This window comes from Ostrinia nubilalis, chromosome 9, assembly GCF_963855985.1.
Source record: "Ostrinia nubilalis chromosome 9, ilOstNubi1.1, whole genome shotgun sequence".
Classification (NCBI taxonomy): domain Eukaryota; kingdom Metazoa; phylum Arthropoda; class Insecta; order Lepidoptera; family Crambidae; genus Ostrinia; species Ostrinia nubilalis.
In genome coordinates this window covers 3,146,710-3,361,524 of record NC_087096.1, presented here as the reverse complement: position 1 = coordinate 3,361,524, position 214,815 = coordinate 3,146,710, and the positions used below count along the sequence as shown (strand labels likewise).

The following is a 214,815-nucleotide window of genomic DNA, read 5'->3' as shown; positions in this document are numbered from 1 at the left end:
AAACGGGTTTTTATTGGGTTTTTACCCTCATGTGGGTTTTTACCCGGGTGGAAACCCATCTCTAGTTACGATGATTTTACGAGGACAGTAGTACGAACACGGTAGAAAGAAGAAATTATTTACGGATTGAGAATTGTATTTAACAGCACAAGTAACAATTAATTAATTAGAATAAAGTGGCATTGTTTTTAATACATATCCTGCGATGTACTCTTAAGAGTTAAAACCATGGTCCCTGTATGTGATGCAATCATACCGATCCCAAGGAACCGTACTTACTCATAACAATAAGACACACACTGATCCATGTATTCATGCACTTGTCAATTGTGTCTTGAAACGCTGGTAGGGTAAAAAAAATAACGAGATTTGACTATTTGTAAGAATTAATTTATTTTAAAAAGGTAAATAAAGATGTTTTTGGTTTTGTATTTAATTTTAACAAACTATCAGTTTTATCGGAATTAATTAATTGTCGAATCTAGTCACACGATATCTTTCGATGACTTTGCGAATGCAGTACGTTTTTTACGACATTGAATTTTGTCGTTTAGAAATATCTTCAAAACTAGGTACCTGACTTAGCTTTATGAAACAAAACGTATTGGCAAAACTACGCTTTTTTACATTTATTAAAAATAAAAAGCTTGAGTAAATAATCTTTATTTTATGAAACTAGGTCAGGTACTTACTAGGATATTTAAAAGTACCTATGGAATTAAGTATGAATTACTAGTAGTACTATTTAACATAATGGAATAACGATCATTACTTTTATTAACATTAGGCACAACAAAAATATTATCTGCAAATTAATAATGTAGAATAACGTCTATAGGTGTACCAGAATCTCATGGCAAACAAAAATATTGGAAAAGTGTGTTTTTCATATGGCAATTGTCTATGGTTTAATTGTCACCTGTCAAAGAAAATTATGAAATCTGTCAGCCGCTGCAAAAATTTTGTAATCTCTTCTTGACTATTTGTTATTTTTGTGAAAAAATCGAAAAAGCTCAAGCAAGTCATATTGTTTTCAATGTGAATTGTAAAATAAGGCATAATTCAAAGTCAATCTTTGATTCTAAAGCGCGTCGTCGAGTTGACAGTAAGTTGGACTGAAATATTTTGATACATTTAGTTTATTACCCAATTACGTCACAAGGAGGGTTATGTTATTTATATTATTCTTAATAGCTGCTTTATCGGGGTTTTCAGGTATATCTCACAAATTGGTGCAGGGGAATGGTCAAAATGTTATGACCATGTAAAGAAAATTGAAAAAGATTTTATCTCTTTATTTTGATCATCTATTGAAGAACAAGAAATTACAAGTGGAGTTCTTAGAATCGTTTTCTAGTTCTGAATGAAGTGATAAGTTAAAAGTATGATGCATAATAAAATTAGTTACTTAAATTAATAATACGATTTATTTATTTTTCAAGACACTTTCCCGATGTATAACAACATTCTTCATACACATACCTACCTAAAATGTATATTCGTACTGGATGGATTATTCCCTATATGATCGAACCGTAATAAAAAAAAAAAAAAAAAACTTCTTGTTTGTCTGTGGTAAAAAACATGTCTGTGTAATTGTATGAGAAAATAAAACAACAGTGAACTTTAAAACAGTGTATAATTAACTAAATAACCAAATGGTCCTTCTGAGAACCGGATAGTAATCAAAGTAAAGTGTAATTATTGTTGAAATCAGTGTCAAAGTGGAATATAACTATAAAATACGAGTTTGTGAAAATGGCGGAACGTGTAACAAAACACATCATGGTGATGAACCAAAACTCTACAAAGATTGAGAAACTTTCCACCAATACGAGAAAATCACCTAAAGACAAGAGAACAAAAGGTTATATCGACACCCGCTTGGAAGCATTGAGAGATTATTGGTGTGAGTACACTAAAAGTTACGAGTCATTGACAGCAATAATAAACAACGAAACCTCAAAAAAAGATTATAATTTCGACATTGAGAAAAACTACGAATGCACAGAGGAAAATTACTTAGACCTGAAAACATGGCTAAAAGACAAGAAATATGATATTACATCAACCACAACCACAGTTAGTGAGCTTGACATAACCTCTGCTGAGATTTCAAAAATGAGACCAAAACTTCCATCAATAACGATACCGCAATTTTCAGGAGATTATAATGCATGGATGAGTTATAGAGACCTTTTTATCTCACTAATACATTGCAATGATCGCTTAACAAAAATTGAAAAACATCATTATCTAAAATCCAGTTTATCAGGAGAAGCCGAACAGTTACTCAAAAATTATTCATTAACTGAGGCTAACTATGATGATGCATGGAAAAAGCTAAATGAAAGATATGAAAATAAGCGAGTGATTGTGAATAATATTCTCAGTAGATTTCTATCTCAGAAAAAACTAACAACAGAGTCTGCCAAAGGTATTAAAGATTTATTAGATAATACTAGCCAATGTCTTACCTCACTAAAAAACATAGAGATAGATTCCTGGAATGCAATAGTGGTACATATCATAGTCTCAAAGTTAGACATAGAATCTCACAAACTTTGGGAGCAGTCATTAGAAAATTCTACAAATATTCCCACATATGAAGAACTAAGTAACTTCCTTGAAAAACGATTTCGAACAATGGAAATGGTCAATCTTTCACAACCTCGAGAAGTTTATAAAAAAGATGTATCAAAATCTGTTCAGCATACACCAAAGACAACTACAGTGAAAAGTTTTGCCACTGAAGTCGAAAGCACTTGTACTTACTGCTCACAAAATCATTACATTTGCCACTGTAAAGAGTTTTCTGCATTACCTGTTTCTGAACGCCAAGATTATGTCAAGAAAAACAACATATGCTTCAACTGCTTAATAAAAGGTCACTCTGTGTCACATTGCAGACAAAGCACAAATTGCAAAAAATGTGGACGTAGACATCATACCTTACTACATTTCACAAGACCTTCACAAACAAATAACACCGAGAAACCTGAAAGTTACAAATCTACAGCAAAGGAAAATGATACTGATTCTGGCGCTTCTTGCAATCTCAGTGTCAACTTGAAGGCTGAAACCAATGATGACTTAGTTATATTAGCAACCGCTGAAATAAAGGTCGAGTCTAGGAACAGTGATACTTATACACTGAGAGCTCTTATTGACCAAGGGTCACAGGGCTCCTTTATCTCCGAAGCAGCTGCACAATTATTGAATCTTGACCGCACTCCTGTTATTGGCAAAATCTCCGGCATATCAAACTCATCAGTGGTCACTACAAAATCTATGGTGAAACTCACAATACACTCCACAAAATGTGAAACATCCACATTTGAAGTGAATGCATATGTACTCAAGAAACTCACTTCATTGCTGCCGTCTCGTGAATTCCCACAAGATACTTGGCCCTCACACATGCAGTTGGATCTAGCTGATCCAAACTTTCACAAGCCAGGATCTATCGACGTCTTACTTGGTGCCGACGTGCATGCTCACATCCTGCTACAAGGTCTTCGCAAGTATAATTCACTCATCGCACTCAACTCTCGTCTGGGTTGGTTGATTTCTGGAAGAGCCTCACAAACTGATGCTGCAACACTAGAACACAACATGGTAGTAACTCACACAAAATTGGAAGTAGATCAATTATTGAGACAATTCTGGGAAATTGAAGAGAATATACAGTACAAGAAACCAATGACAGAATTGGAATTACAATGTGAAGAACATTTTAAGGCTACTCACAAACGCAATGATGATGGACGTTACATTGTGTCTTTACCGTTCAAAGATGATCCACCCACAAACCTTGGTGATGTTGAGTTCCTTGCTGTTAACCGCTTGCAACATATGGAGAAACGTTTCACACGCAACGAAGACTTCAAGGAAGATTATCACAAATTCATGAAACAATATGAATCACAAGGTCACATGATGATAGTACCTGAAAATGAGAAGAAAATAGAGAAACGTCACTACTTACCTCACCACGCTGTCCTCCGGCCGACAAGCTTGAGCACGAAGCTGCGAGTTGTCTTCGACGGAAGTGCTGTACCTGAAAAAGGAAAATCGTTAAACGAAGAACTTTTGATTGGATACCCATTACAACAAGATGTCAGAGACTTAATTACAAGATGGAGACAACATAAATTCTGTTTAGTAGCTGACATTCAAAAAATGTACAGACAGATATTAGTATCCAAAGATGATGTGGACTACCAGAGAATACTGTGGCGAGAATGCCCAACACAACCGATACAGGAATATAGACTACTCACCGTGACTTATGGAACATCATGCGCTCCCTTTTTAGCCATACGCACACTTCACCAACTCGCTGAAGATGAAAAACATGATTTTCCTGTAGAAGCAGAAATCTTGAAAACTGATCTGTACATGGACGATCTGATGACCGGGACATCCAGTGAAGATGATGCTGCTGTCCTTCAAAAACGATTGACTGAGTTGTTAGCACGCGGTGGTTTCCCTCTACACAAATGGGCATCAAATAGTAAAGCAGTACTATCACAAATTCCTGATCATGACAAAGAACTACAAAATGAAGTCCATATAAAAGTTGAAGATACCCTGAAAACTTTGGGTATTACATGGAACTCACAAACAGATAATTTTGAATTGAACATATGTGTAAATTTTGTAAATGATAATATCACCAAACGAAATGTATTATCTACCATTGCAAAAACCTTCGACCCACTAGGTTGGCTAACACCAAGTATAATAACCCTTAAAATCTTTATGCAAAAACTGTGGTTAGCTGGCTTGGATTGGGACGAAGAGTTACCTAATGATCTGAAACAAGAATGGATTAATTATGTTAATCGTTTCACACACGCTGAAACCATTCAGTTCCCAAGATGGCTTGGAATCTCTAATAGTACAATGAAATTGGAACTGCATGGATTTAGTGATGCTTCCTGTGCTGCTTATGCTGGAGTTGTGTATCTCCGAGTTTGGGACAATGATGCAGTTAAAGTTTATCTTGTTATGGCCAAATCGAAAGTTGCGCCTGTTAAACAAGTTTCACTCCCTCGTCTCGAACTCTGTGGTGCAGTTCTCGTAGCAAATTTGATACAACATGTTAAAACTATACTTAATATACCAAATGAAAACATCTATGCTTGGACAGATTCAACCATAGTTCTGGCTTGGCTGCGTAAAACACCAATTACATGGACTACCTTTGTCGCTAATCGTACTTCAGAAATTTTGACACTTACAAATAGTAACCAGTGGCATCATGTTAGTTCCGCGAATAATCCAGCCGATCTGGCTTCACGTGGAGTATACCCAAGTGATTTGCAGCAGTCAGACCTGTGGTGGAATGGCCCACAATTTTTACAAAATTGTAATCCAATTGTAAACCATGAGAATGTAGTCCCAGTCACCGATTTGGAAATGAAAGTTAAAACTAAAGTAGAAGCGAATGTGAATGTTTTTGAAAATGCTGATACTATTTCTTATTTGAAACGATGGTCAACTCTCTCAAAATTGATACGTGTAACTGCTTATTGTTTGAGATTTATTCAACTGTGTAAATCAAAAATAAATAGGACACTGTTTGATGAACCCGCTTATCTGAGTTCTATGGAGCTTGACGACGCTTTTAACAGATGCATTAAGATGTCTCAATTTGATTCGTTTCATGAGGAAATTTCTTGCCTGTCACAGGGTAAGCGAGTTCACCAATCAAGTAAATTGCATGTACTTAATCCATACTTAGATAATAATGGTATAGTTCGTGTCGGTGGTCGACTTGCCAATGCAGAGATTTCAGATAATATGAAAAATCCTATTATTTTGAGTAACGATTCTAATCTTTCTAAACTTATTGTGTTAAATGCACATCTGAAATCTTTGCATGGAGGAAATCAACTCACTTTGAATGTTATTAAACAAAAATTTTGGATAATTAGAGTCAAAAATCTAGTTAAAAGTGTACTTTCAAAATGTGTACCATGTTTTAAACAGAGAGCTAATCCCTCTGTGCCATTTATGGCAGATCTTCCTAAGTTTCGTGTCAAACCAAGTCGTCCATTTTTAACTAGTGGTGTAGATTTTGCTGGCCCGTTTGCCATGAAATTGTATCCTGGTAGATGTAAGAGAACTTGTAAGGTGTACATTTGCTTATTTGTATGTACCGTCACAAAAGCCATTCATCTAGAACTGGTTACTGACCTGACGTCAGCTGCCTTTATTGCTGCTTTTAGACGTTTTACTGCCCGTCGTGGCCACTGCAAGGAAATTTGGAGTGATCACGGCACCAATTTTGTAGGCGCGTCTCGCGACTTAAACATTGCCTTTCATGACTCAAAATCTAAACTCGTTGCAGAAATTTCGGAACTTTTGGCTAATGACAAAACGACTTGGTACTTCATACCTCCTAGTTCACCTCATTTCGGAGGGCTTTGGGAGTCAGGAGTTAAAAGTGTTAAGGGACATCTAAAACGCGTAATCGGACAAACTTTACTTACTTATGAAGAGTTTTCTACGCTCTTAACCCAAGTGGAAGCTTGCGTTAATTCCCGCCCTCTTACTATAGTAAATTCTACTCTTGATGAAGCTCCCTTAACTCCGGGACATTTCCTTATTGGGGAACCTTTAATTGGTGTACCGGAACCATCTTTAGTGGACGTTAAACTTAGCCCTTTGCATCGGTGGCATATAATTCAACGTATGGTACAATGTTTATGGCAGCGATGGCAGAATGAATATTTGACAACCTTGCAACATCGTTACAAATGGAACAAAGATCAGCCGGAAATCGCTATAGGTACCGTTGTATTAGTAAAGGATGATAGACTTCCTCCTGGAAAATGGCTTTTGGGGCGTGTTGTTCGGAAGCACCCAGGTGCAGACGGGGTAACTCGAGTTGTTTCTTTAAGGTATAAAGACGGTATTTTTAAAAGGCCAATTGCCAAATTGTGCCCTCTACCCCTGGATGATTCCAACTAGATTATTAGATTGGTGTCTATTCATTCCTCTATCTTGAAGGACTGTAATCGTCCTTGGGCGGCGGTATGGATGGATTATTCCCTATATGATCGAACCGTAATAAAAAAAAAAAAAAAAAACTTCTTGTTTGTCTGTGGTAAAAAACATGTCTGTGTAATTGTATGAGAAAATAAAACAACAGTGAACTTTAAAACAGTGTATAATTAACTAAATAACCACGTACTTCATGTTCATTAATATTAAAGTCATAAAAGTAAAAAATTAAACAGTATCAAGATCGTTTATTCCAATTTCCCCAGTATTGCTCTCAACAAAGTTTATTTTCCCTATTTGCCATGAGATTCTGGTACACCTATACCGCTACAAAATTATTTTAATCCACAGTCAGACTAGCTATAAATTTAACAAAATATCAGTTTTATCGGAATTAATTAATTTTCGAATCGAGTCACACGATATCATTCGATGACTTTGCGAATGCAGTACGATGATACGATTACTTTTACGTTGCGGCAATCACTAAAATTCGCTAAAATGACACTAATGACGTTTAAAAAGTGGCACGCTCGGCTTCATACAATTTTTGACACATGCTGCATCTATCCATATCTGTGGGATAGATGTCATTTTAGCGAATTTTAGTGATTGCCGCAACGTAAAAGTAATCGTATCATCGTACTGCATTCGCAAAGTCATCGAATGATATCGTGTGACTCGATTCGAAAATTAATTAATTCCGATAAAACTGATAATTTGTTAAATACAAAACCAAAAACATCTTTATTTACCTTTTTAAAATAAATTAATTCTTACAAATCGTCAAATCTCGTTATTTTTTTTACCCTAGCAGCGTTTCAAGACATAAATTTGTCAAGTGCATGAATACATGCATCAGTGTGTGTCTTATTGTTATGAGTAAGTACGGTTCCTTGGGATCGGTATGAGTGCACCACATACAGGGACCATGGTTTTAACTCTTAAGAGTACATCGCAGGATATGTATTAAAAACAATGCTACTTTATACTTCTTCTACTGCTACTTTATTCTAAATAATTATTTGTTACTTGTGCTGTTAATTATAATTCTCAATCCGTAAATAATTTCTTCTTTCTACCGTGTTCGTACTACTGTTCTCGTAAAATCATCGTAACCGATTGTTGTAATCGGATTACATGAACATCACTCGACCATGTATGTCCATTTGGACATATCGGAATGGCACGCTTTGACGATCAACTTGCTGTATCTACTCTAATCCATATCTGTGGGTGCTATATAGCTTCAGAGTGATTTCGAAACACAAAATGACAATTAGTGAACGTGGTGAAAATTGGAACTAAAAATACCCGTAACGTTTTGACAGTTTTGGATTACAGTGGCGCTCCCATGTAAGTTCATTAGAAATTGTCCAGTGCAATAGTGCAAATGGCTGCACTGTATTTAACTGAACTAGTATAGATACTAGGTCAAAAAAAAAAAAATGTAACTGGATTGTTCACTGTAAATGGATTGTTCCGAATTAAACCACGCGAATATGATATGATCGAAATGTGATGAAACATTTAGTAGACGGCTAAGAAACAAGTAAATAATGGCCACACACAAAATTGATATGTTTAAACACGTTTGCAAGCGAGAGAGAAAGCACTTGATCAGTCAGACCAACTACGCAAGACATTAGCGCAGACAGTGTACAAATCTAAGAAAAACAAGTACTAACTACAAAGTAACGAGAACTCAAAAAAGTTTTTTTTGTAAAATTAAAATACCTATTACTTTATTTATTCAGTCCTAGTATATACTGTTATGATATTTTTTGTACCAAGAAAGAACTATGAATAATACTTCACCGAATAACGTTATACATCACTACACCAGAGTGAAGTTAGCGATTACAAGGAAACGAACCCAAAGTTTTTCTATTTCATGTAAGTACGTCCTATGCGTAATGAATTTTCACAATAGATTAATTCGTAGTCGGACTCGAGTGCGGTGTTGATTTATAAAACGAGTAACAAAAATCAAAACAATAAAATCCATGTGTTACGCGCTCAGTGATCTATTCAGTCGGTGTGTGTCATCGTGTGTGGACTACAGTGCGCCATTGCAGTTTACCTCACAATATAAAAAACAAGGAATGTGCGGATAGTTTTACTCAATGTGGTTAAGTTTGCAAGTGCTTTTACTAGAAATGGAGTGATAAATTCATCCAGCAGCTATGGCAAACGTTTGTACAAGTACTAAAAGGACGAAGTGCAGTGGATTGAAGAGAGGACCGCAATATGGATTTTGGATCTGGTGTACATTGATAAAGTGTTTTGTTAGTTTACCCTGTATATTTTCGACATGTCTAGGTGTAGATCTATCGGTGAGACTGCAGCCAGAGGGAGTAGTGTCGGTGCGATTCGGCGAGCCCCTGGAAATATTCTGCATAGTTGATAATAATGAGTACACCAACTATACCTCCAATGATCTCGAGTTCACCTACAGTGGGAGGCCTGTTCCTTCCACAATCGTCAATGACACGACTATCAGATTATACATAGACCGGCCGGAGAAACAAATCAGTGCATACTATTGCTGGAATAAGAAAACCAAAAAAAAGTGTACAAGCAGAGTCTTGGTGGACTCACCGCCTATGAATGTGACGGATTTTAATTGCGTCTCAAGAAATCTTGAAATGCTGAACTGCTCATGGACTTCACCACCCAATGTGGCCACTATAAACTACTCGCTTACTTTTCTAGTAAACGGTAATGTAGTTCCATCATGCAAACCTGAGAAAACATCAAACCAATTACTATTCTGTACATGGAATACAAGTAGTGAGCCTAGGTACAGGCAGCAAGAGGAAGAGTACATCTTTATACTCAAATCATCAAATCAGTTTGGGCCCAACATTCAGAACTTTACAGTCAACCACTTTGCTGTTGTTAAACCAGATCCACCAAGTAACTTGAAATTAGAGCAAGTAAATTCTCACAGCATTTTATTAAAATGGAATATTCCAAACACCATGGCAAACCTTTTGACCTGTGGGGTGGACCATCGAATAGAGTATCAAATTGCTAAGATCGATAGCCGAACTCATTTTCGTACCGTGGATACCTCTGGCTTACCCCCTAACAATAAAACTTATAAGTTCTTATTGAAAGACCTTCCATTTGCTTATATGCAGTATGAGGTGAGGATCTATATTAAATCAAAGAAAGCTGTTGAAGAGGAGTTCTGGTCTGACTTTACATACAAGGTTTTTTACACTCGTAGTGAGAAACCCAGACGGCCGCCAGAATTGATAGCCGGAGCATTCAGTGAAGCTGAATTTCATGAACATAAAAGAATATGGATTTATTGGAAACAGCTTGAAGAGTATGAAGAGGCTGGTGCTAACTTCACTTACCAAGTGCAGATAGCTCAGGGCTCTAAGACACAAGTTCTGTTTCCTGATAAAAACAAAAGTCTGAGCTATGTAGAGTTAACAGCACCCTGGGAGGCTATGGAAGTTACAGTTTGGTCATACAATGAAAAAGGCAAGTCAGAAAACAGCAGTCAGCTTTATATTCCACCTAAAACAGATGCTTCTCTGAGAGTTACAACTTTTACCCAACTTGCATATAAAAGTGGGACTTATAAATTATCATGGGTTGGCAAGGAAAAGATTGACAATTATACATTGTTTTGGTGCCAGTACAATGTTACCCTTATCTGTGCAGGACGTATGAACTTCACAGTTTTGGACGCCACAAAGAATAGTTATGAAATAACCCTGAATAAAGATCATAGGTATCAGTTTGCTATATCGGCTAACAGTGGAACTAGAACTAGTGGCATAGTATGGGCTCAGTGTGCTATATCTAAAGACTCCATCCCTATGTATGGTTTTCCAGTAACGGTACAGAATGATGCCCCTGGGAAGTCATTTGTCAGAGTAACTTGGACTATGACATGTACATTACAAGAGAGAATTATTACTGGGTACTTACTAAAATATTGTGTTGTTGTGAATACTAGTAATACTTGTGACCCATCATATAAACAGAATTCAACATACATACCAAATCCTGATCAAATGGATGTGAACATCACAGATTTATTGCCTCACAAAACTTATCTGTTTAATTTAGATCTTAATACTACATTTGGCTTAAAGACTGTAAATGCTTCAAGGTCAATTACCACTACAGAGGATACTCCGACAAGCCCAAGAAATGTAAGAGTTACAGATGTACAGAGCAACTCACTAGTCATATCCTGGGACCCACCCTATCCTAGAAATGGTATTATTGGCCACTATGCTATTTATGATCAGAATACGGAACTGTTGACTGTCAAAGTTGAAGAAGATAGCAAAGATGTCAAAAGAAGAAGTGTAGTTTTAGAAAATTTGATTGGTTTTAGAAACTACACTCTGTCAGTGCAGGCCTGTAATACTGGAATCCACAGTTGCTCCAAGAGTGGTCCTAGTGGAGGAATTTTTGTACGTACTAAAATTGGAGCACCCAGCAGATTAAAAGCTCCAACTGTAAATAATAGCCCTGATCTTCTCAAATGGGAACCACCAGAAATACCAGGTGGTATTGTGGATCAATATCAAATAAGGAAAATAAAAGATGATGCAGAGCCTGAAATACTCAACACCACTAACTTATCATATGAATTGATACTATGTGAGGGGGTAGTAGAGAGAGAAACTTATCAAGTAAGAGCTGTAAACTTTGATTATGGCAGTGACATAATGGCTGATACTCGGTATGTTACAATTCCTGAAGAGAAACAAAGGGAAGAAATTGAGCATCCTGGTTTATGGAGTGAGCCTAGTACAGTTACTTGTCGAAGCAAAGATGGACTTACAATGACTTTGATTTTCATGATTGTATTTTTCCTACTAGGAATAGGGTATGGAACACTAAAGTTGTACAAAAAATATAGAAAAATGGGTGATATAAAACCTGTTTTACCAGATGGCCTAAGTATTCCTGAGAAAGATACATCTAAATATTCTTATGGTGGGTGGAACCCAACAAACAAAGAAGAAAAACCCTCTTCAGATGAAATGTTACTTCTGCCTAATGCTAAAGGTGTAGTTCCTTCACCAGAAATTAAACAAAAAGATAATAGCAACTGTGGGTCCAGTGACCACACAGACAGTACTGCTTTATCAGATACTTCCAGAGGAGCTGTGGAAAGACAAGCCTCTACCTCAGATGAAAGTTCAAATTCCTCACTTAATCTTGAAGTAGAAACAGTTAAATTAGATGATAATAACTTAAACCAGGATGGATATTCCCTAGACAATTCTGATTTAGACAGTTTACGTGAGAACTCGCCGTACTTTACGGACAATTTCAAAAAGGATACAGCTCCTGTGGTGAATCCTTCAAGTGGTTATGTAGAAGCTGTTCCTAATATTAAGAGTTCGCCTCAAAAGCCTGCTGCACTTCAGCCGGCCGGCTCTAGCTATGTCATGGCGAGTTTTTCGCCGCCGATATTCACGACCGGCATGACGCCAGCCGGCGTGAAATACCAACCACCTACCTCATCTGGATATGTGCGTCACGACGACGCTCAGATCAAGTCATTGATGAACTTACCGAATTTAGGCCTGTCGCCGACGAAGGCGCTCGGGCCCGAAAGCTTGCCCACAATGCCTAGCTTGCCACAGCCAGCGAAACATGGCGTCGATAACAGTTACATCCAACTGAAGTCACTGGACGTCATGCCTAGTCTTAAGTCCGCTGTTCGTAACACAGTGCCATTAAAACCGCAAGCGCCCGGCGGTTACGTTAGTGCGAACGACCCCATGATCAACAAGCACCTGAACTTGCCCGGGGCGCAGCCCGTGGAGGAGTCGGCCATCCTGGACCCCACCATGTCCCCCGACGCGTACTGTCGGTTCTCGTGGAGTACGGACCCAGCGAAAGACAATCTCCATTCGTTTTACTCCCATAAGAACTGAATCGTTTTGTACAATAAATAGTGACATGGTACTGAAATAATGTGAATTGTAATTAGTGACTGAATAGTAAATTTTTATGAACATAGAAGCTTTACAAAGTGCTATAGAATCATTGGACTTGTATATTGTTTACACAAGAATGTTGATGTGTTAATAGTGATAATTCTTGTGCCTTATTAATTTATTTTAGGTGATTTACAGAAATATTTTAGGTAAGGATATTGATTTTACAATTCTATGTAACTTTGTTTTGTTGAATTACTAAAAAACCAATAACAATTTCAATTGCTTTGATTTGATCTTAGATACATTCACTTTTATTCTGGTTGGTTATTATTGAACGTATAACTTTTTGCACGAAAAACTTTGATTGACGATTATGAGTGACGCATTGACCATTATTTTTTACAATAGAATTTCAAAGGTAAATTCCCTAAGTCGCCGATAACCCATCGGTGGTCTGGTTAAACTGGATTACAAATCATAGATCTTTTAAACTCGTCTATTCGCGATCCAAGCTAATACACGGCGCTCGCGGATTTAAAGCCTGACAAGCACGGACCGTACATACTGTTTATTTTGAGTATAGTTAATTATTCGAATCATTTATTTGATTATATGACTCTTAAAAACAATGTTATCTAAACATAGTATCATCAACTCATTTAGTTCCTCAATTAATTTCCTCAGAATCTGTTTACCTGTTAATGTAAATTAATTAACATCTTTGGTCTGTGATATACTTGTATATTACAAAATCAAGATAAGGAAGCAGGAAAATATACGTGTATTTGAAATTATAGGGCTAGATATTGCGAGTAAATAATGTACATATCGCGTAATCGTTGCTGCGTCACTCGGGACTCCTATAATAATTGACCTCCCAGAAGTAATCGATCAAATTCTAATAAATGTTTGCAACGTGTGAGACAATAACGGTTAAATTATATCTGCAAATCCATTGTTTCAATGACTGAAGTTGAAAACGCGTTTGTTGCAGTGTTGTCCCAACGAAACAATCATGGAAGGTATCTATAAAATCAATTTGGTGCCCTCCGATTTGAGTACGGAAGAAACTATACTACAGATCGCAGACACCCTCGACAACCTTAACGGTGTCATCGACGACGTATTCGCTCGACTCATGGGTAGAATCAAGCAGAACATTGACAAGACCAACAAACTCACGGATAGAATTGAGATTTCAAGGAAAAAAGTTGAAACACTGACTGGGATGCAAAAGGCGATCAAAGTGTTCTCTAGTGCGAAATATCCGGCATCGATCGTCCACGAACATTACAAATCTGTCTTAGATCTAGATGCTTATCAGCATAAACCTCAAAAGGTAACCTTGAGTGGGAAGACTCAGGGCCAGCCTAATGACAAGGGAATACAGGTAATTTTTAATCAATAGTTATCGAAAATGGCTTCTACTTACTAACTTTGTATTTCAGTGAAGAAATAATGAACATAATCGGTTTTCTTTTAGGAAAAACTTCACTTTTACCACGTCAAAGTGGCCGCACCAAAGAACACCAAGCCTAAGCCAGACTTTGAACTTAAGGCTGTTATAGATGACATTACCACCGTAGGAGAGTTGCTGGTGTTCAATAGCGGGGAGAGCCCGTACTTGGGTACTCCAGACAAAGCCCCCGCATACGTCCCGAAAGTTCCAGACGTTGAGAACAGGAGCTTACTGGAAGACGCGCCGTCATCTATCATGAAGAGGGACGTGCTGAAGAGAGAAGTCGACGAATACATGTACGCTCCCGGCATGGGGATGGTAAGAAACAATTCTAACAATACGTAGCGTTTGAATGCTTCCTAAGAAGACGCGTAAATTCTTGTTAACTCATCCCATGGTAGTGTCATTACGAACACTTACAGGCTTCCGAGAATCGATATCGATACTAATGTCTTTATAGTAAACAGAATTTCCTTAATGATTGTTATTAAATCAACAACGTAACAAAGGTTTTCTGCTCAACACTATTTTTTCGTGTATGAGATTGGTTTTTGACTGGCACGTTATTACGACAGGTGCCAGAGTTGGAGATGCCATTGGACTTGCCGCACCTTCCGGGCATCGCAGGGGACGTCCAGTTCTCGATCACGACCGACGGGTCGATTGCTCCGTCGGTCGTTACGTCACCGGTCGCTCCGGTGGTTGCGTTACCGGAGTCGGAACTCCCGGACTTCAAGGAGTTGCCGGACGTGAAGTTGCCGGACGCGCCTCTGCCTGCTGTGCCGGACATGCCGGACGCTCCGCCCCCGGAGCCGCCGGCGGCTAAGGCTATGCCACCGCCGCCCCCGCCGCCGCCGCCGCCGCCGCCACCGCCTCCAGTACCGGAGGCAGCCCAACCACCTGATACTAAACGGTGAGTTGTTTATTTCGTTACTTTTGAACTAAATCTCTCGTAAAACTATTATCGATTCTTTTCACAACAGGGAACGGCGTATATGAAACGCGAGTGTATATTGGTTTCATTCCGCCCACGTTTTCGGCTTAATCCGCAATTCCATTTCAACTGTAATAACCAAATTAGCACACCTTTGTCACCTATTTTCTGAAACAGTCTAATCTACGTCGGGGATTTGATTTGGTAAACAATGAAATGCCTACGTTATGTAAATCCCTGTACGTTATGAAACACATTTTAAATGCACATTTGTTTAGCTAATGGTCGTTAAACAAAATTTAACGGAGAAAAAAGTCGTGTAAAAACTCAATTTCTCTTGACCTTACCCCACGTGTTTACCTTTTTTTACCCAGGGATGGGGCAAAACACATTAGCGTTATCGTATTTCTTTACCTGATTTTTTCAGTAAACCCTTGCCATATGTTCGGTCGCTGGTTTTTGTTGCATCACTAAACGAAGTCGTAAAATTATGAAACATTTACTGACCATAAAATCGTTATTATAATAGGAGGGGAGAGACCCTATTTCTATTGATTTCTTAAACATTCATGACTTGATAATAACTAATTCAGAGTTGGAAGGGGAGAAGTATTGCTGCATAATTCGTTTGCTATTTTGAGACTACAGCGTCGTTTCACTCCAGCTTTTTGCCGAGTTATCGACTATGTAGGATTATATTGTTTAGGTAAATGAAACTAAATCTTTAGTTGGGTCGGTTCACAACAGAGCGCCAGGAACAGTGTTCGCTTATTGCGCGAGTTCCCCGTATTATTCTTTAGCAGAAGCGCGCTGCGAAAACAAAGCGTTTGCTCGATCCCTAGAACGCTCTTTACAAATCGTTCATAAATAGCACAACTTTGCGAAGCCTTTGTGCAATTATGCAAATTCTCCCTTTCTATTTTATGTCCCATTTTGTTTGTGGTTTTACATCTGTGTGAGTAGTTTAATCTTTTTTCTTCAAAAGTGTGATTAAGAAATATTTTGGTTGTTTTGGTTTATTTCGATTTTCATTTTTCTTTATTTATTTCCATTTTCCGAAGAAACAATCGCAAAAGATTAGCAACAATCGCTCCTAACGCTGAAACTGCATTCTTCCGACAACGGGTGACAATCCGGTTTTGTTGTCCGCATGAATTGCCTCTCAATGACTACAATGCCTGTATTGTTATGTATCAGATCGTCATTAGTGTCGCTCGTTAACAACGTTCATCTGTTTAATTTATCCGCTGGATTTACAAAAGGCAGCATTGTTTCATCATTTTTTGTACTAGCTGTTTAAAAACCAGCCGTGTCTATGCATTTGTCTGTGTTCTAATACAACGCTCAGGTTCGAATCTATATTCAAGAATAGAGTCGATTGTCATTGGCCTGTATGAAGAAAGATAGCCAAGCTATATGTTAAATCTGGTTCCTAGGCTTGTATTAGCTTAGACTAGAGAGGCTATCATTCTCAAACTTGAGTCCCGTTAATGATGGAATGCGTATCCACGGAAAGGTTGCGCAAATTTCAAATAAGTTATCTTAAACCTTGTGCGTCAGTTATTAAAAATAATGATAAAAATGAACAGTTATTCAGGTTTCATTCATACTGGGATTTTAGTCCAGTCATTTAAGCTTAAATTAGGTAAGAATCTCGGAATTAGAGATACCCAGCTGTAAGTCTGTAAATACTTGTATATTGACACCCTAAAAGTTGTCTCAAAACCTACATATGGTAGGGTGTAAGCAACTATTAAATTTTAAGGTCAAAGGTCACAAAAATCGGTTTTTTGCGCTTTTTTTGGAAATATCTAATTTCCTATGGGTTTTTTGCTATTTGTGTTTATTATCAATATTGTAGAATACTAAATTCTCTACAAATTTTGTTTAAAAAATTTTTTTATACGGTGAACCGTTTTCGAGATAGAGGGCGGAGAGCGCGCGGTCACTGCATCACTTCAGGTCAACTTAAGCCGTTTAGGTTTTTCATACAAAAGGATTTTCCCGCTAATTCCCGTGGGAATTTCGGTAATTACTTGTTGTAAATAAGCTTTAAGTTTACTAAGGTACCTACATGCCAAATTTCAAGCGTCTAAAACTTCCGTTAAGCGTTTAGATTTTTCATACAAAAGGATGATTTTTCATAAAATAATTGTACCAAGTTTCGTTAAAATCCGTCGAGTAGTTATTGTTTCTATAAGGAACATACAGACGGACAGACAGACAGACAAAAATTTTACTGATTGCATTTTTGGCATCAGTATCGATCACTAATCACCCCCTGATAGTTATTTTGAAAATATATTTCATGTATAGAATTCTGTCCGTCTGTATGTTCCTTATAGAAACAAAAACTACTCGACGGATTTTAACGAAACTTGGTACAATTATTCTTCATACACCTGGGCAGGTTATAGTATACTTAGGAATTCCCACGGGAACAGGAATTAGCGGGAAAATCCTTTTGTATGAAAAATCTAAACGCTTAACGGAAGTTAGACGCTTGAAATTTGGCATGTAGGTACCTTAGTAAACTCAAAGCTTAGTTACAACAAGGAATTCCCGAAATTCCCACAGGAATTAGCGGGAAAATCCTTTTGTATGAAAAATCTAAACCGCTTAAGTAGACCTGAAGTGATGCAGTGACCGCGCGCTCTCCGCCCTCTATCTCGAAAACGGTTCACCGTATAAAAAAAGTTTTTAAACAAAATTTGTAGAGAATTTAGTATTCTACAATATTGATAATAAATACAAATAGCAAAAAACCCACAGGAAATGAGATATTTCTAAAAAAAGCGCAAAAAACCGATTTTTGTGACCGTTGACCTTGAAATTTAATAGTTGCTTACACCCTACCATATGTAGGTTTTGAGACAACTTTTAGGGTGTCAATATACACGTATTTACAGACTTACAGCTGGGTATCTCGAATTCCGAGGTGAACTTACTATAATGACTGGACTATTTACTGTTTTGAATTGATAGTAGATCAGTGTACTATGACGATGTAAACGATACACCTGTAAATATCTATAGCAAAAACGTTTATTCTTAATTCAATTATGAAACTATTCCACAGCCCTGTGCTTCAGATAGCTATTAATTAATACATTGTGTGTTAAGTTCCCATCGTTGGATCCAGGAGCGATTTGGCAAATGTGAGAAAAACTCACTGTCTGATTAAAATTCCTGGGTCTATTTGCGGCCGATATTTAGAACGTTAAGGCGCGTTATGCGGTTTTCTTTTGTTTGTGTGGCCAGAGTACACTGTTGTGCTTTTTGTGGGCATATTAATGAGCTCTCATTGTGCTCGACTAGCTTTTCACACCAGACTCTTCAATAATTCATGAAATTATCAGTCTTATCTCGGTTTCTTAATCAGACGCTCGCTTATTGATTGACTATGATATGGAATACCTCCTTTAATTAACGTGGCCGGATGGTCCTCCGTAGATCGTTGGACAGATAAAGACATTAAGTACAGCTTCCATTCGGGATTCCGCTTCCAAACCGGGAAAATTATAAAATCAATAAATTGATTCACCTGTTTTTTCCCTGTTCTGTTTGTATAAATTAGTTAACATGTCAACGGCAACGTTAAGATAAAGTAATCATTAAACGTAGAGTAATGCTAAATGTACAGTCTTGGATTTAATGCTAATTGGATAAAATAGCATTGAAACATATTTTCAATATTGATTTTTAATTCCCTAAGGGACTTCTAAACATCAAACTAGTCAGTCAATTTGTCCATGTTTTTGTTCCTTGGTTGTTTGTTGTTTATCAATTTCCTGTTCTTGTTTTCAAAACATTGGAGGTATAAAATAATTTTGTTATCTTCTATATTAATTTAGCACAACGCACATTTGAGATTAGCTTTAAAATTTATATTTCCTTGTTAACAGTTAGTCTAGGTATCGGATCGCCAAAACTTTTTGAGTTTACCTTAATTAAATGTATGTTAACAATCATAATATTGACATGTACATTTTCCTGTGATAAGTTCAATTTAAATTAAATACAAATACGGTACTTGGAGAACAAAATAGTTTTATGTTGCATAACCTACCTGCCATGGAAGCGTTTGATATGCATTCGCGCTGCGGTTCGTAATTAAACCGTCTATTGTCCTATTTAATGAGCACCACATCGTTTATTCCCACGAGACGCTCCTCGCGCCGTCGTCGTTGGACTCGTTATTTTCATTGAAAATTAATTCGCAGTAAAGTTTAAACTGATGGTAAATGTTTATCAAAATAATTAAAGCAACATTAATGAGACATGCATTTATTTATGTTTGTTTAACATAATTTTAATAATGCTGAAAAGTATTAAATTACCCTTAAGTGTAGTTTATGGTTGAACATTGGCGAAAATTTTAATCTATAGTTGAACCATTTTGATCAAAAATATGAAATGCTATTTTTCTTCGTCCAAGTTGCGCTACAGTCACTAATGATTATTCTGTCTGCCTGAAACATAAAAAGTGAACGTTTGCCTTGTCTCTTTTGAAATATCTTATCATTAATTCAACACGTTATTAATTCGTGCAATGATAATTACAAACAATAATATGTATTATCGTTCTACTACGCTTGTTTACAAATAACATACGATGTTATTGTAAAATCTCAGTATTTTTTAACATAATGATTTATTTATAAAACATGCAACAGCTAAAGTAATTGTTAGAAACCAACAAAATGTGTTGTTTTCTTTTAATTACCAGTATTTTATGTCGTGACTATGCAATCTCATTGAATGTGATGTTGTCAACTACAAATCATCATCAATGACTGCCCGCATCGGAGTTGTTTATTGATAAAGGCGTCCATATTCAGTGAAGGAAAATCTATTTCGCAGAAGGATCGCCTTTTATCGCTTTAGAGTGGCCGTAAACAAGCCGATAAGAATTAGCATAGCCTAAATTGATGTATGCTAATGCGTCTCGATTAGGCTGCGCGACCAATGCGCCGGCCGCTTGTGCGCCTACACATGGTGCCGTCCCATACAAATGTACAACGTGTCCTGTAATCAAATGTGTAATTTTCTACAATAATTACTGATATTTATTACATTTGGTACGTGACGAGTATTGCAATGCGCATTTTTTTTTTTACTCTACATGACACAAAATCTTATTCCGTAAAATCTATGTACTCTTTATCATAAATTGTAACGAACGATACAGACCATAATAATATTTTTACTAGCGAACAAATTCAAGTGCATAACGGATTATAATCTTGCGATTAGCCAATATTAGTATAGCCAGGCACGACAGAAAAATACGATAGCGTTCGTTCGCCATTCGTTACAACGAAAATAAATGTATGACGAATTTTATTGTAGGTAGGTATATTTTTATTTATCACCTCGTAACTTAGCCAGTGAAATCAAACAACACCTACACATTCTTGTGAATAGTAAATTATGTATTTGAATTCTACGAATATCTGTGCTGCATAATTAATATGTAACCAAAAGCACCTCTTTTTAGGTAACATAATTTCATTATGTTTTTGTCATTCCTAGTTTGTAATTCGTCAAAAGAAATAACACATACCTACTGTAACTTTCCAGGCCGTTTCAAGTGATGAATTTAATTAAAAGCTTGATTTTAATTAGCCCCTGAATATGGATGCCAAAACAGTATGCCAGCTATTTAGAATTAACGAGACATCAGAAAATATATTACACTTTAGCATAATCTTTAGGAAAAGTCGCTATTTGAGTAGAGCTTTTTGTGTATTTCGTTTTGTTTTATATTAATTGCAGTACCTACAATGTATTATGATACTGCATTAACTAGGTCTTACAGACATTCTTATATGGGATGCCAGTCTTTGCTAAAGCCTCCGTGGACACTGTAAACAAACATACAGTACGTTTCTGCGAGTGTGGTGGCGAAACATCAAGTTCCACAGTTGCGTCATAGGACTATGTGATGGGGCTTTAAAATAATTTAACTTTACTATTATTTGTCAGACTTAATGACGTCATACATATTATTATCCAAAATATCCTGGATTGGCAAAATAATTTCTGTCGTCAGTTAAAAACTAATGTTATCTTTTTAATGCGTTGGGAACCGGGATGATGTATGGTTCCAATAAAAACCTTCGCAATAACTTCACAGATGTGACTCACGAAAAATAACCCAGTACCTACCAAATTAACGCAAACCAAACGCCGTACTTTGAATACAATGATGAATTAATTATATCATTTTACCTATAATACATATAGATCAATACAACATAATGTACGTGTATTCTGAATTATATTTTGATTTGATTCATACTAATTAATTGTAATTACGTTTGTTATATCAATTGTTAAATTCTGTACACAATCTAACTGATCACGTTGGTCATGTAGTCAATCATAATAATAAATCATATGAGTCACCTCTGACTAAACTAAATAAGTGTTTGCAGCTACGGTAAGGTATGTCACTTAACATTTAAGGACTACAATTTTATTTAATAACTTATTTATTTACACATAATATTTGTCAGTTTCATTTTAAACTTTGGTAGGTACAAACTGTTCAACCATGAAATTTTTACACTTGTCGTTGTTTGCAAAATCCATTTCGGCTGAAGGCGTAACACAAGAACATATTTTGGGTTAGCAAGTGTTACCGTAATGCAAAATATACCGTTTAAAATTAAATATGTTGTGTCGTGCAGACCGGCCCTATATGGTGCAGGTTTATTTTGACTCCGTAAAATATTGTGTTGTAAATGTAAGTAATATGCACATACAGGATGTTTTTGTTATTATATTTGATTAAAGTTGTTGCATTTTAGCATCATTTTTATGATCAAGTATGTATAAGAAACATCTGTATTTTATACGTCTGATATTCAGCATTAAGATGCTAACTGTATTATTGTAATAAAGGCTCGTCTAGACTTTATCCAATAAGTTGAGCATGAAATTAGAATTAGGTTTCATAAATCTATTTAGAAAGGATCTTCTATCAGAAAAAGGCTGAAATTTTTCACTGATAGAGTCGTATTCACTCTATATTTTTGTTATTGTGGTAGAATAGACGCAAAATATAAAAAGACATAAACAATTTTAAAAACATATTTGTGAAAATCAGCTGCCAAGTGCCTTTAAATACTTAAGTTTCGCAACTTAAAACAAACCGTATGTCTATTTGTCCTCTAATATCTGCAACACTTGTTTTCTCAGTATTTATGTTTAAATTTTACGGCCAAGTGTCGCAGGTTAATTCGGGTGTTTTTAATCAAACTTTTTTCAATATATTTTTAATTGCCCGGCTGGAGAAAGAAACCGGTCCTAACGCTTTTGCGCAGTACCGCGAACTATTTGTGCGATGGCCGGCTCTAATTCACGATCGCGTATGTTCTAAGAAAGCATACAGCGATATAAATAGCTGGGCGTATCTACACTTTCACGATGACGCCCGTGGCGCCGCCTCCTTCGATACTGTGACAACGTGCTAATTGTTGAACGACCAGAAAAACTGATATTGTTTTCCCACGCTTGTTTGCGCAGCCTTCAAGTTAGTCGTCTCTCAGTTTAATTGTAACAATCTATCTATTTTTTACTACTTTCCTATTTATCTTCGTTCGAACGACTTGTTCGTAATGTTGCGTAATTCATTGAGCGTTCGCTCCGAGTCATTGTTTTAATATTTTTTCGTTTATGTACGAAATATATTACGTAACCTGTCGTCTGAAGAATTTCATATAAATTGCTATCAGAGCTGCACAAGGTTGCAAACTTGCAAATCAGTGGAGCTGGTTTTTGAGGTGAAGAAATAGCGACGTCACTCGGCGTGGTAGTTTTAATGGGCGTTCTCGGAACTCGCTTAGCGTGAACCTTCATATTGATCCCCACATCTCGCAGTTAACTAAAGCGTTTAAATAAACACACTGATTTGCTTGGACGTGTTGACTCAATTTTTTACACTGAATGCATTACCAACACAGAAAAAATCATTGATAATATTTTTACTATTAAATCTATGTAATAAACAAGACATTCATAATGAAATTGATTCATAACAAATATGTTAACTAAGCTCTAGGAATTTAAAGGTTTCCCAGTGTAGATACCGCGACTATTCAAGGACATAAGTACCTATTCTTTTCTGAATCATATAAACAAACAAATTGTACACGAACATCACAACAGTCATTCAACTTATGAATAGAATAAATGTTAATTTATAATTCGCTTAAGTAATCACTTAGAATATGCAAACAATTCTACGAATTCCAGTCCTATTTCTAATTTTTATGTTTGAAGTTATTAAAAAATAAAATAATGTAGCAAAATATGCAAGAATACCTAGACGACCTACAGTTAAATAACATTTGTACATTTGTAAAACGAAATACTAACCAGTGACGCAAATCTACGAATTCTAGTGAAAGCGATTCGCGCAGCATATCCGCGTATGTAAACAATACTCCACATGTATTGGCAATACCGACGATTGACGTGGTGTATTGGCAGATTAATTCTGTTGTATTGTATAGCTGAACTTTCCAATCACTAAAAGTGACATCACTTCGATTTGATGTAAAAACCACAAAAAAAACCTGAAAATGGCTATGTTAAAAGGGAATTTGTTCGGAATAGTGATATACAAACAAAGATTATTTCTCGGTGGCAGAGCAAGATATTTTTGGGCCGTATTTAATGTGGAAGGAAGTGGAACTGGAAGTGGACTTCTAACTTTTTTAAAGGAGGAAAACAATGTAAAATCTGTAATTTGATTATGTATTCTCTCCGTGGCTAGACTTCTGCTATAATAGGGGTTAATTCTGGTGACTGCACACGTAAGTGCGCCGCGCCGCGAATCGATACGGCACAAAGGTCAGCCGTTAATTTAGCCCGGCTAATTAATTTAATAGTGGAAGTGCACACTATTTGCATTATGTTGTTCTGTTTCATCGGACAAATTACAACGTTGACTTGAAACATGTTTGGTATCGATTTTCACACGGAGTTTATAGCATAGGTAACTTCAGCCTTGCAGGGTCTCGCTAACTACTTCGTGCTTGTGGGGCTACTCTATAACACCGTTTCTGTATTTTCCCTGTCGCTCACAAATTATAGGGCGATGTGTGAGAAGGATAAATAATTTTGAAATGATGATTGTAGGGCCAGGGAGTGAGTCTCGCTGGAGAACACAGTAATAAAATAGCTCATTAAAGTTTAACCCATTTTGTTCACGTACAGTCAACGGTACATCAACCTGTCACAAAACATCAGATTTCCTCAATAGATTATGGACTTTATGTCTAAAGAGAAGATAACTACAGTTACAGTACACAAAATCCATTCTCCTCCCAAACTATCATAAAGGGTTTTGTAGTTAAGTTACTTTTCATAAACTTGTTCCATTTGAAACATTACCTACTTACAAGTTATAATTTATTAAATCAAGTTAATCATAATTTTAGACAATACATCCGTTTCAGGAAAACTCACTCCTTTGTCTTAAGTAAGGTCAGTACTCGCCTTGCCTAATATGAGGCAGAGCACCAAACATGCTGAGTCATTATGTCGCGCCTTGCCCTTTACCTCATATTCTAAAACCATTTTAACGCAACCATTACCAATTATGTACGTGGGCCCGTATTATGAAACGTACACTCGAAACTCGATTCATTCAATTAATTACATAGATGATATTCATTATTAAACCAGTCGGGATTTATTCTACCACTGCGTGCGACTCCTGTATAGCCAGGATCTACAGTTGGCATCCAATGAAATATACCCGTCTTGGAACCCGCACCGAATTTAGTTAAACAAGTTATGGGATAGATTTTTAAGATAAACCTTAGATTATACATAACTAGCGGCCGCTCGCGACTTCGTGCGCGTGGACCCCGTTTTAGGAGTTGTATTTTACAAAATCCCGTCTTAGTGAGCACCTACATTCTAAAAGGAAACCCCGTGCAAAATTTGAGACTTGTAGTTTCTGAGATTTCGTGATGAGTGAGTCGGTCAATCAGTGACCTTTCGCTTTTATAGATATAGAGTAATCGAGCTTTATATAATACTAGCTTTCCGCCCGCGGCTTCGCCCGCGTAATTTTGTCTGTCACCGAAAAATTTTATCGCGCGCGTCCCTGTTTCAAAAACCGGGATAAAAACTATCCTATGTCCTTTCCCGGGATTCAAACTATCTCTATGCCAAATTTCATCAAAATCGGTTCAGTGGTTTAGGCGTGAAAGCAGGACAGACAGACAGAGTTACTTTCGCATTTATAATATGTATTAGTATAGATAGATAGTATTTTGAGTTCAAGTGTCTTATTAACTTTTTTCTCTCACAGTGAAGAGAAGGCGCCTTCTAGCGCCGCTTCTGCTCCGGCGGGCGACGCGCATGCGAACCTGATGGAAGCAATCAGGAAGGCCGGGGGCGCGGGCCGGGCCAAGCTGCGGCCCGCGGCTGACACCACGCCAGATAAGGTAAGAACGAAACAATTCAATAGGCTAGATGAAAAAATTTCAATTATTTGTCCGTCAGACAGATAATAATTACAAAATATTAGACTCATATTTTTTATTTTTTTTCATAATCAAATAATAACAGTGCTACATCAAGTTGAAATGGCGCGTTACGTCACGCTTGAGTAGATTTTTTACTCAAAAGCGACGTCACGCGACATTTCAACTCAATATAATACTGTAAAATTATTCCTTCTGTTCTGTGTACTTTACTAACGCCAGGATGACGTGTCTTGTATTTAGGGCCCTTACCATGCTCATCTACTAGTGATGGCTAACAGAAAAAATAAATACGATTCCCGGACCATGACTTTCCAGATATTTGTGGTTCAGTAGATTTCTGAAAACATCCCCTCCCCACCGATTCCAGTGAATAAATAATAAAATCGACGGAATAACCCCGTTTACTCTCTTTGGAAACAACGTATGCCAACCGCTTTTTCCACGTATGCGATACGAGCTGAAACAATGAAGGTAACTACATTAGCAGCGCGCTTCAGGCGACAAACCGGATCGCAGTAAATCTGTAGGTTTCTGTGAATATCTGCCCAAGGAGAGCTGTTGGAATTGCTTTTATCTAGAATAGGACACATCTGGGTCCAGTTTAACGTGACCAAATCATTTCGTGGACGTCATCTCTTGTTAGGTACAAACGATGGCACTCAAGCTTAACACTGCTGCATCTTAATTTATACCGGCATATAAAACCACCTGGGTTTCAATTCCAAAAAATATATAAAGCAAAAGATTTATTTTATTTACTGTGCGAAAACAAATTACGATATCAGATTATGCGTCAGCTTTTTTCGGAAGCCGAATCCCACGCCTTTTAAGTAAAGGTTTTGTTTGGTTCTTTTTGAAATTTTTATATTGTATTGTAGCCAGCGGTGATCTAATTGCATGTCATACAAGGATAGTGCAACAAATACAATACTTCTTAGAGCACATCAAAGCATATCTCTTATTTGGGTCACGCTATATTTGCCATCTTGTCCGCTACTTGCCAATGCGTATTGTGTTGTGCACTGAACTGCTGAGATGTCATTCCTAATTTACACTGGTCAGTTGCCCGGCGCATGACAAAGGGAGTAACTAATGATCAGATATCGCCAAGAAGACTGCTCAAACTATATTTGTGAATTGACGCATATTTCGAACTGTATTTTATTTTGTATGTATAAAGCAATGCGGATATTACAAAGTAAATTTTCCCGCTTCTTCGATCGCCATTATTTATAACGTGTCCGATCTAAAACTCAGTGATATCATGACTGTTCTGAAACACTCTTTGTATCTTATGAAAAGTAAGCGCTTCACTTCTACGTCTCTTCTTCTGCTAGTTTCTGTTCAAGCTTTTTTGTAACTACATAAGATATATTTGGTATGCTACGCATACTTAAATTCATAAACAATTTTCGCTTTTTACGACTAGACAGATATCGTAGAGATTAGCCTGATGTCATCTTCAATTGCTTCTTAAACATGACACCCTGTGCGCAATCACATCCCGCGGTGTTGTCCGCATCCTCAATTCGCGCACAATGGGCGTCGCTCCTCCGAGGAAGTCAACAATATTGCGAGTCAGTGATCTCGGACACAAATAAATGTACCAACTGCCTCAAGGATAACGGCCTTCTAAGAAATCATACCGATAGTCATCTTTTAGTACCTATTGCATTGCTCAATTATACATAATTTACGTATGTATGACTATATAGAATTAAAATTATCATCATTAAAGTAAGCGAGCTGATTTATAAACTGTTTATCTCGAAACAGAACTGCCTTTTTTATAAACAAATAAATCTAGATAATAAAACGATGAACATAGAAACAGAAAAACTATACTTAAATAAATTAGTTGTCAAACGAACTATCGACATCAACGATAATTAATTATTTTCTGCTTATCAAATTTAAATGATCGTAGATAAAAATTTCTTAGAAAAAGAGAGTAACATAAACTTGTCTTTCCCTTGAACAGTGGGTTTATCGAACTATTGGGAACTGCAAATTACTTAGAAATAGACTAGAAACGACTTGACTTATGTTTCCGTCGTACACGACCGTACGTACGATACCGAGCACCTCGCGGGTTGAACGCTCGCGGTATTAATTACCAATTAAGATTTTATTGCTCCTCCCGATGATGAGCGAATTAGCAATAAACATCCGACTCTCGGTATTCACTCCTCGACGAATGTTATCACAATTTTATACTCGATAACTTCTTGGAAAATAAAATAACCAAGTTAACACTTCCAACGTCTGTCCACACATCATTAGAGGACTGGAATTGAAAACTCGTTTCACAAAAAATATTTTATGCAGGTGTTTGACGACTACAAATTCTTGTCCTTATCTGAAATCCCTCGATATGGAATACGTTGACAGGGTGGAATTTTCTTGTGAAGAGATCTTACTTGTCAATGTCAATTTTATGGTGCTTCATTTCACGGTATACTTGTATTGTTAAGTTAATGATTCTCGCTATCTGAGAATATATTCGCATTGAGTTGAATAAATACATGGCAATTTATAAAGTGTAGATCAGTTGCTTTTCAGGGACTATCAGATGCATTAGTAAAGAAAACTCAAATGCTCAGTAACCCTGTATAATTGTTATGGGCATACGTTATCATCAGTAAGCCGCCGCGTCACGCGAGATGATAATTTGAATACGTCACGGCGATCCGCTTGGTCCTTCAGAGGCCGAGTAATTACCGCCCGAGCCGGACGCTTCAAGGAAGTTGGATAATTGTTCATGTACTCAGCTAATTTCGCTTCTAAGAAAGCCCATTACAATATTCCGTGATAGTGTAGCGATAATGATATCAGCTTAGCGCATGAACCGCGGGTGGAACGCTCATACAATTGTGACATGTTCATTAAGACTTGTGTATTCGTTATTTGATTAGATGTCGTGATCTCTTCTTTACCTAAAATTATAGGTGTCAAATAGTAAATGTATGAAGCTCTATCCTATCAAAATCGATCGTGAATGTTACGCTTACTTCTCATCTTTATGAATCAGACAAACGTTGGTTTAATTTTAAAATTATTTTTATGTAGTTATCACTACAGTTGATATGATAATAACGTATGATAATAACTATAAACAATGACCACGTTATGCGAGCGACAATAACAAGTAATTTTAGACTAAAACATTTGTATTTTAAATACGCTGACGAATCAATAGGAAGTGGGATATGTAGTAATAACATGCTATGACGTATTGAACCATACGAAGTACTTACAGCTATTTTTAACGTTCCGTAATGACGGGGGTTCTTTTAACGTGTTTGTACGATAAACGTAAGGATGTTCTCAACGCGTCCATAAATCGGCGGATTCCTCGGAAGACGCGTTTCTCGTGCGCCCGCGCAATCCCGCGAAGCGCGTAACGAGCCGGTGTTGCATCACGCCGCTAATCCGCGACGAGGGGAGCAAAAACGAGACTTAATATTATAAAACTTTTTATGTTAAATGATTTACAACGAAGTTCAGACCACCGAGCATTATGCTTTATTATATGTATATTATTTTGCAGAATTGCAGAGGTAGAAGTAAGAAAGTAATATGCTACCTTGGTCGTACACCAGTAGGTAGAGCCGATATTGAAATGGAATGAATTGGCGACAAAAAATCAATTCACATTAAAAATACATGCTGGATTGCTGGCTACTATTTTGAATGTTATTAATTTATTTGGCAATACATTACTTTGCACATAAGTTTGCATTTGCAATTGGCGCTTACGCGCGACCCAAAATTGGCTGGTGATTTTTGCGATTGTTTTGTAAACTTCGGGCAATAATTGGTTTTCTAAGAACAATGGAAACAAGAGTTTATTGTTGCAACTAGTTTCCAAATTGCAATGAAGGATTGGTGGATTCGTGGAAATACGTGACGTTTGTATTGATGAGGCGGAGCGAGGCCTGAGCGGCGGGCGTTGTGTTCCTTTTGACGAGCACAAAGGACATGCTCTCGCCGCTTTATCCGTGACTGCGGCTTTATCCCTGGGCCCTCGGAACGGCGCACTTCACTGCATACAAAGCATGCGCTATATCACGTTCCAAAAAGCAACAAACCGATAAACGTAAATAGATCAATAAGAAACCGGCATAAATAATGCGACAGGCATTTTTCTCTTTTTATAAAGCTGTTTCTTGGATTTAATAATTCAACGAACACTACTTTTCTTTTCACATCGATTCCGACAATATGATTCGTTCCGGTCACACATATTTATTTTGGCTTTTCAAAAAAGTTGTTTCGGGATGCAGCACCGTCTTCCAAATGAGGTGGTCGTGGTCGGACTCGTCGCAGTAGATGTTTTATTTATCACAATACCTGGACGTCAGTGTAGTTCTTACATCTTCAGTAATAACGTCCTCATTAGTCTGAAGCACTGGCTTGTGTAACATGTGCATTTCATTGAATGCATTTCGACGCGCCGAATTTTTCTTTGTAAAATGTCTTTATGAAGTATCATCATCATACTAAAGGGGTCGCTATGTTCATTACCTGCCTAGTTCCTGGGATCGTACGCGATAGAGACACAATTTATTCTTTACATAGTTGCATATTAGTTTTACTCTGACTGTATAAAGATCTGTATTTTACTCACGTATGCCATATTTACTGAGGCGACTCATGTGGGAACAATATTAATATCTCAAAGTAATTTCAATTAATAACAGATTTTATTTATTTAAGTGTACGTTTTATACAGAAAAGCTTTTGACAAATTACCTGGTAAATTGGGGCTTTTTTTGTTGATAACAATGGTTTGCATGGTTCTTTTTACGAGTAAAAGAGAAGCGCTCATGCTATTAAGTTCTTGAGTATTTAATTTTCTGCTTTACCCGTAACTTTCTAAGCCTGACAGCTCCTTCTTAACTGCAAAGTCTACATTTACCGACTGGTTACTGGCAGCTTTGTACAAAGTAAACAGATTAAGTTTATAGCTCAGCAGCACACATCGGCGCTACTCGCGGTTATGATTGGACACCGGAACAAGTTTAGAAACCCGTCCGACCGCCGCTCCCCTAGCCTACAAAACCTAAACGAGCTTCCATAGGCTCAAGTTGCAGGACTAATACAATTTATCAAGTACAAAAACCAATAACGGGCAAATAGATAGCCGAAGGCTGAAACGATGACAAAATCCTAACACGAAATCATCACAATATTCTGTCAAAATAACTACAAGTTATTACAGGACCTACACTTTTGTCTGTTATATTTTGGGACGAGCGTTTATAAAATTGACCATTATATAAAACATCCTTTTCTCAGATGTAACAGACAAGTGTGAAATTTATAGCATATTTATTTTTGTACGTGCTGCGTCGTCACCCCTAGTGTCGCATCGGCCAGCTATTTGTGTAGTATCGCTTGCCATTGACCTTTTGTTTCAAGCGATAAGCCCTCTCTGATAAGTGTCGATATTCTCTTCAGAAACCCATACTCGCTGCGATAACTGCGCACTCACACCCACGTACTCTGAAAGTGTATTCATGCTCGTTTATCTCTCCTGCTGTACTTTATATAAAAATGAACGTCAGAATTCTAATAATATCAGGCAACAAAACATTAGATATTAGGCAAACAATAGGTCTATTTGAAGCCTTACTGAAAGCATGGGCAATGGGCATAAAAGGAAAGGATTTACTAATTCTTTTCATGAAAATCAAAGCCTCATCCAGTGAAAGACATAAAATACCTGAATGGCAATGAAATCAAAAGACATTTGAGACCGACTTTATCTGCGAAGCTTGGGATCGATCATTAGAAGCGCAAAACTGGCTCCCGCCGATTGAAATGTTTATGCTAATCTTTTCAACGCATCGCAATTAATCGATTCGTTTTATTGCGAGCTAAATTGCTAATACGATTTCTGAGAAACATTATAATTTCAACATTTATATCTGAGGGATGCTTATAAAGTTTAGACATAAACACTAAAAATAAGTTCTGAGCCAATCTCTATTTCTTGAACCACTGGTCGTGGTGCTAGACAAGATAGTTTACCTGTTCATGATGAATTTTATATCTTTGCTTCGACAGAGAGGATTAAGTTTGAATAATTTATTGTACATCTCTTTTTTGAGAAATTAATTAAGACGTAAAAGTTCGTCTAGTCGAAAATGTAATATTGCCTCCCTGAATATTTTAGCAAACAATTTACTTGGCGCCAGCAATTTGGCAAAGACTTTCCAAACAATCTTATTATGTTTGAACAGCAATGTTTTCGTCAATAAGGGCGTTTCTTTTGTAGTTATTTCATAATATTTATTGGATTTCTAATATGAAGTGAAAACGTTCATTATATTAAATCAACCATTCTTATTACGAAAAATCCTGCGTACTTTGGTAATTACCTACTATCATTAAGTAACCATGCATTAGTCAAGTCGATTTAACCAAAAGGTAACCTCCATTGACAAATCTTGATACGTGTCAAGGTCCTTTTGTTTTAGTCATAAAATTCTGATTCATTTTCTAAATTTTTTTCCGGGATATCCGCGGGTAAATTTATTTTGATAGGGTGTGGGATATTTCGTACCATTGTTTGTTCATACTTCGGTAAACCCAAGAATAGAATAGTGGAAAATCTCATTGGGCTGTTTAGCTGCATATTACAATGCAGAACGACGTTGAAAACTGGATTAAATCTTAATAATTCATTCGTTTAAATTCTGTAATTCAACCAATTAAAAGTCTATATCAATTGTTGTTTGAAATTGAATACAGCCGTAATTGATCTGAGGCCGTAATACACAAATGGGTAGTTCTTGCCCTTCTGGCAGGAAGAGCCCCTCATAACCCAAGTTGTCTTTGTGACTGGGGGGGGGGGGTATACAGATTCAAGCATTTTCCCAAAAAATCCATATTACAGACGATGGCACGTTTAACTAAACACTGGGATCTTATGTTAGTTGTAATAGTGGCGAGTTTGCTACAAAATTGTAGTCTGATGTGCTGTTGTACACAATGTAATCTTATTTCCTTGTCGTAGGGCACCAAAGCGGCTCCGACCGGCGACCTGATGGCGGACCTTCACGCCAAGCTGTCGATGCGCCGGCGCGGCATCTCGGGCGCCGAGCGCGGCGGCTCCGTGCTTCACACGCTCGCGAGCATCATCCCCGAGCCGGCCGAGTCCTCGCCAGCGCATTCGTCCAGCGAGAGCGACTGGGAGTAGCGTCACTGCACTGGTAACAATTACCTGAAAGCTAGCGGTAGATCAGCGTTACACCCGAGCCAGAAAATCAGCGAACGTTCCTTATGCGAGAATGACTGGGAGTACCATCACGTCTATACTGACCGGGTAACATCCATGTGACCTGAAAGCTAGCGGTAGATCAGCGTAACGCCCGAGCCAGAAAACCAGCCAACATTCCATAAACGAGAGCGATTGAGACAAGCTATACCTCTTCACTGGCCGCGTATGAACGAGCATCTATGAGACCTGCAAGATAGCGATCAGCTTTCTGCCCTGGCCAGAAAAGCAATTGCCGCAACATTCCTCAAGCCGCAGCGACTGGGAGTAACAATAGTTTTTTAAACGTCGCGTACTGAACTCGGTGTTACCATCTTTGGATCCTAATCTAGCGTTCACATCAGTAAAATAGCAATTTGAAAGTTTTGGTAAATCTAATGTTTCTTCAACTTGGTAGATGCGATAACACCTTTTTGTGCGCCGATTTTATATTCCACTGAATTTTTCATTGATACGAATATATTGAATGTTGAATACATGAATATCGGCATTCGGTATGCACTAAAAAGTTGTTTGTAAGTCTAAAATAATAGTTTTCTATGAGCTGTACTCTGTACACGTGTGCTGCGACATACGTTGTAATCTCAACATAATCAACTGTGAACATCGCTTCAATGTGTACTAACTACGTGTGTCCTCAGTAAATTCACGCGATATCGCATTGATCTGCTTGATGAGTGGGAGTGAGTGATTTAACGTTGTGAATGACGCCTGAATAGATCTGGCTTAGCGCAGTAGTTCAGGGCTTCAGGCTAATTGTGTCCCAGGGTGACGCAAAAAAGAACTTAATGACTACATAAACTGCATTCCAAGCGGTTTACTAATCAAAATCGTTAAGTCAATCTTTAAATGTGAGTAATGAGATTTCCCTAACTTGGACTTAGTTATCTTGCATGTTTCACGAATTTTTTTCTTAAAAAAATCCCCGACCACAAATTCTGTACTGGGTTATTTGCTCGTGGGAAATATTTGTCAATGTTAATTAAATAAGTGTTCATTGGAAACACTAGATAATTTTCCAATATTCAGCTCCATAAATAGGTACCCATCAATGATATCATTTGGATAATCGCGGGACAACACGCGCACTAAATGTAACTATGATCTCCAAATGTAACCCTTCTGTAGGTTGAGTGAAGCTGTTAACTCGAACAGCTCTTAGTGTGTACACACGCCTTAGATTTTTACTCGAAGTATACAATCGTGGATCGGAAAAGGGCTCTCGTTCCGGGAGGTTATTACGATAATCGCATTTCCCACTAGTGGCTATCTCGCTTTCGTTTCCGAGAAGGTGCGCGGGCGCAGCGCACCTTCCCCGCAAACTATCAACTGGTTCGGCTAATCACCCGATTTCCAGAACCGAGAAACAGATAGAGAAGCGCATAATAGCCGCGGCCCACTTACGCGGAAGTCGCTAATTCTACGACAATTTCGACGCATAATCAGTTTATCATTATGGCCACTTATGTTTTTCGGTTCAAGGGCCCACCGTAATTTGTGTAATGACGCCTCACCTATGAGTCGGTTCGACGAATTTTGTAATGTAGATCTGAGTAGAGGCGAGGGGACCAGGTATATTTACGACCGGCGCCTATTTCCGGATACCTGTCGTTTTATTCTTGTAAACACTTAAACCTTTGATTACAAAACTATGCAGGGATCAAGTAAAACTCCTAGGTATGGTAGCAGAAAGGATAGGGGAAGTAGATAGATATTTGGATAGAGATTCTATAGAGTGTTAAGAAGACCATGTGATGTGCGTGCCTAAGTATGTTGGGGGTGCTAATATACAATACTTAGAATGCTCATTTTTCATTTCTTTTTTTTAATATGCTCTTTCTATTTAGTACGAATGTGATAAGGTTTAAAAAGGTTAAGAGTTAAATCGACAACGAGTTATCAAATATTTGCGTAATTAAATTTTATAATGCACTTTTATTATCGTGTTACAGCATAGCTAATTAATTCCCAACTAAATAAATTTACATAATTAATGCTTTCCGCGGTGTGAGTCACACTTGAGGTCGTGCGTTGAAATGAAATTTTGCGAATGGTAGGCCGACTCGGCCACACAGGCTGCGCTGTCAAAGGCTCGTCAAACCAAACAATAGATATTCTCAGTAGCGTCGGCCGCGGCAGACTCCCAGTCGACAGAACTGTCACCGGTCTGGGCCGGCGAAATGTAGTCACGCACAACGAAAACAATCGATTTGCATGCCTAATTTCAATTCAATGGAAGATAGAAATATAAAATAGTTATCGTAAGACAAAATTGAATAATAAAAATATGTGAATATCTACCTAGATATTCGGCCCTTATGTTGCTAAGTTACAACAACACAATGTCTAATCCAAAGATCAATAAATTAACGATCGAGCTTCCTAATTAATTGATAACATCATGCAAGTGAAGCAATAACAGCCCGTAACTTTACGTAAGAGCATGATGAATGTTTGCTCCGGTCGTGCTAGAAACTAGTTAGTGCTGGTAGATACCAACATCTAATGTAAAGCCGACGGCTGAATACGTTAATGCAGCGTGATAAAATGTAATGTAGAGTTTACAACAATTTGAAGTAAATGTCCATCCATGCTTTTGCATGCGCATTGCGTGCTTAAAGCGGCAGGGTTTACAGCGTTCCAAATATCACTCTAGTGGGTGTAACGTGACAAGGGTTTCGTATGGGCACATTAGGTAAATCGTCCGCGGTACCTTCTTTATTTCGGTCACATTTGTATGCCGCATGACGGGCCCATCCGCATACAGTTAAGTTCCGATGAAAATAGCTGTGGCTTCGCTTTGCATTACACTCGGCCGGGATAATACCAGCTAACAATTGTTTAATCATGTACAGGTTTATTCACATTTTAGGAACTAAGCTGTAAATAACGTTGACTGTACGGTTTTGTACGTTGTTGTGTCTGATGATGTAACGTTGTTTCTTAGATTGACATTTTCATCACCTAGAATTTGACTCTAAAAGGGTTGTTAAGAGGTATAACCAAGTTATAGATCGAAGGAATACTAATATAGCTTACATAAGTCTCGAATGATGTTAAATCAATACACAATGCTAGATAGTATAATTACATATTTTTAAAATATTTCATTATTACACATCGTAAATGTTCGCTATTAATAAATGAAAAATTACTAAGTAATGATCGGCCTAATGTTTCCTAGTTTGCCCAGTTGTAATTATATTTTGCCATTGTTGTTAACGAGTAAGTTTCCAGTAATATATTAGTGAGTAAATAATATTAAGTAATGTGAATGTTTTTCATAACCTTTAAGGCCTTTGTTAAGTATAGGTGGATAATGCATCGTCATAGTTTCCGATAATAGCCCTTCGTGAATGTTCTGCTTGACTTTTTTCAATAATCTTCTCCGTAAGTGAGATTAGTTCCGCTCCGGTCGCGGGGGCCGCGTCCGCAGCTAGAAGCCGGGTCTTGCCTACGACGAATTCGGACCTCCCTTATTTGTATCGTTTTCGACATTACGGATTTCTCGTGATTCAGTTTTCCGAGTAGGTACCTACACAAACAGTTTTTATTCCGAGTAACCGACAGGTTGACCTTTGGTTCTGAGAACGTGAAATATTTTGATTAACGATATAAGTGTTATTGCATGTCACACGATAAAATCGCCCTCCATGCTAGTGTGAATCGGATGAATGATTTAGCAAGTATTTAATTTGTATTTCGTGCGTTAATGACGAGTGTTTATGGGAGTAGTATAGTTTTACGAGGGTAGTTAATGACACGCAGGTGCTATCGGTCAGGGATCGCTGGAGTAGGCGGCCGACGCCTTGCAGCGCTTACGGTTACGCCGGAGATTAGCTCAGCCTATTGCAGCTGTCGCTTATGGGTATTTTGTAACGCCATTGTTTTTAGCTTAATATTTTTAAAGTTAAGTTTAACGTTGACAATAGACTATTTTATATGATTGGAACAAATCGGGACGTGAACTAGCTGTAAGTTGGATTTAAATCATTTTTATCGGCTAATGAAATTACAACTGTTGATATTATAATTGATTCGTTATCAAATTATGTATATACAATAGAGGTATTTTAACATAGTTATTGTATTGTATATTTTAGGGTGTAGCTACTTTTATATTGTAGTATTAAAATACTTGCCTTTTATAGTGTTACTTTAAGTTTTGACTGATTGCTTTATGATCTATTGTGTTATGACTTATGATTGTAACATGTATAATTATATTTACACTCCATGCATTTTTATGTTAATGCGAACATTTTTAACACTAATTAGGTACAACAAATAATAGTCAACAACTGTCTTAAATATTTAAGATGGATTAGTGTTTAGCCGATGACCTGTTTATTCGTAAGTGTCGATATTTATTCACAGCAATTATTGTACGAGCTCCTAATAGTTATAGAATATTTATAGTTTATAATGTTTCTCACTAATTGAATTTGGATAATTACGCTAATCCGTCTGATAGTTATAAAGACTTGTCTTGTACATATTTGATGTATTTAGCGCAGCCGAGGTGCGGAGCCGCGGCCCGCGCATGCCGTATGCTCGGCACGAATTTTAAATGTTACTGTGTATGGTATGTCACTAATTAAATGGAATTTAAACATTCGCCTGCGTTTATTTTCAAATCCCTTAAAACCTTAATTTAATCCCTGCAGCGGTTCATCTAAAACGCATAATTCGCTATGAAGAAGCGGAAAGTGTTTCCGAGTAAACAAATAATCCGTAATTGAGGGTCACCGACTTCTCTTTACGCATTCTGATTATTTATAACGGCAGAGCCACCTCGCTAGAAAGCTACGTGTTTCGGGTTTTACACGGCATTGCCCCAGAATAACGCGCGACGAGATTTCTCGGTATCACCGAGTCGGGTATTTCGGAATCGGAAACAAGGATTCCGGGAAATCGCTGGCCTCAGCGCGAGTCCGAGGACGAGGCGCGGGCGCAAGTGTGCGCGCTGCGCCTGTGTGCGTGAGCAGCAGCCTCCGCCGCGGGGGTCACTCGGTGTAATGTCCACTGCCGCACGAGCCCACCTAAATCCGCTTAAAGTTGCGATTACTCAGATGCAATGCGATAAAATTGCGGATTACCCCTACCCTGGGTCTCTAATCTGGATTCGACTAATAAAAAAGCTCATAAATCAGCCGTTCGCTTGGTAACAAAATTAATTACATGCAGTGGCGGCGTAGCATAGGTTGGCACCCGGGGCGGCACCCCCCCCCCCCCCCCCCCCGTCATAATATAAATTATAGCCTAAGGCACCCCAAAGTGGCACGCCCCCTGTCATGACATCACGACCGTCCTTGCCATGCAGATGCGTCAGTGAGTACTAATCTGCGCGATTTTGTCACCCCCTGATGCTTGGCACCCGGGGCGAACCGCCCCCACCACCCCCCGTTTACGCCGCTACTGATTACATGTAATAAGTAGTTCTAGGGCTCCCACTAACTTGTTCAGGGAGCAATACTAAGTCACCTTTGTATATCCATGAATGATTGCTATAATGCTACTAAATATTAATAAGGCATTGTCTTACTATACGTCAATCACATATGCCTTTGGTTTTAAGGCTAATAAAGTAAAATCTGTTTCTTCCGTGTCCTCGTATCGGGCTGTCTGGAAGAAATCGCTTCCCCTAGCTATAAAACCGCTTGAATTGTTCCATTACACATTTGGTGCTTTCGATTAGTAAGTACTGATTTTAAATATCAAATTTTACTATACCTACTTCAACCTACTTATTATTATTTTGCTCTGTTTCCCCGCCCACTCAATGATAAAATACAATGGTGGTTCCGTATGGTTATTGTGGAAGTTCGGACCACAAAATCAACCCATCTAAATGGAACACTTCTAAATTCGGACCAACCAAAATTGATATGTGTCACTGTCATAATGACATTGACAAGCTTTGCGTCATCAATGGATTGTAAAAATGTAAATATTTTTGCTGTAAAAAATTGTGTTAATTTATTGTTTTACTGAAGAAATGAAAGAAATGTTGATTTGATAATTTTTAAAAGGTGTTATTATAATGGCAGCGGCGTTTCAGCAACAAATATTTGCGCTAGACGCGCGATTTAATGCCTACAGAGCACCAAACAACCCGAACTTTAGTAAGAATTAATTATTTTATATTATTTTAATTTTTTGTACACACAATTCGATACAGAAACTTGAAGTAACTTTTCCAAACAATAATTTTCTTTTTAGAGACTCTTTACATACGCAGAAGAAGCCAGCTTCTTCGTGAAAATGCAAAGTTTAAGGTAGGTTTTAAAAATTTGGATGGACCGCTCTAAAACAGCTAAAACTACGTTTCTTCAATTTAATTTATCACTCTTAATATATTATTATCTTTTCTAGGATATAGAGACAATAAAAAAGTATATAAATATAAGAAGCCAACTACTGCAGCGGCGATATGGCGTGCAAGATAACATTTCTATTAGTTCCAGTTCATCTCGTCCTAGGTCAAGCAGTAAGGTAGGTATTCCAAACATTAATTTGCATTTAATTTTAAACTTTATTGACTTGTGTTAATATTAAACTGATATGTCCTAATACTTCTCAATTGAAAATTTGAAACAACTAAACTTACAGGCTAGTTTGGCTGTAGATGACCCATTAGCAGCAACCAGTAAAAAGAAGAATGATATGACTATATCTGAAAACTATGCTTTCTCAGGAGTGCATCACATATTTGATCAGGTATTTAATAACACTGCTGAACATAGAGAAATGAAACTGATGAACTTTTTTTTAAATTACATTTTTATGTTACTCTTTACAGCACACTGACCAAGTGAGTGTGGTGAAGTTTGCAAACAATGACAGATCTAAGCTGTGCTGTGCCTCGCACGACGGGACTGTCTCCATTTGTGACGTGACTGCAACTCCGCCTAAAGTCAGCTTCATTTTGAAAGGGCACACCAAAGCTGTCACTGGTAGTTAATACATTTATTAAATTCAAAAGATGTTTTAGAAACATTGAAATCTTGATATGAAGGGGACAATCTTGTTTTCTCTTTAAAATTTTAGTGGTCTCAAACAAACTACTGGTTCTAGTCTAGGTGTTCTTATAAAGCTATACCAAGTAAGTAGTAAACAGTGTACCATGTACAAGTTAGATATCACCACATATGGCATATTTTTTAGTGGAGTTAGAGGCACTACATAATGTAAAAAAGCCCTCAGGACAATCCTGAGTTTTCCTGGCAACCATAGTCCCAGTTAACATATTAGATATAGAATCATTATAGGTTTATTTTCTTTTATCACTTAGTCATATTCTGGTTTGTCTAACTGTGGTAATTTTCATAGTAATATAATGCACCTAGGACTAACTTGCAGGCTGAAACTGGTCGGCGTCCAACGACCTCCTAGTCTCCGCGGGTCTGGACAGCGCTCTGTGCCTTTGGGATGTTATTATTGGTCATTGGTGTCAACCACTCAGTTAAACCAGAGCCACAGTGTAGATGCAGAGTCATATCACAATGCCTTGCAGGCTGCTTAAACTATTGCATGCCCGATATGGGTAACACTGTCGTAACCATTTTTTTGCATTGTGACCAGCACAAATTGTACACAGTTTTGGCAATAAAGATTATTCTATTCTATTCTTAAAGATTCGTACTCGCCTTATAATGCAAGTGTACCTGTCTGATCAAACCGTCTCTAACAGAGGAGCGCGCAATGCTCATCACGCGTTGTCCACCGCATTGTGCTGAGTAAAAGCCTTTCTTATTCGGCCGTTTGGTGTAGTGGTTCAGAACGGACTACTATGCCGAGAGGTCCCGGGTTCTGTGACGGGTCTGGGTGTGACTATGTATAATATTTATGTATTTAAAAAAAAAGTATACAGGGTGTCCCGTAATGTAACGTCAAGCCGGAACTGGGTGTTGAGGCAAGTTGTGCTGGTTATCAGAAAAATATAAAAAAAAATCTATGTGGCATATTTTCAAAATAATAGGCATTTAAAAAAAATCTAAAAATTCTACTCCAGGTGACGGTCCTTTTACTCGTGTTGCCACAAATCTTCACTTTTTCCAAATTTTTTTTTTGTTATGTAACTCTGAATAATGCTTCTCTAAATTGTTATCAAAATTACAAAACCAGCTGCTCCAGCTTGGATGAAAAAAATACATTATTCCCAAAAAAATTTTCAAAATAAAAATTTTGCCTAGTTTAAACTGACTGTACTGAAAAAAAAATGTACTACGCGAGTGTGGCAAGTGACGTCATAATTTGGCGCATTTAGTAAGGATTCCAAAATGGTATAACACTTGGTAAATTTTTGCTGTAATTGTCGACAATTTTTGTTTTTTTGGAAATAGTCCCGTTTTTAACTTTATCTACCTTGGTTAAAAATTATTATTCTAATGAGCCCAAAATTCAAGTTTCTGTGACTGACTACCGTACAGTCAGTCACAGAAACTTTTGTCACCATGACAGTAATAGTAGTTGACATACTGTGACAAAAGTCACCCGTGCACGCGCGCCTTTACTACCTGCTCTGCCTGCACTTGTACTTGGTAACAGGGATAATAAGGATATGAAGTTTCGGTTATGGATACGGTTACGGATATTAGAATAATATTATACCGATTTCGGTTACGGTCACGGATATGAAATCATTTCAGATTATCCGAAAGTTTCGGATAATTTCGGTTACGGAATTATTAGAATTTTAAAAATGTAGGTAATACAAATAGCAAGATGCTGCGTGAGCGTGACCCACATAGCTACTTTATGTACCAACTAAGACGACACCTATGTATGATAAAGGTAAAACAGGCTGGCATATTAGATGGTGCCAGCGAATGCCAGACAAGTTGGTAACAAATATTAAGATTTAAGGTACAATTCCAAGACGGGCCGCAGACCGCAAACTATGAAATCGGCAGCGCGGCATTGCAGCTGCGGCGTGTATACTGCAGATTTCATAGAGTTTTGCAGTTTGGAATTGTACCCTAAGACTCCGCCTTTATCCGAAACTATCCGTAACTTTTGAATCAGTTTCGGTTACGGTTATGGATATTTTTTTATTTCGTATATCCGATAGTTTCGGTTACGGTTACGGATATCCATAACATCCCTGCTTGGTAAGATGGCCCTCTCCGTCCCGCTCATACCTTTTAAAATGGCTTCTCCACCTCACTTAAGCCAGAAACTTGAATTTTGGGCACATTAGAATAATATTTTTAACCAAGGTAGATAAAGTTAAAAACGGGATTATTTCCAATAAACAAAAATTGTCGACAATTACAGCAAGATTTTACAAAGTGTTATACCATTTTGGAATCCTTACTAAATGCGCCAAATTATGACGTCACTTGCCACACTCGCGTAGTACATTTTTTTTTCAGGACAGTCAGTTTAAACTAGGCAAAATTTTTATTTTGAATTTTTTTTTGGGAATAATGTATTTTTTTTCATCCAAGCTGGAGCAGCTAGTTTTGTAATTTTGATAACAATTTAGAGAAGCATTATTCAGGGTTACATAACAAAAAAAAAATTTGGAAAATGTGAAGATTTGTGGCAACACGAGTAAAAGGACCGTCACCTGGAGTAGAATTTTTAGATTTTTTTTAAATGCCTATTATTTTGAAAATATGTCACATAGATTTTTTTTTATATTTTTCTGATAACCAGCACAACTTGCCTCAACACCCAGTTCCGGCTTGACGTTACATTACGGGACACCCTGTATAAGTAGTATATCCGTTAAGCTAGCACCCATAACACCAGCATTAAGTTGCTTACTTTGGGGCTAGCTGGCGCTGTGTGAAATTGTCCAAAGATTTATTTATTTATTATTATTTATCAACCGACTTCAAAAAAGGAGGAGGTTCTCAATTCGACCCGTATGTTTTTTTTTTTTTTTCTATGTTTGTTACGCGATAACTCCGCCAATTATGAACCGATTTGAACAAATTTTTTTTCGGCGTATAGGTAATACCTCAAGGGTGGTCCCATTTAAATTTAATAATAGAAAAAACAACCCCCAAGTGTGGAAAATTGGGGATGAACTTTTTTATGCGCAATATCTCCGCCGATTATAAATCAATTTGAACGATTATTTTTTTGTTGAATAGGTATTATCAAAAGGGTGGTTTCATGCGAATTTGAAGAAAATATTTCACCCCTAAGGGTGGAAAATTGGGGATGAAGTTTTTTATACGCAATATTTTTAATTTTTAGTTTTTTTTTTGTGTTCACGCATTTGAAGTCGGTTTTATTTTTTTAAAAAGGTAATTATTTCTTATTATTATTCTTACCTTGCAGGCTGCGACTGGTCGGCGTCCAACGAGCTGCTGGTGTCGGCGGGTCTGGACGGCGCGCTGTGCCTGTGGGACGTGGCGCGGCGGCGGCGGCTGCGCGCGGTGGCCGACCAGCTGGGCTCGGCCGTGCTCTGCTGCGTCTTCCAGCCCGCCAACAACAACATGGTCATTGTATCCTTTGGACGAAATTCTTCTTATTCGTTTAGCTCAGGCAGTGCGGTCGTGGTCACGGAGGCATTCACATCGGTTGTAGAGGCGGATACAACTCTCCGCACGATCTTCCGCCATCTCTCTCTGTTGGCAGACTGGTGCAGTCACATACGCCGTTTCCCACTGAAGTTTTTACTTGGTCCGTCCGAAATGTCTTATTTAATACGAAATAGCTCCACTAACTTCGTATACATGATGTCTACATCACACTAATACTATTTTAAAAATAACTAAAATTAATCATAAGTCACTCAGGTTTTTTTTTTACTTATTTCTGAATAGAATAGATAGAAGAACCATTATTACACTATTGAAACAAATGGGTATAAAATGGATATTTTTTAGGAATCTTAGGCCCATCTACCTCCAACGTGGTGGGTGGGACAGTTTAGTCCAAAATTAAATGTAGATCACAAGATCAACTTTCTTATTTCTGAATCTACTCATTCATTAACATTAGGGATAAGTCTCACTCACTTCTAATTAGGTAAAAGATAATTTCTAAATGTTACTTACTTCATCCAATCTAACAAGAAAGTGCAGAAAATGCGGGTATTGGATACAAAGTTGACCTTTAAAATTATGTCACATAATAGGTACATTGTTCTGTATGACTGACATGACATGGTTTATTGGCAATAATAATTTTCTGAACATTTACCTACTAAGGCTGGAAATGCTAGAGGAATGGTGGAAGTACTCAACATCTCGACTGGAATATACCCAAGAGGTAAGTTTGATGATAAGGGAAACCTTTGATAAGTTCTCTTTAGTTAACAGTCTGAGTGTCATGAGTCATGATCAACAATCACTTTATATTGATAACGTAACATGGAAAGCCAATTTCACCATCTGATGAACCTCGTGTGTGATTGTAATGACTAATCGGCACGATAATCATATGATAATTCGTAATCAAGCACTACTACTCGTAGATATTCTCTTTTGACTCCTCTACCTCGGAGATTAGTCGCGAGTACGATCATCTTCTAATGTAGCCTAAGCAATGAGGTCAGACTTATACTATAAAATAAGTATACATTATAATGTATACCTTTGTCTATTATTCCTTTTAAGTGCTGCTTTTACACTGTGCGGAAATTAGCCAAGTCAAGTCAAAAAAGCAGTGGGGTGGGGATGAAAAATGAATGAATTGCATCCCCACTCCTCTGTTTTTTTTACTTGACTCGGCTAATTTCCACATAGTGTAAATCCGCCAAAAGGCCTGTTTCCATCAAGGCGGAGCGGAGCGAAGAATTGTTTTAAATAACCAATTGATCAGATTTTTATTATATTCATTCTGTCAATTTCATTAAATCTCATTGGTAGTTCAAAACATTTCTTCGCTCCTTCGTGGTGGAAACTGGAAACCTTAAATCATGTTTGTTATCAACATCAGGTGGCAGCAGCATCCTAGGAGGGCGCGTGATGGCGGTGGCGTGCGAGTCCAGCGGAAGGATGTTCTGGGCAGCCAACGATAAGGTATCGCTACCGGGAACCCCGGCAACTACTAGATACAGTTCTTAAAACAGATAGTGTAGGCATCGGAATCCTATTGTGGGAATACTCGTTTATCGTTCTTTTATTATTTTTAAATGAATGAATCACGAAATGATTGTACATGGTTACGAGGAAAATGTGCTTGGGACATTTGGATACAATACAGGGTTTTTATTTGTCAATGTATGTAAAACTTGCGCACATGTTGTGCATAGTGGTGACTTGCTATAAGTTGTTGATTGCTCTTGGTCTCAAGAATAAAAAGATTTACAAAAGTGTGATGGCGTCACGTCGTAAATGTCGCGTTCATAGAGATATAGAGAGATGCCAACTAATGCGCTGAGTTCGAAACTCAGTGTCGCATTAGAAATTCACACACACACAAAGAAATCAAAATATGTGCTCATTATCCACTGCAGTATCAGTACTCAGCGTTCGAATAAACTTTAGTACTACGCAAGCAATGTAAACTGTTGTTTACATTTTGACGTCGCTGCTGTCATCATTGCTTTCACGAGCAATGTGTTCTGTTTTGGGCATATTGCTGCGTCACCGGCCCCGACCCTTTGTCACATCTCCCTTTAGAGTAAGCGCACACCGTTGATTTTTAGTTGGCCGATAGTTGTGCCCGATTTTAAATTTTATGAAGAATCGGCCAAATCGAATCGGCGTAGTGTGCGCACTCCCATACATGCCCGTACTGATCAACTGCCCGACTAAACTATCGGCCGACGAAAAATCAACGGTGTGCGCCTACTCTTAGTTTCTGTGATACGTGGTCGCGTCCAAGAGATCTTTGTCTTGAAATCTCCGGACAATCTCCTTTCAGGGCGTAATAATAAGCTACCGTATCGAGGGCACGGGCAGCGTGAGCAAGCTGCGGCGCTGCCTGGTGGGCGGCGCGGTGAGCTGCCTGAGCTGGAGCCCGTGGCTGGCGCGCCACCCCGCGCTGCTGGTCAGCGCCGCCGACCACTCGCTGTACCTGTTCAGGTATCATTATTAAAACCCACTCTTGTAGCGGAGTTTTGGGCTGACACTGTGTAAAGTACGGCCAACTAGCAGCGATACAAAAGGTCGATACGACTGTCGAGTTGACAATATATTCTGTCTCTTCCCATCTTGTGTATTTGTCGTAATGTCTCGTTCTCCCGCCAAAATATGTCAAGGTCAGACGGGTTCACCCATGACATTGGGTTTGTTTACATTTGGTATCGTTTGTCGTTGGCCCTACTTTAGGTTTGTTGTCGACACGATAAGAAGAATATGTGACTTGAAAAAATCGTACTACCTATGATGGGAATCGACCTCACGACCTTTCGCTTGCCGGGCGCATTCCATCTGAGCTACTTAGACACTGGATGAACCAGTCGAAAGTTTCAAGTGTAATACGCTGTTGAGTAGCGACTCTTAATGCTAAGAAAATTTTAATAACTGTTCAGGTATTGTCTCGGTTATACACATGCGCAAGGGGTAGGTATTGGTATCTGAAAAGAGCCCGGTACACATCCTCGCACCGTTCATCTGACCTTTTCACAGCTTCGCTACACCTCGCTCCGCTCATCTTAGCACCTCTCTGATGGAAAAATTCATCAAAATTTAAATAAGACCACCTTATCCTAAGCCGGTACCACCTACTCATGAGTGGTTGTCCTTAAAAATAATGCAGAAGGAGGACCACAATCTAACGTCCGTATTCACAAACGATGCTTTCTTAAGTTAAGCAGCAAATCGAACGCACAGCGTTGAATAGAGCTCTGCAATTGGTTCGTGTGTCACCCTGTGCATCCACGCCCACGGTGAGACCTCATAGTAATGTATGTGAATACGGGCGTTAGAACATCACCAACCTATTTGCCTTTCTGAGCATGTATACAATTCAAAGCTGTTGAAAAATTGTTAAATAAATAAACCTACCCCCAGGATCGCCGACCGCGAAGGCAGTCTGGCCCTGAAGAAGCGTTTCGCGACTCTCCACAGCACCCACGCGGTCAAGTCCACGTTCTGTCCTATCATGTCGTTCCGCCGCGGCGTGTGCGTGGTTTCGGGCGGCGAGGACGCCTGCGTCTACTTCCTAGACATCGAGGGGCATGCCGACCAGCCTGTGGTTAACAAGCTGCAAGGTGATTTGCCTTTGCTTTTTTATTAAGGCGGATTTATACTTGTCTGACGTGTTGTGACGTGAAGCATGAGTGGGCTGAGTGTGAGTACATCAAACGCGCACTAGTGAGCGCGTTTAAAAAATGTATGAAAATTTTAGTTTTTGAAAGTTTCCCGCTAGGGGCGCTGTACAATCCGTCATATATTTAATGTCATTTTTTTAGTTTAAAAAAAACTCACACTCAGCCCTCAGCCAACTGAATCGGTTTCTTACATTTACGCCCGTATTCACAAACGATACTTGCTTAAGTGAAGCAACAAATCGAACGCACAGCGTTGAATAGAGCCCTGATTGGTTCGTGTGTCACCCTGTGCGTCCACGCGCACTGTGAGACCTCATAGTAATGTTTGTGAATAAGAACGTTAGTATGCGACACGTGAAGCCATCACGACGCGGCACATCACTAGTTCAAACGTCACCATACAATGTATGAAACCACGTCAGGAAATATAAATCAGCCTTTTCTTGATCATTTTTGACGCTCTTGGCCTGCATCTCATTTAACACAAGATGAATGGGTTTACAGCCATATTATGGAGTATACTGTATACTTTACTAGTAAACTTAAAAAAAAAACCTGGTGTAAGCTAATAACATTAAAGTACTCACGTAAAATAAAACTTGTATTTCGGGAAAAGTTTTGAGTTTCCTATAACAAATTGGCTAGTAGGTATAGTTAGTTAGTTATTTTGTACTGTTCAGAGTAGTTTTTATAGTTATAATAAAGTATTCCATTGAACTCAAGATAACAAATTATGTTATTATTCCGAGAAATAACTTTTATTGCCATCTCATTGTCTTTCGCTGAAATGGACTTCCATGTTTATTATAGTGCTTATCATTGCAGAATTAAGATGAATTCTCAGATTTTAGTGTATTTCATTAATTTCAAGAACAATATTATTTATCATCTACTGTTAGAAGGTTATCGTCACTGTTTGCGTCAGTCTTGCTGAGAATTTTAACACATTATAATTCGTTAGTAGGAAATTTTATCTTTTAAAATTCAATTACATTCATAAGCAAGCTTAATGTGGTATGCATTTGTGTCGATAGGTACTGTATGGGTTGTATAGTTCCAAAATACTGAACTGTCCTATCCATGACATTTATTGAACATCAAGGGCAAATCGCGCCACCGTCAATACTGGATCGCTGGTTCCGATTTTTGCCATGTTGGAAACCATATAGTTGAACGATGGTAGCGCCCCCCTGTCATTGAGTTTGGTGGGACAGTTCAGCGTGGGTCATCTACAGGGTGTTAGGTAAATGGGTATATGAGCCGACACTAGCCCATGTTGACATGGGCATATAAATGGTATGGTGAAGTCAGAAAATTGATATCTTCATTTTAATTATTTTAATTTTTATACAAATTTATTTTGTTATTATACATTTTTATTCCTAAACAGTCTGTATAAGAGTAAGCGCACACCGTTGATTTTTCGTCGAACGATAGTTTAGTCGGGCAGTTGATGTATGGGAGTGCGCACACTACGCCGATTCGATTTGGTCGATTCTTCATACAAATTAAAATCGGGCACAACTATCGGCCAACTAAAAATCAATGGTGTGCGCCTACTCTTATAGGTACTGTTTAGGAATAAAAATGTATAATCAGTGCTATGTACTGCAGGGCACGCGTCGCCGGTGCTGGGTGTGAGCTTCAGCTACGACGAGAGCCTGCTAGCCAGCAGCGACGCCTCGGGACTCGTCATCATCTGGCGACGCGGCTGACGTCACAACAGACACATTCCACGCTCCCCTCCCAAAACATAATGTAATATATTGTAAATACAAATAAAAGCCTCATATTGGAGTCATAAGTTTTATTCATTATTTTATTTTTTCATAGAAATACTTTAAAAGACTCGACAAAGTCACAATATGAAATGACTTCAGATGCGTTCACATTCACTAAATACTGCTGACAGCTCATACAAATCAATAACAACTTACGAACAATAAATATCATAATAATTATTGGACAAATTCATTAATTCCCTTTTTTGTAAATAGTAAGCAACGAATCTGTTAAGTTGGAAAAATCCCAATCAAAAAGTAACTTCAAAATAATACATTATCATAATCGATGAGACCATTACATGCGCGGGAATTGGGCGTCCGACGACGGTTGGTGCCGCCAGACCGCGGGCGCGAGGCGCTCCTACATAACAAAATGAACATCTATCACCTATTTACAACTGTACATCAACGAAAACTTTCTAAAACTGTAAAAAATAATGCTCAGAACAATAAACATGTAGTAATCAATACAATCAATAAATTTTCATATTCAAAATTTCCTCTTCAATAACATTAAATTATATTTACAGCAGTAACTAAACAACTAAAACGCAATGATATGGAAATGAGAAGAATTGCACATTAGGTTCACACTTGGACGTATTGCATACTACATTGATGACGTAATTAGTGGCACATACTCAGGAGTGCAGGCGGCGACAGTAACGCATCCGGGCACAGTGCAAGCAGAGAGGGAAGGTACGGGAATAAGATATCACTTCCGAATTAGATTTATTTGATGAAGATTGTAAATAATTTTCGAAACATGTTTTACTGTCGCCGACTGGACATATACGCAATGTCGACTGTCACCACATCTCGATACATCTAATTCTACACTTATCTAATATAAACTTTTACTTAACTAAGAATTGGCTTTTTAACCTCAAACGTTTATAGACCGAAACATTTCATTTTTGATAGTTTTATATACCTCGAGGTTCAAAAGATGGAAGATGCATACTCACTTGTGCGTAGAACTAGTTATAAAATTTAAATAACATAATTTAGACATCGAATTTAGTTACGATCGAACACACGCTCCTCGCGTCGACAGTCACATACAAGCGTCGCGCGCGGAGCCGCGTGTGCGAGCGCGAGAGTATATTCTAATCCACTACGACATTACGAAATTAGAGTAAAAAGTTAACGTATTAAAATTCTAGCATATGTTGGGCGGTCACAGTGGCACGAGTGGATAGGCCATCCCGCGGCAGTGGCGCCACGAGCGTTGCATTGATACGCGGCTGCGAGCCGACCGCCATCCGGCGGCGAGAGGGATTCATGACGACACTGCCGAATATTAAAATTAGAGAGTTATCTCCTAGCCGGAGTGTAAATGTATCAAAGCACTTAGTCCGTATAATAGTGGCAACGAAAGCGACACACCTAATCTTGTATAGGCTCGCGACGATTTGTACCTTGTGGTCACCGTGAACACTGGTGAAATTATTTTATCTTTAATTCTATCGCTAAGCAATTAACCTTCGAAAAACCGGTCATTTGCAGTTTACGTATTTTGTAATCGGTGGTGGACTCACACTCGATATTATCTAGCCAGACGACGGGTAAGAAAATTCGTGCTGGTCACCCTGCAGAATGAGATCTAAGGAAACTATTAAGTCGACTAACGCAACGACGAGGAGGGTTTTACGATTGCGCTCTCGAGACGCGCATTTATCCGATATGTATATCAAAGACGCGGGCGTTCGGAAACTTAAACGTAAATTAAACGACGACGTCGGTAATACTATGGGGGGCTATCCTGACGGCGTCGGGGTGCCCGAGCTTTCCTGACGCGCACTCCTAGCGAGTGGAAGTCGGAAACTACTGCCGTTCGAGTGGCGAAAGACTCCGTTACGAGACGTTGGGCGTGGTCTTGTTGCGCTCGAGGGTCGCCTTGGAGCTGCTCTCGATGCCGGAGTCCTCGTCGCCGGAGTCGAGCACGGTGCCCTCGCCCTTGACGGGCTCGAGCGCGCGCGGGCTGTCGGCGGGCGCGGGCGCGGCGTCGGGCACTTCGTCCGTGAGGATGATGGCCTTCGGCTCGGGCTCGGGCTTCGGCACGCTCTTGCCGAAGGTCGAGAACGTCGGCTCCGGAATCGGGAGAGGAAGCTCGGCGTCGTCGCGCGGGATCGGGAGCGCGGTGGCGACGACGGGCGTGTCGTCGGTCATGACGAGCGGCGCGGGAGCCGAGGCGGGGTCGGCGCGAGGCTTGGGCGGGTCGAGCACGAAGCTGAAGGCGCGCGCGTGGCGCGGCGAGGGCAACCGCGGCGAGGGCGGCAGGTCGAGCTTGAGCGTGGCGCGCGTGTGGCGCAGGCCGCCGAGCGCGCCGGGCGAGCTGGGGCTGACGGACTCGCTGGAGCTGGCGCTGTCGCTGGCGGGCCAGCAGGCGGGCGGCGCGGGCGCTGGCGAGAGCGGCGGCTTCTTGAAGTCGTCGTCGGCGAGGGAACCTGCGGCAGTGTTGGAATTCGTACTATAATTATAGTATTTATACTATTATTTCATAGTAAATACTATACAGGGTGTCCCAAAAACAATGGATAACCCTGTAACCATCGATAGGCCTCGCCATGGTCTCCCTAACGTCCAATTTTGACCCCAGTAAAAATATCACCGTTTTCAAGATTTTTAAGTTTATGTGCATTTTTAGAAAATTGCCACCTGCGATTACTTTTTCTCATGCCATTTCTACAAATGAGGATACTTTTCAATCTAGTTTTTTTCCTTATCACAAGGGATAGTTGGGCTATCAAAAGAAAAGATTAAAGTTCAACAAACTAGTTTCAAAGTATGAAAATTTTAAGAAATTGCAGAGAAGAAGGAAAACTTAATTCATTGTCTTGCACTTTTGATCAGTCGTCGTGTAAAAAAAATGTAGGAAGACCATCGTGCCCATTACCTTAAAAACTTCTTTGGTTAATTGAGATTCTAAAAAGGTATCACAAGCCTATGTATTCTGTATTATTTTTATCTTATGGCTACTTGAATAGCAACTAGTATGAAAACTGCAAAAATGAGTTTTTCTCGTAATAGTTAAACTAGGACTGCATAGTGGCATTAAATACAAATGGATAATTTTTAGCGTAGGAATTTTAATAAAGCAATATTTTATCATCATCATCATCATCATTTCAGCCATAGGACGTCCAATGCTGAACATAGGCCTGTACCCCAATGATTTTCATAATGACCGCTTGGTAGCGGCCTGCATCCAGCACCTTCCTGCTTACCTTTATGAGGTCGTCGGTCCACTTTGTAGGTAGACGTACTACGATGCGCTTTCCGGTACGTAGCCTCCACTTGAACCCTGTTGCCCCATTGGCCGTCCGTTCTGCGTTTTTGTGATTACTTAATTTTTGTTTTAAACCTTATAAATGTGCCTATAGACAGATACCCGTGATAATACACGGCTCGGAAACGTGGATTTTTTGGACAGCGTGCTATGGAAGGGGCTATGCTCGGGTTTCTTCACGAAACCGTATCAGAATTTAGGAGATCCGTAAACGAACTAAAGTCGCTGACATAGCTCGACGGATCAGCATGCTGAAGTGGCAATGGGCAGGGCACAGTAGGTTGCAGAACTGAGGCAGCAGGGTTAAAGTGGAGGCTACGTACCGGAAAGCGCATCGTAGGACGTCCACCTACAAAGTGGACCGACGACCTCATAAAGGTAAGCAGGAAGGTGCTGGATGCAGGCCGCTACCAAGCGGTCATCATGAAAATCATTGGGGTACAGGCCTATGTTCAGCAGTGGATGTCCTATGGCTGAAATGATGATGATGATGATGATAAAATGTTGCTTTATTAAAATTCCTACGCTAAAAATTATCCATTTGTATTTAATGCCACTATGCAGTCCTAGTTTAATTATTACGAGAAAAACTCATTTTTGCAGTTTTCATACTAGTTGCTATTCAAGTAGCCATAAGATAAAAATAATACAGAATACATAGGCTTGTGATACCTTTTTAGAATCTCAATTAACCAAGGAAGTTTTTAAGGTAATGGGCACTATGGTCTTCCTACATTTTTTTTACACGACGGCTGATCAAAATTGCAAGACAATGAATTAATTTTTCCTTCTTCTCTGCAATTTCTTAAAATTTTCATACTTTTACACTAGTTTGTTGAACTTTAATCTTTTCTTTTGATAGCCCAACTATCCCTTGTGATAAATAAAAAAACTAGATTGAAAAGTATCCTCATTTGTAGAAATGGCATGAGAAAAAGTAATCGCAGGTGGCAATTTTCTAAAAATGCACAAAAACTTAAAAATCTTGAAAACGGTGATATTTTTACTGGAGACAAAATTGGACGTTAGGGAGACCATGGCGAGGCCTATCGATGGTTACAGGGTTATCCATTGTTTTTGGGACACCCTGTATACTATCCTGATTACGAGATAGTACGAGACAATACTATATTTTTTTATTCCGTTCCATTTACCCTTATTTTAAGCTAAAATTTTACATTTGGCAACATATATATGTCAACGTGAAATTGTGAACTCTGTCAGTTTATAATATAACGCGTTAGATTGTAAACTAACAGTGGGTTAGGTTAGGTTAGATTGTAATTTAACTACGTCAGATTATAATCTGACGGAATTCACAATTTTACGGTGACATATATAAGGAAATTGCTGAAATGGTGATCAACATTCCATAGACAATATACTATTCTCAACCATTCTTAGATTCATATTTTTATTTAAATACTTTTTGCTATGAGAACTGGACCAATAACCTTTTTGTTAAAGGTTTATTTATTCAATTTAACTTTATTTTTTCATTTAAATCCGTATTTACCTAACGTACTATATTTTTCAAGAAATACTATCTTTTTATCTTCCATAGACAATAATTTCGAAGAGCGCAATTCCAACAACCTGTAACGCCCCTGGGTCTGCGGGTGTCTATGGGCGACGGTAATCACTTACCATCAGGTGATCCGTCTGCTCGTTTGCCTCCTGTCACATAAAAAGAAAAAAAAATTCCAACACTGACCTGGGGTTATATCCTCGACGCCGGAGTCGGGCGTGGTGAAGTCGAGGGACGGCGTGGCGTGGTGGAGGACGGACGGCGGCGGCAGGTCGGACGGCGCGCGGCGCTCGAGCGCGGCCTTAGCGTGCATGCCGGGGAAGAACTGGCTGGTGGTGGACATGATGCCGAGGCTCTCGAACGGCCGCGTGGAGGACGATATGAAGAAGTCCTCGTCGTAATCTACCGAGTAAAATATGTCTTTAACAACTAGTACCACAGAATAATAATAAGTACTACGTACAGAAGTTTTACTTCGCGAAGGTATTTACAAAAATGTATGCTCAATGTCTTTAACAATATGGTGTAATTTAGCCTGTCTCAAGAGTCAACAACCATTTTGCTGACAAACGTCAATGATCGGCACTGCGCCGAAGCTATAGGGCTGACTTCGGTAAAGTGATGTGACGTGAGGTGCCAAACTGCGAAAAATGGCGGAGGAAATACATGATTTAGCATGAATTAAATTATCATTAATAATATTAACTACTTATTTACCTCTCAGTGTCTTGAGGCAACTTAAAAAAGTATATTCTGTATTTTTATTATTATTTAGGCAGTTAAATACTGCACAGTATTTAGTACACCATTTTCTTTATTTTCTTCCATCATACACAAGAATACGCGTGCGTGAGTCAATGTTCGCTCGTATGTGAGGCCTTGCCGAATAGTATCCTGTAGGTGGGCCATCGTGCGTGTTTTGTTTTCGATGTAAACTCGCGGAGATGAACAGGCCTGCTAGTACTACTCATTTCAAAATTAGTTCATCTCCTAATACTATTAATTTTTATTCGTCAATTTTTGAGCATATGAAACAAACTCCTGCAGAGATATAGCCTGACCAGGAACATAAAAACCCTGGCATAGAGGCGCCTCAATTGCATTTGATAGTGCAACACTGAGTACAGTCGTACCTGTGTTAAATTAATAGGCTAACTTTATGTATCAGGATTCAGGATTACGGGCTAATTTGATATTTTCATAAATTAACGAAAAAATATTATTATAGGTAACCTGATTTAAATAAATTAAATGAAACCATCAATCGAGCTAGTAGATTTATTTTATTATTCATCAATAATCAAATTCAGAACTTGAATATTCAACTGCAATGTCTGCTCATGAACGCTTCAAACTCGGTACTTCTTTCCCAATCCCATAAAATTCAACACTTAGAAAGTGTCAAATTTTTTAAAATAGGTAGTTGAAACAAACCACAGCTAATTTTCATAGTGGACTGTACTATACAATAAACATGACAGTCAATTTGACAACCTTTGTCGGAAACATTATTCAATGAAAATATTGTCCGAACCCTTAGTATTTCTCTTCGACAAATACTTTAACACATTGTGAACCACTTTTCTTTCACGACTATAAAAATATTTTAGCAATTTAATTCATAAAACCAATTGCGCACATTTAAAATAAAGTTTGTTTACACTTTGACAGCAATAGACTGACATGCAAGGTGACATGTCAATGAAGTTTTCAGTTACTGTTGCCATTAAAAGAAATTAGTACCATTAGTTTTCCGCAACATGGCGAGGGTTTTTATGTTCCTGGTCAGGCTATACTTGAATTATTTCTCAACGAGATATCCAAGAAATATAAAGCTTACCGAAAGCGATACTGGAGCGCAGCGGATACATGTCGAGCGGGTTGGGCGCGCCGAACAGCTGCCCGTAGCCCAGCTCCGCCTCCTCGGCGCTGCTCGGGTCCCAGTCTGGAAGCATACGGAATCGTTAGCGACTTAATCCCTATGAGATATGGTCGTGCAGGACGACTTGCGGAGGAGGGAATCCAACCGAGCAAGGACCTGTTTATCACCAGGACCTCACGAGTAGTCGCAGTAACTGGATCGCGCTGCGCGAGTTCGCGCACTCCTGGCACACAATCAGGCGAAGTTATGAGAAGAAGTGATGACATTTATCAACGATAGCAGCCCGACGCGAAGTACCGTATTTGTGGTGTCAAGCCCCAGAAGGGGGAGAATTGACTATGAGAAGGGACATGGATCAGATAAATTTGTAGGGAGTCCAGCAAAGCGCCCGGGGAAAAGAGCCCAGAGCAAGTACCCGCGCGCTCTCTCGAGATTCGGTTCGTACGCCGTGAGGCAGGAAGAACCATGGGTGGTGGTGGGTTAATCCCTATGAGATATAAGTGGACTTAAAAGATCACTCACAGTAATCAACTAACATCGATTAGACTTACAGATTTATCAGAACCAGCATTATGATTAGCCAATTCTATAAAATAATCTTCAGCGGAGCCAACCGTCAGTTACTATCACTGAAATTATGACTGCGAATACTGCACGCAGCTAGAGTGTTCAGTCGTTGCATCGCATGGTTCATAACGAAGGAGCATGGTGTGGTGAATTCGATGCAAACTTTATAACGGCTCGGAACATCGCAAGTCGTTGCGCAGTACATAATGTATCAGCGAGGCGAACGGGGCAAGAAACCTGTGCGCATCTGCACTCGCAGCTAATATCTGAGCCGCCATAAAGGCCTATTCAGACCTAAGCGGTATTCGCTACTGTCTGCGGCAGAGAAATCCCAGTGGGTATGCGGTAATAATACTGTTCAGACCTAAGCGGTATTCGCTACCGTCTGCGGCAGAGAAAACGCTCTAGCCGCGGTACTTGATACTAAATACCTGAGCGAAACCCGCGTGGTATGTACCTCTACACACAGCGGCAGCGAATATCGCTCAGGTCGCTCTAGCCGCGATACTTGATACTAAATACCTGAGCGAAACCCGCGCGGTATGTACCTCTACCCACAGCGGCAGCGAATATCGCTCAGGTCGCTCTAGCCGCGATACTTGATATTAAATACCTGAGCGAAACCCGCGCGGTATGTAATGTACCTCTACCCACAGCGGCAGCGAATATCGCTCAGGTCGCTCTAGCCGCGATACTTGATACTAAATACCTGAGCGAAACCCGCGCGGTATGTACCTCTACCCACAGCGGCAGCGAATATCGCTCAGGTCGCTCTAGCCGCGGTACTTGATACTAAATACCTGAGCGAAACCCGCGCGGTATGTACCTCTACCCACAGCGGCAGCGAATATCGCTCAGTAGGCCTAAGATGCGCGCCGTGATAACTTTTATCGACGTCAATTTGTATGGGCAAAATCGATAAAATGGCGTGATAACCGCCTATCACGGCGCGCATCTTAGGCCTACTAGTCGCTCTAGCCGCGGTACTTGATACTAAATACCTGAGCGAAACCCGCGCGGTATGTACCTCTACCCACAGCGGCAGCGAATATCGCTCAGGTCGCTCTAGCCGCGATACTTGATACTCAATACCTGAGCGAAACCCGCGCGGTATGTACCTCTACCCACAGCGGCAGCGAATATCGCTCAGGTTTGAATAGGCCTTTAAGTTTGCAACGGACGGTACCTGTAAAATAAATGTAAAGTGCTCACCCGTATATGTGGAGAGGTCTGGCACGTATGCAGCAGGCGAGTGCGCGTCGGGCGCTTCACGCGGGTACTCGTACACACAGTGGTACTTCTGCCGCTTGAACACCACGCGCTTCTTGTTGTCCTGCGTAAATGTTATTCACTTACGCCCGTATTCACAAACATTACTATGAGGTCTCACAGTGCGTGTGGACGCACAGGGTGACACACGAACTAATCACAAAGCTCTATTCAACGCTGTGCGTTCGATTTGCTGCTTCACTTAAGCAAGCATCGTTTGTGAATACGGGCGTTATTTATTTGTGCAGGAAGAATCAGCTACGTTAACTAACGTTTTAGTCAGTCGCTGTAATGGTAGATAATATATTTCAAAACTTCCCTATCCTTTAAATTAAATGTGTTATGTGGCATTTAAATATTGTAACAATAAAGACAATAATTATCCTCTTCCTTATTAAATTATTTGAACAAAAGTAGGTAGTTGCAGTCTTTCTTTCCTTGATTAAATACGGATAAAACAATGTCATAATCGGCACTGGAAGTTTATAGCTATTCTTCATTACTCGTACGAATCAGGACAAAAATAAAGTATATAGACTTAGGTAATATAATCATTATTTCCTACTGTATAACTTCACGGCATCAACATTTCTACAACCCGGTCCAGTTAACTGCGCACCTGTCGGCCGTGACGTCACATCGACGCTCTGTTAAGAACGGGGCGAACGCGCGGAGATGTGTGGATAAGTGAAAATGAGACTCGTATTCCAGCGAGATGCGCAGTTAGCTCGATCAGAGGTGGAATTGTGTAAAGCAATCGTAATCATTTGACAGTTAATAACGTACGATAAAGTCAGTTAAAGCGTTTGACAGAATAATCGTACGTTATGAACTGTCAAATGATTACGATTGCTTTACACAATAGACATGATGACACCACCAATCAATTGACGTACTTTTTAAAACTGTCAAAACGAAACTCTCCCATAGATTTTGTATGGCACTACAAGCAAGTGACGTCACTATTTTGTCAACTCAAATTAACCACTTTTTTCAATTAGAATGCGACCAAAAATCGTACAGGTAAATTAAAATGAATTAAGTTTATAAGACCAGAATGAAGTGTCTTTTTAGAAAAGTTGTGATTTCGAATTATTTGAGAATGGTGTCAAATTGTCTATTCCACCTCAGATTGTAAAAGAGACAAGAGAGTTTCACTCACCGGTGTGGCCTGCTCAAGACTCCTCAATGAAGACTTAGAGGGTGCGGCTCGGCAGTCCCACGAGGAAGGCACGAATTCCACCTCATCGCCTTCCGAGCCCGAGCCGGAGTCCCCCGATCCCTCCGACCCTCCGCTGCCCTCGCCTCTGTCTGCGTGGGAGTTGCCTTCACCGCCGTTCGGCTGCCCGCTGCCGCCACGTTGCTACACGCGAAAGTAACTTTTATTGTTTTGCTGTTAGGAGTGTAATTTGACAAACGACTCCTTGAATGCAGCCAAATTATTATACATTTTATTATTGACAATAATGCCTCTTCGCCAGCTAATGTAAACCTACCAGCGCCATAGTTTTATACTCGACGCAAAGAGTGGCAGGCGGAGCCATAAACTTTTGAAACAGAGATGCACATTCGCCAAAATTTTATTAATTATTATTACGTAATAACCGTTTTTTTTCTCATTCTTCAACATTTTTTTTCCGTTTCCGGTTGTCAAACAGTTCACAACGTAAATCGAGGTTCCTGATTACAATCGTAAATACACAGTGTTAAAGTGCGCGATTAGTGCCGTTTGCCACCGAAAACTATAGTTAACTGGTGTAACTTTAACCACAAACGTTAGCTTCGCTGAATATCAGGTGCAAACGAGAATATCCCGAGTGTGAAATATTTGAGAAATCATCCAACAACACAGTGACATAAAAAATCACTTGAAAACTACCCACTAAACGCCAAACAAAATAAAGAGCGGTGAACGATTTCCGGCTAACTGTCACTGGGTCAGTGTTGCCACAGCAAAACTATTGCCAGAAACAAAAGAAATCTACCAAATAGTAGAAATGGACTTGAAAGTGATACTAGCAAAAATGGAAGAAATGAAAACAGACTTCAAGATGCAAAATGAAAAGTTAGTTGAAAGTTTCAACACAAGCCTCTCAAAAACTATAGATGAAAAGCTGAAACCACTTTTGGAGGAGAATATAAAATTAAAAGAAGAAGTTCAAAACCTACAATCGCGAGTACAAGTCTTGGAAAGGGAAACTAGGAAAAACAACATTATATTACACGGCGTTCCTGAAAATGAAGCAAACGATAGTGACCTCAGGAATAAAGTAATAGAGATGTTAAATAAAATCTCCCAAAAAGTGGAAGGAATGCAAGACTGGGACAAGTGGGAAATCAGCAATGTGAGAAGACTTGGGAAGAAAAATACCGAGAAAAAGAGACCAATACTCATAACTCTTACACTGACATGGCGAAAGTACGAAGTCCTGAAAAACAATAAAAACTTTCCATCTGACATATATGCTACTGAAGACTACCCAAGGGATGTCCTTATAAAAAGGAAAGAACTAAAAGAGAAAAAAGAGCAAGAAGAAAGGCAAGGGAAGATAGCGTTTATAAGATACGACAAACTTATAGTCAAGCATAGGGATGTGGATGAAGCTAAAAGGAAAAGATCACCATCTAAGTCACCAAAAGAAAATCAGAAAGACACTAAAAATATAACAGCTGCCCCTCCAAAAAAACTTAACAAGAGATTCGATACATTTCGAGCTAGACCGAACTCCGCTTCAAACGAAACCAGGAACTAATACAACCAATGCAACTCATCACACCGGAAACGAAAATTCAACTACCTACAGTAAACGACAACAACATCTTATACAACAAAAACTCTCCCAATACGGCTGGTCACCGTGGGGGAAGTAGACCACCACCCTCCATCAAAATGATGGAGGAGGCTTTTACCCAAGTGGGGCCACAATCAAGAGAAATACTTAATTAATTTTAAATAAAACTGTTATAACTGTGGATTTATAAAGCTATAATAATAATAATATAAACAACGCTATGCCTGCCTCTGTGTGACGTCACCCATAACTAGTGTGAATGCGAGAGAAAACGTGATATTATGCACTGTTGTATTATGACACCACCTGAGTCTGCCTGACGAGTCTTTGCGCCGAGTATAAGCATATAGTACGAGAGCCCACGACCAAAACCATGTCTCATAGCAATACGGCAAAAACCCTATAAAATCGTTAGATTGTATGATTCTGAACCCGACTAGGTGTGTAGTAACGGTCGAAAGTGTAGCAACTGCGTGGGAGGCCATTTCTGCTGTGTCAAAAAAAAAGACAGTCGGTATTATAGCAATACGTCTTATAGTGAAAATGTACATAGATTTTAAAATTGTATTACGAAAAAGTTTGTTTTCAGACATTTTGCGCGTAGCATATAGCCTGAGCGCATTTTTGAAAATGTCAACAAATTTAGCCGACCTGTATCATAGCAATACGGATAAATTTTTTTTTCAACTTTTCGTATTGCTGCCATGATTACCAAAAACCTGTTTTCAGACACTTTAAGTGTATCAAAAAGTTGTATGATAGAGAAGGTGCTACACTTAATTTGTCTGATATAAATTTTTTGCACATGTGGACAACTTATTTTATCATGTCCAACAATTTTCAGACATATTGCTATGATACCGTTCGTTCGTTAATTAAAATTTGTTAACATTTTCAAAACGGTCTCAAAATTTAATGCGTTCACATTTCCGTCTGAAAATTGTTTTATTCGCATCAAATAACCAAAATTTACTAATAAAAAAGATTTTCAGACGTATTGCTATGAGACATTTTTTTTGTCTCATTTTTAATTTTTTTAAGTGATTTTACGGGTTTGCGCTACACCACTAACGTCTGAAAATAATGTTTTCGGTATCTCAGAACTATCATTCAACTACAGTCTGCAAATCAGACATATTGCTATGATGCAGTTCGGTAAAATTCTTTGACAATTTTGAAAATTCGGTCAGATCAAACGCTACGCGGAAAATGTCTGATATTGGTATTTTCGAGTTCAGGATAATCGTATCTATCGATTTGATGCGGTTTTGGCCGTATTGCTATGAGACAAAAATTTTGGTCGTGGGCTCTCGTACTAATAGGTTTACACTAAAGGCCAACGAAATACGGTTTCTGACTGCTCAGTTATTTATTAGTTCTATTAATTATATGCTGCCTTCAGAGAGCCGTTTGTCGTAAAATATAAAATGAAACGCATGCATTAAAAGTATGGATGTTGATGACATGCTCAAAATTCGCAAAATAATGGAGAAGCAAAGCATAGAGAAAGCAACATAAAAGATATTATTATGGTTGATCGTAGGCATTACATGTAGTTTTCTTGTTTTGCCTCCTTTTAAATTAAAGTTTTCTTTTTCTTCGAATGTAAATTAACATAACTGTAACAGCATAGACTAACTGCAAAGTCAAAGTGAACGATTTTAATGCAGTTGCCATATTATTTATCTGTACAATCACAATTATTTTATTGGCAATTCTTTTCATATTCATCGTGTAAAGAATTTGACAAATTAATATACAATAGTTATCATCAATCATTGTGTACTTTCAACTCATGTAAACCCCACAGGTCGACAGGTGAATACCATAGACAAATGATGTATAGGTAACACTTACATGGTCGAAGTGCGTGGAGGGAACGAGCGGGGTCTCGTGGCCGTCGCCGTCCTGCCACACACACACATGCACACACCGCACACCGACACCGATACCCGCATTTATATACATGTACAGTGCAATGGCACATAATGCTCTTGAAATATGGTCTTTAAAACTGAGCACTTAAAGTACTTTTTTATTATAGTAATGGTAGCACGATGGTAGTACTTTTAAGTGTCATCTAAAAAAGGAGTGGCAGCTGTACATGTTTATAAATAAAAATATTATATTCCATAATATTAGGGCAATAAGATAAGTATTTTATAGGTATATGAAGCTTGGGACAGTAAAAATAATTTTAGATATCACTAGTGGCTAGTTTGATCATCATATTCCTAAAAATGATAATATATAGAATTTAATTTGTATTATATTTATATGATGATCAAACTAGACCATTACGGGGAGAAGTAACTATCACAGAGTCACTAATTAAGCAGTATAGATATTGCCTACAGAAACTCCAAACCAGTAACCAAAAAGTAAGTACATATTAATCACAACACAGAAGTTAATGCCTATTATAATGTTATTGTTCAGTAATAATGTACAAATTCAGATAAGTTTCTTTTTGCATCTGTCATGAATACCGCTCCACAGGCTTCGACATTTAGAACTGTTGTATCATTTTAATGCAGTCAGACTCAATATTTTTCTTTAATTTATTTCCAAATGTTTCGTTTGATAGGCTATCAACTATGACTCAAGGCTATCAATGATAGCCTTGAGTCATAGTTCACATTAGGGCACGTTTGTTTCGCTACACAAGATACGGTTACATGACGTCATTATATGGCTGAAAAACGTACACGATGCAGTCGCTATCACGAAACAAAAGAAGTATTTTAACTTGTGCCCTAATACGGCTATGTTTTTTATAAAACAAAAGAGAACACTATCTCGCAAGTCTGTAAGTAGTCTTCTGACTCACCTTCCAAATGAACTCTCCGCTAGAAGAGTTGGTAGAGTGCGTGTCGCTATCGCTGTCCCACTCTTTCAGCAGGTCGGCCGCGTCGGGCCGCGTCGGGTCGCGAGCGGGCGACGCAGGAGACGACGGCGAGTCTTGAGAGAACGACGTGCTCATTATTTCGGCTGCGGGACCTTTGTGATAGGGAAATTCATATTAATAATAGTAATTTTGCGACTTTCAGAAAGTAAATAAAGAAAGAATTTAATTTATTTTAACAAACCACAAAAAAAAGTTTTATTCAAGAAATTCAATCATGTTACACTCACCAGTAAATCTAATATCACTCAGCAAAGGAAAATAAGCGTCCAGCTGGCAGAATTTCTTTTCGTTCTGCAAGAAATTCTCCGTGACCGATGTCATTTCTTCCACTTCTTGCACGCCGTTCGTCTTCACCTCTTCCGTCTCCTCAACATCGACCTCATTTTGAGGACTCTTCTCTTTAGATGTATCGTGGACTTTGGCCGGACTGCAGATGGGCTCAGTGCTCTCCGCCGATTTACCTTCAGAGTTTTGACTAGGTGAATCTTCAGTAAAATCGTCAGATTTGAAATCTTTACAGTCCCCATCGTCCACGTTACTCTCGATCAGCTCCTCGAATGTCTCGTGCAAGAACTGGACGGTAGCAAACTTCTCGCTGTTGCCGTTGCATTTGATCTCTTCATTTATTACTACTGGGCTGCTGCCAGATTTGTTCGACGAGTCTTCAATTACGACTGAAGGCAAAACTGTTAAACTTTCTCTAATTTCCTCCTTAGGTGACTTCGGTTCGATCTGTTTGAGCAGATCTTCAACTTTGGGCGATTTCTTATCACATTCGATGACATCATCGTTCTTGTCAATTCCGTTGACTCGGTGATGATGGCTGTCGTTTTCAGGCATTTGCTGACTTCGGCTCTCGTGAGAGTCGTAGGTGCGGTTCAGATCTAAGGGCGCCTCGTGCGAGTCGTACGTGCGGTTGGGGCTCTCCTTGAGCACGTCCCGCTCGGTGATGATGATCGAGTGAGGCTGCTCGGTATCATCCTCCGCTTCCATATCTAAATAAAAATTACTCGGCGTTCCGACATTACCTACTTCATGAGATTCTATTAAATTCGTAACATTAGGCGGACTTACATCTAGAGATTTTATCGGATCGATATCGTTCACGCGGCTCCCCGACTGACTAGTCTGTTCCGAGTCTACGTTGCCGGTGGAGTTGGTTATCACCAAATCGCTGAACCTTCTCTCGCTGTTCAAAAGCAAGGAACTGGCGTCAATCACAGAGGACAGGTCCTGCGGGCGGCTCCGCACCGAGCTTTCGAAGTTCCGGAAGTCCTCCGAGTTGACGGTGGTACCGAGTTCGAGGCTCTGACTAGATTTGTCCCTCGAATTCACGTCCTGGGGTTTCGATATCGCCGAATTCTCGAAATCGGAATAGTTCGGCGTGCGATCGGTGATTGCGAGGCTGTCTCGGTTGCTGATCCTGCTCAGCGTTTTGCTATCTCCCTCCAACAGTATTTCGGTGTCCTGGTTGCTGGCGGCGTCGCTCGGCGATATATCCTGCGGGCGCACTTCAGCCGACTGGAGGAAGGTTTGGAAATTAGGTATATTATTTAGCAATTCGGGCGTCCTGGTGCTGTCGGGAAGCTGCATCGGTATGGCCTCCACATTTTCGCCCTCGGCCGGTTCCGTCAGAGGCGTGCTGGTGACCGACGGCTCCATGCTTTTGTACTGGTAGTTCGGGCTGTCGCTAATTTCAACTAGGTTTCGACTTTCGGGGCTCTCGATTTTGATTTGGGTGTCGATCAAGTTGTCGTGGAGGCAGGATATCTCGACGCTGTCCATCTTCTTGAGGCACGGCTGGGCCGGCAGCTGAGGGCTGTCGGGGACCACAGGTTCCTTTTCCTCGGGGAATTTCGGGGGAGTGATGTTGATTTCATCCATAACGGGCGACCTCCGCACCATCTCAGGCTGGGAAAGCTTCCAGACGTCATCGAAGCCGGAGGCCACTTCGGTCGTGCAATTGGAGTACGACGGGAGTCCAGACATGAGAGTTCCGTACGCGAGGTCTTTGGTTTGTGTGTTCTTGGCGGAGTCGACTTCTGATTTGGTGTTGACGGAGGGAGTGGCGGTGGGCGCGGCGTCGGTGCGCGCTTTCGTATAGGTGTAGTTGTCGTTAGCGGTGATCGAGTCTGGTGAGAAAGTTTCGCAGGGCTCGGACTTGCTGTCGTGTACGATGTACGTGGAGCAGTGGCTGAGTTCTTTATCCTCGTCGTTATGGGTGAGTGTGTCGCTACTTTCGCTGTTTTCATCTTCCTTCTGCAGTTCGAAGTCGACGGGAAGGTCGGGATCCATGGCGAGATCGTCGAAGTTTTCTTCGACGTTGTAAAGTGTGTCGTTGGAGCACCAGGAGTCGATGCTGGTGGCTTTGGAGAGGCACTGCGTTTCCGAGGGTTTGGAAGATTTGGCATCGGTAGGGACAGTGGTTTTCGACAGGTTGGATATCCCGGTGGCGTTGTCAACATAGTCCGAATTCTCTGGTGCCGACGAGTCGGTGGTGGGGCTTAGTATGAAGGGCGACACTTGGGATATCCTCTCGCAACGCGACTCTTTTTCTTCCTCGTTCTTGTTGTACGTTCTATCGTCGATCGGTGATTCGTGAGCTGGTTTCTTGTAAGGGCTGGCGTTCAAGCTGTCGGCGCTCATTGTGATACTGAAAATAAGGAAATAAGTTTGTTTATGAGCTGTTTTGACAAAATTAAGATAGAAAATATGTAGTTTATTGATGTATCGATTTATGCTTGCTCAGTTAATTGGAACAAATAGACGTCATAAGTAAATTGATATACTTTTAAAGAGATGTCATAAATTGGCTCTCCCATTTTGTGTGGCATGGACGAAGCTAAGACGTGACTTTTTCGTTTCGCTGTTTTCAAAGGTATTGAATAGCATTACACGGTCAATTTAAAACTAATTGAGATTTCTCGGATAAAATTATGTATTTAGTAAAGCTGTATATTACTTTATTGTGTCAACTTTGTCACTCACTCTCGACTAGTCGTGGCATCCTTCTGCACGGTGTAGGTCCGGTCGGGCGAGTGGCCGCGCGAGCGGTCTGGCGAGTGATCTGGCGAGCGTTCGCGCGAGTGCACAGTATAGGTGGAGTGGTCGAGGGCACTGGGCATGCCGGTGGGCAGGTCGGTCACTTCGTCAGTGGAGTTGTTACACGGCTCAGGGTAGCTTTCTGATGAATCTGTGCGCGTCGAGTTGTTCCCTGTTGATGGAATGGTATTTTGAAATGATTGCTTTTTTATTTTTAAATTGGTGTTCTGTTCATGTATCAGCTCGTACTCCGTAAATAAATAAGTTGTTTATTAATCATCTGCATATAATCTCACTAGCTCCATTCTACCCGGTGAGAGATGGAACGCGGCATGAAGAGACGAAATGCGACACGACGTAATTACAACCAATACTTCACGTGACGTGTGACACATGTCATGACACGCAACTACGTAGGCCACTATTATAATACAACGAATACTAGGCATGCAATTTTCGCGCGTCGCGTTTGTCGTTCACCTAGGACAATGGGTCACACTCTGCCGGGCAGGCTGTTCTATGTACTCGGCGATAGGGCTGAGCGCGCCCGGGTAGCTCAGCACCAGCTCGGGCGGCGGCGGCAGCGAGCCGCTCCACTCCGCGGGCAGGCTGTTCTATGTACAGTACACTCACAGTGCGCGTCGCTCTCGTAGGCCGACAGCTGCTGGCGCGTCTCCTCGGCGATGGGGCTGAGCGCGCCCGGGTAGCTCAGCACCAGCTCGGGCGGCGGCGGCAGCGAGCCGCTCCACTCCGCGGGCAGGCTGTTCTATGTACAGTACACTCACAGTGCGCGTCGCTCTCGTAGGCCGACAGCTGCTGGCGCGTCTCCTCGGCGATGGGGCTGAGCGCGCCCGGGTAGCTCAGCACCAGCTCGGGCGGCGGCGGCAGCGAGCCGCTCCACTCCGCGGGCAGGCTGTTCTATGTACAGTACACTCACAGTGCGCGTCGCTCTCGTAGGCCGACAGCTGCTGGCGCGTCTCCTCGGCGATGGGGCTGAGCGCGCCCGGGTAGCTCAGCACCAGCTCGGGCGGCGGCGGCAGCGAGCCGCTCCACTCCGCGGGCAGGCTGTTCTATGTACAGTACACTCACAGTGCGCGTCGCTCTCGTAGGCCGACAGCTGCTGGCGCGTCTCCTCGGCGATGGGGCTGAGCGCGCCCGGGTAGCTCAGCACCAGCTCGGGCGGCGGCGGCAGCGAGCCGCTCCACTCCGCGGGCAGGCTGTTCTATGTACAGTACACTCACAGTGCGCGTCGCTCTCGTAGGCCGACAGCTGCTGGCGCGTCTCCTCGGCGATGGGGCTGAGCGCGCCCGGGTAGCTCAGCACCAGCTCGGGCGGCGGCGGCAGCGAGCCGCTCCACTCCGCGGGCAGGCTGTTCTATGTACAGTACACTCACAGTGCGCGTCGCTCTCGTAGGCCGACAGCTGCTGGCGCGTCTCCTCGGCGATGGGGCTGAGCGCGCCCGGGTAGCTCAGCACCAGCTCGGGCGGCGGCGGCAGCGAGCCGCTCCACTCCGCGGGCAGGCTGTTCTATGTACAGTACACTCACAGTGCGCGTCGCTCTCGTAGGCCGACAGCTGCTGGCGCGTCTCCTCGGCGATGGGGCTGAGCGCGCCCGGGTAGCTCAGCACCAGCTCGGGCGGCGGCGGCAGCGAGCCGCTCCACTCCGCGGGCAGGCTGTTCTATGTACAGTACACTCACAGTGCGCGTCGCTCTCGTAGGCCGACAGCTGCTGGCGCGTCTCCTCGGCGATGGGGCTGAGCGCGCCCGGGTAGCTCAGCACCAGCTCGGGCGGCGGCGGCAGCGAGCCGCTCCACTCCGCGGGCAGGCTGTTCTATGTACAGTACACTCACAGTGCGCGTCGCTCTCGTAGGCCGACAGCTGCTGGCGCGTCTCCTCGGCGATGGGGCTGAGCGCGCCCGGGTAGCTCAGCACCAGCTCGGGCGGCGGCGGCAGCGAGCCGCTCCACTCCGCGGGCAGGCTGTTCTATGTACAGTACACTCACAGTGCGCGTCGCTCTCGTAGGCCGACAGCTGCTGGCGCGTCTCCTCGGCGATGGGGCTGAGCGCGCCCGGGTAGCTCAGCACCAGCTCGGGCGGCGGCGGCAGCGAGCCGCTCCACTCCGCGGGCAGGCTGTTCTATGTACAGTACACTCACAGTGCGCGTCGCTCTCGTAGGCCGACAGCTGCTGGCGCGTCTCCTCGGCGATGGGGCTGAGCGCGCCCGGGTAGCTCAGCACCAGCTCGGGCGGCGGCGGCAGCGAGCCGCTCCACTCCGCGGGCAGGCTGTTCTATGTACAGTACACTCACAGTGCGCGTCGCTCTCGTAGGCCGACAGCTGCTGGCGCGTCTCCTCGGCGATGGGGCTGAGCGCGCCCGGGTAGCTCAGCACCAGCTCGGGCGGCGGCGGCAGCGAGCCGCTCCACTCCGCGGGCAGGCTGTTCTATGTACAGTACACTCACAGTGCGCGTCGCTCTCGTAGGCCGACAGCTGCTGGCGCGTCTCCTCGGCGATGGGGCTGAGCGCGCCCGGGTAGCTCAGCACCAGCTCGGGCGGCGGCGGCAGCGAGCCGCTCCACTCCGCGGGCAGGCTGTTCTATGTACAGTACACTCACAGTGCGCGTCGCTCTCGTAGGCCGACAGCTGCTGGCGCGTCTCCTCGGCGATGGGGCTGAGCGCGCCCGGGTAGCTCAGCACCAGCTCGGGCGGCGGCGGCAGCGAGCCGCTCCACTCCGCGGGCAGGCTGTTCTATGTACAGTACACTCACAGTGCGCGTCGCTCTCGTAGGCCGACAGCTGCTGGCGCGTCTCCTCGGCGATGGGGCTGAGCGCGCCCGGGTAGCTCAGCACCAGCTCGGGCGGCGGCGGCAGCGAGCCGCTCCACTCCGCGGGCAGGCTGTTCTATGTACAGTACACTCACAGTGCGCGTCGCTCTCGTAGGCCGACAGCTGCTGGCGCGTCTCCTCGGCGATGGGGCTGAGCGCGCCCGGGTAGCTCAGCACCAGCTCGGGCGGCGGCGGCAGCGAGCCGCTCCACTCCGCGGGCAGGCTGTTCTATGTACAGTACACTCACAGTGCGCGTCGCTCTCGTAGGCCGACAGCTGCTGGCGCGTCTCCTCGGCGATGGGGCTGAGCGCGCCCGGGTAGCTCAGCACCAGCTCGGGCGGCGGCGGCAGCGAGCCGCTCCACTCCGCGGGCAGGCTGTTCTATGTACAGTACACTCACAGTGCGCGTCGCTCTCGTAGGCCGACAGCTGCTGGCGCGTCTCCTCGGCGATGGGGCTGAGCGCGCCCGGGTAGCTCAGCACCAGCTCGGGCGGCGGCGGCAGCGAGCCGCTCCACTCCGCGGGCAGGCTGTTCTATGTACAGTACACTCACAGTGCGCGTCGCTCTCGTAGGCCGACAGCTGCTGGCGCGTCTCCTCGGCGATGGGGCTGAGCGCGCCCGGGTAGCTCAGCACCAGCTCGGGCGGCGGCGGCAGCGAGCCGCTCCACTCAGCGGGGCACGCCGGTTCGATGTTTGCCACCTATGAAACATGTTACGATTAAGTCCTTTGCACAAAACCGTTTATGAATGATAAGATCACCATAAACATGAGCATTTTCATGGCTCTTGGCTACTGTAACTAAAAACTTTGAAGCCACGATGGCTGAACGGTAAAGGGGTCCGACTATAGTCTGGTCTGCGAACACGTAGAATTTTGTCCAATGACCCCAAGCTACCCATCGCGCGTAATTATGTTGCTGTCGCGCTCGCACACTCAATGCGGCCGCCCGTCGCACAGTCGCACAGACCAGGCTTTAGCTGACTTGATCCGAGGAACGCGGTTTCGATCCTCGCCGCCGCTGATTATTGTGGTGAAGCCGCTCGTAACACAAGCATATTAATTAAAAATGAGTGATAAAAAGGCTCGTAACACATGCATTATTAAAAAAAAAAACAAATAGGAACTCACCTGTGCAAGTGGCAGCTTCAATTCCAGTTCGTTCCTCAGCGCTTTGACGCACTCCTCGTCGAGCTCGACGGTGCGCGGCGACGACCCGCCGTTGCCCGCTAAGTACGACTCTTGCACTGCGTCAGTCTCGTCGTGCAACATCATGTCATCAGGCGCCACGCCTTCCACGACTAACGGCCCCGAGTACTCGATGTTCAAATTGTTTTCGTTCTCGGCCATCGCCAACTTAGTGGTTATCTGCAACTCGATCTGATTCAAATCTACCTCCTTTGGCAACCCCGTATCCAACTCCATGTTCGACGGCCCCATCGGTGGATCTAAGTCGATGTCTACCACGTATTTTTGCTGGGACGTCGACGCCAAAAAAGTCCCGGGCGAATTGGGCGGCGTCAGAGGAGACACCCGTTTCTCTGTCGCCGACTGCGGATCTGTCTCGTTGGACGACTGGGGCTCAGACTTATCGATGGGCTCGCTTAATAATTCTAGATCGTCGAATTGAATATCGTCGTGGAGGATGTCAGGAACTTCGTTTAGGAAGTTGACGTCGCGCAGAGGAGACGGCGTTTCGAGATTCATCTCGCTAAAGTTGGACGAGAAGGCCAAAAGCTCCTCCCTTGGCAAATCGACTGGGTCGATGGATTTTGCTCCTTTGAATATTTCGAGAGTGCAATTCTCGAATGGGCCCAGAACGACTGAGCTATTTTCATCGTATGTATCCGTGTGATGGCTTTTTGTCGGCGATTCGAAGGGGCTCATAGATTCTGGGACACATCTTTGCTCCAGTTTAGTAAGAGTAACTCCCGGTCCGTAATCGGGAACTTCGGGCACTTTAGTTTCAGATAATAACTCATTCTCGACCGCTTTGACAGAGTTCTCTAGGGTATCATCAGTAGATTGGTCACTGGCTATTGGAGTACTAGAACACATGTCTGCGTATGGTACATTCTGACTGCCGACTATCTTTTCAGACTGTATTGGAGTACTGGAACACATATCTGCGAATGGTGGTACATTCTGCCTGCCAACAACCCTTTCAGACTGTAGGAAATTATCTGTCTCCTTTATCATACTGGGCAAATCCATGTATACTGTTGATTCATTTTTCACCAAAGCGCAAGTACTATCAGCTACAGAGTTATCGATACACGAAGTACTATCAGCTATCGACTTTTCGATGCACGATTTGATAAGCTCTTTCATATTATCATCGATGGTTTTCTCTTTAACAGTTTCGTTTGTCGCATTTATGAGATCCATGTAAACAGTGCTATCATTGGATTGCTCTGTTATCATATCTTTACGTATTTCTGTTTGTTCAGATCTTGGTAATACTATCGCTTCTTCCTTAGAAGCATCTGAGGATTGAATTTTTAAATCATCAATAGGTTTTTCATTATCATTAGTTTGTACTATTTCAGGTGAAATGGGTGGAGTTGAAATATCTTCAGTAACTATTTGAGCTGGTGAAATTTCAGCCTCTTGAATAACTATAAAATCGGGAGCTTCATCACTGTGAACAATATTTTGTACTGCTTCAGGTGCTGTCAGTTGTGGTATAAAAACTGGTTCCATTACATTTTCTGATTCTGTCGACTCAGAATTTGCTGCATCTTTTGAACTGTCAGTTACGGTTTTAGATTCACTCGGAGAATCAAATATGATTTCTACTGGCAAATTGAGATCACTAGTAACTGTTGCTCCATTAAAAACTTCAACATCCATGTTCTCACTAGTGGGCAGGTCACTCACCAGGGTGATATCTTCCTCGGACTTGGGCTCCGACGTCGGCAGGGGCGCGACGTCCGCGATTGTAGCTTCTTCCGCCACCTCCGTCGGGGCTTCGGACACCGCTTTTGGCAAGACAACATCTACATTATCTATTTCTACTTCTTCAAACTTCAATATTGCATCAGATTCAATCGTTTTCTCTACAGACGTAGAATCAGTGTTACATTTCTCTACATCATCTATTGACTTAGTTTCGATTTCATTATCAGTCCTTTCTTCCGCTAAATTATTATCACACGATCTTAAACAGTCTTGTGTTCCATTCGGTAATTCAATGTTCTTTTCACTTACACTAGATATTGAGGCTACGCACAGTTCCTTCAACTCGGGTATTTTACTATCACTACTCACTAATTTATTTTCATTTGGCAAATCAACATCATCGGGCGGGGGTCGTTTCGTTTCGTCTATTATTTTATCACTTACATTTTCTAAATCATCTCTCGGCAGGATTTCGATTCGATCATCGACCCTACACACTACATCTAAATCTTTTATGGGCGTTTCGGGGGTTACGTTTTCGAGGGTCTGCTGGCTCAGCGTGTCGCTGTGGCGCTCGAACGAGTGGCTGAGGGTGCCGATGGTGTCACGGTCGGCGTCGTCGTCCTCACAGGGTTCCTTGGCGGGCTCGTCGGCCGCGAGGCCGGCCTCGAGAATGTTCTGGAAGTTGCTGATGCCGGGCGACTTGACCATGCTCGACTGCATCGGGTAATCCTTTTTACAGTCGAGGCTGAGGTTGTCGCGCGACGGGCTCGCCTGGTGGCTGGACTCGGAGCTCGACGTCTTCTCCGAGTTGAGGATGTTGTCGAGATTCTTGATGACGTCGCTGACGTCGCGGTAGTAGCTGACGTCGTCCTGGCTGCCGGCGACGATGTCCTTCAGCCAGGGGTCCATGGAGCTGTCGGAGCGGTCGTGGTCGCGGTCATGGTCATGGTCGTCGTCGAGGCTCACGTTGCCCTGGTGGCACTCGAGCAGCGGCGTCTCGTTGTGCGTGAGGTAGATGTTGCGGACGTCCTCGAGCGAGCCGTGGAGGTTGGTGAGGCTCTCGGACTTGATCTGGGCGGCGAGGGGGTCGCGGTCGGACATGATGGAGCTGGAGCGGGACACGGGCGCGGGGGCGTCTCTAGTGGGCACGTGCACTTGGGCGCGGTGCTGGTCCACAACTGGGATGTGGTTGGGCTTGAGGCGCTGCCAGCGCTCCTCGAAGGCGCCGGGCGCGCCCTGGGGCCGCGCGTGCGTGCTGTGTAGGTGCTGAAGTAATAGCTGCACTTGGCTCGCTGAGGGCCGCGCGTCGGCCGACGGGTTCCAACACAGCTGCATCACTTGGTATCTGTGAATGAATGGATAGTATAATGCACCAGAGAACACCATTCACTATTTCACATTATTAGTCACTATTTCGTCTACACTTTTAGAAGATTTGTACCTAGGTATTATAAAGTTTATGGTGTTACTATTTTTCCAGTTTCAATAAGCAATTATAAATTGCTGAATCTAATTAAAATTGTATTTTTAAAATATTTAAGTATTAACAAAAACGGTATCTGACATTAACACTGTATGAAGAATGAGCATGAATCAAGCGATTTGGCGTATTTATGTGCACTAAAACTAAATAAATCTCAGAAAAATAGCAATAAAATAATTGCAACAGATTACACAAGTCAAAAAGTTCAAACAGTATGACTATGACTTAACTGCGGATTTCCTTCCATGTAACTCGATTATTTATAGACGTCTGTCCTTCATAATGTTTCTATTGATAACAAACACATTGATGGTTTTTGCTGAAGCATTAGGAGATGTGGCCAATTGAACCTATATCAATGTCATCCATTGTGTCTTTGAATGTCATGTTCGGTACGAATTCTATTTACGTAACAAAACGCCAGTGATATGGAACCGATTTATACTCCATCTTAGGAGAAACAACGTTAACAAGCACAGTGGCGTCTACCCAAACTGTGTCGGTTTTAAAGTTAACAAATATATCGGGCAGGAAAAAAGATATCATTTAAAAACGTGACTTCACATGACGCCGCGTATAGTTTTAAAGTGTCTAGTGACGTCACTAGATTTCGAGTAACTATCTCTTAGATATTATCTGAGAATTTTGAACAAGAAAAGCATTGGATGGTTTGAAAATATTAAGGCTAGAGAAAAGCTTATTAACATTCCATTGTAATCACACAAATCAAGTAGTAGTGGGCGAGACACAGCTCGTAGAGCTGATGGCCATTGGGGTAGATAAGTTCTCGAGTTGCGACCACGGGCCGGAAGACGTAGTTTGGACTTTGGGCAGACCCTCACTAGTTGGACCGACGATCTGGTGAAGATCGCGGGTTGTGCCTGGATGCGGACGGCGCAGCACCGATCACTATGGAGATCTCTAAGGATCTCCAAAAACCAGAATAGAGGGTCCTGTCCACACTAATGTGGGCAGGTCCCTCTATAGGTGGACCGACGATCTGGTGAAGGTCACAGGAAGTGCCTGGATGCGGGCGGCGCAGAACGCCATTGTGGAGTTCCTTGGAGGAGGCCTTTATCCAGTGTGGACGTCATTTGGCTGAAACGGTTGCATCACACAGCGGTATATTATGTACTCACAAGTGAGCGCGGTAGGGGCAAGGCAGGTCGGGCAGCGGCGGCGGGTGGTGCGGCGGCGCCATGCCCCAAGAGCATACTTGCCACACCAGCGTGCCCAGCGACCACACGTCACTGCTTGTCTGTAATTAAAACATCATCATCATCAAGTCATTAAGGGCTATATTTCACCGGGCTACCAACAAAATGTAGCTAAATACAGCTTTGCGCAACCAAACGGACACCAGGTGAGTAACTCTCTATAGAGCTGTATACATTTTGTTGGTAGCGGCGATTGGTTGCGCCGCCATGGTGTCCCGGTGAAATATAGCCCTAAGTGTCCACTGTAGAGCAAGAGCCTTTGCGATTTGCCAAAGACAAATGGAGGATTTGATTACATCTGGCCACACGGCTTGGGGAAGCCTGATGTTCGCATATTTTTTCCATAATCCTCTTAAAACATCCACGAGAAGAGTGATGATAGTCCTATTCTGCTCTGCCGAAGCCACACGGCCATAAATATTTTTTTATTTTAACTCTAGACCAAGTTCGGAAAGTTTTCAAGAATAAGCTACAGCTACACTCCTATGCATTGTATAACCGGGCTTGACATCCTACTCACACTACTCTTTAGTGAGCAGGATGTTGAGCCTACCTCGCGAGCCCATGCACCCGGTGTGGTCGCACCTTTAGACAATAACGAGAACGCTGTTAGCGCACACGTGCGCTACTGCCCTCCAGACATTTCATATTGAGAACTAGCGGCCGTCTGCGACTTCGTACTCGTGGACCCCGTTGTACCCCCTTAGGGGTGGAGTTTTGAAAAAAAAAAAAATTTCATTTGCCCCCTAATAACTATACCCAACACCCACAACTTACAAAATACTATATCAGAAAAACTGTCTAAATACACAGACTTAAAAGATGAAATCAGGCGGATGTGGCGTCTTAATCAGGTTAACATTGTCCCCATCGTACTTTCAACAACAGGCGTTATACCAAAACAGCTACACCAGTCATTAAATACCCTCAACCTGCCATCACTTACTTACATATCACTCCAGAAAGCAGCTATTCTTAACACGTGTAGGATTGTAAGAAAATTTTTACAAGTCCAGGAAGATCACAGCCAGCCGACATCAGCACAACCGCAAGAACAAAACGCAACCTTTTTATCGGGATCGCACTTGGCTTAGGCCCGTGCTTTCTTTTGATACCAGCCTAGAGCTGAGACACTAAAGTGTAAACCGAGAATAATAATAATAAATACTCTTTATTGTACACCACATAAAAAGAAACAGAAAGAAAAGGAACACATAAGGTACAATTAGGCGGTCTTATCGCTATGAAGCGATCTCTTCCAGACAACCTATAGAGAGGACAGTTACTTAAAACAAATGAAGGGGAAGGCGGTGTCGACACTAATCCCAACTAATATTATAAATGCGAAAGTAACTCTGTCTGTCTGTCTGTCTGTCTGTCTGTCTGTTACGCTTTCCCGCTTAAACCTCGCAACCGATTTTGATGAAATTTGGCATAGAGATAGTTTGAGTCCCGGGAAAGAACATAGGATAGTTTTTATCCCGGTTTTTGAAACAGGGACGCGCGCGATAAAGTTTTTCTGTGACAGACAAAATTCCACGCGGGCGAAGCCGCGGGCGGAAAGCTAGTAAAATAAATAATAATAAACAATAGTGTAAAATAACTAAGGTTTAAATCTGAAATCTTCCAACTAGCTATAGCGTCCGAGCTATCTTACCGTGTGCACAAAAGCCGGGCGGCTGGCTTCAGGCGGCTGCAGGTCGGGCGGCGGCGGCGCGGGCGCGTAGCGGCCCAGCACGGCGCGCGCGGCCTCGCCCTCGCCGCGCACTAGCACAGACCCGCTCCAGATGGTGCTGCGGATCATAGTACACACACAAAAATAAATGTAGATGGATGTGATGTATTTATGATGATTGAAACTAGATTTCTTCGATACTCAGCGTTTCTAACATGAAATAACATATTACAAAATAAGATATTTCATGATCGCGGTAAGATGTCGCCGCCGCGCCGCGCTGTGACTTACTGGATGGCTTGTATTTTATTTGCACCTACCTACTTTATAAAAATAAAAAAATCACTTTTAATAGAACTGCTACGCTAAATCGTTTTTGTATTGTTTATTATTATTAAGACAAATTAATGTTTCTCTGTAAGTGATTGCATTGTAATCTTTTTGAGAAATAAATATCTTTAACCATATGTATGGTAGTCAAGTGCGGTAGGCGCCGGGCGCGATCGCAACCGTTAACTGTCAGATTCAACCGTAGTGATGTGCGCGCTCGCTAGTGATGTCGTAATCGATTCCAGGACAATAAATAACCACCTGGATGACGAATGCCCAAAAGGACAAGTATTGGGACTCTCCGAACAAGGCGTTCAAGATAGAACTAAATGGCGGCGCATGATTGGGAAAGTCAACCCCGCGCAAGGCGAGATTTAAAATATCAGACAAGCACAGCGCACCTGACGTTTTTATACTTGATCAAACGTTGATACTACTGTCTCAAATGAAACTTTTTCTACCAATAATAAATTCTCAAATAAGTTGACATCCCAATAATACAAAATGACTGATTGCTTCGGTGTCTTGGGAAAAGTTGTTGCAGAGCGTTGTCTGATAATGATCTGATAGTGTATTAGGCTAATACTGATTTCCCAGTTTTCCATCCCTCGATTGCAGCTGATGAAACACAACAGATGCGGGACCCCGGAGGTCGTCTATCTTAGAACTCGCAACCAATTTAACCAAGTCTTTAGAGAAGTACAAAGTATAATATTTATTTCAAACCATACATACCCGTATAGGTGTCCTCTGGAGTGGAGATGCGCGAGCGCAGAGGCCACGTCGCACATGAGCCGGAGCGGGACGCCGCCCTCGTTCAGCGACGCCATCTTGTGCCGGTTCACTATCAGATACTGTTGCAGATCCTGGGGACAGAGAAATAGTCAATCATTAGTAGGTGAATGCTATTTTCGAACAAATTAACACTCTATGGCAAGATTTGGATCTTAGATTTACATATAAGTTGAGGACTTTACTGGAAGGTGTTGTGTAGTATGCAATGGAACGGAACAAATAAGGCCCGGTTTTTGATTCGTAGTTCGTGACATATGTCAAATGACAAGTGAGCGTGTGGAGAGTTGTATCCGCCTCTACAACCGATGTGAACAACGCCTCAACGTGACCACGACCGCTCTGCCAAGAGCGTAACGAATAAGAAGAAGTTAAATTATTAGGAAAAAATGTTTTTCGAACAATTCAAATTCAAATTCAAATTCGTTTATTTCTTTAACTTAGCCTAGTTCAGTTACAAGTTGTTGGAGCTTCCTGTTAAGCAACAGATGTTACTTGTGCTAGGAAGCACCGCTCTTCCATAACAATATTACAGTAGGTAGGCAAATTTGGTTAGCTTCACTTAGTACATTTTTTAACTTTTAGTTTACATTTTGTTAATATTTAACCATTAGTAGCAAAATTTAACAATTAGTTATTTTAACCATGAATAAAAAAACTGGGCCTAAGGCAATGTTTTGTAAGTCCCAGGGCTGCAAAAACAGTGAAAATCCCCCTTACTTTTCATTGATAACGAATCATTTCTTTCCTACATTCATAAGTAGATAAGAGCTTTCACAAACAAGTCATATCGATATGACACATAGCTCAACGTCAAATATCTGCTATCAGAGGTCAAAGGCGACAATTTACGTAGTATGATGTTTACGATTTGCTTAGTATTTGTCTGAGTCATGAGGTTATTTATTATCCTGCTATAAATATTCTGATTTCAGATCGATCGACTTGTTTCAAAGAAGATTGCATTTCGATCGCGGTACACTCTCGCTACTCTGGAATCGTTCTGGTTGAGTATTGTGACCGTGACTGTACTGGTTTGTCCTTTTACAAGGGATTAAGGTGTACTTACCATAGAACAGAACTCGAATATCAGTATCCAGGGGTCCTCCTGCAAGCACTTGTCGACGAACGCGAGTATGTTCTCGTGGCTTACGTCGCGGTACACTCGCGCCTCTTCCAGGAACCGCGCCTTGTCCTCTAAGGACGCGTTCTGGTTGAGTATTTTGACCGCGACTGTACTCGTCGAACCATTGTCTTCTATCTCGCCTTCTACTACCTGATGGATATAAAATAAACGCTCTTATTTATCTTACTTTCAAATCGTTAGTTATAAAAAAAAACATACACTCGAATTGAGATCCTCCTCCTTTTTTTGAAGTGGGTTAAAAATAAACATACCGATCTCTATAACTAGCTGACCCGGCGAACTTTGTTCCGCCTTAATGGCAATAAATAAGCAGACTTTTTTTTTAATTTCGAACGGGATAAAAAGTATCCTATGTCCTTCTTCTGGCTCTAAACTACCTCTCTGACAATTTTCAGCTAAATCGGTTCAGCCGTTCTTGAGTTATAAGTGAAGTAACTAACACGACTTTCTTTTATATATATAGATATTGGACTATCAAAATTACCCTTTGAAAAATTAATGTGACCTTTTTATTTATTCCAAAAATATACGATGTTTGTATTAAACTGGCGTTACTATAATAATGTCCTTGTTGGTGTGTAATAGTGTTTGAACTATAAATGACGCTGTTCTTATTCTAAGAAAATGTTGTTAGTTTGCAGTCAATGAGTCAATTAAGAACAAAATATCTACATACTACCACTAGTGCGCTGTTTAACCTATATTGAAATCGTCAAATGAACTGAAAATATATCTTACCCTGCCAAACCATCCTCGCCCTATTTCCCTTAGGTACTGCAATCGGTTTCTAGAGAAATCTTCTCCACCTGTAAAACATACAAAAATGAATATTCGTAAGTACATATAAGCATAATAACATGTGACGGCCTAGACAGCCAATATTGACTAATTGGGGACCGAACATCGGGTCAGACGAAACGAGTTTCGATTAGTTGAGCAACTGATTTGTTGTATCTAAAAGGAATACTACAAACTAAACTACCTAGCTTTAACGTGTATTTACATGGTTATTTTATGTAAGGACATAACATTTTAATTTTTATCCCTCCATACTTAACTTATTTACAGCTCTTATTATAAGCTTAATTTGCTTCAACTATTTTATAACAGGGGTTTTAAGTGCAAAATGCAAACCTAATCCTAACAAAATTATATGATCAAACGAACTTACCAAGTGAAGTTCGATCTGAATTATCCTGTTTTCGCCGAAGAGATTTATTTTACCGTGTAGTACCCCTGTACGACAAGCCAATCCGCACACAATATTCAGCGTAGTAGTAGTAAAAAACAAAAGAGCGGGCAACCCCACCCCTACCACGCTGTGGGCTCGGTGTCCGAGCGGTCTCATTATATTTAGAGAAGAGATGACATTGACGTTTACCTCCAGGGAAGAAGATATAGAAATCTTCGGGTTGGGAGGGACCTTAAATCTCTTCGGCGAAAACAGGATAATTCAGATCGAACTTCACTTGGTAAGTTCGTTTGATCATATAATTATCCTGTTTTCGCCTCCGAGATTTATTTTACCGTGTAGATGTTTAGAGCATGGATCAATGTCCATGTTAAATAGTTAAGAGAGTAAATGTCAATGTACTAAATACATAATAAAGCAATATTTTTGTATTATAATCGTATTGCATCACTTATTCATAACAATAACAAGTATCAGGGTCTCAACAAGATTTTGTTCATTATAGAGTATTATTATATACATTTATTTGTACTTCTATTAACTGTTAAGTACGACTACTGATTGTAAAAAGTTGCCAAGACAGTTGACAGAGCATCCTGTCTATCCAGCACACTGGCTAATTGTGTCAACGTTGACAGCGGCGCAAACCGCAGGCAATACTGCCGCGTGTCGCGTGCTGTGTGGGCCGAACACCCTCGTGTCGACACTCCTTTCCTATATGTATTTATCCAGTTTCATCTCAGAACTGAGCTTGACGACGGTAGTGGTTAACACCGAATCGATCATAGTGACTGCAAGGCTAACAGCTGATTGTTGTAAAATATAAGCTCACTTGCATTTTAATTAAATAAATAAATAATGTGGTTAATTAAAACTTATTAATTTATTTGGATACAGTTTGACCAGTATTCCAAAACAGTATTAATTTGGATTCCAAGTAACACTGTTGCGAGGAAAAAGTTTGGTTTCTATTTAATAGCACCTTTTAATAGCAATCTTTTGATTCTTGAAACCTGACCTATAAATTATAATATTTATTTAAATAATTATATAAGGTGTTATTTTTTATACTGATCATACTTTACCAACGCATCTAATAAAATCATACAAATACAACCCAAGTGTTTTTAAAAAAAAATTCAGGCTAGTTTTTGTTTTTACTTTTCCTAACAAAAAAAAGATATTATTTTTACAACCATCCTGTCTTCACTCACTGCCTCTCTCTCTTTCTTTACTCATTTCATTCATACGAGTACGAACAATGGCCGCGCGCATTCATTCAACGTTCACACACATAAAGGTTAGATTACACTAAACCTACGTTACCAAAAATTATCACTCGTGAGTATGTACGATGTTACGTCATGTTAATAGGTACTACGCGCTGGGAGAAACAAAATCTAGCTACATAAGTAGGTAAATAAGTGTATTTTCATTAGTGTAATAGCGGGGGACTTTTCCAACGAACCGAGGCGAATCATCCGCGTTAAACTAGAAATTTAAAAAAGGATAGAAATTGGAATTCAATATCTACGGTTTCGTAATGCCTACGCAATTTATTTAGAGACGTAATAAAAAATTGATAGGTACATACCTATTACTACTTCGCTTCGCTTCAGTGGAAATGCACCCTAATATTGAATATGAATAGGTGTTGTAAATAAAACTCACTGATCAATTTTCCTGGTTTTAATTCCTAAATTATGATTTGCCATCACACTTTAGATTCATTGATTTTACTTATTCACACATTTACCTACCTATTTTGAATGTTGTTATTTAAAGTTCCTAGGTTATTATTACACTAATCACAATACATTTTGAACGTCAAGCCTTTGTTGAATGTTCACGTAAACACTGTCTTGCACTGTCTAATCTAGCCACGATCGAATTGAGGTAATGCTTTCGGGCTGCACACTTGCTTGCTGTTCACTAGACACCACGTCGGATGTTGTATTCACAATTCGCGCACTAACTTTTTTACGGAAAAAGTCCCTTTCGCGTAAACAAGCACTCATCTGTCCAAATCACACTGTAGGTATGTACCTAGGTAGACTTCCGCAATAACCATCGATAGAACTAGGTCGCGGTCGTGGCCCTCTGGCAACAACTCCTTGATAAGGCATTCCGTATTTTTACGCAAAAGCCGCCGTCTGCGGCGCTCGCATCTGGGTACCGCCAGCACTGTGCCGGTGATTGAAATTGAAATCCAGAACTTCGTCCTCGAAGCGCACGGAATCTCGTCAAGTCAGGATACGGCTGCGCTCCCTGAAGCGCTGCGCGGCTCCAAACAAGCAAGGTATGAAGGTTTTCGACTCGTCAATGTTTCTCGTCGGCCAGTTAGTGTGCCCGAAACATAATTTCACCTGCGTTTTGTTATTGATCAAGCGCGGCATTGTAATAAATCACACATACACTGCAATACGTTTGGGCGCATTGGACGGACTGGGACGATTATTTATGTTGTTGCGCTCCCGCATGCCGATCGGCGGCTCGGCGCGGGCTGTGGGCGCGGAGCGACTGGCAGCGAGCGATATCAATATGGCCGACTCACGCGGCGCGGCACGTGGCAGTGGTCGTTGCCCTCGGCCGGCTACTACGATAGTGCGTACAAACGAATACTCACCGCGCTCAAAGGATGATTTATTTTTTATTTTTTTCGAAACATTCTTTGTCGTTTTACTCGAAAACTAGCCTGAATTTTTTTTTAAAAACACTTGGGTTGTATTTGTATGATTTTATTAGATACGTTGGTAAAGTATGATCAGTACAAAAAATAACACCTTATATATTTCAATAAATTATATGATTTCACTAACGATATTGCTAAGCGGTGGTTATTTAATGTTATTATAGGATGCACCCGACTTTAGAATATGCTAAGAAAATAGAGTAAGGTAGGTACAATGATGTAATTGAGCATTGTAAAAATATTTATTTGTCAGTCATTTGGTGTAGTGGTTTCGAAACGGACTACTATGCCGAGAGGTCCCGGGTTCGATCCCCGGCCGGGCAGAAATTGAATTGATACATTTTAATTTCTGTGATGGGTCTAGGTGTTACTATGTATAATATGTACTTATGTATATAAAAACGGTATTTAAGTATGTTTATATCCGTTGTCTAGGACCCATAGCTTTGCTCAGTTTGGGACTAGGAGCGTAGTGTAAAATGTCGAAGGAAGGATATTTATTTATTATTTGCGGAGTGTATAGCGGAGTCTGGTACGTTTTGTTTGATCCACGACTGCCAAATACAAAACTCACTGCCAAGGAAAGGTAAGCTTAAATGGGCAATATGGTACTACTGATGTACCTGTTGCCCCAGCATTCTATTTTTTTTTTTTTTTTTTTTAGTGAAAAAACGTATTAACGTCTAAAAAAAATGTTCGCCATTCTAAGGCGAATTAATTGGAATTAATTCATGTTAATCGTGTAGAAATCTCTACGCCAGACGATAAAATATGAATTATGACTAAATATCAAACAAAGTTCAAGAAACAAAAAATAAGTTTATGTCATGTACTGAAACCAAAGCGTCTAACATTTTCTGAGACAATATTAAACCAAGCTCCTACTCCGTGTCTTTATTCAGACACCTTGATTCAGTCAGCTTCAGTATTATGACTGTGATGATTGAATTTTTATAATCATGCTAAGAAAAAATAACAAAATACTAATTCTCAATTTATACTTCATAGAAAAGGAAGAAAGACTCAATCATTATTATGAGTTTGTGGCAGCGTTATCGATTCGTAAAATAATATCGCATTATTTTTTGGTATTATTAAAAAATGTCCTTAATCTAAACTAAAGGTTACAAGTAGTGGTAGTACTGGTAGGTACCTACATAATACATAGTTTATTTTATGTGGTTGATTCGTTCTTTGACTGACCAAAGTCCACTAGTCCGGTTGTTATTACAAGCGGCCCGATTTCTTTTTTGATACGTCAATAATTTTCTATTACATTGATTACAATGTAATTATTATTGTGTTATATTTATAAAGGCATAGTTATTATCGCTTTAACGCATAATAAGATACTTTGCTTGTCTAAAAGATTTAGCAAGATAAGAAATTCAATGTATTTCATATCTCTTCTTATGAGAATTCTAACGTTATACATAAATAATTTATACGAACCAATTGTAAAACAGTACATGGAGTTAAAACTGACCTTTTTTTTTTTTTTTAGTAAATAAATAATAATAATGATTATGAAGCCTTACTTTGTAAGACTATCAATAGTATTATTAGCATTAATCATACATTGATTAGTAGGTACAAACCTACTTAATAATGTTTTTCCAATACAAGAAAAAATGACGTCATCTTATGTACCGATACCGATACAGTTTAAGGAAGCTCTTAGATTTTATCTATTATTTATAGATACAAGCTGGTGAGACGTCATGAATAAAAAAAATTAACTTTGTAAAAATATCAGGGCTAAAGAAAGGCCGCAAAGAGACAAACAAAGATGTTGCCTGTTTGTTCAGATACAAAACAAACATCCGTTAAAATAAGACCATAATTCTATTTGCTTTTCAGTGGCTATCGTGTTTATGTAATAAACATTTATATTAATAAGTTTCTTTAAACCATAAATGAATCTTTTGTTAAAAGTTTAATTGCGGTTAAAATATCATCCCTTTTGAAGTGCTTAAACCACATAAACTTTGTTTAGCATCTTATATAAACGCTATCTAAGTCCACCATCTAGGAAAATATTTTTTTTTTTTTTTTTAACAAGTGGGTAATCTGAGAATGTACTCGTGTCGACGGATGCGATTAAGAATATTCTTAGTATCAACGTCTCTGCGCCGACGTGTATAATTATTTGTTATGTATAATTAATTATGTTTACTCGCATGGTTATGATGAGAAAAAAATCATCTGGGTTCGAATCGGGAATCGAATAGGTATCTCGGTACAATAAATTCTGTAACCGGATATTAGGTACATTGCATTTAAAATAAAAATATTTTAAGCGGCCAGCACATACCTGTACATAGATGGCGCGTCGTCTAGGGACGCGGGTTACCTTGGTGTTCTGGTCGGTCTTTAATGGCGCTTCCCGCGTTGCGCTGGCAGCGCTGGGCATGCGGCGGCGGCGGCGCGGCGCTGCGGCGTAAATAACGGCGCCTGCGCTTGTGGAAGGCGGCGTGGTTGCGCCGCGGGCGGGTGATAGGTCTTAGCCCATCATACCATACAGCAGGGCGTAGCTTGTCGGTACGGCCTCTGTATAAAGCCTCGATTCACACAGTTATGCGAACGGCTAAAGCTTAAATTATATATTCAGTGCAGCAGCCTGGATTATTTGTCATATCAGATAAATACCTCTTTTCCCGTTTTAGAGGATTATAATGAGTTATAGTTGTCGACCGTCGATGTAATTGGTCGACCGACCGGAAAATGTAGAAAGATCTTTGTAAGTTTCCAACAAAAAAATGTGAGACTGATAAGTACTCACAATCACAATGTCAGTTAATATGAGTCGTTGCATAGAAAAAACGACATATTGTCATACTTCATAAATATGTAAAGTAGGCCTTTATTTCCACTTCGACTCGGTTCGGTCAACAAACCGGCCTAAGGTTTATTTAGGATCTTTTATTCTGACCTTATAATAGCAAGTAATGAATCTACATAAATGCACTTTGAATTTTGATCTGATACTTATTTCTTTCTTACTAGCCTTTGTATTTAGACCAATATCGATTGGTCTAATGTATAAAAATACGAAACAACAAAATTATTCAGTTACCCTTTGTAGCATTGAACAATGTGTATGGCCACAGGGTCATCGGTCGTTATAAAAGCAGGCGGAGGCTCGACTGGGGCGAGTGCATCCGCGGCGCCGGGTCATCATGCTCCAAGACGGTTGATGGTTCATAAGGTGTAAGGCCAAGAAGGCAAGCTCTTAATGTGGGTAGTTTCGTACAAACGCAACATTTTTCTGTATGAGCTCATTATGTTCTGTTTTTACGGCTTTTAAAAATGGCCGAAAAGAAGATACTTAACTCGTAAAAGTGAATAATATTACAATACCTGGCTATCTCGGTAGTTAATATCTCGTTTTTACTCGCTAGAGCAAAAAACGGCTACTGGTTAAAGAATAACCGAACATAAAGTGGCTGCTGGTTAATATCTCTTAATAACGCTACTGGTTAAAAAATGACCCGCAAAAATGACCGAATATAAAGTGGTTGCTGGTTAATATCTCGTATTAACTCGCTAGAGCAGAAAATGGCTACTGGGTAACATCTCGCATTACCTCGGAGAAAAAAATGGCTACTGGGTAACATCTCGCATTACCTCGGAGCAAAAGAATGGCTACTGGGTAACATCTCGCATTACCTCGGAGCAAAAAATGGCTACTGGTTAACATCGCGCGTTAACTTGGAGCTAAAAATGGGTCAAAGTTACGCGTCGTGTCACAACGCTTATAATAAAAATGTACGAGCACTTGCACAAAATAGTTGTTACAACGAACCTTGTGTTGGGTCTAATTCTCGTCACTACACTGCACAACTTAAAATAATTACGTTTTTTGTCGGTAAAAAACGTCCTGGTGACGTCACTTAAGCATTTTTCTTATACTGCGTGCGGTCGTTGCGCGTGCGCACAAAGGAATGAGACCGCTCGGACACCGAGCCCACAGCGTGGTAGGGGTGGGGTTGCCCGCTCTTTTGTTTTTTACTACTACTACGCTGAATATTGTGTGCGGATTGGCTTGTCGTACAGGGGTACTACACGGTAAAATAAATCTCGGAGGCGAAAACAGGATAACTGGCAATCATCACACAAAACGATTTGAAAATCTATTAGGACGTGCGGCGCATATAGGTACTTAGTCAAAATTAGGCAGTAGGTCAGTGGCGTTTCTGCTCTTTCGCCCTTGAAATCACCAAAGGATTTGCTGCTTATTACTTGCCGTTGTTGTTTTGCCCTACCTGGACTGGAAATGTTGAACTACGTTGTTTATCATCAATCACTCACCAAACCAGTCCGCATAAGGCTCCAGAGGGTCCGCCACTCGTATCCCCGTCGGCAGCGGTTCGAACTCAACAACAGACTCTCGACTAATTCTGTTCCGCTCCTCGTTCTCGCTGACGATGTACGCGGTGGCGTTATTGGGGAATGCTTCGTTTCTTATTCATCAATCACTCACCGAACCAGTCCGCATAAGGCTCCAGAGGGTCCGCCACTCGTATCCCGGTCGGCAGCGGTTCGAACTCAACAACAGACTCTCGACTAATTCTGTTCCGCTCCTCGTTCTCACTGACGATATACGCGGTCTCGTTATTTGGGGAATGTTTCGTTTCCTATTAATCTATGACTTACCGAACCAGTCCGCATAAGGCTCCAGAGAGTCCGCCACTCGTATCCCGGTCGGCAGCGGTTCGAACTCAACAATAGACTCTCGACTAATTCTGTTCCGCTCCTCGTTCTCGCTGACGATGTACGCGGTGGCGTTGTTTGGGGAATGCTTCGTTTCTTATTCATTACTCACCGAACCAGTCCGCATAAGGCTCCAGAGGGTCCGCCACTCGTATCCCCGTCGGCAGCGGTTCGAACTCAACAACAGACTCTCGACTAATTCTGTTCCGCTCCTCGTTCTCGCTGGCGATGTACGCTGTCGCGTTGTTGTTCGCGATGTTCTGCATCTCCCGCAGCGAGATTGGGCCATTGTTGTTGTCCTCGCTGATGTTGTTGTTGACAGGCTCCGAGAAACCCGAGTCGGGCGGGTTGGAGCGCCGGACTTCATGGAGGTGGTGAGTGACAGTCCCCGTGAACAACTGTCGAGAGACAATACAACGTTAATGGTGGATTTTTCTAGAAGTTTGACTAGAATAGCGAGTTAATGGATTTTTCTAGTATATTCTTGAGCTAGGCCGCTAATTCGGGACAGCGGGTACAGACAGACGACACAATGACACTTAGGACATTTTTTAACCGATGCAGACATGGCGCCTGGCCGTCCCGAATTGGGCGACCTAATTGTGAATCGTGAATGATTAATTTGTGGCCGATTTTTCAATGTCGAGATAATATTCTCAAGAATGACAATTTGATATTTTTATTAAAAAATCTGTCAAATGTGAAAATCTTTCTACAGTTACTTTTAAAAGTTATCGGGAGTTTTCTGACAATCTTGAAAAATGAGCCTCGTTCTACTTGTGCTTAAATCATAAGTGATGATTAAAAGTAATAAAAACATGATGAGAGTATAAAATTATCAAATTAATATTGAAAATGTTAGAATAATAATCTAAAAATATACATGAAGTAATGAATATTAATGACCTCTACTTAATTATAAAAGTGACCAGTTTATTAAGGCTAAAATTAGACTTCACAAACAGAAATACATTAGTAGGTACAAACAAAACACGTAAGTTCCCAACACAACATACACAAAACCAAACCACAATGATAAGACCAATACACTATTAATATGAATGACCGTAATAAACCAATGAGGGAGTCTAATGATGGATGGATGAGACACAAATGAACGTGACAGACAACAAATCACACAACTACTGATTTGTATGACAAACTACCTGATTGTCCTCTCCTTGGTTTGGCTGGAGACAAGAAAAATATCGAATGAGAACATTGTTTAAAATGAAATTATTATTATGTTGTTAGTATTTACAAATTTTATGGAAAAGTTTTAGTAGGTAAGTAATTGTTATTATCATTAACATTAGCAAAAGCAGGATGAAATCATGTAATTTATGGAATTCGTATTATTGTATTGGTGGTAGGTCCACTGTTGCTGGTGCTTATAAAGATTTGATACTCCACTCAACAAAATACAATGTGTCCCTACATGTTCAAAGAGTGTTTTGTCTGTAAATCATTGGTTTAACTTATTGATAAAAATACAAGAGCTAGAAATGTCCTAGAGCTTAATTACACAAAAAGGTATGCTAGATAACAATAAAAACTGTGTAGAACAACCACAATTAGAGAGTAGCTTTGAAAAGGAAAGCACTGTCTGTGGCATCTGCTAACGAGAAAAATCGCCCTCCGGCTATTTGGTGGGTACCTATACAATGGCTGGAATAATAACGTACACAGAGTTTTTGTGTTTTCTTTGGGGTTGGGAATAAGTTTTCTTTTTTAAAGCTAAACGGTAGAATGAAACTACGATTTTCCTAACTTACCGTGATATTGTTGATTACTCTCATATTTGTTTTAAGTAACTGTCCTCTCCATAGGTTGTCTGGAAGAGATCGCTTCATAGCGATAAGACCGCCTAGTTGTACCTTGTGTGTTCCTTTTCTTTCTGTTCTATTCTTTGGTGTGCAATAAAGAGTATTTATTTTTATGAGTTTTATTAATCCTCGAAGATGATTTCTTCGGTACTGACGACTGACTCACGGGCCTAGGCCAAGTGAGCCGCGTTTGCTGGATTGGGGTATTGGGAGTTGTCGTCCTGCAAGAACTTCCTAACTATGCGACACGTGTTAAGGATAGCGGCTTTCTGCATTGTCATGTAAGTAAGAGTATTTATTATTATTATTATTGCTTTCGATAGATGTTGGAGTGTGCATCTTTTTTAATAAACGGATAATCTGATCAAACGAACATTATGTTTAAGTTTTCCTTGAGATTGTGGATAAATAAATTATAAGATAAGATGAAGTATAAAATTCCGGAAAATATGATGATGCTACTTTATAATAACAGGTAATTGGAAAATCACTTAAAATAGCAATACCATTGAATGATAAATACAGCATTGCATGCATGGTAATCGCACTAATAAGAACACGAGTGAATAAAATAATTTATTATTCATATCTGTGGAAGTTTACTGCTTGTTATACAACAATTACTAATTACATTGTTCGCGGGTATTGTTCTCATAACTATCTTAAATATCTCGGCAAATCCTATGAGAAAACAGATAGGACTTAAGTAATAAATAAGTGACGTGCACGTGTCGAAGTGAATCCAGAACCTATCTTTTAGATTAAATTCAGTGGGAGTTTTAAAAATAAAAGAACTATGTAGATGGTTTTTGGAATGATAAGCACGTAGCCCATCGAAGTCGGATAGGCAAGAAAGGTTGAAGAACTGATAGACGATGAGCTGATAACAGTTTGTTAAGGAAGCCAATGAATATAGGCAAATATGGGTTAGTAGATGAAATAGTACCTATAGTCCAATCAACGAGGCGTTTGTAACCCGAATAATTCGTCTGTCAATGAAACTTGGCACATGGTGAAAGTAGGTAATATAGATCATAGATATGCAAAAATCCAACAAAATTTTTTTTGGGAAGTTATGTTTTTTGACCTAAACATGAAAATCGTTAATAACTCTCTGTGTAAAAATTCTCAGCCTGAAATTCTTTCTGTATACGTACCTATGTACTACTTAGAATATGTATGTAAAAGAATCCAACACTTTTTCGATTTCAGAGATACCTGAAATTTAACTTTTAACATTTTGCACTATAACTTCTACTGAAAAATTGCTCTGCTGATTTTTATTTTTTAATACGCTTTTATATGTTCAAATACATAGCTTTTCATAGTAATCCAATAGATTTTCCTTTACTATGTTATAGTTCTTATTTTTACGTAATTACGTCGTGTGAATAATTGCTCCGTCCATTTTTATACATCTGTTGACCATTTGATAATATATTAAAACAGATTTATCAATAATCCAACAAATTTTCGAACGTTAAATATACCTTTAAGGATATACCGCATGCGGGCAATGTAGTTCGCGGGCTAAAGTCAGCGATACGCTCTTATTACTACTGCCGTAAGGTTGACATTTCAAGTAACAGAAGGTAGACGCGTATCCATAGCGAGTTTTTCACCATACGCCTTAATTTTAATTTATGTACAGTCACAGAATGAAAAGGTTCGTCAGTTTTCAAATTGATTCCTTCAACGAATCGCGAGCACATATTACCTTTTGAAACTATGTTACAGAATAATCTTGAGTTAGAGAAAAATTACCTTTAACTGTTCGTCGGTAAAGTTCAAAATTATTCAGATCAAAGTTGTTTGACGATTTATCTTGTCAAGAAGATTATTATGATTGATAAACTAAAACCTTCTTGTTGGTTCAACCTGCCATTATTATTTCTATTAAATAAAAAAATCTATTGTCAGTTGGTCAATGTCATCATTGCATTGCACTGATGGGATAGAAAAATATACAAGCAAAACCTTATTCGTTAGCAAACGTCATATTTATTTAAATGTTAGCAGCACTGTTTCTTGCACTGTTATGTTGGCAGGTTTGACTCTTACAGTACCTAGTGCAAGCGAAAACCGACACTAAGGTGACGAACCATTTCATTCCGCGACTGTACTAACATAGCGACTGTAGTACCTACCTAGATAATCGACATACCTACTTATTAAACAAGCTTATTTCACGTAATTATATACGTAAATTCTATTTACACTTATTTACCTGTCTTAAAAATAACACTGGGTTATTAAATTTTATCAAAATTACAAACTAAACATGCATTGTCAAAAGTTACATAAAAACATAAAGTTATTATTCCTTCCTTGCAAAAAACGGTTCTGTTTGACGTGACGGTGACGGCATCACGCATCTCTTTTTATTACACAAAGTTGCTGCTAGTGACATCTCGCTCGCTCAGTCATTTGTTGTTCTATTCTAAAGCCTGGTCCGTGAGCACGTAGAATTTTGTCCAATGACCCCTAGCTACCCATCCTTATCGCTCGCGCGTAATTATATTGCTATCGCGACTGTGCGACGGGCGCACGCAGTGAGTGTGCGAGCGCGACAGCAACAGAATTACGGGCGAGCGATATGGATGGGTAGCTTGGGGTCATAGGACAAAATTCTACGTGCTCACGGACCAGGCTTTAGCTAGGTAGGTGTAATAAAAAACCTAAACTTTATGCATGCATAAATACAATGAAATAAAAACTTATCTTAACAAAACACGCATAGGTATTCAAAAACCATTTTATGGCCGATATTCAATGAATTTAGTTTCGTATCGCTGAGTATTGCAATTTGAGGGTTCGATTGCCTGAAAAAATCGAACTGCCTATCGAACCCACGACCTTTTGCGCGGTAATTAGATTAGAAAAATATATTTTTTTCCCAAAAAAGCTCCTTATATCAAACGATATCCTTAAATAAATCCACGTACTATCGGGGACTCGGACGCCTTGACACCTTAAGGGCCTAAATTGTTTGCACACACACGCTCGATGATGCTACGCCCCCGTTCATTCATGTTTCGGGTCTAAGCAGCGTCGGCGCACCACTGTAGATGTTTGCCCTAGCAAACCAAGCTCTATGTAAAGCGTTTAGGATTGAGTATTGCTTATTACCCGCATCCGTAGCGCTCGTTTGGCAACGTCGCATTTTAGTCAATTTGAAACCCAATAAAGAATCGCTACAAAATATTATATGGGGCTTCGTGTAAAATTTGAACTAGCGATTGCCCTCTCGGGTCACAAAATTGGTATCGCACATTCCGAGGTAACTGTGCAATTTCCTGAGAAAAAAGTAGCCCCTTCTATAATTATTGTTGATATTAAGAGTAAATCTCATGATATTAGTTTAGCTAGTTAAGGCGAGAAATACAAAATCATACAGTTACTTTCGAATTTTACTTATTTAATAGGTACCTATTTAATTTATTCGGAACTTATAATTATAAACAATATGTTATTGAATTAATTAGTAAAGAGTGGAATATTTGTGGCTTAAAAACAATTATTGTAAGATCTGGCTACATAATAACTTTCTTAAATCCTTGAATGTAAATAAAAACCTATAATAGGTTTCTATTTATTTTTAATACATTAGCAACTTTTGTTTTCCGTTTTAAAGAAACACTTATCTACGTTATTACAATTTAATACAAATATTGCACTAGGTAGCAATGATCCAGGTAATTGGTTATGGTAAATATTATGATATTTATGTAGTTTTATTTCAAATTCAATTTTTTATTGCACATTAAGTGTTTTTCTTTACACAAGGTCTTAAATCAATAACAATTAAACTTCAAACTAAATAACACTTAAACAGTTAACAATGATCCAGGTAATTGGTTATGGTAAATATTATGATATTTATGTAGTTTTATTTCAAATTCAATTTTTTATTGCACATTAAGTGTCTTTCTTTACACAAGGTCTTAAATCAATAACAATTAAACTTCAAACTAAATAACACTTAAACAGTTAACAATGTATATGTTACGGTCAAAGTGATAAATGTGAAAATTATGAATAATCGCCGGTTATTATGAATAATTACCGCATGATTTGGTAAATGTGATTAATATGAGGTCATTTATGTGTGTATAAAACTAAATAGGCGGCTTAGGGGTGGCCCAAGGGCCACCCCCGCCGCACCTTAACCTATTTTTCACTTTAAATCAAAACATTATGTTATAGGCATCATGGAAAAGTAATATTATGCAAGAAACATTCCAAACTCATTATGCCAAATTATATTAATATATGATATCAAAACGTTCAAAAGTTTGGCTGTAAACGAACACGTACACAAGATGTTGTTCTCTTTTATGAAATTTGTTAGTGCTAAGGTTTAATTATTAAATAATCACTGTTAACTGTGATTAATTTATCACTTTCACCGCGACTGTCGGGAATTATTCATAATAACCGGTTATTATTAATAATTTTCAATTTATCACATTAACCGTAACATATAGATAACTTTGTAAGTAAATATAAGAATTAAGAATTATTTTGAGAGGCATGGTTCAGTAATCGCGCGGAGGTCAATAAAAAGGCAATCAAACAGTCCAATTACTAGCACGGGTCAACACAAAACAAAATCAATCGGTTATTGATCACAAAACTTCTCAAAAAAACAAAGGAGAGAATATGTCGACAGTTCGCCAAAGCAAAAAGCAGACAGACCTCGTATAAAAACACAATATTAAAAAAATACATATCTATTTGTTTGTAACCAAATTCTATTATTAAAATTCTAAGGCTGAGTTGCACCATCTTACTTTAACTTTGACAAACGTCAAAAATCTGTCAAACTCCATACAAAAAGCACCGGTTACCGTTATAGTTACGGTCAAAGTTAGGTGGTGCAACTCAGCCTAAAACTAAGAAAGATTGAAGAAAAAGAAATATTTCGTTTTAAACCTTAACCGTATGACAATAAAGTGCACAATGGTATTTCGTATTGCAACCTAAGCCCTGATTGTCTCTTATTGGTCGCAGTAAAAATATAGTAAAATGCGTAGGCGGAGCGATGCGCTTACGCTAAAATTTCTACAAAGTGGTCAGGCGGAAGAGTCCCCGATAGTACCTAATTTAGTCTAGAATTCATTTTCTTAAAGTTATTTTTTCCAGAAATAAATGTTACTTAATACAAAATGGTTCTAATCACTTTTATTTAAAAAGAGGCTAAATGATTCAAGCGCCATAAACTGAAAATATTAGGTCCAGGAAAGAGGATTGAAGAGACACACAGGCGGTTATTTACTGTAAGGCTAATTGTATTAACAACCATCGCTATATTAAAATGATTCAAGCTAGTCAGTTCGTTTCTCGAGATTATTGACATGTATGTATTGGACCAAAGATTCAACTAGGTAGGTCCAATTTGGAGAAAGAGGTCAATCATCGAATCCACGTTGGCTCGGCTGGGCAGCGTTCGGGAAGCTACATAACATCTTTTCGTCCAAAATACCTCAATGCCTAAAGATGAAAGTCTTAGACTTGACTTACTTCAGTGTATGTTAACAGTGATGACATATGGCTCCAAAACGTGGCCATTTATTATAGACCTCACAAAGAAGATAAAAGTTTTACAGAATGGTGGCTAAAACAAAAATATTTTATAGTATTTTAAAATATTATGACGGAATAATATCAGGACAATCAAATAGGACACAAAATAGCTTTTTAAAGTATTAAATATTATTTGGTCCTAAAAGGTGATACAGTGCGCATTCCCAGGCATGCATAACTTTTAGGTGCCAAGCAACTGCGAAATTTTAGTTTATTTTTACTTCCTGCTCTACAAGTTAAACAAGTTAACGCAAACGTGGTCACCCCAAGCAAACTTGGTGGCGCACTGTGGCAGACGAGGCGAAAAAGATCGGCTCAAGACCGAACGCGATGGTAAGTCAAGTCTACAAGTTATAAAAAGGCTAACTTAATTGTAGTTCTATATTACTTATAGGGACCTGAATGGAGCTCTTAGAAGATTAACAATTTTTTTTTAAAGTTTTAGTCTTACTTCCGCTTGGATTGAGATATTGGCCAAACCGATCGTCCTATATTCTTCTTCTGTTAAAGCAGTGTCTAGTGCGCTTTTGGCGGTCAACTTGAGATCCACCTTTCCCTTCGAAGCACTCAAGAGTGAGCTTGAGCCGAGGACGAATGTCCAATTTGAGAACACTGTCGGGTAGGTCACTAACCGTTCCCATCCGCCAAAATAGTAGGAAACTGCGTATCTGACTACGCCTCCACAAGTAACGTCAACGCCTCAACGTGACCACGCGCTCTACATTATTGTAACGAAGAAGAAGAAAGGACATTCTGGTAAAATGCAAAAGTGTCGGCCTTATGGCCCTCTCTTCTGCAGTGGAAGCAGAATCTGTTACGTTTGATGCTAGCAATGTAAATAAAGGCTTTTAAAAGCGCTTCTAAACGTCCCAGTATTAACCCTACCACTGCTTCAGGACAATAAATGGGCCAGTGCTGAGAAGAAGCAGCGCAAGAAACTCAGTCACTATAGTCGTACATAAGCATTAATGCGAGCTAGGCAGTTTAAAGAATCTAAACAGTTTTATTTTTTATTATAATCATCAATTTTATAGTAGCCCTTTTTCATTAAGCTGTTTTTAATATGTACTTTAAATTTATGAATAGGCAATTCTACAACAGTTTATGGTAATTTATTAAAAAGTTTAATACCATTTTTCCATAAATGAATTACCAATCTTATTTGGTACTAGGCGGAGGACCCGTTACTCAGTACCGAATACATACGGTTTGCTACAGCTCTTAATTTTGAATATTAATTTGAAACCTCGGCTCAAGCCGTATCTTGAGGACGGGTTTGGGAGAAACGGTACATATCTGTTTTGTCCAAAACGGATGACTTCAGCGACACAGGGGGCACGTGCGGCCAAAATGCATTATCTTATCCGACAATTTACACAAAATATTGCCTATTATTATTTAGAACTCACTTGCACAGAATACTGTACAGAAGGCTGACTTAATGCCAGTCATCTATCTTAACGAACTAGCTTTCCTAATTTCGGTAAAAGAAAAAGGTTTTAAATTTCACCACTTACATTTTTAATAATTTATGTCTGATTCGGTGCGACAGATGGTTGTTAAATTAGTTCGAGAAAAAAAGTCTATCCATCCACCAAGTAACAAAAATTTCCGTTAAATATCAAAATATTTTAAGCGCATCGTATTAAAATAAGTTGCAGAATAAATGTTTTAAGTGACAATAATGTATGTATTTCACTACTACACACAACTATTAATTTGTGAATTATGATCATAATTAAAAGCAGTGCGTTAATTTCTTATGTTTTTCATAGAGATTTTTATAAAATTTTGTTCATAACATAATATTGCTGAGCTTCGTGGAATTGTTAAACGTAAAATTATTAGTTACCTACTCATGTTAGAAATTTTAAACATTGTGAAGAGCAGTCTTATCCTAGGACAAGTTTTTTAAAAACTTAAATGGATAAGGCTAATTTGTAATTACAATGTAACATGTGCTTCATAATAAAATATTTGTATTTGTATTTTGTATTTCAAGTGCAGGCTAAAATGTTTTAAGCGACATCAAGTATGAATTTCAAGTGCAGGCTGCATGTTTAAAGCGACACCAATAATAAATTTCAGATTCAGGCATAACGATTCAAATGCCTTTTGTTGCGTAGTTTTCAAGCAAAATCACTTATGTCAATTTCATAATCATTTTATGACGTCCTATTTTTCTACAATTTATGTCGTATCAGACAAACTAGATTCAGACTAGACCTAAAACTGATGTTTCAAGCGACAATAAAGTGTTCAGATCGCTACAAACCGAGCTCAAACAACGCAGAAAATTCTCGCAATTCCGAATATAACTCAATATCGCCCAAGATGTCGCTTAATGCAAATATAGCCTGTGAACCCTCGAATTGCACCACTCAGCGATACGCAACTAAACTAATTAAATATCGATCATATAATGGATTTTGTGCTGAGTGCGAGTGAGCACAAAATGCAAGCGGCCGCAGTGAGTGTGCGAGTGCGACAGCAATACAATTACTCGCGAGTGATAAGGATGGGTTTGTTACTTGAAATGTCAACCTTACGGCAGTAGTAATAAGAGCGTATCGCTCACTTTAGCCCGCGAACTACATTGCCCGCGTGCAGTGTATCCTTAAAAGTATAGTTAACGTTCGAAAATTTGTTGGATTATTGATAAATCTGTTTTAATATAGTATCAAATGGTCAGCAGATGTATAAAAATGGACGGAGCAATTATTCACACGACGTAATTACGTAAAAATAAGAACTATAACATAGTAAAGGAAAATCTATTGGATTACTGTGAAAAGCTATGTATTTGAACATATAAAAGCGTATTAAAAAATAAAAATCAGCAGAGCAATTTTTCAGTAGAAGTTATAGTGCAAAATGTTAAAAGTTAAATTTCAGGTATCTCTGAAATCGAAAAAGTGTTGGATTCTTTTACATACATATTCTAAGCAGTACATAGGTACGTATACAGAAAGAATTTCAGGCTGAGAATTTTTACACAGAGAGTTATTAACGATTTTCATGTTTAGGTCAAAAAACATAACTTCCCAAAAAAAATTTTGTTGGATTTTTGCATATCTATGATCTATATTACCTACTTTCACCATGTGCCAAGTTTCATTGACAGACGAATTATTCGGATGTCTCCATACAACGAATCTCCTCGTTGATTGGACTACTATGTGGTAACACTGCTCTTTTCGGACATTTACGGATTTTTATGGGATACAGTGCGTAACCGCTCTAAAGCTGTTACAATTATTAAAAATATCGCTCGCGCATACTCATGAGGATTGCGTGATATCATAATGATATGGACACGTTTAGCGATGTAGTCGTATTGTTAAATAAGTAAAGGTCAGGAGCGAAGCTACTGGTGCCCAGAGTTCGTTAAATATTTCGCTAAATAACTGGAACGAGTGATATTTTAAAGTCGGGCAATCCACTTCACCCTTTGGGAAATCACGTGAAGAAATTAATGTTTCATTTTGACTCAACTGTACCAACACGGACTCGGTGGCCATAATAAAAGGTATTTTTTATGATTTTGGACGAAAAATGCAGAAAGTATAGGTAGGTTTTCAAGGATTGGCGTTAAGAATAGCATTAGTCAAAGGTAATAAACAATATGACTGCAATTGGATCTTCCTGTAATTCTTCTGTGTCCTTCATCAGAACAGAAGCCTTTCAAATCCTCCTCCTTTCTCGACAAACGTAAACGCAAGACAAAAGACACTTTCGATAGCATTCCATTTGTAACCGAACACCGCGCGCCTCCCGTATCGGCTGTCGTCACACCGACACGCAACCCGTGCGAATGGGGACAGCCGGTCTCTCGCTACCACCAGCGTGCTAGCTGCAAGAACAGCTTGAATTGCCTGTCTGGCAGTTGCTTATGATTATCGATTTACGTTGCCTTCTATTACGGTCTTAAGACTTCCCTATTCTAATGATCAGCATAGCTGTAAAACATCACCACTAGATGACGTACTAAAGCGATTGTAGCTTTGGTTTAATGATTACACTTTAATAAGTTACAAGAATTGCGTTCACATTGGGCGAGGAGGTGTCACTTCGCATTCATAATGATTAGCGTAACCAAATAGAGATCTAAATCGTAGAATTTAGATAGTACAGTTGGCAGAAATTACATCCCCGGTAAAAATAACCATATCTTTAAGATACCTACGTACAGTCGGCAAACTGAATGGCAGGCAAAACACATGGCTTTGCATTATAGAAGTCATTTTTGAATTGATAATAAAGTTCAAAGGCGGACTGCACTAACGTAATTCGTTTTTCATTCGCCCGGTAGAGAATTAATGTTAGACGAAGTAAATTGAAATATCCCCAATAGATTACGCGGAGTCTGTCGGATCGGAAGGCCCGGGAGATTAAGTCCTATAGCATTACGCGAATCAATTACAGCCCTGAGCCAGGATGAACATCCTCGTTCGAGTCACCTGACTGTTGTGAAACGTTTCCCTACTCCATTTCACACGAACGTAATAATTATGTGAAAATAGGAAGCCCGGTTTCAATTACTTGCACACGTGACGGTTCTTTCTGTGTCTGTAATTTGATGTTAGTAGGTAGGTTTAGTTAGAAGTCTTCTACTCTAGCTATTCATAAAAAATTTGAAGTTGGTCGCAGTAAAACTATATTGAATACCTAAATCTGAAAGCGCTATCATTTACTCTGTCAAAGTACTAGATTATAATATCCATAAATATTCAGTCAACAGTGAGGAACCAATTTAGCAGATAAAAGAGCTATAAGTTACGTTTTATAGCATCTAAACTACGTAACTTTAGTCAACCTACTCGAGACTGGCTATCGGAATTCGGGGTGAGGACGTGACTGATGTTCGTGAATAGGCTTTTTGTAGCTACTTTATTTTTATTAGGACTACGCCTTCCTTCCCAATGACGTTACATGCGAAAATTGTGAATGAACACGATTGATGAGATGGGCGTATTGTTGCCGCGGAGAATGGGTTGACATTGAATTGAGCTTCATGGTGCGTTGAATACCAAATCAGACGTGGCAGAGGGCTTTTTAACGGTTCCGCCTTTGAAAATTCAGACAAGGTTTTAGGATAGAAACTCGTGTTTATAAATCATCACCCAAATTGTAAAAATATGTAGGTATCTCTAAAGCACCAAAATAAAACTGGAACCTCCAGTAGAACGCAGATGTCTAGATTACTCATAAATAGATCCAAGCTAGCGCATGTGGCATTTTATGATCATGAGAAATTAGATCACCAGTTGGTTTGAAATAGCATAATCACGCAATTGAAATCTAATCAAAATATTTTTTAATGATACAAAACATGGCAAATAAGCAATATAAACAGACTTGCATGGCCTCACATTCACGGAAACCGCGTTACACAATAACAACAAAACCTCATAACTGAATGAATACTTTTCCCGTCGAGTCAACAATGGGTGACAACTACATGCGTTGATTGCAGGGAGTTCGCAAGAACTGCATACTGTCGCCACCGACCCACCGAGGCGTTGCCTTCAACAATGAAGTTGTAAAATGCTTTACGATTGAAGCCACACAAGCTAAATGCATGCAGCTACAATAAGTGCAAAACTATTGCGAGATGGCATGGCATGTTGAAAATTGCATTTTGCACGTCATTCACTAGACTATTTAGTAATTAAAAGTAGTTTTACAATTAAGTCAACCAACAACTAAAAAGAACAATCTGAAGAAAATGATCTAGAATTCTCATTATTTTGTGCCGTATTTCATTCATGATACAATCGTACGCGAATCTATTAACATAAATAGTATGTACATATCAACTGTGTTTACAAAGATGCCATCTTCAGCTCGTGTCCCATGAGGAAAATTATTATTGCTGTATGACAAATGTTTCTCTCAGATATAATTTAGAGATAGCGCTCAGTAACGGATCTGCAAAAATAGCTAGAATTTATCGATACTTTTACCTTTATTTATAAGGTCTATGAAAACTATTACAAAAACGCATGGTTCGCCGCTGCATCCGAGAAGTAGAGGACACAACTGTACACACAATCGCAATGCGCACGATCAATGCAAATAAGTGTGTACAGAGCACGACGTGTGAATCTATGACGCGGTGCGAATTATTACGACTTTGTGCCCCGTCGACAGAGGTAAACAATTTGTATAGAAGAAAAACCAACAATGACATTGCAATCAACAGCATTCACGAAAACTAAATATTTTTGAGACAATTTTTGCTTAGTCCCCATTCACTGCAATAATTGTATTCCTTGAGCCACCTAGAGGCAATGCTACTTTAAACAGTGAATCGTGGTAGCGGATCATCAATACTGAGAAAATAGTATAATAAGAGAATCTTATGCATTGCAGTTTATATGTTTCAGTAAACCTTGATACGATCACAAAAGCAGGAAAATTGCATAGATATAAACCCGTTGGCATCATAAAAGTATAATAAGATCCGAACATTTGCTTGCAGGTCATAAAATCTCTAAATCGATATGACTAATACATACAAGGATAACTGATACGAACATGAAACATATTTTTCTCGTATACTGTAACTATGTGGTAATTCCTTGAAGAATCCTAAGTATTTATCTAGTGACGAAGAGTAAACATTCGTGATTTTATGTTTTGTAGAGATATCTCATAAGCAGAAATATCATAAATTGGCCCTCCTACATTAATCTTCCTGGTGGTATACGTATAAGAAGCGCTGATAGACTTTATAATGACTTTCTAATCGGGCAATCAGGTTAAGGGAATCTATAAGCCTATAATGTCTTATTAATCTAATTGTGGATTACTTTTGTGTGATGTTATAAATAAAAGTATCTTCGTATACCGCACCTGCATATTAAACACAGGAACTGTAAAAAGCCTCTCGATTATCTAGAATCTAGATTATAAGAGCAAACAAACTATATTTTTAGACTATCAAAATGATTTACAGAGAAGCTGCTTTTTATAAGAGACCCAAGAAAAAAAAAGTGATAAAGAGAACATTAATAATAATGCATTTTCTAAATAACTTTTTAATTGTTTTATGTTCTCATAAAAATATGAATCATACTAAATGACGCTTGGTGTTTGCAGTAAATACTTTGTCATCTCTGCGGCTTTGGGTTTTAGCAAATGTCGTGCGAAGAAAAATATCAAAGGAATTTAAACTACATGCAGTTTCGCTTGATGTACTTTGTGGATTCCGAACAAAAATAGATTTATAATGAATGACATCGTGTTGCTGCCAAAATTATTCGAATAGCAGCGTGGACATTGACATTCTTCGAATCAAACCAGGTAGAGCTATAAAAAAATTATACAGCTTTACTGCATGTCTTCAGTCAGTAGTTACTCAGTACATTCAAATGGAACCAGTTCAATTATTATAAGTACGACAAATTACTTACCGCGCTTATTCTTAAGGTTTACTCAAGGGTGATAATCCAAGAAATTCTAATGTCATTTGGCGACATGATGCACAGTGGAAAGTCTTAACATTTGATATGAATCATAATCCTTTTAAATCCTATCAGAGGTATGCGTCAGGGCGCATTGTGCATTCTGTGCATGTCCGATCCTTTGACCGAGGACAGCAGTCGATTCATATCGGACAAGAAGCAGCCATTGAGTGGAGTTATCAATACGCGGCTCATAGCAGGCACACGTGCTCGCGTACATTGTAATTAGCGATCGCGTGAGTCAGCGTCCGAAGCCGCGGCCGGTGCGCCCGCGCAGCGTGCGTTATCTCGCTGCTTCTGAATGCAGACAAGGGCTTTATCATGAGACTAATTAAACGCCACCACATAAATAACCATGGCAAGCCACATCATTGCTTAATAATACTTTTAAACTCATGAAAATGGGATTTACGACTACAGGCTGTCACATTAATATTTATTTTTATTTATTATTCTGCAAAGAACGAAAATAAAAACAATAGCCAAGATGTTTTCCCAGGCCAGTTTTAAACAATGGAATCCAGACTGTAGTACGGTAAACCTACCTCAAGATTCCAGTGTTTACATTAACTGATACGCGTTTATCAGTCAAGGCGGTAACTGAATGGTCAAGGTGTTGAGCTTTCTAAAGATTAGTATAATTTATCAAGAAGCGGTTGAAACGTAACGCAATATCAAGTGAACGTAAAATGAAACTACCTAATCAAAGTGTCATACGGGCTCTTCCTCGTCCAGCAGAGTTATTATATCTAATTGCGTAATTATTGAGGTTAACCGAAACGTAACGTGATTAACCAGCAACTAGGAAACCCGTGGGACCAAATCGGCTTTGATAAATAATTCGCTGACATTATTCAACGCAGATAGGTACAAACAATACTAATGCTGGCACACATAGAGCATTCTACAAATGTTTGCATTACTCAGCAAGTAATCAGCGATATTACAATCTCGCGTGACATAGGTTGCTGGCTTGAGAGCTCTTCTTAAAATGAGAGTATGAATAAAAGTAGCAATGGGGGAGGTGTGAAACGATGACAGCGTGGGAGGGCACGGCAGTAGGGTGTGTTAGCCCCGGGCTTTATGCCAAGTACAAGCGCCACTGCATCGTCAGTCGTCCAGCTTCGGCGCGCGATACGAAATACGAGCATTAATCCCAACTCCTTGGAAATAAGGCGCACATTTCTGTTTCAGAAATGCGAATGTAACATAGTTGTTGTGTCGTGTGAATGTCTCGCGCGTAGTCTAGGGTTTTTAATGTGAAGCATCTCAAAGTCCACCGTGTAAAGAATTCGCGAGGAATGGAATTGTTTCAGCATTTGGAAAGTTTATTTCGGGGATACCTTGAGCTTGTGGTGTTGGTAGGCCATAATGTAGAGTCCTTTTGCGTGCGTAATGACATGTGTGCTATTGGACATCGTTTGCTGATCATTCTTGTTATTGCCATTGATACAAGTGGGTGGAGCTGATTCATAGTAAATGTTTACTTGCCAGATATTTTTTCTTTGCTCAGCTAATGGTGTAGAAGATGATTGTTACAGATTAATATTGCGACTCGCTATGTAAACTGTCCAAAATATTTATAACCAAGAATAAAAAGCTTTTATTCTTCACGAAACTTTAGAGAAGATTAATAAGGAGTCTATGCAAGCTATGAATAGTTTAATCAACTTCTATAATAATGACAACTAACTATCGTATGATCTGGTTTGGAAGCTAAACTTTTTGCGTGCTAAGTCAACCTAGAAAGAACGTTTATTGATCATGAAATGGCATCTGTTGCTGTGAATAGTCCATTAGCTGTTATCTCAGGTCGTTCGCAAATGATCCGCATTACTTGTACGCCAGTAACGTTAGCGTCTGGAGAATGCGTACAAGTAAATCTATACTTATAATAAATCTGTAGACAGGTCAATTCTGTATATTAAATATATTTTCAAAATAACTATCAGGGGGTGATTAGTGATCGATACTGACGCCAAAAATGCAATCAGTAAAATTTTTGTCTGTCTGTCTGTCTGTCTGTATGTTCCTTATAGAAACAAAAACTACTCGACGGATTTTAACGAAACTTGGTACAATTATTCTTCATACTCCTGGGCAGGTTATAGGATACTTAGGAATTCCCACGGGAATGGGAATTAGCGGGAAAATCGTTTTGTATGAAAAATCTTAACCGCTTAAGTTAGACGCTTGAAATTTGGCATGCAGGTACCTTAGTAAACTTGAAGCTCAGTTACAACAGGATATTGCAAAATTCCCACGGGAACGGGAGTTAGCGGAAAAAAACATTTGTATAAAAAAATCTAAACCGCGTAAGATAGATGAAGGGGGTAAAACGGGATCCACGCGTACGAAGTCGCGGGCGGCCGCTAGTAAATAAATAAATAAATCTTTGGACAATTTCACACAGCGCCAGCTAGCCCCAAAGTAAGCAACTTAATGCTTGTGTTATGGGTGCTAGCTTAACGGGTAACATACTACTTATATACTTTTTTTTTAAATACATATACAACGTGTCCCAAAATTCAAGGATAAGCCGGCGCCGCAGGTTGGACATAGTCATGACTACTTTAGGAAAAATAAGAAAAAAAATCTATCTCAATTATTTTTTAAGTTACACAATAAATTATGAAATTCGTCGAAAATTGACACCCCTTATGATATTTTACATTACCACGCCCACAATTTTTCAAATACTTCTGTTTTTTTGTTTGTATCGGCAACTTAAGTAGTGCTGCTGTCCACTGCAATTCTTAAAACCCTCAGAATCCTTGCAGTTTTTACACAAAAGTTAATCAAAATATGATATTTCCTTAAAATTTTGAACGATTTTTACTTTCACTCCACTTTGACTCGTCGTTTTGTAAAAAAACAGTATGAACACTACTGCGGCAAGTTTTTTATAAAGTTGACGCAACAATCCAAGATTCCAAAATGGTATAATACTCTAAGAAAACTAGTCGCAAAAAAGATATGCGTACCATTTTTACAAGCATTTCGCTTGTTAGTTAGTATGGGATAAATCTTGCAATTAAATTTAAAACCAGTTCTCCTTAACCAATTGAGCTGAAATTTGGTATACTTATGTAAGTACGATGACATTGCAATATTATGGTATCATTGAGCTGGATAGAGTGTGGAGGTGGCCATAGGAACTTCTAAACGAAACGGCGGAATCGCATTTAGTTTGGGTTCGTTGGATATCTTTTCGAGCACTTTAGTTCTAGATGATGTCCAGGGTCCTGATGATGAAGTCAAGAGGTGGCCAGGAGCTGGCCAAAGGAACTCCTAATCGAAATGGCGGAAGATTATCGAGTTTGGGTTCGTTAGATTTGACTTCCCGAGCACTTGGATCATGAGATTGAGAAACAACTAAAAAGTGTAATAGTGTATGAAGTCAATTATAATTTTCAAACGAAGTCAATCTTGTTTTTAAAAAAGTTTTTTTTTAAAAACACTTAACAACAACTTTATTTTAAACTTTTTAGTTGTTTCTCAATCTCATGGCCCAAGTGCTCGGGAAGACAAATCCAACGAACCCAAACTCGATAAGCTTCCGCCGTTTCGTTTAGGAGTTCCTATGGCCAGCTCCTGGCCATCTCTTGACTTCATCATCAGGATCCTGGACATCATCTAGCACCAAAGTGCGCTTGAAAAGACAAATCTAACGAACCTAAACTAGATGCAATTCCGCCGTTTCATTTAGAAGTTCCTATGGCCACTTCCAAACTCCATCCAGCTCAATGATACCATAATATTGCATTTTCATCGTACTTACATAAGTATACCAAATTTCAGCTCAATTGGTTGAGGAGAACTGGTTTTAAATTTAGTTGCAAGATTTTTATCCCATACCACTAACAAGCAAAGTGCTTGTAAAAATGGTACGCAAATCTTTTTTGCGACTAGTTTTCTTAGAGTATTATACCATTTTGGAATCTTGGATAGTTGCGTCAACTTTATAATAAACTTGCCGCAGTAGTGTTCATACTGTTTTTTTACAAAACGACGAGTCAAAGTGGAGTGAAAGTAAAAATCGTTCAAAATTTTAAGGAAATATCTTATTTTGATTAACTTTTGTGTAAAAACTGCAAGGATTCTGGGGATTTTAAGAATTGGAGTGGACAGCAGCACTACTTAAGTTGCCGATACAAACAAAAAAACAGAAGTATTTGAAAAATTGTAGTCGTGGTAATGTAAAATATCATAAGGGGTGTCAATTTTCGACGAATTTCATAATTTATTGTGTAACTTAAAAAATAATTGAGATAGATTTTTTTTCTTATTTTTCCTAAAGTAGTCATGACTATGTCCATCCTGCGGCGCCGGCTTATCCTTGAATTTTGGGACACGTTGTATATTATACATAGTCACACCCAGACCCGTCACAGAAATTAAAATTCATCATTTCAATATCTGCCCGGCCGGGAATCGAACCCGGGACCTCTCGGCATAGTAGGTAGTCCGTTCTGAACCACTACACCAAACGGCCGACGTAGTAATAATCATATCAAGCACATGCCCGTTTGATGAATGGTAATGGGACTGCAATAATGTGGGTTTTTCTTAGCACTTTACATGCCACTATTATGATATCTTCTGCTTAACGCTTTAGTAGTGATTAGAATCCTTGAATACAGCTGATAAGGTACAAGTAAATACAATTTGTAGTTTATTTCGGTCTCACATTCATTATTGTTCTCAAATAATGAAGCTTGATTTAAGATTGCTTTGGGAACCAACATTGTGATTTGTGATTCGAGCTAGACAGCCCACTTAGTGACTATAGTAGCATAGTCAGTCAAATGAACCAGTCATGCTATGTTTTCTTCATTAGTAAATACTTTTCGCAACGAGTCAGTCATACAATCACAGCTTCAAAACATTTCATTTCCCTGAAAAAGGTTGTTAGAAAAAAAACATGTTTTCGTAATTAAATGAAAACAACATTTATCATGTTCGCGTGTTTCGGCGCGTCATTTAGGTGGAGCCCTATTAGTAGCCGGCGCATAAAAGCCGCCAGTCATGTCCGCTAAGCGTTAACCTGGACTCCGAGAATTGATACCATCCAATTTGACTAATTGTCTACTAATTGTTGGTGGTAAATTGGAGGTTAAAACAAAACCATTGTCATTAACAGTGGTAAATACGGTGGCAAAACACACGTTATTATAACGTTACGAGGATTAGTTATTAGAAGTGCTAGCAAAATAATGATTTTAATTACTTCTGAATGCGACTCGTAACTTTACGTCTATAAGTCACAAAATCCGTTTAGTACTTTAGATCTAGGTAGATTATTTTTTTACATAGAACATCAGTATACGTGGAATCTCTGATTAAATGCCCTTATTTTGAAAATATAAAAGAATAGGACTCTAATTGAAGGACATCAGGTTTCTCTGTGATATTGATTATGGAAAATTATGCAGATATTCAGTATATGAAGCGATAAACCAGGACATGAGTAATTCTGATGCGTCCGTTAATTCATTTGGCATTGATGGAGTTTTGTAAAGCTGTTTACGCAAAGTTAACATCTCCATTTGCAGTCATCATCATTATTAGCTTAGCGCATCGTTATATCAAACGACTTATTGCGTTGGATGAATTGACTGATGAACTGTCTAAATACATGTATAAATAAGTACTTGAAAATGAGCAAAACAAACTTGCATTGTGTTATGCTTAAGTTTAGTAAATAGTAACGTCTGAAGCTAGATATAATTCGTAGAGTGCCCAATAATGTCACGCAAATAATTTACAGTCCCACAACTGAATACTCGTGTTTTATCGACCATAGAGCCATTTGCACTACAAATAAACGGACGACAAGCAAACATATAACAAAGTTATTCGACTTCGTACATTTGATTGAAAGGTGGGTACTTATAGAGCAACATCGCGAAGAATAGAACGTCCTACTGCTGCCAAATATCAAAGGCGGTGAGTAAGTGCAGCGGGCTGTCCCGTTTGTGACTCACGGGAGCTCGCTCATTGTGCATCTGGAGTAATTAGGCAAAATGGGCGTGGGTGCACCGTCAAACAGTGGCACTGGCAACTCATAATTTTCCCACAGTCGATTTACTGATCAAACAAATGATACATTGTGAATAAAGCAACTTGGCAAAACACACCAAGATAAGCTCGGTTTGTGCCCTAACAAATGCAATAAATTCAACGCTTGAATAACGTTAGCAATTTAGTGCTAGGACTGCTACTACGTGAGGTCTCTTTATCTCACCAGGAACACTAATGAGGTGTACAATAGTAGCAATATGCGAGTACAAACTCATTGTCTCTGGTATTAAGACCGAAACATCTTAAACGTAATCAAAATGAAAGCAGCAACACAGCAGCAACCAATGATATTATATAAAAACAAAAGCAGATATGTTATAAGCGCTCGCGCTGTGAATACTCAAATACGTCCCAATTGGGACGTCTTGTGTTTAGTCTTCGTGTGGCCTGCGTCGTGCGTAATCGCGTGCGTACCACACCGTAAGTTCCTGTTTTCTTACCAAAATAAATAAAAAATGTCATCGTGTGTTTCGAAAGTGTACCAATTATGAGTCTAAAGTAAACAAAATACAAGGGATCTCTTACCACATGTGATTATGCAAAATTATTTAGTATTTATATTTTCAATTATTTATGCAAACAATCAAGACGCCATGCGCCATGTTCAAGTTAAGAAAGAGAAAGCGATCTTGTTTTGACGTTAGAGCGATAAGGATGCGTGCGCTGCGGACATAGATTAGTTAGTGCAGAATCGTTAAAACTATAGCTATCTCTTTCATTTGCGTGCTATTTCGTATCTTTTGTTTCACTTATCAGTTACATTTTGTCAATGTGTGCAATTTGGAATAGCTCGGCACGGATTAAAATCGTAATTTCTATGAACGTAACATATCCACGGACGTAGCTATAGCTTTGACAAGGGAGGGGTCCCCGAAGTAAAAAAAAGCCGCCAATTAAATCTATCATTTATAAATTAAATAGGGTCATGGAATGGAGGCAACAGTGACTCGGTCGGCTACAGTGGCTCAGTCATGTTTCGACCTGAAGGGTTAGGAATATACAGTGTGAGTCACGATAAAGTGTACATATGAAAATAGGTGAAACTAGACCTATTTTTATCGACAAAAAAGAGGTCAAAAAATTTTTTTTTTTATTTTTTTATTTTTTATACAAATTTTTTTCTTCCGATTACTTATTGTAAAGAAAACGTAATAACTTTTAAACTAAGAGGTATAACCTGATAAAATAAAAACAGTAATAATGCTAAATAATAGGCGATACTAAAGAAATACATAAAATACTCAGAAAATGCCAACAAATAATAAAAAATGACACTTTTTGAAAAAAATCTGCATTTAAATTCGTGTTTTTTTGGTTATTTGATAAATTTCTCCAAATAATGCCGCCATAACAGGTGGATTTTATTGCTTTGTGTTAATCTTTATCGTATTACCTTTGTAAAACCAAAAATCGCATGTCTCTATCCCTATCACAACGTTTGCAATGATCGTTTGAACAAAGGCATTATTCTGCTACAGGTAGAGACAATTTTAATTTTAACTAAAATGCTTATTTTACGCGATTTTTGGTTTTACAAAGGTAATACGATAAAGAATAACACAAAGTAATAAAATCCACCTGTTATGGGGGCATTATTTGGAGAAATTTATGAAATAACCAAAAAAACACGAATTTAAATGCAGATTTTTCTCAAAATGTATCATTTTTTATTATTTTTTGCCATTTTCTGAGTATTTTTTTAGTATCGCCTGTTATTTAGCATTATTACAAATATTTACAAAACTTGCGGTGCCCATTCCCCCGCTCCCCGCACTGTGGCGGCCTAAGCAACTATCGTTTTCTACAATTAGCGCGGTACTTGTAATTTTTTTTCTGTTGGACAAGTAAGATGAATCTACATAAATGGGGGGGGTCCGGACCCCCAAAACCCCCCCCTTATATACGTCCGTGAACATATCTATAGTTCTATAATATCATTGGCAGCAACGTAAACAATATTAAATTCCTGACAATCTACGGGACTGCATAATCATGAATAATGCATGCATATCCCAAGTCCCAACTAGGTACCCAAGTAGCGACAATAGCGATGACCGAAGGACCGAACCCTGGATGAGTCAGACGAAGTCGATTGTGCAACAGGAATAATAATAATCGCTTCCAGTGGGCGTGAATGGGAGTGTCACCTTTGGATTACAGCGGGCGAAGGCTGCTGAATGGTGATCTAACTGCACGTTATGTCATCTACATACATATTATAGTGAACTTTTATTGTTTACTACGGGAAACAATAAAATAAACATGCTGGCTGGGGCCGAGCTAAGGCATGCGGGTTTTAATAATATTTGTAAACTTATAGCGTACTGCGTGATTAAAGATAGCGGGTAATAAAACTCGGTTAAGACGGACCTTAAAAAAGAAATCAGAAAGTGTAACAAATGACTAGGACATTTTTTGTACATTAAAAGTGAAATTAAGGCTTAATTATCATTTCAACATAAGATATTAAGATTCTGTCGAGCACTAGACCGTCAAATAGGTATCGCTGATGTCATTAGCGTAGCCGAATCGAGGTCCCAATTAAAATTTCATCTTCGTAATCTCATCTTAATTAATTAGCCTATTGTTAGCTTAATTTGCAGCAAAAAGCGCGATGCTTCCGTATTGTGGAGATGTTCTTGTCACCTAGCGGCCTAGTTAGATAGCAATGAATATTCATATTGTACAAAATCCACAGACACAGTAGGTCGTGCGGAATCAAAACATCGCGGGCGAGTGTAACGACCCCGCCCGTCCGCTGATTAGATATACAACTGCGACTTTTATTAGCCACGGGAGCGACGTCGCTTCGGGTACCCAATAGCTGAGATAATGTGGGGTTCTTTATTGCCATTTAACTCTTTAAGGGTTAACGTTTTTCGTCGTTATCACCATTTTCCTCTTATTAGCGTGACTTGCTTTCAACCTACATTCTAAGTGCTACTTGTCGGTGCCTATCTACAAGTACTGTCTACATTCTATTGTTAAAAATAATTCGCTGCCGAAGCCGATGTGGGATAAATTTCAGTCTCTAACGATGTGTATACTTATAGTACGATACTAGAATCTATTGCTGGGACATAGCAACTATGCTAGATTATCTGGGTAACAAAGGCACGCGCGCTAGGCCCAGTGTTTTGACCTCACATGCTCAAAGATAATATATTTCGGGTAAAGTTTACTGCATTGCAACTACATAAGATTGCAAGAATATTTTATTGGGAATATGAATATCAAAGCAACAGTTTTGTTATTAAAATCGAATGTTGATCCATAACATTAATTCAAACTAAAATGTCAGTGTCACTGATTTTAATTTACATGAGATTGTTTGTTTATTGAATATTTAGCCAGCCCGAACCAGTTCAGATAGAATTGCATACATATTTCGACCAGCTTCATAACCTGTACGTATTTCAAGTCGTGACCTTGTTTGTCGCTAATCTTTAGATACATGAAGCCGTTGGCCTGTTCTCTCTCACCTTGACTTGCAATAAAAATGATAACTTTACAACTAAGTATGCTGCTTACTCACCTAGTTTAATAGCTTTTTATTGTACACACAAACAATGCTTTCCAATTTTGTAAATAAGACACAAATCCTTGGCAGTAATTGAGTATACATACTACATTTTGTAGTTAGATTATGATTTCACATTTTGGATAGTGAACATCATTAAATCATTTCCAGTTACCAGAATGGTAATGTATTTTATTATTTTGCATAGAACATGACAAGTGAAAGCTATGTTATTTAGGAATATGTTAAAAATAATGAGAGTGAGACCATCTACTGGAATTCGAAATGAGTTAGTTAACAGTGTTATTTAATAGTATTTAGTGAGAGGTATAATTATTGTATTGCATGTGTGTGACTGCTAAAATTGTCTGTATCCAGTTCCTTTAACTGTTATGAAGTTATTACATTTGCAGTGAATGTTACTGATGATAAGAGTATTTTTGATTGATTAATGTGGGTGTAATTGCTCTCATAAATATATATTTCATAGAGATCTTATTATTTTCAATGGTATTCCCAGTTGTAATTTCTTTAGGTATCTTTTTAGGCAATATTTCTTTTTTATCGCCGCATTCGAATGCGGATGCGCAGATGTATTTGTAATGTCAAGTAGATGTGCGGATTCCAAATGTAATAATAAGTCACAGGAAACATACAACAGTACTTTATAATTCTGAATCATTCAAAAAGGGATTTCATTTCACTAGAAAAAGGGTTCAAAATCCAATAAGTCCTGGATAGACCAACATACCTTGCAGTCCTTATGCCTGTAGCACCAAGTGCAGCCGAGCAGCAGGCCGACCGCGGCGATCAGCAGCGCCAGCGCCGGCACCGCCGCGTATGCGCCGCCCGGCCCGCCCCAGCCCAAGGGCGCTGACGATTCGCTTCCATCTGCAGAAGAAACATTTAACGCTTTACATATGAAGCAGCAAAGCCGTATGGTGACGGCAGAGTAGAATACATTTGTCACCAACCCCTACTCTTCCCACGGGTGTCGTAAGAGGCGACTTAGAGACTACACATCAAACAGAGAACAGACAGCAGCGCTCTCTGAAAAACATCAATCTTTTAAACTGCGATCTCCAACCCGCCTGCCAAGCGTGGGAATTATGGCAAAACCCTCCACTATAGTGGAGGAGGCTCATAGTCCAGCAGTGGACTGTAAAGGGCTGTTGATGATGATGATATTTAAAGCAACCACAGTGCAGTGGAAGGTTGAAGGCACAAAATCGTGCGGCAGGTCGCCCATATTTTGGATCGACCAGTGGGTCTAGGATAAAGTGCACTTCAAATGTCCAATAGGACAATGGACAATAACTCGCGGCTTCGTATCAATGGCCCCGGAGGACACCGTCGGGTTTTAGTGGGTAGGCCTATCCCTCTCGGCGAGGAAAGTCCCCACATAGCCCACTGACTGACTGTCCCCATCAGCCAGTGGGCATGAGTAAAGCATTTTGGCAAAAGCATTTCCCGACGCAAAAAAAAATTGCAAACCAGTCGAAAGATGGTCGAATAGCCTATATATATAGTTTTTTGTATGGAGTTTTGACGGATTCGATTTTCGATTCGATCAAAAAGTGCTACTTGTCTAGGGGGGTAGGTCAAAACCGCTCTCAATGGCCCACTCCACGAATGCACAAGAAAAGCTTTAAAAGCATTGTGAAGATTACCAACAAACTAGGTAAGATAAACGAACCAGTCAAATGACCATCACTGTACATACGTGGCGTGCATGGTTACCACCCGTCGAGATTAGGGCATTCCCATCAGTGAATATGCAAATGCCCTCGAATTTTCCTTTTTTTTTTGCTGAGATGGAAAATGAGATCAGAATATCTAATAAACATTTCCTCCACCATAAGGAGTAAAAACGTTCGCAATATTTGTGTTCACTGTTTACCTACTTTTATCGCAATGTTAGTTTTTTTTTCAGGATTTTTCTTTCTAATTCGAAAGCCTCTAGGACTAGGTGAACGGCCGTGAAAAGTATGACGAGAGTGCAGGGCTTCACATCGCGATTATGCCCATTGACTTCAGTTCTTTTATCGCACGCTTAAGGAGAGAGGTGACGTATTGGATGGTTGCTTGCAAAAGGTATATGCAGATATGCTCCTTAATATTAAAGCCCATGTTCTACACTTCTTTGATACTGTGGAGCGGCAGGGTAAGCCTGGGATGGCGCCGCAGAACATCGACAGTTTGACAGAGGCCATTGACGATTCCTATATCCCATATTCGATGAGTCGATTCTCATTCAAGTCGATTGTTGTTTTTATGCCTAAGTAAGTATTCTTAATGACAATCGGATGATAAGACTAAGCAAAGTCGATTGTCTAAATGGGGTTTGTCAGCCGCCAGGGTTGTCATCATATAACATGATGCAAATTGGTAAATGTGTAATGTAGTTGTAAGTATTATAGTAATAATTGAAAGGTCCTTCACGAAACCTCTCCGCGCCCACGTGTTTTGGGCTAGCACGACTTAACTACCTAGGCATAGCATTCGCCCGGGACCTTGTTGCTTATAACTGCTGATGATATTGAATTGAGCAAACAGTAAGAACCTAGGTCAGGGTTGAAATTTCGCCTGTGGAAAACAATTTCGCCCAAAAATTCAATTAATATTGCTCCTAGATTGTACCACCATTGAATAGTATTTTCTGCTGTGGTGTTTCTAGGAAAACTAGTCAATTACTTTTAAAAAGTCATTGACATTATTGATGCATTATTGATGATTGATGATTGCAATGCTTAGCATTCAAAAGATTTAAATTACTTTACAATTTTTTGATGATCCAATTTATATTTGGCACAGCTGAATGTCAAATGCTAGTGTATTACTAATTTATCACATAACTAGCTTTTGCCCGCAGCTTCACCCGCGTGAAATTTAGTGCCACAGATTCGTATAAATTATAGCCTATTATGTTAATCTGGGTTACAAATAATAATACTGTAAAGTTTCAACCAAATCCGTTCAGTAGTTTTTGCGTGAAAGAGTAACAAACATCCACACAAACTTTCACCTTTATAATATTAGTAGGATAGGATTATCACATAAAAATCCTCAAAGTGGTCACTTACAGATTTTCTTGGTTTGATAATGAATTCATTTCAATTAAAATTAAATGATACAAGTTCACCTAACATGAGGACATCTTGTGTATAGTGCTATACACAATAAAATTAGGTAGATTGTAAACTAATCTGGCATCTATAAAGTTGGTTCCCATGATTGTAATGTCCGGTAATTGGTTTTGAATTGTATGACTAAATTAATCATTGTAACTTCCATGAAACCACTTGCTCCTAAATCCATAGGTATTTTTACATTAAGATAATAAATCAAATTGGTAATTTGGTAATTAATCCATTGGCAAAAAGAAAAGAAAAACACTTTTGTCATAAAATTAATGAAGTTCAATCTGAACTTTAATTAAATTATGTAGAAGGTTTAGTACGGGCCCTATTATTATTCTGTCTAATGGCTTCAATGGTGTGAATTTGAAGCACACTGATTTTGCAAATGTCGATTGTTTAGAGAGACACAGGTGATTCTTTTTAATTGTTGTCACAGTAAACTTCTTTTGAATTTAAGGAAGAAGAACATGATCTGTCTTAAAAGTTATATTTACTACAAATGCCAAAAAAAAATTTGATCTTCAAAAATTGTCATTATCTAAAAATCTAGTTTTTCTTACTATTTAGCCCAGGAATATTTACTTTATCACTATCCAGTTGGTAAGCCATAGAAAGGGAAACCCATGGACCTATAAAAAAAGGCGGACGGAACTCGCGCTACAACAAAACTGTGACGCAAAATTTTGGCGTTTGTCTATTGTGTGAGTGAATTTAGGGATGCCATATTAGTCAAAACATTTTACCCATTTATTTTAAGAAAAACATAGATCGGCAGATGTTACTTGGAAATGTAGACAGAATTATTCCGTGCCATTTTAAAAGGATGAAATTTTCAATGTTCAAATTTTCTTACATTGTTTGCAAGTCAGTGTGTCAGGGTATGTACATAATGTTGATCAAAAATGATTCACGCAGTTACAAATTACGAATCTTGTGTACATTATAATCATAATCTTATGCATCATCAATATATTATTAATATCTCTGATAGATTTTTTTTAACATACAACCTGACACTGACTTGTTCCACATTTTTGGGAAGGATCAAATTTGCCTATGAAAATATATCCCATTAAAACACAATTATTACGATAAATTATTTTATTTCCATAGTATGCGTAATAAATAACTAAAAAGTCCTAAAATTATTATTAATTTCCCATATTTCGGGTAATTTTCCCACGTAAATAACTGAGAACACTGGTCTTTGACGTATTATTTTTTCGAGTGAATGACGTTTGATTTCAATTAATTTCAATATTTTAATGTCGGGAAATAAGTGATTGGATTATTATTTTGCCTGTGAAATGTGATTCCTTAATTTTTGTTTGTTCGAACAGAACGGTTTTTACACAATTTCATCACACAAGACATGTCGTATTCGTATTGTTTTTTCGCTGCTTAAATGTGTCAACTGTGTGAAGTTTGCACTCGAAGTGGTGTATCAGGGTGTGAATGTGTGCGTGCCGGCCTGTACGTACAGGCAAGCTGGTGTATCCTAATGTCACAGTATTTTGTTGATGAGAATCCGTCCGACTTTTTTTATAGGTCCATGGGGAAACCTTATTGGAAAACTAGTCATATTTTTTTTGTCATCCCATTCAATCACATGCTTTTAGCAAAGAAGAATAACCAAGTGTTGTGATAGCTAGTATAGCACTACAACACGACAGTCATCGTAAGGGCCTTAGAAATAATCTAAATGTAGGAAATGTATTGGAAAGTTAGCAAAATCTTAGTGGTTTCAAATAAGAATTATTCTAAGATAAACTACAATAGTTTGATAGTAAAGTTGTTGATTTAAAATGAAATACTCTCAGATTTTCGCAATTGAAACCATGTTACATTAAAACAGCTAAAACCAGTCTACCCTCAACAATTTATTAACTGATACAAGGCCCAAGACATTGTTTTCAGAGATTTTACAAATGTAATGTTCATTAATGCTACTCAATCTCTTTGCCAAGTTTGTATAGAGTTTACTACGCATAGTAGCAGTGTTTATTTACAGAAAAACATGATATTTTTGTTGTTGAAATGACTCACCGTAAGGGTAGGTTTGCGGCGTTGGTCCAATTGGTAATCCATATCCAAAATGTGAGCCAGTCAAGGCCACGAAAAACACTACCCATAACAAGCCCATTATAGATACATTATTTACACAGCCGTGTTATTTTCCGTTTCATTATTTATCATTTTCATACATCACCACAACACAAAAAATACACGGTCCACGACAGATTCGCACTATGTTAAATATAACAATACACTACGGGAAATTTAAACTATAAACTGAGTAAAAATAACATGTCCACTATCTAGAATAATTTTTGCACTTAAAACTTAGTATTCCGTGTAAATTTCATGCACATTTTACAATAAAATTGCGCAACCCACAGCTGTACAGAACGCCATTTTTGATTTTTCTAAACCGGTGTTCTACTCACTGATAAAATTTTCTACCATTAACCGTAATTATTTTAATATAGCAACACTGTGGATTGATATTCTTGGTTCCAAAATACTTTAGTGTTGGACTGAACACTAAAAATATTTTTTTATTTTCCTCTGCTCTGTTTCTTATAATAATTTTTTTTGATTTTAGGACAAAAAACATAAATCATCACCGAAATTATGGTGTCCGGAAACCGGACATGCACGTTGAGAATGCACATTTGCACCAGCGTGCACTTCATTCATTGGAATCTGTCAATCAGTCAGCTGTCATAATACTACGGAAAGAAATGTCGGAAGAAAACTCAAAATTGTTCTAAATCTGAAAATGTGTCAGACTAACCAATAAGTAAATAATTATGTATTATGCCAAAAATATTAATTCTCCATAAAAATTCCTGATGAATGCTCGTAAACTTTGAATCAAAATAAAATAACCTCAAAACACATGTACGGTAAAAGTGTATTGTTTAGTTACCGAGTAGTTAGCAAATGTAGTGTTCGCAGTTACAAGAGCAACAACACTAAAAAGCTGTTGGAATTTCTAGCCGAAATGCCGAAAGTAAATTCTGCAAGAATAGCTGAGGCACAGCGTCAAAGGCAGCAAATATCCAAAAGAAGTGAAAAGTATGCACCAAGTACTGTTTACCTTCAGGTTCTTGGTTCAGGAGCTCGTGGAGCGCCTAACACCCTGTATTTGTTCACGGATCAGAAGCGGTAAGTTAATATGCTGTACTTTATACATCTATACATTTGTTACACAACAAAGACAGTAAAAAATTGCTAACATATTTCATCATCATTACTCAGTTTCGTATTTATGTTTTTTCTGCTGGAATAATAGTATGATTTTTTTCTCTTCACTTTGTTTATAATTATATCACTAATATTCTAGGTACCTGTTCAACTGTGGAGAATGCACACAGCGCCTAGCTCACGAGCACAAGGTGAAGCTATCCCGCCTGGAACACATATTCATCACAAGCAAGACTTGGAAGAACATCGGAGGTCTGCCCGGCTTGTCTCTGACGCTTCAGGATGTTGGTGTGCCGAATATCACTCTACACGGGCCAGAGGGATTGGTACTATTTATTTTATTTTTATATTATTTTAAGGATTTTTTTTACTTACCTTTTTATATCTTATTAGCAGCCCGCCCAGGCCTCACAGGCCTCTTTTTTAAATTTATGTTATAATATAAGATAGTATATTATAACATAAATTTAAAAAAACATAATACATAATAATATGTTCATCGGAAAAAAAATAGGATTCTGGTGAAATGGTGAAAGATTTTTTCAAATCAGTCCTGTAGTTTCGGAGCTCATTCTGTACCAAAATATAAAAATACAAATCTTTCTTCTTATTTTTTTGCAACTTTTTCAACTTTCTTATCACTTTTTTACAGGATGAATTATATCCTGCAACAAAGAGGTTTGTGATTATGAAAGACATGAATGTGAACATGGCCAAGTGCAGTCCAAGTGAAGATTTTGAAGACAGTGTTATGAGTGTGAAATATGTTTTACTGTAAGTGTCTTTCTTTTATTAATTATTTTTATAGTCAAAGAACATCAGTCTCTGTCAGTCTCTCAACAAATTATTTTTTCTTAAATTTCAGAGGCCCTCATGATAACTTATTAGTAGGCAAAGAATTGAAACCTGCAGCCAAACGGCCCAAATTGGAATCAAACCAAGACAAAGAGTTTGAGGAGTTCATTCACGATGATACTGACTATTACAAGCCAGAAGCAAAGATTCCAGACAACAACAAAAACAATAGATATGCAAGAGATAATAGAGCTAAGCCAAAAAGTAGTTTTGAGAAAGGTAATGTATTTATAAAAAGTAAATTATAGGTAATTTTACTTTATTGGAGTAGGCATAATTTACTAATAAACAATTTCTTTCAGATCCAATGAAGAAAAAGACTGAAAAGGTATTACATGATCTGCAAAAGAAAACAAACTGTTCAGTTGCTTACATTTGCACCCTGAAGGTGAGTTTCTTAATTACAATTATATGAATAGTAATCTATACTAATATTATAAATGCGAAAGTAACTCTGTCTGTCTCTCTTTCACGCCTAAACCACTGAACCGATTTTGATGAAATTTGGCATAGAGATAGTTTGAGTCCCGGGAAAGGACATAGGATAGTTTTTATCCCGGTTTTTGAAACAGGGACGCGCGCGATAAAGTTTTTCTGTGACAGACAACATTCCACGCGGGCGAAGCCGCGGGTGGAAAGCTAGTATTATAAATAGCAAAGCATGTTGTTTGTCTGTTCAAAAATGGAAACTGGTACAGGTTTAAAGAAGCTAAAGTCTACCTTCTTGTCATTAAGCACCTAAAATGATCATCAAACAGTTTTAGGCAGTAAAAAAAGTATGTTTGAAAATTTTTATTAATTTTCTCTTTACAGAAACGTCTTGGCACCCTGGATTTGGCCAAATGCGTGGAGATGGGGGTGAAACCCGGCCCTATGCTGGGCCAGCTCAAGAGTGGCCACGACGTAGTGTTGCCAGACGGCACACTCGTCTTGTCTAAGGACGTAAAGACGCCTGACGACCCTGGACCAGTTTTCATTGGTGAGTTAGAAGTATGGTTTTGTGGTAAGGGTCTATGGCACATATTACAAAAAGAAACCCCAAAATTGAATTATAAAACTAATATAGATTCAAGACAATCACTATCACACAATCTATTAATGAGTCATAGTCTTTTATTGTTTCATATTACATACGTCGTATCGTTATGCTTTCAAAACGTCAGATGACTGGCTATTGATAAATTAAGGGCCTAAGTTTGGAAAAGGATTTCAAATGATGTCTCCTAGCTCATACAAGGCTGACTGAGATAACTGAGTTTCTCATTTAGTTTCGTTTTCTCGATTGATACTGGCACAAAACTGTGTAAAAAAATTCACCTATTGTTTGAATTGTTTCACAGTACTTGACGTTCCCGACCTCTCTTACCTGAAGGAAGCGGAGTTCTCCGCCCACTTCGATAACGGGACAAACCCGCCAGAAAACATCCCCACCCTCATCGTGCATTACACGCCGCCAGAAGTTTTCCATCATCCCACGTGAGTGTATAGAATATTTATCTTTCGACCATCCATTTGAGTGGAGGCCACGTACCGGAAAGCGCAACGTAGGACATCCACCCACAAGGTGGAACGACGACCTCATAAAGGTAGCGGGAAGGCGCTGGATGCAGGCCGCTGCCAACCGGCCTTTGTGGAAATCAATGGGGGTGGCCTATGTTCAGCAGTGGACGTCCATTAGGTGACATCTTGAACCCAGAAAAGGGCCTGCAAATAGAACTTCTTTGAGTTCAGCAATAGTTTAAGGTTAAAGATGCACTGATAGGATAATTTCAAATGAAACAGTGCTGGAAAACTGATAAAATACAATCGAGCAGCACATCAGATCAGACTATACATTTGTTGCAAAATAGCTTGATGCCGTCGTCTGTACACAAGTATTTTTCAACCCTAGGTACCGCGCGTTCATGTCTCTCTTCGGGCCTACCACTCGGCACCTGGTACTGAACTCTCAAAACGCGTGTCTCGGCTCCGAGGCTGTGCACCGCACCCAACACAAACTCCACCTGCTCGATCCGGATATATTTCCTCTCCTGAGGGACGCTAGTCTACCTGCAGTGTGGAATTCTCATCCTCCGCTGCCTAAAACCAACAGTCCGGTGAGGCTGAAAGGGTTAGAAGAACTTAAGAATAAGGTAAGGGATTTTTCGATTGATACTTCAATGTGGCTTTCCATGTTTTGTCCTAGTTCAGTTGGGGTGTGTAGCTTAGGGGCCACAGCAATTTGGTAACTGTCATCAAAGTTAAGCAATCACAATCATCTCAGTACACGGTAAAAGTTGGTCTCGATCACTAAGGCTAGAGCGGTTTAAGAACAACTGACAGTAAAGTTCACTTTCCTACACTCACCTCTCCACAAATCCACACAGATCCACGTGGTGATATAGCCTGAGATACTGATACGTTGGGGTGGGGTCTTTGCCTTGCAATGGGTCATATAAATGCTTTTAAATCCAGCTGTTTTATTCATTTCACTGTCTGTTGTTATTCTATGTAAGCTTTGGATATCCGGTGGTGGTAAAAAACTAACTGGTTTGTAGATTGCGCTAGCGCAGTTCCAGAACATAATAAACATGGAGGGCTCGTGCAAGGGCGACGGCGGCCAGACGCACGCGACCATAGACGAGGAGCAGAACAAACTCGAGGTGATCGCTGGACGCACGCTCACGATGTTCCATTTGAGGCCAAAGAGACAGCTGGATAGGTAAGAGATATTATAACACGTCGTGTGAGTCTAGAAACAGGTTACTTTCAGCACCTACCAAATGTACTAGTAAGGCGAAAATATTATAAAGAATTAACTTATAACTTTTTAATTTATATTTTTTTATAAAGTTCGCATTGATGCCCTTGCATCTTGCATGTATGGTTAGGCGTTCGATTCGCCTGAAAATTCTTCCTCCCCCCATTTCTTTATTGTATCTGTAAAAGTCCAATAAATGCTCAAAATATCCAGTTTCTTCCACATATGGATTGTCTGTTAAGTAAGAGTAATACTGTTTTGTTCTACTGTGATTATGACAGTTGTTTGAGGCGCTATAGAGGTCCCCATGATCTGACTCAAACTTAGTTGTTACACAAAATGGCAAAAGAAGAGAGACACACTGCTTTCTTCATGAAATATCAATGCCGACACTCGCGTTTCTTCTAATTTTCACTTCTCAAAGACAGCTAATCTTCTATTCTCCAATTCTCTAGATCTGTAGAACCCAAACTCCACGTGCAAGAGTACATACAAGAGACAATGGACGTGGACGGCTTTGTCGGCAGCCTGGAACACTTCAGGCGGCAGGTGGACAGCATGAGATACGCTAAAGCCAATTCCCAGGAGTTCCCCAAGGTGGTATTCTTGGGCACCGGGTCTTGCATCCCGAGTAAGACAAGGAACACTAGCGCCGTGGTGTTGCAAGTCGAGTGAGTGTTGTAACAGATAATAATTGGATAGAATACTTTATTGCCAATAATTATATTGACTAAACGGACGACTTTGTTGACGATACGCCATCAATGTCTCATGGCTATCTATTGAAACATGGATGGGTAGTTCTATAAAAAAGTAAATGTTATAAATCCCAATGAAGTTTAATTACTTTAAAGTTACTTTGAAATCAATAAATGGTTAGTCATTTGAGTTACCCGGTCTCTAAATGAAGTCATAGATCACTATTGCTGTTAAAATTGGGGACAAGTTTGAGCAGCTTATACAAAGTAAGTATAACAATTTAGTGATGGTATCACTGAAAGTCTCAACTTCCCAGTTAGAAACGAATACTTTTGTGTTTTGGCATCATTATGAAGTATGGTACTTGAATAAAATTCTATTCAATTTCTTATTTATAACAACCAAATTATTTATTTACTCCAGCGAGAACCGGTCAATGCTGCTGGACTGCGGCGAAGGCACCTTTGGGCAGCTGGTCCGGTTCTTCGGGCCGAAGAAAGTCAGCGCCTTCCTCAGGACTTTGAAGGCGGTGTATATTTCCCATCTGCACGCTGATCATCACATTGGTAAGTCAATGCTGTACATTATTATTTTTGCGGTTTTCTATTCTGAGCAGCAAATCGAACACACAGGCAGCGTTGAATAGAGCTCTGTGATTGGTTCGTGTGTCACCCTGTGCGTCCACGCGCATTGTGAGACATAGTAATATTTGAGAATACGGGCGTAATTGTTTCTTCTGCTCACCTGACTAAGTAATTCCTTGGCGTATAGCATATTTTTTTAGATACCTATATGTAATTCATTTTACGTCTTATAGAGAAGATTCTTCTCTTCCATGAAAAGTGGAGGTTGCTAAAATGCTAAAACTAACTGAGAACATGTCTTGCACGTGTCTACTATTCGCAGAAAAGATAGCATTCAAATACAAGGCCACCTAGATTCTGCTGCCATTCCAATAACTTATTGTTTCTTATGATTATCAATTTCTTCTTACACTGTCGCGTCTTATGTAGTTTTAGGGGATTTTTTCAATAAAAATACACCTATCTACCCTCAGGTCTCATCGGCGTGATCCAAGCCCGGCGGCAGGCGTGGCTGGAAGTGAACGCTGACGCGCCGCCTGAACCGCTGTATCTCTTCGCGCCGGGACAGATTTACACCTGGCTGTATACCTACGACCAGCAGTTCGAGAAGATCAAGGGAGACTTCACGCTGCTGCCTAACCAGAACTTGGTAAGTCAGACGTGAAAATCTGATTATTTTAGGTGATATTTTCTTCACCTGGATTTACACCTTCGACTTTACGCTGCTGTCTAATCAGAACTTGGTAAGACACTCTATTATTGATGATTTTTGGTCGATTCAACCAATGTTGCGCCGAATCGACAAAAAGACAAGGAAAAAAAAGGTGGGGAAGGGTGCTGCGTTGCGATGAGAGACAACGCAGCGCTAAAGTTCAAAGACTCATACACCATTCACGTGGTTGAAAGTGAAACCCGAACCGCTGTATCTCCTTGTGCCGGGATAGATCTACACCTGGCTGTATACCTGACTCAGTTTGAGAAGATCAAAGGAGTCTTCACGCTTGTCCCTAATCAAAACTTGGTAAGTAGCTGGTGACACTATGATTGATGATTTTTGGTCGTTTCAACCAATGTTGCGCCGAATCGACAAAAAGACAAGGTAACAAAGTGGGGAAAGGTGCTGCGTTGCGATGAGAGAGTGACAACGCAGCGCTAAAGTTCAAAGACTCATACACCATTCACGTGGTTGAAAGTGAAACCCGAACCGCTGTATCTTCTTGTGCCGGGATAGATCTACACCTGGCTGTATACCTACGACCAGCAGTTCGAGAAGATCAAAGGAGACTTCACGCTGCTGCCCAACCAGAATTTGGTAAGTAGCTGGTGATTGATGTTTTGTGGTCGTTTCTTCAATCAACGTTGCGTTGAAACGATGGAACGCGAGCGTAACTGACAGCCGGAGCGACGAGGTGTATAGGGATGCGATGACGTAGTGACAGCACAGCGCAGCGCTGCAGTTCAAATCGGCGTTATATTACGACATCACACCGCTCGAGTGACAATGCGTTGACATCATCATCATCTCAGCCATAGGACGTCCACTGCTGATATAGACCTCCCCCAATGCTTTCCATGTTGCCTGGTTGGTAGGTAGCGGCCTGCGTCCAGCGCCTTCCTGCTACCTTTATGATGTCGTCGGTCCACCTTGTGGGTGGACGTCTCATGCTGCGTTTTCCGGTACGCGGCCTCCACTCCAGAACCTTTCTGCCCCATCGGCCGTCAGTTCTGCGTACTATGTGCCCTGCCCATTGCCACTTCAGCTAACTAATCCGTCGGGCTATGTAAGCGACTTTAGTTCGTTTACGGATCTCGCTTACGTTCGTTTACGTTGACATCACTACCAGAGTAAATACAAATGAGTAGGTCATCTATGAAAATTTAGCGTGGATTAGCGAGGAGTTGCGCCGAATTTTGTCAGTGTGTGCGTGCGTGCGCGCGGCATACGTATTGGCGCGCTCACATACAAACTGCACTCGGTGCGTTTCTATGAAGATGACCTACTCATTTGTATTTACTCTGTCACTACGCGGCAATAATGCAGCGCATAACTACAAATGAATAGCGCTACGTTCACATACTTCATAAAGTAATGAGTATATTTTTTTTTTCCAGTTGCACGAATCATACCATCAGAACGCAGAGATGGTGGCAACACTGGCTAATATAGGGGTCGAGCAGATCCGTACTTGTTTTGTGTCGCACTGCCCCAACGCGTTCGGTGTAGCCATCGACTTGGACGCCGATCATCGCATCACCTACTCTGGGGACACTATACCCTGTGAAGACCTCGTCAAGATCGGTAAGTTACACAAAAATCAGGCGACTATTGTTTCTTTTATTATAAATCTTTACACCTACGCATTTAAAAAGTTGATTGAAATAATAGTGTGTAGTTGGTAGTGTTATAGCCTCATTTCGGTGAGCCTGTGGGTCTAGATAAAGTGCACTCCAGTCGCAATCGCAAACCAGTCGGAAAATGGTCGAAAGGCCTTTTTTTGTATGAATTTATGACGTATTCTATTTTATTCTTCGGGACTGCTATGTAGATGTACAGTCGCAACACATCAGACTATACAATATTTGTTGCAAAATAGCCCGTATTACAACCAGATAAGACCCTACTGTGTTTAGCTTGATGTGCTGTCGTCTGTACATCAAAAAATATATGATGTAGTATACCTACTCTTGATGGTCCATGGAATACACGGTTCCTCGCAGACTTTGGTGTGCGGCTATAATGAAAAAAAAAATAGCGACAAAGTTATAAGACCCAACTCTTTTTTCCAGGCGAAAACTCCCACCTGCTCATCCACGAAGCGACAATGGAAGACGAGCTGGTCGAAGAAGCTCGCACCAAGATGCACTCCACTACCTCCCAGGCGATAGAAATGGGGAAACAAATGAACGCGCGGTACACGGTCCTAACGCACTTCAGCCAGCGATACGCGCGATTACCGCGTCTGAACGCACACATACTGAATGACAATAGAAGCGTTGGCATCGCCTTTGACAACATGCAGGTATGTAAAGCCCGGTCTGTGAGCACGTAGAATTTTGTCCAATGACCCCAAGCTACCCATCCTTATCGCTCGCGCGTAATTATATTGCTGTCGCGACTGTGCGACGGGCGCCCGCAGTGAGTGTGGTGCGAGCGCGACAGCTACATAATTACAAAAAATATTTGGCCTGTACCAAGATTGGTCACTTTAGCGACTGTTTGGGCGATAACGAGCGACAATTGTCTTGCGGTACACGGTCCTCACGCACTTCAGCCAGCGATACGCGCGATTGCCGCGTCTAAACGCACACATTCTGAATGACAACAGAAGCGTCGGCATCGTCTTTGACCACATGCAGGTATGTACAGTCGCGGAATGAAAAGGTTCGTCACCTTAGTGTCGGTTTTCGCTTGCACTAGGTACTGTAAGAGTCAAACCTGCCAACATAACAGTGCAAGAAACAATGCTGCTAACATTTAAATAAATGTGACGTTTGCTAACGAAGAAGGTTTTGCTTATTTTTCTATCCCATCAGTGCAATGTTACAAAATGTATTTTTTTTTATTTATTAGAAATAATAATGGCAGGTTGAACCAACAAGAAGGTTTTAGTTTATCAATCATAATAATCTTCTTGACAAGATAAATGTCAAACAACTTTAATCTGAATAATTTTGAACTTTACCGACTAACAGTTAAAGATTATTTTCTCTAACTCGAGATTATTCTGTAACATAGTTTCAAAAGGTAATAATATGTGCTCGCGATTCGTTGAAGGAATCAATTTGAAAACTGACGAACCTTTTCATTCCGCGACTGTACTTGACCTTTACCACGATCGGTCACCAGTTACTTTAGCGACTTTTATAGCGATAGGGAGCGACAATCAACACTAGAAATGTGTGCTTAGTGCGAGTTTGCATTGATCGTAATCGCTAACGAGTGCGTCAAAAAAATCCATGATTTTAGTTCTGGAAAGTATCCGCTAGGGACGCTGTACAATCTATCATACATTTAATGTCTTTTTTTTTACGCAGTCGCTAGCGAAGTCGTTTGATGAAAACTCGAACTAAGCCCCCTGTACCAAGATCAGTCACTTTAGCGACTTTTCAAGCAATAGAGAGCGACAATTAGATATCTCGTGGTACACGGTTATCATGCACTTGCAGGTACACGCGCCTTGATTTTGACAGCTACCAAGTTTTATTCGTTGAAATGAATTTGAGATTAAACTAGAAGTTTTTTGTGTTCCAAATTAATTATTTCCTATGTAAATTTCTACATTTTTGCAAGTAAGGTCAAATTACACTTGACTAAACCTTGTTTCAAACTTACAGATAACGATGAGCGACCTAGACCTGCTGCCGCACATGTATGCGCCTCTCCAGCTGATGTTCGCCGAACACTGCGTCGAGATGGAGCTGAAGGCGGCTCACCGCGCGCGCCAGAGAGAACGCGCCTCCTCGCCCAACCTCGCTGCTACCGGTACTCGGCCATACTGCACCTCTAGCACTAGCGCTGACGGCGAAAAGAACACCGACAGCGGCAAACCCAACGCCGACGGCGGCGAAACGATCGCCGAAAAGCGCACCGCACTCGCCGACACTGAAATGCCAGACGCTGATAGCGCGAAACAAGAGACGATCGTTAATAACGGTAATAGCTAGCCATTCACTTTGTGACTGTAGGTATTGTATTTATTATGCGTTTAGTCGGTATAGCTGCATTACTTTTGTTGAATGAGACTGTTGTGACTGCGATATTGTAATTTCAAGTGTGATTGTTGCGTTTTAGTAGTTAATTACTATAAAGTAAAGCTATGTATACAGCCTCGTTGTTAATAGGCTTTTTGTTTTGTAGGTAATTTAGAATCTTGACTTGTTAGAAAAGTACCTATAAAGAGTTGTAGCTTGGAAATATTTTTATAAGATAATGTATCTAATTGTTTTATCTACCATTTTCCATAAATTACGGCTGGGCCATAATTCACATCTTTATAATGTTACGTAGTCAATTTAGTTGTTATATTGTAAATGCCTTGGAAATAAAGCAATTTCGAAAGTACATTTAAGTTGTTTTCATTGCAAGATCATCATTATAATCGTATTTGAAACTGTTTACCACCCCAATCAAGGAGGTAATAGTGAAGCCTATAAAAAATATAACGTGACGTAAGTATCATTAAATTGCACTGGCAACAAATGTAGGTGCGAAAGTCAGGGCAAGCCAATTTGTGCTCTATACGAGTCACCAATAAGGGTAACTTTGGCATGCTGAATAGTTTCCAAAAGGGGATCCATACCTGGTTGCAGACAAGATGGTGCGCAACCGCTCCAGCAGTCGCACGCGCAAGATCTCGCCCGGCTGCCTCGCCATCGCGTCGGCGCCCGCGCCGCGAGCCAAGTACAGGGAGAGCAACGCCTCTAGTGAGTCTACTGCATTTACAGAATAGTAGGGAATAAACCTAATAGTTAAGGCGATAAGGTTCAAAATCTGATATGAAATAAGACAGTAGAAAATAGAGCTCACGAGTCGTCCATACAGATAAAAATGGGACTGTAGCTGATAAGCCTTTGTTCGGTCAGGACAGATTCTGAGATTGGACAGATTCGTGGATTCGGCAGATACTGGATTGGACGGACCTTGCAGCAAAAAAATTGGTCAATACTCTTTTTCTCAGATTCGATTAGGATACAAATAAGGTTTAACTAAGTATAGCTTGATGCTTGTTTGGTAAAATACTACAATAATTATTACAGGACTGAGACAAGAAATAAAGGGCATGACCGTGACTGGTATTGTCCGACAGCAAGGGCCCCGAAGTAAATCCTCGTCGCCAAGCAAGATGTATCCTCAGTCAAGTACCCCCAGTATGTATCAGTATGCTGAAGTAGGTATACTTTCTTTCATCTTGAAGGTCATAGCAATGAAGTCTAATTAAGAATTATTTAGGCAGTAGACCATGAATGAAAGTATTCTCAGTGATTTAATGTTATTTTTTCTTGATCTGACAGAACAAAACAGTGGCTGCGCAACTCCAAAGAATCGTTGTCGCTCAGATACGTCCCCAGAAAAAACTATGGATATTATAGCGTCACGTTAGTTACCATTTTATTAATTTCATCTACTTTCGGTCAATAATTAACACGGTGTCACTACTGCAGGAACCTACTCAGTTATGCGCTATGCCTGTTAATACTAATTAATTTAAAATTTGCTCTTTCTAGGTTTACAAAACAGTAGCAACGCGGCGGCTAGTAGGACTCGTAGCCGCCCAGAAGAATCGCCAGATAAGTCCTTAGATCTCATCGCCACACGTAAATAATATACATTTTTGTTTTACTCATTTACTTTTAGATATGTGTAGTGAAATCGTAGGTAGATGCATCAAAGAATAAACAAGATTTGTAATACATTTTAGGCACCCTAGTTCAGCTTCTTCTAAAGCGTGCATAACGCACGGACCTCTGAGAATAGTTAGTTAGTTGCCGTAAGGACTAAGACACACTGTATGACTCATCGTAAAGTATATTCGCAGCTCGGTCTATGAGCGAAACATCGAACGCGAGCAGAGAGACGCAGGATCGGATCCGTTCTCTTATGGCGAAAGCATCCTCCGGTTACGTTGTTGATAGTGAGTACAAATATTTATACATAAACTACTAAGATCCGGTTCGAAGGACCATCTCTGAAACTTATATTACCCGGCATAAAATGATTGTTTTTAGCTCGTTCCAAAACGATAAACACCGCTGTGCGCCAACCGGCTAGCGAAGAAGCTTTGAGCGTTGGAAGGAAGGCTGTTAACAATACATCTTCGATAGGTAAGTGAATTGTTTTGCATTGTGTGAGCGTTATCAGCAGATTTTCTAATATAAATTCGTTTACACAGGTCCCGGAATAGGTTATGGCAAACCTTTGGTGACAAGCCTTAATAAGAAACTAACAGTTCTAAAAGAACTGCCTAAACGTGAGTATTTATTTATTGTTACCTAAAACCAGAGTTTTACAGTTAAAGCACATTAGAAGTGTTCTGTGGTTTGAGTGGCGTTGACGCAAGAGGGCGGTAGTTTTTTTTGCTCTTCCGGGCCTAATTGACTAGTTACTTTAATAATTTTCGTTTTATTTTTTAACAGCTTTGAGTGAAGTTAAGAATTCTAGATCAGTAACTAGTAGAGGCAAGTCACCAGTGAGGCCTTGGAGAAGTAAGTTTACCTTCTTACATTTTATACAAAGATACAGTCATTCAGGTCTAAGTTCTAAATCTCAAAAATATGTACCTTTATATTTTTAGCGGACAACAAAGATTCATGTTCATCGGTTCCCGGTAGAAAGCTAGATTTAAACAAATCTAGATCCCGTGAGTATTGGTCTTTTACTAATAAATTATTCCTAAATAAATTAATGCAATTTTATGGGCGTGGTTGGTTATAATTTCTAGTCGTACCGCGTTCTATTTCAGTAACGAACCCTAGATTAGAGGTAGTGACGAGCATCCTATTCCACTTAATATTTTGGCGGCTCGCGCACATCGCCTCATACCTGTGCCCCCCGCAATGGCTCGTACTATTCACAATAATCGCTGTTGGTGTTTTGTTTTGGACAGCGGCGAAGGGACCGGCTGGAAACAAGTTACGCAACACGAATACAGTTCCAAAAGTCAAACCTGACGATAAGGTTATGAACATGAGGGCTTCTGTTGCTGGTAGACGTCAGTGTCTAATATTGATAAAATTACGGTCGTCTTTTTAATCTGGCTCGAAGGACCAAAATGTATCATTTGTGTAATTTTCAGAAATGAGAGGGTCAGCGTCTGTTAAAAGTAACAACAGAAGCCCTACAAGACCGGATAATAAAGAAGGTAGGCTTCTCAAGATTACAGAGGTAGTTTTGTAGAATTCAAACATAATTTTCTCAATTTAATCTACATTGTTTACTACTAACTTTTTCAGATATATTGAGCAGTAGGGCAAAACCCATACGACCAACACTGCAAAAGGAAATCAAAAGTTGGACCCCTGGTAGTATGATTTTATTTTGATTTTTAGTGTTGAATTAGCTTTTCTTGCCTATAATAAGGAATTTATTACTTTTTCAGAATTTAATCGATCGCCAAATAGATTATCAGGGAATAAATTACGACCCTCTGCGCCTACACTGAATAAAATATCACAAGGTAATCTAATAATAAGGCCTAGTAGGTTAGTTGTTACTGGCACAGTGCATAACTAATTAGGCTCCTGCGGTAGTGAAGTGGGGAGGGGTGACACGTGACGTAATAGAGCTATCACGGTAATAAAGGCACACATTGCAGGAACCTACTCAGTTCAGCAGTATGCCTGTAATAATAAATATGTCATATTAATAAAATAATGATTAAAATACAATTAATTCCAGATAGCGCAAAAAATACGAAAAAAGATCATCCAGGTCTGAAGCCCAGTCCTAAGTCTTTTTCTAGTCCTCGCGGATCGAGTGTCGAGAGGAAAAAAGAGAAACCCCCTATATCTGAACCACTAAGAGATATGCTGAGTGAGAGACTGAAACAGCCACTTTGCAAAGATGTGCCAATGTCTGGTATTGGTAGACCAACATGTGAGTTCTTGTTCAAGTGTTTTAAAAACAATGGAACATAATTTATCCATATTTTAAAATATGTTTAAACATTTTAAAATTATTTTTAGCTGGCATTTACAGTAGAAGTTTTAAGCCACAACTGGAAGACATAAAAAGTTCTTACATGTTATTAAATAAACAAAATCAAGATCAAAATAACAAAAGCAATATGGACAAAGGTAATTTATTTTCCTAAATAATGTCTATAACATTAATGAACATAGTAAATGATGTATGGTAATGGTTTTTGTAAGTGTACTAAGTCTGCAATTCTCATTAGATTTTAACACAGATTTTTTTCTCATTAGGATTAACACTTTGTTTTAGAAAGTAAGAAAGAATTAGTGGCTATACATAAACCAAAGCCATTCAATGAGGAATTTAGGAAAAAACAACTGCTTGAAGTCAGACAGAAATTTCAGAGCAAACATTTTTGGAATGACTCAAGTAAGTAAAGACAGTCCCAATATATTTAAATGATTTTATGGTTTCAATAAAATGAACATTATTAATTTGTTTCAGAATATGAAAAGATTGAAGGCCTCAATTGGATTTCATGGAAGTGAACAAAAAGAAATAATTTATTTTATATCATCTGTATTATTTATAAATTTATAGTGATAGTAACACTCAAGTGGTGTCTAATGTTAAAGTTTACGAGCATAATGGATCAATTAAAAAAAATTGAAAAATATTTCACATTTCTTTTGATCCAGAACCCTTTCCATCCTTATCCTTTTGGTCTTTGTCATCCTTTTCATCCTTATCTTTCTTAATAGTGGACATAGCATTCCGAATAGCCTCACTCTGAGGATCAACACCAGGGAGATTTTCTAGAACACTCTGTAGAAAAGCTGGGTCATTCATAACTTCGGCATACTCCTCAGAAACATCCATGCTCTCTTCAGCAGCTGGTGCATCTTGCTGCATGCTCATTTGCATAGCAAGGGCAATTTGCTCTTCTTCAGACAACTCCATAGCCTCACGGCCCAGTGACATGGCTAGCGCTCTCTCCATGCCAGTGTTCTGGGCTTCAGTAGTTTTCCCTGTCTCCCCTTCCGCAGTAGATTGTTGGCGACGAGACTCCTCTTCTTGACGCTGTCTTTGTTCTTCCATAGACACACGGAGAGCGAGGGCAAGTTCAGGATCTTCATTAGGGTCAACTCCAAACTCGAATGGTGACAAGCCAGAACCAGATGGGCCAGCTCCATCTCCGCCAATCAAAGGGCTTGAAATCAATGCCTCTGAGAGAACCACACAGCCTCCAGCGGGTACAGACACGAGATGACTGCCACCAGTAGTGTTGTCCTTCCCGTTCAATGTGTTGACAAACGTCGTAAGAAGAGGATTGTTCTCCGCATCCTCTCCAAACGAAACTATGTCACAGTTCACCTTCTCTTTTTTCAACCTCTTGGCCAGCTTTACTAACTGAGACTCATCAGTGTGGATAGGAGAACCGACGAACACCACAATGCGCATCTTGTGGTTCTTTCCTTGACGATGCTTTAGAGCCAAGTGAGCAATTCTGATACCAGTCAATAGGTTGATATCGCCGTTTGGCTGCACTCGGTGTAATTTGGACAAAATGCGACCCACATCGCTGGTTAAAGTGGCTAGCACCTCTACGTTAGCGAGAGTCAGCAAACCCACATTATTTTCTGGATTTGACCGTGTTTTAGAATGACATACCAGGTTTACGGCATCCTGCTGGGCTTGAAGCCTCGTTGGAAGAAAGTCTCCATTTCTCATATAATCACTGTTGTCAACACAAATCATAGTACTTTCCAATACCATTTTGAAGTTGATTTAGAATCTTTTTGGATCAAAGAAACAATAAAATGCACATCCACTGACGAGAGAATGAAATTTGCTGTATAATCATAGACTACGTATTTTGACAGATGTATTTTTTATGACTACCCAACCCACAGATTAGACAAAAATCGATAGATGAACGTCCAATCGGTATGCGATTTATCACGTTCTCACGTACGGGGTAACTGTGATTTTTGGTAACTGAAAATGTACAACACTAGTAAAAAAAAAATACAAAATCTCTCTATGGTAAAAATTTGACAGCTGGAAATTCGGCCCGATTTTTGTAAAATTCTTGGATAAATTCCCGAATAATCATGGCTTTCGGAGATTATCCTAAAGAATATAATCCATCAGTTCATGGGCCTTACGACCCTGCCCGCTACTATGGAAAACGTAAGTCTTAATCATGCAGAAAAATATACTTGCCCTTCACGAAATTTATTCGATTATGTAATTTTATTTTTAATGTTTCAGCTGATACTCCCTTTGGGCAAGTAAAATTGAACGAAATCGGCTCATGGTTGGCTCGCAGGAACAAGACTCCCTCTGCTGTCATGGGTGCCTGCAGCCGAGGTAATGTAACATGAAATAATTTTATTTTAAGGTTATGTGTATTGGATAACCCAATGACATTTATTCTATATATTTCTATTGTGTTTACCACCTCAGAATCTACCCAGAAGATTGATAGTAAGAATAGTATCTACCAACAAGGCTAACTACTAATTTCTGATTGTAGGTAATCTTATGAATCTTTTAAATTGCCTGTTTTTCTAAAATGTGCAGGTGTATGCAATATTTTACTGTTAGCATACTAAATAATTCCAATCATTATTTATTTAAAAAGTGGCTGTTTATTCATACTAAAAATTCATTTTCATTCAGCCTGGTGGAGCTGGCAACACAAATACATGCAGCCCAAGAGAGTTGGAATTGCTCCGTTCTTCCAGCTGCTGGTTGGCTCGATGACCTTCTTCTATGCTATCAACTACGGAAAGATGAGTAAGTAACAGTTACCAAGACAACCCAATTATTACTTTATTTTATTTTATAAAGTTTGTAATGATGTTTTACATGTTAATTACTGTAATGAAATTTTGTGTAAAATTATTATTCTTTCATGCTTTTTAATACCAAATTGAGAAGTTCCTTTTTAGGTTTGTAAAGAAAGAAAACTACTCTTGTCTCAGAATTTGCTAAGTTATCCTTTTTCTTTTTTCCAGAGCACCACAGGAACTACAAATACCACTAAAGAAAGTTTTGTGATAATATTCAAAAACATGTATTTATGATTGTAACACCTGCATGTAAAAGTTTATCTGGTCTAGATCATTTGTGTTGTATGTAACAGCTGCAATAAAAATATTAGTGAAATAAGATTTATTTTTTTCTTATTTACCTAACACCCTATTTTGTTCTGTATCCAATCCAATGCAACAAGGTCATATTAAAGGTATCATCATGCACAATGACATGCTTTTTCTATGTCATGTGTGATATGCAATCTTCATTTTCATGGGAATAATATTAAAAATAAAGTCTGCACTTGAAATAATTAACACAATCCCTTACAAAGTTTAAGGTAATTGAGTACCCTTTTTGGATATTATGCATCCTGTACCCCTAGTGGATGAAAAAAAATCAGTGATATTAGGTAATGCATAAATAAATTCAAAACTTCAATCATTTGTTAAAAATATTTACTTATACACAATAATAATTTAATCAGTTGTGTAGACATGCATTCTTCTCAAGTACACATCATACAAACAGTTCAAATGCAATAATTTATTAATCACTAGGACCACATCACTTGATGACACATTCATCACACGTTGATCTTGCTTCTTGGATCTTCACTTGAAATGTCCAAAATTCTCAATGGGCCCACGATTTACCTGGAAAAAAGAAATTAAATAATAATTTGCAGATTTAGACATAAAAAGAAAGATGAGTTGTATATTATATTGTACTACAGCTCCAATTAACTAGACAAATAGACACATAGGCAATTGCAGAAATGGACTTTTCTCATTATTACATCATATAATTTACAAATACTTTGCTAATAACCACTATGAAATCTTGATTTTTTTTATAAAAGTTTGTGTTATAGTTTCTATGGAATGGTAACATTGAGTAGATAACCTATCAAATTTAAACAATGAATGTCTATAAAAATTCAACTGAACAAATAATGGTAGTTAACTGGTCAAATTTTATTTGATTTGCTCAACAGTTGAGTTTTGAAATATTGGTCCTTTCACATTAACATACCCTAAATTAGATAAAAATGGTGTAATTTTGTACTTTGCTGAAACAAACATGTAAATGGTAATAATGTAAAAAGAACCTTACCTAGATATTTATTATTGTACTAATTTACAACTCAGATCTGCCCATATATTTGGGCTTCAGTTCTTCTATTCTCTTGATGAAGTCTGTCTTTTCAATACATCCATCACAAACCTCATCCCAGTCGTTCAGGATCTTTTTTAGGTCGCGAACCTTCAGTTTCTTCAGGTCTACATTATTGAGGTCAATCTGTTTGTCGAACCTGAGGTCGCAGATTTGGGCATCCTTTTTCCTTAACTTCTCGCAGATTTTGTCAGCTGGCATAGACCAACTCAGTGGCTTTGAGAGCTCTCCTAAAATACCGGTAGCTGATTCTTCAAGCCCTCCTAAATAGTAACAAAACCGATTCTCTTTGTTCTTAGAACCTTTACAAAACTTCTTGAATTCTATTTCTATCTTCTTGGGGTCCTTCTTGACATCGTCTGCTAACGTGGCTCCGAATTTCTCCACAGTTTTTACACAAACCTCGCATTCGCCTTCCTTTAGTGCGAGTGCAACTTGTATCACCGCTGCCACGAATAATAAATGAAAGACGCTTATTCTGCACATTTTTGATTATTCACTGTTGAAAAGCAGTCTAAATATAAATTTTACAGTCGGAAATAGCCGCACTTAAATTGAGAACAGCAGAGAATTTCAATGTAATGAAATGATAGAAAAATCTCGTCCATCCATGCAATGAAGACGTTGACAGATTTACTTGGCGAGCTGTGATTGGTGCACGTTGGCGGATTTTGACAATTACTTTCAAGTGTTGCAATAAAACAAAAATCAAAATGAAGATAAGGCTGATATCAAACTTACGTTTTTCTGCGACTGTAGCTATTTAGCGCAGACATAGTAATGTTGTTTAATCTGTGATCACTTTGGCAGGTATTGTCACATTGACAGTTGTCATGACAACCAAATTTTGTTTTTAATGAATATTGAATTCGCCGAACTGCGTTGTTTTGTCAATAATCCATTTTCCAGATATTTCTCATTGCCGGCCGCCGTAGTGGCCAAAGAAAATTCAATTGGTTGAGGATTATTGTTTCCTTTGAGCAAACATGTCTGGATCTAAACCTAGACTCCAAGATTTCCCTAAAATTGCGTTGGAGCAATATATCACGGCTCTTCAAAGCGAGTCGAAAATGGCCCGAAAACAAGCCTTATTGAACGTCAACAAAGAAATATTTGAAGAGCCAGCGAACCAAGATTGTGATCTCACAGTTGTGTTCCCTGAAGTGTACTCTTACGTGCTGAAAAGCTTCTCTGATGTATCGGAGGCGTGTCGTGAGGCTTCTGCATTGATCATTTCCAATTTCATTGATCGCTTGCCGCTCAATGACTACTATTTGACTTATATTTTGCCTGTGATTGTCCGGCGCATTGGCTGCCCTGAAATAGTGGAGGAATCAGAAGAACTACGCTTAGTTCTCATTCAATTAGTACGCAAAATTGTAGAGAAATACAAAGTTACTCATTTGTTAAGTCCATTTATTAACGATTTCACCAGTATTTTGACCAAGACCAGTGCAGATCCATTCCCCAAGGTGAAGCTGGAGGCCTGTGATTGTATAATCCTGTTGACGCAGGTCCTTCAAAGAGATTTTCATTTCCAATGTGAAAGCTATGTTAAGCCTGTGTTGTCAAATTTTGCTCATCAGCATTTCAGGGTTAGGGTTGCAGCTATTAAGGCTATTGGTAAGCATAAAAAAAAATAACTAAATTATTTATTAACTTTGCAAACATTTTATATATTATTTTTATTTTCAGGAGCAATAGTTTTAGCAGGAAACGGGAAGTGTTTTGAATTGTCCATTACTCCAATGGCAGAGAAGCTGTTTGATGAGAACTCACAGGTCCGCCTTCAGGTTACCCTGGAGGTCGGCAACTGGATGCTGAATTACAGAGACAGATATTCCTTCTGGCATCGTATGATACCACTCTTGCTTACAAGGTGAAAATGTATAACTCAATTATCCATATGACTAGAAATAGTAACTTATTCACTGATTATAAATTAGTTATGATAAACTTACTATAATCTTTCAAACACTTTCTGCCATGGAAATTGGTGTTCCATTAAAAATGATGATGGTACAGTTGAAATATGGAACACCCCAGTACTTTAAAAAAATGTTTTCCTTCACCTTTTGCCTGGTTTTCAAAGCAGCATAGTTACAAAATGTAACATTTGTATTCTACCTTCTATCAACAGTCTCAGTGACGTCATAGCAGACATAAGAGAGACAGCCACGAAGCTCTGGACGGACATCGGACTGCAGTACATGGAAGAGAATGAAGAGGACTTGAAAAAGAAAGCAGACTTCCTGAAAGACGTCCCGACGCACTACCCCGACGTGAAGCGCCCGAATATGGGATGCAGGGTCCTGGTGCAGACCAATATAGGGAAGATCGTACCTGCTATTTGGCGAGGTATTTCATGCAATAGGTATTTTTGAATAATTCGGTAACATGCTCATCAATTTGCCTATTTAAAGTTATTCTACTACTCCATTTACGATTGTGCTCTAGCTCCTCTAAGCTTAAATACGTATCCATAACTGAAATACGTTTGTAGTTATATTAACGTTACATGGGCGTATCCCTCAGGTGTCCCTATCTCCTGTGGAAATTTTAGGCCCATGCCTCTGTCTACATTGGTACCTTATGTTTCGTGTAGAATCATAGAATGTATCTGATTAATTTCGTTGCGGGTCCAATGACAGTTTAACTTTCCCCCGGGACAAACTTGAACTTCATTAGTTGGGTTTTTGGGGCGGTCAAGCTGTAGATGCTGGCTACACAGGAGTTGCAGTGGTGGGAACGAGAGGTGGGAATAGTCCCGTATGTTCACACACAAAAATCGCTTCCAGAGATGGACGGCTGGCAATCTGACGCCAGGCTGCGGGTCTCGCAGCTCTTATGCTGGCTCATCCTGTGCGCCGAGGAGGGCTCCACGCAGCACGCCAACACCATCGTCAGGACTCTGCACCGCGGCGCTAGCGATGACGATCCCAGGATCACCTTGGAGGTACCTACGAATATCCAAAGTTTTAAGGTTTAGAAAGCATATTCTTTAGTCGACGTACAAGCGTTTTATCAGTAAATCCTCCTTCCCTTAGTTTTTTTATCGTAACTCACAGGTCTTTTTTGCCTACCTCCACCTAAACTCTGGTTGGCAGCTTAACTTGTTTACCAGAACTTCTATTGCAGGTTGGAAGATGTAATGACTCGTATATGCCATACAAACGCAAAAATACTGGGTTCGTGCACGGTTCAACCCGTCTTGAGATGAGCGTCCCAACTTAGGAATGGGAAAAGAGTAAAAAACCAGATTCTTAACATAACAATCAGCTTTTTATTCTGTATTCTTCTTTAGATCAAACGAGCATCCGAGTTGTTCGGCTACTTCATAACGCCCGAGACCTGGTGGCCGTTGCTAGAAGCAGAGGTAGACTCGTGGGGCGCGCTGTTCGTCATCGCCAACATCATAAGGGGCTCGCAAGCTGAGCATATCAAAGGGAAAGTCATGAAGGAGCTCTGTAAGGAACTGGTGGACCCTGATAGGTGCAGGGTTAGAAAGGTAAGGCACTTCTTCTCCCATACGTATACTATACTATCTTTGCATTGGGTCAAGTTTAATCCATCATTCATCATCATTATTAGAGTTTAGTTCAAACGATGCGCTCGTTATCCTGGTGGGGTGTACAAAACCCGGAATCATTTTCATTGAAAAAAAAATGAGAAAGTTCAAGTACAAAGATAGACCGTGAGCTTATAAAACAGCAGTAAGACTTGCTTTCAGTGACGGTTCTTAAACTGAGCTTCATTAGTCCACCTTAGTCTAGTCGGGCACAGGATCCTTCATCTTTCTGACCGCTTCCAGTGGCGAGCTGGCAACAGCTAACCAAATAAAGGAGGAATCCTTTTTGATCTGGTCTTATTGTTTGATTTTCAGCCCAAGTACCAAACGAACCTCCTCCGCGTGGCGGAAGCTCTCATGGACTTATGCAAGGAGGAGTGCCTGCCGGTCGCCGAGGACCTCTTCGTCATCAGCTTCACCGTCTACGCGATGCCTGTGGACGACCAGATACAGATCATGGCTTTGTGTGAGTTGACGTTGAAATAAAAAAAAAAACCGACTCCAAAAAACCTACACTAAAAAGTAGAAAAATAATTACTAATTTCCTACTTATTTATTAGGACGAATTAATATTTATGTAGGTATACCATGATTGATACTTTTGGAGTCGGTGCCAAGATTATGAAACATGTAAAGTTTGCCTGCACCGACTCCAAAAGTATCAATCATGGTCATCATCATCATCATCATTTCAGCCATAGGACGTCCACTGCTGAACATAGGCCTCCCCCAATGCTTTCCATGTTGATCGATTGGTAGCGGCCTGCGTCCAGCGCTTCCCTGCCACCCTTACGATGTCGTCGGTCCACCTTGTAGGTGGACGTCCCACGCTGCGTTTTCCGGTGCGCGGCCTCCATTCCAGAACCTTTCTGCCCCATCGGCCGTCAGTTCTGCGTACTATGTGCCCTGCCCATTGCCACTTCAGCTTGCTAATCCGTCGGGCTATGTCAGCGACTTTGGTTCGTTTACGGATCTCCTCATTTCTGATTCGATCTCGCAAAGAAACACCAAGCATAGCCCTCTCCATAGCACGCTGTGCAACTTTGAGCTTCTGTATAAGGCCTATAGTGAGAGGCCACGTTTCCGAGCCATAAGGCACCGGGTGATGACGGAATAACATCGGAGCTTCTGAATGCGGGTGGAACACCGATACTGAAAGTCCTTCAGAGACTCTTTAACTCCGTCCTACTCCAGGGAACTACGCCAGAGGCATGGAACAGAAGCGTGGTGGTGCTCTTCTTCAAGAAGGTGATAAGACCTTGCTGAAGAATTACAGACCCATCTCGCTTCTGAGTCATGTCTACAAACTGTTTTCGAGAGTCATCACGAACCGTCTCGCGCGTAGGTTCGATGACTTCCAGCCTCCCGAACAAGCCGGATTCCGAAAAGGTTATAGTACCATAGACCACATCCATACGCTGCGGCAGGTTATACAGAAGACTGAGGAGTATAACTTGCCACTATGCTTGGCGTTCGTGGACTATGAGAAGGCCTTCGATTCGATTGAGACTTGGGCAGTATTACAATCTCTCCAGCGGTGCCGTATTGACTATCGGTATATCGAGGTGCTGAAGTGCTTGTACAAAAACGCCACCATGTCGGTCCGAGTACAGGAGCAGAGCACGAGGGCGATTCCACTGCAGCGAGGCGTTAGGCAGGGAGATGTTATATCTCCGAAACTGTTCACCGCTGCATTGGAAGACGCTTTCAAACTCCTGGAATGGAAAGGATTCGGCATAAACATTAATGGCGAGTACATCACTCACCTTCGGTTTGCCGACGATATTGTGGTCATGGCAGAATCGTTGGAAGATCTTGGCACAATGCTCGAAGACCTTAATCGAGTTTCCCAACAGGTAGGCCTGAGGATGAACATGGACAAAACGAAGCTTATGTCGAATGTCCATGTTACGCCCTACCCAGTTTCAGTTGGGAGCTCAATTCTCGAGATTGTCGACAAGTATGTCAATCATGGTATACCTACATAAATATTAATTCGTCCTAATAAATAAGTAGGAAATTAGTAATTATTTTTCTACTTTTTAGTGTAGGTTTTTTGGAGTCGGTTTTATTTTTTTTTATAAAATTTTACTTATTTCTTGCTTTTTAGTTAACTAATTATTACCTTGATGTTACCACTGAAGGTAGGCAGTACATTGACACCATATTCTTCATGTCTAGTGTAAATAATATTCCATACAAAATACAGGTTACCAGAAACGTAAAAGACCTTAAACCGTCAGCCCACCTTAAAAACATGAAAGAATACAACTGTTGGTCTATTTGTACTTATAATATTTAAAGAATTATCCTCCAACTCCTAAGCATTAAGGAGTTGTACCTACCATGACCAATTCATCATGATGAGATGATGAATATCTGATGTAAGCACTTGAATAACTTTAGAAACTATACTTATCTATAAAATTAAAAGAATTATCCTCCAACTCCTAAGCATTAAGGAGTTTTACCTTCTATCATCAGCTCATCAATATGAGATGATGATTTCCAGGAGCAAATACTTAAATAACTTAAGAAAAAGTCTGAAAAACGATATACGTGCCTATAAAATTTGAGGGTTGCCCTCGATTTCCCTAGGATCCCATCATCAGATCCTGACTTGGTGACAATGGGACCACCTCAGAAGTGTACCCTATCGAACAAAAAAAGAATTTTGAAAATCGGTCCACAATTGACGGAGTAATCGGTGAACATACATAGAAAAAAAAATACATACAGTCGAACATATAACCTCCTCCTTTTTTGAAGTCGGTTAAAAATACAGAGCTAAGCTTGAATTGTGGTAACTAGATTAAACGTATTTTCGATCTCTCGAATCCGACACGGTGCTATTGGCGCCTTTACATGGGGTTTCCAATTTTCCTGTCAACATGTAGACTTCGCGCCTTAGATAAGTCTGGTCTGTTCCTCACAGAACTAAACAGTTTATTGTAATTATTGTTGTTGTTTTAATGAGGATTCCGTGAAATTCTTGCAAAGCCTACTTTGATACTATCCTAATAGACCATCATCGCTCTTCCCATGGATGACGTAAGAGTTTCCTCTTACGTCATCCATGGGAAGAGAAGGGAAAATCAGGCCTCCCCACAGTCCTTACCTAGGGTGGGGAGTGTAGACTAATTCTCCCTTTCGCCTTTGGGAAATTAGAAACGGTCGTCCTTTTGTAGTGGAGATCAAATACTGATGATTATGTGCGGTTTCCAGCCAACCTCGACAAGCTACGCGCCATAGAGAAGTGCGGGCGGTCTCTCACGGGATTGTACTCGCTTCACGTGCGCCACGTGCTTACTGCCATCACTAGTGACGCGCTGACCTGGAGCCTGAATTAAAGACGTTGTCCTCATGATGATGATGATTTCCAGCCAACCTCGACAAGCTACGCGCCATAGAGAAGTGCGGGCTGTCTCTCACGGGATTGTACTCGCTTCACGTGCGCCGCGTGCTCGCTGCCATCACTAGTGACGCGCTGACCTGAAGCCTGAATTAAAGACTTTGTCCTCATGATGATGATGATTTCCAGCTAACCTCGACAAGCTACGCGCCATAGAGAAGTGCGGGCTGTCTCTCACGGGATTGTACTCGCTTCACGTGCGCCGCGTGCTCGCTGCCATTACTAGTGACGCGCTGACCTGGAGTCTTCTCACGCCGGATCGATGTCTGCTGGAGTGCGTACTCATGCATGCCGGTAAGTCATTTCAAAGTCTATTTGTTAGTCCGTGAGACCGCTGCAAAATTGCCTATGTTATCAGTCTGACGATATCGCACTAAAAACATAAGGCCGAATTTAGAATTCAGAATCGAAAGATTATCGCTCCTAAAATTGGCCAGAAGCCGGAGAAAATGTATGTGACATCAATACTTGGTATGGGGCTGTCGTGTCCTAAGTCCTAATAGACAAAGCCCCCAAATAAAATAAATATAAAAAATCAAGCATCATTTTATTTTCATGCGTTTGCTGTTTTGACGCGCACATAAATCCCAGTTTAAAAAAAAATCTTCAAGCTTGGTAATCCTCTTCTTCTTCTTCTTTTTTGATGATGTTGGCAATGAACGTCGAGGTCGACTTGATTTGTGCCATTTTCAAGTTTATAGGTGATACGAGTTACAAAATGAGATCAAGTAATGATATAATGAAGGATGATAGATGATACCCCTTCCCACCCTTTGAGTCTCAGTAAAGTTGTGGTGCTTTACTGAGACCTCCTATGGACAACTTGAGAGAACCAGAAGAATCACGATGCACTGTTTTGTTTCACTCGCCCACACTCATGCACGTTCACGAACACTTAATGGTTAATAATCCACCATTATTACACATTAATAGTCGCCCAAACACAAATTTGAGGCAATAAAACAAAACCGCTAACATGACGCTTCAGATTCCCGCCAAGAAGTCCTTGGTAATCCTCAATTCGTCCCGAATATTTTTTCTAATAGCAACACTCGTTTTACCTCAGGATCTGCCATGGGCGATCAGCTGCATCTCATCGCGCCTCTCCTCAAAGAGTGCCTGGCGACCCCCAAAGTGGACCCAGAGGTGAAGCTGAAGATTTTCACAGTGCTGTCCACTGTACTCCTGAAAAGGCAGGCCAACTTCTGCAAGTGCGAGACTGATAAGCTGGAGGCTTTCCTCAAGATTGTTATAGAAGGTATACTTGAATTTCTCATAACACTTTGATTTTTTGGGTTTTGGGGTTTTATTTAATTGACATTATCGCGTAAGACCGAAACTCCTTATGCGCAGTGTAACTGACTGGGATAATCCAGTTTGTATCTTAGATGACTTTTTTGATCAGTCTTACAAGTGTGACATTGTTATTTGCACTGACTACAATTATGATGCACACATTTATCTGTGCCATCTCCATGCTAAAGCTAATATTAATAGATTCTATATTAATATTTGCTTTAGCATGGAGATGGCCAGTGGGTTTCGTGGGACTCTCCCTGCCAAAAGGGGTGGGTCTACCTACTAAAACCCGATTTTCAATGAAACGGATCCGTGAGCTATTGTCCTAAACTGGCTCAAATCTGCACCTGCTCAACGCAGGGTAACTTTTGTAGCTTACAGTCCTTACTCATGTACAGACTAGTGATACCGTTGCTCTAATAAATTAAACGTTGATATCTATCCATGTTTAGAGGTGATAATGCCGAACCTGGTGTGGTCTGCGGGACGCACCGCCGAGGCTATCCGCAGCGCCGCCGTGGCTTGCCTCTGCTCTGCCTTGCAAGATGCCCCGCAGGACGACTGCAAGCTTGTACGAGACAAAGGGGGCGACGGGGATAACAATGAGAAGGTGAGACATTAAGGGGGGAAACGGGGATAACAATGAGACGGTGACACACTTGGCACATATGTGTCTGAGGACAAACGATGAAGCTTAGCAGAGAGAGTCACGACTGAGGCCATCCGCAGCGCCGCCGTGGCTTGCCTCTGCTCTGCCTTGCAAGATGCCCCGCAGGACGACTGCAAGCTTGTACGAGACAAAGGGGGCGACGGGGATAACAATGAGAAGGTGAGACATAAGGGGGGAGACGGGGATAACAATGAGACGGTGACACACTTGGCACATATGTGTCTGAGGACAAACGATGAAGCTTTGCAGAGAGAGTCACGACTGAAGCCATCTGCAGCGCTGCCGTGGCGTGCCTTTGCTCTGCCTTACAAGATGCCCCGCAGGACGACTGCAAGCTTGTACGGGACAAAGGGGGCGACGGGGATTACAATGAGAAGGTGAGACACTTGACATATCCCACTCGAAAGATGTTCTCTAGGAAGTTCTGAGATAAGCTGAGTTGGCAGTGAGTCGCAAGGAGACTGCATGCTCACGTGAGACAGAGAGGATAACAATGAGAAGGTGAGTGAGGACATTCATGCTATCAAGCTCCTGACAAGGATGAAGATTTTTCATAAGTTTTGGAACAGCAGTATGAAAACAGTCGCTTGACCTTGAGGCATCCTACCTTTGCCCCTCTGGGTAGTACGCCCTTGATTGCAAGCGTTGCTCAGTATAGAGCAAAAAAAAAACTTATTTACAGGACCCAAGACATAATTATATTCTGTAGAAGTTTTTCATACACATGAATCAGAGGTGTTACATTTTTTTTTATTATTCCAGGAAGTGAATCTGTTCCCGACTAAAGAATCTTTGGAGCCATTTATGGAGAAAATAGTTCCTTTGCTAGTGGGGCTGGCGGACGACAACTCTACGCTGACCAGACAGCACACGCTTAGGGCGATCTGCTACCTGGCCACTTTAGCCAAGCAGCGCGGCTGTTTCACCGTGGAGATTCTGCACAAGCTGTACTTTGGTAAGCAACACTGGATTTTATATCTATAGACATTCCAAGAGCTTTACTTAAAATATCTATCTTGATATCGGTTCAACTTTATCCAGGCTATTTTTCCACAGCTGAGGTAGTTATCATAAAATAGGTTTTAATTTTTATGGGTTGGGACACCTCTATTTTTTTCTAATGGCAAAATGGCAATACCACCCGTTGCCACAGATCATAAATTCCCAGAGAGAGAGCGTTCTGGTCCGATTCATGCTGTAACAGTTTTACCAAAATCTTGATAAAAGATGAAACACTTTTTTATTTCCAGTGGTGCTCAAACGCCTTGACGACAGCAGCGATAAGGTCCGCTCGTACGCCGTCCAGACGCTATGCACTCTCTTCAAGAGCCGACCGGAGTATAACAACGTGACCTACGGCGCCCATATCGACGCTCTCTACAGCGCTATGTTGATTCACTTGGATGACACGGACGAAGGATTCAGAAAGGAGATGTTGGGTAAGACAATATTGAACAAGCTAGCATGTATAGATAAGAATTGAACCTGTCTATCTAGTCCAATATTTATAGTATTGGCATAAATTATAATTTTGATATTTCTATTTTGTTTCTTTCAGATGCACTTTTGTCACTCTGCGATCTAGACCCCGAGATGATCTTGAAGAAGGTGAAAGCGAATATTCACCTTTACAGGAATAAAACTGCTTACGAACGTCTTTCTAGTCAAGCTGAGAAACTAGTAATTAATGTAATGAATTATTGACAAGGTTGTGCCTTTATGTTGAGTGGTTTTAAGTTTATTGCTAGTAGATAATAAATATATTTTTATGTCCTAATTTTGTGGTTTTACTTATTTAAAAACAACAAAATATAACTCATTATAAACTGCCGCCGGAAGACGAAAAAAAGCAAGAAGAAAGAGAGAAAAGAATGACTCCATGAAACCACCACAGTTTTGCAAAATCTGTATTTCATGCTGTCCCGCTAAGTAATGTTGCCAGGATTGTCAGTACTCAGTACAATTTGTACTCCTGTAACATTTATTTTGTGGAAAGTTTCAGACAACTTGAAATAATTATTTGTCTTTAATTGATAAATAGTGATCCTAATCAGAAAGGTTGACAGGAAATCACCATTGGCGGTCGTAGTTTAGTTAAAGTTAAGATTTTATAAAAAAAATCACTTGCTGTCATTTGGCTCAAAAGCCCGGAGCCCAGAGCCGTAAAGTACAATATATAAAAAATCCTACTGGCCTGCTGTCATTAGTGTCATTTATGACAGCTGTGGAAACGATACGGATGGTGTGGTTTCGCTTGTGATGTGATTTTTATTATTTTTCATCAATTTTATTGCTTATATTCCATTATTAATGACTGTAATCTGACTATTTTGTTAATATTTATCGTCACAAATATGGAAGTGACTCGTAAAAGTATGTGTCGGTACCCACAAATTGAAAAATATTGTTGTTCACCAATGCGGATAGTTTTCGTTTATGAAATCCTTTCTTTTCAGATTTTAAAGAGGTTTTGCCTCTCGTACAGGATTCAATTAATAAAGCTGACTTCCTGGTGATAGATGCAGAGTTCACCGGCCTTATAAACGGCCGAGATGTGTCTATGTTTGATTCTCCATCCGAGTATTATTCCCGGCTGTTGAAGGGGTCTAGTGAGTTTTTGCTGATCCAGTATGGGCTGTGCGCGTTCTATTGGGACAAAGAAAACCGGCATTACATGAACGATGCGTATAACTTCTACTTATTTCCCCGCGGGAGGCCAGGACCTGAGAAAATGTTTATGTGCCAGAGTTCCAGCTTAGATTTCTTGGCATCACAAGGATTTGACTTTAACAAGCTTATAAAAGAAGGTTTGTTGATAATACGTTTGAATTTGGTGAAAAACATTAAGGTTTGTATAAAAATAATCATCATATTCTTCTTGGTTTTAGGTATTTCCTATATGACAGAGCCAACAGAGACTAGACTGCGTGAGCTGTTGACTGAAAGACAAAAGAACTATTCAAATGATAAGGATACTATTACAATACCTGAAGAAAATAAACCACAAATAGAAGATGTATGGTAAATATCATCTTTCCAGTATAATTCTAGTATTATACCTACTTGACTTTACTGCAATTTATATTAAACAGTTGTGTATATCCTCATAAATTGGCACTCAAGTCAACATTTGATTTATCTTACATAAAGGCTCCTTAAGAGCCAAACTATTTTTTTAGTCTTTTATTTTTATTCTTGAAATATTTGTCAATTTGTATGCACAATTTAATAGTCCATATGAATAAAGGTGACTTTTTTAATTTTAAGCAATCGTGTTCGTAAGTTCCTCGATGACGAAGTCTCAGATGAACTGGAAGTAGACCGCTGCAATGCCTTCATCCGACGGCTGCTATTCCAAGAACTGGGGACACGTTTCAAAGGCGAAGCCGCTGTGGAAACCAAGGTTTTAGAGAATAAAAACAGGTAAACCTCAGGGTTATTAGTTTACGAATAAAGTTTTTTGAATAATCTTTTTTAATAATGCACCTTAAGGATACAGCATGATGGTGAGTTTGAAAGTGACCTTTTTATATTTAAAAAGCTTCTTACTTGGTGGAAAACATATTGTATTTATTAGATTTATGAAACAGACAAAATAATATCATTATGTGTTTCATGGATTTTCATTTGATTTGATTTGATGTAGGGCTTAAAACATAGTTGTTCTTAATTACATACCTTCTGAAAGGAATTATATTTAGCCATAAAAGACTGGAATATACATTATCAAACTTTTTAGTATATTTTGCTGTTTACTAAAGAAAATCCCTTTTACATGTATTATTTTAGAGTCCTTAAAGTGGTACGCCTCAAAGAAGGCGACGACTCGAAGAGTCGGGACACACAGAAGAAAGAAAGGGAGTGGGAGGACTTTGAAGCTGCCGTTGGGTTCTCTAAAGTGGCGCGGATGATCAGTCAGTCTGTAAGTAACACCCTCTAAGTAACTAGAGCAATAGACATCCTTACTGTACTGTAATTAAGATATCTATTGTGGAGAATGAGAACCCACTCGTAAAAGTGCTTTTTAAAAACCTACTTGCCAAAATAAAATGAGTTTTGTTAGTTACAAAAGCATATTTAGCTTAGCATGAGGCTGAGGGGTTAATGGGACTATTAGTAATTTGTTCAATTCAAATTACTAATATTGTTTTGTACAAAAAAATGTCGCCCAGGAGCAAGTGACCACCAAGTGATGTTTTAAAATTATGTATTCATGAAAATGTATTGAGAAAAAACTTTAAAAGTAAATCTATATATATAAAAGAAAGTCGTGTTAGTTACTCCACTTATAACTCAAGAACGGCTGAACCGATTTAGCTGAAAATTGTCAGGGAGGTAGTTTAGAGCCAGGAGAAGGACATAGGATAGTTTTTATCCCGTTCGAAATTAAAAAAAAAAGTCTGCTTATTTATTGCCATTAAGGCGGAACAAAGTTCGCCGGGTCAGCTAGTCTTTCTATAAAAACCTTTTTTTGTATAAAATTGGTAAATCTATATCAATAAAATAAAAATAAAAGGGGGTCTAAATATTTATTTTTAAAACTGGTACTTAGGCCACTGCCATTTTTATTATTATTCATTCAGCCATTTTTTCCAAGAAAACACTGTTTTTTTATAATGTGGTAACTTAGAGACATGGCATTGTAATAAGAATCCACTGTGTTTTCATACTAACATTGTTTATATTGCAGGAAAAGCTGGTGATAGGCCACAACATGCTGTTGGACGTGCTGCACACACTCAACCACTTCTTCCAGCCGCTGCCTGACGACTATGACTCGTTCAAGGAGTTCACGCACTGCATGTTTCCAAGGTAAGAGTAAAATATATGCACATTCCCTTGAAAAAATATCACTTAATGAGGGCTATCGTTTTTATACTTAACAGTTGGCACCCCTGGCGATTGACAGGACCTTACTCTACAGTGGCGCCATCTTGTTGAGTGCAAATGCGATAGTCCTCCTACCACTTTAGCGCTCACAAGTTGGTGCCACTGTCTTCGCGACTAGCAAGTGACAGGACCTTACTCTACAGTGGCGCTAACTGGTGAGCGCTAAAACGATAGCCCTCGTGTTCTATTTCATTTTGACGTAATTTCATTCATGAAAAAATTACTGTATTTTTTATTATAAAAAAAATCTTCAAACTTCAAACTGCGCGCGAGGTCTCAGTGGATTGAATTGAAAATTGTACCATTTTGTCAATTCTATGCCTTGAGCCTTGAGTTTGTTTCAAAAGCTTGTTTGAGTAGTTTTTAATTTTTTTTTAGCATTTAGAGTCCCAGAACTTAAATTTTATGTTACTTGGAAAAAATCATAGCCTAAGGTGGGAATCGAACCCACTTCCTTTCGCTTTCCGAGCTACAGCTGCTCTAGTGCTCTCTTGTTTGAGTATCAAGAAAATATTTTATCACAAGTCACTGAATTTAGGCAAGCTGCTTGAAAAGAAAAAAGAAATAGTAGGTATTTAATTTATTATTTGTTCCAGCTTGCTAGACACGAAGTACATGTCGAGCCTGCCGCCCTTCAAGGACAGGGTGAATTCCAGCGTGCTGCAGCACCTTTTCACCACCCTGGCCGAAGAGCCCTTCTCGATGCCCGTGACAGGTAATATTAATTTAGTTTTTCAAGATTAACTTTACTTGACACAAAAAAATACAAAAATCTGAACATAATACAGACAGCAAAAACTTTAGAGCCAAATAGGTGCCTGCTCGCTCAGTATAAATCGAGCTAACGCGAGCCTTGACACTAATTTTTAGCTTGAAAAAATTTAATAGTTACATACGATGAAAGACTAAAAACAATGGAGGAACGCCATGCCCAAGCAAAGTTGTAGTATTAACATTATTATTATTCTCTGGCACTTTTTCGACAAAAGGTTTGATTTTGTATTCTTTAAATTCAGCTGGACTTTAAATAGCAACATAAATGTATAAGTAGGATGTGATGCCGTCTCCGTCAGTTAGATGGCGGTGTACGTATTTAACTCGCGGTGACATTTCAATTTTTCAGAAATGCTTTATAACGCAGTACAAGACATGGGAGACGTTAAACCTGTATTATTGCTTACAATTTTTGCAAGTGATCGCATTGGCTTGCGCCAGTGATCACATTATTTTTTAGATTTTGAAATGTCGCGACTAACGTTATGGATATCTTACTTTGGAAATATTGGGATGGTGGTTTAGTCATTTTTTTGTTCCAAAATACCACCTACTACAAGTTACAACGACATAAGATGTCACAATGTTTATCACATTCCTTTTCTCCCCAACTAGTCTAGCCAGCACGGGGAGTTAGATCTTTGTTTCTTTTGCGTTGGTTATAAATATATGTAGAGGATCGTCTTTCTGTACTGGAGACTAAAGCATTGTCACATTGGATGCAGCCTGCGATCAGGTCAAATGAACACGTAACCCGCACCTGTCAGTTTGCGTTCTTTGCCCGCACTTTCAGATCGCATCAATACAAAATGTAAAGAGACAGACAATGTTGTTTAAACATGATACGCGCTACGTTCGCTTTGACCTGACCGCAAACCGAGAACGTATCCAGTGTGGCAAATTATTAAGTGACATAATGAAGATGATGACATTCCTTTAAAACTTTAGAGTCAAAAGATGGCCGCGGCTACTGTCGCTCGGAAGACAAGAACCACGAGGCTGGTTACGACGCCTACGTCACGGGTCTCTGCTTCCTCTCGATGTACTCGCATCTCTGCAAGATGAGGGGCGAGGACTCCGGCCGCGTATTGCCTAACTGTCCTGTGCTGAAGCCGTTCCTTAACAAGCTGTTCTTGGCCAAGACTGCGCACCAGGACTCACCCTACATGAACTTCAATGGAGATGACCGTGAGTACTCCTGTTAATAAATCCTAGCCTTATAGGTACTTGGACCTCTGTAAGATGAGGGGCGAAGACTCTAGCCGCGTACTACCCAACTGTCCTGTGCTGAAGCCGTTCCTTAACAAGCTGTTCTTAGCGAAGACCGCGCACCAAGACTCGCCCTACATGAACTTCAATGGCGACGACCGTGAGTACTCCTGATGGTCTAAATCTTTTTACAACAAAATTAATTTTTCACTTGCTACTTTTTTAATAATTGATTTCCTTTCCCAGCATCACCTTCGAGAGACCACGTGTTCCACCTGACCTTCCCCAGGGAGTGGCTCAGGACTGACATCAATCAGCTGTTTAGCCCTTTCGGTGAGTTATTTGTATTTTATATTTCAAAATCTTTATTGCTCCATGTTGGTATACAAAGGTTACTTAATAAACATAGACCCGTAACATTTATGTGATTACACTGCCACTCAAACAGTTGCAAACAATAGAAAATAATTTCATAAAAAGAAATAAGACTTAATATACAGGGTGTTAGGTAAATGGGTATATGAGCAGACACTAGCCCATGTTAACATGGTCATATAAATGGTATGGTGAAGTCAGAAAATTGATATCTTCATTTTAATTATTTTAATTTTCATACAAATCGGATTTTATAAAATTTATTTTGTTTGAAAATTAAAAAAATCAGAATGATGATATCAAATTTCTGACTTCACCATACCATTTATATGACCATGTTAACATGGTCTAGTGTCGGCTCATATACCCATTTACCTAACACCCTGTATAGAAAGAATAGAAAGTACTTACCTAAGTTTGTGTAGAAAACGCCTGATCTGCTCGCACAGTTGCTCGGGCGTGCCGTGGAATACACAATCATTTTGCACTGAATTAACTGTATTGATAACTGTATGCCGGCGCGCGCGGTATTTTCGGTTTATTTCTTAAAAATAATTACACTCACTTTATCACACAAAAAATATTACATTAAGCAAAAAAAACGTAAAAAAAAACGACAACTTTCCAGTCCACTTAGACGTCCGTTCGCTTCGACAGTCCATAGCGGAATGACTACGCTGCTACGATGTGCTCTCCCCTCCAAGCCACGACGTCATTTGGTGGGGCACTTGTAGAACGAGATCGTAGCACTGCAGTCATATTAAATACTTTTTAAATATATTTACATTATTTAAGGGATATAATTTTTCAGTATGTAGGTAATATTTTATTATTATAGTTTAATTCACTTCGTCCTTAGTTTTTTTTCACTACATGTAAATTACCTACCAAAAATAAAAATATGGATATACATAAAAAAATTAAAACTATGTAGTTCATCCGCTGGAAGCGGGGCGGGGCTCAAGCTACCTTATTATTATCTGGGGGCACGGCAGTGCCCCCGCCAAGTCGAGCGCGAAGCAAACACTGTCGTACCATCCTTTACTGGAACCATTTCGCCGCATTTTCAGGCCCCTATTTGAGAACCTCTGGATAAGACCAGAACGCAGAAATTTTCGTCATCTAGTAAGCTATAATCACATACTTAAAATCCAAAATTTCAAGTCTGTAGGTCATTTAGTTCCGAAGTTAAGCGAAAGCAAAGTTTCGCATTTACGACACTCACTCACTCACTGATGATCATCAAAATAGAACTAGTACTTCCCATAAACTCAGAGAGCTGAAATTTGGTACAGAGTTAGGGTTTAATGGCCACATAAAGGGAAAACTATAAAAACTAGGAAAATCGAAGATCTGGAGTAACACCACATTCATAATCAATACTACTCCGGCACCGTGGTGTTCGCCTGTATCGCTCACCGCTAGATGGCGCTAGCACTGGCAAGCGGTGTCCAGATTTTTTTCCTTTCTAGAGCCCCCCGTCGATTAAGTTGAATGTTGTGTAATTTGCATTTCGTTGATTTCGTTTATTATATTGTAAGGTTCGCTAAGGTTATGATATTAAAACAATTCTGATTCGTTGTCCATTTTAAAGGTCGTTGAGTTTATTTGTGTTTAATAGATATCGTAAAAAAATGTCGATAAAACGACGACGTTAAATAATTTTGCCACTTTCTACAAAAAGAAGTGAAATCCCACCAAAAACATTCTATAAAAAACTAGCCAAGTCTCGATGGAGCTGCTTGTTTATCTCTAAAAAGTAATGAAATCTAGACAAAGTCGTGCCAAGTCTATGGTTCCTTACTGCGATTTCTTTATTATTATACAGGGTGTTTGGTAAATGGGTATATGAGCCGACACTAGCCCATGTTAACATGGGCATATAAATGGTATGGTGAAGTCAGAAAATTGATGTCTTCATTTTAATTATTTTAATTTTCATACAAATCGGATTTTTAAAATTTATTTTGTATGAAAATTTAAAAAAATAAAATGATGATATCAAATTTCTGACTTCACCATACCATTTATATGCCCATGTTAACATGGGCTAGTGTCCGCTCATATACCCATTTACCAAACACCCTGTAGTTAATGTTGTGTGACTTGGCCGTTGAAGGGTGACAAAACCAGGTGCTCCATGACACCATTGCACCAATCTGTCGCCAGAACCGCTACCCATTGACGATGGAAAACTTGGCACGACTTTGTCTAGATTTCATTACTTTTTAGAGATAAACAAGCAGCTCCATCGAGACTTGGCTAGTTTTTTATAGAATGTTTTTGGTGGGATTTTATTTACCTGAAGTAATGATAATTTTTAATAAAATAAAAAAAAATCAATTAAAATACTTGCAGTGAGTTTAATTCCTCCTCCGCTCCACAGGACCAGTCACAGTTCAGTTCATAGACGACACGACGGCCATCATCGCGCTGTCGCGGCGCGACCAGGCGCGTGACGTCATGCGTGCGCTCGCGCACCACTCGCGCACTAAGCTGGTGCCCTTCGTCCGGTACAAGCACGCGCTAGCCAAGGTAAATTATGCTTTATGACTTGGCTACAAGGTTTATGTTACATGTATTCCAGCGTGATCTAGTTTTGATCAGATAAAAATAAAATAAAAAATATTCTGTTACATTATGATAAAAAAAATCTAAAGTTGCCATGATTGATTTTTAATTTTTTACCTGATCTTATCTATTATACCGAATTATCTCTTTTATTTTTATTAACAATACTTCTTTGTTCACAGTTCCACGATCATCGGCATCCATCGCCAGTGAAGCAAGTGTGCGTATTTCTACTTTTATTTGGTGTTGTCTGTTACGCGTGGTTCTTGCACTGGAAACACGTATTGTACCCGCGTATACACGCATATTTGTGTCACTGGAGCGGTGATTGTTATTAGACATGAGCGCCTTGTAGTTATCAATATCGAGGATTTATGTTGCCACCGGGTGGCTCTACAATCACGAGGTTTTTTACAAAATAATTTTAGGTATATCGTTAGTAATTTGACTGATCGCTTTACGCAAAAACGTAGCGTTTTTAACTTTTTTTTGCATTCCAAAACGAAATTCCAAAAAAGCAGTAGTCCATACTTACCAATCGTCATTGACAGCACATGTCAATGATACGGTTACGAGTCGGTTCGTCGAAATTAAAAATGACTCGAATATTATTATTACTAAACTGTAAAGGCAGTCGTCAAGTAGTTTGAATTGAGTTGAGTTTGACCATAAATGAATATTGAATTTATTTAAGGTGCAGCCAAACCAACGCGAATACACGTTAAGTCAGATCTCCATCGCTGCACGCCGGCTGATCGCTTGTGATCGCGTTGGTTTGACTGAACCTTTGAAGATAGGGATACATAATAATATGTGACAAATTGTCTATAAGTATGGGTATGGAAGCGATGACGAAAATTCATCGGATCAATCGATGTTACATTGTCTACAGCACTGGTTGGTGAATTTCTTTTCTCCTCATTAACGTTAGGCAGGGGGGTAGGGTGTCTTATGTTAGGAGCCTTATGAGGTTAGAGGGTATTTTTCCAGTAAATTTCTTTATCTGCTTGATATTATTATGTGTATTTGTGTTGTGTGTTGCATTCGAATAGTTTGGATCTCTTTTAATGATTCGATTTAGTTTGTAAGTTTCAAATTCCTTTGAAATGTTATGTGGTGATTATTTGAATTAGGAGGAGTAGGTATTTGTCATTTGTTTAATTTTATATCTTTTTTGTGAAGCAGGCTTCCTAAGTAGAAATATTGCATGGTTACATACATTTCGACGTCGATGTTTGAAAAGTATTGACTGTCATTACCAATTGGGTATTTTACATTGGTATTTTGCGTTTTTACGTAATATAAGAATTCCTAGATATTAAGTGAACTTTTGGATATTTTTTTATTTTAGTAATAAAAATATTATGAATATTTGTGAAGGCTTTGGACAACCGTGATATTATTCCGTTTTAATGTGATATTTATATTTAAAAAGACTTTATTGTAAACGTGTTGGTAAATTAAAATATTCTTATAAAAATGGAGGCTCAAATACTTATTCAAACATAAAGTTAAAATTATTTGAATTTAAATTAAATATTGAAAAATATTTTATTGGAGATGTTCATAAATTTTCTCGTTATATTGAAATCTCAGGCTTGAGAGCCAATTTTTCGTGTTTTAATTGTTATTTTTAGTAACAGTCATGTGTAGTAGTGATACATAAAGTGTCCTAATACAATTTAAATGATATTAGCTGTAGGTTTTTTTTTACTTTTAGAATATTTTTACTTTTTTCAACAGGTTGACTCTAACAATAAGGTATTAAATAAGATCTCATTGTGTTTTCCCCTTTTTGATTTCCATTTTATGGCACTAAAATAAACAATGTTTTGGCTGTATATTTGTTTTATTTCACATCTTGTTGTTGGAGTCATATTGTTGAAATTAATTTACAAGAATGCAAACTTGTAAGTTTGTATTCTGTAAACATTTTCATTTATCGCTCCAACTTTTTTTCATTCTTTTTTTATAATTTTCAATATTATTTTCATAAATAGTAATTTATGTTTTTTTTATAAATTGTGTGTGGCAGTTGAAATAGAGCAGGACTTACAGGTATAATAATTTTATTTAGTTTATTAGAGCTCAAAATCGAGAGTTGATTTTCTGTCAGTTCAATCAAGTAGTCAGTCTCTGGGACTGTTTACCCCAGAACCTACGGATCGAGAGTCCTATGCACAGACCTTGGTTTACTTAAGGGTCATTTTAGCTGGCCGCATCGTACTTCATTATTATTTCTGGTACTGCCGATGCATTTGCATCGAGTCCGCACTAGTGTTACGGTAAATAGCTCATTACCCAAATAATTCCATGGCCGCCCAACGTTTCAATGGGTCTAGTTTTAGCGAGCGCTTCCATTGTACGCTGCGATTTTGCGGATCGTGAGAAGATAGCTGTAGGGTAGCCATGGTTTAGAAAGGATTAGGATCCCGTGACAGCTATCAAAAATTATGGCCCGTTAATATTATTCTATGTAGCACTTACGATACTATCAAGGCTAGAAATAAAGCATCACATCATCAGTAGCGCTGCGTCCATCACTTTGATAGATATTTAATGCTTCAAGTTCACACAAAATTTGATTCCTTATCACCTAAATGGGATTGCTCGCCCCTCCTCTATTGCTCGCACCACGTTATTTCGGTCACTTGAGTATTTTTTGACAGATTAGTTTTTGGTTCTTTTAATGGCCACCCTATTCGGAAGCCTGGACAATGGCGCGTGGCTGACCTCTTGTGCGCCACTTCCGCCATCTTACATTTTAATGCTTTTGTGTGTCTTTGACAATCAAAATCTTTACTTAGTATCTGTCCCCTAAGACCAAGTTTTGTCTGAGACTAATAATTTTTGGTTTAGAAATTGCAGAGTGACGTCTCATTCTGAAGTCCTGAGTAGTACATCCAACGTTTTCTTTGTAATCATCAGTCTGGATATATGAATTTTGGGCAAATTTGCTAATCAGCATCATGGTAGGATTGTTTTCTGATTGTTCGTTAATAGTTAGTAAGGTAATTTGATACCATCATGTAGTTCAAAATAAAAATAGAAATCTCGTTTCTCTTTCAATACGCCTACCTAACTACTAACCATTGGCCGTTGGCACGTTTAACTGGCTTACTCATAAGCGGTTTTGCATTAGTTTCCAAGTCTTACCATAAATCATATCCACCCTACTCGGTAGCCTGGACAATGGCGCGTGGCGATACCGGCGACCCCGCGACCTCGCGTGCCGCTTCCGCCATCTTGCATTTTAATGCGCCCGCGCCGCGCGCATTTGCATGCCGAAGACAAGTGAGATGATATTTTATTCTCATTTACCTTTGTGGAGCTTTTAATGCTCTCTTGTTATGGTTAGCTTTTAAATGTGTTTAGAGATTATGAATTAGTAAACGGTACCGTTGGTTGAACCCATTCTCTGGGGCATGTAATTCGCGAGATGGGTACAGATTACGCCTCGAAGGTATTCCGTTTAGGTTTAATGTTAACACACGCTGTATTTTTGCCGTTTACTCCAGAACTGTTGTTACACGTGTCCATGGAAAATAATGTTGTCTTTGATTTATGTTATCTTTGCTTGTGGCAAGTTTATAGAAGAACTTTGACCCAGTGTCCTTAAATCGTTTCTTGTAATTTTACACGAATGAATCCGATCCGTCCAATCCGTATTTGATTCCGTTGGAGCTAATCGATTCTGTTCTAAATAGAAAACTATGTTAGTACCTATACAGGGTGTTAGGTAAATGGGTATATGAGCCGACACTAGCCCCAGGGCCGCGCCGCCCCTGTGTGCGATGTGTGCGGCGCACACAGGCGCCAAGACAATAGGGGCGCCGCGCCGCTACTGCCACCAATTTTTTTTTAAATGGAGTATCGATAAGTAAGTAGGTACAGTATGCGCAACATAAGCCTTGTACACAACAAAACAAATATTATGCTTATTAAACAAGTCTCTCAATATTTATATGTTTATTATGATTCAAGTGTATGGTTTCATTTTTACGCTTAGGCTTAGATTAATAAAACCTAAGCGCATAGGGTTTTAGTTTACATTACTTACGAGCTCAACGTAAAACGCCGCCGTTTCTTTTGAACCTCAAATAAAGTATAGTTATTTTGAACCGTAGAGGCGCCGAGTTTGTAATACAAAATTTTTATGACTATGAGTGAGTTTATGAACGCAACCCGATGCGATGCGTGCGAGTTGCGACACAAGCGGGATGGGGTCCCGGGGATTCCCCGCCCACGGGGATTTTAACGAAAGAGATAGCCAAGTCAAAACCACAGTATACAGGGTGTTTGGCGGAAGGTTAGACAAACTTCGTGGGTGTATAGGTAAGGTCATTTTAAGAATACAAGTTCGCCCATTTTACCCTAAGTGACCTACTTTTTTATTAATTGATGTTTTTGTTTATATTTATTTTTTTCCAAAATATGACCTAAAACCTGTTTCAATGTTTTTTCTTGCATGTTTTCAACCGCATTTTTTATTTGATATTAATATCGAATATGTCTTTAGTCAAATAAAATAAATTTCAGATCCAGATAATGATTGAATTAGATAAGTAACCCAGATAATGATTGAATTGATTGCAATCAAATTAGATAAGTATTTGCCTACGCAAAACAATGTAATTTTTCCATACAAAAAATCAAAATAATAATAATTAATATCCCGTAGCTGATCTTAAATTTTCCAGCTTTTAAGCTAAGGTAGAAAAAGGACAAACTATAAATAATAAAAGACTATTAAACACACAGCAAAAACATAAAAGTAATAAAATAAAAGAAAAAAGTGTGATAAAAGGGCGCCCGCTCAGTTTTAATCGGGACACCATGTTAGGATGTCCCGATTAAAACTTTAATTATTTTTTTTAAATAGAATTCCAAGTTGAATTTTTTATCGTGGTTTGTACTTTTGTTAAACTTTGGCGGCTCGTAACTAGCTATCCAATCATTATCTGGATCTGAAATGTATTTTACTTGACTAAAGACATGTTCGATATTAAAATAATAAAAGCGATTGAAAACACGCGAGAAAAAAAAGCAGTTTTTAGGTCAAATTTCGGAAAAAATTAAATGAAAACAAAAATATCAATTAAAAAAATTACCACTTAGGGTCAAATGGGCGAACTTGTATTCTTAAAATGACCTTACCTATACACTATACACCCACGAAGTTTGGCTAAAGTTTGTCCGCCAAACCCTGTATTATAATTTAAGTATGATTAAAATATTCTTGCAAATGTTAGACTTGCTGTTTTTTTAAACATAGCATAGGTAGGTACATAATAGTCATATTAGTATTATTATGATTAAAAAAAAGTCAGCTTCTTTGTTATTAATATTTAAGTATACAATTCATTGTATTAAGTATGTAAAAATTTAGTTCGAGTTTTCCTTTTCGTAGTAATTGGCAAGTAGAACGAACGGGATTTACCTATTTAGTATCCTAATTCCTAAGTGGTTTCCAGTTATAATACACTTATGATAATATTATCTAAGTACTGTAAAACTGGAGAACATTTATTTTAGTCAAAATTAACAATTAAAATATTCGTTAAAAATTAAAATTCGTTTTTTTATGACGATTCATTAGAAAAGAGGCGCTTCATAGGTTCCGCACACAGGCGCTGGCGGCGGTCGGCGCGGCCCTGACTAGCCCATGTTAACATGGGCATATAAATGGTATGGTGAAGTTAGAAAATTGATATCTTCATTTTAATTATTTTAATTTTCATACAAATCGGATTTTATAAAATTTATTTTGTATGAAATTAAAAAAATTAAAATGATGATATCAAAATTCTGACTTCACCACACTATTTATATGCGTATGTTAACATGGGCTAGTGTCGGCTCATATACCCATTTACCTAACACCCTGTATAGTTTTAATTGGAGCGCAGTATAGAAATATATCAAAATGAAAGCTTCGATTTATTAGCAATACACGGCACGAGTCAATTCGTTATGCGGCTAGATATTGGATCCCAAACGCATTTTGTATTGAATGCATCAATGGCCCGGTATTAGGGTTATTCTGAATGTCACTGCGCGGCATGCCCACAGCCCACGGCTGGGCAAGCAATTTGCATGTGCGATCCGCGCCCGATTCGCCCACGCGGCCGTGTTCTTTGACGCGGCATTGCCCATTTCTAAAGGTCCCCTATAAAAGCAATAGCGAACTATTCGACATTCCGTGCGGGTAGACGTACGCCGCGTTGTATTGCAATGTCAAAATTGTAGGTTCCTGGACTTATTAAGCAAGACAGACTTTCTTGGATATCGATATTTTGCGAAATAAGCTAAAGAAAAATGTGCTTCCTGTTCAATTTTATTCTATCTGTAGGAAATATGTAATTCCTATGTTGCGTTAAGAAAAAAAAATGTTAATACATCTTTTGGCTCACGGCTATGCTCATTTAGAATTCTGTTCGTCACTGAAAGCAGCTTTTGGAATTACGCGTAACGTGAAATAATTTTTAGAAACATCGTTCTACATCGATTTTTTCCCGTTCTATGCCTTTTAAGCGATAAGTACTACTATTTTATCTTTCTAAAGTATTATTTCAAAACTAGGAAGATGGCTCGCATCCTCCGAATAAACCTAGCGAAATATTTCAACTGGATTTAAATTATCTCAAGATCTATTCCGGAATGCACACAATCGCCTTGCACAAGCTTTTATTGGCCACCCTTTATTTTTAAACAGTTCCGCGTCAACCCAATTTGCATTTGCCTAAGGTCAAACGACAATCGCGCGTCGTCTCCCTCATTAGTCTCTCACCATACCTTGTTCCAAATGTCTCCTGTATTTCACGAATATCAGAAACTCCCTTATTGCGTTGTAGTAAGGTTGGTTTTTGCGGGGTTGGATTAGAAAGCTCGTGGCACCTGCAGGCCTCGTATCTGGTATAAACATGCGCGCGCGCCGAAGACAAGCGACAAGCGCAGCTCGCGCCTCGGGTTCGTGGTAGTCATATATTGTGATTTAACGGTTCGGGGAGTTCACTATAATTTTGAACCAGTCACCGTCAGAAACTTCCAGCATGATGTATGAATTTCTTTGAGAAATAGAAATATCATTTTTTATAAACTGAAGTAAATTGGCGTAGACAATCTAACTCTATAAGCTTTACTTTGATCATGCCTATTAGAAATGAGTTTATCATAGAATAATTAATTACCATTAATCTTCAGCTCCCTGATAAGCGAAAATATCTATAAGCATGCATCGCATGCCCCTGAATCGAACCAAACTTCTTTAATTAGATGCTAATTAGTAGAGATGGGTTATACTAGGTAAATTTGATACTAGGTGCACCTATTCCAAGTATTTATTAATACTCGATCCAAATACCTGTTCCACCTAGTACGTAGTAATTTAGCATACTTGACGCGACTAGTGCGGACTAATCCAAGTAATATGACTTTAAAATACAATTTTCTTTGAAAAGATACAACCGTAGTATGAATAATGCAATTTGAAATTGAATAATAATATAATTCCTCCCTTCATACTTCAACAGGCTTTGGACTGTCAACTTAAAAGTTGGCGTATTTAAAAGATATCAATTTCATAAAAATATTTACATACTTTTTTCTTATTTACCTACATGAATATGGTTTGACTACGTTTGTGTGCGTTTGCTTCGTCGCGCTCAAATTTGTTTGGTCAGACAGAGACGGAGTGAATCTCTACGTTCGCACATAAGCTTAGCGAGAAATACTAGGTGCGCGTAATACACGACTACGGATTACGCAATAATAACCTCTATTACTTTCAGGGTAGGGTCGGAAATCGTGTAATTTATAAAATACTAGGTGGATCAAGTATTTTTTAAAATGGAATAGGTGCCGCCTAGTACTGTAAAATACCTAGTGTGTGGATCTGTTCTAGTAAATACGTCTCATCTCTACTAATTAGTATCGACCTGCTTATTTATGTCCATAACATACACGATGTCTGTTTAAATGAAAGTGTCCCTAACACAGTAGTTGTTTACATTTCATTTTACGTCAACAAATCTAATTACCGTAAGATGCAGTTGCAGCCGTCAAGTCGCGACTTTTTCTTCATAAACGCTATCCCGCAAGTCGCAACCTAATGACGAAGGAAGGCTCTCGCTCATCCTAATTGTGGCTTGTCTCAATTTATAACCGGCCGGCGTTACCGCAGTATCTGCTTTTAGACGTCGCATCGCACAGTTTTGCTCCGGTTAGCTAAAATTAATGATCACTATCTTCGCTCGTAACGTTTTCTAAAGAAACGAAAGGCACTCGTTAATCAGCCCCGCTTATATTGTATTTCATGTCTCGAATGAATCTCGGTAATATGTTACTTTCTGAGAATTGATATCATTCTGTCGGTCTACATCATTTCCTGGTAACTGCTCTCTGGAAGAAAGATCGCGATCTTCAAATTGCGTGTTGTATTTAGCGTTCTTTACTTGTTTACTTTGTTAATCTGACAATTTTGTTGCACCAGATTCATGGAAATCTTATTGTACTAAGTGAGTATGTATAAACTCACAGCATAAGGCGAAAATAATTCACAGGAAATCTTAAATAAATCGTATTTGACTCGAGACGACAACCAAAACGTTGGGTCGAGTGAACTCAACCTTTGACCACAGATTCGTTATCATTTATTAATGTATTTTCGCATAGCAGGTATTACCATGTCTTATCCTAGACCATTTACTCGAATTACTCGGGCATTCCCAACAATTTCCCGTTACCTACTCAACAAGGTAGCTAATCAAAGATTTACACACACCTTATTGTAGAGTAATGCACATAACCGTTGGTGATTTTAGTTTGGCAAAGGTTATCTATACAGCGTAAGCTTTGCTGCGGGACTGTTATGACTGTGTAAATCGCGTAACATTTATATCCTGCTATAAAAAATATGTACTGCAGTTTTGCCCAAAAATTTAAAATAATCACACTTTATGAACACGTGTCTTCTTTCAATTAGTAGCAATAGTTATGTTAGTCATAGTGCCAGTTTTGGGCATCCCCAGTTATGTTGGACACCCTGTATACATATAGGGCAAGCGGCAGGCGGCATGACGAACGAGCGCCATTCCGCGCTGGCCGAGTGTCGCGTCAGATTAACACTGCTGAGATAACATTCAGAAGCTGGGATTTGGGGCAGGAGAGAAGCGTAAAGCGAATAACCATACCTAACACTTGTTGGTTAAAGAATTTGGTCTAAGCTGAAAAATGAACCAAGGCCAAAACAAGAGTTTCGATAAAACTTTTTAACCAAAACGGAGAAGCTCTTTTACCTTTATCTTACATCTGAAAGTGACGGAAGGCTGGAGGAGAAAGCAAGTTATAGAATGTAAAATATCAAATTGAAGAGTGAAACAATAACAAATCTCCAGCGAGATTGGAATAGGAATACCTCCTCGCAAGTTCTAACTTCGATTAGGTTAGGACCTTTGTTATTAAATGCGAGGTTTGCGAAGCTAGTAGTAGTAGCTATTCGATCTCTACTCAAGACTCTATCTTGGACCCGTCGACAGCCTAGTTTCGCGTTATCTGCCTGTCTACCTTCACCATTGTCACTTTTTCCATTCATGGGATATAGCTGTTCCATCAACAAATATTAACGTCGTCTCTCACACCACTTGTGCCTTGTGCAGCGACATTACTCTGAGCCGCGACGTCACCTGCAGGGAGACAAAAGCCTGATAGCGCTGCGCACGCGCGCTCGCGACTAGTGGCGACGCGCGAGGACGCCCTTGATTTATTCCTGATCCCTTGTTCTATCATGCAGATTGTATACCTGTTAGAATACCATTCGTTCGTTTCAGCTAAATGACGTCCACTGCTGGACAAAGGCCTCCCCCAAGGCTTTCCACAATAAACGGTCCCGCGCTGCCCGCATCCAGGCTCCTCCCGCGACCTTTACCAGATCGTCGGTCCACCTAGTAGGAGGCCTGCCCACGCTACGTCTTCCAGCCCGTGATCGCCACTCGAGAACTTTCCTGCCCCAACGGCCATCGTCTCTACGAGCTATTTGCCCCGTCCACTGCACATTGATTTTAGCAATTCTGCGAGCTATGTCGGTTACTTTGGTTCTCCTGCGGATCTCCTAGAATACCATTAATGGTAACTAACCATTATTAAAAGAAGTAATATTGACGTGGGCCACGTGACTATACAAGAGGTTCAAGGTGATTTGGTGACTTATCCACAGAGCAGACGTCTTGTCACGTATCGTGTGCGGGTTTTCCATTCAGTCCATTAGAACCTATTGTAAGTTCCTGCTACTACCGAGCCATAGTCTTCGCGAAAGACATTGTTACGAGGACATGAGAATAAAGCATCCAAAACAAACACGCTGTCAGACAGAAAGAGAAACAAAGGTCGCGATAAGGCTGCGCGCACGCAGGAGCGCCGCTTTATTCGCTGACGTCGGACTAATGGTGGCGCCCGACGACGCCCGCGATTTATCGTTAAAACTCCGCGCTTAACGAGTGCGTATAAGTTTGCTCCAGGAATGTGCCCTACGCAGTACGCACTCCTAACAAGATCTGGGAGGGCCGCGTGCGCAAAGTTACGACGTGCCAAGACAACTTTACTGTGCTACTACCAAACTTGTAGCATCATGTAAGGCCTGATAATAGTAAATATAAGCCGACGCTCTTTACTGATGTTCGGGATTGTAACTTGCTTCGTGCAGCGATCCGTTATTGATGGTCACATGTTTCATACTATTATTCGCGGCTGGTATCTCTGTATTCGTGATTTTCTATCCCTTTAGGAATTTAAGGGGTTTATTTATACTTGAATTAAACAATGCTACATAATATTTGAAATAAAGTGAAACCCGAATCGTTCTGGCTTCAGAAACGATCTGAAAATACTCTACCTCATTAGCTAAGTTAGCAAAAACTGATTACCTCATTTGCTTCGATAGCGCGATGTTAGCTGTCAGTCGCTATCTGGTGGTGGGGATGCGCGGCCTTGTCGCCTCGCTGTCATCGGCGCCAGCTAACGGCTGATCGTATCGGTCTCATTGGCTAATGCCGGCCAATTACGGTGACTGACGCGTCCGGGGCACACTGTGGCGACAAGTCAACTGCGGAAACGCGGCACTTTTATGCTTCAAATTAGATTATGCAGCACCCTTTTTTAGCGAGCCGTGTATTTACAGTCAGATAGAAGCATTGGTTTGTTTTATGTATCATTTATCTGGGTTTAACCCATTTAAATAATACTACTATTAGGTAGGTCTCTATGCTCTATAATTTTACTCGACTCTACATATACGTAATTGACTTCAATCTCTGTTCAAATAATCGTGAAAATTACGTCCTAGTGTTTTTTATTTGTCAAATCGAATAATCGAAGTTTAATTGGCTTTATCCATTAATTAGACTTATTAGGTTCGTCAAATTAAATCGATCAAATTTCTGGTATGTTGATGAAAATTGAGTATAATTGCTTCTAATAGAGGCGTGTGTAATGAATGTTTCTGTCGCTCTAGGCCTTTCTTTATTTTTAGACGCGTTTGGTCTACCCGGTTTCTAAGACCTAAAGCTCGTGCTATGTTTCCTACCGTCCAATTACTTTGAGTGACGCGTCCGGGGCAAATTGCGGCGCGAGGTGACGTCGGTTCACTTCGGCCGCATTCGGTCGCTTTCGGGCGGCGCAGGCGACGGTGACGACCGTCAATTAGCTGTGTTGATGTGTGAATACACAAGTCCATATGCATCAAGTCTAACGTGGTCGAAATATTTCGCCTTTTAAGGATTCGTGGAGCCTTATCGGCTGCGAAACGACCAAATAACAGACGAGTGAGGCTAAAAAATATTACATATTCGTAAAATACATATTAAAATAGACTTGCTGCTAGACTCATAGGTACTATACGCACCTATTTCATGGGAATTATGACCATAGCTTGTCATTTCAAACATCTATCTGATAGAAATATGGTTTAAATAATGTTTAACGTGAAATCATGCATAAAGAAAGTACGCTACTTTACCACCACGAGGTCCCTTTATAAGTGAATTACAGCATGTAAGCTGTACCTATCGTTGATCGGCGCACGCGACTGATCCCGCTACGCGGTCAACTGTCGACACTGTCGTGCACTTGGCAAGGCTTTGTTTCGGTAACAAAAAATAGGAATAAAGATATTTACCTGTACCAGTTTTTGTTCTCTGCTGTTCTTTCACGAAGTTTTTTATTCTTCGCAGTTACAAACATTTTTCAGAGAGCAGTGAATATTAAAAAGGACGTCCACATTGTTTAAGAATCTCTCTTTATTTTCCCTTAGGAACAAGGAGTCTATTCCATGGAACAATTTCGACACTGATTCGGCTTTATTCATCTTCTCATAACTAAATGCCAGTAAGATTCAGTGTGTTTGCGTCAGTAATTTTTTTGTGACAGTTATTATTAAATTGAACAGGGTACATGTTATATTCGTATTTTGCGAAAAAATGGACTGACGGTCTACTCAACGTTGATAGATGAATTTTCCTAGCATTTTAATGTTTTTGTGGGTTCTATAGATGAATGTTTGCTACATTTTCTTTACAGACAGTATAGGTTCGATATATCAAATTCGACACCGTTTCCCAGGGTAGGCCCCTCGTGATTTACCCGCGGGTCGTGTCGCGCGCCCGACACACAATAAATACTGGTAGCGATTTACAGACGCGCCCGCGCAGACAACGTCCGCTCACTTTGTATTGGGTTACGGACAAGTGCTAACATTACCACCTCACCCTTTTCCTGGCTTGTACCCGTTGTTGTGTTAAATCACGAAAAATGCTCGGAAATTCCTTGGACATTTTTCGGATGAGACATGGCAGTTGCGTAAATTGTGGGCTCTTTATTGGGAACTTATTTTCTTAATGTCCCGTTTTCTTATGTGATGAGCAAGCAACTTATTTATCAAACCACAATAGATGATGTTGTTATACTTATACTTAATATGATTCTTATCGCTTGATACTACTAAGGACCGTGTGTTTCAAAGTAAGGTACACAGTTTGACGCCTTATTTGTTTTTATTGTTGTATATCGATTAATATTCACCGTTCATGGCTTAATTATCGATGCCAACGCGTAAAAAATGGACGTCCCGAGCTGTTGTCGAATCGATTACACCCGATTCATTATCTCGCTTCTCCTAAAATGGTGGAGCTCATTTACACTTAAACGCAGGTTAAACGCATGCCTCCTTGATGATTACTTAGCCATCGCGTTAACTTCTCATGAGGCCAGTGATGTGGGCACAATTTATCTACAAAGTCGATTCCGTTCTTGTATTTAATTGAAATACATAATCCCCGTTATTATTAAAATGATACACGCATCTTAACACTAGTTTAAAATGTCACTTCCACACTAAACGCCACTTTAGACGAGAGACGCGTGTGTAACTTTTATTAGTTAATTTTTTATTAACTCTGCCATGAAAAACTGTGATCAGGTATAATTTGCGATCATTACTTACATTTAATTTACTTCTCGGTATTGACTCATTGAAACACGAGTCTAATAATTCTTATTAAAAACATAGATAACATTTGGGGGGTTTCTTTTCGGATTGAATTTGGATTTCCGTCGCTTGTTTCTTTAACATTTGTATAATTCAAAAACATTCGAATTGTAAGACCTACTGATGTAAACCCATTTTCGCAAAATATATAATTTGAATTCGAAAGTCGATAACGATAAGCGATACTCCTCCCTAAAAATTGCGAACGCGAACGTCCCGGCGTCTACATTCCCAGGCGTAAGTAGGGCATGGAATACCGGAATAAGTTTTATACCGGTATTGATACCGGTATTGAAATTTCAATTACCGGTATACCGAAATTTCGGTATTTTTTCGGTATTTCTTGAGATACTGCTATTTACTGTTTAAATGTTTCCAAGAACGATTAGTAAGTCTCGTTTGCGAAAAGTTATTAATAGGCCAGTAGAATAAGACGTGAAAATTAATCAAATCGGAAATAATTCCTAAAGGTTTTGTTTTAATAGCTTCATTTGTTGCTCATTAAGACTATCCTAAGTTTTCGACTTCGACGGAGGTGTGGTGGGGCCCCCCGAAAGGGGCATTTTTCCGGTTTTATGGTTATACCGTATAAATAAAGGACTTGCAGTATAGAAAATTGATCTTCATGGCAGGTGAAGGGCATTTAATCCTGCATTGAATAAGACAAAATTCATATATTTTAGACAAACCGTTTTCGTGCTTATCTTCGACAAAGTAAAAAATATGCGTATAATTAATGACCCTCTCTAAGTTCAATGGCTCGTCACCCGCTGGCTCCCAAGCCTTGAAAAGGGCCACCTTAACCAGCGTATTCCTGTCAAGCCTCGCGAGTTGGATTCGCCTATCCTTATTCATCCTAGCCGTTCCTTTACTACGGTTGCTGCGCCTCTTCCTTGCTCTCTCTTGAACGACTTTCGTGATATCTACTGTGGCTGCCCCTCTTCCTTGCACCCTCCTGTACGACTGCGTTGCCTATTCTTATGCCTGGTCCAAGGTTCGACTCCAATAATCAACAACAACAGTTTCATATTAAAACGCTGAAGAGTTTGTTTGTTTGAATGCACTAGTCTCAGGAACTACTAGTTTGATTTAAATAATTATTTTTGTGTGGGATAGCTCGTAAATTGAGGAAGGCTATAGGATATTATACGATCACGCTACGTCTAATAGGGGCGAAGCAGTAAAGAAAAATGTTGCAAGCACGGGAAATAGTATTCAAACTATTTTCACGCGTACAAAGTTGATTTCGTGGCGTCGAACCTTGGACCAGGTATACGGCTAGGCAACGCAGTCGTGCAGTAGGGTGCAAGGAAGAGGAGCAGCCATAGTAGATAACACAGAGTCGTTCAAGAGAGTGCTGGGAAGAGTTTCAGCAACCGTAGTTAAGGATCGGCTGGGAACAAGGATAGGCAAATCCAACTCGTGTGGCTTGACAGGGATACGCTGGTTAAGACGGCCCTTTTCAAGATTTGGGAGCCGTGTGGTGACGAGCCATTGGACGTAGAGAGGGTCATTAATAAATACGTATATTTTCGTGCTTATTAAGATGCTCGTGCTCGCTTCAATGATATCAGCAGAACTGACTTGACTCAATCGATTATTGGAATCGATATGATGATTCGAATTATTATCATCTAAATCAATATTAAAAATAAGTATAAAAATAAAAAGAGATGGTGTAAAACCTATCAATGACTTTCCATTAGTTGAAAAACTGCCGATATTGCAAAATTAGATCACTTTTTCCGAAAAACCGAAATACCGGTATTTCCCCCTTAAATACCGGTATCAAAATACCGAAAATTTTGACCGGTATACCGGTATTTCGGTATACCGGTATACCGGTATCCATGCCCTAGGCGTAAGTGATTTGCGCGGCAAAGATGCTTCCAAGTGCTATGATGGACGGTGCACATGATACGAGACAGATATTTTTTAATTACTTATCTATAAATACAATGTGAGAAAAGCAATAAAATATTTAATTGGATTGGAAGACGTTTAACATTGTCAGGGCTTTTCATCAAGTACCAATGATTCTTATTTAATTTGATTTTATTTGTTGTTATTATAACTAGTTAGTGTATATGGCCGTAAAACGTATACCAATGGGATATTAAATATGCCTTTTAATCAGATAAATGGTTTACCGATGATATAAGTAAAATTATGATTAGTTGTTTAATGTAAATTACATTATTGACATTCACGCTACAGTATGTAGGTAAAAATAGGCACTACTTATTTCAATAACGAAATTCAGAATTTATTTCAATTATGAAAAGAAGTATGAACCAACAATGTCAACACTTTGGAGTGTAGGTACACATGTATTATCAGGCATGATACTTGATAGGTACTACCATGGTGGCAGACTTATTCAATTCGTTAGTTGAAGATCTCACTCAACAGTTGTCATCGTGTGATGAAGGGGCTCATCAGAAAACAAAAGAGAGTCAGGAGCTGGTATCGTTTGCGGTAATTAGGTGCGGGCGTGTGTTGTGTGCTCTGAAATCGGTCTAATACAATGCCTAGCCCGGTGGTGTTTCGTAAAGATTTATACCATTACGGATAAAGAGCGAAAGTTTTGACTTGTCGGACAACTGATGAAACGTTTTAATGAATAAAATAGACAAGCGGCGAAATAACAACGCAACTTCGCGAGGTACTCATAATCTGAGATGAAAGTACTGTTAGTAAACTCTCAATTTAACGTCTTTTTTAGGTTAATTTTTGTTTTTATTCAATATCGATTCAAAATCCTAATTAGGTAATATAATATCGATAATTTTGTCTTTACATTTAAGTGAATACTTAAAGTCGTCAGCTGGCATTAACGATCGGCTATTATGATCTTCCGCCGAGGCTGCTAGCGTAGTGTTTGTACCAAAACAGCTTTAACAAAGTTGAAGTAACTGCCAGCCTCAATAACTGCGGGAATATAGCTTATTAACGATGTGACCGGCAAAAACTAGAAAGTTACAAGTCAATCAAAAGTTGACGCGGGTGTCATCGGGCGGTCGCGCCGCGCGCCTTTTACGGCGGTGCGTTTGATAAATGGCTCCAGGCTTATGAGGATTCGTAATAAACGTTTATACACAGCTCCTTAATGCATGCAGTCATTTTTCTACGATGTTCTGGAAGGTTCTGCGGAATGAGTTGTGATATACCTTAAAAGTTTTGAGATGAGATTTACACGCAGGTCGTAATCATGGGTCGGATAATTAACTTAATTTATCGATGTTGATATCGCTTATAGGTCGATCCAATCGTACAATATATTTCGTATCTATACCGTAATCAGATTGTTTTTTCATTTTTCTATTAAAATTTTTTAAAACACCATACAGGTCATTTTGGTAAGCTGATTTTTCGGATTTTTCCTTGCCTAAACATTGAGTTTCTTCTGTCGAACATACCTTTTTGAAATCGGTGCTTCCCCAAGAATCCGTCCCTTTGAAATAATTTGTGTAAATCTATCTAATGAATAAACCGATGCATTCTAGCGCCTTAGTCGTAATTCAACCGATGCGCTTTAATGCTTTTGGTGGTGGCAGAATTGATGCCACCATATGCTGAACTTTAGTGAGCTAACATAAGGTTCAAAACAAATGAAAGATATTTTTCTCTATACCAGCTAAAGGGTTAAATGGGCGGCAAAAATGCGCTCGTGAGTGTCGGCAGTGATTTGGCTCGCGGCGTGCGCAGCCAAGACAGGTGAATGCGATGGCGCTTCGATTTTCTTAAAATAAAACCTGTATAACGGATATAGGCCTATTGATTTTTACTAGGGATGAACTCGTAATGGATTAAGTGCAGTTATAGTAGCTTTATTGAAATTATCTTGTGTGTCAGGAGTTTTTGATAGTTGATAATTTGTATGTAATAAATAATAAATTGTGGTCTCTAGCCACTGGCGGAATTAAAGCGTTTCAGTCAACTAAAGCAAAATATTGGAAGATGATATTCTCATGATTTACCTTTGATCGAAAGACGCTCATGTATAATCCACAATCTCACAGGTGCCAGTTGTACTACTTTTAGGAGCTTATATCGAGTTCTCAGCGTTGTTTCAGGATACGAGTTTTTAAATTTTACACTGCTACGTTGCGCAATAGGAATCATTGTACTGTACAGTCAGCTAAATAGTTCTTGACACCCGAAGCGGCCAAAAAATTTACAACGAAACCTTATTACAATTGAGAATGTTACTAGGTATGCAAAATCACTTGAAACCTTTGTTACAGTTAAGCTTTTACATATACAAATACATTTGTTTTTGTTTCATTCAAAAATACCCAGTAGTTATGATTTTATAGGCATTCAAAGTTCGCTTAAATATCGAGTCCCGCCGACGGTCACATGACCCCGCGTGACGTACATTCACAGTGTCCGCTCACTAGAAAACGGATATAAACATACTTATATACATTTTTTTTTGTAAATACATACATATTATACATATTAACACCCAGACCCATCACAGAAATTAAAATTGAATCAAACCCAAACTTGATGCGATTGTGTCGTTTTATTGCGAAGTACTTTCCAGCTCCATCATCAGACCCTGATTACTATATAGAATTGAAGTACTCGTCAATACAAAACGAACGAGCCCAAACTCGATGGAGTTAAGTCGTTTTATTATGGAGTTCCTATGGCCACCTTCCAGCTCCATCATCAGATCACTTCCATGTCATCATAATATTGCATGGTCATCCAAATTACATGTGTATGCGAAATTTCAGCTTAATCGGTTGTCCGGAAGTGGGTCTTAATTCAGCTTGCAAGATTCCACCCATACAAATTTGAGCCAGTCGCTGTAATATGACGTCACGCGCATAAAATGGCGGGCCGGCCGCCGCCCGCACCTTTAAAATTCAATATCTTGGAAACTAATTGACGTATCGAAATAATTATTTCACATGTATTTTTTATTTTTAACAGAGAATACAGAAAGCTAAAAAACAAAATTAGTGAACATTCTTCATTGTAACAAAGACGTGTTGCGAACTTTTTGGCTAATTTGGGTGTCACGAACTATTTGACACTGACTGTATCCTTACACCAGCCTTAAGCCTAGGCGCAGACCACCGACTTTTAGTTGGCCGATAGTTGGCCCGATTTTAATTTGTATGAAGAATCGGCCATACTGATTAACAGCCCGACCCAACTATTGACCAACTAAAAATCGGTGGTCTGCGCCTTGGCTAAAGCCACAAAAAATTACCATAGACACAATCATTGCATGGTAAATTAGTGAGAAGTAAGAGTTCCAGACGCGTGTCCCGGCGTTAGTGTGGACACAATTAGCGTACCTATTCGTTCCGCTCCCAATTAACTCCAACACATGAGCTCGGCCTTTGCACTGAATGTAACGATGGACTCGATTTAAAAATCGCACTCGATTCGATTTATCTCGAGAGGAAATCGAGCTCTAGAAAGAAGCATTTGCTAATGAACGATTAAATGTAGAGTTTACGATAAATTGCGGTTGATTTGTTTGATTAATTACCGGAGGAAATGTGTTATATTTTTAATTATCTACATTACATATAAAGCTCGATTGCCACTGAGTTGCTAAATTGTATTTACTTTTATTTTAAGTTTTTTAATTATTTTTTTCATTGTTACAGACCTACCCCAGACAAAAAAGTTCGTCAAAGTAAGTTTCATACACACAAAAGTTATATATTTTTAGATCGTTTTAATAATTATCAGTATTTTTGGATTATTAAATATTTCGATTAGTATTGTTAAATGACACCCACTTGGGACCGGGGCCGTTGGGACTAACCCATCTCTTAGCAGTTTGGAACTTGACTGACTAATATCTGACACTTTATTAACTCGCATGAGACCGTGGTAACAATTGATTTCTATTGTGTCTCGATTCGCTGGCATTTGAAGGGTTAAGGGTAGCAAACGTCACCAATTTTCCTCATCTTTCTCCCACAGGCGTGAACAAAAAGGTGGTCAACTCACCACAACCGCAGCCATCACCGCAACCGCAGTCGCAACCGCCACCGCCACCGCAAGCGGCCAATTCGCCTGTCAAGCAGAGCAGGGTGCGGTCAAGCAGCGTGTCTTCGCCCACGTCCACTCCTCCTACGCAGCCCACAAGGAAGAGGACTTCTTCTGGAGTATTCCAGGTAAGAAAAATACCCAAACTGTGGCTGAAGTATTCCAAATTCCACGGAAGACCAGCGTCGTGGTGTCCCTTACGACACCTCGACATGATGCTGAGTGGATACCGTTTCGGTGACACGCACATTACCTACTCTCTTTACTTTTGTTAAATATTTTTGATGCTGTTTTGTGTCGCTGAATAAAATATTTCATTTTCATTTTTCAAAGTTAGTAGTGTCACACCTTAATTAGTTTTCCAGGGCAATCAAAGTCGCACTTAGCCTCATGTTTGGGCTATTGTGCGCGATTTGATTTGATTTGTGGAGTAGGAACTCCAACCAACCAAGGTGGTAGACAAAGTGCACATTATAATCGCAAACCAGTCGAAAAGTGGTCGTAAAGCCTTTTTGTATTGAGTTTTGACGGACTTGATTTTCGATTCGATCAAAAAGTGCATTTTGTCTAGGGGGCAGATCCCCCAAGAAAGCAAGCAGCCTATCTAGGCCTCTTACAGCGATGCTGGTGATTGGAAAATTCTAACTCGTTGATCTGCTATGCTAATGCACTTTACACACACTACCGCACACCTTATGTATGAGCCTCAGATTACACCTTGTTGTTAAACTTGCATGAAAACTACACTGAGTGCGGCCCATTGTCTCTTGAGTGAAATCCACGGGAATCTGGAATTGAGACAAAATCAGGATTAGATACAGAATCGCAAGTTACTATTTACCGGGTGGTAGGTTATAATGTCGGCAAAAAGTTTTGTTGTTCTTTCAAAATAGGTATTTATGAATTGAATCGATCACCTTCTATAACTGTTATCAAAATAAGTGTAATAAAGGTTCGAATTGACCATTTTTTTAAATCACAATATTATATACCAATAAGGGTTTTCGCGAATGAAAGATCCGCTAGATGGCGGGACGTGGATGTGGGGTCTGACTGTTGCGTGATTGGTGGATTTTGATATATCTGTCAATGTCATGTCAAAAATAACCAATCATGCAGCATTTGGACCTCGCGTCTACGTATTGCCATCTAGCGGATTTTTCATTCGCGAAAACCCTCATTAAGTAATAACTCACTATTCACAGGTCGATGATGCAGAACCACCCCCGAAGAAGGCCGAAATAATGAGGTCTAACTCAGACGGTTCTCAAAAGAAACCGGAAGTGAGGCCAAACTCGGACGGTTCTCAAAAGAAATCGGAAGCGGTCTCCAACGGTCGCCGGAAGACGGACCTCGCCGACGGAGACAAGGATAGGCATAAAGAGAAAGTGAAACAGAAAGAGACAAAAAAACCCATAGAGCAATTCGACATTACAGCGAAAACCAAAACAGTGTCTGCTTTCAAAGAGAGCGACAGTTGGGATTAAGCGTAGAATAAATGAATGTTGACATCATTTTGTGGTTTAATTTTTTCGGTCCACCCTCAAAAGCATAAAAAGAAAATTTTATAGGACCGAACTGTATTACTGTCCATCCATACGGTCTATAATATAGGGCACCTGTTTCTCTTGCACACATTTCCAAGTAAATTAACAAATAATAAGTACAAACAATAAATCCGATAAAAATCATAAAACAGTATGCATATACAAAATAGTAGAGGTTACAATAAATTAGTTTAAATACCAAAATCATAGAGCATGCGAAATGAAGTCAAGCTTGGAAAAAAGCCCGTCCTGCAGGGTGATTCTACTCGTCAAATACAGAATTGAAATGTTTCTTAGATCTTAAAATAAACACACAAATAGTTACACAAAGTAAATAAACAAAATACATTATAAATGTTCCGTATTCTTCTTGGCGACGACGGAGCCAGCGGTCGCCAGCATGTTTGGGATTTCCAAGGGCATTGCATAACGGGAGGCACATGCCGCTTTGAAACCCCAGCTCTGCGGCGACACTCAACCAACCTTCGACACTACTGCTAATGAAATACAGTGGGAAATTGAATACAAGGTCATATTTTAAAACAAGCCCTTATTGCGGCTTTAAACAAAATACCGAGTGCTGTACTGATTTTGATTGAAGACAGGATAGGGAGAAATTAAAAAAAAATATGTATACTTAAGCGACATTATGAAAACGAAATGTTACAACTGTTACATTATGTAGGTAAAATAAATACACAAGTTCTTCCCTTGAAGAAAATTAAAGTAAAATATGACCTCCACTCTACAATACAATTACAGTAACAGAGTAGGCTTAAAATTAGGGATAACGTACAAAAAAGTTCAATTTAGTCGTTCAAAAAGTTCAAGAACTTTGTTCATTACTCAATACTAATACAATAAAGCTTCATGTCACCCATCAAAGATTGTCTTAACAAATACTAGAAGATATCTTAATACTACCTAGAAGTACGAGTGTGTAGTGGCAGCCACAATTTCAGTAGCATTGTCGCAGACAACGTGACCTCCCAAGCCCGACGCGCTTTCAATGGTGACTGACGCAAACGTCGTCAATCAGGGCCTTAATTAAACAGACGTTGTATGGGACAATTAATGATCCGGGCTCATTAATATTGAAATTGTCCGGACTAACTCTGCTCTGAACCTTGACGATGGACATTGTAACTGTTAAGTATACACATGAAAAAGCGTTAGTTATGAGCTTACGATATGAATATATTAGTACTAGAACACAGGTTCACACAGGAACACAACTGATTAATTGTGGGCAATTAAGTATAGCTACGTCATGGTAGTGTGCAGAAAACGGTATGCAGCACTTTTTCTTGAAGGATATCCACAATTTAGGCGGTTTTAGATTCTTTCAAAATATATACATCCCAAAATTGATAATAACTATAGCATAGCAGTAGTATGCTCGATAGTGCCATGTCAGACGCTTATGGCGGCAAAAAATCAGACATTATTATTAATGCCAAAAAGCAAAAAATTCCATTATTTGCGGGCCAATTACATAAAATAAAGTAATTTCAATAGGATAACAATTTGTTATTCATAAATGCAATAACTACGAACATATTTACATAACATAGGCTTACTATTATTTATAGATGAGTGTCTAAATACCTACCTACTGCTTCCTTGCACCTTTCAAACCGAGTGATCAGTATTCAAATTGATACAGCTTGTTATCGCGAATTTGTACGTAAATGCAGATGAGCGGGTAAGTGCGTTCGCATGATGTATGCGAATGTTCGTTCGCGGTCGATCATCGTGCGTCGGGTGCGCGGGCGCAGCCGGACGCGTCACTCGGAGGGAAGTGACATACGCACGCAACGTAACGCCTGAGGCGATAGGGTTGCCGGAGGTAATGTTAGGAATTAATTGAAACAGAGCAACGGGTATCAAACGCAACATTCATCTTTATGTCAAACGTCATCGAAAGATCATCCATATTATTTATTTATGCAAAGGTATATCATGCTAACTCTTACTTTTAATGAACAATAACATAATATATTTAAAAACAACCTTAATATTTGTTATTAAGAAACAAAATGAATTTTAAAAACTTTTATTATTTAGTCATATTTTCATTATTACACTCATTCTCTGGAGAAAACGAATCAGTTAAGTGGTTAGAAGTTGGACTTTCTCGACTCGGGGATTCTGGCTTAGATTCCCGAAGAAAACAGACATAGTGTCAAATCAAGTTGTGTATAACATTAAATCTGAATTAATTAAAAAAAGAACTTTTTGCTCTACCTACAATGAGAATATGATTTACCACCACGTTGGGCGCCAACTTAAGACCACTGTTGTTCACTAGCGAAGAATTATATGTTTATATAAGATGGCACTGTATGTATTGTACATTTATTCAGTTGCAATGGTTCGTTTTGTAAAACTACATTCATAGCAGCTAGCCCTGCCAAGAATATGACTGCGGGGCACTCGGAGTCGCGGATTGCTGCGAATAAATTAACAGTTATCACTCGCAGCGTTTAGCAAATAAGGTCAGGAGGAGTTCTCACAGGTCCCATGCATTATTTATATTAAAGATAATTCGTGTAGTGATTTGCCTGACTACTGCGATTTTCATCAAACAACGTTACAAAGATTTCAAAGCCAAAGGTTTGTAAAATTAAGTTACCTACATTGTTTAGTAATATCACAGATAATATAATACTAGGTAATATTAGACTCTATATGCAACTGCTGAAATAGGAGTTTTACATTTTTATTATGGTTCAATTTAGAATTCTTTGTAATCAGTAGAGGCAGAAAACACAAGGTAATAATATCTAAGATGCCAGTATCGTCTTCAACTCAACTACTTGCAAGTCTTGCAACTAAAGAAATGATGAACTAAAGAACTCAACAAAATAATGAAATGAAATGCGTGAATCGTTATTTTGATTTGGCTTTTAAAATAAGTCAACGGAACACGTAAGAGTAAGGTTGTGTCGCGTCGCTCACGTCCGCTCAAAAATAAATGTAAAGCCATTTAGCATCTGATCGACATTGATGACTATACAGCATGCCTCAAATGTTAAACTATCCCGTATTGCTCTAGATTTATGGCACAATTTGAGTTGAAACTATTGTAGTGCACTGTACAGTTCATTTGCGACAAGTGTCGTGTCTCGTTGCAAACGTTATCGATATCGATTTTATCTAGAGTTAACTCGATGTGGGAGGACAGATAAAAGTATTCTTTGCACTTTAGTGATATTGGATTGTGAACTCTATTTGAAATTGTGTGAAATAAAATTCAGTTCTGCTTGATATTTATAAAGTTACTGACGTTTAATGTGAAACAAAACTTAGCACACTATCTATTAGACTACAACTAGTCCAATGTAAAATGTTATTTACATAAATCGAATACGATTTAGCTATTAAGATAGTACACAAAATATATAAAATTTAGACATAAATGTATAATTTGTATCATATAAGGCTGAGTTGCACCACCTAACCACCACCACATAACTTTGACCGTATTATACCATAGTGTCTGAGTTTCTTGCGCTGCTTCTTCTCAGCACTGGTCCATTTATTGTCCTGAAGCAGTGGTAGGGTTAATACTGGGACATGTAAAAGTCCTTTTTTAAAGCCTATTTACAGAAATAAATGAGTTTTATGACTTTTTTTTACGTAACTTTAATAGAATTTGACAGATTTTTGACCTTTGTCAAAGTTAAAGTAAGATGGTGCAACCCAGCCTAATGTCCGTTTTCACCATCAATCCCTAAGTTTTAAGTGACCCCTATGGTATGACATAACAAGCATTTTGTTTTCATAGGGGTCACTTAAAAATTAGGGATTGATGGTGAAAACGGGCATAAGCCTCCTTGTAATATAAGGTGATATATGTACATGAAGTAGGTATTGAGTATTACTACTCGTACTTACTTTTTTTTTCTGCCTACACGTACATCCTACAGTACTGATATTTGTAAGGTATACAATATTACATAAATTAGGAACTTATTTAAATATCTTCGGTATCTTCTCACCGGCGAATTTCCTGTTGTTATGGTTCCATACAGCTTGGGACTTAGCAGGCCAGTAAGATGGCACACTCACTAGACCGCCAAGACCCTCGGCGTAAGGAGCCATGTCCGAAGCTCATACATACAGGGTTCCATAGGCAAAAACAATAGCTAAATTAACTCTAATTTATGTGAGATAGTTGATAAAAAGTAACAGCTTATTGTTACAATATTATATTGATAGAAGCCATGAGTCAGCAAAAATATTAATATGCTGTCGATTTTTACCAAAAATCACAAAAAATCATAAGTCACAACTGATAAAACATTTTAAATTAAAGTAAATTGCCACAACTAGGTATGTTAAAATAAAGCATTTATTGGTGATAAGTATGCAGTTTCCAATTAATTTTCTTAAATACCTCGGTAATATATTAGGAATGTAAGTACCTAGGTAAATGAAATAAATACACTTACTATGATTCTTCTATTCACATCTTCTAGTGAGTCACCCGACTCCAGATTCCTCTTCATCAGACCTGCAACAAAATGACACGGCATTAGAAAATCGTAACTTATAATTGAATGATTGCATGTAAGGACGTGTGAACATTTCCATTAGCCATACATTTCCATACAAGCACGTACGTAAGTGGCTGCTTATTAGTAGTTTCTAAAAATGGTTTTAAAAGGATAAAAAGCGGCCACGAGTGCTTATAACCAAGCGAGCTTTATTATAAAAGGAAGTTATGTTACAAATGAGAGTAAAACTTAAGTGCTTAGTTACAACATTGTTGTAAGCCTTATTGATGGCTGGAGGCAATATGCGTCTGACAAAGTTCGATCGTAGATAAAACGCTTCTAAGCCGCTGTTTTTTCTTATTAGAATATCAGGTTGATCGAAGAATGGATATTCTGACGTCTTCATAAATGAAATACGTAATAAATTGTAACTAAATGTGCCGGCGATTTTTAATTAAACTACGGTATCCTGAAAGCTCATAAAATAATTGAGCTTCTAGTGAAGTGTTGATAATAGTAAATCTCCTTTGATGGACATTGAATATTCTTGGGCAGGTCCGGTATATTAAAAGGAAAGTTGTTATTAGAAAAACACTATGCTTGTGTAACTTACATAAAAGTTAAAAGTCGGTGGCAAACTAGAAATGGATAAGACTCTTAAAATCATGCAAATGGCAGATCATGACTCAAATTTTCTAAATATTGCTCGCTGAAACAAACTGATGATTCTTATGAAAGTCGTTTAAGGAACAATACACAAAATGTAAAGTCAGAGGCGGCCATAAAAACTAATACTCGCTTAAATAATTTCCATTTCCTCACTATTTGATTACTATCGGTTTTATCTTACGCTAATTAGTATACTATTACAAGGCAGTTAGCATGAATTTCTTGGCCAATATTAAATATGTATGCTGTTCACGACGGAGGGGCACGACTGTAGATGTCCACACTGTAGAGATACTAACAGTAATCCTAAAACTAGCAGAGCGGGAATAAATACGGGAATATGGAGGCATGAACTGTTGTAGAATTGCCCATTCATAAATTTAAAGCACATATTAAAAGCACCTTAAGGAAAAAGGGCTACTATACATTTGATAATTATATAAAAGATAAAAATGTTTGACTGTAAACCCTTGAAAAGGAGACTGACAATAGTGACTGAGTTTCTTGCGCTGCTTCTTCTCAGCATTTATTGTCCCGAAGCAGTGGTAGGGTTAATACTGGGACGTGTAAAAGTGCTTTTTAAAAGCCTATTTACAAAAATGAATGAGTTTTATGAGTTTTTTATGGCATGCTGTAGTGTGCTCAAGCTTAGGTGCACCAAAAGCTTTAAGGTTTACAAAGATTAATTAATAACTACGCTCACTCATCTAGCGCGACTGCTAGTTTCTAATTGAAAATTGTAGCCTATGATAATAATCTTCAATAAGCAGTTGGCTCAACAATTTATAACACGGATGCAGTGGCGCATATTAGTTTATATCGAGGTAAGAAGTAGGTGCCTCGAAAATTAAAAGCACAGATTTTTATCTCGTAAATAACGCAATAACAAGAAGCGCTTTTCATTCTTAGGTCACTTATTAATGGGAAGCTCGAGTTATTAGTTAAAAATTTAATCTGCTGCAGCTTCCAATTCAGTACGCATACGATTCCTCCACGAAGTTAAAATGTGTCATAGAAAATTTATCATTCGAATGACCGTTTTGTCTAAGCTAAATACGACTAATTCTAGCTAATCCAAGGTGCATATTCTTCAAGGTAATCTTCTTTTCTTGTGCTTATAACTTGTACAAACGGACTTTCTGCGCATCCCCGCTTTATAATATCAACATGAATCCGCGCGAATGGCTTCTATTTTATCGTGTACCGCATTAGTATTATTCAAATGGCGAATAAACGTATAAACAACTGTAATTAAGCGTGTTATGGGTCGTCGCTGCGGGCCCACGCGCGAGCGCACGCTCCAAACTTCAGGCTGTTTACAGGTTCCGATCTTAGTGGGATACGATCGGCTGCTTCGGTATTTGAAACACGAAATTGAGGGGCAATATAGCTCTATTCTTTCATTCTATTCTACACAGGTAGATTTTATAATGTAGGCATCCGCTAAGAAAAGATTTTACGAAACTCCACCCCTAAGGTCCAAGGCACGCGTACGAAGTCGCGGGTGGCCGCTAGTGAGCTTATAAAATGTTCTTTATGTAACAGGTGACAGGTTCAGCAGTGGATGAAATATGAAAAATCCTGGCGTAGCTTATTATTAGCATCTGGTGAATATGAAATTTACTTACCTATCCCTAGGTAAATTTTCAATCAAACAATGGTATACAAATGGCAATGCCAGATTTTGTATGGAAGGTGGCGTCTTTTTTTTTTCGCGCGGCCATCGACCAAACTTTGTTTTTTGATTTCAAAATAGTGTTTTAAACCAAACTTACTATGGCATGTATACCTCTAAACTCAGTCTGAACTGAGTTACGAGCATTAGAAGTTTAATTATTTTCATACTAGATTTGCTTTTTGCGCGCAAGTTTTGTAAGAAATTGCAACAAAATATTGCGCTATTTTTTTATTGCGCTGATTCTGCTGCATACTGATGTCTGGAGCCTTTAATGGATGGTATTGTTTGTTTACACATAAAATGTCATTATTTTGTTGCAATTTCTTACAAAACTTGCGCCCAAACAGCAAATCTAGTATGAAAATCATCAAACTTCTGATGCTCGTAACTCAGTTCAGACTAAGTTTAGAGGTATACATGTCGTACTAAGTTTGGTTTATTACACTATTTTGTAATCAAAAAACAAGGTTTGGTCGATGGCCGCGCGAAAAAAAAAAGACGCCAATTTCCGGCATTGTCTTTTCTATTACTTTTTCAAAATCGTGACCGGCTAATCGTGATGTGTAAACCTAGTTTTCACCGGCATGCGCTGCGGGTTATTAGTAGTGGACAATGCTGTAGATTAACCAATAGCAGCCGCGACGGCGACCAATAAAACGGCGTTAATGTCGATTTATAGGCTACGATAGAGATATGCCATTGTCGACTCATATTTTGCACGAAGGTGTAATAACTCATTTTAGTATTTACTTTTAATGTTGCGAGGATGAGGTATCGGAATTACAACGAGGAGTTATCTGTAGGACAAAGAAATGTGGGTATACCTTACATTCCTTTGGATGAGTGTTGAGGTTTTTTTAATTGTAGATGTTCAAAACTTTCTTCAAATTAAGCCTTTAATTTGTTAACAAAATGCGACGTCAATACTTAATTAATACTGAAACAAAAGCTTAAAAATCTCTCACTGAGATTTTGATGTAAATTGTTCTCTCATGTTGTTTTATTATGTTGCATTGTTTGTGTAATTATTAAAATTTGCACAACAAGGTGAAAGGTGGGTAAAACAAAAACTAAAATCAATAAGGATAGGATCAGGGCATTCAGAGTAATAGAGTTATAATTGGAAATCCGACCGGGCCGATTAAAATATGAAAGTATAGTTTTCATTTAAGTAATGAAAGGGCGTCTTAATTATCATACAAGTTTACGTCGTTACAGACATGTAAAACTGTATTTAATCTGAGTAGACAGTCTGCCTCCATGTTTATAAATGAAAACGGAGGAAGTTGGCTTAGTTTTCGTAATCTTCAATCTAATAGCGATGGATCGGCCAGATAAGATAAGGAACGAGAAAGTAAACTATTTTAAACGTATTCATGAAGAAATTCCTATAAACTCGTGTGGTTCCGGGCATTCCTTGTCGACGGGTATTTAGTAGGCTGTCGTAAGAGCACGTCAACACGGCTCGCTGCGCAGTGACAGAATGTAGCGCAGGACCAATCGATGAATACTGAACACATATACGCGCTACTGGCTTTAAAACATGGAATGTCTTGCTGTGGAAGTGCTTTTAATTTTTTTCTGTTATCAAATCAGTCTAATACGGCTTGCAGACCAAGCTAAGTAGTTTATAGTTTGCACTTTGAACACAACAACTATGGAAAACTGCGTCAGCTTAACTTTATCTTTATCTTTAGCGAGCGAAGCAGCTTTTGTTCTGCAACTGGCATAAGAAGTCAAATAAAACTTTATTTCCTAATGAGCGATGGACATACATGAGTCAAATCAAAGAGCTAGGTTGCTATGATGGACGTGGGTAAATGAAAATAGATTCACAGACTATGTGCTACGTAGGTAGGTACTCGTACTTTGCAGTAATCTGTTCGTTTATTCATAATGAGCATCCATTACATTCCGGCCGTTATTGGATCAGCAATCTACATTATTGAACAAGAAACGTTATGCACATCGCATTGTTTATCGTGTACGAGTGGAGTGCGACTTATAAATCGTATTCGCCACGTGCCGCGGGCGGAGGATCTACGGAGGGCGATTAATCAACACTCTCTGGTGAGGAGTGCTTGAGAGCCCTCCGGCGGAGAAGCGGAGATGGTTGATACTAGCAGCTGTAATGTAGAATTGCAAGGATGCGTCCAGGACATTTTAACAGTAGGGTAGCACCGCTTTGGTGCGAGACGTCACGGCTTAAACAATTTAGTTAGGGAGACCCGAGTGCGGAATACCAGGCTGCATGGCAAGTGTCCTTTGCCTGTAGTCTTGGGGAAGCGTAAAAAAGTGCGGAGGACTGTAGCTGTACTGTACTATCGTATGTAGTTGTTAATAGATGCTATTTTGCATCTCTACTTACATTGAAGTAGTTGTACGATTACATCGAACATTGCAGCGTCAAAGCTTTAGATTAAATAGGCGTTTGCTTATATGTTAATTGCTATTTATTTTTAGTTTAGTTCACGTTCAATTGTCACTGTGTGCACACATCAATAATAAACCTATCAAGCTTCATCGAGTGTTTTCCTGTTCACTATTAAGATAAGTGTATGAGTTAACAAGGATTCATACAATAATAGACACGATAATATTCGACAATTTAATAAAACATTTGCAAAACATAAATGACAGCTGCTTACGCGGGCAGAAACTAGAGTCTGATAAATTATGCATGCAATCGAGAAGTGCTACGAATCGATTTCATACAACATCATTCATCTCTACTTGCCCGATACGTGGGTTATCCGTCCGTCAGCAGTGATTTGGCTAAACCGACCGCAAAGCGTTCTGATGGACATTAAACTGTTATATGTAGAGCTAAATAAGTAGGTATACGTGTGGTATAAGAGCGTTCATGATGGTTTTCGTCCGGAGATTCTGGGTTCGATTCCCATGTACTACACACTAAATTTATAAATCTGGCACAAGAGATAATGTTTGCATGCTTTAGATGGGATTTTAGGTTGTAGATTCGATTGCGACAATTTATAAAACTTGAAATTACAGTTTTGAATACAATCAACATGGTTAAAGAATAAAACAATCTATTGAAAAGCAAGTCATGGCAACATAAATATTTACAGCTAGGTATACCCATTCACTATGTAAACAATTAACAGAAAGTTAACGACATTTTATAACGCAACGACTTTAGGAAACTGCGCATAAGTCGCCTTACTAATTGGTGTTAGCTTACAGGCCCCCCAAGGACTCGAATGCACGACCTCTCAAATGCCTTATGGATAAACACTTTACTGGGACCACACGGATACAAATCTTGATTTGCTACGTTATATTTAGAGTCTCAAAGATGGTAAATACATAAGCAAGTGCTTCCATCCGCAACTTTGTCCGAGTGGGTTTTAGTTTTTATGATTTTCCAAGAAAATTTCCCAATTTTTCTGAAAATAACTTTCCTCTGCGTTCTTCAAATATTTGAAATAAGTCCGCATTGGTCAAGTCTTGCATTTACCAATACATTTAGCAATTTTGTCCTTATTAGATTTGGTATCGTACATTTACTCCATTTTATTGTATGAAACGAAATATTCTCAGAGCTCACGTCTGAGGTCTTTCGTTTTCACGTGTCATTGTAAACAAAAATTCTAATTCAAAATGAAAGAAAATCGTGTCTTCATTTCCGCATTATGTTTCCGTTACATATATTCGCATCCAAAGGCAAGGGTAGCAATTTCGTGATAGTTTCCCTGATACGATTGAGTTCGCCCCCAGCTGACTGATTTACTGGTTTCATGCGTCGTCAATAACACAAAGCCGCATAATTGTAGAAGATGCAACAATGTAACGGAAAATTATACTATGCAGTTTCAGATTAACATCGGTGGGTCTTGGGTAATGTAATTTGAAATTATGGAATGGAAAAGTTTGAATTTTACTGATCTAAGCTAAGATGAAATACATTGTTCATCTAGATAATGTTATGTAGTCGCAGTTTTGCCTAGATTTCAGTAAGGTCAAAAAGTCTTCTTCGTCAACAATTCGTCTCTTTGCGAAAACACAATAGATAATTGAATTTCCATATTCATAATATGAAAAAGTTTCATAATTTATGTGAGGGACTTACTGTGCTTGCATAATATTTATTACAAAAGCTTCAACATTGACCAATGGATGACAATTCTAGAGATGTTACCGTTTATGTTATGTAGATGTAATTTTTCCTAATTTTATCACTTACAGTAATAATAAAAGCAGTAACTTTTGACAGTCAAGCCTCGAGAATCGAGATCCAAGGGCAGAGTAATTTATCTAAATCCGTTAAAGTTAAAGCTTCAAGTCTGGCCTGCTGCATGGTCATAAAACCCATAAACCGCGCAGGCGTGATGACCCGACGGGTTTATAGCTGCTCCCTGAGTGACGCCGCCCCAGATTTACTAAGCTTACAATGTATCTGATAGAGGAACTCTATACTGATTCCGATATATGCAGGTATAAAGTACGCCTACCGTATTTAAAAGAACAAAGACTGGATGAAGAATGGGGTGGAGCTTTTTATTCGTTAAATTCATGGCTGTTGTTTACTTACTTAAAATGCAGGTTAATCCTAGATTAAAAATTATGCCAGTATTTTGCTCGAAAATGAAAAAAAAGTTCAGGTTTCAATGCAGTTAGTTACGAGTGTAAAGACTGAGTTGCACCATACCTAACTTTGACCGTAACTATAACGATCACCGATGTATTTTGTACGGAGTTTGACAGATTTTTGATGTTTGTTAAAGTCAAAGCAAGATGGTGCAACTCAGCCTAACTCTATTATTTGAGACACAGTTATGAATGGACTGAGTAAATTAAGATATCAATTTGATACACAAATAGACACCCATATAAATTAAACTTAATGGAGCTGCAGGCGTTTTGAAGTCAATTAAACATTGGTTATTTGGAAGAAAAGCGTTGCTACCGATTCAATTTACTACTATTGATTTATATTTCAAGAAATCAATTTAGCACTTTAGTGTTTTGAACTAGAGAGCCGGACCTTTCTGAGTTCAAGTCCCAGTTATTCCGCGCATTTATTATAAAAAAAACTTTGAATAAGAAAGTGATTGAGTTCTACTTGATCCAGAAATCCTTACTTTTAAAAAGCTGCCATTATTTATGTTCGAATTTGGTTTCATTCTGAGCAAGCTTGTCTAGTAGGACCTATACATGTACTACTCAAAAGTCTTTGCTTCCAATAGAGTTGGAGCCATAGTCGTTATAGCCTACTACACTTCACGAACAAACCATTGAAACAATCAAGTGTTACGCGAAACCGATTACAAGTCTACTCATCTATTCTAATGCATTCAGTACCAACACAAATGCACAATGAAATTAGGATCGGTAGTCACTGTGAAAGTTCAGGATCTCTCAAAATTTCGATCGTAGCTTACTTGAACAAATCTGATCATCCAGAGGTAGAGAAAGATGAAGGGTCTCCTTATTCCTGAATGACCTTTTTTCTCCATTTTCTCGCTATCTCAGACATAAGTGATGTGTACATCTATAATATTATTATGTTTATGTATTTATGTGTACCTATGTCTATTATATTTATTTGTATTATGTTATTTATTTTATGTAATCTTATGTAAGTAGGTTTATTATCAAAAATGTAAATTTTTTGCACCGCCTTACTCTTTCTGCATGACCCGTGGTTGACTGGCAGAGAATGCCATCCGGCATTAAGTCCGCCACAGTGCATTTGTTACTTTGTGTGCTGAAGTATAAATAAATAAAATAAATAAATAAATTCCTCCTCGACTAGAATAAAGGCATAAACACGGTAAGAAGAATGACTTAAAACAGCCTGAAACTAGTTTATCAAATCAATAAAAACATTGTTTTGCGCTGTATTATTAACCAAATAATTAGTCTTTCATGAAAATTTTGCCATAATTTTATAAACCCTATGAACTTTAGTCGACAGCCATTCAGAATATAGTTGGGTACATATTCAAATTCAAATTCAAATTTTTTATTGCATATTAAGTGTTTACAATTGGGTCTTATAATTGCAAAATCGCAGCATAGTGTTTAGCTTGAGTTTCCTTTCAGCGTGTTTTACCCTACACAAGAAAAAAAAAACATGTCAACTTTCTACCAAATTGTGTACACAAAACATTGTTTCACTACATACGTGTTCTCCACCGGGCATGGAAAGCAAAAACATTGTTAATCTAAACAAAACCATGTAGTGAAACAATGTTTTTTTTGTTAAATGTTGACATGTTTTTGTTGATTGTGTAGGGCAAAACACGCGCTGGAGACCCACCCTGCTTTACCTGTTTGTTGAATCCTTACTGTGCCCAATTCCTTTACAACTCCAGTTTCTATTATTGTCACATCACATTTGGCCGGAGGCGAGCCAGTGTATTCGAATAATAGAAATCGAAATCGTTGCCATGATTCAGTTTTCGATAGGTTCGATATTAAATCGAGTTGTGACGGGAATTGAGTGTTGAATTGATTATTCGATTGTGAATAATGCAAGCCGGAGGGCAGTAAATAATTCCCTTTGGGCGAGGAAGTATCGGTATAGTTTTATTGAATTACATTAGGTTGATATATCGATGCTTGGTTCCATTGTGTTTGTTTTTGTAAGGGAAACATGTCATTTATTATTTATTTTAATTATAGTTTGGATCGGTGTGCACGTCTTGTATGTTATTTGCATTTTATAAATATAACTTACCTATATTATTTACGTGGCAATATCGTTCAAATTTTTGTCGTTACTTGCCTGTTGAATTAATGTTGAGGCGTCATTTTATCCTTTTTTTTATAGGACAGGAGGCAAACGAAACATTTTATTGAAAGTCTTTAGGAAGTTTAAAAGCTCCGGAGAATAGCTACTGAGAATATGAGAATGCTACTCTGAGAATACTACCTGCTTAAAAGCGTTGGATTAAATTCCGATTCAAGCTTATAAAATTGCTAAGGAATTCGCAGCTCATAAATAGGCCACATGAGCTTGTTTCTCGTTTTCAACTACAACCTCGCTAAATACTTTACAGAATATCCTTCTTCGCTATCGAGCATTCTAATCAAGGCTGTACCTATTTAACTGGCTAGCCATTAGAAATGTGCCGATAATATCTGGTACATTTTAAAATTCAGCAAGGCACAGCGAAAGGCGCATTATTAAAGCCAACAATGGTTAGTTGTATGCTTAAACAATGTTTGAACAATATCAGTTAACAAACGCGTGCCGAAGCCTTATCATGCGCGAGCGGATATATCTGATGCATTATTTATGGGTGCGATGCTAACGGGATGGAGGTAATCTTCTATTGCAAATATCGGGCTAGGTCTGCTTTAGTTGTTGCTTGATTATTTACATTGTATTTTATTTCATAGCTTGATCTAAAGAAGAAAACCTTTTAGCCAACACCCAGCTTACTTAGGATGGGTTGCACCATCTTACTTTAACTTTAATAACGTCAAAAATCTGTCAAGTTTTAACATAAATGTAAAAAGTTTGTGAAGATGGATGTATGTTTGTAACTCTTTCACGCGAAAACTACGAAAACGATTTTGATGAAACTTTACAATAGTAAAGCTTAAACATCAAAATAACGTATAGGCTATAATTTATAACGATCTGTGTTAAACTGTATTTCACGCAGGCAAAACCGCATAAAAAAACTAGTAATATTCATTGTAAGATGTAACGCGTTGATGTCTTTTCTTAGCTTGTTCGTTTCCAATCGCGCTGACCACGAAAATCACAACTCTGGTGTTAAACTTTGTGGCAGGCATGAGGCTATTTAGACATGTGACATGCCTTGAAAGTATTTAAGTATGTATATATCCGTTGTCTAGTACCCATAGTACAAGCTTTGCTTAGTTTGGGACTAGAAGCGTAGTGTAAAAATGTCCAAGGATATTATTTATTCACTAGCGGCCGCCCGCGACATCGTACGCGTGGATCCCGTTTTAACCCCTTCATCTATCTTACGCGGTTTAGATTTTTTCATACAAATGTGTTTTCCCGCTAACTCCCGTTGCCGTGGGAATTTTGCAATATCCTGTTGTAACTAAGCTTTAAGTTTACTAAGATACCTGCATGCCAAATTTCAAGCGTCTAACTTAAGCGGTTTAGATTTTTCATACAAAAGGATTTTCCCGCTAATTCCCGTTCCCGTGGGAATTCCTAAGTATACTATTACCTGCCCAGGAGTACGAAGAATAATTATACCAAGTTTCGTTAAAATCCGTCGAGTAGTTTTTGTTTCATAGAAGGAACATACAGACAGACAGACAGACAGACAGACAGACAAAAATTTTACTGATTGCATTTTTGGCATCAGTATCGATCACTAATCACCCCCTGATAGTTATTTTGAAAATATATTTCATGTACAGAATTGACCTCTCTACAGATTTATTATAAGTATAGGTTTGATTATAGAATGCTCCTCCAAAGCTTGAACATTTTATTTTCTATTTATTATGGGTGATTTATTGGTGCCGTTAGCGTTGCAATGGTATTTGTATTTGTTATATTCAAACCTCGAAGTTCCGGCACTCCTAGGTTTGACTAGTCAATCCTCAGGTCTGACTAGAAGTCTTAGTCAAAGCCCAAACATTTCGGCCTTTGACTAAATAATGTTAGTCAAACCTAGGAGTAACTAATTTGGTCAGGAAAAGGTCGAAACTCAATTTCATGAAATCGGGGTTTGACTAGTCAAACCTCAATTAAGACTTTAAACTAAACTGTACTTAATTCTGATCTCGAACTTATTGCATAGGCGTTACGACGGTCGGTTTTCATGCGCACGCGCAGCTATCTCTTTAGGTGAAGGTACGAGTAACTAAACTTATACAGTACTGAGGTTGGTTGTCAGTATTTCTAGATCGATCTTGATTAATTACTAATTTTTAGGGTTCTGCTACCTTAAAGGATAAAGAGTTTAGACCCTATTATTATGACTTCGCTAAATGTTGTCTGTCACCAGGCTCGTATCTCATGAATCATTCACTTAAAAAAGAAATAATTTAATAAAATACTTAAATATTTAAGGGGGTATCCCATACAGCAAACGTGACTTGTTGCAGTTTTTTACTTGATATTAATTAAAACGTAAACAGGTGAACCCTTGAAATATTCACATAATTTTAGTTGCATTTTAAAAATAAATCATAAAATTAAAATAAAATAAATATTTAAGGGGGCTCCCATACAACAAAAGAGTCGCACGGAACCCTTCGTGAGCGAATCCGACTCACACATGGCTGGTTTTCTATTTGCCGTCTACTTTTGACCGAGTCTGTCAGTCGTTTCTAGGATTGACTAGGCAAAGCCCGAAACAGATTATTTTAGTTTCGACGTTTGACTGAACCGTTTAGGCACTTCTAGGTTTGACTTAGTCAAAGGCCGAAATAAGAATTCACTTCGGGGTTTGCCTGAAGGCCTTGGTCAAACCTAGGATAGACCAGTCATTCCGCGAAGAGACTGCATATCGACCTTTGACTATGACATATTAAATATTTTGTACCTTAGCCTATAGTTTTGCATTCCTACGGAAATACCGCCCTATTCTGGGCTAGTTGATAACACCGTGTGTACAGATTTTGCATTCCAACGGAAATACCGCCCTATTCTGAGCCCCGATTACGGTAACTTTTAACGTTTCCAATCCAGACGCGCTTCTGATTCTGCGATACGATTGGTCAAAACAGCTGACGTACGCTGTTGAACGACCAATCGTATCGCAGAATCGAGAAGCGTGTCTGGATTGGAGACGTTAAAAATTACCGTAATCGGGGCTCAGGGCTAGTTGATAACACCGTGTGTCGCATCTATTAAGGTAAAAGGTCAAAATGCCATCGCAAACCAATGGGAAGTTTTCACTAATGTCAGTCGCCGCGTCACCAGTGATTCGATTCGATCGGAAAATGGCAGCCAAAATGCACATTGAACCACCAACGACGCGGCGATATAAAAGTTCATTCAAAATCGAATAAAAGTTAAAAAATGTCTATGACTTTGCGATTGTTTTTACTTTTTTTAAGCTTTTTTTTTAAATTAGTTTCTTCCTTCTTTCTGCTCTCTGTTTACGTCTATGCTTCGCTGTCAAATTAACTGTCAAAACGACATCGCGATACGGATTTGTCAAAACAGCCTTAGGGTGGGTTGCACCATCTTAGTTTAACTTTGACAAACGTCTAAAATCTGTCAAACTCCATACAAAAAACACCGGTTAACGTCATAGTTACGGTCAAAGTTAGGTGGTGCAACTCACCCTATTGGTTTTCGTTATAATCGAAGCTTATCACCGGGGTTTAAGTAATCGCAATGAAAATGGCGGGTGTTGCGATTCGATTCGATTTTGATTGAGTCTTAAATGCATGTTGGCTAAGCCTTTGTATGGGAAATTTCAATCCAGTCTTTCGATTATCGATAGGTAGGGCTTTGCGATTCGATTTTTTGCCGTTTGGCTAAGCCTTTTTTGTTATCGACCTCTTTTGCGATTTGTTTATTTGTTTGCGACTGGTTTGCGATGGGTTTGCGATTTTAAAGTGCGTTTTGACTAGACCCACTGTTTACGTCTATGCTTCGCTGTCAAACTAGCTGTCAAAACGACATCGCGATACGGATTTGTCAAAACAGCCTTAGGGTGGGTTGCACCATCTAAGTTTAACTTTGACAAACGTCTAAAATCTGTCAAACTCCATACAAAAAACACCGGTTAACGTCATAGTTACGTTTAAAGTTAGGTGGTGCAACTCACCCTATTGGTTTTCGATCGAATCGAAGCTTATCACCGGGGTTTTAGTAATCGCAATGAAAATGGCGGGTGTTGCGATTCGATTCGTTTTTGATTGAGTCTTAAATGCATGTTGGCTAAGCCTTTGTATGGGAAATTTCAATCCAGTCTTTCGATTATCGATAGGTAGGGCTTTGCGATTCGATTTTTTGCCGTTTGACTAAGCCTTTTTTGTTATCGACCTCTTTTGCGATTTGTTTATTTGTTTGCGACTGGTTTACGATGGGTTTGCGATTTTAAAGTGCGTTTTGACTAGACCCACAGAAAGTAACTCCCCAGATCTTTCTCTGCTTCTTTTTCTTTCTTATGAAAAAAAAACAACAAGGAAAAATTTCGTACCAAGTTTAGATTTAAAAATTCTACTAATATTAAAATGCGAAAGTTTGGATGTCTGGATGTTTGTTACTCTTTCACGCAAAAACTACTGAACGGATTTTGTTGAAAATTTACAGTATTATTGTTTGTAACCCAGATTAACATATAGGCTATAATTTATGCCGATCTGTGACACTAAATTTCACGCGGGTGAAGCCACGGGCAAAAGTTAGTTATAAATAACTTGAAAAAATCGAACTGCCTAAGGCGGGAATTAAATCCACGACCTTTCGCTTGCAGGGCGACTGCTCTTCCAACTGAGCTACTTAGACACTGGATGAACCCGTTAATAAAGTTTAGATTGTTGAACAAGAGCGATCAATGTTTAGGTTTTTACATACAAATGAATTGATGTTCTCTTTGAACAACACTGGATGCGATGGGCTCAAATTCATAAATGTATTTTATCATTCATGGGTTCATAAAAAATAATACTTATTTTTTACCTATGTTTACAAACCTCCTCATTTTACCTCCGGCTCAGGATCCCAGCTCATCAGCCACGGTTTAGCCTAGAAATAGAATATAAATTTTAATTTCCCTACACACCCGTGGTAATTGCGGCGAGGCGCGCGCGCACCTGTTGCGCTCAGCTCTCGCCGCGGGCGCGTACGTGATTATATCTGCCTGATTCTTAGGCATACTATCTGGGGATTTCAATATGTTTGGCTTTAACGCTTTTCTAAAGCCCTGAGACAATATTTAATACGTAAATGTTTCTACTCAATTAACGAATATATCTATATACAGGGTGTTAGGTAAATGGGTATATGAGCCGACACTAGCCCATGTTAACATGGGCATATAAATGGTATGGTGAAGTCAGAAATTTGATATCATCATTTTATTTTTTTTAATTTTCATACAAAATAAATTTTATAAAATCCGATTTGTATGAAAATTAAAATAATTAAAATAAAGATATCAATTTTCTGACTTCACCATACCATTTATATGCCCATGTTAACATGGGCTAGTGTCGGCTCATATACCCATTTACCTAACACCCTGTATATGTCACCGTAAAATTGTGAATTCCATCAGATTATAATCTGACGTAGTTAAATTACAATCTAACCTAACCTAACCCACTGTTACTTTACAATCTAACGCGTTATATTATAAACTGACAGAGTTCACAATTTCACGTTGACATATATAAAAGAAAGTCGTGTTAGTTATACCACTTATAACTCAAGAACGGCTGAACCGATTTAGCTGAAAATTGTCAGGGAGGTAGTTTAGAGCCAGGAGAAGGACATAGGATACTTTTTATCCCGTTCGAAATAAAAAAAAAGTCTGCTTATTTATTGCCATTAAGGCGGAACAAAGTTCGCCGGGAGAGCTAGTTAAATATGTAACAACCGACCACCGAAAATGTCTCTAGATACTTTATATTGTAATCTGCTTGTTTTGTTATTCTCCAGCATTGAAGTAATGTTACATCTCTTGTATTATGTAAAATGTAATATGGCCACCTACTCTGTTGCAATACCTCCTAGGTTTTAAGTCTTAAGCGCATGTGTATGTAATTTCCACCATTACAAATTGTCACTTAGTACGCAATAAAGATTTGAATTTGAATTTTATCCTACTTTGAGACTTAGACTTACTCTGGTATGCTAGTAAGAGTAAGCTATTTTAAAATACTTAACTACTTAACTAGTAAGAGTAAGCTATTTTAAAATACTGAACTAAATAGGACTTTATAGATGTCTTAAAATCTTATTTGAAGACATAGTTATGTGTTTAAACCAGCTTGTGCTATTACTGAAATTAAAGAAAGGTATTGCGAAAGAGGCTGAAAACACTAAGGCTGAGTTGCACCACCTAACTTTGACCGCAACTATAACGATAACAGGTGTATTTTGTATGGAGTTTGACAGATTTTTGACGTTTGTCAAAGTTAAAGTAAGATGGTGCAACCCAGCCTTAGACTTACCTTGGTATGCTAGTAAGAGTGAACTATTTCAAAAGGCTTTAAATAAATAGGGCTTTATAGATGTCTTATGGCCGTTTTCACCTTCAATCCCTAATTTTTGAACTGACCCCTATGAAAAAAAAATCCTGTTATGTGTTGTCATAAGGGTCACTTAAACATTAGAGATTGATGGTGAAAACGGGCGTTAAAATCTTATTTGAAGACTTAGGCTGGGTTGCACCATCTTACTTTTACTTTAACAAACGTCAAGATTCTGTCAAACTACATACAAAAAACACAGGTTATCGTTATAGTTACGGTCAGAGTTAGGTGGTGCAACTCAGCCTTAGTTATGATTATGTTTAAACCAGCTCGCGCCATTACTGATATAATTAAGTAAATGTATTGCGTAAGAGGCTGAAACATTAACACGACTCACGTGCTCTTCATATAAAGTTTGTACCCCAGTGGTACCTAAACTATCAAATCAGACTATACGAGTACATCTTTGTTGGCAAATAGCAACTATTACAATAACGTAAGATGCTGTAATAACTTGATGTGGCTTCATCTGTATATTTAAGTCTAAAGCTCAAATGTAATGAAAAAGACGGCCATCAATATTCAGACCACGCATCATCCCACTTAACTTTCACGTTCGAACTTCGAATGTAGACCACAAATCACGAGCTACCGGACCCTTGCCACCGCTGAAAATTGTCTTTGTTTATAACGCTGCGTAGCCCGCACCGCATCGCCTACGGACGGTCAATCGTGACTTCCTGAGCTGCTGAACAAAAGACGGCCGGTATGAAACGGACCGATAAATCGTGCAGCGACGCTCCGTCCGACGATTGAATTAGACCAGACCGTCCTGGTGAAAGACACACGGAACTATGAAGCGGAGCGCATTGTGTGGAGCTTATTAGGTTGGGGCTGATTAACGAATCACGTTCGTCCTGATTGATAGTAACAAAGGAATTTCTTAAAAACTGTTGCAAACCTGTGGGTACTTTATAGTCAGTTGTTAATGCTACAATACCTAATTAATAGAGCTGTCTGTCAAAACAAAGCACAGCGTATCTATCGAAGGTGCTTCTTTATTTTTCTTTATCTTTTATTGAGCTCACTTCAAAGCTTCAATTAGAATATTATGTACAAATTTATTTGGCATAAAAGTTTTATTATTAATGCGAAAGTAACTCTGTCTGTCTTGCTTTCACGCCTAAACCAATGAACCAATTTTGATGAAATTTGGCATAGAGATAGTTTGAGTCCCGGGAAAGGACATAGGATAGTTTTTATCCCGGTTTTTGTAACAGGTACGCGCGCGATAAATCTTTCTGTGACAGACAAAATTCTACGCGGGCGAAGCCGCGGGCGGAAAGCTAGTAAATAAATAAAATATTATTAACCAGTATAATTTACTTGTATCATATTACCAGGTGCGATTGTGGTCAAATACTACCTATGTAAGTACCCTGGATCAATTTCGTCTTTCTCACAAATATTTCAGCATCCTAAGAAACGAGTCAAGTAAGTAAGTCAAGAAACGAGAGTGAAACTAAATTCTGAGTTTGAACATCATCATGACGTAACATAACTGAACACTCATTTTCTAGCAATTTTTCCTATCTAAACTGTTCCCTAAATCCCGATTATCAAAAGCACCACAATGCAATCTAACCTTTCCCGAATGAGGTCGAAAGCTTGTTACAGTCGCGAACCGTCCACTCTCGAGCCCTCCCGTTGCGCAAGCGCATGAATAATCGCGGCGTTCTCTAAATTCCGCGTTTGAATCAGACCAGGCGACCATCTCTGATGTACGTACATATAATGAGGTACACACGGGTCTGGAGGATAGAGAAAGTTGGCGAAGAGAAGGAATGAAGAATACTCTGAAATACGGGACACTGCTGGAACTCCTATGAACATGTTCTAAAATGTTCTCAGGTCTTATATAGTACCATATTTTGCTACTCGGGTAGCTAGGATCTACAGCTTGACCGTCAATAAAAGCCCAAACAATTAATGTTAATTTTGTCTCGGGGGAAAGTTAAACTGTCATTAGACCTGCAACCAAAATTAACCAGAAGGTCGAAATTAAAGATCGACTTGCCTCCAGTACAAAGCAGATGGCAGGTGACAAAACCTTCAAGAACAGTCAGATATACCATGGACAGTAAGGATTTAATGGGGATTTATCATGTGAGCTACCAATAATGTTTTCACATAATCACTTAAAACATGGAAAATCTAGTTTGTCGTACTCTAAAGCAGTGTGTCGCTGACGGCGTACCTCCATACCTGCACAATGCAAGGAGGGAGTATTTCATAAATGCAGCCGGGCCACGCGCCGACATTGCACTCAAACTTAGCTTAATTTCTTCCGACTGTACCGATAGCAAGTTTGTTAAGGAAATTGAAAAATATTTTATTAATTTTTTGTTCAGTATAGTAGAGTTAGGCTTGTATTAAGATAGTTATGCCATGCAATTTTCAATCTACACGTAAGCATATAATATTTAAGTCAGTGATATAGGTTAGTAGGTAGACATAATATTAATCTTATTATAGAGGCAGCCTCAGCATGGGCGCGTTTACCGTGAAATGTCTCTGGGGTGGTGGCGTAGTGAGGCGGGTCGTTACATTCCCTCTAATATGGTCGAGTGAAGCGATGGCTGGTTCACTCGTCATGTCTGTGAACAGGCGCTGCTTTCGGGGACTGGTCAATCCAAGTTATTCAAATTTATGTATGCGAGTAATTTCTACTAGTATCTTAATATGTAAGTCTAGATATTAGCACGTCACTACCTTGTTTAATATACCACGCAATCTTGTATACCCATTCTTATAAGATACACCATACAAGAATGCATGGTAAATTCAGTGAACTGCTCCTGAATTGAATGTACCTACTACTACTATTTCTACTTATCTATATTAACCGGCAGACAGTGGTGACTGAGTTTGTTGCGGCGCTTCTTCTCAGCACTTGCCAAATGTTGGTCTCGAAGCGCTGGTAGGGTAAAAAGATTATGAGACATGTAGAGGCTCCTTAAGAGCAAAATGACGATTTGTAAGAACTATTTATTAGTCTAAACAAATAAAGAAATTTTGACTTTGACTTTGACTTTGAAAAGTGTCATAAAATTACGTCCTTGGAGAAAATCAAAATTTATTTTCAAGAAAAACCCACAAAAGGTTTGATCTTATCAACTCTGCTAACAATTAAACACATCTTGTCAATACGCAAAAAGCCAGTGAATAAATGAATAAATAAATATGACTTTAGATGACCATTCTGAGGTGGTAAGCCACCGCATTGGTTATGACTTTTAAGGCTCTCGTGCGCACGTTACAAAGATTCCTGGCTATTTACGGGGTCCGCAAAAAGCTCTGATACAACTCATGGCGTTATCAATAAATTATCGCGAGAGATATGCATTCGTCGGATACCTGCTTAAATATTCTAGGCGCATTAACATATTGCTTTTTAAATTACTCGCATAACGATACTGCAATACTTGAGCAGGAATTCTGAAACGAAAGAACGGCAGCCTTGAAAGAAGTTATTAATGGGATACTTTTTGTGACACTTTGAATGTTTTCGACTTTAGAAAATCACTTATGTCTCAACAGGCGCACCCTAGCGTGGACTGTATTTATTTTAGGTTCATTTTTGGTCATAAGTTGTGTAGTAGCAAAAAATTTGTTGACAGATCACTGCGAGAAATACGAGGAGTTATAAAACTTAACCCATAAGGATCATTTAACACTTCAAGCCCAGCGAATCGAGGAGACACAATGAAATCAATTGTTGCACGGTCTTATACTGGGGGTTGATGGGTATCAGTGTGAAACGTGGTAGATTTTACAAAATTGAAATTCATACATACAAAGCTCATTATCACTACTATGTTCGATTAATCTTTAGTACTACGCAAGCAATGTAAACTATTTACAGTATGACGTCGCTGCTGTTATCATTGCTGTTAGGTACGAGCAATGTGTTCTGTTTTTGGGCATATTGCTGCGACACCGGCCCCGCCCCTTTTTTACATCTCCCTTTAGTTTCTGTGATCTGTGGTCTTGAAAGATGTAAGTACCTGTGGAAAACCCGGGTAAATATTCCCCAAAATTGCGAGCGAAAGTCCTTGTTTTGCCGACGCTACCGCCGGACAAAGCGCGTACGGGGGCGTCGGGCCCACGCGACACGTCGCTAATTAAGCACCGCCTCAATTAACTCGCGGACACGATTCTGCACATAATTGTCTTGCAGACCGTACCGCATTGTTCGCCTGATTTATTGTACCGGTGAGTAACGACCGCGATTCTATCGGGGCTCAGGTGCTGCCAAATCAATCAGTGTCCAAATAAATAGTGTGAATGACATTATCGGGTGGGCTTGTGCTGATGCGGGGTTGATGGTCATTCCTTTTGGTTATTCTTGGAATTAAGGGTCAAATTGGAGTTTAACACTTTCTTTTTGTATTTGACAACATTTAAACAATCGTTTAGTTCAATGGCTTTCTTCGAAGCACTGATTTTTTGATGGATTTGCAACAAAATCTGAGTGCATAAACGAATCATTTGTTTCAATAGAAGACTAGAACAGACTGTCGTCAGGATTATTACCCTGATTAGGTAATAGGTGAAGAAGAGTAAGGTTACTCCTTAAAATCAAACTTAATGGGACTATTTTGACACATCAAACATTACCCGTGATTGGAGGTTCCTGAAATATTTTCACAAGTTTTCTGTATTTTTTTAATTATTTTTTTTCTTTATTACATTGTACTTATTTAACATTCTGTTATTTCATTCATTAATAGTTTAGAGTCTGCAACTGTTCGTGTGCAACCTGACACTGTATTATTACGGTGCGCCTGCGCCTGACGTGATCCATCACCAAAGCTCAGGTGCTGGCAGATCAATCAGTGTCTCGCCAAACAGGCAAAATGATTTAAATCTTTACTCAGAACCAAGAGTCGAAATTGGTAGCATTTATCTAACGTTTATTAATATTCGCCAAGCCTGTGTTTCAAAATTGAATGGACAAACAGAGGCGGAGTCAATAGGTTAATTAACTTTGTATTTAAATTGGTTTCAGTGAAATGACAAATATTTGTTACCATTTCCAATACAGTAAATGGTGTCTGGTATTTATGATGAATTTTTTTTTATGTGACAGGAGGCAAACGAGCAGACGGATCACCTGATGGTAAGTGATTACCGTCGCCCATAGACACCCGCAGACCCAGGGGCGTTACAGGTGCGTTGCCGGCCTTTAAGGACACACACTCGCAATCTGAAGAAAGCCTACAACCAGGCCTCCAAGTCTTGCAAAAGAACACTACGCAGGGCTCGCTACGACCATATAGGACGCATTGGCTCAAAACTTGCTTCTTACCCAGCCGGGTCTAAACCGTTTTGGTCCCTTGCCAAGGCCATCCAATCCAACTTCTGTCGCCCCAGCCTGCCACCACTGCTGAAACCCGACGGCTCACTGGCTCACTCTGCTGAGGAAAAAGCGAATCTTTTTGCCACCCTGTTCGCTGATAACTCCCGTCTTGACGTTGCAGGCAAAATACCACCCTCATTACCCCCTGCCTCCACCACCATGCGTGAGGTCCGCATACGGCACAAAGAGGTTTTAAATGTCTTACGTTCTCTTGACGTAAATAAAGCTAGTGGACCTGACGGAATTCCAGCGATAGTCCTGCGTAGTTGTGCGCCGAAGTTGTCTCCTATTCTTACACGCCTGTATCGACTCTCACTTAAGACAGGACTAGTCCCAAAATCATGGAAGCTTGCCAACGTACAGCCCGTACCTAAAAAGGGCAGTCGTGCTGATCCAACAAATTACAGACCCATCTCTGTTACGTCTATACTCTGCAAGATAATGGAACGTGTCCTCAATGGCCGACTCCTGTCATACCTTGAAGAAAATGACCTACTCAGCGACCGTCAGTATGGGTTTCGGTATGGTCGTTCTACAGGTGATCTTCTCGTGTATGCCACACACCTATGGAGCGAGGCCATTGAGAAACATGGAGAAGCTCTTGCCGTTTCATTGGACGTATCAAAGGCATTTGACAGAGTCTGGCACGGCAGCCTACTAAACAAGCTTCCATCTTTTGGAATCCCTGTTGGCTTCTGCAAATGGATCTCCGATTTTCTTGAGGGACGATCAATAAGAGTAGTTCTTGAGGGCTACACTTCTAGTCAACAACCTATTGACGCTGGCGTCCCTCAGGGTTCGGTGCTGTCTGCAACATTATTCCTACTGCACATCAATGACCTGCTCAAACCCGGTACCTTTGGGTACGCAGATGACACGACAGTGACAGCCAAATATATATCCAACGCAAAAGCCGACAGGCGTGAGGTCGAGTCTTGTCGTGAGTCCCTAATTGAACGCTTAAATTTGGCCCTTCAGGATGTCTCTGATTGGGGCGATGCCAACCTGGTCCAATTTAACGCGTCAAAAACACAGGCGTGTCTGTTCTCCGCCAAACGAAGTCCATTTCTTATGGCTCCAACATTCCGAGGTGTGCCTGTCAAAATCACCGAGCGACTGCAACTCTTGGGCATTGAAATGTCCAGCAAGCTGAACTTTGGCGAGTACATCGAATCCATAGCGAAAACTGCTGCCAAAAAGCTTGGTATCCTCTCGAGGGCAAGGCAGTACTTCTCCAAGAAGCAAAGGCTGCAGCTTTATAAAGCACAGATCCGACCTTGCATGGAATACTGCTGCCACCTCTGGGACGGCTCTGCCAAGAAACATTTGGCTGCTTTGGATTCGGTGGAAAGGCGTGCCAGAAGACTTATCGACAGCCCTACCCTTGTTGAAGCGGCGCTCGAGGAACTTGACCATCGCCGTAAGGTAGCATCCCTATCGGTTTTCTACAGGCTACACTTCGGAGAATGTGCGAAAGAATTACATGAATTAATTCCACCAGCCCCCTTCCATCATCGGGGAACCAGACGCAGGTTAGCGTACCATCCCTATATTGTTGACATTCCACCAGCTCGCACTAAGCGTTTCGATGACTCTTTTATAATGCGAACAGCTAGGGACTGGAATTCGCTGCCTGCTGCTGTCTTTCCCGAAAACTATAATCCGGGCCTTTTCAAGGCGAGAGTGAATAGGCACTTACAGGGCAGATATGTACCATCCTAGACCGCATCCCACTTAACATCAGGTGCGATTGTGGTCAAATACCTGCCTTGTTATGCATAAAAAAAAAAAAAAAAAAAAAAAAGGTAAAGATACGCTCTCTTCTTGAAAGCTTGCAGGTCGTATCCGTCCGGAAACACCGCAGACGACAGTCCATTCCACAGTTTATACGAAATACATTTTTCCATCTTCTAAATTGAGAGAGTGCGCACTACTCAGTTCGTCGTCGTCGTCGTTTCAGCCGAAAGACGTCCACTGCTGGACAAAGACCTGGGACCAAGGATTTCCACAAAGACCGGTCCTGCGCCGCTCGCATCCAGGCACCTCCCTCAGTTAGTAGCTCTTTATTTTCAGTATTACCTTATAATCTGGTCAAATTGTGGTCATATTATATCTACGTAGTTAAGGACGTCTTTATTGAATACTAGCGGCCGCCCGCGACTTCGTACGCGTTGATCCCATTTTACTCCCTTCATCTATCTTACGCGGTTTAGATTTTTTCATACAAATGTTTTTCCCCGCTAACTCCCGTTCCCGTGGGAATTTTGCAATATCCTGTTGTAACTAAGCTTTAAGTTTACTAAGGTACCTGCATGCCAAATTTCAAGCGTCTAACTTAAGCGGTTTAGATTTTTCATACAAAAGGATTTTCCCGCTAATTCCCGCTCCCATGGGAATTCCTAAGTAAACTATAACCTGCCCAGGAGTATGAAGAATAATTGTACCAAGTTTCGTTAAAATCCGTCAAGTAGTTTTTGTTTCTATAAGGAACATACAGACAGACAGACAAAAATTTTACTGATTGCATTTTTGGCATCAGTATCGATCACTAATCACCCCCTGATAGGTATTTTGAAAATATATTTCATGTACAGAATTGACTCTACATATTTATTATAATTATAATTGAATATAAAATATATAATATATAAATACATGAGATAGAAGATTGTAGTTGCTACTGTTTGAAAACTATATTTGAAAAAAGGTTTTGTCTTATGCAAACGCTACAAAGCAGCATTTAATCTAATACAACCATTTAATGCTTTTCCTGGTGACATTCCCACTGGAGTATTCAGTGTGAAGTGTGCTCTAAAATATATCTGCTCAAAGAATGTCTGCCTTGCTCTTTCTCGCAGTACTGGGTGGATGAGAGGGCATGAGTCGGCCGAATTATTTCCTAGACTGTATCAACATGACGGTCGCATTTTCTAATCAGCGTCCACCTGTCAGCTGACGCGCCCACGTGCGCGCTAACTCGCTATTCATTTGAGACATGGGTCAATAACATTTGGCTTTGGAGGTTTTTTAGACGCCATTTGTGGCAAATAGTTCGTTACTATAGACTCCGATTGAATGCGTTACTTGTGAATTTTTATAGATTCAAATTAGTTTCATGATTCGACCTTTTAAATATATAAAGAAAAAAGAGATTGACGCCCGTATTCACAAACGTTGCTTACTTAAGTGAAGCAGCAAATCGAACGCACAGCGTTGAATAGAGCTTTGTGATTGGTTCGTGTGTCTCCATGTGCGTCCACGCACATCATAGTAATGTTTGTGAATGTTATCCTTCTTTGGCTGGCAAACAACCTTTAAAAGATTTTTGTGAGTTTCAATTTTTGAGTAGGTATTTGACAGTTGATAAAAACACATCGAGTGTTTTCCTACTTCAAATATTTGGAATCGAAATAAGCCCATCTCTATGATACCAGAGTTTTATATTTCGCGTCTCTTTTGAAGTCGTTTTATCGAACCGGATGGTTGCCTGAGATAAACTACCCCGTTCGCTGCACGTTAACTGCGACGGTGATCTGTCAGATAGTACGTTATTAGTCAGGTTGAAGGACGTGTGAAGGATAAAGTATGTATGTGGGTCTTTCATGCAATGTGGAGCTTAGTAAAAGTATGATAATCCTTGAAAATTTCTAATACACTACTTTTTTAATTTTTTTTTTGTTGAGCTCGTAATATCGTGCGTAACTTAAGTATAAAAATGTTGATCAAGACATTTAGTTCTGAATGTTATTTTTAACAAGCACCTAATACTTGCATTTTCTTTGCACTCGTATAAGTTGGTCCAAGTACACTTTGTAATTTTGCTCAAACATTTTAATTTCTCTACCCCGCTCGCTCTACCTTTGTTCTTACTGGTATCAAGCCAATACCGTCTCATAATCTCTAGTCCATAGTTAGCATTACGGAGTCACAATAAACAATCGCATCTTCTCGATAAAAGTCTGCATTCGCCATCTAATCCGCTAAGTGGTGTAATGGCGTCGTGTCGGGCGCGTTTTCATTCGGCTATCTACCCTTTAATGGTTCGGCAGCAAGCGGCAGATAGGGCAAGACCACACAGCTTTGGGACCTAGGCAAATTGTATTGGCTAAGCCCGCGTTATAAAGAAAGTTCTTGGTGTACGAATTACTAACATAGGTACCGAATGGAAGCCACAAAGAAGTTGTGAAATTTGGAAGTTTCTGTATTACGTACTTCTATACTATACATTGACATTGCATCTCAGGAACATGCGATATGAACTTAACCACAGCCATGTGACACTGCTTGTGATCTTTAATTTGAATTATAAATTCCAAACTCACACCAATATAACAAATGTAGGTGCGTACCGTACCTACACTAGGTAGGTACGGTACGCACGTCGTTGTAGTAGTATCGTATCATACCTACGTAGTTCACATCTAGGTCCAGATGACATGAGACATCCCTCCTTAGATAGAAATACTCCATCATCTTATTGGATTCAAATGACTATGGTAATTTATAAAATTACTTTGGCTTATTCCCAAAGGTCCACAGCTCTACTGTTTAGTTCATGGGTACTTTGATTCCCAACGGGTCCACGACATCAAAAATAAAAAAGCATTTTCTTTGAAAATTTTAAAATTTCATGTACCCGGTGGGAAATAAGAACAAAAGAGTCCGGTGGGAAGGAATAACCCATATTTTAATGGGTGTCTGCCTAGCTATAAATGTAGGAAGTCAAGTAACAAGCTAAAATATATTTTTGCAATATAAAATTTGCTCAAGTTCCAACTCTCCACAGTTGCGTGTGCGCAAATTTAAAGTAGCAGTGGGATATCTCTATCGGTCGGTTTAACTCGGTCGTCGATTGCTACAAATTTACTGTGGCTACGGCGGCCCATTAATCCCCGGTTAACCTCGGTGGAATCTTCTATAGATGTTTCGTGTGCAGTAAATTGCTTGTTGGTAGCTTTGATACTGTGTGCAATAAGAACTAAATAACAAACATTAACTTTAGTTTTTATAGTTAGTAAATTGGTATTTGAAAGACAATGATCAACCAATGAATTGCAATCGAAAATTTATTATGATGATTTCGTAAGAAAGAGGGACTCAATTCAAAAGTAAGAGTTTCTACTCTTATCTTTGTAAGTAGGAAAATACTGAACTTGTTATGAAACTACATTGTCAAACTTATATTTTCCGTTAGCGACTATGAGGAAACAAACATAATACCTACATAGTTTAGAAAGCTTTAGAGGAAACTGAATTACGAGTAATATCGCAATGCTAAAGAAAGTTCTTAATAAAATTTAGTGTTTCATTTAGAAGTTATTTTGTACTCTATACGTTATTTTGTTTTTAATGAACCATGATAATATTGAAGTTCATACTAGTCTGACAAAGGAATACATTTTTTTAATGTTGTGTCATTAATTCTACATCATTTATTTTTTCAGGTTTTTGAACAGTGTAGCGTGCAGGTGCAAATTTCAATTAAGTGTCGGAGCATGGCTTGTTTTTGCCATAATTGCGGGGCTGGCGCAGTGATTAGGACCGTTATACACATACCCTTAAGCGTGTTTTTGCGTGATTGCACTTATTCTGGGGTCTTACCCTGCAAAGTTATTTCTATATCGACTCTTACTGTCTCTGTCAGTCACACCAGGGTGTATGAGATAGACTGATAGAGCCAAAGTCGAACTAATCGAAATTATTCGAAATTGCCTTACGGTGTAGGGTCTCTGCTTATGTCTTTACACGGTGCCCTTTGGCCCAAGTTACAAGGGAAATTCGTTTCTTTTTCGTTGATCTTAAAGTTTAATTAAACATATGTTTTGAAATATGTGATACCCTGTTACATGTAACTTGCTAATATTACTCACAATTTCTATTTTTTAGACGGTATATTGCAATGACATTTCCTTCAGCTACTTTCACCTGTCACCAGTTTGCTTAGAGCCGCAAGACTAATGTTCTTTTAAAGCCTTGTTGGTACCGAAAGCGTGTAAATTGTACAATGACGTAGGTAATGAGCAGCCTGGGGCTTTTGAAGCTGTTTAGAGCCACCAAGGGAAATCTGCCACAGATAAATTTTCACAGCCCATAAATATTCTTTGTCTTACATAGCTTAAATGTATAACTGCTAAATACTGCCTTTTAAGGGGCAGGAAAAAATTCCTAATATCCATCAGCAATTTTGATAACAATGGATAAAGGACAATTTTGCAATAGTTCCTAAAACTATTTTGTCAATGGAACTATTTTGTAACGTGTATTAAAATATTAATCAACCATTGTTTTCCTATTCGCAAAGGTGTCAGACTTCAAGAGTTGTTATAGGCATCGTAAGTCTTAAATGAATCAAGCCATCAATAAATCAGCCTAATCATTCCAAATCGACGACTGGTGGTTCCCGTTCGGTAACGGTTGTCGGTTCGAATCCCACAAGAGGCCCACATCTAAAGCACAGGCATCTAAAGCGTATAAATTGTACTAGGACATAATGAGTGGCCCGGGGCGTCGCTCAATCGGCCCGAGCCACCGAGGGAAATCTTCTGCAGATAAATATTCGCTGGCGATAAATAATTTGACCAGCTGTATACAGGTTGGGCTCATTTTATTTATTTATTCTTCCAGTTCTATAAGGTGTTTAAATTTTTTAAACAAAACAGGCTTAACTAAAAATATTTTTAAAAAGCACGAAGTAGAGACGACGCATCATTTTTTTTCTGAACCTTACGTGTTTCATATTACATTTTATTGATTTCTTGGTTTAGGTAACACTTTTGAAAAATTCGTAAAGTAATAAAGTTTCTATTGAAAAAAAAAAATTGAAGAATTCGCTTCCTAGTTAAAGTCATTTATAATAATAAATTATTATCGGACTCAGGACCCTTGCTAGACAGATCGCGCGGACTGTCATTGGCCTATGGCGATCTGCACGCGTTGGTGTGGTTGAAGCTTTACTAATTAATGTAAGGAGTACCTATCCAATCATTTTTAACGTCTCTTGGTCACCCTGTAGGTAGGTATAGATACAGTTCGCATTTGAACCTTGCAAACGACAGGGTGAGAATCGTAACTTACTGGTGCCAGTGCGATTCGGCTGCGATCGTAAACTGCAATCGTAAACGTCTCGGATCCGATGAGGTACGAAACGCGTTAGATCTCTTTATTAGACTGTTTACTGTGGTAACGACGTTTACTGCACATTCTAATAGTGCATTATTGTGCATATGTATTATGTTATGGGTGTCCTATGAGGTGGGTAAGGGTATAAATATGTGATATTATTCATAGTGACCGACCGAATATTCGTTTTCGTTTTCGTTTTCGGCCATTTTCGGCCAAAAAATGGACATTCGGCCATATTTTCGTTTTCGGTCAAAAACCAGCCGAAGCTTCGGCCAAACCGAATATCAGAAATACGTGAATAAGATGGTGACGTTTATCGTTCCGATATCTTCGGGAGTGAATCTGATGCACTCATGGTTCCAATCAGACTTGAACGGACGCGGTATTGTCACACTCTTTTGAAGTTTTGAAGGGAGGTTACATTGTAAAGGGTGTCCAGCGAAAATTTTCCAAGTTCAAAATTGAATACAAATAAAACCAAAGAGTTTTCATTAAGTTTAATTGTTTCAAAATAGAGTCTAATGCGGATTTGAAATACGCCATGAGTCACTGGTCGATGTGTCTTGCTTCACAGCAAGAAGGTGTCTCACCACACACGGAGAGTACCTCGATGGAGACACTGAGGACTATTTTTTCTAGCCGCCTCGGTCATCAGATCTCACACCATGCGACTTTTTCTTGTGGGGGGATATCTCAAGTCAAAAGTTTACAGCAAAATAATCCTTAAATAATTCAGGTTCTGTAAGAAAATATCCGCCGTGAAGTTGCAGGAAAATTATTAGCGCGATTTGCTCTCGCATAGTTGCGAATGTAAGGGTCCGGCTGTGAGAGTGCCTATAGTAAAACGGGCATCATTTAAAAGACATTGCCTATAAAAAAATAAATCCGCATTGTTAAACTCCAGTTTGCATTAGTAATAAATAATAAAAAATCATTAATTTATTTGTATGAATCATTTTTGAAGTTGAAAAATTCCCACTGGACACTCTTTATTTCTTCTTCACTTCCCAATATTTCAATATACACCGGAAATAATATTCTACTAAGAATTCATAATTCAATTTTTTGTGTTTTAATGCCGGTTTTCTTTAATCAATCCTTATCAAAAACAACTGTCAAACATCATTATGTTTTTGGTCAAAACATTAACGGTTTTCAAAGTTTTTACATAATTTCAGATTGAAATTTGAGAGTTGAAGGTCATTTTCGTTTTCGTTTTCGGCCGAAAATGAGACTGCAGCCGAAGCTTCGTTTTCGTTTCCGTTTTCGGCTGAAAATCCATATTCGGTCGGACACTAATTATTCATCAGAAGTTAAAGGTGGATCTAGCAAATGGTTGGATATTTTGATAGAATGAAAGGCCCTTATTTTTAAACCATTTGCGATGAAAGTATGGTTCTTGCAACTCACGAAGGCGAATGAGCGACCAGTGTAAAGTCTATCAAAACATTTGAAAAAACGAACAATAGCGAGCCATCACACATTAAAGCTTACTCGCCTTCGTGAATTGCAACAACTTACTCAATGCAAAGCAAGAGACAACTTTTAAGTACCATAGGTAAATTAAATGACATCTTATTATCATCGTACAAAGCATAGGTAGTTACATTGAATCAGAAGTTCATAATTGCCAAATATTGGTCAAAATTGATAGATAATTTCATTTTTATTTTCAATTTTATATTTATAATCAAGTCTCGGCCATATTATATTGTCCACAAACAAAGTAGTACCTCTAACTGCACCAAATAATAACTAAGGCTTCGAAAGCTTGTAGACACCATAATTACTTTTGATCCCACATAATCCAATTAATCTGAACATTGTATCATGTAAAGAACTTCCCTATAAGTTATACCCGGGTGTAAAGGCTAAGCTACACGCACTACGTGGATCATAGTCTAAGATCCCGCTATACAACGACCTTCACCGAGATGCTTATTTGATGAAACATATTTTATATTTAATTTAACATGTCAATAATTATATTGCTTAAGGGTTGCCTAATAAATTTCAGTCCAGGATATAATTAATTAATCATTAAAAAAGATTTTTTTATAAATATTTCATCGGTTTGACTATTAAACAAACTCCATACCAATCGAAAGTATGAAGCCCATAGAATATGCAAACGTTAGGTTGCCTATTCTTTTCCAGTCATAACTCTCGGGTTGCCAGGTATAAACAGGTAAATTGATAGAGCATTTTGCACCGGTCTGATAATTTAATCAAATTTAAATGAAAATGAAGATTATTTAATTATGAACACGGTGGTATAGGGTTGCCTGCGAAAAATCAGTCCTGAATGACGGTTGTCGAATTTTGTAAAGTAAAATTAAAACTGAAAGGTGACATTTTTCGAGTAGTTGGCAACATTTGGGAAAGAAGAGTTGTATGAGGCGTTTGTGTGTCTTGTCAAGAGGTGTCGCTTGGGTGAAGAAATTTCTCCAGTGTTGCCATGCTTTGGGAGATTTGGTCCAAAAATGTCGAAAGTGGAAATAACGACTTCCGGTCAAAAATTTGGATGACGCCTCCTGCAAAAGGGTCGTACAAATAACATTTTCATCTCGATCACCTGGCAACACTGGCAGCTACGGGGAAAAGTATTTTTTTCGACATGGGTGTCTTTAAAGTTAAGGAAGGACAGAAGGAGATATGGCAGAAAAATCCAAAAATGGGGTTTGGTCGGTTATACGACCCAAATTATGGGAAAAATCCGAAAAATCCGAAAATCAAGATGGCGACCGAGTGAGCGGCCATTTTGTAAAAAGTTTCAGATTTCTGATTTTTCAAATGCATTTTTTGGGTAGTTGGCAACATTTGGGAAAGTCGAGTTGTATAGAGCGATTACGTAGTTTGCTGAGGAGTATCGTTTGAGAAAATTACATTTTCCAGTGTTGCCATACTTATTGCATTTTTCGCTTAATCTAGACCATTTTGCGCGCCGAAACCCATTTTTACTTTTTTTCTAACTTAAACCAATCCCGTGAAACAATTCCTTAAAATCACCCAAGTCCCAAAATTTTGTGGCCCCGTAACTGCCAGTGTTGCCAGGTAATCGAGATAAAAATGTCATTAGTTTGACCTATTTGCAGGAGGCGTCATCCAAATTTTGGACCAAAAGTCGTTATTTCCATTTTTTACATGTTTTGACCAAATCTTTCAAAGTACTATGGCAACACTGGAAAATGTTGCTTTTCCAAACCTTAGCAAACTACGTAATCGCTCTAAACAACTCGACTTTCCCAAATGTTGCCAACTGCCCAAAAAATGCATTCGAAAAATCAGAAATCTGAAACTTTTTACAAAATGACCGCTCACTCGGTCGCCATCTTGATTTTCTGAATTTTTGGATTTTTCCCATAATCTGGGTCGTATAACCGACCAAACCCCATTTTTGGATATTTTCTGCCATATCTCCTTCTGTCCGTCCTTAACATTAAAGACACCCATGTCGAAAAAAAATACTTTTCCCCGTAGCTGCCAGTGTTGCCAGGTGATCGAGATGAAAATGGTCAAATATCATTTGCACGACCCTTTTGCAGGAGGCGTCATCCAAATTTTTGACCGGAAGTCGTTATTTCCACTTTCGACATTTTTGGACCAAATCTCCCAAAGCATGGCAACACTGGAGAAATTTCTTCACCCAAGCGACACCTCTTGACAAGACACACAAACGCCTCATACAACTCGTCTTTCCCAAATGTTGCCAACTACTCGAAAAATGTCACCTTTCAGTTTTAATTTCACTTTACAAAATTCGACAACCGTCATTCAGGACTGATTTTTCGCAGGCAACCCTATACCATCGTGTTCATAATGAAATAATCTTTATTTTCATTTAAATTTGATTAAATTATCAGACCGGTGCAAAATGCTCTATCAATTTACCTGTTTATACCTGGCAACCCGAGAGTTATGACTGGAAAAGAATAGGCAACCTAACGTTTGCATATTCTATGGGCTTCATACTTTCGATTGGTATGGAGTTTCTTTAATAGTCAAACCGATGAAATATTTGTAAAAAAATCTTTTTTTAATGATTAATTAATCATATCCTGGACAGAAATTTATTAGGCAACCCTTAAGCAATATAATTATTGACATGTTAAATTGAATATAAAATATGTTTCATCAAATAAGCATCTCGGTGAAGGTCGTTGTATAGAGGGATCTCATACTATCATTTTTTTCCTCATTCAAGTGAGTCTTATGATGATGCGATATGTCATCACATGTATCAAATTGGTTAGCTTAGGTTTTAATTAATTACAATTATAGTAATAATATAAATAAAACGAGATTTTAGTTACTGCAGAATAAGATACTGCATATTATGAGGTCAAAATGTGTTCTTGTTTAATAGATCATCGTAGTCTACTGAAAGAGCACGACCCTCTAATTTACCAGAGGCAAATAAAGGATTCTAAGAACTCTAAAGGATTAATTCCTATAATCCTAAAGCCTACCATTTAGGCTGGGTTGCACCATCTTACTTTAACTTTAACGTCAAAAATCTGACAAACTCCATACAAAAACCCTAAAAGCACCGATTATAGTTACAGTTAAAGTTAGGTGGTGCAACTCAACCTTAGAGTCGCGTTATTCCTTTCGTTTACAGAGGCAGCGTGGCATGGCGCAGCATCCCTACCAGCAAATATCACCAATCGTATCATGTGTGTATAGCCTTACATCAGCGCGCGCCGGACGCATCCGCCGATAGCGCCGATAGCGAGATCGTAGCGATAGCGCGAGATTATCGAGATCGCGCGATTACTGATCGCGCCAGCCCGTCTACACGTGCGCGCGGATTAATTAAAGGTCGTTGGAACATGTTGCACATGCCACAGGAATGCTCGCGTTTCTAGAACAGCGGAAATAATTCTGTTTGTTCAGCTTGCCCTTATTTTGTCAATTTTAAATGTGTTTAATTGGATCTATAATTACGGGTAGGAATGTGAACTGTAATTACAGTCAATATCTACTTGATATCTAAATCTGATACTAAGACAAATATCTGTTCTAATACGGGCTGTCAGTTGGCACTGATATACCTACCTACCCAATAAAATGGTAAAAATCAAAGTAGTGATAGCATATCAGTGCAAAATAGTGTTTGTACTGTGCGAGTATGGGCCTTCATCCTTAGGGCAATGAAAAGCCGTGAATAAAATGAATGTATGGAAGCTACTTAGTACTTTAAGAGCTAATATTTTATTTAAACTTGTACTTTAAGAGCAAATTTTTTTAAACCTTATTGTATTTATCTTAACTAAACTAATATTTAAAATGTCGGGACATTTTCAGGAATTCATCTGGCTTACCCTTAAAATCACTGAATTAACCGTATCTTACCACCCTGTATTAAAATCATAGGAGGCAAAGCCTAGTCATTCTTGAATATCGCCTAAGGAAATGGGTTGACAGGACAATAAGGATTTATAACATCAAATTAACAGTTTTATTTAAGCATTACGGATGCAAATTGAGTTGAAGCAATGGACGTACCTAATAATATTTAAATGAAACAACGTATTATTTATTCAAGTATTTGCCTTTAATTTCCATTGAAATATAAAAGCGGATCAGTGCAATCAAATTATACAAAACTTCTTAAAAAATAAATTTTATTCGTAATATTGAAATTATGACAGCGTGTTGGCCGGGTGTTGCAAATAGCAGATTTTTTTTTAACTGGTATTTTGCTACCAGAATCAATGTTTTTTTTTTTAATTGGATGTTGTTATTATTAGGTTACTTTTATTAAGTTTTGAGAGAGTAGGATAGTTTTTCGCAATTTTCTACGAGCAAACTGAAAAAGACATTGATGCGAGACAATATTTACAAATGATGATGATGGTTATATTTGCAAATGATGATGATCGTATATTTACAAGATCTTTTTTTTTTTAATTTTTTTTTTATATGTATATTAAAACACCAGCTTTTGCGAGTTCCAAAAAAATTCCATCAAAAGCAAATTATATCAGTGCGATAAGGGCTTAGACTAGCACTTACGAGTAGGTACCTATATCAAGACCCAAGATTATTGTGATTTGAACGTTTATCCGTCCTAGTTAGTAGATACCACAGTAGGTACACACATGTTAGGCCAGACAATAAGTTTGATTGTTGAAACAAGTTAAATATTCATATAAAAGTTTCAAAGTAGTTACTAATAAAAGACGTCTTGCATATCATTTGGGAAATTGTCCGCCACTCTCGAGGCATAAACAATGCGCAACAAAAACCCATAAACAAGTCGAGCAATTTATTCAGGATCGAATCGATGTCGATATCTCGCGATGCGGACGATAGCGATCGCCGATAACGTCGGCCGACATGTGTTGCGATGTAAAGTAGCCTTTATACCGCCTGTCTAGCTTGGGCCTGATTTACAGCTCGGTTCTAATCGAGTGATATTCGATTTTAGTCACATATCGTAGAGAAATCAAATCGATTAACATTTTTTTAATCAAGATATCTCGAGATGCTGTCAATGATTAGTTAGACAGTTACGGT

The 214,815-nt window shown here is 39.2% G+C and overlaps 12 protein-coding genes across 17 annotated transcripts; 9 read left to right on the top strand and 3 right to left on the bottom strand.

Annotated features, from left to right (window-relative positions):
• Positions 1-8,842: 8,842 nt before the first annotated feature.
• Positions 8,843-37,750, top strand: LOC135074410 (WASH complex subunit 1-like). 2 transcript variants are annotated; one of them, XM_063968692.1, is made up of 6 exons: positions 8,843-8,910; positions 13,939-14,334; positions 14,428-14,721; positions 14,979-15,316; positions 25,671-25,806; positions 32,873-37,750. In XM_063968692.1, the coding sequence occupies exons 2-6, from the start codon at positions 13,960-13,962 to the stop codon at positions 33,053-33,055; spliced, it is 1,326 nt and encodes a 441-aa protein (XP_063824762.1). In that variant the 5' UTR covers positions 8,843-8,910; positions 13,939-13,959; the 3' UTR covers positions 33,056-37,750. The 2 variants fall into 2 exon arrangements, with proteins under 2 accessions (XP_063824762.1, XP_063824761.1); XM_063968691.1 differs by lacking the exon at positions 8,843-8,910 and adding an exon at positions 13,058-13,150.
• LOC135074408 (cytokine receptor) lies at positions 8,917-12,945 on the top strand. The gene has a single exon (XM_063968690.1). It carries the CDS (start codon positions 9,201-9,203, stop codon positions 12,936-12,938), a length of 3,738 nt encoding a protein of 1,245 aa, XP_063824760.1. The 5' UTR covers positions 8,917-9,200; the 3' UTR covers positions 12,939-12,945.
• A 1,321-nt stretch (positions 37,751-39,071) lies between the features above and the next one.
• Positions 39,072-49,125, top strand: LOC135074405 (WD repeat-containing protein 13-like). The gene is made up of 11 exons (XM_063968687.1): positions 39,072-39,258; positions 39,356-39,411; positions 39,509-39,628; positions 39,746-39,853; positions 39,936-40,089; positions 43,430-43,596; positions 44,305-44,365; positions 45,035-45,117; positions 45,965-46,125; positions 47,056-47,255; positions 48,930-49,125. The coding sequence occupies exons 1-11, from the start codon at positions 39,177-39,179 to the stop codon at positions 49,028-49,030; spliced, it is 1,293 nt and encodes a 430-aa protein (XP_063824757.1). The 5' UTR covers positions 39,072-39,176; the 3' UTR covers positions 49,031-49,125.
• Positions 49,108-117,385, bottom strand: LOC135074407 (uncharacterized). The gene is made up of 20 exons (XM_063968689.1): positions 117,011-117,385; positions 112,576-112,715; positions 88,506-88,529; positions 87,452-87,737; positions 79,481-79,548; positions 78,665-78,871; positions 77,539-77,669; positions 76,456-76,591; positions 74,721-74,839; positions 70,326-73,443; positions 69,749-69,896; positions 66,326-66,551; positions 63,565-65,990; positions 63,260-63,429; positions 62,287-62,337; positions 58,800-59,000; positions 57,581-57,701; positions 55,760-55,864; positions 54,106-54,321; positions 49,108-51,549 (listed from the first exon to the last, which is right to left on the bottom strand). Exons 1-20 carry the CDS (start codon positions 117,105-117,107, stop codon positions 50,957-50,959), a joined length of 8,583 nt encoding a protein of 2,860 aa, XP_063824759.1. The 5' UTR covers positions 117,108-117,385; the 3' UTR covers positions 49,108-50,956.
• Positions 117,386-117,595: 210 nt separating this feature from the next.
• Positions 117,596-127,918, top strand: LOC135074404 (ribonuclease Z, mitochondrial). 5 transcript variants are annotated; one of them, XM_063968684.1, is made up of 16 exons: positions 117,596-117,873; positions 117,967-118,135; positions 118,314-118,500; positions 118,827-118,948; positions 119,040-119,248; positions 119,332-119,417; positions 119,843-120,008; positions 120,370-120,505; positions 120,921-121,161; positions 121,567-121,730; positions 122,225-122,440; positions 122,892-123,034; positions 123,526-123,701; positions 125,165-125,351; positions 125,840-126,072; positions 127,388-127,918. In XM_063968684.1, exons 1-16 carry the CDS (start codon positions 117,867-117,869, stop codon positions 127,715-127,717), a joined length of 2,772 nt encoding a protein of 923 aa, XP_063824754.1. In that variant the 5' UTR covers positions 117,596-117,866; the 3' UTR covers positions 127,718-127,918. The 5 variants fall into 5 exon arrangements, with proteins under 5 accessions (XP_063824754.1, XP_063824753.1, XP_063824756.1 ...); XM_063968686.1 differs by having other exon boundaries at positions 117,597-117,767; XM_063968685.1 differs by having other exon boundaries at positions 117,597-117,868.
• A 449-nt stretch (positions 127,919-128,367) lies between these two features.
• LOC135074806 (uncharacterized) lies at positions 128,368-129,897 on the top strand. The gene is made up of 6 exons (XM_063969186.1): positions 128,368-128,476; positions 128,810-128,920; positions 129,065-129,148; positions 129,278-129,367; positions 129,589-129,684; positions 129,779-129,897. Exons 1-6 carry the CDS (start codon positions 128,368-128,370, stop codon positions 129,880-129,882), a joined length of 594 nt encoding a protein of 197 aa, XP_063825256.1. The 3' UTR covers positions 129,883-129,897.
• A 1,937-nt stretch (positions 129,898-131,834) lies between these two features.
• LOC135074406 (26S proteasome non-ATPase regulatory subunit 4) lies at positions 131,835-133,571 on the bottom strand. The gene has a single exon (XM_063968688.1). It carries the CDS (start codon positions 133,458-133,460, stop codon positions 132,363-132,365), a length of 1,098 nt encoding a protein of 365 aa, XP_063824758.1. The 5' UTR covers positions 133,461-133,571; the 3' UTR covers positions 131,835-132,362.
• A 147-nt stretch (positions 133,572-133,718) lies between these two features.
• LOC135074909 (putative ATP synthase subunit f, mitochondrial) lies at positions 133,719-134,863 on the top strand. Its single transcript, XM_063969282.1, has 4 exons — positions 133,719-133,877; positions 133,959-134,057; positions 134,370-134,486; positions 134,708-134,863. Exons 1-4 carry the CDS (start codon positions 133,799-133,801, stop codon positions 134,734-134,736), a joined length of 324 nt encoding a protein of 107 aa, XP_063825352.1. The 5' UTR covers positions 133,719-133,798; the 3' UTR covers positions 134,737-134,863.
• A 428-nt stretch (positions 134,864-135,291) lies between these two features.
• On the bottom strand, positions 135,292-136,490 carry LOC135074908 (mesencephalic astrocyte-derived neurotrophic factor homolog). Its single transcript, XM_063969281.1, has 2 exons — positions 135,843-136,490; positions 135,292-135,382 (listed from the first exon to the last, which is right to left on the bottom strand). Exon 1 carries the CDS (start codon positions 136,386-136,388, stop codon positions 135,867-135,869), a length of 522 nt encoding a protein of 173 aa, XP_063825351.1. The 5' UTR covers positions 136,389-136,490; the 3' UTR covers positions 135,292-135,382; positions 135,843-135,866.
• Positions 136,491-136,836: 346 nt separating this feature from the next.
• On the top strand, positions 136,837-146,555 carry LOC135074805 (dynein axonemal assembly factor 5). Its single transcript, XM_063969185.1, has 12 exons — positions 136,837-137,525; positions 137,598-137,781; positions 138,043-138,260; positions 138,701-138,858; positions 139,207-139,410; positions 139,786-139,936; positions 143,012-143,176; positions 143,949-144,140; positions 144,634-144,791; positions 145,587-145,806; positions 146,102-146,290; positions 146,410-146,555. The coding sequence occupies exons 1-12, from the start codon at positions 136,889-136,891 to the stop codon at positions 146,553-146,555; spliced, it is 2,622 nt and encodes an 873-aa protein (XP_063825255.1). The 5' UTR covers positions 136,837-136,888.
• Positions 146,556-147,072: 517 nt separating this feature from the next.
• On the top strand, positions 147,073-156,509 carry LOC135074402 (poly(A)-specific ribonuclease PARN-like). Its single transcript, XM_063968680.1, has 11 exons — positions 147,073-147,224; positions 147,308-147,658; positions 147,740-147,872; positions 148,119-148,274; positions 148,641-148,773; positions 149,542-149,663; positions 150,338-150,456; positions 151,464-151,703; positions 151,971-152,057; positions 154,486-154,634; positions 154,853-156,509. The coding sequence occupies exons 1-11, from the start codon at positions 147,206-147,208 to the stop codon at positions 155,006-155,008; spliced, it is 1,665 nt and encodes a 554-aa protein (XP_063824750.1). The 5' UTR covers positions 147,073-147,205; the 3' UTR covers positions 155,009-156,509.
• Positions 156,510-170,571: 14,062 nt separating this feature from the next.
• Positions 170,572-175,745, top strand: LOC135074804 (forkhead box protein G1-like). Its single transcript, XM_063969184.1, has 4 exons — positions 170,572-170,685; positions 173,815-173,872; positions 174,166-174,359; positions 175,437-175,745. The coding sequence occupies exons 1-4, from the start codon at positions 170,572-170,574 to the stop codon at positions 175,716-175,718; spliced, it is 648 nt and encodes a 215-aa protein (XP_063825254.1). The 3' UTR covers positions 175,719-175,745.
• The last annotated feature ends 39,070 nt before the right edge of the window (positions 175,746-214,815 follow it).

What these genes read in the sequence shown, in the direction of transcription:
- LOC135074806 (XM_063969186.1), top strand. Translation starts at nt 128,368, where the DNA reads ATGGTGCGCAACCGCTCCAGCAGTCGCACGCGCAAGATCTCGCCCGGC. An exon ending in CAGGGAGAGCAACGCCTCTA is followed by an intron (nt 128,477 to 128,809) that starts GTGAGTCTACTG and finishes TAATTATTACAG; the next exon opens with GACTGAGACAAGAAATAAAG. An exon ending in TCCTCAGTCAAGTACCCCCA is followed by an intron (nt 128,921 to 129,064) that starts GTATGTATCAGT and finishes TTGATCTGACAG; the next exon opens with AACAAAACAGTGGCTGCGCA.
- LOC135074805 (XM_063969185.1), top strand. Translation starts at nt 136,889, where the DNA reads ATGTCTGGATCTAAACCTAGACTCCAAGATTTCCCTAAAATTGCGTTG. An exon ending in ATACCACTCTTGCTTACAAG is followed by an intron (nt 137,782 to 138,042) that starts GTGAAAATGTAT and finishes TTCTATCAACAG; the next exon opens with TCTCAGTGACGTCATAGCAG. An exon ending in GTGCGTACTCATGCATGCCG is followed by an intron (nt 143,177 to 143,948) that starts GTAAGTCATTTC and finishes GTTTTACCTCAG; the next exon opens with GATCTGCCATGGGCGATCAG.
- LOC135074407 (XM_063968689.1), bottom strand. Translation starts at nt 117,107, where the DNA reads ATGGGCTTGTTATGGGTAGTGTTTTTCGTGGCCTTGACTGGCTCACAT. An exon ending in TGAAGCTGCCACTTGCACAG is followed by an intron (nt 69,897 to 70,325) that starts GTGAGTTCCTAT and finishes CATGTTTCATAG; the next exon opens with GTGGCAAACATCGAACCGGC. An exon ending in GATGCCACGACTAGTCGAGA is followed by an intron (nt 65,991 to 66,325) that starts GTGAGTGACAAA and finishes CCTTATTTTCAG; the next exon opens with TATCACAATGAGCGCCGACA.
- LOC135074402 (XM_063968680.1), top strand. An exon ending in CGCGGATGATCAGTCAGTCT is followed by an intron (nt 148,774 to 149,541) that starts GTAAGTAACACC and finishes TTTATATTGCAG; the next exon opens with GAAAAGCTGGTGATAGGCCA. An exon ending in CTTCTCGATGCCCGTGACAG is followed by an intron (nt 150,457 to 151,463) that starts GTAATATTAATT and finishes TTAAAACTTTAG; the next exon opens with AGTCAAAAGATGGCCGCGGC.
- LOC135074406 (XM_063968688.1), bottom strand. Translation starts at nt 133,460, where the DNA reads ATGGTATTGGAAAGTACTATGATTTGTGTTGACAACAGTGATTATATG.
- LOC135074404 (XM_063968682.1), top strand. Translation starts at nt 117,867, where the DNA reads ATGTACGGTAAAAGTGTATTGTTTAGTTACCGAGTAGTTAGCAAATGT. An exon ending in AAAAAGTAGTTTTGAGAAAG is followed by an intron (nt 119,249 to 119,331) that starts GTAATGTATTTA and finishes AATTTCTTTCAG; the next exon opens with ATCCAATGAAGAAAAAGACT. An exon ending in TAGAAGAACTTAAGAATAAG is followed by an intron (nt 121,162 to 121,566) that starts GTAAGGGATTTT and finishes ACTGGTTTGTAG; the next exon opens with ATTGCGCTAGCGCAGTTCCA.
- LOC135074410 (XM_063968692.1), top strand. Translation starts at nt 13,960, where the DNA reads ATGGAAGGTATCTATAAAATCAATTTGGTGCCCTCCGATTTGAGTACG. An exon ending in ACGCTCCCGGCATGGGGATG is followed by an intron (nt 14,722 to 14,978) that starts GTAAGAAACAAT and finishes TTATTACGACAG; the next exon opens with GTGCCAGAGTTGGAGATGCC. An exon ending in CTGACACCACGCCAGATAAG is followed by an intron (nt 25,807 to 32,872) that starts GTAAGAACGAAA and finishes TCCTTGTCGTAG; the next exon opens with GGCACCAAAGCGGCTCCGAC.
- LOC135074908 (XM_063969281.1), bottom strand. Translation starts at nt 136,388, where the DNA reads ATGTGCAGAATAAGCGTCTTTCATTTATTATTCGTGGCAGCGGTGATA.
- LOC135074909 (XM_063969282.1), top strand. Translation starts at nt 133,799, where the DNA reads ATGGCTTTCGGAGATTATCCTAAAGAATATAATCCATCAGTTCATGGG. An exon ending in TGCCCGCTACTATGGAAAAC is followed by an intron (nt 133,878 to 133,958) that starts GTAAGTCTTAAT and finishes TTAATGTTTCAG; the next exon opens with CTGATACTCCCTTTGGGCAA. An exon ending in CATGGGTGCCTGCAGCCGAG is followed by an intron (nt 134,058 to 134,369) that starts GTAATGTAACAT and finishes ATTTTCATTCAG; the next exon opens with CCTGGTGGAGCTGGCAACAC.
- LOC135074408 (XM_063968690.1), top strand. Translation starts at nt 9,201, where the DNA reads ATGGCAAACGTTTGTACAAGTACTAAAAGGACGAAGTGCAGTGGATTG.
- LOC135074405 (XM_063968687.1), top strand. Translation starts at nt 39,177, where the DNA reads ATGGCAGCGGCGTTTCAGCAACAAATATTTGCGCTAGACGCGCGATTT. An exon ending in GTCCTAGGTCAAGCAGTAAG is followed by an intron (nt 39,629 to 39,745) that starts GTAGGTATTCCA and finishes CTAAACTTACAG; the next exon opens with GCTAGTTTGGCTGTAGATGA. An exon ending in CACTCGCTGTACCTGTTCAG is followed by an intron (nt 46,126 to 47,055) that starts GTATCATTATTA and finishes ACCTACCCCCAG; the next exon opens with GATCGCCGACCGCGAAGGCA.
- LOC135074804 (XM_063969184.1), top strand. Translation starts at nt 170,572, where the DNA reads ATGGTGGCAGACTTATTCAATTCGTTAGTTGAAGATCTCACTCAACAG. An exon ending in AGACAAAAAAGTTCGTCAAA is followed by an intron (nt 173,873 to 174,165) that starts GTAAGTTTCATA and finishes TTTCTCCCACAG; the next exon opens with GCGTGAACAAAAAGGTGGTC. An exon ending in CTTCTTCTGGAGTATTCCAG is followed by an intron (nt 174,360 to 175,436) that starts GTAAGAAAAATA and finishes CACTATTCACAG; the next exon opens with GTCGATGATGCAGAACCACC.